Genomic DNA, 274,459 nt, shown 5'->3' with positions numbered 1-274,459 from the left:
GTGGTAGAAAAAGCAGATGGCATTTAACTCATTCAATGTCAAAGATACGTTCTTATGTAAATTTTTTCACAGGGTGGAATGTAAAGGCTGCTCCACTATGAATTCTAAGATTTTAGACAAGGTTATTTTGTTTGCTGACAAATGACAGCGATAGACATCAAGTCCATTTTGACTGGAAAGGCTGGCTTTGATCATTCACTGTCAGTTAATCTTGTCACATATGGACGGTACTTGAAGAGTTGGACACCCTTACATTGCACTTGATAAATAGAAATAAGCACTCACCTTACTATTCGTTCTGTACAACTACTTTTTAAAAATAAAATATTCAATTTTGATGGACATTATCATAGTAGTCTTTATTTGGTAATAACTTGGTTATTGTGGTCGGTCTTTATAGTCCTGTAGAACTGCCTTTCCTCATACTTATTTTGTGTCTAATATTTTTAAAAACTCAAGCACTTAGATAAATTATTATTAATATTTTTAGAAAGGGTATAATGCCATGCAAACATGCAAGTAAATTTAAGTGAAAATTGAGAGGAAAGCATTTTAACTTTTCTTATTGATATTGGTGACCCTTCATGGATACCTTATATGTGCAAAAATATTAATTAATGTATGCAGTTTATTCTAACATCACAATATCTGCACATTTATGCAGGGGGATTGTTTGGCCTGTTTATTTCTCCCAGCCGAACAATGAGTCATTCCTTGTGAGGCGGTGTGGCTCATTAGTAGAGTAGTCATTCCTCAACCCAGATGTTGTGGGTTCAATTCTCCGCCCTGGTGACCTTGTCTAAGTATCCTTGAGCAAGCTACTGAACCACACTTTGCTCCTGATTCTGCGTCATGAGTATGTAAAAGGATATAGTGTTGAAGCGCTTTGAGTGCCTTGAAGGTAGAAAAGTGGTTTTCAAGTGTAGCCCCATTTACTATTCCTGCTGATGCTAATGATGTAAGAGCTCTGATGTTTCAAAAATAACATGATGTCATTTATGACCTATTCTCATATGACAACATTGAAGAGATTATGGAATTTCCTCTCTTCGCTTGTACGAAAGACTGTCATTTCTACTTTTGTGTGCATTTAGGCCCTGCATTTAGGTGAACACAGCGTCAATGGCCAATAGGCACATCAATGGCTATGGTCTACAAAGATGGGTCAGAAGAACATGGCCGATGTCGAAGTGGATACATATGAAAGCAAGCGCATGACACCATCTAAGAGGTGATCAAATTTGAGTTTGAGTAAATTTTTACCTTGCAGTTCTCATGCAGAGTGCTTAAAAATTTCAGCTTTACAGTGGTTCGTTAAAGCCTCTTGGTATAAATGACCGAAGGCTAATCTTTCACCTTTGAGTCTTCACCAAATTCAGACCAATTTGTTAAAATGAGCAAAAAGGCACATCACGTCTCAATTTATCGCGATCCACACTGCTGCCAGTAAAGGTGGTGTCTCTGCCTCCAACAGTAAGCTGTAACGTATCTCATGATTTAACCAACTCTTAGGCTTTCAAAATGTATATTAAATGGAAAGAAATCTGATTTCATTTTTCTGAGGAAAATAGCTAAATTACTGTGAAAGCAGCCAATAAATGTAACTGTCACTCTGAGACAAACATATAAAGTAAAAAAATGAGAACCACAGGTAACTATGCTTTGTTTAATTCCTTTATTTGACTGTTTAACTGAACATACCATGCTGATGTAACAGAAACATGACTTTGTTTTTTTGGCTCTCAGTTCAAATGGCTCGGACTTAAAACCTGCCATAAAGAAACAACCCAAGAGTAAGACATTTCGGTGGTGGCCGTGCTGCATGGTCAGTTTGATCACAAGGATATGAATCTTACTCAGTGATATTGTTGTCACAGTATACCATACAATGACTTTATTATGTTTTTATTCCAACAGAGATATAGTGTCTTTCCTGAAACACAGAGCCTTCAAAAGCAGAGGCACACCACCTCCTCGTTGAACATGGTGGAAGAGGGTGAAAGCCCCATAGTGAAAAAGAAAGTACTACATGTGTCCTTCCAAGAATATGACAAAACCACAGGTGCCCCATGTCACACAGACCTGGAACAGGATAATACAGACCGGAGCCCAAAACACAATACAGCCAACATCCAAAACCTCAATTATGAAAAAAACACCGGTCTTGGGTAAGACATTCACTTTTTCATTGATTATTAGAATATACTGCCTTTAGTTAAAATATTTTTCTCACATGGGAAAAGGAGGTGGATGATACATACAAAACCATCCAATATACTGCATGTATTCTTTTAATTACCGTATTGGCCCGAATATAAGACGGTGTTTTTTGCAATGAAATAAGACTGAAAAAGTGGGGGTCGTCTTATATTCGCGGTCTAGACATTATACCCATTCACGACGCTAGATGGCGCCAGAAATCATTGAAGCGATGTTCTGTCATGACAGATCTCAGCTACTTTCAAGTTTAACCAGTTTGCATTTTATTGAAATGTTTTTCCTTATTCAGACTTGTTTCAAGACTACAGTTACAGTTAGACCTCACTTTTATGGTTAATGCAGTTATTGCAATTTTGTTGTTTTATCACAATAGATAGAGGTTTATTTACATTTCAAAAACCAGAAGCCATTCATTTACGAATGTGATTGCACTTTAGTTTACATCTTTAAATGTTCATGTTCGTATTAAGATTTGAATGAGGTAAAATAACATGGTTTTTCTCTCAAATATATTGTTATAATCATTTGCTTCAGATGTACTGTAATTATTTTCTGTATAAAAATTAATTTGGGGTTCAAAAAGTCTTTTTTCAAACTTGAGTCTTGAAAAAGAGGGGGCCGTCTTATATTCAGGCCAGTACGGTACATTAGGTACTTTATTAGCATTATCCCTACAGTTAAAATGAGCATCGCCATTTTAATGCAATTGGAAATGAAAGCTGAAATTTCTGGTTAAAAAGAAAAAAGGAAAAGTTTTTGTGGGTCCAACAACATTCACCATGTAGTCAAATTATATATAAAATCAGTAGGATGTTAGAAACAATGTTCACAAATAACATTTGTCATCAACAGGGATAACGTCCAAGATGACCTGACTCCCGCAAACAAAAACAAGAAAAAGTGGTTGTGGTGGCTCAAGGTAAGATTGATGGGAGGCCATTAATAATTGAAAATAGTGTGGCACCTACCATTAGGTTAAACACTGAGAGGTTCATCATACTCTAATCCATCCATCCATACATCCATCCATACATCCATACATCCATTTTCTCTCCTGCTTAACCTGTTCCGGGGTTACGAGGCACTGGAGCCTACCCCAGCAGACATCAGTAAAAAGCTGACGATATCCTAGACAGGTCGCCAGTCATCAAAAGACATAAAAACTTCTTGAACTTCAGTTGAACAGAATTTCTCGAATCCTTTTCCCTGTCAAATTTGAGGTGTTTAATAAGTGTGATTCCGATTACCGTAATTTTCAGACTATAAACCATTACTTTTCCCCTCGTTTTAAATCCTGCGGTTTATAGTCCAGTGTTGCTTATTTGTTGATTTATTCGGTGTCATAAGACTGTCATAATTGTGGCCTGACACTGTCATGAGCATTAATGAATGCTTATGACAGATGTCTTTAAGTGTCACTGGGCAAATTTTGTCACTAACTCCATTTATGTCCAGCTCGGATCTTTTACATTAACTCAAAATGTGAATAGGTGAATAAATTGAAATTGAACTGAGATTGAAAAGTGAAAAAATTTGCCGGATGACACTAAATGACATCTGTCATAAGTATTAATTAATGCTCGTAACAGTGTCATATCATAATTATGACAGTGTTATGACAGGTTTATCACGCCGCTGTCAAATAAAGTGTTACAGGTTAACCCTTGAGAGTCGAAGGACGCGCCGGCGCGTCCTCAGCGCACGTCGTCTTTGAAGCGCCCTCACGTTTTAATTACGTCACCCACATGCCGTTGGTTGGTCTCGTTTTAAAGTGCGGAAGTTGCGGTTTACTCTCGTTATTATTTGAAGTCAATCGACCAACTAAAACGTGAGATATTGTCATTTAAGTTTTATAGTTTTATTGTCCTCTCAAAAAAACATTAAAACGCTGCATGGATCATTTCTTTATGTCTATATTTCCATCATTTCTTGTCCTTTTTCAAAACGGAAGCTCCATGAAAAAAACACAAATCAAACGAACCCTTTCGAAGTCACAGTGGAGGCACAAAATGCGTTTTTTAAATAAATATAACTGCCGTGCGAGGTTCCACCGAACGAGAGGGAGGAGTGTTCTGAAGCAGCGAGGGGGCGAGCGACGGCCGTGTGGCTCGATCAGCGACTTTGTGTGACTTTGAGAATGAACGGAAAACTAAATTTAGCGCAGGCAATGGTGCTTTTTGATCAACTTGAGGAAGAGGATGGTCCAAATTCGTCATCATCGTCTTCTTCGGAAGAGTCCTCGAGTGAAGATAGTGACGGATTTGAACATGTGGGTGACGCCATCGACGAGCAGAGGTAAGCAAACTCACTTTTTTTTTTTTGATGCTGAAAAAATTTCTTTTGAAAGTTTCTTTTGATATTGCAAGACAAAGTTAATTTTGATGCAATATAAGTGTGTGTTTGTGTATATAATAATAAAATGTGCATATCAGATCAAAGTCGTACGTGCACTGTGTGTATCCAAGGCAGGAATTTATAATTGTGATGATCTTCTTTCTATATGAAGATTAGGGATGTAGCACATATTCAGCTATGGTATTCTTTCTATTGTCATACATATAGATTTCCATTATTATTTATTGCTGTATATATTTTTATTTTATACTTTATTATTTTCATAAATACTGACTTTTTTTCATGTACATTTATAGTGACAATGAAAGTAAAGTGAAATGAAAATGGAAGGGTGGAAAGAGGACCGACACCCCATGGAAGTGTGGGCTGTGTGATGTCGCCCTGTGTCGAATTCCAGGACGAAACTGCTTTTCGGAGCGGCATGCCTGAAAAAAAATTTAACTTGTTTATTGTAAATATTTTTGAAATTACTTTTTTTCCCAATGTTGTATATATATTTTTTCCCCACAATCAGTCTTCTCAATTTGTCTATATAAATGTGTGTTCAAGAAGCTTGATTGTGTGTACATAGTTTTCATCAGGTGATGGGCCGCAATACCTAAACTCATAAAGAGATGGCCTCTAAACACTTTTTGTGTTAGATGGTATATATTTTTTCACTGTTCGGTCTGCTGTATATAACCTGTTTTGACCAGCGCATGTATAAAGGCAAAAAACGCCTAAAACCTGTTGTTTATGTTGAACTGTCAAATATAAGACTATTTATTCTAAATTTTTTTGGTTGAATGTTCATCCTAACATGTTGAATAAATATTACAAAGTTTCAAAACGGTTCGTTACGCATGTTTGGTTGTCAATTGGACATCAATATTAAAAATTTTGACAAAACGATTTTGGAATTTTTGGTCTTTTTGGGCCCAAAATGATGATTTATAATTGGTCAGTGAATGAAACAACAGTTTGGACATGAAGTTCAAGGTGTCACAAAAAAAGGGACCAAACCAGGCCATCGTAAACAATTCTTTCTTTGAAATATAAAGGCAACTTCAAAGGCATGCAAAATCAGACAAAATAGGCCCAGACCTTAATGGGTTAACATCTTATGGTGTATATATCCCATAATTCAGTGAGGACAGCTGTGATTTATAGTCCGGTGCGGCTTATCTATGAACAAATGCCGTTTTCTTGTCAAATTTGGTGGGTGGTGGCTTATAGCCAGGTGTGCTTTATAGTCCATGCATTATGGTAAATATCAAAATATAGACTCTTTATTTGCTTATTCTTGAGGTATCTTAGATCCATCAGAAGATAATTTAAGTCTCTCCCTAGTGCAGAGTTGCCACTGGGTAAAAGTGTAACCTCACATGGGCTAATCTGTTTTTATTTTCTCTTTAACAGAGGTGTCAAGTGGCCCCAAATTCTAAGGAGCAGCGCCATTTGAAACAGAACTGCACTTCTTCTCACCAGGACAACGCTGTGGGGCTGGAATGCCTCGCAAGTTGTAACAGATGGAAGAAAAAATACAATCAAACCATTGCAGCCACATTCATTAAGCCGACTTCCAGACTAAAGCGGTTCAAATATCTTGGGTGAGTCTATATGTATATTGCTAGGGCTGTTTGTCCTAAGGTACCTGTACCTCTTAAGTGCTTAAGGGAGTGAGCCAAAAAACATCCCTCTATTATCATCCAGATATTTTTATATACATACATAGTTTTATTACTTTATTTTTCTCTAAGTAAACCATAACGTTGATCAGTGTTAGTGGTTCACGTAACCGTCTTTCATATAGCTGACTTGGGATAAACTAACACAAAAGCCCCATTGAAATCTATCTTGTGATGAGTCCAGGGAATTGTGCCATCTTGCCACAAGCCAATTATAAATAGCTCGATGAGCGGAGGGACAATGGTCACCAGTGATGGTGTACATGAATGTATGCTTGCATACACATATCCCGCCTCAAAAAATTCATTAGAAAAAAAATGTGTTTTCATCATTTTCATCATAAAATTGTAATTTCTTGTGCATCAGGTTTCCTAACCCAGCACAGATATGCTACATGAATGCCAGCCTTCAGAGCCTTCTGAATCTGCAGGATTTTGTTGAAGACATCAACTGTCAGAAGTCAGTCTGGAGTTTAAGTCCTGAGGCTGCACTAATAAGGTCAGGAATCCAAATTCATAATTTATACAGTGTATCACAAAAGGTAGTATACCCCTCGCATTTTTGCAGATATTTAAGTATATCTTTTCATGGGACAACACTGACCAAATGACACTTTGACACAATGAAAAGTACTCTGTGTGCAGCCTATATAGTACAGTTAATTTATTTTCCCCTCAAAATAATTCAAAATATAGCCATTAATATCTAAACCCCTGGCAACAAAAGTGAGTACACACCTTAGAAACTACATCCCTAAATGTCCAAATTGAGTACTGCTTGTCATTTTCCCTCCAAAATGTCATGTGACTCTCTAGTGTTACTAGGTCCAGGTGTGCATAGGGAGCAGGTGTGTTCAAATTTGTAGTGCAGCTCCCACACTCTCTCATACTGGTCACTGAAAGTTCCAACATGGCACCACATGACAAAGAACTCTCTGAAGATCTTAAAAGACGCATTGTTGCGCTACATAAAGATGGCCAAGGCTACAAGAAGATTGCCAACACCCTGAAACTGAGCTGCAGCACAGTGGCTAAAATAGCCAGTGTTTTAAAATAGCAGGGTCCACTCAGAACAGGCCTCTGGTTGGTCGTCCAAAGAAGCTGAGCGCACGTGCTGAGCGTCACATCCAAATGCTTTCTTTGAAGGATCGTCGCAGGAGTGCCGTCACCATTGCTGCAGAGATTGAAGAGGTGGGGGGTCAGCCTTTTAGTGCTCACACCATACGCCGCACTCTACATCAAATTGGTGTGCATGGCTGTCACTCCAGGAGGAAGCCTCTTCTGAAGACGGTAAACAAGAAAGCCCGCAAACAGTTTGCTGAAGACATGTCAACAAAGCACATGGATTACTGGAACCATGTCCAATGGTTTGATGAGACGAAGATTAATGTTTTTGGTTCCGATGGTCTCAAGCATGTGTGGCGGCAACCAGGTGAGAAGTACAAAAGATAAGTGTGTCATGCCTACAGTCAAGCATGGTGGTGGGAATGTCATGGTCTGGGGCTGCATGAGTGCTTCAGGTGTTGGAAAGTTACGTTCCATTGAGGGAAACATTAACTCCAACATGGACTGTGAAATACTGCAGCAGAGCATGATCCCCTCCTTCCAGAAACTGGGCCGCAGGGCAGTGTTCCAGAATGACAATGACCCCAAACACACCTCCAAGATGACCACTGCTTTACTGAAGAGGCTGAGGGTAAAGGTGATGGACTGGCCAAGCATGTCTCCTCGAACCCAATAGAAAATCTTTGGGGGATCCTCAAGCGGAAGGTGGAGGTGCGCTAAGTCTCAAATATCCAGCAGCTCCGCAACGTCGTCATGGAGGAGTGGAAGAGCATTCCATTGGCAACCTGTGACGCTCTGGTCAACTCCATGACGAGGAGAGTAAAGGCAGTCCTGGATAATAGTGGTGGCCACACAAAATATTGACAGTTGACATGTTGTATGTTAATATTGACAACTTTCACTACGGGGTGTACTCACCTTTGCTGCCAGGGGTTTAGATATTAATGGCTATATTTTTAGTTATTTTGAGGGGGAAATAAATTAACTCTACTATATAAGCTGCACTCAGACTACTTTTCATTGTGTCAGTCTGTCATTTTGTCAGTGTTGTCCCATGAAAATATATACTTAAATATCTGCAGAAATGCGAGGGGTGTACTCACTTTTGTGATACACTGTATATACAGTGGGGAGAACAAGTATTTGATGCCAGTGTATCAAATACTTGTTCTCCCCACTGTAATTGATTGCTAATGACACACTCCCCAACTGACATAATTATGTTTTGCCAATTCCAGATCATTCATGAACATCAAAGCATGTCACAGCTCAAGTGATATTCATCAAAAAATCAGCTGCCTTTATTCATTTAAGGACACTGTATCCCTCTTAGTGCCAGAGTTTCAGGATTTCCGCCAGAAAGTAAAGTCATTTGTGATTAGATTTTTTTTTTTTCAGGTATACATCTGTGCTTGTATTCACAGGATGCCCATGAGTTCTTGACCTCTGTCCTTGATCAAATAAGAAATCTGAAGCCTGCACAGCAGATGCTAGCCACCAAGATCGGAACAGCATACAAGTGTCCTGTGGAAGAGCACTTTGTGTTCAAGATGGAGAACATAAGGATGTGCTCAAGGTACCAATACAAAAATAATTATCCTATTCCAAACACTGCGAAGACAGTCTTTTTCACGGTATTTCCTAATCAACTACCAACGATTGACCTCGTTCCCTTAGCATCCACTGAATTATAATCTTAGAAATACTTTTTTGAAGAATTAGGCTTTTAGTTTTATCTGTGCAGGAATCAAGGCTCATATAGATAAGCCCGGATGAAAAAAAAAAAATCCCATAACCTTGACAACACCTTTTATGGGGAAATAAAAGTGAAAATTTCAACCAACAACCTTGGCTGCATTATTATTCTTTGCTAATTGTCCTTTAGGTGTAGTCTTAAATATACCAGAGAGGAGGAATTTACAAACCTGTCCCTAGACCTGCTACCTGGTTTTGGAACAGTAAAAGAAATGCTTCACAATTATCTGAAGGTAACCCAAGATAACTCTTAAGCTATCCAACGACTTGTTAATGGCCATCTAACTCACATACCATATTTGGGTTTTGTGCAGAATACACAGGTGGAGTACCAGTGTGAGTGTGGCTCTACTAAATCATTGCAGAGCTCTTCCTTTATTAGCCTGCCAAGGTAAGCATTTTATCCATCTCTAGAATGACTTCAGATCTGGAACTGTCTGAACCTATGAAATCCCTATGAATCATGTCATCATCATAAAGTGTACAATATTTAGCTCTACTGCATCTATTTCACTCCTTAATTCAATTCTTCAATTCCTTTTCCCATCAACAGAGTGCTGGTCTTGCACCTGAAGCGCTTTCTGTTTTTTTCAGTGTTTGGGTCGATAAAGGTACGTTGGCCTGTGTACCTTTCTAAGAACCTGAAGCTCTCATCAAAACAGGTAAAGTTGTATTTAAAAACAACAACTCAAAGCAAACTGTGATGCAGTAGATACAGTGGGGCAAATAAGTATTTAGTCAACCACGAATTGTGCACATTCTCCTGTTTGAAAATATTAGCGAGGCCTGTAATTGTCAACATGGGTAAACCTCAACCATGAGACACAGAATGTGAAAAAAACAAAAAACAAACAGAAAATCACATTGCTGGATTTTTAAAGAATTTCTTTGAAAATCATGGTGGAAAATAAGTATTTGGTCAATACCAAAAGTTCATCTCAATACTTTCTTATATACGCTTTGTTGGCAATAACGGAGGCCAAACGTTTTCTGTAACTCTTCACAAGCTTTTCACACACTGTTGCTGGTATTTTGGCCCATTCCTCCATGCAGATCTAAAGCAATTATGTTTTGGGACTGTCATTGGGCAACACGGACTTTCAACTCCCTCCACAGATTTTCTATGGGGTTGAGATCTGGAGACTGGCTAGGCCACTCCAGGACCTTGAAATGCTTCTTACGAAGCCACTCCTTTGTTGCCCTGGCTGTGTGTTTGGGATCATTGTCATGCTGAAACACACAGCCACGTCTATTCTTCAATGCCCTTGCTGATGGAAAGATATTTTCACTCAAAATATCTCGATACATGGCCCCATTCATTCTTTCCTTTACACACATCAGTCGTCCTGGTCCCTTTGCAGAAAAACAGCCCCAAAGCATGATGTTCCCACCCCCTTGCTTCACAGTGGGTATGGTGTTCTTCATATGCAATTGAGTATTCTTCCTCCTCCAAACATGAGAACCTGTGTTTCTACCAAACTTAAAACTCGTTAGAAGAAGTTAGGCCTCTTTGACAGCCAGAAATCTTGCTTGTTTGTAGGTGACCAAATACTTATTTTCCACTCTAATTTGGAAATAAATTATTTAAAAAATCAAACAATGTGATTTTCTGTTTTTTTTCCACAATCTGTCTCTCATGGTTGAGGTTTACCCATGTCGACAATTACAGGCCTCTCTAATCTTTTCAAGTAGGAGAACTTGCACAATTAGTGGTTGACTAAATACTTATTTGCCCCACTGTGCATTATATTTAAATTTATATGATTGATTCTTCACAGGGTTCTGCCTGCTATAGTTTGGTTAGCATCATCAATCATAAGGGCTTTACAACGAGCAGTGGTAAGATAAACTATCTGAGCTAATTATGCTTGTTTTATCTTTACCTTCTCCAGGGAAGTTTAAAATCAACACATTTTGTGGCCCTAAATCCACATTTAAATTCTGTGTAAATCTTGGTCAAGAGCCACAATTTCTCCATTTAGCACAATGCCTTACAGCGCTGATATCAAGGGCTATATTCTGGGCTGTGTGGAGCTTGCATTTTCTGCCTCTGCCTGGAATAGTGTTCTCCACTACTCCAGTTTTCTCCCACATCCCCAAATATTTCATGCCAGTTTCATTGAACACTGCTAATTGTCCAGAGGTGTGAAAATGAGGGTGAATGGTTGTTTGTCTCATACTGTATACCAGCGGTCTCAAACCGACTCCACAAAGGGCCGCAGTGGGTCCTGGTTTTTGTTCCAACAGATCCAGCACAAACAGTTCAACCAATGAGGTTTCTACTAACATAAGCAGCACCTGATTGCAATCAACTGATTACACTTGTAAGAAACCAGATTGGTGAAAAGGTATTTGTCTCGTTTGGTTGGAATGAAATCCAGTACCCCCTGCGGCCCTTTGAGGACCGGTTTGAGACCACTGCTGTATACCCTGCAATTGGCTTGGCAAGCAGTTCAGGATGTACCCTGCCTCCCGCCCTTCGTTTGCTGGGATATGCTCCAGAACCTCCACAACACTTCTGACGATGAGCGGTATGGAAGATGAATGAATGTATCAAATGTTTCTCTGACCAACCAATCAGGGGAATTACTGATGTTGACATTGCCCAAAGAAGGCACTGTCATCCTTTCAGGGCAAATGTGAAATCCTGATTGGTTAAGGAGACTGCTATCACTAATGTAGTATAGGTTGCATCGGCAAACAATACTGATGGAAAGCGATACAGGAAAAAAGCTAGCTCTTATAGGTTGTCTGAAATGGGCTAATGCTCCGTTTCTGTTTAGGACATTATATCAGTGATGGAGTGGATCCAGCTGTGGAAGACGATGACCTGACAGATCGCTGGTTTACCTACAATGACTTAGATGTCCAAGAAACAAGTTGTGCCTCTGTATGCGACAAGCGGCAAACTACTGCCTATGTCCTTTTTTACAGAAGACTTGAGTAGAGGGTCCTGTTACTCAACACTGTGTGGTGACAGGTACTCTGCTCCTCTCTTAACCCAAAAGAGATGGCTACATTGTCAGTGACATGCTTGTGATGCCACAACCCGGGTGTCCACAAAGCTTTCCAGAAGCTTGCTTCCAAAACTCTCACTCCGAATTGAGGTCAGTCAAATCCTTCTCATCAAAGTAGGTTACATTCCCTCATAAAATGAACAAATAGTAAAATAAAATAAAAAAAAGAAAGGCTACTGATACCACTGAACAATGGCAGCTGTGCAAAGGAAACAGAGGATCCAACATTATGAGGGGACCAGTAGGCATAGGCATATATCAGTTTCTCACAGTATGGTATACTTGAGCACAAAGATTGTAAAATTATGGTATGAAAATTCTATTAAAAAAAAGCTCTAAAATGTATTACAGCGGTAACTCGACATATACGATCGCTTCGACACGAAATCTTTTCGATATCCAACGTAAAATTTGACTCTCCATATGTTTCTACATCCGATGACATGCTCGAAATTCGACGATTTATGACAGATCCAACTTTTCTTTGTTTACCAGGAAGTTGGACGCACGGCGGATTTTCTTGTAAGAGAAATCAACATGGGTTCAAAGACTGTTAGTGCAGGTGGTGAAAAAAAGGAAAAAAATAGTGGCTTAACATTGAAATGAAGATGGAACTGATAGAAAAATATGAGCTTGGGGGGCGTGTCCGTGAACTGGCTTGACAATACAGCCGTAGAATATCTACAATCTCGACTGTTCTCCTCCGACCTTCGTTTGCCAGTCTTTATAAGTTAAAATGACAATAACTATCATTGTACCATTGCCAAAAAATTCGCCTGCTTCGTCAGGTTTTTAATCATTTATTTCAGAACTTGTGCAACACAACATGCATACTGTCTGTAGCAGGTAAACAAAGTGAAAGTAAAGTCCCTCCCTCACTCTGTCAAGTCAGCCACGCCGTGCGTTCAGTTACATTGCGCAAACACATCCGCACCATTGAAACTCCATTCGTTACATTATTGTAGATATTATTAGTATTATTATTACTATTATTATATTATTATTCCGATTTTTATTTATTTGTTTTTCTCTGTGTAATTGCTATTTGCAACCGTACCATCAGTATTTATTAAGGATTTAGTGCAGGTTTTCGGGCTTAATGGAATTATAATGTATTCTTATGGGAAAATCCTGCTGGATATACGACCATTTCGACTTACAAACATGGTCCTGGAATGAATCAACTTCGTATGAAGACCTACCGCTGTCTTTTGAAAATCTGGGAAAACAAAGACAAATCCCATTGAAATTTTACAATTTACTGTATTTTCCAACAGTGTATGGAATGAAATACTGTACTTTGTAACGTTTTTATACTCACTTAAAATTATAAAAATTCTTAAATCACAATTTTGCTATCACAACTGAGGCTGCCCTACAGAAGAGAAAAAATCAATAACAATTCAACTTTGGAATAGAATAAACAATCCACTCATTGTTTAGGCTTTGAGGTGATAAACATACAGACAGGCATAAAAACTTTTTTTTAAAAAACTAAATAAATAAAATAAATTAAAAATCAGGAGCGGTACTCACCAGCTTATTTATTTATTTATTTATTTATTTATGAATTTATTTATTTAGCGGGCTCATCATGAGTCAATGAAGTGAATTTCATCATATTAGGCACTGCGCCGAGTGTTTCAATATACTTTACATCAATTCTGTAAGTGAAAGAAAGGCGAATACCAATCACGTGAGCAACAACCGCGGAACCTTTATTTGACGTGTTTCCTACCTACAATAAATTCCGACGGACTGTTAAGTGTGCGCCGCAAAATTCTCTTGTAAACAAACGCATCTTCTTTGATCAATCATATTGAAAAATTCTAAACTTCCTTTCCACGTTCCTGCGTAAGCATAACGTAAGTTTGCATCTTTGGTTGAAATTGTTCATAAACTGGCGTCAAACATCCACGGTAGCATTTCATACTATTTAAGAGTCTGTATTTCGCGTAGACAATGCAGTCAATAATGCTCATTATAAAATGACTATTCTTTTAGTACCATTAATGCCGTATTTCTAACACTATGTATTATTTTCTTTTTCAAGTGTATCTTTATTGGAGTCGGAGCCAAGATACATTATGGCATCACTAGTGAGTAATGGCTTGGGGAAATAATGTTTACTGGCTTCGGTTTAATCCATGAGACTTCTTTTAGACATTTTTAATCTGTACCTTTTCCTTTTTTGGGGGGGGGGGGGTGCAATATGATTGATAATATCCTGTAATGGCAGCTGGAAAGCCATAGAATAATTTACGAGAAACTTTTTGTGTTGCAGGGGAGCAGCAGTTCTTCAGGCACTGAATATATTGTTCGAGTCCCTAAGTGAGTAGTGAAGTAAATATTCTCTTGTGATGCTCTGAATGTAATATAGATACTCAGACAAAATATCTGAATATGGTCGGGGTTTGAATTTACTCCCAAATATTTGCGATGAGATTTATCTGATCATATGAATGGAAATCTTTGTCATGGTTATTTTCGCTCTTCTACGGTAATATTTTCATCTTGTTGTGTTGAAAGCAAAAAGGAAAAAAAAACATCTGAATCGTGCAGATGTCCCAACATTTATGAACTTAGCAAAGCCTAGTGATGGGTGATAGTTTGTAGGCCTAATGGTTTTCCTGGTCGTGTATGGCTGTCAATAGAATTGGTTCCCTTGTATTTATTGATTGATGATATGACTTTAGCACAAGATAGATAAATTAGTTCGATAGATTAGATTAGATTGGACTAATTGTCATTTTGGTATGCACTACTGAATACAGAATGAAATTTCGTTGAATTTGACCTCCAAGTGTTGAGGGGAAAAAATAAATTAAGATAAAACTATGAATAAATAATAACATGTGAACAAAGAATCAGGGAATTGGAGTACTGTACAAAAGTGCAATAGGAATGTGCAAAATGAGCAAGCCAGAAGGAGGTTCACAAAATTACACAATATTTCAAATTGCAGTGATAGATAAATTAGGTAAACTGTCTGCTGTGCAGGAATGCAGAGAAAAAGAGATGTGAAATGTGTAAACCAGGTAAACTACTTTCACCTTGCCAGTGTTTCACAAAGTTATATTTCTTGTTTTCATCACATACTAGTCAGTCTCAAAAAATTTGCATATTGTGATAAAGTTAATTATTTTCTGTAAGGTACTGATAAACATTAGACTTTCATATATTTTAGATTCATTACACACAATTGAAGTAGTTCAAGCCTTTTATTGTTTTAATATTGATGATTTTGGCAAAAAAGTCAAGAAAACCAAAAAATCCCTATCTCAAAAAATTAGCATATTTAATCACACCAATACAAAAAAGTGTTTTTTGATACAAAAAAAAGTCAACCTTCAATCAGATATATCAGCTATGCACTCAATACTTGGTCGGGAATCCTTTTGCAGAAATGATTGCTTCAGTGCGGCGGGGCATGGAGGTAATCAGCCTGTGGCACTGCTGAGGTGTTATGGAGGCCCAGGATGCTTCGATAGCAGCCTTAAGCTCATCCACAGTGTTGGGTTTGGTGTCTCTCAACTTCCTCTTCACAATATCACACAGATTCTCTATGGGGTTCAGGTCAGGAGAGTTGTCAGGCCAATTGAGCACAGTAATGCCATGGTCATTAAACCATTTACCAGTGGTTTTGGCACTGTGAGCAGGTGCCAGGTCGTGCTGAAAAATGAAATCTTCATCTCCATAATGCTTTTCAGCAGATGGAAGCATGAAGTGCTCCAAAATCTCCTGGTAGCTAGCTGCATTGACCCTGCCCTTGATAAAACACAGTAGACCAACACCAGCAGCTGACATGGCACCCCAGACCATCACTGACTGCGGGTATTTGACACTCGACTTCAGGCATTTTGGCATTTCCTTCTTCCCAGTCTTCCTCCAAACTCTGACACCTTGATTTACGAATAACATGCAAAATTTGCTTTCATCTGAAAAAAGTACTTTGGACCACTGAGCAACAGTCCAGTGCTGCTTCCCTGTAGCCCATTTCCAGCACATGCCTGTGCACGGTGACTCTGGATGTTTCTTCTCCAGACTCAGTCCACTGTTTCTGCAGGTCCCCCAAGGTCTGGAATTGGCCCTGCTCCACAATCTTTCTCAGGGTGCGGTCACCTCTTCTGGTTGTGCAGCGTTTCCTGCCACACTTTTTCCTTCCCACAGTATTCCCACTGAGGTGCCTTGACACGGCACTCTGGGAACAGCCTATTCGCTCAGAAATTTCTTTCTGTGTCTTAGCCTCTTGCTTGAGGGTGTCAATGATGGCCTTCTGGACAGCAGTCAGGTCGGTAGTCTTGTCCATGATTGTGGTTTTGAGTAATGAACCAGGCTGGGAGTTTTTAAAAGCCTCAGGAATCTTTCGCAGGGGTTTTGACTTAATTCGTTGATTGAGATGATTAGTTTAGTAGCTTCTTTAGAGTACCTTTTCATGATATGCTAATTTTTTGAGATAGGGATTTTTTTTTCTTTACTTTTTTGCCCAAATCCTCAATATTAAAACAATAAAAGGCTTGAACTACTTCAGTCGTGTGTAATGAATCTAAAATATATGAAAGTCTAATGTTTATCAGTACATTACAGAAAATAATGAACTTTATCACAATATGCTAATTTTTTGAGAAGGACCAGTATTTCCTCCTCGACATTACTGCTGCTCTTCTGTGTTCGCAACAAATTGCAACATTTGAAAAAAAGGGGGGCAAAGAGAAATAAACTAAACACACGCTTCATCCTTTACACGTTCACTAAGACGGGCCGTGTAAAATATCGTAAGACCTTGTATAATTGTTTGACCATCAGCTTTGTTTGACTGCTTAGTCAGGTTGAATGCCTTACCTTATCAAATTTTACATGTAATGAATGGTTTAAAAAAAACAAATTATGTAACTGTTTTTCTACCTATAGAAATACAAGCAAGAAATACAACATAATGGCTTTTAACGCAGGTGATAAAGTCAACTGTTCAACGTGGACACAGGTAAGTCTAGTAATTGTTTACAAACATTAACATAGTGAAAAGAAGATGGTTTTACATTATTGTTGTGATAGTACTATAAAATGAAGAAAATCTCAAACGTTTTTGGAGTAACTTATATCAGAATCCCTTTCCTTCAGGCTCGAATGGAGAGAGACATGAGTGCTCGGAAGATATATGGTGAAGAAGAGACACCGGAGGGCGCAGCTGGTAGCGAGTTTGGCAAGAAACAGCGTGAGGAAGCTCGACGGAAGAAGTATGGCATTGTAACACGTGAGTTTAAAGTAGAGGACCAGCCTTGGATTCTAAAAGTCAACGGCAAAGCAGGCAAAAGGTGTGATACGAAACACTAAATCATGTTTCCTCCTTTATTGTTTACCTATGAATTGATAACCAATCTACCCTCTCTCTGTCTACTTAAGGTTCAAAGGCCTGAAGAAAGGAGGTGTCACAGAAAATGCTTCCTACTACATCTTCACTCAATGCCCAGATGGTGCTTTTGAAGCCTTCCCTGTTCATGGCTGGTACAACTTCACCCCAGTGGCGAAACACAGAACTCTCACTGCGGAGGAGGCTGAGGAGGAGTGGGGCAGGTGAGAAAGGGTTAAAGTGAGAAAATGAGAAAAGATCAGATGTTCAAAGTCTCTTTGCCCAATAGATTAAAGTTTTGCTTATTAATTGACTTTACTAACCAATTCACTTGGCAAGTGAAAGGACGCTATATACTAGTATGGTTTACTCAATAGACACTCCATTATGTGCATAGGAGAAACAAGGTAGTGAATCACTTCAGCATCATGCTTCAGAGACGCCTGCGTGAGCAAACAGCGGGTGATGAGGAAGAGGATGAGAGTGAGAAATCAACAAAGAAGAAAAAGAGTGGCGGTCGAGGGAGCGACCTGCGCATCCATGATCTGGAAGATGACTTTGAAATGAGCAGTGAAGATAGTGACAACAGTGGTGAAGGTGTGGATGAGTACCATATTTTTTGGACTATAAGTTGCCACTGAGTATAAGTCGCACCAGCCAAAAAAAATGTGCAATGAAAAGGAAAAGAAACATAAGTCTCACCGGAGGATAAGTCGCATTTTTTGGGGGGAAATTTATTTGATAGAATCCAGCACCAAGAACAGACATGTCATCTTAAAAGGCAATTTAAAATACAATAGAGAACAACTGGTTGAATAGGTGTACGGTATGCTAACATTATATGACGCTAGAAGATAGATCGGGCCTAAAAAATCCAGCCCGGCCCGACCCGACCGGCCCGCGGGTATTAAAGCCCGGCCCGAGCCCGATCAATTAACTTGATTTGCTTGCCCGAGCCTGAAAAACCCAGAAATTTCATGTTTCATTTGAAGGCACGAGCCCGAAAAAAAAAAGACATTTTCTGTGTCATTTGTGAGGACTCAGAAGAAGGAGGAAATGTGGGGATGCGATGCGTGGTTGCGTTTTGTGTGATCACATTTGTGGCGATGCATAATGATAATAAATTAAAGCCTGTCTTTTGTAACGAATTCTCACAGTTAAGACTGTAAGATGGGTATTCAATAAACATTTATATCTTTTATATTTGTGTGTCTGTTCTACCAGACGAATAATGGATTTGACATTTATTTTAATCTCGAATTTGCAGAAAAAAAACGCAAGTTTTCTCAATGTTTAAATATTCTACATATTTTTATGATCATTATAAATGCATTTACACAACGAAATAACGCTAGAAAATTTTGTTAAATATATTTCTCGTATGAGACCAAAGCGCCACATTCGTTTACATTCAGCGAAGCAGACACAGGTTTCTGTATAGCATCTTCCACAATCAATTTGAATCCTTTCCATATCCCACTCCTGCTGCAGTTGTTTGCTTTTCAATTCCCGTCTTTAGTTTGTTTATACTCCTAGCTGCTCCATATCGAAAAGGAAATATCAGGATGCTCGCGGAGGGCGCCAGGGCGGGAGGGGAAGTTTGAAAAGAGACCGGGGCCACGGCGATCACGTGCGCAGGCATGCGCAGCGCCTTCTCTGTTTTATCAGAATTATTTATTTTATTTAACATCCATACATCATTTTAGTATAAATATATGAATATATATTTATTTTAAAAAACAGCGAGAGAAAAGTCGGCCCGACAGTAAATAATCACACATGAGTCGCTCCAGAGTATAATACGCACCCTCTGCCAAACTATGGAAAAAAAAAAAAACTGCGAGTTACAGTCCGAAAAATACGGTATACTGGAATACGCATTTCCAAACATGGCACCCTGTGTGTTGGGAAAATACCGTGTGTAGCGTAGTACAGCTGCATTTAAACAATCCTTGTTTGCTTTTAGATGGAGAAGGCAAGACAAAAGCAAAGAATGAAACTGGTAAAGGAAAATCAAAGAAGAAGAAGAACAATGACAAGGATGCTTTGGAAGACAGTGATGATGGTGACTACGAGGGTCTTGAGGTGGATTACATGTCAGATGAAAGCAGGTGAGATCAATAGCGTTTTACTCTACTCAAAATGTAGGATTTCTTCATTTTAGGCCCGCTATACATTGATTGATATGACCTAGGTCAATCATGGTGTTGGAGCCAAAATAAGTGTTGTTGTAAAATAAAATGATTATGAAGAATGAATAAGACTTCAGATTGAATTTTGGTTAGTTATGAAAGAAAACTTTTATTTTGAAATCTGAGGCGCACTTCCGGTACGAAAGTGATAACAGGAAGAGATTGTCAGGAGAGCGAGGCCCAGTGAGTTGGTAGGATAGAGGAAAACGATACGGATTTTGAACCACACACGCACACGCTCTCGCACACACGAAGACAAACAAATCGACAATGGACACGCGCACACGCGCACATGTACAAGCCAACGGGACTCTCGACATAAGTTAAGTTGTGGAAATATCGTCGCGCTTTGTTTTTCTTTTGAATATACACATACATACACTGACTGATAACAACATGACTGAGCCAAAGGACTACGCTCATCATCGAAAGACGAGAGCACCTGTGTACCGCTAGCAAGACGTCAAGTAAGGTGCGTTGGAACCAACTCTTTCTACACACTTGCTGGGCTGATGGTTAATTTGTATTGATTGATAGCCATTACACATGGTGAAAAAAGTACAGTTGGCGACTTGTACTTGTGGAAAAATGTTTTTTAAAGGCTCTACAAATAATATCCAAACTCTTATCTATTTTTTTCATTGGGCCATTAAAACATGGTGTAAGTTTCAAGCAAGAAGTACTTTTCGACAAAGAGAACAAATGTTAATCCACTAGGTTTCTCCATGCATGTGCCTCCTAGACTTTTTTGCAAGGCATTATATGGCCCTTTTTCTTTAATAAATAAGTCTTTTGTCTCTCATAAGCAGTTCAGATGAAGAACCTGAAAAAGGAAAGCCAAGCAAAGGAGAAGACCTTCCCAAAGGTCAAACCAGCGTATTATGATTGTCAATCATTTAAGAGATGAGTAGTTCATGTGACGTGCTGAAATTTGTCTTACTTCACAGGGATCGATGAGGCCTCAGAAAGCGAGGAAGAGAGCGAAGAGGAGAAACAGAATGAGGAGGAAGCAAAGGAGGAGGAAGAGGAGGAGGAAGCAAAGAAAACATTGGCACAGACTGAAAAGAAGAAGAAAAAAGGTTCAGACCTTACAGTGACAAAGCCATCCTATTAAGTGCTACCTAAAAAACTACATATCCAAAACACTACAAACACCTCCCTGGCAGTATCATTATACAGTGGTACTCGACATATGATCGCTTCGACACATAATCTTTTCGACATCCGACGTAAAATTTGACTCGCCATTTGTCTATACATCCGACGACATGCTCGAAATACGACGATTCATAACGCCGCAGATTGTTTTCCCGAAGACGACATGCTTGAAATACGACGACATGACAGCCCCACAGACGGAACATACAGCAAATTTTCTTGTGTGAGAAATCAACACAGGTTTCAAAAAGGTTGGTACAGGTGGTGAAACAAGGGAAAAGGTGACGCTTACCTTTTAAACGAAGTTATAAATTATAGAAAAATATGAGCGTGGGGTGCGCATCCGTGGACTGGCTCAACAATATACAGTATCTCCACGGTCCTCCTCCGACCAGTCGCTCGCCAGTCTTTATAAGGTGACAATTACTATTGTGGTAACATCGCCAAAGAAATCACCAGCTTCGTCACATTTTTATCATTTATTTCACAATTTATTCAACACAAAATGCCTACTGTCCGCCGCAATTGACGGTTCTCAAGAAAACATTGAAACTCTCAAGCTCACAGCTCCCTCTTTCTGTCACGTCAGCCACGCGGTGCGTTCAGGTACAGCAAAAAAAACGTCCGCCACATTAGAACCTGATTAGTCACATTTTTACATGAATTATTATTATCATTACATTATTCCGTTTTTTATTTATAATTTTTCTTGCAGTGTGTAATTGCCATTTGTAATAGTACCAGCAGTATTTATTAAGGATTTAGTGTAGGTTTTTGGGCTGTGGAACGAATTAATGGAATTGTAATGTATTCCTATGGGAAAATCCTGCTAGACATACGACCATTTCGACTTACAAGGTCCTGGAACAAATTAACTTCGTATGTAGAGGTACCACTGTATATGATTATCATTTTTTTAGGTGACTTTATATGTTTTACAGACAGTAGCGGTGAATCAGACAGCTCAGACGACAGTGATATTGAAGGAGAAACGGCCTCTGCTCTGTTTATGGCGGTGAGTGAGTGTGGATGAAGAAGTGATCATTCTAGTTTTAAAATACAGATGATTTCATGAATTGGATTAATTATGAATAATGTCAATGTAACCATTTCCTTTTGTAGAAGAAGCGTACTCCCCCAAAACGTGCAGGTGGACGCGGCTCTGCTGGAAGTTCCAGAACTGGCAGCCGGCCAGGGACGCCTTCCATTGACTCTGCCGCCACATCCAACACACTACGTGCTGCTGCTAGCAAGCTAGAACAAGGTGCACACATGTGGTGTATATGTTGTCAACTCTTAGCATGACCCATGTTTTGATATGTTGCTATTAGGAATGTGAATTTCACCTAAAAAAACAGATTCATATCCTGATATGAGGGTTGGAAATGATTCAAGATTGATTAGTGGAGGGATCTGAATCGGTTTGATTAATTTTGATTATGATTCAATTCGATATAAGCAAGCATAGAATTCCTAAAAAAAATTGTTGGTGGAACAAGCTATATTTCTTCAGCTTGGTTTGATCTATTGTGTTAAAAAAACTTTTTTCACCAAAAATAATTGATATTTTTAGTTAATATGCCTAGTACATATTTCTATCGAGCATCCGTCCGATCTCATGTTCCAACAGGTAAAAGACAGACACAAGGTCCAGGAACAGACTCCCCTGCTGCCAAAAGGCTCAAAATGGACCCCAGCAGTCAGAGCCCTGCTCCCTCTGGAAAGACTACACCTCAACCCCCATCAGGAAAATCTACTCCCAGTTCCAGGTACTGTGTCATTGCACATCCGATTCATCTCCAATTGCTGTTGTTAATCTTGTGTTGGGAGTCAGCCTTATTTGCTCTTTTTGATCTTTCATCCGACAGTGATGTGCAACTAACAGAAGAAGCGGTCCGTCGCTACCTCATCCGGAAACCGATGACCACCAAAGATCTGCTGAAAAAATTCCAGACCAAGCGCACAGGCTTGAGCAGCGAGAAGACTGTCAACGTCCTAGCTCAGATTCTGAAACGCCTCAATCCAGAACGCAAAAACGTTAACGACAAAATGCATTTTTATCTTACGGAATGAACAAGGAGCTCAGATTCGGTTCCAAGTCACCCATGAGCTTTCTGAGGACAGGTGTTGTGCTATAGAATATTGATCAAACCAATAAGGATGGCAGGGGATGGTGGGAAATCAAGAAATTATTTCATTGGATCTAGTATATCTGGTCTCCATGAAGTTGGTGTTTTGGTGGAAAAACTCACAGCCGAAGCATAAAAAGGATCACTTGAATTTAAGTGTGATAGAGTTGTGTTGAGTTGGATGTTTTCTAATTAAAAAAAAAAAAAAAAAAAAAAAAAAAAAACGTGTTTTTTTTTTTTCTCGATAAAGTATTTTAGTAGTTGCCAATTGAACAATTACCCAAACATTTTTAAGGTCGGGAATACTTGTAAAATATTTTTTTTACCTTGAAAAACATGCAAATATGAAACTCATTTGAACACTCAAGTTTGTCTCAAAACAATAGTGGAGAATACAAGCACGGCAAAATTCATGGCAAATTTGAAGGACACTGAACTGTTCCTCATTAATTCAGAAGGGGTATTTAATACATAACACCAAGTTGCAAGTGATGAAACTCTCTTCACAAATGTTCTTTATTGATACAATCATACATCGTGCTTCCACCTAAATTATGAAATTTACTTGTTTTCCCCTTTTGTGTCCACAAAGATTTAATGAGATTGTCACCATGTCTACAAATTCAATGTTTTCCAGGGACAATAGCTCACAGAGGACTGCACTTTTGAGAAATATGTTGACAGATATTTAAAAATGTATTTATTAATGAATGTGGAGGAGCCATTTATTATAATCCATGAAAATATGGACTCATAATACTTAATGCACTTGATATTGTAATTTCAGTAAATACAAATCAAGTCTTGCGCACTTAATTTTTGGCACTCTACTTTCCACCAGTGAGGAGTAACAACATCAATGAGGCCATTTACAATGTCTTTGTGGAGCAGGTCAAATCTACATTCTATCTGAATTAGAGTGCATTCAAGCCGGAAGGTTCCGACAAATAACGGAGATGCGTCGTTGCCTAGGAACTCGCTGTCCATTAAATATAGAGTCCTCATCTTTTAGGATTTCATGAGTGAAGTCATACCGGGCTTGGTTCCTGTGAATATAAAAGGGGAGCGAAATAAGTGGCTCAGCAAAGTGTAGGTATTTCAACTACAAGGTATGGTACTAACTGCTGAACCTTAGGATGTAGAGGGAGCGTCTTGGCAGCAGCAGATCTAGCCATTCACTGTGAGCATCCTCTTTAACTAAGCGCATGACACTGTCTGAGAGAAGACTCAATCCAGTGATTGTGCTGCCACAGAACTGTAAAAAGATTCATATTACACAAGTGTACAGTAATCCTGAAATGTCATGTACACATATCGCTTACGTCATTTACCTTGACACTGTCAATGTGAGGTTTGATATAACCAGTTTTATCCAGATCTAGGACATGTACGGGCCCAAGAAGTGAGCTTCCAGAAGCAAATGCTACTGAACGGACACGAGCTAAAATGCCCTGGCACGCTTCACCCCACGTCAAACGTTCAGTTTCTCTGTATCCATGAATAGCCTATATGGGGGAGGAAATCAAGACCAAAAATATTCATTTACAAAACAATGATAGTATCATGAATAGCATTTCTCATGGCTACATTGCTTTCAGTGCTTGTATATTATGCAGACGCTGGATCTTTAGTCCAAATACAACTCATGTTAACCCAATCTGCCCAGTGCTTCCAGAATCAAAATTTCTTGGCAATGCGATTTAAACAAATCACTTTTTTTTTTAATGTAAATACCATCTCTAATGAGTATTATGTTTTGTGTTTTGATAAGCAATTATTCAGAACTATCCTGGACTACTTTAGATGATGTACAGGGCACCATTACATGCCCTGATGTTGCATTTGTTGTTGTTGCTAGTTGTATACTGTTGTTAGGAGTGGGAACCTCTTGGTATCTCACGATACGATTCAATTTGCGATACAAAGCTCACGATAACGATGATCTGACGACATGGCGATATAACGATTAGCGATACATTGGTCAGGAAATCATTCTAGGATATTCTACAAAAAACTAACAGAAAAACAAGCTTCTAGTGTGAATTGGAATTAGGTTATCACTAGTAGACGTCCAATCCATTTGAACTGGGAGGCTGGCAGCGAATGAACCATCCCTCGCTGCCATCCCTCCTACTTCAAACGGATTGAATGTCTATGGCTGTCAGTGGCAGTCAATGCCAGGCAATTAGGTAATTTTGGGCCATTTAAGGTCTCACTGGAACAGCACCAAACAAAAGTTCCAGCATCATCACCTTGTCCAATGCAGATTCTTGACAAGGTGATGATGCTGAAACTTTTGTTTGGTGCCGTTCCAGTGAGATTTACAAAGATGATTGCCTGAAGAAGACATCAAAATTCCCTCAGTAAACATTGACACCTTTTTAAAAACGATATCTCGATTCTTGGCAAGAGCATATCGATAGCCTTTTGGGATACAAAGTATCACGATATATCACCATTTCGCCATTTTGTCACACCCCTAACTGTTGTGCTCCACAAAAGGCTCAGGTCACGAATCAAATGCAAGACTGTGCTCATGTGTAGCCCATGCATGCTGATGTTAGAGAGCTTATAGCCTACATCTACTGTACTTCAAACTAGGCCTGCATGATATATCGTTGAATATCGCCATCGCGATGTGCGCACGTGGAATAGTCCTATCTGAGGATGTGCAATTATTGTTATTATTGTTATTTGGAAAAAGTAAACTTTGGTTTGCTTCATAAAAGCAGCAGGTGTGCCGAGACATGGCTTCGATTTTATATAAAACAATCTTTATCATTCACAGATAAACCCCCCTAGCCTAGATTAAATGGTATTACTTAAATACAATTATATAACACGTTTTTTTTTTGCACTTTCAAGTCGTAAATAAATTAATAATGAATAAATACAATTAAAGTAAATTGAAGCACCTTAAATCTATAATGCAACAATAAAAAAATTACAGAAATTCCAAGATAAAATTTTATATTGAAGAATATGATAAATCATTAAAAATATAAAGAAAAAAATTAAAAATACAAGGATTAATACGAAAACAAGGGGGTAACTCAGGAAAAACAATTTAATCTATTCAAGTCATCTGATGAAAATTCTTCTATTTTAAACATTTGAATATACTGTATATCGCAATATATATCGCGAACCCCAAAAACGTTTTTTCCAGTATCCTTCAGACTAGGGTGACAAAACATCCTCTTTCTCCGGGATATGTCTACTTTTCACGTCCTGTCCGTATCGTCCGGCTGGGTTTTATAAATTAATGAAAATGTCCGGTTTTCATGATTTTTCATGGGACCAATTTGAAGAGAATCCCTCAGGCCGCTGGGGACAGCGCCTGCCTGCGTTGACGTGGCTCCTACTAGCAGGGGGAGAAGGAGTAGTTCTAAGAGATGTTTATGCTACCGCCATCCCCAAGGGGCCGCTATCCTTTTTCGATATGATTGGCACTACAAATATAGCGCGGAAGAACAGATTGAGGAGAGCGAGAGAGAGAGAGAGAGAGAGAGAGAGAGAGAGAGGTGTTGAAGTTGCGCGGGAGCACCGTGTTGAGTGGCATTGTCCCCCACTGGTTCTGTTTTGTTAATAAAAAGTCTCCACTGAAAAAGCTATCCGATGCGTCCATGTGTTTTATTGCCTGGCACGGCCAGACTGTTCTCCCTGTGTTTTTCAAACACTGAGAGAATAGTCTGGGACCCAGCCCATTAACGGCCTCTCGAGCAAGTACAAAATCAATCGACAAATCAGATTCGTTTATTTGCGTGACGTGTTCTTAGCGAGCAACGTCACTCTTCCGCGTCGGAAGTCGTCTCCACAACAACACAGATGGCGAACAGGAGAGCCGAGAATATGTTCCAATCCACGGTAAAATCAGTTTTAAATGACCAAAAACACATCGACACAAGTCATTGACAACAGTTTGTCTCGCGCTAGCCATGTTGAATAAACTCCGCTCTCCTCGTATGTTTACTTCCGCGCGCAAGTCCCTCATCTCGCCCGTCGCTGATTGGTCCACTCCGCTGTCTGTTTGCTGTGGCTTGCTCCGCCCTGGAAATTTTATCCGCTTAATGGTGGCCAGACTTAATAGCTGGAACAGCGGTGAGTCTGGAATACCAGGCTATGTTTTATACACTTCGCCATCCACTTGAAGGAAGAACCGGACCTGTAAGGTTATCTCCGACTAATGTCAATCATGTGTCTTGTGTTATATATTTGGTTATACTGTATGTGTACAGTATATAATATTAGTCTTGTAGTAATTGTTCTGCGTTTGTGTATTTGGTTGAATGTTAGTATTATATTCAGGGGTGCACATAAGTGGTCCGCATGCGCGCATGCGTACTGGACGTAGACAAACGCGCTGGCCCTCGACGGCTTTCATACGCTTTTGCGTACCGATGGCTGACCACTGTCTTTGTGGCGGACACGAGAAAATCACTTCTGAAAATGTCAGAGGCAGGCCCCACTGAGTAATTATTTCCGTGTTCCCCGACCCCTATCAAAAGACAGACAGACGACAGAGTCACCGGAGCTACCAAAAAAAAGGACTTTTGCTGAAAAGTGGCTGCAGGAGGTACCATGGCTAGAAGCTAATGATGCTCGCACGGAAATGTGGTACAAAATTTGCCGTGACAATCCCAATTTCGCTGATAAGAGCAGCACATTTTATGTAGGGTCAAAGAATTTAAGCCATCCAAACTTTGAAAAGCACGAAAAAAACAGAGTATTTGGCAATTAAGCAAACTGTCGATGTCGGACAGGACCCCACTCGCCCTATGGACAAGTGGCGGAATAAAGTTTAATGAACAGCGCCATGCACTGACAAACGTGTTTTTGCTCGCATTTCACAAAGCTAAACATGCACGTTCAATGAGCTCTTATGAGGAGGACATCCCACTTTTACAAAGGCTTGGAGTTAATGTGGGAGCGCGCATAATGTCATTTATTTTGAATTAGTGCTTTTATGTTTATTTCTTTACATTTCACTTCAGAGTAATGGCAATTTTGTTGTGCCAGTTGATGTTAATCAAGCAATAATTGTTAATATATTTAAAGGTAATTGGCTCTAAGTAAAGCTTGTCATAATTTTATCGCATCAGGTGGGTCGGCTCTCAAGCTCAAAGAGGACCAAGTCACATCTCCAGGTCCTCTTCTGAGAACCTGGGCAAAAAACTTATGTGCACCCCTGATTATATTCTAAGTAACTGGGTTTCTTATGCGTCAGGGTTCAGTCATCCATGTTAATAAGAGGAAATTCCAAATTGACGCAGAGGAGTATTTCTTCACAATTAGCGTTGTGTTGAAATTGACTGACACTTTGCACAGAATACTACAATACTGTGCTGCCTGTGACATGTTCCCAGAGAGCCTGCCCAGTTGTTAAGAGTTTTTTACCATCAATACCGATACTGTAAAATGAAAGTTTTATGTACCCAAAAGAGTAAGTCGAAAATACCTTTATTCTACTTTGGATACAAATTTGCGCATGCGTGTGCAGTCACAGACACATACATACATACATACATACATACATTTCCATGGGTCTGCATTATATTATAATTTTTAAAATCATTATTCATTTATTTCTTTATTTGTTTTTTTGGCGTTGTTATTGTTTATTATTTTTTTTAGGAACAATAAAGCCTGTTGAGTAACCTGTCATCTGTTGAGTAAAAAACAATTATTGCCATATAGTATATACGATATGGCCTTTTTTTTTTTTTTTTTTTTTTTTTTTTTTTGAAATAAAGTATCTCGAGGCCGGGCCGAGTGTCGTCTTTTTTGGAAATAAAAGTATGGTCACCCTAATTCAGCCCTACTTCAAACCTTCATTTACATCGTCTGACAGACATATGACCTCTGTGTGAATATGGACACATATATAAGACTCACGTCATCCCAGTGATCGAATTCGTAGCGTTTCTTCTTCAAGCCTGGTTCCAGCTCCAGCAGAAGGGCAACCTCCTCCTCCTCGGTAATGAAGGCCGTTCTTACCTCCACCTGCGTCCCTAGTTTCTGCACCAAAGCCTGGCTTGACCCGATCACCAGCGGCAGATCCCTTTCGGTTTTCAAGTCGCTATCTGCCAACGAATTGACGTAACGAACCGAACTTTTGCAAACATTTAGTTTATGGATTTTTTTCACAGCATTCACTAACAGTTCCATGTTGCTGCCCGAAATACAGTCGATACATTGCAATTTAAGACGTGTTTTTAAAATTTGTGGTTCTTCAACTTCACTAGTTTAAGTAGGACGCCATATTTAAAATGTGGTGCATTTTGGGTAGCGTAGTCAAAAGATTGTTTTTAGATTAGACTGTAGTTCTTCATTATGACCACTAGAGTTCAGTAAAAATCTTCAGAATATAGATAACCTTTTCCTCTTCTCACGGATTTGTTTTGGGACCTTGTACCAATTCATATTTGACTTTGGTGGTACATCTGATGTGTATTGGAATGTATATGAATTAACAAAATTATAAATTACATTTTTCCTTTTTTTTTTTTTTTTTTTTTTTTTTTTTAGTTTCCCCCCACTTTTAGGTTTAATATCATAATAGGTTTAATATCATGAAACAAATATCGATGATGATATAGGGCCAGGTAACTTTTGGCATGAATTTAACCGGTTTATCACTATATCAAAACTGCTTTTTATGTTTGGATTATCTTTGTTTAATATATACATTTGTTTGATGACATTTGTTGGATGAACTTCAACTTCAATGTAGGGAAACTCTGAGAAGTAAGGGAATTGAATTGCACCCAGTTCCTTGCTCAATGGCCCCGCTGTGATCCTCAGTAAATCATCCATCATATGGAGTTGTTAACAGTCAGCTGGTTTCTGTTTGTTTTTCTTTTAGTATGCTTTGTGAGTCTCTTCATTTGGTCCTTACCAGTTGTTGAACCTGATTTCCCAGCCTAAAATTTATGGATGACCCACCATTACAGTTACATTCATTCTTGATCTTAAAACATGCATTATGCTGATTATACACGTAACATCCATGTTTGAACACATCCATTATGTTTAGCGTTCCTTCTGTGAGACTGCTGGTGGTCTCGGTCAGTGAGCATCTGCAATGAATCTTACACCCCACAGACACATCGAGTATACAGTGCACGCGCACACCACATATATAAACACTAACATACTCGTAAATAATGTTGTGGCCATTTCATTGTTGAATGCCATGCTTTTGCCTCTAGCCTTAGCCACTTCTGTTCTTTTTCACTATATTAAGGCAGTACATTATTGTAATGCGATTAGACTTGATTTGGAGTACTAAAATTTTCCAGTAGTAGTAAAGGCAATTCTATCGAGCCCTAAAAAAAACACTAATAGAGGTCTGTTTTGGCTTTGTGTGAAATATCACATTTTAAATCAACCAATGGAGCCACAACCCAATGCAGTTTTCTAGAAAATCCAGCGTCAAAACCCTTCAGCTTTGTTCATTTGTTGTTGTACGCTTGAGTGAGTTATTGACAGATGTTTGCATCAAACATTCAGGTTTTTTGTTTCAATCATGTCGATTTGTCTTGTAGAGGTTTACGTCTTAGGTCTACATCGGATGGAGTAGGTTCAGCAGGGGCGGAGTGCACTACAAGCATCCAACTATTGAATAATTCAGTCTTATGAATCATTGAGTCACGACACTCCTTTGCCAGCTCTCTCCTCACATCTCAAGACACAGTCAGCTACCCACCATTTTTTTCATTGACCAAAAAATACATATAGCATTTTCTCAAGAAAAGCAATTTTGGCCATTGTGATAAAATGTAAAATATCATACTGCAAGCATCATACCTTGGATATGCTGTTCTTTGCTGATGCGAGTGTTCACGGTAAACATACAGTATCTACAGTATACACCTCACATTTGTTCTGACAATTCACCTTCATTAAATCAATGCCTGGTGGGAGGAAATTCTTGTTGGTATAATGAGTTGGAATTAGGTTAAACGGTTACCGAAGATATGTGCTTCTTTGACAATAAACAGCCTGTTAAAAGTGAATAATCTCCTCCTGGATCATATTAGGCTCTCTATCAGGTCACCCCAAAATGCAGCAGAATGTAGGAAACTATCATCTTTTTATGTGAAATTTTCTCTGTGCCAAACACCATCACAATGTCATGCCCCTGTGGTATTTGAAGGCACATAAAATGGTGGAAGGAGGGTATACTGACTCCCATTTTGCATGTTCATTCTGAACTAAGCCACATTCCCAGTCGTAACAAAGTGTAAACACTTGTGCAACCATATTATTTCACTGTAATTTCCCTCCTTTTTAAACAAATTTTGAACAAAAAAAATCAATTAGGGTAACAGATCCCCTAAATGGTGGAACATCTATCTATCTTACACTGTTCGCCTGCCCTTGCGGTAGAGTCACCAAGCCCTCACAGTCGGAAGCATTGCTTAAATGGACACAAAGCTGAACGATCGCTTTGCTTTCTGGCGTATCAGATAGACGTTTAAGGTCGTGCTGTTATTGATTGTAGTCTGCACGAGAAAGGTTTCTCTCCCATTTCCAATCTCCTACACGGGAGAATTAATTCTCCTTGTGCACCCTTAAATATGTATCGTCATTTCCCATTCACAGAGACAGCTATTTTTGGAGTCAATCAATTAGGAAACATAATAGATTTTAAAGAAAGGTTGTCCTGTGATCCTGTGTCCCACCCTTGTGCTTGTGAGAGGGACCACAGGCCCCCCACACCCCTGCACACACATACGCTCGCACACATCTCGAACAATAAATCCATAAAATAAGAATAACTTAAGAAAAAGGTTTAATCAACTCTTGAAAGGGTAGCACTTCATGGGCCCACGTGTCTAGCATTAAGGTCTTTCGGTTTGTAGGGGCCACTGTTGACAATGCAAATGTAAACCTCAACAATTGAGCATGTGTACTGTATGTGTGTATGGCATGTAATAGGCCTGATTAAATATCTATTAGAATATTTCCTAGCAAGGAAGGGCCTTGATGGACACAGAATCTTGAATGGGTAGTGCTTGGGCAACACAAAGTACAGTAGTTGTTAATGTACAGGCCACTCAAAAAATTTAGGATACTACACTCATAGGCGGAGTTTGACTTTTGGGACAGGGGGGCACAACATGTTGATGACCCCGAAACGTAGTGTCAGCAATAAAATTAACTTACAAGAATATTTATAATAATAAGTTGACAATGACCGTTTTTTGTTTACGATCATTCTTGAGGGGAATTCTAAATCAGGCTGCTTAGGCAATACTTTTAGCCAAGCTCGTCATCCATTGAATATGGTATGCCCGCCAGTGTCGTGCCGATGTAGTTACCCCAGTCAAAAATTGTATCCCCTGGGCGGAGCCATATGGAGGTAGATTTGTGTCTTTATCATTCAATCAAAAAAAGTAGCTTCAATTAACAAAAAAAAAGTTGTTGCACACAAAAAAATGCAAAAATAAATTTGAAACTCCAAATAATGCATGTGAAAGCTATTTTTCTTTGATTGATTTTTTTTTTGGTTTTTTTTTTTGATTGGAGTGAAGTTTTTTTTGATTGAACCAACTTTTTTGATTGAAGTAATGTTCATTTGTATTTGGGCCACATTTTGGCTAGGATGTTTTTGTCTTTATTATCCAATCAAAAAATAAGTTGCTTCAGAAAAATATATTTTCAAAAAGAAAAATCACTTCAATCAAAAAAAAAAAAAAAAAAAAAGATTTCAATCATAGAAAACGTTTTTGAATGCGAAAAAAATATTTGAGATTGAAAAATTTGCATTTGAACACTTAATTTTTCATTGAAAAAGTTTTCTTTGAAGCAATCCTTTTTGTGTTTGGGCCATATTATTAGTAGGACATTTGTGTCTACATCATTCAATCCCCAAAAAAAGTTGCTTCAGCCCAAAAAATATGTTCAATCAAAGAAAAAAATAATTTGAAAAATAAAATTGCCCTCCCCAATTTTTTTTTTTAATTATATGCAAAGCAAATGGCCGTCTGAAGTGGTAGTCACATGATCTGTTCGAAAAATAATTTTGACCCATTATAAAAATGTATTTTGTTGTTCATTTCATTCATTTTTGTTGCAGTTTTATTGCTTTACACTATTATATATATATATATATATATATATTAGGGCTGTCAAACGATTAAAATTTTTAATCGAGTTAATTACAGCTTAAAAATTAATTAATCGTAATTAATCGCAATTAATCGCAATTCAAACCAACCATCTATAAAATATGCTATATTTTTCTGTAAATTATTGTTGGAATGGAAAGATAAGACAAGATGGATATATACATTCAACATACAGTACATAAAGACTGTATTTGTTTATTATAACAATAAATCAACAAGATGGCATTAACATTATTAACATTCTGTTAAAGTGATCCATGTGTAACCCCTGTGTCAGCGCCGCCCCGCGTTCCGCTCCCACCTCTGACTAGGCCGGGACGCAAACCCGCGCGCCAACGACGCTTCCACTCGGCAGCCAAGATCGGTAACCACTGCACCAATAAGCTCGAGCCAACGGCACAGCTGCTAGCGTCCTTATATGAAGGAATCGGCAGGGAGGTTTCCACGCTCCACATGGACTTGCATGTACCCGTTACACTCACCCCCCGAAACCTTTGCTGCCGATCCGGGTCCACGGCACCATTGTAACCCCTGTGTCAGCGCCGCCCCGCGTTCCGCTCCCACCTATGACTAGCACTAGAAAACCCAAGGAGGGATCAGTTGATGAATATACCTTTTGTGCCCAGAGAGGGATCATCTGATCCTAATTTGCACATCTATTGTGGTCGTTGATGGTGGTCGTTTGTTACTCACGCCTACGGACAATTTGGAATGATCAATCAGCCTAGCATGCACGTCTTAGGAATGTGGGAGGAAACCGGAGTCTTTTTCTGTCTCTACATAGAGAAAGAAAGAAAAAAAAAAAGCAAATGTGTATGTATGTGGGAATGAAGCATTTAGCTACAGTAAATATGCCACAGACCTAATGTGGATGTGTAGCTGAACAGGTTGACTTTCATAGTATATTGAACTATATTTTAGCAATCCTTTTTTTTTTTTTTTTTTCATCTTGAATCCATTTCCAGCAGGCTTATAATGTAGACTCTAAGCCTAAACCAATGTAGGATAACAAAGACAAAATAACCGAATTTCAATCTCTGAAAGATTTATTTAGAGCAAAACAAAAAACTGTACAGTGTACTGTATACAATCCTGACACATCACTGGGTAAGGCGTACAGCATGAGCCACAAGTCAATCGGCCACATTTCTGACACACATGAGACATTTTTTTTCCCCCCGTACACTTTTTTATTTGGCAGCGCCTCGTTTTTGCTGGTGGACTGTGTGTCATGGGAACAAATAAATCTTTCAGAAATTAAATTTGGGTTGTTTTGTCATTGTTATCCTATGTTGCATTACACTAGAACCACCAGGGGTTTTGGTGCTTCCTAAAACTACCAAGGGTGTCCCATTTTGGGACACCCTGGGATCCGCCCCCAAGCCGAGCCCATCTCATTTCTACCCCTCGGCCCACCCCTTGGCCCTTCAAATGAAGCAATAAGGGGTAGGGGTAAGGTGTAGGGCTTGAAACATCACCCTAAGAATTGGGACACCTCTTTACACTCGCGTACGTCATAAGTCCGTTCGAACAGTTGTTACGTAACCAAAAGCGACGATAAAAAGTGCACTAAGTGCACTTGTGCGTTTAGCAAAACTGAAAAACAAAACAAACATTACAAATGAAGAAACACAATGAACAAGCATTACAATAAGTGGTGTCGATTTTTAATTTAGTACACCCCTAAATAGTGCACTTTTTATCGTGATTAATTTTTTTTAACTATCATTTTTCTGACTGAAGAAAACACATTGAGAGTAGATAATACTGGTCATCAGCTGTTAGAGTATTATTTGGATGTATCAAGCTTGTTTCATTGAATTTAAGCAAAGCAAACAAAACAAACACTTGTAACAAACGGAAGGGTCCACAACACATGCACACAGATGTGGAGCACTAGTTCAGTTTAATTTAGTTTTGTTTCAAATTCAAATATGGTTTCAAATTCAATGTAATATTTACACCATTGTTTGAAACCTGAATGATAGTTTGTTTCTGAACCAAGAGTGGTATTTACTAGTCTTGCATATTTTCTTCCCAGCCATTTCGTGTGAGGTGCTTTTCTTGTTACCACTGTTGCTTTGTGTGCTTAGTTGTAGTATTTCTGAATATCTATGTATATCAATGTATATCCACAGCAAATTGTTAACTGATCTTTTCAAAAATGTTTTTTAACATGTAGAGGGTATTCAAACAAATACATCCGAATGAATTAGAATTATTAAAATACTTTTATCAAAATATTCTCAGAAGTTTAGCAGTTTAGTGTCAAGTAAGAAATAAGTGTCTGATAGGCTACTTTAGCTGAAGAGGGGGTTGGGGCGAAACAGGCTCAGTCAGGCTACTTTAGCTGAGGAGGGGGATGGGCGAAACGGGCTCAGTCAGGCTACTTTACCTGAGGGGGGGTTGGGCAAAACCTTGCTGAGTGAGGCTGCTTTCTCTTTCGCTACTACTACCAGTCAGGCTACTTTCAGACACTTATTTCTTACTTGCCTGCTGTAGGTTGATAAATTTGTAGGTAGATTTGTGTATGTCTTAGTCAATCTCAAAAAAAGGTTCCTTCAATCAAAGTATATATTTTCAATAGAAAATAAAAGTCACTTGAATGAAAGCAAAATGTGTTTGAATGCAAAAGTTGCCTGAATGATAGCTTGTTTCTGAACCAAGAGTGGTATTTACTAGTTTTGCATATGTTTTTTCCAGCCATTTCATGTGAGGTGTTTTTCTTGTTACCACTGTTGCTTGGTGTGCTTAGTTGTAGTATTTCTAAATATCTATGAATATAAATGTATATCCACAGTAATTGTTAACTATTCTTTTCAAAAGTGTTTTTTTTAACATGTAGAGGGTATTCAAACAAATACATCCGAATGAATTAGAATTATTAAAATACTGTTATCAAAATATTCTCAGAAGTTTAGCAGTTAGTGTCAAGTAAGAAATAAGTGTCTGATAGTCAAGCTACTTCAGCTGAAGAGGGGGTTGGGGCGAAACAGGCTCAGTCAGGCTACTTTACCTGTGGGGGGTTTAGGCAAAACCTTGCTGAGTGAGGCTGCTTTCTCTTTCGCTACTACTATTAGTCAGGCTACTTTCAGACACTTATTTCTTACTTGCCTACTGTAGGTTGATAAATTTGTAGGTAGATCTGTCTATGTCTTAGTCAATCCCAAAAAAAGGTTCCTTCAATCAAAGTATATATTTTCAATAGAAAATAAAAGTCACTTGAATGAAAGCAAAATGTTTTTGAATGCAAAAGTTGCCTGAATGATAGCTTGTTTCTGAACCAAGAGTGGTATTTACTAGTTTTGCATATTTTTTTCCAGCCATTTCATGTGAGGTGTTTTTCTTGTTACCACTGTTGCTTGGTGTGCTTAGTTGTAGTATTTCTAAATATCTATGAATATAAATGTATATCCACAGTAAATTGATAACTGATCTTTTCAAAAATGTTTTTTTAACATGTAGAGGGTATTCAAACAAATACATCCGAATGAATTAGAATTATTAAAATACTGTTATCAAAATATTCTCAGACGTTTAGCAGTTTAGTGTCAAGTAAGAAATAAGTGTCTGACAGTCAGGCTACTTTAGCTGAAGAGGGGGTTGGGGCGAAACAGGCTCAGTCAGGCTACTTTAGCTGAGGAGGGGGATGGGCGAAAACCTTGCTGAGAGAGGCTGCTTTCTCTTTCACTACTACGACTAGTCAGGCTACTTTCAGACACTTATTTCTTACTTGCCTACTGTAGGTTGATAAATTTGTAGGTAGATTTTTGTATGTCTTAGTCAATCCAAAAAAGGTTCCTTCAATCAAAGTATATATTTTCAATAGAAAGTAAAAGTCACTTGAATGAAAGCAAACTGTGTTTGAATGCAAAAGTTGCCTGAATGATAGCTTGTTTCTGAACCAAGAGTGGTATTTACTAGTTTTGCATATTTTTTTCCAGCCATTTCATGTGAGGTGTTTTTCTTGTTACCACTGTTGCTTGGTGTGCTTTGTTGTAGTATTTCTGAATATCTATGTATATCAATGTATATCCACAGTAAATTGTTAACTGATCTTTTCAAAATTGTTTTTTAACATGTAGAGGGTATTCAAACAAATACATCCGAATAAATTAGAAGTATTAAAATACTGTCAAAATATCCTCAGAAGTTTAGCAGTTTATTGTCAAGTAAAAAGTGTCTGAGAGTAGCCTGACGCCCAACCCCCTTCCACAGCTAATGGCTGGTTGCAAGTAAAGAAACAGCAGCCTGACTTGTTCAAACACATTTTGCTTTCATTCAAGTGACTTTTTTTTCTCGATTGAAAATATATATTTTGATTGAAAGAACTTTTTTTGGCTTGACCAAGAAATAAACAAATCTACCTACAAATTTATCAACCTACAGTAGGCAAGTAAGAAATAAGTGTCTGAAAGTAGCCTGACTAGTAGTAGTAGCGAAAGAGAAAGCAGCCTCACTCAGCAAGGACTCGGCAAAAGGATGACCGGAAGTTAAAAAAAAAAAAAAGGACGACACTTTTTATATTGCTATATGTGCTTTGTGACTATCTGTAAGGACCTCTGTGAAATCGTCCCCCCCCCCCCCCCCCCCATCAGACGCAAATTTACAGGACTGTCTCAGGAAATTAGAATATTGTGATAAAGTTCTTTACTCTCTGTAATGCAATTAAAAAAACAAAAATGTCATACATTCTGGATTCATTACACATCAACTGAACTATTTCAAGCCTTTTATTATTTGAATATTGCTGATTTTGGCTTACAGCTTAAGAAACCTAAAAAATCCTATATCAAAAAATTAGAATACTTCCTCAGACCAAGTAAAAAAATAATTTTATAACAGCAAAACTAAATCAAACATTTGAAAATGTCCATTGATGCACTTAGTACTTGGTTGGGAATCCTTTTGCACGGATTACTGCATCAATCCGGCGTGGCATGGAGGCAATCAGCCTGTGGCATTGCTGAGGTGTTATTGATGCCCAGGATGCTTCGATAGCGGCCTTCAGCTCATTTGCATTTGTAGGTCTGGTGTCTTTCATCTTCTTCTTAACTATACCCCACAAATTCTCGATGGGGTTCAGGTCAGGGGAATTAGCAGGCCAATCAAGGACAGTGATGCCATGGTCAGTGCACCAGTTACTGGTGGTTTTGGCACTGTGGGCAGGTGCCAGATCATGCTGGAAAATGAAATCCTCATCTCCATAGAGCTTTTCAGCAGATGGAAGCATGTAGTGCTCTAAAATCTCTTGGTACACAGATGCATTTACTCTGGACTTGATGAAACACAGTGGACCAACACCAGCAGCTGACATGGCTCCCCAAACCATTGCTGACTGTGGGAACTTCACACTGGATTTCAAGCAACTTGGATTTTGCTCCTCTCCAGCCTTTCTCCAGACTCTGGCGCCTTGACTTCCAAATGAAATGCAAAACTTGCTTTCGTCTGAAAAGAGGACTTTGGACCACTCTGCAACTGTCCAGTGCTTCTTCTCCATAGCCCAAGTCAGACGCTTCTTCCGTTGTCTTGAGTTCAGAAGTGGCTTGACCATGGGAATACGGCTATTGTAGCCCATTTCCCGGACACGTCTGTGAACTGTGGCTTTTGATACCTGGACTCCAGCTTCAGCCCACTGTCTTTGAAGCTCCCCCAAATTCTGGAAGCGGCTCTTCTTCACAATTTTGTTAAAGCTGCGGTCATCTCTCTTGGTTGTGCAGCGTTTCCGGTCACATTTTTCCCTTCCAACAGACTTTTTGTGGATATGCTTTGAAACTGCACTCTGTGAACAGCCTGCTCTTTGAGAAATTTCTTTTTGTGTCTTACCCTCCTGATGGAGGGTATCAATGATGGTCCTCTGGACAGCAGTCAGATCAGCAGTCTTCCCCATACTTGTGATTTAGTTTACTGAACCAAGCTGAGTGTTTTTAAGGCTCAGGAAACCCTCGCAGGTGTTTCGAGTTAATTAGATGATTCAGGTGATTAGTTGAATAGCCTACTTGTATACTTTTTCATGATATTCTAATATTTTGAGATAGGATTTTTGAGTTTTCTTAAGCTGTAAGCCAAATTCAGCAATATTAAAATAATAAAAGGCTTGAACTAGTTCAGTTGATGTGTAATGAATCCAGAATGTATGACATTTTTGTTTTTTTAATTGCATTACAGAAAGTAAAGAACTTTATCACAATATTCTAATTATCTGAGACAGTCCTGTATATAGAAATGATGTCAATCGTTTGTGCTGTAAAAGTTTTGTTTGAGCTGCTTTCGTTGTAGAGATACTTACAATTCTTATATAGGTAAATCTGAGGTCAGCTAGCCCCCCATTTCAATTAACAATTGTGTCAATCGTTTGTGCTGCAATGGTTTTGTAGATCAGTATTATGCTTTTATTCAGATATTAATTTCGAGTGGTTACGTCGCTCGTAGCTTTTCCTTAGCTTAGCTCCCGTGGCTAATGCAGCATACCAACTCCCAATAACAGAGGGGTGTCCTAGCTACCTACCTAACAAGCACGATCATAACACAAACAAATTCGGGTCCGTTTCGCAGTAAATTGGGGGGCTTTAGATATTCATTTTGAGTGATGACGTCACTCTAAGCCCCTCATTTACTGCAAAATGGTCCTGAAGTGCTGCCATTGGTATGCTCTATGAGCCACGGGAGCTAAGCTAAGGAAAAGCTACGAGTGACGTCACCACTTAAAATTAATATCTCAATAAAAGCATAATACTGATCTACAAAACCGTTGCAGCACAAACTAGCACAAATGACAGACACAATTCTGAATTGAAATGGGGGGCTAGCTGACCTCAGATTTACCCAAAAAGAATTGTAAATATCTCTAGAACGAAAGCAGCACTAACAAAGCTTTTACAGTACAAACGATTTACATCATTTTAATATAAATATGTCTGATGGGGGGGAGGGGGCCAACTTCACAGAGGTCCGTAGAGATGGTCAGATGGCACATACAGCAATATAAAATATGTCGTCCTTTTTTTTTTTTTATCTTAATTTTTTTGTACTTCCAGGTCATCCTCTTGCCGTCGTGTTGTGGGATTTTGCTGTTCTGTTGCGGGATTTTTGCTGCTGTGTCTTTGCATTTGCCTTCTGAGCCATTCGTGCTGCGAACCATTTGCTGTTGTGTTGTGGCAATTAGGGTTCGTGCTTTTGCCAATTTGCAATCGCGCTTTAGGAACTGGGGATCGTGTTGTGGCGGTTTGCATTCATGCTTTTTTTCTTTTGCAAAGCGTTTGCAATTGGGGTTCATGCTTTTTTTTATTTGCAAAGTGTTGAGACTTTGCATTTTGCCTGACACCTCTCAGCCACCATAATTTCCTGCTCCTGTTCAAATCCACCCCGCCAGTCGACTGTCGTTCGCTCACACTAGCTCGGTCATCAAGATAAGCACATCCCCCGCCCCTTGACGTAGTTAGCACTTTGCATTCAGAAAGCCACATGGCAGAGCTGATCACACTTGGGTTGGGTTGTGAGACCAAAACATTTTAGATTTTTTTGTCGTCACAAATGTATTGATTATTTCATTCATTATAACTTTATACACGTTGCAATGGTCTGTGCGTTTGTTTATTTCATTGCAGTAATTTATACATAAAGTTGCCTGTGTGTGCTATAGGAGAAGAAGAAAAAATGGGCAGAGCAGTGAATGAATAAAATAAAACCATATTCAAAAATAAAACTCTCAAATAATAACTGAAACTATCATGGCAAGAGTCAGTGTAAACTGACCAACCCTTGTGGGTTAGAGCAGTGCTTCTCAATTATTTTCTGTTACGCCCCCCCAAGGAAGACGTAAATGTTTCGCGCCCCCCCCCCCAACTCTCTGCCGCCACTGTAAATAGTATCATTCGTCTATATTACTATTATAAGTACGCCTCAGCCTAACATTGTGTCCTTTTTTTCTATTAAAGAAAAAAAGTAACATAGATCAACTTATAATAAAGTATAACTTTTTTAACATTGTGTTGCTTGTAACAGAAAAGACTTAATGCGCATCAATTTGCCTGAAGTTAAAAAAAAAAAAAAAAAAAAAGTCTCATCCAAACTGTAAAAATACACTCAAGGTACATTTTTGACCATTTGATACTGAAAAATAAAATGTAATAAAATCAGTAAATAATAACAAATTCAAATTGATTAGAAACATTTACTCTTCAGGACAACATGCCAAAAAATTTGACCGAAAAAACAACAAAACTGAATAGAAGGGGGGAAAAAGGTCTCTGGACAGAAGGAAAGTTTTTATTTTCGCTGATTCACCACAGTGCTCACTGGTTTACTGATATAACACTGACAAAGCGGGACGATTGTGACAATTGGCAATATTCGGCACATTTTCGCTGAAAAACAATCAAGCGGCTTATCAATGAGATTGAGGTCTAATGTCTTTAAGTGGCGTCTTAACTGATTTGGCTTCTCCGCTATAATCATTTTTAGACTCAGTAAACAGTGGTCTTTCCTCATTTCCCACTATATTAAAAGTCAAAGGCAAACGGCCCGAAAAAAGCGCATTCTCGGCGGCCGAGGGAGAACCGTAGGTGAGGGCGGTGGTCGTGACGATCCCAAGCCGAAAACGGCACTTCTCGGCCGGACACGTGAGAAAGACAGTGGGTCGCTGCGTGAGTACAGCTCTGCATGAGTCTCTTCCGTGTGCTCTTGCTTACTTCAAAAATACTGCACGCACTTTGAAAATGAGAGCGCCACTGCCACCCACGGAGTGGATGTGCAAGTACACTTTATTCTAGTACGGCAAAAAAAAAAAAAAAAAAAAGCATGTTCCCCGAGGTCACTCGCGCCCCCCCTGGCATCGCTCTGCGCCCCCCTGGGGGGGCGCGCCCCACCATTTGAGAAGTACTGGGTTCGAGTAAGGTTGTTTGCTTGTGTGCTTGAGTGGCCTATTTGAGAGACAATGACACACTCATTTGCACATATACAGATGCTAATTGTGGATACCCAGAGTTGTGGGGATCATCTGATCCCCTTCTGGGCTTTCCAGTAGGCTAAAAAAATGTTGGGTTTTCTAGTGCTAGGCCGGGACGCGACCCCGCGCGCCAACGATGCTTCCACTCGGCAGGTAAGCTCGGTAACCACTGCACCAATAAGCTCAAGCCAATGGCACAGCCGCTAGCGTCCTTACATGAAGGAATCGGCAGGGAGGTTTCCACGCTCCACATGGACTTGCGTGTACCCGTTACACATGGATAGAAAGACTTGTAGTTCTTAGAAAATGAATATTAGTACAAGTTATAGAAATGTTATATTAAAACGCCTCTTAATGTTTTCGTTTTAATAAAATTTGTAAAATTTTCAATCAAAAAATAAACTAGTAGCCCTATTCTGTCCTCAATGTGTGTGAGTACACAAATTGACAGATAGCGAACATAAGTTCCAAAAAGAAATCAGACGGTGTGGCAAAGTTACATGGGCTTTACTGAAGTCATCTCTTTTTGACAGGAGCACGTTTCTTGTATTTTTGTAAAACTGAAAATAACAAGGCAATGTGTCAATAACTTGCATAAATGACAAAATAACATAAAATGTACACACACGTGTCCATTTGAGCAGTAGCACTAGCCAATTAGCTCACAAGCATCTAACAATGTAACTGCATTTCACCATATATGTGAACAAATTCAAATACACATCATCAATAACTATCTAATGCTCATGAATATAAACAAAGGAGGAATATAACTCACAAGCGATTCATGTATTAGACACAAACAGTGTGATGGGACTATGAGAACTGCCACTGAATACTGGATGCGGACGTTAGCTAGTCTGAATAGCACTGTCTATTAGTGTGAATGCGCGTCGACATATAATCACGTCAGAAAAGCGCGCCGAAACCCAAATAATCAGCTGCACTGAATCGCCAGCAGAGGGCGACATTACGCCACATAACATATGCAAGTCACACCAAAGTGCCAGCAGAGGGCGGAAAAACTCCATAAAACACAATTAACAAGTTGGCCTTTCACTGTACTGACATTTAAATCTGTCTGAGCGGGCCTAGTGCGTTAATTGCATGAAATTATTTAACGTGATTAATTAAAAAAATTAATTAACGCCCGTTAACGCGATAATTTTGACAGCCCTAACATATATATATATATATATATATATGAAAGTCAATTTCATGCAATTTCATGCCTGGCCCCCCTGGCCCCCCCTTAAAATCCGCTTATGACTACACTATACTACTACTACCACCAGTTATGTTTTTTCTTTTAATTTTGCACCTGAGGCAACTGCCCCCGGTGCTCCTCCCTAGGTAAAGCCACTGCAGTTATATTTTTAAAAGGAGTAATGGGTAATGCAGCCTTATTTGCTTGTGTAAGTGAACACTAAATTGCAGTTGCCCTAGAACTGTAAAACCCAGAGTTGGTAGAGTAGCCAAAAAATTTTACTCAAGTAAGAGTAGCGTTAAGCCTGGTTTATGCTTCTGCGTTCTGTAGCCTGCTGAGCGACGGCGTAGACCCTACGCAGACAATGAGCGTTCTGTGTCAAGGGAACGCGTTGCTCTGTAATTCACTGTCATGGCACTAGAGGGATGTGGCTTTGTCTTTGCACAGTTTTGGGAGACTCTTGTCAAATTCCTTTAGTTTTCCTCCGGTTATTGACAGCATTGGCAACGAAGATGGAACATGTGTATTTGCAGCTGCAGCTAATCAATATTGAACAACAAATGTTGTTAATACAAATGTTGAAGCGTAAGCGACACGGGAGACATTTGCGAATGTTTAAAAACAGCAGAGTTATTGCGCTGAACCGGAAACAACGTTCTGAGCGGACCAATCTTAGGCTAGGTTCATACTACAGGTCTTAATGCACAAATCCAATTTTTTGCCATATCTGTTTTTTTGGCTTGCCCGTTCAGACTGCATTTGTCCATTGAGACCGTTCAAGTATCACGCATGCGCACTATTTCGCAGTTCGAGATGCGCTCAGCAAAGAGATGCGCAGAAGCATCGAAACAAATTACACATGCTAGCTGTATGTCATTGCAGAGTGATCATATTTTGATTTCCAAAAAGAGGACACAAATAACGGACATTAATAATCCATGTTTAGTCTTATATTCAAAGTTTATATGGACTAATAGAACGCATACATGCACACACATGAGCCTTGACGTGTGTGCTTGAAATGACGTGGGTGCGTCAGTTTGACCCGACTCGGCCATGTGTGCAATAATGAAATATTGCTCATTCCGCGCATAGAATGAAAATCGAAAATTGTAAGGCTTATCCTTTTCTTCATTTTTTTTTTATTTTTTTTTTTTTTTTTTCTTATGACTATGGTCAAGCCCGCTTCGTGCTTAAAAGCAGAGTTCAAGCTAGGTGCTAATGCCTACATGGCTGCCATCCTCTGTGCCTCTTGCTCTTTGCTGGCGTAATTGCTGCATGAATACCGATTTGGGAGTCTTGACAGTTCAGACCGCCAGTCAAGTTCTGAAAAAATATGTGGCCCAGATCGGATTTGAACCACATACCAAAGTGACTCAAATCGGATTTGAAATGGTCCACTTCTATGCGACTTATCCCTTTTAAACCGTCTAGTTAATGCCTGACTCGAGTCGGAAAAACACGAAAAAATCGGATTCGTTCATTAAGACCTGTAATATGAACCTAGCCATAGTTCTCCGACGTTAACTTCACCCGCGTTGACATGACGCGTAGTCAGGAGTTTTTTGGAGGTGCACATCCAGCTACGGCATAGGGTCGTAAATCGGGTCTGCGTTAATGGTGTAGCACCGCCGTCACTGCAACGCAGAAGAATAAATCAGCCTTTACGTCTAAATAATATTACTAATGTAACAGTAAAAGTAGTCATCCATAAATTTAGTCAAGTACAAGTAAAAAAGTATTCTTGGAAAGAATACTCAAGTAATGAGTAACATTGTGAGTAAGTGCTTATAATCGCCGATTTTTAAAACTTATTTTTTCTGCACTTTATCTGTATTATGTATATTTGTATATGTTACTTATATGATCTATATACTGCTGTTACTTTTATGCTGGACTATAACTTAATACTTGACCAGATAAGACCTAAAAGATGTCACAAAAATTGTTGAACTCAGACCAGAACAATACAGTACTATGAAACGTCACCCGTCCAAAGCGCATGAGCGCCCTCTAGTAGAGAAAAAAAGTTACATCTGATTAATATAATGGAGTCATGTGGTGATTGTTCCAACATCTCATTGGTGAAACTGAGACTGCCACTGTCGGCATCTCTGGCAAAAATAAAGTCAAAGTGTAGAGTAAAGATGAAAAATGTATCGACTCTAGTGTAGCCCAAAGTAGCGGAGTAAGGGTTGTGTTTCTTCACAAATCTATCACATTCCAAAAAAGGAATGTATGCTATGGTTATTTTTAAGGTTATAGGTGTTGATGATTCACGTTTATATTTTTCTGGTGAACAGGCCAGGGTGTAGGCTGCCTCTTGCCAGAAGTCATCTGGGATAGGTCCCAGCACACCCACAACCCTACTGGGGATATAGGAGGTGCATGCATATACTTGGTAGGTAATGCAGTAATCACTTATATTTGTTGTTAAATGGGTATCATTCCACTTTCCTCTTTGGCAATAACTGTAAGATGAATGAATGAATGAATGAATGAATGAATGAATGAATGAATGAATGAATGACAACCAAAATAAAACACGTTAACTGAACTACCTAACATTATTTCCCCAGGGGAAAAAAACTCGTTAAAAAGGTGCCACCAATTAATGCTGTGCGTGAGTAGTGCATGCAAAGGGAAATGATCACACCTTGCAGACGTCGCTGAGCGAGGGAGGGGAGGTGGTCAACTCGGGAAGGGAGAGGGGTAGAGCGCTCTCCTCGTCCATTAATTTCCAAATGTCTGTTACTAAGAATAGCATCCGTCCTTCTCCGCCTTCTTCTCGAACAAACCCACGATTCGCATGTGTGCGCGCGCACGTAGTTCTGTCGCCTTTGCAGGTGCACACGTGTTCGCGCCGCAGATTACCAACACCCTTATCTCCTCCTCTGCGCATGCATTTGAACATTTTTTAATCCACATTCACATGAATTTATTCGGGATTAAAGGAGGGTGATCAGCATTGATAACATACTCGTCTATAAGAAGTTATCGTGACTGACATGGATCAGGGTTTGGTTAGAGCTCTAAGCATTACTGAAGCAGGCAATAAACGGCATACGTGTGCAAGTAGGTGCTTGCGTCATAAGGTATGTGCAGCTGCAGCGCTTCCAATGTGGCGCGCGCACAAACATGGCATAAATGTGTCTGTGTAATTTAGAAACACTCTACTTCTAAAATTCCCTTCATTATTGTCTCGATCAATCCATCCACCCGTTCCTCCATTCCTGCGTCCCTCTCCTCCTCCCCTTGGGGCTGCTGGTGGAGGAACCCCCACCCCTCCCACCATTACCACCATACACTCCTCACAGAGGACGCTCTAGGATATCCAAGCGGTCCAAGAGAACGGAGGTTTGGTTTAATCGGGACACGGCGAGATTTTTTTTTTCCATGAAAGGGTTCAAGACAGCAGGGAAGAAGCTGTCCCACGCGTGTCTTTGACGCCGTGTCCTCTCCGTCCGTGGATGGCTGGGCAGGTGTTGCAACCAGGGAGGAGGATGCTGTTCATTGCTCTCATCTCCACTACGACGGCATGGACATTTTAAAGCAACACGAAATGATCCGTCTTTCCCCGTTTGCACGCCGTTTTATATTTTTAAACCAATGACATTTTCCCCGTCTTGCATTCGAGGCTTGTCAGATCCACCACCTTAAGGTAAAATCGGCAGTACCACGTTATAGCAACACTATACCAAATATTGCGGTTTTTTTTTTTTTTTTTTAAATTAATTAAATAAATTATGGTAGCATTTTATTTCCCGTGCTCTTTAACTGAACACTGTTTCAGGATTACCAAATTGTACCATGGACGTTTGAGGTGTTTTTTAAACATTAGATGTCGGGAATATGATTTATCACTGAGGCCCCTGTCATTTTAAAGGCGTATGTACTGTAATGACATGTTGTCATGACAGTGAAGAACTAAATCTTGTGGCTTCTATGGAGCGTTCTGATGCAGCAGGCATGACAAGCGATGGTTCTTGCTGAATAAGTCCCCATGATTTGGTGGTGGGGTTTTGTCCTCAGGGTTCGGACAGATCCAAAACAAGTGTAGGACTTGAGACGCCCTTCAGTGCCAGCCAAAAGACTGAACATTTGATTCCTTGTCACCCACAATTGGCCCCTGGCAGGGGAACGAGGAAGGTGGTCTCTACATGGACACCCAGGTTGCTTAGACCAGAAGCTGCAGAACCGTGACCCATTTGAACATATGAGCTGTTCTGATCCGGATGGGATGTAATGTGTGGCTGTGCAGCTGAGCATCGGTCTCCTTTTCCGCTCCTTTGTCAAGATTGGCTTCTGGTTTCCAGAGAATGGCACGGTTTGGAGACGAAGTACCAGCCAGGTATGGTGGAGGGCCCGGTGGAGGGGGCCCGGGTGGCCGTGGTGGAGGGAGACAAGGAGGACCACACGGACATGGACATGCTCATGGGCACGGACACGGACATGGGCATGGCCATGCACATGGGCACGGACTGGGCCACGGTCCACCTGGGGGGCCAGGAGCCCAGAGAATGTACAAGCAATCCATGGCTCAGAGGGCCCGGACTATGGCCCTGTACAACCCGATACCAGTACGCCAGAACTGTTTCACGGTCAACCGCTCCTTGTTCATTTTCAGTGAAGATAACTTTGTGAGAAAATACGCCAAAAAGATCACCGAATGGCCATATCCTTTACCTGCAATGTTGTGAGTACAAGTCTGTTGGAGATAAGGTAGGCTCACCATGATAAGAATAAATGACAAACGCTTAGCAAGAATTCCAGTCTACGTGATCTAGGCTAGACTTGTAATTTACGCTTAATGAAAAGGTGGCAGCAGAAACTGCAGCCCCCTTTTTATGAGCTGTTGATTGGCATCAATCACCTCTGTTAGTAATTCCACGTCACATCACATGGGAGCTTGATATATGATCCCTGAATAGTCTCTGCCAGTGTGTGTGTGTTTGTGTAATTGTATTTTGATGCGGATAGAAGGGGTGTGGGCGGTATCTAGGGGGCGCTGCTGGTTGCTGATGTCAGCAAGTACAGATTAGGTAAAAGAAATGGAAGAGGAGGGGAATGAAGAGACACCAAAAGAAAGGAAAACCAGCTTCAGTGTGTATGTGTATGTAATACATTTGTATTTAATACTTTGTAAAGACTAAGGACCGTCCCCACAGTCATATCATGTAGAGCCTTTGCAGTGTACAGACCTAAAAAAAAAAAATCAGGTCTCCCGATAAAAGCAATTATAACCTCTTTCGTCGTATATGTGCATGTGTGTGACACAAGTTTCCGTATCGCAAGCCTCCAGGTGTAGCCTTTCTAAATATGGTGGATGTGAGCATAAAGGCATGGCTTTCCTTTGAAATGTTAAGACACTGGGTGTTTTTGTAGTATTTTTTCTTTTTTTTTTTTCAATACTACAAATGACTCAATTGCCTCCGCATAAATTTGTCTCAATTTTCCTCTTTGTGTGTGCGTTTCTAAGCAAATTCATCTTTCAGAAATCTGCACATTGCACCATTCTGTGCAAATGAATAGGGAGTGATTCCTCCATCTTCAGATATGTGATGTCTGAGTCTTAAATTGAAGTTTTAGCTTTGTGAATGAAAATGACATGAGAGAAAATTGAAGTAATGATTGTATTGATCACTCCTGATGCTTGCGCTGTGACATAACTATACACGCACTAATTAGACTGCTTTGGTGAAATGCAGGAACTACTTATGCTTATGACTCACAGTCTATTTGCTAAATGACCGAGCTATTCAGAAGGAGCATGACGTTGTATAACTTGGATTTACAGTGCATAACCTGATGCCATTCACTTGATCAGGTTAATAGGTTACTGTGAAAGCAATTCATCATGCACTGTTGGAACTGCATTGAGCTATTGAATGTTTTTAACTAGAAGAACCATTAAAGCACATTACAGAGACAAGGGAAGGTGTCAGGTTAGGTCATTGTATGCACAATAATGTACTTGCTGTTTGCTTACTGTCAAAAGAAACTGTCACCTAAAAGTGTCAGTCAGTTAGATCAGATTTTTACAATAATGTTTAATCCAAAGGTTTTCGAACTTTTTAAATGATGAAGAACCTGAACAAAAATACTAAGCTCTCCAAGTACCACTGTATTTAGAATACAGCAATATGGTAGTCCTTTTCAAGTAGTCGGGCGTATGTGATTGTGTTTTTTTATTTATTTTATTTTGATAAAGTGTAATTGGGCCACCATTAGAGTAGATAGCAGTGGTACTCTCGTTTTAAGCGTTTTCTCTGGGAGTTTTAACTCTTTGTGATGTATTTTTATGGACTGACCATAGACACAGCACATGAGCAGGAGATATGAAATGCACTGAACAAACCCTCAAGGGTCAAACTATTTGACAGGGTTGGCATCCAAATTGTGTTATTTTAGACCCAGTTGCTAAAAGTGCACCATTCCAATAAGAGACACTCCCATCTGCAGCTCGGTCTCTTAAAAATAAATATAAAAAAATGATGAGATCTGTGCTTCACTCACAGTTAATTAAATATATGACAGTGCATTTGCAGACCATTACAATAGCAGATTCGATGCACCTGAGATGCCATTTGTTCAGTGTTGGAAAATTCTGATCATAGCAAGAGGATAGTGACGTTAAAAAGATGTGTTGTTGTCTATTTTTTTAAATGTACTGAAAGTAGGTAATGAAGAGTATATTCAGATTTATCTCGAATGTGTTACTGCAAATGCGGTACTAAAGTGTGTTTAGTACATACTAGGGTTGTTCCGATCATGTTTTTTTGCTCCCGATCCGATCCCGATCGTTTTAGTTTGAGTATTTGCCGATCCCGATATTTCCCGATCCGATTGCTTTTTTTTTTGCAATCATTCCCGATAATTTTTCCCGATCATATACATTTTGGCAATGCATTAAGAAAAAAATTTATAAAACTCGGACGAATATATACATTCAACATACAGTACACAAGTACTGTATTTGTTTATTATGACAATAAATCCTCAGGATGGCATTAACATTATTCTTTCTGTGAGAGGGATCCACGGATAGAAAGACTTGTAATTCTTAAAGGATAAATGTGACTTTGTATATTGTCACTAAATATTGCCATCTAGTGTATTTGTTGAGCTTTCAGTAAATGATACTGTAGCTATTTAACTTCTGCCCAAATGCATGATGGGAAGTGCAACCATGACTGTGCGTCGTGGTACCAATTGATATATCTTCTCTGCGTTGGGAAATAACATAGGGTGTTAAGAAAAAGATCAACTACTACCTTTCTTCCCCACATTGCTTACCACGATTATTCTAATCATTGGGAGAGGGATTGTAAGGCTTTAGACATTTAAAAAAGGCTCCAAAGGCTGCCAAAATTCACTGTACTCATTTTACGCTGCCTTTTAGCTCTATATACTGTATGGGTAAATTGGCGCCATTATAGATTGAACGCGACAATGCGTGAGTGGGTCGTGCAGCGCATGCGTTAACTGCGTTAAATATTGTAACGTGATAAAGGTAAAAAATATTAATTCTCGCCGTTAATGCAATAAATTTGATAACCCTACCTTAAGCTTAAACTAAAGACTCTGGAAGAGTGTAACACATTATGTCTGTAAGTTAAATATAATTAGAAAACGATTTAATGAAAAAATATATATATATTTAAAAAAGGCATGTCCGATATTTTTTTGCCGATTCCGATACTTTGAAAATGACGTGATCGGACATCTCTAGTACATACAAATACTGGAAAGCTACAGTATGTATATAAAATGGCCTCAGTAATTTGAAAAGTTGTCTTACTTAAAAATATGTTAATACGTTTGAAAAAAAGAAAAAAAATGCTAGTTGCAAATAGCGGCGAACACTCAGGTGACGTTAAGTTCCGCTCTGAGAACCCCAATTTGGTCAACTTTCAAAATTGTCCGATATGCATGTGTGATACATCATTGGAAAGCTTAAAATCTCAATTTTCTGGGGGAAGAAAAACAGGAGGGCATTTTTTTTTTTAAATGTTTTTTAAACAGCAAAACCCTATCTGGAGGTGAGAGCACGCGAGAGCAGAATTACAGACGACATGACTTTAACGAGATATTATCTCGTACTTACCTTGTTTAGATCCAAAATCTCCATGTAACATGTATCACCGAGTGTCAAGACACAGTTGTGAATGGCCACAGCTGGATTTTTGGGGGATTTTATGGGTGAAACATGGTATTATAACAAGAGTCGTGTTGCAGAAATCGCAGACATCGAATAGGGGTCGAGATTTTCTTTTCATATATTTATCCTTTTAAAGGTTTTTTTTTTCTTTTTTTTTTTTGTTTGGACTGATTATTTATGATCTAACATATCGGAGAAAATGCGACAGTAACAAAAAAAGATACTATTACGCAATAGTTATGAGGTAGATATCCGTGACTTTTTTACAGACGCCATTTTTTTCAATGTGACATAATTCAAAAGTTTAAAATATGTGAGTGAATACTTTTTTAAAGTTTTTTTTTTTTTTTTTTTTTTTAATGAAATATTAGACATCAATTAATGATTCCAAGCTAAAAAGGACATTTTGAATAATATATACAATTAATTACCTAAGTTTTGTCTGTAAACGGGGGTTGTCAGGGTAAAACGGACAAATTAAAAATGGTTCGGGGGCTTAATGCGCCACGAATCTGCTATGGCAGCATATAGACATATTGTTCTATTAAACACAACAGTTGTTTTGGCTTAAAATACAGCAGTTTCTTCTAAAGAGGAGTGCAAGAGCAGAGACAACTTTTTCAGTCTTTTCTGTGTTTTCCGTCAAATAAACATTTGTGTTGGCCTTTAACTAGTAATTTGCCTTCAACTCTAGTATAGTCCTTTGAAATAATATAAACATAGCTTTTTTTTTTTTTTTTTTTTTTTTTAATTCCAAACAATAATGTCTGGTTCATGTAGCTACTGGTCAGACTCACGTTGATTACGTGATTCAAGAGTCATGTCTGATTGAATGGACATGGATGGAAAATACTGTATATCTTCATGCACCAGATGCTCATGTCTCAGTGGACTCATTGAGAGTCTTTATTTATTTGTGAGCTCACTTTGGACACCAGGGAGTGACACATAAATAACCATGTGAGCATGTCCCCATTTAGACAGACATTTTTATGGCTGTTTAATTAGGATTGGCATACTACAAGGATAGAATTTAATATCATTTAGGTTGGGAGGGGGAGTGGGGTCAATAGAAAAGTTTTTTGCTCATTTGTTTATTGAAATACATAACATATACCTACCTACAGTGCCCTCCATAATTATTGGCACCCCTGAAAAAGATGTGTTTTTTAGCCTCTAATATATACTTTTTTAATTCAAATGATATGGGACCTTAATGGAAAAAAAGAGAAAAATCCAACCTTCAATACAAGCCCATTCATTCAGTGGGGAAAAAATCCCACATAAAGAAAAAATTATTTGACATCAAATAATGTGTGTCACAATTATTAGCACCCCTGGTGTTAATACTTTGTACAGCCCCCTTTTGCCAACAAAACAAGGTCTGGGGACTGAGATGTCCATGGGAGGAGCTTGATTTTGTCTGGCGAACCATTTCTGTGTAGATTTGGCCATATGTTTAGGGTCATTGTCTTGCTGAAAGACCCAGTGACGACACATCTTCAGCTTTTGGGCAGAGGGAAACAGATTTTGATTTAAAATGTCCTGGTATTTCAAAGCATTCATGATGCCATGCACCCTAACAAGGTTCCTAGGGCCTTTGGAAGCGAAACAGCCCTACAGCATCACTGACCCACCCCCATACTTGACAGTGGGTATGAGGTGCTTTTCAGCATGCGCATCTTTCGTTGCACGCCAGACCCACTTAGAGTGTTTTTCGCCAAAAAGCTCATTCTTGGTCCCACACAGAAATACACACGGTCCCAGGTTTCGGTATTGAAGGTTGGATTTTTCTCTTTTTTTTTCCATTAAGATACCATATTATTTGAATTTTTAAAAAAATTATTAGAAGCTAAAAAACACATCTTTTTCAGGGGTGCCAATAATTATGGAGGGCACTGTATATATATATATATATATATATATATATATATATATATATATATATATATATATATATATATATATATGTTACATACATTAAAAATATGTAGTGTACGTTCATATATATGTTCCACATTGCATGATGATACACCTGTAATGAATGGGCAATTCAAATTTTGTCATTGACTCCAAATTCCATATATGACACATGCAGCGGGCGACTTTGACCGACAGGTCATCTATAGGACGATTGAAATTAAAGCCTGCGCTGACATTCTGTCATTCTGACAGTTGACCCTAAATGACTCTTTGACCCAGCCAAATGCATATGTGGTTTCAAATCGGAGAGTTAAAATTTGACAATATGTGTGCTGAATGTATTATTTACGTCATTCACATTTACATTTATACACATTTCAGTTTATTCCGTGCAATGTTGCATTAGGTGTTAGTTAAATTCATATGATAGCTGCTTCACAAATACGCACTCATACATATGCACTGATTTGCATGTGCCACATCCATTTACACGGTTAATATAAACGAGTCACACCCTAAATGTTGAGAAAGGGGCCTGCTTGTTCTTAGGTGGGTGTAAAGCCTGTGATCTATCTTTACTGCAAAATCTAAATTATTTATTTATTTTGTCCTAAAGCATGCAAGCATAATTTGATAACTATTCAGAATTTATGTACCGTCCGTTTGCGTGTGATGTTTACTCACTGTAAAAACTTACACTCACTGTTTACATGTGCTTTTTCTTTTGTTTACATGTTGGTTACTTATTGGGCATGGTGGTTGGTCTGTAACTCCTCAGTCTGAAGTAATAATGTGCAATATTGTAGGATTCTAAAGATACATTTGCAGTGGTTCCATCTCACAATAAAATTGATCAGATAGTTTTTAAAGTTGGCAGCTTCATTTAAAGACAGTGTTGTTATTAATGGCGTTAAAGTATAACAGCATTACTAACGGCGTTATTTTTGTCAGTAGTGAGTTATCTAATTAATTACTTTTCCCATCTTTGCTACGCTGATACTGTTACGGATGTGCAGGCTTGTGTAACTACAATTTGGGTGACGCGGGAGACACGGAGACTCAAAAGCAATGCTTGGAGCGTTAGCATAGGATTAGCGTTCTCGCTAGCATTAGCATTTAGTGTGGCGAGCGTCATGTTAAACTCTCTAGCAAATTTGTTTTTTTTAAATACAGTTCGTGGCATTCAGCCAGGTACAATTCATTGAAAATAATGGACTGTTTTCCTGTTCAGTAAGCATTATCATCACCAAGTGGCCGTTGTCCTTGTAGATGCTGCAATGTAATGTTTTTGTTTTTTATTACCAAAATTAGTCACTTGCCCTAAACTTTTCTTGAACGACATACCCATAAAGCTTGTGTGATTTAAAAAAAATTTTTTTTTAATCAAAACAACTAGAGCAAAGATGGAAGAGGGAAAACATTCAGAGCCTTAGCTGCATATTGAAAAAAATATCGATGTATCGTACGTACCTCGGGACAGGGGTCACGGTTCGGTGCGGATTCGGTACAACAAGAAAAACAAAAAGGCTTTTTTCTCACAGCATTTGAAAGTTAAAGTTTGAATACCATTACACTCACATATTTATAAAAATAAATATGAATTTACGAATTTTAAAAAATGTAAAAATGGTGACCTGTGATTTTTTTTTTTAATGAAGAAGATCAATTCAGTCAATTAATATAAACATCTTACATGAAAGACGTTGTGGAATGGATCATGTAATAACGTGTAGAACATGAAAAGTGACGTCAGTTGGTTTACTGAGTAACTAATAACTCTTACGATGAGGTAACTGAGTTACTAACGCAATTACTTTTTGTGAGGAGTGATTTGCAACTATAACTAATTACTTTTTTAAAGTAAGATTAACATCACTGCATTTAGAGTGACGATTGGTGACATGTATGTGAGTGAGGTAACGGCATGAAAGTATGGGTGGATGGGGATATATTAAAAGGAGGGCTGATTTATATATGGTCAATGGATGTCCAACGTAACTAGTGTATATACTGTTGAAGATGGAAAAGCAAATGGATAGAATTTGATGGTCACCCCTGTAAGGGTTTTTAAAAATATATTTTTTAAAATGAAAGACATAAACTAATAATGTACATGATATACAGTGGTATGAAAAAGTATCTGAACCTTTTGGAATTTCTCACATTTCTGCATAAAATCACCATCAATTATGATCAGATTTGTATCAAAATCACACAGATGAAAAATCAGTGTCTGCTTGAACTAAAACCACCCAAACCTTTATAGGTTTTCATGTTTTAATGAGGATAGTATGCAAACAATGACAGAAGGGGGAAAAATAAGTAAACTAACCAGACCTTCAACCAGACGCTTCCTGTAGCTGCAGATCAGTCTGGCATATCAATCAGGACACCAATTCTTCTCTACAAACTGCTGTAGTTCAGTCAGATTCCTAGGATGTCTGGCATGAATCTCCTTCTTTAGGTCATGCCACAGCATCTCAATGGGGTTCAAGTCTGGACTTTGACTTGGCCACTCTAGAACGTGTATTTTGTTTTTCTGAAACCATTCTGCAGTTGATTTACTTCTGTGTTTTGGGTCATTGTCTTGTTGCAGCACCAATCCTCTTTTTAGCTTCAACTGTCTGACAGATGGCCTCATGTTTTCCTGCAAAACATCCTGATAAACGTTTGAATTCATTCATCCATTAATGGTTGCAAGTTGTCCAGGCCCTGACGGAGAGAAACAGCCCCAAATCATGATGCTCCCTCCACCATGCTTCACGGTGGGGATGAGGTGTTGATGTTGGTGAGCTGCTCCATTTTTCCTCCACACATGACGTTTTGTGTTACTCTTAAACAATTCAACTTTGGTTTCATCAGTCCACAAAATATTTTGCCAAAACGTCTGTGACGTGTCCAAGTGCCTTTTTGCGAACATTAAACGAGCAACAATGTTTTTTGTAGACGGCAGTGATTTCCTCTATGGAGTCCTCCTATGAACACCATTCTTGGCCATAGTTTTACATATACTAGTTGATGTGAGATATTGGACTGCGCCAGTGATTTCTGTAAGTCTTTAGCAGACACTCTAGTGTTCTTTTTTTACCTCTCTGAGTATTCTGTGCTGAATTTTTGGCGTCATCTTTGATTGACGGCCAATCCTTGGGAGAGAAGCAAGAGTGCCAAACTCTCCATTTGTACACAACTTCTCTTACTGTCGATTGATGAACATTCAGACTTTTAGAGATGGTTTTGTATCCTTTCCTAGCTTTATACAAATCAACAATCCTTGATCGCAGGTTTTCAGACAGCTCTTTTGACCGAGCCAAGATGCACATCAGGCAATGCTTCTCATCAAGACAATTCTTACCAGGTGTGTGTTTTATAGTGGGCAGGGCAGTTTTAAACCACTCATCAGTGAGTGGGCACACAGCTGACTTAAATTGTTTGGTAAAAATCGGTTTCAATTGCTCTTTAAGTCTCCTTAGGCGGAGGGTTCACTTACTTATTTTCCCCCCTTCTGTCATTGTTGCATGCTATGCTCTCCTCATTAAAATATGGAAACCTATAAATGTTCGGGTGGTTTTAGTTAAAGCAGAGACTGTTTTTACATCTGTGTGATTTTGACAAAGATCAGATCACATTTGATGTTTTTTTATGCATAAATTCCAAAATGTTCAGATACTTTTTCATACCACTGTATGACCACATTACACATGATGCCAGCTGTGCTGCATATTTATGTTTGACTGCCAACATCTGAATAGAATCTAATGCGCTAAGTCTTTTAATCATTAAATGGTGGTGTTAGTGAATTCATGCAAATGCCAACCAGTAGCGAAACATGATGAAGTGCAGAGAAAATGTTCTGCTTCTGTTGTGTCTTTTAAAGTGCTGCTTGAGCAGAGACATGTAACGGGAGACAGACATTCTGTAGGAGGGAAAAATAACAAAGAGGATGCACAAGTCAGAGGCGCTGTCGAGTTATGTGAAATGATCAAGAAGTCGTGCGTCAAACTGTGTCTGCTTCTAAATCATTGAATGCTTTATAATAGTGATTCAAACATTCTTAATCATGTTTAATGTTCTGATAGCGAATCCATAAATCCATTAAACACCAAAACAGTGTTACCTCGCTTCTCAAATTGACTAAATCCTAAATGAGAACTGCGTTTACTGTAATTATCTAACTGCATTTTGTCTTCCTGATGTCAACATCTCTACTTGACAGACATACACAAACACACTTTAAAACCCTCTGCCCCTTTTGTCCCCCATCCATCCATCTCTGACTGATAGGACCTGAGGTTTTGTCGTCACCTCTCACCATCCCTGCACCTTTTCGCTCTTGCTCCAACCTGATCTGTCATCCTCCTCTCGCCAACCTCCTCCCCATCACCACTGTCCCGCTTACTCTCTTCGCCACTACATCTTGTCCTTCCTCTGAAGGGCTGCTTTCGCTTTTTATGATGCTAATTTAAGCATTGTGGAGGTGTTTTGATCCTGACAGCTGAGAGTCGTGTTTCGTTTGGTGTGTGTGTGTGTGCTTGCGTATGGGGGTGTGCGTGCATGCATGTGTGTTTGCCCTCAAGGTTCAGTATGCCTAACTCATGGCTTTTGACTATCTGGTAATAAATGTGTGAATTGATCCGTAGCCCGACTCCCTTTAGGCACTGGGGCTTTTATTCACACACACGGAATCTTATAGAATCTCAAATATTAGACCTTGACGGTAGTATGTAGGATAGAAATATTGTTAACTTTTAATTTTATAGATTTGAAAAATATTAACCTCACCTTGTGTGTGTGTGGGGTGGGGGAATAGCAAATGGACAACAGTCAGAGCACAAGGTATTGTAGATAGAAGTAATTCTTCATTTATTTCTCTTTAGATCCCTTGCTATCTCTCTCTTCCACTCTACACAGAACAAATGGTACATACTGAATTTCATTTACACTTCAAAGTACAGCAATCATAATTCTTGTAGACTTTCAATGAAGATCTTTTTGTTTAATGTAAAGACTGTAATTTTATAAAATGAGGAACATCCAAAAGTTGCGTTAAACTCCTGGATCCTGTGTAAAATTCACATATTCTCCACATTATTGAACGTGTTTTCTTTTGGTACTCTTACCCCTTCCGATATTAAAAACAACAACAACAAAACATACTTCTTAATTACTAGATTGTTCATAGGTGCTGGTATGAATGGCTGCTTGTTTTTATGTGCCATTCAATTATCTCATTGTACATCAAAACTCAGTGTCCTTTTTTTGTCCTGAGCAAACAGCTCAGTATAAGTTATAAAAAGGCTGATTCCCCCTTCCCACTCTTCCAAACCTCCAATGCTACATCATCAGTAGCTAAATGACGGTGTCAGACCACTTTGAGTACCTTGAAGGTAGTAAAGCACTGTACGAGTGAAAGCCTACTTATTGTATCATCCAAAGTTAATGGGAATTTAAGATGCCACGGATATCACAGTTATGTTGAACTCACTCATGATTACATGCATTGCGCTGTCCTACTACCTGCTGTTCTGGACACCGCAGCATATACAAAACACCAAATTAAGAGACTCATTAAACAAAGCTATTTTGAAACGAAAATATAACTCTACATTTGGCTCTGCCATTCATTAAAATATAAAGTAATATGTAGCAAAGCTGCAAAAAACACTAAATGGCTTCTTCAAGGATCTGAGAGAGTGGTTGCGCTTGTTGTCTTTACTTTGCTATTGATAATCCAGATTTTAAAAAAAAAATCACAATAATAATAATGATGATAATAATAAAACAATAACAGTTGTTGTGCGCATCCCAGTCTGCTTCCAAGGTGCATACACTCAAAAAATGCATATGTACTATTTCAACTTTTACACTTATGGAAAACCATTGCTCAATATATATGTAACGTGATTGCACAAATTGACTTTTGTCCCTCTGAGGTTGCCGTACACAGCAAAATCTATGTAGTTTTTTTTTTTTTGTGTGTGTGTATTTTTGAGTTGATTGGTGTTGATTTTGGTGTTGTTTTAACACTAGCAGTGTTAAGATTGCTCTTGGCGCGGTGTCAATTAAGTGTGTGAAACACAGACACCCCTGGCAGAGTTAAATGTACTAGCAGAATTAATCAGCCACACCCGGTTTAAGTGCACGTGTCAGAAAACAAAGCAGGCCCAAAGACTTGTGGCTGAAGTAAATAGCTGGAGTGTGTTTGGTTGAAAAAGCACGTAAGAGTGAGCCTGACTTCTGTGCTTACTTAAGAGATGCAGAGTCAGTCCCTCTGTTACCTTTCGTAAGTGCAACAGTAGGGTACAATTGCCAGGTAGGCCCATGTTCTGCACTCGGTTCCTCCACTCATCCAGGATATTAACAACATCACAATCAATATTTAAAATTAACACTCCTATTGTAAGAAAACAAAAGGTGGTTACACATTTTGCATGTAAGATGTTTGAATAGGAATTGCTACACTTGTTCGGATAGTTTATTAAGTCAAATCATTTTGGCATTTTTCATTTAAAGCCATAACTTAATTGTTACTTAAAGCAATTGTGTGTTACCCAGGGGTGAAAATTTCTTGCCGGAACTCCCCGACGTGAAGGTCGCCACGGAGCCAAACATTTTATTTTTTTCATTTTTTTCTTTTTTTGGTTGTGGGGGGGTCAAAACTACTGAAATGCAAAGAAAACTGTTTTGGTCAGTTATTTCTATAACATACAAAAACTGATTTTCATTCAAAATTGTATTTTTTTTTTTTCAATGATTTGGAAAATATAAGTTAACAAAAACAGCAAACCCCAACCTTCATCTCCTAATTTTTATTTTCCCTCATTTCCTCACATACTAAATGCCAATTTCTAACTATTTAAGAACATAGGATGTATATAAAAAATGAAGTCAATGTAAACATTCACTTTTTGTTGTTTTTTTTAAATAAAGATATAAGTAACATTCATTCAGAAAAATAAGTACAAATGACTTATATTATGCTGAGTGAAATGGAATATATTTTGAAGATCGCGCAAACATTGACTTTTTTAAATCATAAGGAAATGAATAAGTAGCCTAACATAAATGAACAAATATAAGTCCAAAGTGCACGTTGACAGCTAAGATGTTCTGAACCTCCCCATCAGAGCAAATAAAACTACATATGATCAATAAGCCTCCTTAACTCTTGCCTTGCTCTTAAAGATTTGATCCACTTTCTGTTGCATTGCCCTTTTTTTGGTCGCATCAATTCAACAAACTTTTTTTTTTTTTTTTGCCGTTTCAGAAAACATGCACATTTGTCCCAATCAGAGCTAACTATCTCTGGTGATCACATGTCAGTATGTCAGCCACTTGAATGGATAAATAAGTCCAGGCGTTTTGCTTTGCTGCGTGCATTCGCACATTGACGTGAGTCGTCATCGTCAGACTCCGATAACTGCAGCAGCTGGGGAAACCTCCATGCTGTACGTGGAATAAAATCAATAATAAATATCGATGGAAACGGATTACGCTACACAAGCCCTTTATTGTGCTGGTGTATGTAAATCTGATGTTGGTAGATTGAAATTATTTGAATAGATTGATAAAATGCATGTGTGGCAGCTTTGTATATATATTTTTTTACATAGCATTTTGACAGTTGCTGGCATTTTTTTGGAATCAAAGCAACGTGTACCGGAACAGCATTCTAGCCCTGAATCTTATACCGGAACGCAGTTCCGGCCCTGAATCTTATACCGGAACTGCGTTCCTGACCGTTCTGGCCCACTTTCACCCTGGTGTTACCACTTGAAATAAGGTTCTTGCTTGTATACTATGTTTCATTTTTTTGAGTGTGGTTACACGTTTTGCATGTAAAAGGTTTAAATAGGAATTGCGTAACTTGCTCATGTAATTTATGAAGTCTTACTTAAATCATTTAGGCATTTTTCATTTAACTACATAACTTAATAGTTACTTAAAGCAGTTGTGTGAACCCACTTGAAAGAAGGTTCTTGCTTAAATACCATGCTTCATTTTTTGGGGGTGTACTTTAATTCCAAGAAATAACCAAAACCTGGTCTAAAATACCCCTTTGTTTGGTGAAGACTCATGCTAGTCTAGATTAGAAGTCTCTAACGCATGTGGGAAAATATCGCAATAAAACACAGTGATGCATGGTGTGAGCAACATCATGCTTTTCCCTTCATCTACAGTATGTCCATTATACAAGTTATAGATGACCTTTTCCACGGTGGCAAAATGTTGACATGATTAGTCTACCCAAAAATGTTTTATCCTAAAAACCGGGCGTTTGAACAAGGCTGTGTAGACTGGAGAGTATTTTGGAGGGAGGGTGGTCAGTGACGTGGAAAAGAGCTATTTTGGTGCACTGGGATACGTGACAAGAGAAAGAAATAGAGGTGGATAGTGTGTGATGGATTGATTTTCTCATGCCTGCGTTCTTTGGTCATGTGCTGTGGCCGCTACTAGACAAAAATGTGTGTTCTGCGTGCCTGCACGCAAGCTTGGCTGGCATACAGAACACACACGGACAGAGAAAAGCAGGTGAATACATCAGATCAGCAGAGGCTGTCAGTTACCATTACCACATAAAGATTATGTAAGAAACATGCTAGACGGAGACTTTGCGCACAGCTCACACATACTAGCGTCAGCATCTTGTGAAAGTGGCAATTCAGCTGTATTTGGGTGATGAGAGGGGGTGGCAGTGGCAGGGCTGAGGCAGGCACAACATATGCAGTATAGAATATACAGGAGGGCGCCTGCAAGGACTAAAACACTGATTGATGCTAAATCCTTCTGAGAGAGGCCAAGCAGGGCTAAACTAGCCTTTGGGCAGTCCAATTTGTCTGCCAATGTAGTCAAACATGGTGCCGGTGTGCTGTGAAGGTACAGTAAACTAATTACATATTTGTTTCCATTTTTTTGGGGAAAAAACATGTGTTTTTCTTTGGCTCTGACTGTGGACTATGTTACCAGAAAAATATTCATTGTGCAATGACAGCGCTACAGTAAACTTTTACTCCATTCTACCTCACATAATGGATCATTTCCATGCTAGTTTCTACTGACGGTATTCAGGGTCGCCAGAATGGAAAGACTGTCTCCAGCCCATTCTCAAAATAAAACTTTCCCAGTTCAATAAAAGCCAGCCCAAATTACAACCTCCCGTTCAAGATAAGATGTTTTTCCTTAAATACCTGTAAAATTGTATGTAATTTTTTTGTATTATAGCCAGAAAATTACAAGCCAACAATTGGGACATACCATAGTGAATGAAGGTCATGAATTTAAAGTCCTCTGGGTCCGAAATTTAAAAAATTACAACAATCTCGGGTCCAGAAATATTTTTAATGCTTCTTTTTTTTCCCCAAAATACAAACGTATCTTTACGTGGCTATGCTGATAATTACAACATTCAAAAATGTAAATAAAATATAATAAACAAAATTATAGTAATTAATAAATAATATTTAATAATAATTAATTAGTAATAAATAATAAAGCGATCATATTGAGCCCTTAATTCCGCTATTTTTTGAGAAGGGCAGAGTTCATAGGGAAACTGGGAAAAAGCTGCGTGCTTCGTTTCATAGTGCCTTTTGAAATTGTTCCTTTTTACAAGCGCTACCGTTGTTCGGCCATTCCTTACTACACGGTGAAACGTCCACACAACGCTCAGCACGCTTGTGCAAGCATCCGAACGCATGCGCACATCGGTCAGAAGCGGCGAGTACTCACTATTTTTGTTTTTATTTAGTTTTTTAGAACCTTTTCATTGCCTCAAAAATACTTTTTGCATGTATTACCCTCTCATACTTTTAACCATTGTGGTTTTTTGTGTTAGCTTTGAAGCAGTTGACCACATTAGTCACGTAGCGTATTTAAGCCGTCCTTATTTGGTATAACTGCATGTAAGTATTTTCTTAAGACATTTTTAGTACGTTCTACCTGTATGCATCCATACAAAACAGGTTTAGCGCGAACTGTAGTACTTTGGGTGTCAAATTCGACTAATGTAGCACGTTTCGCTAATGTAGCAGATTTTGGCAGAACACCGTCTCTGAACAGATGAGGCATAGCGGTCTTGTGCTGCCACCAGATAAAATGAACAAAAATGTGTTGGTCTACTCTTCCTTAAACACTCTGTTTTCTGCATCAATCTTGCGTAATTTTGAGCAAGCCATTTGCCGTACCTTTTCGCCTCTTCCTCCAACTTCATTCGGCTTTGTTTTTGGCTGTCACTCCGCGGAGTCTGGAAAGCTAGTGTGAGACATGCTGTTCTAAAAATAACTTTCAAATGCTTCACTCCCATTGGCTGGCTTACGTGCGTCACCGCTAAGGTTTTTGTTTGTTGCCCACCTCCGCTCTGCAAACCCGCAGAAAAAAAATGATTTTTGTTGTTGCAACATGTATTAGTCCGGGCAGCTTGAGATCCGGTCCAGACGGCTTGGGGGTCCAGAACCGGACCGAGGTTCGCAGTTCCGTGACCTCTGCCATAGTGGAATCATTGCTCTTCAGTAAAAAAACATCAACATATAGTTTATCTTAAAAAAGGTTAAAATTATTGTATTATTTTCATTTCAACAAACACAATAATTAATAATTAACTGTATTCATTGTTAAATGTCAGTGGCGTCACTAGGTTTTAAGAACGGGGGTCTTAGCCCCAGGAGTTACACAGGATGTATGTTATGGTAGCGTACATGCACAATATTTCACAAACAGCTAACAAAGATTGATAATTCATAAACATATACACGTATACACGGGCGATACTGGGTGTTAAAAACAGGGGGGCTTATTTAAAATGGAAATAGTCATGGAAATAAAATAAAAAAGCACTAATGAGAAGGTGTGTCCAAACTTTTGGCCTGTACTGTATACTGTATACTCACCTTTTAAGTGGTCTCTCACCTGTCACCCTATTTGCTCCTCTGCTCAGACTTCTACAGGTCAATAAAGGTGGTGGGCGGATTATTATTAGTGTATTATTATGACTATACACTGATGATAATGATACTCATAGCTCAGAGCTCAGCTCCTGTACTCATCAGTGTAAAAGTGAGAAACACGGCTGATGCTCCAGAAGGAAGTCACCACAAACATAGCTGTAACAAGATTGCACACTTAACTCTACTAGGTCCTTCACAATGCATTTCAGACTAACTAGCTAGCAGCAGCTAAGTAGCAGCTTTATTTTAGAGCTGGGATGGAACGTTTGACCGCAAAACAACAAAGGTAAGATTTGTGCAGAGATCGACTGCGAAAAATAAAAATACAAAAGTAGTACCGACTGCTAGCCAGGTTACAGGGAAAATTCGGACTTTTCAGAGATGTGGGCATTCTCTATATGAACATGTGGAATGGATTGGATAGCGATACACTGAAGGGGCTCTCTACCTTACTCTATGAAGTAGGGGGAAACTGACAGATATATATCATATTTACGTTAATAATGACAGGTTATAGGATTATTGATTTAAACAAATATCCTGGCAAATTATTATAATTTTTTCTTTTATCCCAGACTAATCGTTTTTTTTTTGGTCTTGTTTTTTTTTTGTCTTGTTTTACTTATCTGACGTTTTGGCGACTACTTCCGGAAGAAGTCGTCCAAACATGTCAGGTAAATAAAACAACCTCAGACAATTGTCTGGGATAAAAGAAAAAAATATAATTAATAAGTATAGACAAAATGAACTCAATACAACTAATATTCTGGCAACTTCATAGTGAATATGTCAGCATTTTTTTTTTTTTTTCCCAAATGAAACAACACCAAATTATTTAGGGGGGCTTATGAATATTTTAGCTAAAACACTCCTTACGACGACACTGTTAAATGTAAACAAATATGTGCTTGTTAATAGAAATCACTGTCAGAGTACAACTTTGACAATATTTTCCAGAGCCGATTCCAAAATGCATTCTGGGAAAAGTATTTCTATTGAGATTGATGTCAAAAGCAAGAGCAAATCCACATGTTACGAGGAGACGATTCCAAACACACCAGAATGGTGAACAAATTCCCTGTAAAAAAAATGCAGTTCATAAAAGGTGTTTTAATGATATATCATTTTTAGAATAATTTTATTGAATTTGACTGTGTACACACAAATCAGAAATTACAGTGGTACCTCGACATAGGATCGCTTCGACACTTAAAATTTGACTCACCATTTGTTTCTACATCCGACGACATGCTTGAAATACGACGATTTAAGACAGCGCCCAGTTTCTTTGCTCAACATGAAATCAACATGGTTTCCAAGAAGGTTAGTACAGGTGATGAAAAAAGGAAAACGGTGACGCATCCCATTGAAATAAAGATGGAAATGATAAAAAAATATGAGCGTGGTGTGCACGTCCGTGAACTGGCTCGACAATACAGCCGGCTCGACGGTCCTCCTCCGACCTCCGTTCGCCAGTCTTTATGAGTAAAGGTGACAATTATTATTGTGGTAACATTGCTAAGGAAATAACCAATTTCTTCAGGTTTTTAATCATTTATTTTTAAGAATTTGTGCAACAAAACACGCCTACTGTCCCTTAAAGTTGACGCCAACAACAACAGAACATTGAAAGAGAAAATAAACTCTCTACCGCACTCTCTGTGTCGCAGTGCATTCAGGTACAGCACGCAAAACACATTCGCCATATTAGAACCAGATTCCTTACATTATTACAGGAATTATAATTATTATTATTATATTATTATTATTCCAATTTTTATTTATAATTTATTTGTTTTGCAATGTGTACTTGCCGTTTGTAACGGTACCAGCAGTATTTATTGAGGATTTAGTGTAGGATTTGGGGCTTTGGAATGAATTAATGGGAATTATTATGTATTCCTATGGGAAAATCCTGCTCGACATTTGACCATTTCGATTTACAAACAAGGTCCTGGAATGAATTAACTTTGTATGTAGACGTACCACTGTACATGTATTTTACTGCTCACATGTTTGACTACACATTAAACTGTTACAATGAATTAAAATGGTCCCTTCCGAAGCAGCCAAATTTGGTAAAAAGTAGCCTAAAGTTTCACCCAATGTACTTCTCTCACGCTTCAGCTCTTTGAAAATAGTCCAACTGGGTGTGAACCTGCCCAATCTCACAACCCTCACTTTATTATGCATATACTATACTGTTTTCCATATAAATTTGAGGGCATTTTTGTGTGGTTGAAAGTAATAGGGTCCAATGATTTTCTTGAATCGTCTGGCAACTGATGAATAAACGACAAATGCAACATTATGTAGGCAGAACAAAACTTGGTAATGTAATTCTCCCTTGTTTATTAAAAAAAAAAAAAAAATTACATGCTTTTCACTGTTGTAATCAAATGATTTAATGAGCATTATTTCTTTACTGTCTTGGCCCTGTATTAAACAAACCTTTCAAATTCAACCTCCAAAAAAATTGACATGGTAGTTTGTGTAAAAGAGTATAAGGATCACTAGCTTGTTTCTGTAGTTATGAAGGTTGGCACCTTCCCAAATAGTAGCAGCTGGTCTTGCCGGAATTGGCAAAGTAGTGTTGGTTTGTGTAGTGAAGTGGAATCTTTATCTAGATGTGTGTATGTGTCTCCATGTGCTTGGATGGCCAAATAATGCTTGGAGTGGTAGGATTATTATAGTAGGACAGGAGTGTCAATGTTGCTGAAGGATAGACCTATACTCTTCATTTTATATAAGGTCATAAGTATACGGTGGTACCTCTACTTATGAACGTCTCTACATACAGAATTTTCAAGTTAATACACACCTCAACGGGAAAATATTGCCTCTTGTTACGAAATAAATTTCAGGATACGAAAGGCCAAAATACAGAATAGCTGGTACTTGCAGCTCCCAGAGTTTACTGAACGTAACATACTTATAGCTGCTCTGCCATTGGCTATTACCAAGCATTCCTGGCATCCAATTGGCTAAAATGGACCTCTACTGTATGTGTATGTGTTTATCTCAGCATCTTCTTCATTTGTCCTTCGTGTTCCAACAGCTTTACATGTGTGTATTAATTTTTATTCGTATTGGTTTTTTTTTTGTTGTTTTTTTTTTTCACATCATGCACAACTCTGATTTTATGTTTATTGTGCAATAATCTAATTGTAACATGTATTGGTTACATGTTTTGATTCATTTTTATACATTATAAAATATTTATGTATAAATTTTGGGGGGCTTGGACCCGATTAGGGCATTTACATGGAAAACGAGTCCCACAGAATTTTCAAGTTACGAAACTACTTCCAGAACATATTGATTTCGTAAGTAAAGGTACCAACGTATACATATTAGTACAAAGTGGGGCACAGAGATGGCTATATACACTTTAGGATTAACATGGAATTTACAAATTCTACCTAATCACCAACCATGCTAAAGTTAATGTATATTTTATGTATCATTATTTTAACTTAACATCTCCGCCCAACAATGTTCCTGTATGTCATTTAAGAAAAACATTCCAAAACTGTACATATGAATGAATACTAATGTCTAAAACACTTTTAAATGTTTACATGTCAAAAGCACTTAATTTCCTCAGACTTCAATACTAACCCACACACTGAGCAATAATACATCTATTTAATATACTGTATAATTTGTATAATTTACTCTCAATTTTTTCCACTAACCTTTCTATTTTGTTTAACCCACACTCTGAGGAAATTGATAATATCGGAAAACAATTATATCTTAAAGATAAAGATAGTGAGCAAAAATGTTAACTGCAGTAAAATATTAATTATATAATAATCCTAAAAACTTCTCCAATTTTCTCATTTCCTTGTAATTTATTGTATGTATGACATACACTATGATAGGGCAGCAGCTATCGATTATTTTAGTAGTCGATTAATCTATCAATTTGTTATTTTGAATAATCGAGTTATCGGATTAAAACATTTAATGGGTTTCAGAATGAATTTTAGGAGAAGTAAAACAAGATTGCACTTTCAAAACAGCATTAAATGCGAACACAACATTTCCGAGTGTTTCTTTAAACTATGCAGAATTGCACTTTCATAAAAAAAAAAAAAAATAATAATAATAATAATATACCTTAGCTTAGCCTCAAACAGTATTAAAAATTAAATACATGGCAATATAAGGATAATGGAAGGACAATTGGCTAACTTGCAGAGCAAAAGTCTGCTAACTTTAATGCTATAAAATGCTAATGTTTATTTATTTATTTATTTATAACAGTACTCTTAACAAATCGCCTAAACACACATTCCCCCCCCCCCCAAAAAAAAAAAAAAAAAACAGCTACGGTAAATATACCTCAAAACAAAATTTGAATACATATTAAAAAAAAACATTAGCTTATGTTGGTCTTAACAGGGAGCAGTTGGATTTAGCCATGTCAAATGAGTTATATCATATTCACTGTTGCCACTAGAGGGCAGTGTATCCATCGAAATCAATAAACCTAAATGCAAACACTTTTAAAACAAACCATTATAACGCCGCTCTAATTAAACAGATACTCGAAGCAGTAAAATTTGATTCGAAGCTTTTTTCTAATCGAATTAATTGAGTTAATCAATTAATCGTTGCAGCACTACACTACAATGAAAAAGGTATTAGGGTGCACCATAATCACATGTCAAGAATGATTGGGACAGGATTTTTTTTTCTTTTTGGTATTTGGCAAAAGAAAAAACAATTGCCATGTGTGCCTTGTTGTGTGCGCTATTTGCAACATATGCTCTTGTGGCGTTGCGGAAATGTGTGAAGTGTGTCTAAAGATGGAGTCGTGCAGTGATTACACACAGTATGGTAGCACAGTGTCACATGCAGCATAATGTACCGTTTCCCTCCCACTCTCCTGCATATAACCCCCCTCCTCCTTTTTACAGTCCTTGTGTGTGTTCTGCCACTAACCTACTTTCCACACAGCTCAGGAGAAAAAAAAATACCGCAATACTCTCACACCCCTCTGTCTTGCGTTATCCCACATATGAGAGCTCTTTTTGCTCTTCTCTCTTACTCTTCTTACCCTCCCTCTCTTGCTCTTCCCCCTCACTCTTTTCAATCACGTCTGAGCCCACAGGTCATTTTCTTTCTCTCTCTTCCATTTTACTCTCTATGTACGTTTCCCCCCCCTTGATACCCGCTCCTATTCTCTTTCTGGCTGCCTCTGCATTTGCTGACGCTGCATCACTTACTTTTCCCTCTCTCTTTTTAGATATTGAATGGAGATGGTATGATAGATACAGAGATGATTGATGGGCTCAGCTAGCCCAGCCAGGAAAAGGTGGAGTGACAAAAAGAATAGATGGAGGAATTGTTGGAGGAACAAGAAGTATTAGCATCAGTAAGGAAGAGAGGGGATATTGAGGCTTAGGAGGCGTAACATGACAAAGGAAAATATAAGAGAAAGCAGTGATGTTAGGAAATTGTGCTTATTTGCATTATCATGAAAATTTAAGAGGTGTGCTCCTCGCTTCTTGGCAAAACATCTCAACGACCGACCAACATCCACATTAGAGTGTGAATGTTTCCATACTGAAATGAAACACTGTGGCGGTGTAAAACATAGCTTAAAGAGAACGCATGTCATCTCCCTCACTCTCAATTCTTCCCTTGCTTTTGAGTCACTGCTATATATAGCTGTGAGAAAGGCGCAGGAAGCAATTCATTATTGAAGATTTATGGCAACGTGAGAGTCATTTATTCATGTGCTGGATTGTGTGTGTATGTGCATATGTGCGGGGGAACAGAGTAAAGAAGTAGCTTGTAATATTATTGGGTTTCAAACACACCACAGCTCCCTTTTTCCGCCTTTAGTCAGCTATGATCTGCACAAGCATACATACACATACACACCATGCACACCTGCACTTGCACGTGTTTGCTGAGGGCCAGTCCAGCTAATTGGGTGGTGCCCGAGCATCCCATTGAAAGGTGCCTGCTAAGGGCAGTCAAACACATTATAGCTTTGGACCAGACTGTTAAAACTTGGAGCTTGAGGAAAAGCACACAAATGCATCTCTAAAGGATGCAAACATATGCACGTAAAGAATGTAAATACAGGCATGTGATTTAGCTTCCATTAATAGCTTTGTCCTCCATCCTACCATGGGAATAGCTGCTCCCAGAGGTGGTGAACAAACATGTTACAGGTGCTTACACATGTGTACCTTTAAATCAAGTAAGTTCATTTATATAACGCTAAATCAACAAAAGATCCAAAAGGGCTTATCAGACAATCAGTTGATATGAAAATGTGAAAATGATGCAAACATACAATTAATAATCATAATAATAATATTAACTTTAAATGACAAAATATTAGAAATAAAAATCATCCATGACTTCAATAACAAATTCCCCGAATGGCTAACAAAAAAAAAAAATCCCAGATAGGAGGAATCCCCGTTTCTTGATGATTAGGCCACAAAGAGTATCACAACTGAGTTACACTTGCTCATCTATTACACAAGAGATAATTAAAAAATGTCTATTCATTATTTATGCAAAAGCAGTGGTGTCAACAGTGTGAGTGTACACCGAAAACACAATTAAATCTCTTCACTACATCTGTCTTTACATATTTCTCTCCCACTAACTACCCTTAAGATGTTATGTGCACAGACCAAAATGGTGGTGTCACACTGAATCTCACTCAGTGCATGGCCATGCTGGTGTGCCAGAGTGCACGTGTGTTTGTGTTAGTATGTAGGTGTACCAAGGTTAGTGTGTGTTTCAAATCATAATATTATTCTAACCTGATACGATACATCAGTTAAAACAGCTGGACTATATATCAGAAATATATTCAGTTACTCATTAAAGATGTAACCAAATTTGTATAAATAAAAACAATTCACCGTTAGATAGAAAATAGACTCAATACATACAACTACCCAGATAGCAAAATATAACTGGAGCGGACATGGGCCAGATGTACTGCACTTGCCAGATCAGCAACCAGTTTTACGCCAGAACTGGTCCAAAGTAGCAGACCTTACAATAATGTATGGCCCCGATATGCCACACTTGTTACCCAATCTGGGTCAAATTTGTATCAAAACCATTTATTTATTTATTTATTTTTAATTTGGGGTCCATTTCGTTCACCGTATCAGAATGTAATGTGTTTATATTGTGAATTAAATGTATCTATTAAAAGCAATAATAACAACGCTTCTTTTTAATGCCATCTATTAATGCTAACCTATTAATGCACCATAATAATACAACATTGTTTTTTCAAAAAATATTTTAATTGAAACAAGCAACTCCACATTAAAGATGCCCCATTTTTAGACTGTAAACAACATATTGTATTTGTTAAGGTTCTGGGGTGATGGGGGACCTAAGCGCAGAGACAGAGGCAAACTGGCAGTGGTAACAAGAGTTCATTGAAGATGAGAGGGATTGGCAGATAGTCTCTTAGAATCTGGGGGATCCAGGAGAAAAAAATGAGCTCAGTATCAGGATTACAAGATTGTTTGTTAGCTGAAAGTCATGTCAGTGAGTTGTTGATCTGGCAATGATGTGAGGCCAAGGACCGGTGTTCTGTCAAATTTTCCACCCTTATAATATTTTTTTAACCCAAAGCTTTTGTGGCAGTGAATAAGCCCACTTTTACATTCAGTTGGGCTCTCAATGTTATCCAAAGGTGTTAAATAAACAAGTTACATCATAAACATACATGTGCAACACGAAAATTGTACAAATTAATGCTTAACGACAAGGCAAAAACGTTAACAGTGAGAGCAGTTGTTGTGTGCAGCTAACATGACAGGATGTGTCTGAGGAGAACTTTTCTACATTATGCGCATGCGCAGAAGCGCACAGTTGCAATATCTTATAGGGTGCAAAATTTGACAGAACACCGGCACAGAGTCACCTGCTAATGGGATAATATTATCCAGTTGTGCACTAAACATGTTTTTTGTTTGTTTTGGGGGCATTATTCTTTTTCTTAACTGTTTTTCCTCACTCCATTTGAGTGGATGATTCTTGCCACCATCATTGCCAACTGTATCGTCCTGGCCCTGGAACAACATTTGCCTGACGGTGACAAGACGCCTCTGTCTGAACGTCTGGTAAGGCTGCCACAAATGATACACTGTTTAAATTTGCAGTCCTTTTTTTTCTTTCCTTAACCTGGCCGGTATGTTCTTTGTTTCTTCAGGACGCTACAGAAATGTATTTCATTGGGATCTTCTGTTTTGAATCTGGTATAAAGATCCTTGCTCTGGGATTTGCCTTCCACAAGAACTCTTACCTAAGGAACGGATGGAATGTCATGGATTTTGTGGTGGTGCTCACAGGGTAAGTGAGAAGCAAATTCCTATTTTGGGGTACCTTAAATAAATTTATCAAAACGCACACAATTTAAAATGTGCACAATGTTATAAAAACATGAGGTCAGGTTCAGCTGTCATGTCTTTTGACAGTGTGTTGTGTGTGTTACTGCAAGTGCCCTTTTCTCTAATGAATGGCCTCATCCTGAGCAAGGCAGAAGTCAGATCACAGAGCTGATCCACAGGCAGCCAGCAGCCTGGGTAGTGAACAAATGCCACAACATTATAGTGCACAAAGAGCATGTGTGGGGGAGGTGGGCTTGTCAGGAACAGACATCGGAGACAAGGGAAGCAGGTGAAGGAAGAGTGCAGGAAGCAAAGGCAAAACACATGGTTTTGGAATCATGTTAGATTTGCATATGATGAGTTTGGATATGCACCACTATGAGTGTATAGATATATTTGATTAGAAGCTGTATAAATTTGGTAGCAGTTAACTATAGATAGGTTAATGTTGACGGCAAAGTAATACATCAGCAGAAACAGAGGTGCCCATTTAATAATGTCATGTTCAATGGTACTGTATACTGTATGTGAGCTGATGTTGACATGTATATCAATCCAATACCTGTATGCCAATTTACAAGTACCTTTCTTTTAAAATGAAATTTTGGCATTTTTGAGGAGACACAGATAACAGCTCACAACATAGATGTGTGTGTGTGTGTGTGAGGTTTTTTTTTTCTTCCGTAGTCTATATTTAACTCATTAGATCTGGCATCGAAAATTTGGTCAGTGCCAGTCCCTCCCAGTCAGAATGAGTTTGAGGTCTAGTGCTGTCAATAGCGGTGAAACAAATCATCAAAATGAATTGGCAGTTATTTGATAGTCAGTGAATCATTCTGAGACATTGTTGACCTAAAAAATGTACAAAACCTCTTTTTGAGGCTTTTAAAACAAAAATGTGCTAATTAATTTTCATTTTTTTAACTTAATATTTACTTACATTTTTATAATTCAAAATGGTTAAAACCAGTAAATAAATCTCTCAACTTTTCCTTTAATTTTCTTCCCTTTTTTTTTTTTTTTTTTTTTCCCCCTTTATTGTTTTTCTTTTAAATTTTAGCGAGAAACCAGATCTCACTGTACATGATTTACTTTTGTGGGCAACACAAAATGTCATGGTGAAATAGATCTTGACACCTATGGTCTACAAGATAAAAACAGCGTGGCACCACCTGATAGGGTCAAAGGTTCAATCCTGAGCCTATGCTTGACTGTATGGAGATTGCATGTTCTCCCTGTGCTTGTGTGGGTTTTCTCCAGGTAAGTAGATAGGGAGCTAGGTAGGTAGCTCGGTAGCAAGATGATTCTTTTTGTTTGCATTTCCATTCCATTCCTTTGATGCGATTGCTCACTGTGTTGCCATGAGATTCACACATGCACATCTTTAGGATTCTCTCTATGAGTGTGTTTTTAGCACACAGCCTCTTTGAACATGAAAGGTGTTGGTCTTTCCGCCCATCCTAGCCCATACCTTTGATAACACTGTGACTGGTCTGCACAGACAACCGTGTACATTTCCACTTCAAACATGCCTTCTTATTTCCTAGTACCGTCTTGTAGACCTGTGGCTGTCCTCCTCACAGACATCCAAAGACAAATGAATGAATACACTTAACATGACTGTGAATAGATTGGCTGTCCACAACGACCTTTTTGCATAGTTGTTTGATTTGTATGCAACCATGTTTCTGTGCCAAAGTTTGTGTGTGCGTTTGTGAATGCGTGCAGTTGCTTGGGTGTGGATGTGTAAAGTCAGGCCAAGTCACTTTTATTTACTGTATATAGCAATTAAGTAATTGGCTGCCATTGACTGCGATAGACGTCCAATACTTTTGGACTGGACCCTCTCAGTTAGGGTTGCCAACTGTCCCTTGAAAAACGGAATTATCCCTTATTCAGAAACCAAGGCACGCGTCCCATATTGAGCTTTAGAGAGATGCACTTTGTCCCGTATTAAAATGAAACTCGAAAACAGTGTTAAATTTGTAGAATGAACACTGGTAGGGTGCTCCTCTGCATTGTGAACAATGAGCATACGAGTATCACAATAACAATACGAAATCCCGCTCATCCCATTGGTCGAAGTACTGTCGCTTGTCATGACAGCGGAAGACGGAAAAAAACACAAGAGTCGGAATTGGATTATTTTCGTATATTTTATTGAGCTAAATAGGTCTTCATGTAATAATAACAGTTCATATAAATGACATTCTGCAGAGAAAAAATTTACCGAACAAGATAGAGGGCATGTTAAACATTTTACATGCTATAGAGTAGGCATATGCCGGTATGAGATTCTGACAGTATGATAACCTTAAGGCAAAATATTACGGTTTCACGATATCATGGTACTGTAATTACAGCTCTAAAATGTGTTCCTTTGAGGTATCCAGGTTAAAACAGAAAAAAACTTTTTTCCATTAAACAGGATTTTTATTTTTCAAAACACATTAGCGAACATAAAATTAAAATAAACGCAGTCCTTTAGGTGAGCCTAAACCCTCAGCTCAAACTTATTACCATCTTAACAAAATTAACGGAATTATTTTCCATAAAAAGCACGTGTGTATGACTCGTATCATGTTCACATTATACACACACTCTTTCTCAACAAACAGTTACAGAGAGAAAAAAAAAACAAAAAAAACCACATGTTTACCACCGCTAGACACACTAAACACACTAGGGTTAACTCTCGTAGCTGGTGGTGTCAACATTCATGACAGTGTTTAATAACCTTTAATTTTGTATAAAGGCAAAATCATATTGGAAGTATTTCCTCCTTGGCAGACACCCTCCGCAAACATGTTTTAAATGTTGGTTGGCCCTCCTCCTCTAAGCCGCGGCCATCTGTAACTTTTCTGTTGCCGAAGTATTCCCATCCCAACAATTTAGTTTTCTTCGATGGGGAAAAAAGTTCAGGAGTTTCACCTCCTCCAGCCATCGTGTAGCACAACTGACTCACCGACACTGAGCAACAACCAGCGGGGGAGGGTTGAGCAGTATAGAGACAAAAATTTAAAGTATTCAAACAAAAAAATAGAACGGCCAAAAAAACACCAACAAAAAATGCCTTATCCTGAGGGTTAAATTATACAGTTTGAAGTTGAGAATTACAGATATTGCATTTTATCCTCAAATGTTTTAAACTTTTTATTAAAAATACATTGATAATTACAACTGATAATTATTGTTTTTCCATGTGCTCAAATATGCATTCATTCAGGTTTGAGTCAAAGCAATTAAAAAGAAGTTATTTTTCATTTCTTAAAAAAAGAAATAAAGCGTGGTGGTTATTGGGCCGACGGGCCGGTGTTCTGTCGATTTCAGTTCCCTGTCGAATTGAGCTCTGAAGCACTACTGAGCATTCACATGGCCACCACACCCCCCAAAGGTTATCACAGGTAAAATGTCCATCAATATAAACTACAATTTTGACTCCGACGCCGCTGCTCGTCGTCGCTGCAATTGAATAATATTTTTAAAGTGTATTTATTTTAAAGTGCCTTTTGAGTAGTAATCCATGTAAGAAATTACAAATGCACAAAAACATTGAAATTGAAAAGTAATGATATTGCAATATAATGGCTGTACTTGAGTTACGGGTCTGTTAACAACGAGGAGCCCAAATCGACAGAACACATGCTCTTCCAATGATGTGTCCCTTATTTTTTTTTTTTTTTCATGGAGTTGGCAACCCTACTCCCAGTCCAAATGGATTGGACGTCTATTCTCGTAAATGCTACTGAAGCATGATCGTTAAATGCCTGCCATCCCATCTATTGCTGTCAATGGCCGTGAATAAGTTAATCACAACAATGTCTTAAAATACTTCGTAGGCCCACACTTGAAGATACCCTTTGATATAAACTCCAAAAAGGGCAAGGAAAAACCTCATCGCAGATGGTGGTGGTGGAGGGGGGTGTCTACTTTTCAGGGTGACCAGGATACAGTGGGTGTCAAGTGGGCAAGATTTATCACTTTAAATAGTGCTATACAATGATATGTGTAGGTGTGTGTGTATGGGATATTGCACTAAATTGCCTGAGTGATTTGGCCCTGGGAATAAGCTACCGGTAGTTGTTTTTTATGCCCACTATTGACTATTAGTCCAATTATGCTTGGTTTACAACCATTCTTGCAGTGCATCTCTGACACCTTTTGCTCATTTTATATACAACTGCTGAACCAAGGAAGTGGAGGGGGCGGCATCCTTCCACATATTTTACAGTTAATTGAAAATAAATGGAAACGCTATCCTTTCAGTGAATTTAAGGTGATGAATGAGTGATCAGTGGTCCCTATCACCCCAGCTCATTATTTTTGGCTGGTGTGAATAACAGAAAAGAGCATTTTGGATAATGGCCATCATAACAACAGCAAAAAGATAAGTGGAGAGTGTATTTGGTCAGCCTTGTAGACACAACTAATTAGCCTCATTTAGCTGAAGTCAGCAAGTACACAGATGGCAAGAGACATGTAAGATTATGTTTTTATAATGTGTTACATTCCCGTGAGAAGGGGCAGTGGGTTGAGCAATTGTGCTTAGCGTTACTTAAAAATAATGAGGTGGGCTCTTAAAAATGGCTGTGTTGCATATACTGTACCTGTTTGTGTGATTTAAAATGTATGTATAACTTCTGATCATCATTGGATGTTTTCTGTTATCTCGCCTTTGCTTAATGACCTACTTTCCAGAGTGCGTTCGGGAAAATTCTTCATACTCAATATGTTTGATCTTTCACTGAAATCGGTTTGTTCACGAGATGTTTGTCTCTGCTGTGTGTGTGTGTGTGACTATCAAATATACAGTATTGCAGCTTTCCTCTATATTAGGTTTATGTAAGTTGTTGATGCACAGAAAAAATAGCGGGGGAAAACACCCGACTCCTCCTTTGGGTCTGTTACCAAGGCAATATAAAGATTCTATCAATGAGCCAAAGGTGCAGTTGCCATGGAAACACTTATGAATGAGAAAGGGCAGAGTAACAGTGGAGACAGTGCGTGAATGAGGAAGTGCCTCATCCACCTGACAGTGTTTGTCATAGCAGTTTTTTTTAGATGGCATTATTCTACCTAATTTGTTCCTTAAGATTTATGTAATATGAACAAAATTTTAGTCAAATATAGGAATGAATGAAAGACATTCAGATTCTCCATGTTGAGTTTTCGAGCAGTTGAAAGAGATAAAGAGAAAGATAATAGAAAGAAAAAAAAAGAAAGAAATGAAAATAAGTGTAAAGGATACAACAGCAATTTATTGTAACACATTTCAAGATGTAAATTTAAAGATGTAAAACCCCCAAATGTAAGATCTCTTTTTTATTCAGTCTTTGGAGAGTACACTTGCCTCGTGGCTAAACGACGAACCACTAAGGTTTTTGACGAACTCGAGTAATGAGTTGCTGTCACCAGAGGTGGGTAGTAACAAGTTTCATGTACTCTGTCACATTTACTTGAGTAACTTTTTGAGAAAAATGTACTTCTAAGAGTAGTTTTACTAAGCCATACTTTTTACTTTTACTTAATTTTTGAAGAAAAAACGCATCTCTTACTTCACTCCTTTGGGCAACACAAGAGTCGTTACATTTTTCCTCTTTTCCTACATATTCGATTGATTTTTTTCTTGCCTGAGATGCAAAGAGTAGCTCTACCAATTTCACCAATAGGATGGCGCAACAATAATCTCATGACTCCATTACCATTACAGCAATCTGACACATGCTTGCCGTTCTATGATCACACTAGCCAGTTCAATCACGTGGCGTCTTTAAAGCACCGTAAAAAATGAAGTATTAGACATAGAGTGCTGCCCTCTACATGACTCGAAAGCACAGATTTAAACTTCTCTCCCAGTTTTTATCTGGCACCGAATGACCACGGAAAACCGGAGATATGATTCTTTTAATTTCATAATAATAATTATGAAGGAACTACTGTATTCACTATTCAATCTAGGAACTATTTTCTCCACAAGAGGGCACTCATGCTCTTTTTACGAATAATGCTTCATTTCTGTTACGAATAATGCTTCATTTCTGTCTTTTTTTTTTTTTTTATTGCTTTGGCTTAATGTAGTTATGGGTTATTGTACAGTATCACAACAACAGTATAACAACAGTTCATATAGATAAGTTTGTGCTGAGAGAAAAAAAAATCCATCTTTTCAAAAAAATCCAACAAAAATAAGCAGTTACTCACAATGTTACTCATCACCTGAGTATTCTTTTCACTGGATGCTTTTTTACTTTTACTTGAGTACATTTTTTGGATGACTACTTATACTTGAGTAATATTATTTTGAAGTAACGCTATTCTTACTTGAATAAAATATTTGGCTACTCTACCCACCTCTGGCTGTCACACATTTTCATACCAAGGCTACAATCTTTAATTATAATGGAATGTTTAAATATTCATCTCAGGAGCACCCTTGGATCCTGCGTTCATGTCATTTGCTCTTTTAGGGTGTTTCCATACACCGTGGTCTGATTTGAAGCCTGCCGTGATTAAGGTTCTGCTGTTTCACTGGAACAGAGGAGACTGGAAATGTGTCAGAGTGACAGGATGAAAAAAAAACAAAGAGTGAAAGGGAGAGATGATTCACTCTGTGCGTCAGACGAGGGACTGACTGGAAGTCTGGCGGCACAGGGGACTCTCCACACTTGCACATGCATACACCATCTTGCTTACTATTCTTGATTCGCCTTCTGTTCTCAGGCGCAACGTCAATTGCTCCTCTGTCTGGAAACACTGAATGCACTATGAATTGAAATTAGACTGAAATGGACAATGTCAGCATCTCTCTTTGTCATCTTTCCCAACACCTTCTCCTATCATCCCACCTTACTCTTTTTGGTTTTGTTTTCTTTTTAATTTATAGCTCTTGCTCATGCCAATATGAATCATCCGTCCCTCTACTCATCCCTCCTTTGCCCTGTTACACTTCACTGTTCAGCTTTACTTGTCACCTCTATTGATTACCACAGCTTCTGCAGGATTTTAAATAGGATGTGCCTTGAGTTGATCATAATCACTAGAAGTCACTTTGTGTGCTTCTGTAAAGTGTGTATGCTTTTTGTATGTTTTCAGAAGGGATAATCTGACTAACAAGATTAATTTCAGTATTTATTCGCCCTTTTAATTTGTCCATTAGGATCCTGTCCACTGTGGGCTCAGATTTTGACCTGCGAACCCTGAGAGCCGTTCGAGTGTTAAGGCCCCTCAAACTGGTGTCTGGTATTCCTAGTAAGTGTGGCATTTAAATCAATGGTATTGCATGTTCCTCTGTGAAATATAAGCTCTATTGGAAGCTAAAATAGCTCAGAGAATCATTTTATATTAAGGTTGGATTCAGCTTTGTTTTTTGTGTATCATCCAAGCTACTAAAGTGGTTCTTCTGTGCACTTCTTTTGTCTTAATTGTACTGTTAAGGTGGCAGTCTTGTTCCAACAACACTGCATTACTGTTTTAGTTTTAACCTTAAAAACTCTACTACAGATCTCAACCAATCTCAAAAGAAATGTCAAAATCACCATTGAGTAAAATGCATGTACTACACTATTCTTTCTTGATAAATAATATATAATGCTATACATGATATATTATAAAATGAAAAAAAGATGTAGCGTAAATTTGAATAAACCTTTTTTCCCATTTGTATGGCATAAAGGACTAACTAGAAACATTATAATAATGATTTTGAGCGCAATGATTCCAAAATGCTGCACATGGTGTTGTCGTATTTCCTCAGTTGGGCTTGCAGAGGGAATTTAAAACCAAAATGAAATTGGTACTTCCTTATAATATGAAACGAGAACATTTGCAAAATCAATTCAATAGCAGATGGTCTTTTTAATTAATCCACTTGGGAAATTCCAATTATTTAATCATGAACACCCCCCCTCCCTCATTTCTGTTACATTATTAAAAGTAGCAGAAAATTAACTTGTGGTGATGACACTCTGTCTTTTCAGGCTTACAGGTGGTGCTCAAATCAATCATGAAAGCCATGATTCCGCTGCTACAAATTGGCCTCCTGCTTTTCTTTGCCATCCTCATGTTCGCGATCATCGGCTTGGAATTTTACATGGGCAAATTCCACACCACCTGCTTTGACAATCACACAGGTACAGAACATGGATATTGTCTGTTTAGAATGTTCACCAAGTACATAAAATAGCTCTAATGTTCAGCTATATGAAATCCAGCCACTGAATTCATAAAAAATAAATATAATTGTTTTACACTTTGTTGTGTGATACCTCTCATCTTCTGCCCAAATCCAGGGGAGATCCGTGAAGAATTTCCATGTGGGATTGAACCTCCATCACGATTGTGTCCTGAGGGTACCACGTGTCGAAAGTACTGGCTCGGTCCAAACTATGGCATCACCCAGTTTGACAACATTCTTTTTGCTATCTTGACCGTCTTCCAGTGTATCACCATGGAGGGCTGGACTGAGCTGCTCTACTATGTAAGTTTTGGTACTCATTCCCCCAATTTGTATGACACAACCTCACAAACAAACAGGTGGGTAGTAACGCATTACATTTAGTGCGTTACATTCACTTGAATAACTTTTTGAGAAAAATGTAGTTCTAAAAGTAGTTTTACTAAGTCATACTTTCTACATTTACTTGAGTAGATTTATGCGGAAGAAACACTACTCTTAAGCTCCTTTCACACACACATATCCCGGTAAATTCCCGTGTAACATGACGTGGGATTTACTAGCGTCATTGCTTTCACGCATGGAGAGATATCCCGGGAATGACACAGGTTGGACACTTTCATAGACTTGTCCCGTGTTGGCCACTTGGCGCTCTTTGTGCAGGGTGGGCTGCTGGCGTGATTTTATAACCTAGACATGACTTCATTTTTCGTCGGCATCCCCTGTCACATTCTGTTGGTCAGATCATGTTTTGTTACAGAGTCGGTTGTGGGAGCGTTCCCGACGTCGTACCTGCAGCCAATTCAAGATAATCAAGACTGTATTTAAGCCCAAGCGGTCCAACAGAAGGGTGCAGAGATATTAACTTGCTGGGCGCCATTCGACACCTTGTACTCTCGGATTTCGTGCATTTGCTAGCCTGTTCGTCTGCCGCTCTTGTTTTGAAATCCCCTACTTGAGTGTATTTGTTTTGTTGTCTTATCGGCTCTCTGCCCAGCACTTAGATTAGTCTTTTTGATCCCCGTCAAACTACTGTCACGGACCCATTGTGTTATTCCCGCTTTTCCGTGATCGCGTGTATTTTTGTTTGTATTTAATAAACCCTTGAACGCTTCCCTCCGTTGTTTTCTGTTTTGAGGTACAGCTTTGTTTCCGCAGTTGCGGACCCTAACATCGGCAACAAATTAAACCACACATTTCCAAAGATTGACGATGGTCTCTGTTCCTCGGTAGCAATTTAATTTCGTTGTGTTTTCAATTTAATTAAGCTATTTCCAGTTTGCTATGTTGATAATTGCGATTTTTATTTACCGCTTTTCGTCCTACTGCAAAGAAAGAGGAAGTGACAATCGGCCAGCCATGATATTTACGTCATCAGCCATCGTCCTGCGACCCATGTATTTAACGCCTGCTTTCACACACACCGGACATTATACTAAGATGCGACTCGGTAAATATGTGCGTCATCTCCTGACAGTTGACCCGTGAAATTTCTTTCACACATGTATAAGGGCTGCCCGTTTAAATCTCGGGATTTAAACGGTGTTCAGGTGTATGTGAATGGGACTTTACTCCGCTACATTGGGCTACATTAGTCATTACACTTTTCTTCTTTATTCTACATTTTAGATTTTCCTTTTTTTTTGCCAGTGATGGCAACAGTATTGTTATCAGTTTCACCAATGAGGCATGGCAACAATAATCACTTGACTCGATTATACCAATCAGACTAAAGCTTGCTGTTCTATGATCACACTGGCCTGCTCAATCATGCGGTGCCTTTAAAGCACTATTTTTAAAAAAGTATTTGTTATAGAGCATTGCCCTCAACATGAATCAAAAGTGTGGCTTTTCACCTCTCACCCAGTTTTTATTTGGCACCTACTGACCTCGAAAAACCGGAGATATGATCCTTTTAATTTCATAATCTGAACTATGAAGGAGCTATTCACTGTTCAACTATTCAAACTAAGAAGTATTTTCTCCACTAGAGAGCACTCGTTCTCTTTGGACGGATGATGCTTCAGTTCTGTTAATTTTTTTTTTTTTCTCTCGTCGTATTTTTGGGGGGGCTTAATGTGGTTATATAATAGGTTATAGTACAGTATAATGATAACAGTTCATATAGATAATTTTGTGCTGAGAATTTTTTTTTTGATCAAACATCAGAAGCAGTTACTCCCAATGTTAGTCTTGAGTATTTTTTTTTTTTTTTCGCTAAATGCTTTTTTACTTGAGTACATTTTTTGAATGACTAGTTTTACTTTTACTTGAGTAATCTTATTTTGAAGCAACGCTACTCTTGCTTGAGTAAAATATTTGGCTACTCTACCCATCTTTGCAAACAAATATGCTGTAACTACTCTGAAACTATAAAATTATTTCTCCTGCTTGTTTTCAAGGTAGTTCACACACATTTCCTTGCTCAGACACCTTTACTTTGTAAGCAACAACAACTTTGTTGCAACATTTAGGAGGGTTCTTAACTCAGCACTGTGCCAAACACCCACCCTTGTTTTTTCTGGAATAAAAACAAACACACTTCCTCTGGTGAAGTTGTGAGACAAACATAGGCAATGAAATGCAGTACGCTTCTTTCAGTCTTCTAAAATATTACTCAATTTTCAGGATGGTAAAGGTGTTGCTTGCATTTTAGTTTAATGTGAATCTCCTTCATAGTCACTTTAGCCTTGCCGTGCTTTACACACTTTATTCCTACGTCAGCAGGAATACAAGATGGGTTGCATCAGCACAACCATTCATCTACAGTGTAATATCAATATGAAAATATGTTGAGCTATCATGAAGAAACAATTAACATTATTTTTAAAGGACAGTGGTGGTTGTGATTTAAAAAATGTGCAGATAAAAATGAGTACAAAAGACACATTTTATGCTTTTTTTCACCACAGTTTTAAATAGTAATGTAACATTCTATTGTTGAAATACAGTGGTACCCCAACTTGCGACATTAATTGGTTCTGGAAGTCATCTCGTAACTCGAAAATTCCATAAGTCGAGACGCATTTTCCATGCAAATGCCCCTAATCCGTTCCCCGCACTACTGAAACGCCACATTAAATTTTATTATTGGGGTAAAACCAGAATAAAACAACAGCCAAACACATTTGAATGATTACATATACCTAACTGTTAATACCTGCAATGAAATAAAGAATAGAACATAATGCAATGGAGGAAAAAAAATCTTACCTTTCATTTAAGGCAATGTCCTCTTTCATGACATCAAAGGTGCCTATCGCCTATCTCACTCTTCGTGACACAAAACACGAGGAGACCTGTGCTCTAATGTGTCACTAGTGTAGTGAACCATTTATGGGCTTAAAAAATCTCTTCCTGAGCTAAAAACGCAAGGAGACTTGTGCTCTTTTGGCTCCGACGTCAACACCTATAACAACAACACCGTCGCGCCTGTGCACGTCATCTTACTGCGACACCCAAATTGAAACGTTATCAACAATAGGCCAATAGGAGAGCAGAATCCCATTACTGAAGCATGAATGGAAAGATTATGACAAATAGGGCACAACATTTAAAAGCTGAAAGAAGGAAATACATAGGTATCTTTTACAGTATTGTATAGTATTTTTACCTCTCATAAGCAGAAATATCTTTCTTAACAAAAGGCAATATTTTCCCATTTAGGCATGTCGTAACCTGAAAATAACATTTAAAAACATGTGTTAGTAGAGGTTCCACTGCATACTAAATATTAAGAATGAGATACATATAGTATCTTAACCGAATAGTTATTGCTGTGGTGCAAATGACATGTTTTATGGAGGTTGGATGCAGTTTCTTGTGCAGTGAATTCAATGGTGAGACTGACGAATGACAATCAGTAGGCTTGAACATTTCCTGTTGGTGCTCGGTTGTCTTCACTTCCGCTTCACATGTATGGGGGATGGTTGTTTGCAAAGCCCAGAGCATTGAGTTTCCTTAGATTGAGGGGAATGAAAGCATTCCATCCTGCGGAGGCGACAATGCACTCTGTGTACCTGGCACATGAACAGATACAAATGCCACCTTTCTCCCTACACATCTTCAAATATTCCAGTAAGCAATGCATTTCAAAAGCTAAAGCTTTTATGATGCTAATCTTTGCATCCAAAATACCGTGAAAAGTGCTCTGCTTTCTTTGCGTAAAGTCATCACGAGATTATCTAACCATGACTGCCACTCACACTTTTAAAATGAGTGCCCATAGAGATCACATTGCATAGAAAAATGTGTCAATTAGAATCGCAATGTGTCACATGACATCACCAAACACAAATATTCCCAACCCGGATGTCAACACTTTGGCCAAAAATTACACTTAAGGGTCGGAACCCTGGGGTACCTCACGATACGATTTGTGATAGAAGACTCACGATTAGTGCTGCAACGATTAATCGATTAACTCGAGTAATTCGATTAGACAAAAGCTTCGAATTAAATAATGCTACTTCGAGTATTCGTTTCATTAAAATGGCGTTGTCATAGTATGCTTTGAAAGTGTTTGCATTTATATTTATTGATTTGGGTGGATACACTGCTCTCTAGTGGTAACAGTGAATATGATACAACTCATTTAAATTGACTAAATCCAGCAGCTCCCTGTTAAGACCGACATAAGGTACGATTTTGTTGGAGCTAATGTTTTTTTTATGTATTCGTAAGTTAGTTTATAGGGGTATTTAGCCGTTTTTGTAAGAATACAGTATGTGTATGAATGATAAAAGCATTGTTTTTTAAAAAAAAGTTAGCATTTTATAGCATTTAAGCTAGTGGACTTTTGCTACGCAAGTTAGCCATTTGTTCTTTTGTTGCACTTAGATCCCGATTTATTATTATTATTTTTTTTTTTTATACCGTTTGAGGCTAAGATCAGGTATTTTAATTGTTTTGTTCCTAATCCGATTACTTGATTATTCTTGATTATTATACTAACTAGTTCATAGATTAATAGACTACTAAAATAATAGATAGCTGCAGCTCTACTCGCAATAACGATGATCTCACGATATGGCGATGGGTCAGGAAATCATTCGAGGATATTCAACAAAACAACTAATCGGGGAGCGGGGGGTATTTTCATCCTTCTGTGGTGAATTGGAATGAGTTTATTACTAGTAGACGTCCATTCCGTTGAAACTGGGAGAGTGGCTTCTATGGGTATCAGTGGCAGCCAATGCCAGGCAAGGAGTTCATTTTGCGTCATTTCACATCATTTTCTGTTGATTTTCGGTCACTTCCATTTCCTGTTGGGCATTTACAGCTCACTTCCTTTTGGTTTGGGGGAATTTACAGGACACTTCCTGTTGATTTTGGGTTACTGAAAAGGAAGTGACTCACAAATGTTCTCAAATGAATAGGAAGTGATTGGAGAAGGGCCTGACTGCAGCAGCAGCCACATGCCATTCTTTTTTTATTGCAGATATTGATTGCAATAAAACATTTGGACAACATGATTCCATTTCCCGTTTTATTTAAAACGATTGGTGCAAGTATAAAACAGGTCAATAAATTATAATTTATTAAATTATTACAAGAATGTGATATCAAACAGCAGAGCTACGGAGCGGCTTGAGATGCCGGCGGCCTCCGGACGGGCTTTTGTCCTGCTGTCCTCTTTAATTCTAGCCCCAATAGCATATCTTAAAGTTGCTGCAGTTAAAAAGCTTGTAGTCTTTCCCAAACTCTCGGCCCCCTCCGCACGTAGTCTCTATATATTTCCAAAAACGTACAGTAAGTGTTGATGTGAGGCACATCAACTTGTCTTGCCTTGCCTAACAGCATTTTCCACTGGTAAACAAATGAACAAAAAACTTGTACAAAAAACAGTCTCAATTCTTGGTTAAAAGCTAAATAAAAAACGGGCATTTAGCATTTATTTTACGTAAATATTGCGAATTATGACGCCAATGCCATAGCGGTTAATTCCTCCCGTTGATTTTTTTTCACAACGTTTCAAAATGCATGCATGGTAGGAAAATATAATAATTACCTTGAATCCTCGAACAAATCCCTCCTGAGACAATCCTTGCTGTTCGTATGCGGTACAGCTTTCGTACTTTTATCCTAAACCAGCCTTTGAGTCGCTGCAACGGGCTGCGAATAGCTGAAGCAGATTGTTGGATGGGCCCGCTGCTTGAAGGCGTTGCGCAGTGGCTGGCCGAACTGACCCATTAATACAATTATGATGTCTATGGATCATCTTAAATACAATCATCAATGTAATCACAATGTCAAAGGCAACAAGTTGTTTCATGATTTTCAAAATTTTAACTTTAGTATTTTTTGAGCACCGGACACATGAAAATGCAGGGATAGGAAGACCATACCTTCCAAAACACAGTGGCAAAATGGCTACAAAAACACCCAATCTTTGTGGTGGCACGAGCTTGGGTCCACATCTGCCTTCATGAACATGTCATCCTCCCCTGTCATGTTGATTGCAGATGTATGCGGTATTTCCAGATGGTCTTTTTTAAGGGATTTTGATGAGTAATGTTACTCCAGCTCCACTGTTGTTTTGGATGGAGATATTCTAAAACGGAAGTTGCTAGCAGACATAAGGATGTAAAGCGGAAGTATCTCGGAAACCTGTCTATATCAGTTATTGGTGGGAGCATATCGATAACCTTTTGGGCTACAGATTAGATCACCTTTTTGATATATTGTCACACCCCTAATTAGAAATCAGGTTAAGTAAAATAGTTGAAGATAATAGGGTGTGCCATTTTAGACACCCCACGATTTGATTCGATTACGATTCAGGGGGCTACGATTTGATTCTTGAACGGTGATCACGGTTATCACGATTATCGATGCATTGTACTTTACTAATTAATATAGTAGACAAACAAATTTTTGTCCATTATTTATTTAAATATCCTAATGATTTAACAGGAACGATGGAAACTTGCCCATATAACAAAAACTTGCCCTTAAGCTGCTTTTTTATTTATTTATTTTACAAGAAAGTGCAAAAACATTAACCATTTTAAACGGAGTACTTATTTCACTCAACAATACAATAGAATTTTCACAGGTGGAATGAATTCCACATTTTCTGGAAACAAAGTGTCTTTAGAAATAAGCCTTCTTTTAACAAATATACCTTGTTTTCACAGATTTCTTTACTATTTCGCTGTTTTCAGTGTTACTGCTGTACTTAATCATGGTTTTACACGTTCTGCATATTAAATACACGTTAGCAAATTAGCTAATTAACTTAGCGCTTGGCGCTAACTATTAACACCTCAAAAACAACAACAATAAAGGCTAAACAGTAGAAGAGGGTTCATGCACTCATCTATTGTAGACACACACGGGTCTTAGCAACACAATCAGGACATTTTTCAATTGACATGACTTGAAACTACAGCTGGACATCTGAAAGACGAGGAGCAACAAAATATCCCTCTTCTCCTCTCGCTCTAAAAAATAACGTACGCACAGAAGCGCGACCCGGTGCACTTCTGTACCTGCCTGTCTCATACACAAATTTATTTTCCATTCTTCTGAAAAAGAGTAAATCTCTCACTCAGTTACAGGCAGCATCCATTATAACGTGTGTGCGTACGTTAAAGGTGTCCGGGCAGCAGACATGTCTTGAATTTCGTTCCGCTACGAGCGGCTGTCATAAAGTTATGAGGGAAAATCATCGTTTTTGAGCCTTTATGAATCGTAATCGAATCGTCACGTGTCGAATCGCGGTGAATGTAATAATCGATTTTTTTTTAACTCCTCGAGTAGTTGTCTGGCCATGACTAGCTATTCTTAATTGGAAATCAGAGACTAGTGCACTATAAATGTTTTTACGTGTTACTAGAGTTTGACTGACAGCTTGACTGACAGCTTGTCTTCAAAGCATATACTCACTGTGCAATTACTTCCTGGTTTCTTCAAGATGAATCCCTTAGAATATTGTAAATTTAATACCAACGCTTTTGCCCTTTTATACTTATTTCCAGTTGTGTCGTCATACTTCCACTCTTACACCGTGCTGTCCCTGTCGCAAGATGTCTCTTCCTGCGTCCCTCTTTCCCGGTGCTGCTCTATATTTAAAAAGGCCTGTTCAGCCGGAGTTATTCTTGCGCCTGCTGGAGAGAGAAGTGATAAAAGTTTAATGTTAGAAAAAAAGGGTTTGCGGTACATTGGGTACACAGCAGCCATGCTAGCTTCCAGTCCGGCAGAAAGAAAGGATATGAGGAGTCAAGGCAGGAGGGGGCTATTAGAACAATCTTCTATAGTTGGGAAGAAGCGTGAAAGACTAGAGGTAGGTTTAGGAGATGGAAGTTGATTATAGAGTGACAAGGGATTCAAAAGATTGGAAGAAAAGGAGGAATTGAAGTGGAAAAGATTGAAGGAAATGATGGATGACTAAACAGGATACAGGAGGACAGCAGGAGAAATGTTTTCCAGCGAAGGCTGCGAAAGGCGAATTGAAAAAGGAAACCATAAGGATGCACGGTTCATGTTTGACGTCTAATCATCAATCATACTAAAGATTATTTTGTTTTTGGGTGCCATCGTATTCTTTAAAAGCAAAAGCAAAAATATTAGAGTTTAGCTTACTTTTTAACCCATCAACAAACTAGAATGGCATAAAGTGAGGAAATAACCTCCACCAATTCTCAACATTAATGGAAGTTCAAATACACCTGATGTCTATGTATGTGTGCATGTGTGTTTCCAGAGCAACGATGCCTCAGGGAGCGCATGGAACTGGATGTATTTCATCCCACTTATTATCATCGGCTCCTTTTTCATGCTCAACTTGGTACTGGGTGTTTTGTCGGGGTAAGGTCTGCTGAGCAAAGCATGTTAGAGGGAATACTGGTTTTGTTTTGTAGTATTACAATTAATTTGCACTCAAATATCAGATTAAAATATGTGTGTGTGTGTGTACACCCACAGAGAGTTTGCCAAAGAGAGGGAAAGAGTGGAAAACAGAAGCGAGTTCCTGAAGCTGAGAAGACAGCAGCAGATTGAAAGAGAACTCAACGGTTACTTGGAGTGGATTTGCAAAGCTGGTAATTAACGTAGATGTCATGTAGATTTTATATGCAAAACCACACAATGCATTACAATCTTAAAACTTCTTAGCTTTTGTTTTGTCACCTAATATGCACTCAAAGTACCTGCCATATTGCTTTACGCTTCCGAAGTGAAATATTAAGACACTTTAGCTTCATTTTAATGCCATTGATGCCTCTTGTTACCCACAGTTAACTTTCAACGGTTGCCTTCCTTGTAAGTGTAAAGTATGTGGTGGGACTTGCAGGACAGATGCAGGAAAGATGAAGTAGGCTTGTGCAGTGCAAATTGAGGACAGGGCTTTGATCTTCTTGAATAGACAATCTACATCAAAATAAGTCGAGTATTAAAATAAAGGAAGGGGTGAATACAAAGGTGAAGCCTTTAAATGTATTCTCAGTTGAGGTGGCAATAGAAAACACTTATTAAGTCACAGTTAGCAGTGAAAAAATGGTTTTATTTATATACTTTGTACTATCATTGAATATTCATACATTCATTTTTCTTTTTACTTATGTGCCGTTATTGTGAAATATATTGACAACACGTTTTGTTTTTTGTTTTTGCAGAAGAGGTTCTTTTGGCAGATGATGAAAATGAAAATGATTATGATGGTAAGAATTTGATTTTGCATGTCACTGGAAAAAGAACTTTAAAATAAGTCTGAAAAGGCTGAGAAATGCTTTCACTGTGGCAAAATGACAATTGAAAAAGAAATTAATGCAAAAAATTGGGAAGAATAAGAAATTCACAAATGACTGTACTGATGGTAAAAAAATCACAGCATATCATACCAATCCGCACATCATTGTGCATATACTCTCTCGCTTTTTTCAACAGGATAGCAAAGTCATTATGCAAATCTGACTGGACTACTGTACTATATTTGTATATTGCTGGTAGTGCAATGAACTAGTCTCACCGTCATCAACTCACCATTGATCTTTGAGGGAAAAAAAACTAACACTGACATATTTTGGGAAGTTTATTGCACTTCCATTCCAAATGATGCGACACATTTTGTCCTCTGAATAAGTTGAAATTCAATTCAATTATTTTTTTTTCTATTCCAGGCTCCCGCAGGAGAGCCACCAAGAACCATAAAAGCAAAGCTGAGCTTCTAAACCCAGAGGAGGGGGAGGGAGATATGGCAGTTGGTAAGACAACACACACTCAAACACACACCCACGCAAACACACAAAGGCAAACCACAGGTACAGTACATACAGATGCTATCTTGCATATCAGCATTACCTGACCCTTCTCTCCTTGTCTCTCCTTCATTCTCCTCTTTGCTGATATGAATTCCTGCTCTCACCTTACCCTTTCTATTATCTCGTCATTCGCCTCCTCTCAACCCCCAATCAGGTAGAAGCAAAGCTTCCTCAACCTGTGCATTCATTCGTTAATGACGTTTGATGATATTTTGGTTACTTGCTTATTTGAATGCTTCTTATGACAGTGTCATAAGACTGTCATAATTAGACATGGCACATGTCTTGAATATGAATAAATGCTTACTCATTGGCTGCCATTGATGGCACTAGAAATCCAGTCCATTTGGAATCAGAGGTTCATCCGTCCCTCTTTGTCCAAATGGATTAGACATCTAGCGCTGTCAATTGGACTGAAAAATGAGCATTCAAAGACAATCCTCCCAGTTTAAATGAATTGGACATCCGTTGTCAATGGCAGGCAATGAGGTTAGTGGCATTCAGTAAATTATGGCATATTTGATTCAATATTGACATTGTTCAAATATGTTTGGGTTTAGGGTTGGAACAGTTAACGACATCTGTCATAAGCATGACTTCATGTTTATGACAGGTATCATAAGAAGTAATGTCTCCCCTGGGTTAAGACAGATCCGCATACAAGGTGTCGATTTACGTGATGTTAACCCTTAAAGACCTGCAACATGAAGCAATTATCAGAGAGTCCCAAAATTTGAAAAATAGGGTCCTAATGAAGCCTTTCTTTCAAATTTGTAAAAAGAAATGTCAAAATGAATATGTGTAATAAGCGCTCTAATATCTATAACCAGGGGTGCACATATTTTTTTTGCCCAGGTTCTCAGAGGAGGACCCGGAGATGTGACTTGGTCCTCATTGAGCTTGAGAGCCGACCCGCCTGATGTGATAAAATTATGACAAGCTTTACTTAGAGCCAATTAACTTTAAATAATTATATTAACAATTAATGCTTGATTAAGATCAACTGGCACAACAAAATTGCCATTACTTTCAAGTGAAATGTAAAGAAATAAACATAAAAGCACCAATTCAAAATAAAGGGCATTATGCGGCTCCCACATTAACTCCAAGCCTTTGTAAAAGTGGGATGTCCTCCTCATAAGACCTCATTGATCGTGCATGTTTAGCTTTGTAAAATGCGAGCAAAAACACGTTTGTCAGTGCATGGCGCTGTTCTTCATTACCTTTATTCTGCCATTTGTCCATAGGGCGAGCGGGGTCCTATCTGACATCGATAGTTTGCTTCATTGCCACATGCTCTGTTTTTTTCGTGCTTTTCAAAGCTTGGATGACTGAAATTCTTTGACCCTACATAAAATGCGTTGCTCTTATCAGCGACATTGGGATTCTCGCGGCAAATTTTGTACCACATTTCCGTCCGAGCATCATTTGCTTCTAGCCATGGTACCTCCTGCAGCCACTTTTCAGCAAAAGTCCTTTTTTTCGGTAGCTCCGGTGACGTCTCTGTGGTCTGTCTGTCTTTTGACGAGGGTGGGGGAACAGGGAAATAATTATTTAGTGGGGCCTGCCTCTTCGACATTTTGAGAAGTTATTTTCTCGTGTCCGCCGCGAATACAGTGGTCAGCCATCAGTACACAAAAGCGTATGGAAGCTGTTGAGGGCCAGCGCGTTTGTCTACGTCCAGTACGCATGCGCACATGCGGACCACTTATGTGCACCCCTGTCTATAACCCTAGCTAAATCCTGTTTTTTTTTTCCTCATGGAACCTGCAGATGCATGTGTTGACTTGCATCCATCCAGTTTTTTTTTTCCAAAAACACATGTCAAAATTCTGAATTACTCTCAAAATCATGAAATTTTAGTTTTATCAAATCTGATACATTTGGCAATAAAGTGTTAATTGCAATAAGTTTATAAGGATGCTTTTGAGTCAGGAATTGTTCCCCGGTCCAACAAGAAGACAATATTTTCTGAGAGACATTAACAAGGCGGAGATTAAGGACTTCAGGACAAAATATCTTTCAATTCCAATTCCGCTTAAGTGTAAGGAAATACAATTTTAAGATCCTAAATGCAATTTATCCCACTACTGAATTTTTGAGACTTAAATTTAATTTTCTGTCAAATTTTTTTTGTGTTTTGTGAGAATGAGATTAGGGATCTCGACCATTTGTTTTTTCAATGTGACTTAGTGCAGTTGTTCTGGAAGGATATGCGGAGCTGGCTTCAGTTCAAACAAATTAATTTTTTAACGTGGACAGTAGAGTCTATTAAGTTTGGTGTGTCTGGCAAAAACAAAGATTTGGTTTATGTGATTAATGTGATTGGAATACTTTGAAAATTCTTCATTCACAAGTGCAGCTACTTTAAAACAAGACCTTGTTTTAAACATTGGATGAATGAGTTTCTTCCCTGGTATAGGTCTCTGAAGTTGAGCAATCAGCAAAACGCCCTAATTTTGGTGTAATTGTTTGAGAGAGTGCGTATGTGTGTATGAATGCAAACATATGGCAAGCAAGTAGGATTTTGCAGATTATGATGTAGAGTGTTATTTGTTGTTTCTGGTTATAATGTTGTACTTTCATGAGCCCGTTTTTGTTTGTAAACTGTATAATTGTATTTATGGAAAAAAAATAAATAAAAAAAGGTATCATAAGAAGCAATCAAATGCATTTTTGGTCCAACAGCTACTTACCAAATTACACATATGGAAATGTCTCATTATGTAACTGTTCTGGAATGAATGATCTCCATTTCAAACTGATAGATTTTTACCCATCAAAGTACCACATTACTTCTTCTCCTCCTCCTCCTCATCCTACTACTACCACTACTACTCTTACTAACAAAAATAGAATTACACAAAAGACAATCTCATTGCTTAAAATTGAAAGCTTTAAAATTAACACTGGCAGTCCCGTGTTTTTTGTTATTGTTGACTATAAAGAAATGCCAGAAAGGCATCAAATGACCCCGGTACCAAACTGACGACTTGGCTTTGTCAAACAATAGACCACTCAAACAAGCAGTCAAGCACCCTAGGTGTGAAGGTGGGGTTTCACTCTGGATAGCTGCAATTAGCATCTTAAATATTCGCAAATCCAGACTTGTTAACTCCTGGGTTTGTGTAAAAATGATGGGAGGGCCATGTAACATGAAATTACTACTAGCATCCAGAACTGTAGCTAAACCAGACTGTCTACATTTTTGAAAATTGAGTGGTAGAACATCTGGGACAAATTCCATCAAGCACCATAACTTTGTCTTGACAAGTCCAAAATTCAGTTGTCAAGGTTCACAGTTTATTATGTTGAAGCACATAATGACCAAAGAACTTTCCACAGCAGCTCAAATAGATATTTTGTCACATCAAACACATGCTTCAGTATACAGTACATACTGTAAACAGGTTGTCCAGATGATTGCCTGCCTGAGCGGTCCACTGTCTGACAAAGCCAAGGCAGTTCTGCCCTGCAAACACTCAAGATGCTATTTGGAGCAATCCAACCCAGTGGTTTTGCGAGTGTGAATGGGAATGACTAATGAGGACCTCAATGCTCACAAAAGATATGCTGATTAGAGTCAGATGACCCTTCTCTGGTAACAAAAGTGATTTGTATCAATTGATCCACTCTTGGTAGTTCTAGCGTTAATAATCCGGAGAGACGTGCCGACTCCCTTCACAATAATGACAACAAAAAGCATGTCAGAGTTGTTTCATGCAAAGTTAGTTAAGTCTTCATTTTCGACTTTTGCATGCAGGTTCATACTTTGTCAACAATGTAGATGCAACGCTCAGATACGTAAATGGGTCAAGATGAAGCTAATACTATTGTGTTTCTTACCTTCTTAGGTTCGCCATTTGCCCGTGCTAGCTTAAAAAGCTCCAAGCTTGAAGTATCAACATTCAAGAGGCGAGAACGCCGGTTGCGCTTCTTCATCCGACATATTGTGAAGTCTCAGGGCTTCTACTGGACTGTATTGTGTTTGGTGGGCCTCAACACGCTGTGTGTGGCTGTTGTGCATTACGACCAGCCGGAACCACTCTCAGATTTTCTAAGTGAGTAGAGCAGATGTTTGCGTGTATGTGTGTGTGAACGTAAGTGTAAACTACAACTGTTTCTCAGTATTGTTACATTAATGCATATACAGTGCCTTGCAGAAGTATTCGGCCCCCTTGAATCTTGCAACCTTTCGCCACATTTCAGGCTTCAAACATAAAGATATGAAATTTAATTTTTTTGTCATGAATCAACAACAAGTGGGACACAATCGTGAAGTGGAACAACATTTATTGGATAATTTAAACTTTTTTAACAGATAAAAAACTGAAAAGTGGGGCGTGCAATATTATTCGGCCCCTTTACTTTCAGTGCAGCAAACTCACTCCAGAAGTTCAGTGAGGATCTCTGAATGATCCAATGTTGTCCTAAATGACCGATGATGATAAATAGAATCCACCTGTGTGTAATCAAGTCTCCGTATAAATGCACCTGCTCTTTGATAGTCTCAGGGTTCTGTTTAAAGTGCAGAGAGCATTATGAAAACCAAGGAACACACCAGGCAGGTCCGAGATACTGTTGTGGAGAAGTTTAAAGCCAGATTTGGATACAAAAAGATTTCCCAAGCTTTAAACATCTCAAGGAGCACTGTGCAAGCCATCATATTGAAATGGAAGGAGCATCAGACCACTGCAAATCTACCAAGACCCGGCCGTCCTTCCAAACTTTCTTCTCAAACAAGGAGTAAACTGATCAGAGATGCAGCCAAGAGGCCCATGATCACTCTAGATGAACTGCAGAGATCTACAGCTGAGGTGGGAGAATCTGTCCATAGGACAACAATCAGTCGTACACTGCACAAATCTGACCTTTATGGAAGAGTGGCAAGAAGAAAGCCATTTCTCAAAGATATCCATAAAAAGTCTCGTTTAAAGTTTGCCACAAGCCACCTGGGAGACACACCAAACATGTGGAAGAAGGTGCTCTGGTCAGATGAAACCAAAATTGAACTTTTTGGCCACAATGCAAAACGATATGTTTGGCGTAAAAGCAACACAGCTCATCACCCTGAACACACCATCCCCACCGTCAAACATGGTGGTGGCAGCATCATGGTTTGGGCCTGCTTTTCTTCAGCAGGGACAGGGAAGATGGTTAAAATTGACGGGAAGATGGATGCAGCCAAATACAGGAACATTCTGGAAGAAAACCTGTTGGTATCTGCACAAGACCTGAGACTGGGACGGAGATTTATCTTCCAACAGGACAATGATCCAAAACATAAAGCCATATCTACAATGGAATGGTTCAAAAATAAACGTATCCAGGTGTTAGAATGGCCAAGTCATAGTCCAGACCTGAATCTAATCGAGAATCTGTGGAAAGAGCTGAAGACTGCTGTTCACAAACACTCTCCATCCAACCTCACTGAGCTCGAGCTGTTTTGCAAGGAAGAATGGGCAAGAATGTCAGTCTCTCGATGTGCAAAACTGATAGAAACATACCCCAAGCGACTTGCAGCTGTAATTGGAGCAAAAGGTGGCGCTACAAACTATTAACGCAAGAGGGCCGAATAATATTGCACGCCCCACTTTTCAGTTTTTTATTTGTTAAAAAAGTTTAAATTATCCAATAAATTTTGTTCCACTTCACGATTGTGTCCCACTTGTTGTTGATTCTTGACAAAAAATTAAAATTTTATATCTGTATGTTTGAAGCCTGAAATGTGGCGAAAGGTTGCAAGGTTCAAGGGGGCTGAATACTTTTGCAAGGCACTGTATTATACAACAAAATTAGGAATTATTATCTGTCTGTATGCATGATGGACAAACAGTATATGATACACTGATGTTTTGTAAAATAACCTAAGTATATTCCATCCATCACTCTGAAGTTTGAAAAGTTTTTGCTTTGGACAGTGACTGAAATGACAGCGTACTTGTTCTATCTAAAAAAAAATGGAGCATTTTGTGGCATTGAACACAGGAATATCCTGCAGATTAAAGGATGGATCCTCTACTCTCTCTCTCTCATGTGCGTGCCCTTATATGTTCATCACTTATTTTTGTCTGCTACCCTGATGATAGATTACGCTGAATTTATCTTCTTGGGAATTTTCTTGACGGAAATGTTTGTCAAGATGTATGGTTTGGGAAGGCAGGCATACCTCAACTCCTCTTTTAACTGCTTTGACTGCATCGTGAGTACCACTGCAAATACAAACACCACTTACAAAAAACACCTTTTCCAACCGTTGTAATAAATAATTCTGTGTTGCATTTGCTTGTGTTGAAAAAAGGTGATCTGTGTCAGCATTTTCGAAGTGCTGTGGTCCTTTATCCAGCCAGGCACGTCATTTGGCATCAGTGTTTTACGAGCTCTCAGGTTATTGAGAATCTTCAAAGTCACCAAGTGAGTGTCTTGAATCAAACAGATGAATTGAATCATTTTATGCTAAGGGCGGGTCAAAATCTAACATTATATCTTTGTTCCAGGTATTGGGCATCTTTACGAAACCTTGTCGTGTCTTTGCTGAATTCCATGAAGTCTATCATCAGCTTGCTCTTCCTCCTCTTTCTCTTCATAGTTGTCTTCGCCCTGCTGGGAATGCAGCTCTTCGGCGGACAGTCAGTGCTGTTTCATATAGTTTTCCTTTAGTTTAGTTTTCAAGATTTTGTCGGAGGGTAGTTTTCATAGAAGGAATAACACATTTTGGTAGACTGTGATGCTTTAATGTTATCCATTCTGTCCAAAATACAAGTTAAATCAATGTTTTTCCCATTTCTGTTTTTCCTTGTTAGGTTTAATTTTGAAAATGGCACTCCGTCAACAAATTTTGATACCTTCCCGGCAGCAATAATGACAGTGTTTCAGGTAAGCGAAGACATTTGGACTGTAGTAAAGGGCATGATTGGTTTGGAGGCTAGTCAGTTAAGCTCAGTTACTGTATAACTGGCATTAGAAAGACTACTACTTTTTACATTACTATTGCTGTTGACATCATTGGAGTACATCAGTTGTCTCTTATTTAATAGTAAAAAAAGTGAGACCATCAAGTGATTAGCACTTTTTGTTCTTGCATTTAGAAGCATGCCATATTATTTTTAAAAAAAAAAAAGGCGAAATTTATTGTCATGGTGTGCAATGGCTGTAACTATGTGTTTGTACATGCTTCTATCTAGATTCTGACAGGTGAAGACTGGAACATGGTGATGTACGCTGGCATCAAATCTCAGGGTGGAGTCAACAAGGGCATGGCCTTCTCTGTCTTCTTCATAGTGCTCACACTTTTTGGCAACTGTAACCTTTGATTGTGGAAGCGTAAAGACATTTGTTTAGAAGTCATTTGTACACACAGAATTCATTTGTAAAAACAGAATTTATCATTATTTTACAGCATCTTTCAGATTATTGTTACTTGGAATTAAATAAGATGTGTAGAAGTTTAAACTTTTTATTTTCATGAAACTGCCTGTTGTGAAAATGTGTACAAATGAGCCCAACGCCCACACAGTGGATTTCCCATAACTGTTTGCTCAGATACTCTTCTGAATGTCTTCTTGGCTATCGCTGTGGACAATTTGGCCAATGCACAAGAGCTAACCAAGGTGCAACCCAGCTTGACGTTACCTCATCATGACTAAACCTTTTTTTTATTTGTCTCCGGTTTATTTCCTCCATTGACATCCTACTTCCTCCTCTCTTTCCTGGCAGGATGAGCAAGAGGAGGAGGAGGCTGCCAGTCAGAAGATCGCGTTGCAGAAAGCCAAGGAGGTGGCGGAAGTCAGCCCTCTGTCAGCTGCCAACCTCTCCATAGCAGCGTGAGTGTAGATCTCCATCATTGTTAGGCTATGGGTTTCAAACCTTTACCAATAGATAAGTTTGTCATTCAGTTACACTTGAATGCAATGAGTATGATTATGTCTAAGATTCTATTATGTAGATATTATTTTTTATTCAACATCCCTTTCTAATTGTGTGAAAAAAAAAACCAGGGTTTACGCATTTTATATTATTAATAAGCTGACAGACATTATGCACAATAATACACTAACATAATGATTCAGCATGCCTTTCTAACTATATGACAGGAACAACAAGGAATATATATACAGTGGGGCAAATAAGTTTTTAGTCAACCACCAATTGTGCAAGTTCTACTTGAAAAGATTAGAGAGGCCTGTAATTGTCAACGGGGATAAACCTCAAACATGAGAGACAGAATGTGGGGGAAAAAAAACAGAAAATCCCATTGTTTGATTTTTAAAAGATTTATTTCCAAATTAGAGTGAAAAATAAGTATTTGGTCACCTACAAACAAGCAAGATTTCTGAATGTCAAAGAGGTCTAACTTTTTCTAACGAGGTCTAATGAGGCTCCACTCGTTCCCTGTATTAATGGCAGCTGTTTTAACTCATTATCGGTATAAAAGACACCTGTCCACAAGCTCAGTCAGTCACACTCCAAACTCCACTATGGCCAAGACCAAAGAGCTGTCAAAGGACACCAGAGAAAAAATTGTACACCTGCACCAGGCTGGGAAGACTGAATCTGCAATAGGTAAAACGCTTGGTGTAAAGAAATCAACTGTGGGAGCAATTATTAGAAAATGGAAGACATACAAGACCACTGATAATCTTCCTCGATCTGGGGCTCCATGCAAGATCTCACCCCGTGGCATATGAATGATAAGATTTGTGAGCAAAAATCCCGGAACTACACGGGAGGACCTAGTGAATGACCTAGAGAGAGCGGGGACTACAGTAACAAAGGCTACTATCAGTAACACAATGCGCCGCCAGTGACTCAAATCCTGCACTGCCAGATATGTCCCCCTGCTGAAGCCAGTACACGTCCAGGCCCGTCTGCGGTTCGCTAGAGAGCATTTGGATGATCCAGAAGAAGACTGGGAGAATGTGTTATGGTCAGATGAAACCAAAATACAACTTTTTGCAATAAACACAGGTTCTCGTGTTTGGAGGAGAAATAATACTGAATTGCATCCGAAGAACACCTTACCCACTGTGAAGCATGGGGGTGGAAACATCATGCTTTGGGGCTGTTTTTCTGCAAAGGGACCAGGGCGACTGATCTGTGTAAAGGAAAGAATGAATGGGGCCATGTATCGAGAGATTTTGAGTGAAAATCTCCTTCCATCAGCAAAGGCATTGAAGATGAGACGTGGCTGGGTCTTTCAGCATGACATTGATCCCAAACACACAACCAGGGAAACAAAGGGGTGGCTTCGTATGAAGCATTTCAAGGTCCTGGAGTGGCCTAGACAGTCTCCAGATCTCAACCCCATAGAAAATCTGTGGAGGGAGTTGAAAGTCCGTGTTGGCCGACGACAGCCCCAAAACATCACTGCTCTAGAGGAGATCTGCATGGAGGAATGGGCCAAAATACCAGCAACAGTGTTTGAAAAGCTTGTGAAGAGTTACAGAAAACGTTTGGCCTCTGTTATTGCCAACAAAGGGTACATAACAAAGTATTGAGATGAACTTTTGGTATTGACCAAATACTTATTTTCCTCCATGATTTGCAAATAAATTCTTTAAAAATCAAACAATGTGATTTTCTGTTTTTTTTTTTTCTCCATATTCTGTTTCTCGTGGTTGAGGTTTACCAATGTTGACAATTACAGGCCTCTCTATTATTTTCAAGTTGGAGAACTTGCACATTTAGTGGTTGACTAAATACTTATTTGCCCCACTGTACATAACATACTAGTATATCTTGGTCACTCCCTAACATAGAATGCAATGAGCACAATTATGTGTAAGATTTTACTTATTTTATATTTATTTTCTAACATTCTAACAGACATATTGCATAATAATACTGTTATTAAAAATTTAACACCCAGTTCTAATTATGAGAATAAATTACCATGACTTTGCTCAATTTATTTTTAATTACTAACAATCTAACAGACATATTGCATAGTACTAACAATAATTGTTGATAATAATTCGACACCTCTGTCTGATTGTGAGGGGAAAAAATACGTTATTAATAATCTGACAGACATGCAGCACATTCATGCACAAACATAATAATTCAGCACGCCTTTCTTGTTATATGACAGGAAAAATTAAGAATAATTACACTTTTGCTTGTTTCCCACACTGTAATAAACAAATGGCCCAGACTTAAAACTTCTGTAGTTTTCACTTTGTGATAAACAAAAATTCTGCATTAAGCATTTTGCAATTATAAAAATCTATATTCTTTTCTGCTGATTTATTTATTCCCTTACTGATTTGTTACTCAGATAGAATTTAGTGTTTTGATCAATGAAAACTATACATTGTCTGATCCTTTTCGCATGGAAACAAGATGTTTTTCTTGTGCCCATCACAAACATAGACTATTATCAGGGGTGCACATATTTTTTTTGCCCAGGTTGTCAGAGGAGGACCTGGAGATGTGACTTGGTCCTCATTGAGCTTGAGAGCCGACCTGCCTGATGCGATAAAATTTGACAAGCTTTACTTAGAGCCAATTAACTTTAATTAATTATATTAACGATTAATGCCTGATTAACATCAACTGGCACAACAAAATTGCCGTTACTTTGAAGAGAAATATAAAGAAATAAACATAAAAGCACTAATTCAAAATAAAGGGCATTGTGCGGCTCCCACATTAACTCCAAGCCTTTGTAAAAGTGGGATGTCCTCCTCTTAAGAGCTCATTGAACGTACACGTTTAGCTTTGTGAAATGCGAGAAAAAACACGTTTGTCAGTGCATGGCGCTGTTCTTCACCAACTTTATTCCGCCACTTGTCCATAGGGCGAGTGGGGTCCTGTCTGACATCGATAGTTTGCTTAATTGCCACATGCTCTGTTTTTTTCGTGCTTTTCAAAGTTTGGATGGCTGAAATTCTTTGACCCTACATAAAATGTGTTGCTCTTATCAGCAACATTGGGATTCTCGCGGCAAATTTTGTACCACATTTCCGTGCGAGCATCATTTGCTTCTAGCCATGGTACCTCCTGCAGCCACTTTTCAGCAAAAGTCCTTTTTTTCGGTAGCTCCGGTGACGTCTCTGTCGTCTGTCTGTCTTTTGACGGAGGTGGGGGAACACGGAAATAATTACTCAGTGGGGCCTGCCTCTTTGACATTTTGAGAAGTGATTTTCTCGTGTCCGCCGCAAATACAGTGGTCAGCCATCGGTACGCAAAAGCGTATGGAAGCCGTTGAGGGCCAGCGCGTTTGTCTACGTCCAGTACGCATGCGTGAATGCGGACCACTTATGTGCACCCCTGACTATTATACTGCTGTGCAATGCCAGGAGGCATTTTAGACCAGGTGCTGATAACTCAGCAGACATGCAAGCAGGCACATTTGAAAGCGTGTGTTTTGTGTTGCTACGAACCTGAACTTGCCTATTTCTTTTGTCGCCAATCAAAGTTGCTCCTGTCATCCCTCTTTAAATGTAGCGTACTTTATTCACATGTTGCTTAGACACACCTGCAACTTTGCAGCGACCTGTGCATAATAGCTGGTGTAGCAAAAGTCCTCATTTAATGATCAGGCGATTACCACTGGTGACTTAAAAATTTCCTTGGCCCTCATATACTTATCCCTACTGTTGATTACTTTTGTGTTGAAAACACAACGCACGTTACAAAATGTGAAGGAAGGAGATGATGTTTGCAATGGAACAGATTTGTCATTATGACCTCATTGTGAACTATCAGAATGGTTTGAAAACTTTTTTTGTTACAGTGCAATTTATCCATTTTATACACAATAGCACTCGTATACTTGCACTCGCAGAAGTCTGACAACTGCAGGGGAATATATTGTGAGCTCACACACACATATTTCAGTTTCCTTTTTTTCGGTTTCGATAAATTTGGATTGTGTACACACACGTACCCGCACCCCTTGTGCAGTACAGTGTCTTTATGTCACATCAGGGTATTTGTTGTCATTGTATGTGCTGTATACGTGGAGGGACATTGTATTTCCTCAAGAAATATTACAAATGAGTTTATTACCTGAATGAGTAAGAATACATATTTGCGTATACATGTTTCCCTTTACATTCAGGGTTGCATTCAAAAGTTTGATGCATTTTTTTCCATCCTGATCACTCAAAGTGCATCCATTTTGGAATGACGTCCATACTTTTTTTTCCTTCTTTTTTTTGGTGCCATCTCACTCAACAACTGTTTCCCTCCTCAGCAACAAAGTACACAGTGATTGTCACAACGCTTCTGACCCCTTTCTGGACTGGTATTTATTTATTTACTTGTTTATTTATTTCTGACTCGCTTCTGTTAAGTGACCTAACAACCATTCCTAGTCTTCTCTTCATGTCCCTTTTTCCCCCAACCTTTTATGAACCTAAATAAAACATCACCAACTATTACTCTTGCTATTTTTCCAAGTGTTCACTTTGTCTTACCGCACCTCATATAATACAGTGACTGACATTGACAACTATGTCAGACTAAAATGATAGCAGCTATTATTTTGAGTGGTTGTTGATTAGTAACTAAAATCAGTTTAGCTGGTAAAATCCAATATTTCATTTGGTAGGTTATTGAGCTGTCTGTACATTTAAGTCGGTTTACTATTGCTAATTTAAACCAACCAACCAATTCTTACCCTCCTTCAGTTTTCCCCTCTTCTTGTCCCCACATGGCTTCCAAAGTCTCCTCACATTTCTTTGTGTGAACATTCACCCCAGTGTCTTCTAGCCTTATGTATATATGTGCATTTGCTCTGCAGTTTTGAAGCAAGTCCTAACAATCGCCTCCACTCATTTTCTTCACTGTACTTGGTTTCACAGTAAGGAACAACAGAAGAACCACAAGGGCCTCAATAAGTCTGTGTGGGAGCAGCGCACCAAGGAGCTAAGGAAGCAAACACTGGCATCCAGCCGAGAAGCACTCTACAACGAGCTGGACCCCGAAGACCGCTGGAAGGCAAGGACTGGGAGGGAGGAACACAACAATGTAAAGGATAAGGCAAAAATGCCCTTAGACTTGTGCTACCAGTGTACACAAGTAATGGCTATGTAAATGTTATGTTTCATGTCTCTTTATTTTAGCAAATTTCTTTACAGTGGAACATCTCAAGTCAAATCAGGACTCTGAATTAAAGTTTACATGATTTTCCATAGGGCAAGGGCGTATGTTTGTATAGGGACGGTAGGGACAAACACTACCAACTTTTCAGAATGCTCAAATTGTCCCCACCAACCTATAAACAACCTTATTTGCATTATATAATTAGTTCAGTTATATACAGTAGGTAATTTAGATTGTCTTCCCATATGTTGTAATGATAGAATAGACCCTACCATTATTAAGTGAATTATTTTCATTATATATATTCAGACTTACATTTATCCCTTTTCACTTGCTGAATGTGCCGGTCCATTTTTCTCCCCCCCTCAAAACGAACGTTTGGCTGGCTGATGAGTTGAAGCTTCCCCCGTCCCGCCACAAAGACACACACACACACATACTCACCCAACCCGAACAGCTTCATGTCGACAACATGCCACCTCCTCTGCCCCCTTCGGAGAGGAGGGATATTAACAGTTTTTTTTTGTTTGTTTTTTTTCGGCCAGCCGAAGCCACTGTAAATCATGTAAAAAGACGTCAATGTTGTGGAAGTGGGGGAAACACCACAAAGTTTGAAACTGAAAGTCTGACCACCATTAGAGTACAGTTACAGCATAACATTAAAACTTGCTAACCTGCAAAACTACTGCTGTCAGGCCAGCCTTCATAAGGAACAACAAAGTCAAGCTAGCCGTCCCTTATTTGGATCATTGTTTGCATTATGTGCATTACGGTTATATCGTCCCTACCAATGTTGAGACCAAACCTACACCCTCGCCATGGGTTAATAATCTCAGTGACCATATGAATATGTAACCACTCCCAATCTCCTAATCTTGTATGATGTTATTGTGGAAACTGTTTGTTCTCAGGATTTTGCAAGACATACTTTTCACAAATATTAAATTGGATTCCAAATTTATGACATTTGTGATGTTCAAACTTTTGAGGTTCCACTATTTATTGGCCAAAAATGTCTACATGTACACTTTTTAACAATACAGCACTAAACAGTTTGACCCTTCTTGTTCAGGTCAACTACTCACGCCATGTCAGACCAGATATGAAAACTCACCTGGACCGACCTTTAGTGGTTGACCCCCTTGAGAATCGTAACAACAACACCAACAAGAACACCAACAACAATCCAGACTTCTGCTTTAGCCAGGAGCATCATGTCGATGACTTGCAACGGCAAACACACCACCATGAACGCAGTGGTCCTGGAGGCCCTGTCAAAGCTCCTTTAGAGAGAGGGGAGTCCACTGAGAGCAGACGGAGTCGGAAAAGTACGCACCACCATCATAGCTCCCATGTACGACTGGATACAACCGTGATTCCTGGGCCAGGCTCGGAAGAGAGGCCGGCTAGGCGCCATCATCACAATCGCAGTGGAAGTCGAGGGACAGGACAGTCCGAACACAGGAAACCTAGGTCGCATCGCAAGAATGATGAAGACGAGGACGGTCAAGAAGGAGCTGGAAAAGCAGGAAGATGCAAGAGCAAAGGAGTCGATGATGGTGGGGAGGGTGGAGAGAAGGAAGCAGTTGGGGATGGAAGTGAGAGGAAACAAAGAAGAAATCGTCATAACAACCGCACGGAAGGAGAGGGGAAGAAAATATGCCATCGTCGACGGAAGTAAGTACACGCTACACTCTTATAAACTGTAGAATACAAAATATAAAATAGAATTATTTGTAACACATTACCATTTCAACTCCAGTGCAGTTATAAGAAATGTTTTTTCTGTTTTTATTTATAACTGTCATTCTTCTGGATATAGTATTTTCCCTAAAGTGCTGAGGAAATGTTTTTGAGTCACAGACGGCCACTTGTGATGTCATACATCTTCCACCCTATGTCACCCTAGCATTCTTTTATGATCTTTTCCTACTGGAAGCACCTACATAAATTATTACCGTAAAAAAAAAAATCAAGGGGTAATGCATGTATCACAAACATTGATATTAGTAGGGGTGTGACAAAATATCGAAATGGTGATATATAGTGATACTCTGTATCCCAAAAGGTTATTGATATGCTCCTGCCAAGAATCAAGATATTGTATTAAAACGGTATCAATGTCTAAAAAAATAAATTAAAAAAAATAAACCAACAAGTTGCTACCAAAATCTTCCACCATAATAGTGTCTCAGTTAACTCTAAGGCTGCATTGACGGTCCTCGACGCCCAATCCATTTAAAACGGGAATGTTCGTTCTTTCGAAATCAGAGCATTCGCAGTCATTCTGTCCGATTTTCAGGGCATTTACAGGTCACTTGTTGTTCATTTTAGGGCATTTACAGGTCATTTTCTGTTGAGTTTGAGTCACTGCCTATTCATTTGGGTGATTCCCAGGTCGCTTCCTGTTCTGTAACTCAAAATAAACAGGAAGTGACCCATAAAATACCCCAAAATCAACAGGAAGTAACTGAAAATTAACAGGTAAATGACCTAAATGGCCCAAAATTACCTGGCATATGCTGCCACTACCAGACAGACGTTCAATCCGTTTGAAGTGGGAGGGATGGCAGCGAATGAACGAATGTTCGAATGTTCATTCGCTGCCACCCTCCCAGTTCAAATGGATTGGATGTCTACTAGTGATAAAATCAATCCAATTCACAGCAGAAGCTTGTTTTTTCTGTTTATTAGTTGTTTGTTGAATATCCTAGAATGATTTTCCGATCAATGTTTCGATAATCGTTGTATCGCCATATCGTCAGATCATCGTTATTGTGAGCTTTGTATTGTAAATCGTATCGTATCGTGAGGTTCCCAATCCTAGATATTAGGCTGGGTGTTGAAATCATTAGCCTGTATTGTGTATTATGACATTTTCTTTTCCAACACTGACTAAATACATGCATTATTTTCCTCTAATCGCACTGTGTTTCCACATAAATCCCTCCAGGGATGGAAGTGATCTGAACCTCTCCACCACAAGGCCTATCCAAAAGAGACTGTCTAGACAGGAGAGACAAGACAGTGAGGATATGGATAACCTGATGAATACCAAACTGATTTCTGGCTCTCCCCCTTCCAACGAGCATCACCCAAATCCACTGTCAAACTATGATGCTGCCCCTGCCTTTGAATCTGCCTTCCAACTTACTAAGAGTGGCACACGAGGGAGTTTAGTCAGATTGGACAGCTATGGGAACATTGGACATCGCCGTGCCAACAGCATCATCAGACAGCCCCACCTTGATCACACAGTGGTGGACATGCCAATATTTCCATCCACCAATGCCATTCTGCAAGGTGACAGCAACACCTTTCACATTATTTTTATTATTCCTCTTGTCTCAACTAACATCTTTCTTTTGAACTCAGTCAATAAAAATGCAAACACGGAACCTTTGCCAGCAAAGGAGGACAAGGACGATGATGATGATGCAAAGGGAGGTGACGGAGGGCCTCGGCCCATGCCTCCTTTCACATCCATGTTTATACTGACCACCACTAACCCGTGAGTAGGACGTGAATTACATTCACTCGATTTAAGCTCATTTCCTCTAAGCAGTACATTTCAGTGAAGAAAAAATGACATTTACATTGTCACAACTTGACAAGAGTTTGAAAATCTCATCTTCCAACGCAAAATTGATATTTACGGGTGAAAGAAAGAAATCAACTTACAAATGTAAAGACTCAAAGAATGGCCACAAAAATCTCTTTACTATGTTTTGTATACTCTTTTTTTACGTGTCTCGCCAAATCATCTCTACATTTTGCAGACAATGTAATGGAAAGGTAGGTTTATAGTCTTTACTGCTGAACTGAACTATACATCTTAGTGGAAAGATGACTGGAATAAGCCTACTTGGCCTTGTTTGATCATCGGATTTAGATTGGAATCTCAAAAGGGAAGCGGCTCTGCTTTAATACCAAGCTAAAGCTATAATAATTTCTTATGAAGGAGATGAGATGATAAGCAGTACAATGAAAACTTTGTCTACTCTTAGGTTTCGTCGAGCCTGTCACTACATCTGCACCCTGCGCTACTTTGAGATGTGTATTTTGCTGGTCATTGCCATGAGTAGTATTGCCCTCGCTGCCGAAGACCCAGTCTGGCCTGATTCTACTCGCAACAACGTAAGAATGCTGTTAATTCCTTCTTTTAAAAAAACATACATATATACAGTGAGGAAAATAAGTATTTAAACACCCTGCGATTTTTCAAGTTCCCTCCCTTAGAAATGATGGGCGGGTTTGAAATTTTCATGGTAGGCGCTTGTCCGCTGTGAGAGACAATCTGAAAAAAAAAATCCAAAATCAAAGGTCAAACGTTTCCTGTGACTTTTTACCAGGTTTTCACAGAATCCAGCAGGGATTTTCCACCACTGCGCCACACAGATCTTCTCTAGATCAATCAAGTTTCTGGACTGTCACTGAAAAACACAGAGTTTGGGCTTCCTCCAAATATTTTCTATTGGGTTTAGGTCTGGAGACTGGCTAAGCCCCCCCAGAACCCTGGTATGCTTTTTACGAAGCCCCTCCTTGGTTATTCTGCCCGTCTGCTTCAGGCCATTGTCATGTTGGAAGATCTAGTCACGACCTATGTTGAAAGCTCTAACTGAGGGAAGTAGGTTATTCCCCAAAATCTCACAATACGTGGCCCTGATCATCCTCTCCTTAATACAGCTCAGTCATCCCGTCCAATGTGCAACGACCCCCCCCCCCCCACCCCACCCCAAACCATGATGCTATCACCCCTATGCTTCACAGTAGTGATTGAGTTCTTGGGATGGTACCAATCCTTTTTCTTCCTCCAAACACAATGAGTGAAATTAAGACCAAAAATTTCCATTCTGATCTCATATAACCATATGACATTCTCCCATGACTCCCCTGGATCATCCAAATGGTCATTGGCAAACTTAAAACGGCCCTGGACATGTGCTGGTTTAAGCAGGGGAACCGTCTGTGCCATGCATGATTTTGTACCATGACGTCTTAGTATTTTACCAACAGTAACCTTGGAAATGGTGGTCCCAACTCCTTTCAGGTCATCGACAAGCTCCTCCTGTGTCGTTCTTGGCTTATTCCTCACCATTCTTAGGATCACTGAGACCCTACGAGGTAGATCTTGCATAAAGCCCCACTCGGAGTGAGATTGACGGTCATGTTTAGCTTCTTCCATTTTCTAATATTTGCTCCAATGGTGGATCTTATATCACCAAATTGCTTGGCAATTGCCCCATAACGCTTTCCAGCTTTGTAGAGGTCTACTATTCTGTCCCTGGTGTACTAGTATTTTAACAGCTCTTTGGGCAAATTGGGGTGGACAGGTGTTTATATGCAGCTAACCACCTCAAACAGGTCAAAAAGTCCACCTCCACGCCACTTTATTTAGGAGATCAAATGGAGTGGAGGTGGACCTTTTAAAGGTGAGTAATAGGTCTTTGAGGCTCACAATTCTAGTTAATAAACAGGTGTTCAAATACTTATTTGTGGCAGTATAATACAAATAAATTTGTAAAAAATGATATACTGTGATGTGTGGATTTTTTTTTTTAGATTTTCTCTCACAGTGGACAAGCACCTACTATGAAAATTTCAAAACCGTCCATCATTTCTAAGTGGGATAACTTAGGCTGTTCAAATACTTATTTTCTCGACTTTATATATACCTGTACTTATGGGGGAAACACACAGGTGACTTGAAGTTCCGCTCTGAGACCCCCAATTTGGCCAATTTGACTCAAAATAGTCCTATATGCACGTGTTATACATCATAGGAAAGCTGAAAATCTCAATTTTCTGGGGGACCAAAAATTTTGAACAGGAGGGCATTTTTATTTATTTATTTGTTTATTTTAGCAGCAAAACCCTAACTGGAGGTGAGAGCATGAATGAGCATAATTAAAGACACTACGGTTTTAATGAGATATTAATGCACACTTACCTCTTTTCGATCCAAAAACTCCTTGTAGCATATATCACCGAGTGTGAAAACACAGCTGTGAATGGCCACAGCCGGATTTTGGGGGGATTTTATGGGTGAAACATGGTTATATAACAAGGGTCGCGATGCAGAAATCGCAGACATAGAGGAGTGGTCGAGATTTTCTTTTTCATGTATTTACCCTTTTAAACGTTTTATCCGTGACCTTTTTACAGACAGCATTTTTTCGTTGTGACGTAATTTTAAACTTTAAAATATGCGAGTGAATAATATTTTAAAGGGTTTTTTTGTAAACTAAATTTACACATCAATTAATGATTCTGTGCTAAAAATTACAGACATTTCGAATAATAAATATTATTACTAAGCTTCTTCTTATGGCTGGGTGAAACAAAAGCGGTTGCGTGACATATCACGGTTTTCCAGGGTAAAATGGACTATTTTAAAATAGTTTGACGGCTTAATGCGCAATGAATCCGCTATGGCAGCATATAGACATATTGTTCTATCAAACACAACAGTTCTTTTGGCTTAAAATACAGTTGTTTATTTTGAAGAGGGGTGCAAGAGCAGAAACTGCTTTTTCAGCCTTGTCTGTGTTTTCCGCCATATACATATTATCTTAGGGCGTATTCACACCTGCCCTATTTGGTCCAGACCAAACCAAAAAAGTTTGTGGTGTGCACATTTAGGGCTGGTGTGAATACAAACCAACTTTTGTGCGGAACAAACATCCGCTTCGAGACCTTGCCGGAGAGGTGGTCTCTGTTCGCTTCCAAGAGGACCGTGGTACGGTTCGCTATAGGTGTGAAAGAGACTGGTCTTGGTCCAGACCATATCTGAAATCACATTCCTTTTTTAATGTAACAGGCTTCTGTAGCAAAGGAAATGTTGTTTGGTTAGCATCACAGTCTGTGGTTAGCAGCATGTCGGCTAATGTGAGTCGGGTTCAACGTGTAATAACAAGGAGCGGAATGTCTGCTGTCCTTATAAAATGAGTGTGACATCAAAGGCCGCTGATGCTTTGAATTTCTTGCAAATGCTTGTACCGTATTTTTCGGACTATAAGATGCAGTTTTTTTCACAGTTTGGCTGGGGGTGCGACTTATACTCTGGAGCGACTTATGTGTGAAATTATTAACACATTATTATATCATTTCATATGTTATTTTGGTGTTTTGGAGTGACACTGATGGTTTGGTAAACTTGTTAGCATGTTCTTTATGCTATAGTTATATGAATAACTCTTTATCTGTTCTATGTGTTGGTTTTTATCAAGTAAATTTCCTCCAAAAATGCGACTTATACTCCGGTGCGACTTATATGTTTTTTCCTCTTCGTTGGGCATTTTATGGCTGGTGCGACTTATACTCAGGTGCGACTTATATTCCGAAAAATACAGTAATTGGATACAACGAAACATTATAAGCACATTTTCAGTATTCTGGAGCGCCATGATTATTTACGTCCTTATTTTACCGTGATAAGACCGTTTTGTCCAATGAATTGAACAATTTTTGCACATATGTAGGTTTGTTTTCAAATCCTGGGCTCAAGTTGCAATGTGAAAAGCAACAGCATCAAAAAAGTCCGGACCAAAGAAAGCGAACTATGGCCTTTCCTGGTGTGAATACACCCTGAGTTTGTTTGTCCTTCAAATTAGTGATAGGCATGTTCCATGTCATGCATGCTAGTTTGGTAACCTTCGGTAAAATAGGAAATGAAGCAGACCAGATATGAATTTGACAGAATGCCATCTTTACTTAGGTCAATCAGTGAAAATAGTTATCTCACATTAGGGTTTCAGTTGATGTTCACTTAGCTTTAGTATCTCCAGTTTCTTTTCCTTAAGGACAAAATGCATTTTGTCAGTCAAAAGACTGTTAGGTTACCTGTAAGTGTTTGTCATCTAATTTGTCTTTCTGTATGTGTAGGTCTTGCGCTATTTTGACTATGTTTTTACTGGAGTGTTCACATTTGAGATGTTAATCAAGGTAAGAAGGGTACTCTTTTGACTTGTTCAATTGTATAGCACGGCCAGATAACTTTTCACTTCATGCTCTGCCGTCCTCTTGAAGATGGTGGACCTGGGGTTGGTCTTGCACCAGGGCTCATATTTCCGTGACTTGTGGAACATCCTTGACTTTATTGTGGTTAGTGGTGCACTGGTGGCCTTTGCCTTCACGTAAGTATCTATCGTACCTACTTGTGCTTATAACGTGTTCTGCGTCTTTTACTTGTAATCTCTCTATCCCTGTATTATCATTCATGTTCCTACTCAAAAAGTCTCTGTGTATGTTCTCTCTGTGGATTTCCTTCTCTCAAGCACTGATCTCTGTCCTTATCCTTTTATTTAATATCCTGTCCATTTGACCTTTTCCTCTCTCCTTCCTCATACTGTCATTTGTAAACATGTTCGAAGAGTTCGCCCTTTGAGTTTGGGACCATTTTTCCTACATGTGACCCTTTAGTGTCAGGACATTTTAGAATTAAAAATAAATAATCTAAAGCACAGGTCACGTACTGGCACACTGAAAAAGGCTATGTTTTGAAACTTTCTGCTCCTGTAGGCTTTACAGTAGTGATAAAACATGTAAATTTATGTTAGCGTTAAGACATCAAATATGACCTCACTGACCCAATCATGTCTGTGTCATTATGGGACAAAAAAGAACAAGCGTCTGAAGTGCTATGATAGAAAGTCCTGGTATAGTCCAACTTAAAGCAAAATTTTATCACTGAGGAAAAAAAATGATCACAGTTGAACAGTTTAACTGATAAGTCATATTTTATTTAGTTCTTATTTCCTATGTGCCAATAATACATGCCAAAAGGATTTTGAGTATCACAGAATTAATTTCATTTGACTGATGTATTGATTACATTTTTCTTTCTATTTTTTAAATATTTTTTATTTTATCATTTGGATTGACAAGGTGACAAATAATGTTCCTTGATAGATATTAAATATTGTTCATTCACGTTCCACTCTAAATCTACTTTTGGCCTAACCCCTTTATCAAATTCATTTCACCCCCTTTGACAGCTTTAAGATTAACTGACACATATCTGATGATATTCTCCCCTCAATCAGTTTAGTATATTGAATATGAAAACTTATTGGGCAAAACAAACAAACATAAATGATGACTGTAATTAAAAGTGAACTACATCTTTAATTTAATATGTGTCTGAGATGGGCTAGAATACAGTTTCTATCTCAACAGAGAAGCAAAACACCTGCTTTTCCTTTGGTAGTTCAACAAAATATATTCTAGGACACCATGAAGATGAAAAATTGCTTGTCCCACAAAGAAAACATAAATGTAGCATGTAAGTCCCCTGAGTGTTTGTTATGCTGTCTCCGTAAGATTATTTTCCGTCCCAATTTTTTACCTGATCCATATGGTCACTTTTTACGCTAATATAATCTAGATCCACACAAACTTGTGACCTCAAGCCACATCCTATTAGTGTAAATACTAATCAGGGTATGATCATAGGCGAGATTGGGGGTGGGGGGTGGGCAGGGTAAGGGGGACAGTGCCCCCCCCAGTGCGCGAAAAAATGTCATTGCATGTAATTGACTTTCCTATAAATGATTTTTTTTTACATGAGGCTATGAGCGGGGGTTTAATTAGTCAGTGGAGTTTATTTCAACAAATTCCATGCAGTTTGTTAGTTATTTGTTAGCTTCAGGGCTCCAGAGCTGCAAAGCTAGCACGAGTCAATGGGGCCGTTTACATGGTGACTCTCCGAGAATACGAAAAATTTCAAATTTGCGTTTATATGGGCCCGTCTCCATTCGAACAATGTCGCAATTCCTCATGAAAACGATGCAGTATTCATGCAAGGCCCTAGGGGGCAGTGCAGATTTACAAGGCGACAGCGAATGATGCGCTGTGACCCCACCAGCTCAGCCCGGAAAAAAATATGCCCGCCCACTCGAAGCAATGGCATTTTTCTTGTGTTCAAAAAGGCACAAAAATCGAAACATTCAACATATTTGATTTAAAAATATTATTAAAACAGTAAATTAGAGCCAACATTCTGCCATATTTGCTGTTTTTAATGTTTAGTAGCACCCCAATGTGACGTGTACGAGTGCTGACGTTATCGGCGCGGTGTCGCGCCGCAGGAGCCTTTGATATGCATGCGGAGCAAGCCCCCCTCAATCCCCTGCAATCGAATTCTTCCACTTTGTAGGCAGGATTCAGAATTTTTCGTCGCCTTCCGTCCTCGCCAACACCATATGCACGCGAGGCCGTTCCGCGACTCAGTCATTGCGTCTTTTTGTCGCAGAGCCGCCAATCAAATTGCCCCAATGGTGCCTGCTTACCATACCAATAAAAACAACATATGCATGCATCAGAATCACTGAAGACCCATGCAATCAATAGTGTTGGCTATGTTTTCAGGATAAAGTTATTAAAACTATTGCATGTCAATAATTGTAGTATGAACAGCAACATTTGTAATCCAGCAGCTCTGCAGGGAACAGGCTGTCTAGGCATGTAGGGTGGAGAGATATCACATCTTTTTTTTCATGGTTTTGATTTTTTTTTTTTTTTTTTTTTTTTCGGAACAAAAGGGACTCCCCAGCAGAATGTGTATGGGTGGCACTTCTCTCTATTTTTGTCACATAACGCAACTAAAAAAATAGTCCTGCAGATGGAAATTAATTGCGGCAGTTTGGTGTAACATTGGTATTTCGAACCATAATCTGCCTTTTGAATTTATTTGACTATGTTAAATCTGTTAACATTGTTTTCTTATTGGCATGCTAAGCAGGCACCATTGACTCGCGCTAGCTTAGCCAGTCAGGAACCCTGAAGCTAACAAATAACTGACAAACTACATGGATTTTGTTGAAATCAACTCCACCGAGTAATTAAACCCCCACTAACACAAAGATTAAGCCTTATGTCAAAAATTCTGAACTTCCTCTTTAAAATAAAGACCTATCCAGTAAAATGTTGTCTATAAAAATTTCAAAGCAATAAAAGAAACAACAAAAATGAATTAAATGAACAATAATTCTACATAGTATTTTGTAATGGTTCAAAATTATTTTTCGAACAGGTCATGTGACAAGCACCTTAGAGATTGTCCTTTGCTTTGCTTCGCCAAAACTATACCTGAGGAGACAAGATGGATATTTAGAATTTCTTTAAACCTAAGCTTTCAAAAAAGCTTCAACAACAACTGAGCTTTAACCGAGGATTGAACACGAACAGTGTCAAAATGTACAGTATATGGCAGAAAACACTCAGGTGACTTGAAGTTCCTCTTTTAGACTCCCAATTTGGCCAAATTTCATCATCATCTAAAATAGAGTAACAAAAAAACTACAATTAGGCGATAGTTATGTGGTAGATATCCGTGATTTATTTACAGACAGTATTTTTTTCATGGTGATGTAATTTGTTTAAAGGTTTAAAATAAAATGACAGACATTTTGAATAATAAATATAATTGCTTAGCTTCTTTTTATGGCTGGGTTGAAAAAGCGGTCGTGCGGTATCTGTAAACAGGCGGTCTCCAGGGTAAAACGGACAAATTAAAAATAATTCAGGGGCTTAATGTGCCATGAATTTGCTGACACTACGTTTCAGGGTCATCAACATGTATTACCCCAACCCACAAAAGTCAAACTCCGCCTATAGGTATGATCGTTTTTCTACAATAAGAATATTATTGGAACTGAATGCTACATTGACAGTTTGCAGATTTTCCAAAATATTAACTGAAATATAAATAAGGCATTTCTAAAGAACACTGAGAACAGTGTCATACATTTGAATATTCAGTATAAGGAAAAAAATGTCTAGTATACACACACATACGCACATACTTTAACTCCCAGATTATAAACTGCTACTTCTTCCCCTGCTTGGAACCCTTGGGTTTTGTAGTCTAGTGAGGTTTATTTATGTTTTTTACAGGCTAATGTCTTTTGGTTAAAATATCTCTTAATACAAACTGAACAGTTTAGGTTTATAATCCAGTGTAGTTTATATGTGAACACATTTGGTGGGTGGGGCTTATAGTTGGGTGCACCTTAGATTCTGAAAATTACGGTAGCTAGGTAACGTAATTTAAAAAAATACTGTAACCTATCAATGTATTTAAAAAAAAAAAAAGAAAGAAAGAAAAAACATAACATATTTCACGTATATATGATCATAAATCTTTCAGTTTTCCAAAACTTTATAGTGTTAAATCCAATTCTGTTGTTTATCCAATCCGTTGTAACTTTCCAGTCCACGCTTTACCCATGACCTGTTTGCATTCAGGGCCTCCATTACTATTTTTGCTTATTTACTATGCATCTATGTTCAAAAACCTAGTCGTGCCTCTGTATTCCAGTCTCATGCACATCCCTGAAAGTGTCTTAACCCAATTGATTGAAATCAAACAGCACTTCAGAAAAGCTCAGCAACCTCATTGGAGATGTTTATCGCTGCTTTAAATCCAATTGGCCTGTCTGTAGAGTTCTAGTATGTTGGACATTTCTGCAGATGCTGAACGAGCTGCAAGTCCAGAAAAGCTTATAAGGCAGAGACACTCTTTGTTTTAATTTAAGATGCTTCAGAATATTCATCTCTGTAATCATCTGCAATTTCCTGTTCAATGAATATAGATGATTGGCAATAATTAATTGTGGTACTAAGTTGTTAGTTTGAGTAATATGGTAATACCCCTACGTTTCATGTACTGTACCCACAAGATTTTGCTTCCGACCTGTAGAATCATTATTTACGAAATAGTGATAAAGATATTTAATGTTGTTTGAGTGTGACAGGCCTCACTTCTTCTTTGCTTTCTCTCTCCTTCTCATCTGGTCTCTCATTTTGGACCGCATTCCGGTTCTTCCACCCACCCTTGTCTTTCTGTCCCTTTCTCTTTCTCATCCTATCAATATCTCACCCCTCTTTTCATCTATTCGCTTGGACCACCACCAACAGCGGCGGAGGGTAAAGTTTATTTTTTTTCTCTCTCCTGTCCAGATTTCCTTGCTCTTCTTTCTAAGTGTTTGTCAAACGTACACACTTAACGCTTGTCACCTCTTCATCCATCCTTCTAGCACATAATTGTCTGTCCTTCTGTTTCATTGTTCACCATGGAAGAGCTTTGACTTTCACATAACAAAACAAAACTTGTCCTCAACTGAAAACCTGTTAATGGAAGACTGAAAATAAATGACTGAAGTTTTGTAAACTTGGCAGTTTACAAAGAACTAGATGAATAGTAATGTATCAAAAACATAAACAGAAATTATGCTGTGCGCGATGCATGTTTCTGACCTATAGGGTGTATATGCAAAAGCCTGCAAGAGCGCGCACAACACTTGTTCACCAATACATACAGCACGTGCACAGTCACATACAGCATTCGTCTACCGTCTGGCCTCACATCTGTAAGACAAAACAGCTGCTGTTACACCTTAGGCTCAATAACCTTTTGACCACGCTGTACCTTCCATATGTGGATTTTGTGAATGTAGATTAGTTCCCAAATAAAAATGTCTATGCCTGTACCAAGAAGACTACAAGATTCCATGCCAACTGAACAATGCATTAAATCTAGTGTTGACGTTTGTAAATTATACTAGAATTCATAATGAAAGGAGAGAGTTGGTCTTTTTGTATGTGCCACTTAACACACTGCTTGTGGTGCTACCTGAATTGGACATTGTTTTATTTCAATTATTAATCACATGACAAGGACTAAACTCCCTCTGCAAACATCTTCGTGTAGAATAGAGTACAGCATCACTGAGTGATTGCATCATGGAAAGCAAGGTTTCAATGCAGCATGTGTATATTGTATTCACCATTAGAGTGGCAATATGACTTATTGTGAGTCATCTTTATACAGCATTGAAATGCATTGCCGACTAAGATGTTTAGCTATAGCATGTACTCTAGAAGTACAATACCAGGGTTCTCAACTCGTGTGAGATTGTGTGTGTATGGGTGTGTGTGCGTGCGTGCATGTGTACAGTGTTTCCACTTGATTTTTTTGTTTTTAACAACAGAGTAATTAGTAATAATTTTACTAATAATTTTAAATATATTTTTTAATATATATATTAGGGCTGTCAAACAATTAAATTTTTTAATCGTGTTAATCACAGCTTATAAAATTAATTAATCGCAATTAAAACCATTTCTAAGATATGCCATATTTTTCTATAAATTATTGTTGGAATGGAAAGATAAGACACAAGACGGATATATGCATTCAACATACTGTACGTAAGTACTGTATTTGTTTATTATAACAATAAATCCACAAGATTACATAAACATTATTAACATTCTTTCTGTTTGTGATTGAAATACACCAAAAGGTGTCAATGGCGAGTTTTAAATTAACTTACAAATCAAGACAAATACTGTGTTTTGTCCCTCAACTGACGCCGTAGTTCCCTGTTGACTGGTCCATGCATTGTACCTCACGGTCATTTGAGTGCTTGCTTCACAATGTACAAGACCTCTGATAGTTTGTATATTGTGACTAAATATTGCCATCCAGTGTATTTGTTGAACTAGACGAAGTGTTTGAATAGAGTTTGACCAAAGTCTGAGTAAGTTTTATGTGTATTTTTCACAGCTATTTTGATTGGGAATACCAGTTCTCTTTGCACTGTTGTTTAACTGTGTGAGAATAGGGCCCCATTAATACAGATTGAAGTGCTTTTCTTTTTGTGAACATTATGTTTTTTGAGAGATATTATTTTTGTTGTGCTTTCACTGAATAGTACTTATGTTTGTAGTGAAGGAGTTGCCAAAGCTTATGCCAATAAACGGCGCAGTCCAATGAACGCCTGTGTCCACTCGCCTTTTGTAATATTCTGATATAGAATTATCCGAGGCACCCTGAAGTGCACGTGGCGCCAATGCTGTTTACTCACATGATGCAGGAATGAGTTAGAGTTATGGCCTGCCGAGAGCCGTAAGCTGTGTTAATGTTGAAGCTGAATATGCTAATAAAGAAACAAAGTGGCAGCAGGTCACGTGTGGTATACCTTTGTTAAGAAAAAACGCAAAAAAAGACACCTTTCTCTGTCTCTTAGCTCTCAAGTGCATCATTGTAATCTGTTTGAGGCAATGCATGAGTGGGTAATTCCGCGCATGCGTTAAATACGTCAAATATTTTAACGTGATTAATTTAAAAAATTAATTACCGCCCGTTAACGCAATAAATTAGACAGCACTAATATATATATATATATATATATATATATATATATATATATATATATATATATATATATATATATATATATATATATATATCATATATCATATATCATATATCATATATCATTTATTAAAAAATATTAACATCATGTATTATACCAAAAAAAAAAATGTGGTTGGTTAAGCCATGAGCCAGGGAAAAGCCTGAATAGCCTCATCTCGTCTTTTTCTTCTGAATGTTCAATAAACTTATCTGAGATATGTAATCAGTAGTAACATAATAGGGGGCAGCTATTAATGTTAGCTAAATGCTAACAGTCTAATCATAATTACGACACAAACAAATTAAGAAACTATTGGAGAATTTATACTTCAAGTGGCTTGAAACAGCAGTTGGACATTATTCTACAGCAGTGGTTATTAACCTGGTATCGATCGAACCCCAGGAGTTTGGTAAGTCTACGGCGTTTGGCGAAGGCAAAGAAACGCAGAAACCTATTTTCGTATGCTGATTAAATCTAGGTAAAGTGGCTTTTTAGACCAGGTTTTGGACTGGTTTGCTCCCAATTTACAGGCGTATGCCATTTCTTTTGCAGTTTTTCTCAATTGCTTGGGTACGTTTTTTGGATCAGAATTGAAATTCTCAAAACTACTTTTTCAATCCTCACAACTTGTCACACAAACAGCAAAACAACATGAATTGCCTGCAAAAGCCTTTTTTTTTTTTTTTTTTTTTTTTTTGCAAAACACTTAGTCTAACGCTCAAAATTAAATTTCTGTGTCAATGAACATGTCAGTGCTGTCAGAATGACAAGTCCTTGTTTCATTGTGTACTGACAAGACATTCAAATTGCTTAGTCATGCTCTCAATTGAACAGTTACTCTGGTGAAATGCTCTGATGCTGAAGATGGTGTACGTACGTTTTGATGAAAACTGCAAGCCACACCTTTGTGACTGGGAGATTGATTGCAAGAGACTGGACAACATACCGTTTTACACTTTTACTGTTTTTACAATTTATTGACAGACCATGTCACTGTGATACAGAACGCAAAAGACAGCGCTGAGTATCACAAAGGGAAAAAAGAAAAAAAAAAAAAAAAAAAGCAAAATTAGAAATATGAACATAAATTAATCAAACTTTGAGTGCTACATGTTTGCCCCCCAACATTCTTTCTACTGGACTGTCTCAGAAAATTAGAATACACAATATTCTAATTTTCTGAGACAGTCCTGTACATTAATCCACCATTTAAAGCAGGGGTGTCCAAACTTTTTGCAAAGGGGACCAGATTTGGCGTGGTAAAAATGTGGGGGGCCGACCTTGGCTGACGTCCTTTACATAGAACAATATACAGGACTGTCTCAGAAAATTAGAATATTGTGTATTCTAATTTTCTGAGACAGTCCAGTACACATCTTGACATTCCTCCCTGTTGGGCCACAAATTTTCTCTCCACGTCACAATGGACATCTTCTCTTGCTATACAGCTTGGAAAGAATCGTCTTTAATGGATTATCCAGCCTCTGCATGTGATGTCACTACATGCTGCATTCATGGCATCCAGAAGAGTCATCTGAATCTGAGGCTGGCGATCATACACTCGCCATCTCCATTTGGAGAAAAATTATTCTATGGGATTGAGGAATAAGCAGTATGGTGGGAGGAATTCCATTACCATTCTGTTGTGGGTTGTAAACCATTCCTTGACTATGTTGGAGTCGTGGAAACTCACATTGTCCCAAACTATCTCAAATTTTGGCAGGTTAAAATAAGTAATGTAAAATAAGTAACAAAAATGCTTAGAAATAAGCACACACATGTTGACTTATTCTGACAACATGTTCATCACTTGTATGTACCACACTTGCATGTAAAAACTTATGCAATAAAGTAATGACTAAATATTGTGGGTGGTGAGACTATTCAATAGATTTGTTTCCAGAAAACACAGAATTGGGTGTTAGAATTCCTGTGCAGGCACATGCAAAAGACTTCTCGATGTATTTTGGTAGTAAACATGGGGGAATTAATTTGTGGGTACGCATCCTCAGTAGTGTTCCACTGGGTCATGGGGTGTTTCGGCCTTTGACACTATACACCCTCCCCAGAGGTGGCCAGCTGCAGGGTGATCAGCCCTGAGCTTGCGTCCCAAGCCCAATTAGCCAAGGCAGTCGCCTTGGTGCAACGTGGCAAAAAACCTCAGGGGGACTATGCATGGCAGGGGTGTCCAGTTCCCTGAGCCAGACTAAGGCTGACCGCATATCTTCTGACGCACTACCTGGGGGCCCAGCTTGGGTCGTTCCTTTTTAGCCATAGCCACTGGCTGTTTCTTTCAGCTGCTTCTGACGCAGCTTTGATGGCTGTGCACTGGCTCTGCCCCCTGACTCCCAAGTCCCTCAGGAGCTTTGTATAAGTTGTTCCCACAAAGCCTCTGCACCCGACTTCCACTGGGCGGACTTCAGCGTTCCAGCCACGCTGTTGCGCTTCAGCGGCTAGCTCGAAATACCGCAGGTGTTTCCACTCATATGCCTCCTCTATGGAGTCCTCCCATGGTACAGTGAGTTCGATGATAAATACCTTTTTTAAGGAGGGGGACCAGAGCACCAGGTCAGGCCTCAAGGTGGTAGTGGCGATCCCTGAGGGGAACACCAGCTGTTTGCCGACATCTGCCAGCATCACCCAGTCGCGTGCTGGGAACAGCTGACTTCTCTCTGATGGTGTAGTAGACCTCATGGCAGCTGTGGCCCCTTCACAAACAAATGCAGGTCCTCAGGAGATATTAGATATCTGTGGTAGGGCGTTGATGTTAACTCGCTTTCCCTCCAGAGTAGAAGCAATGCTCTTCAAGACCTGGTTGTGGCGCCAAGTGTACTGTCCTTGGGTGAGGCTGGTTTTACACCGTGTAAGTTTGTGTCTGAGGGAGGCTGGCTTGGTGCACAGGACGCACGCAGGATCTTTGCCAAACCACTGGTGGAGGTTAGTTGGCGTTAGGAGGACATCGTATGTTGCTCTGATGGCGAAGCTCAAGCTCATAGCGTCCATAGCCAGTACATCCCTCCAACTCAGTTTCCTCTTTTCAACACCCTCCCACCGTATCCACAGGCCTTATTTGCCAAGGGCGACTGCCTTGGCCCCTCTTGCTTTCTCCTCTTGACGCCGCACTTCATCCACCACCATCTTCCTTCGTGCTGGCGCAGTGGCACTTTTCCAGGCTGGATGGCTAGCTGTTAGTCCAAGGCCTCCTCTTCCTTGCTGAACATTCCCCACAATGTCAGCGTGACTGAGAGCTGCTGTTGCTTCTTCCACTGCCCTTGCTGGAGTCCACTTTCGGCCAGTAGCCAAGGTTAGTGCAGTTTCCCTAACCACTGGGTCTTTGGATTCCTTCAGTGTCAAATGCAGACGAGACCCATGATCATCCATTTTTACCATCATGACAGATGCAACTGATAATGTAGGAAACAGAAGAGAATTGTACAAAATCATTTGCATGGATGCACAAAAACATCTGCAACTTGTTCAAAGAAATGAGAAATTTTTAGTGCCCTAGTGATACGATGTTGTGATTGAACAAGTAGTTTTGAGAATTTCAGTTCTGATCTGAGAAACGTACCAAAGCAATTGAGAAAAACTGTAACTGCTAGTCCTCGATCTGATGGGAGGAGGAACTGGTTTGCTTGGTGGAAGGTTGACTCGCACTTGGTATGAGGTAATACAACAGACCAATGGGCAGCGTGGTCTCAAATTTTTACCGGTTTATAAAACATGCTGTCAAAGAAGAAGACTTTTGAACTAGAATTCGCTAAATTATTAACTTGCTGGTTTAAGATATATTGGTTTTGAATTTGAAAAAAAAAATGCTTTATAATCTAATTCCAAAGGGTTCGGTGAATCCACGTGTGATACTTATGGGGTTCAATACCTTTAGCAAAGTTAATGACCACTGTTCTAGAGTCTAAGTGTTTCAATGAGGATGGGTGTCATCACTCATTGACCATTTTACATTACGACCATTTGATAAAAATTACTGTCAAGTAAATGTGTTCTTTGAAATACTTATAGATTGCTCAATTCTCAGCTCATTTTCAAATGAGTTGGTTTCTGATAAATGTCATAGATGCAGTAATTTAGTGCAAATTTAAAAATATAACATTTTCTCAAAAGTTCACTAAAATCATAGCCACAATAATACGGGTTGTTAGAAATGTAACGGTTTTTAAATTTGTCAATAATTCACCCTACGTCCGCTACAATGGAGCCCGTCAGAGTAGTCCCTTGACATAAAATGGCAACGCCGACTTTGCCTTTAGACATGATGGCTGCGCAGCAAATGTAAATAGAACGGTTTTATTAATGATAAGCAGTTTAGAAGATGAATGAATGAATGTTTTTATTTATTTATTTACATTATGACAATATTACAGTTTTGATTTTTTAGGTGTGAGAAATGTATTCTATGGTGTAGGGCGTTAGTACTGCCTGACATGCCTAAGAAACACATTCAATGCGTGAGAGTTGAGAACCCTGAAATACCTACTTAAGTAAAGCATGTACAGTAGATAACCTAACACTCAGATATTAGTCTTTGCACTTAGAAATTGGCTGAAATGTAAACCAATAGCAACGCTGCATGTGTTGCTATGTATTTAACATGAACCGGTTACTCATCCTGAGTTAACTAGGACACAAATACAAACAAATTGTGTCTGCCTGCCGCTATTTTGGGATTTCAGAGGACTACATCGAATGCACTCGCTGACTCTCTAAATGTTTTGTGTGTATGATTCTGTTTGCGCGTTTAGGGGGAGCAGCAAAGGAAAAGATATCAGCACTATCAAGTCTCTTAGGGTGCTCAGAGTGCTGCGGCCACTTAAAACAATAAAACGTCTTCCCAAACTCAAGGTACGGTTTTAGTTATGAAAACATTTCATTAGACTTAACCCCCCCCCTGTTTGTGTTCTATCATATTAGCGTAGGATGAATCTTTTATTCTGTCTTCAAATTTCACTTTTGCAGGCTGTTTTTGACTGTGTGGTGAACTCTCTGAAGAATGTCCTCAACATTCTAATTGTCTACCTGCTCTTCATGTTCATCTTTGCTGTGGTGGCTGTGCAGCTCTTCAAGGGTCGTTTCTTTTACTGCAGTGATGAGTCCAAAGAGTTTGAACGCGACTGCAGGTCAGAATATTATTGTTTTGGTTGATGCGACTTACTCTGCAAGATACCAAGGTTAAAAAAAAATCGTTATAAAAAAAAATAAATAATAATAATATAAAAATAATAATTATATATGTATTAATATAATTATTTAAAAAAAAAAAAAAAATATATATATATATATATATATATATATAGCGGAAAACACTCAGGTGACTTGAACTTCTGCTCTGAGACCCCCAATTTGACCAAATTTCAAAATCTTAACTGGAGGCGAGAGCACACGAGAGCAGAATTAAAGACGCCATGATTTTAACGAGATATTATCGCGTACTTACCTTGTTTCGATCAAAAAACTCCATGTAGCATGTATCATCAAGTGTCAGGACACAGATGTGAACGGCCACAGCCGGATTTTTGGGGGATTTTATGGGTGAAACATGATAATATCACAAGGGTCGTGATGCAGAAATCGTAGACATCAAGGAGTGGTCGAGATGTTCTTTGTCATATATTTACCCTTTTAAACTTTTTTTGTTTTTGGCTTTTTTTTTGTTTGTAATTTTTATTTGTTTGGATCGATTATTTATCATCTAACATATCGGGGCAAATGCGACTAACAAATAAATACAATTAATCGATAGTTATGAGGTAAATATCTGTGACTTTTTTACAGACGCCATTTTTTCATTGTGACTTCATTTTTTTTCATCTTTAAAATATGCGATTGAATAATTTTTAAAGGTGTTTTTATTTTTTGAAACAAAATATTAGACATCAATAAATGATTCTAAGCTAAAAATGACAGACATTTCAAATAATAAATATAATTACTTACTTTCTTTTTATGGCTGGGTTGAAACATAAGCGGTTGTGCGACGTCTGTAAACGGGGGTTTTCAGGATAAAGCGGATAAATTAAAAATAGTTTGGTGGGTTAATGCGCCATGAATCTGCTATGCCAGCATATAAACATATTGTCCTATCAAACACAACAGTTTGTTTTGGCTAAAAATACAGCAGTTTATTTTTAAAGAGGGGCGCAAGAGCTGAAACTGCTTTTTCACTCTCGTCTGTGTTTTCAGCCTATACACACACACACACACACACACACACACACACACACACACACACACACACATATATATATATATATATATATTAAGAATAATAATATAATTAAGAATGAGCATGTAAAGTGCTCATGCCTGCACTAGTGTTGCACTGATACCAACACTATTGCAAACATTACCACTAAACACGCTGATTTTTACATTTTCGTTATCGGTACCGATGCTGTACTTAAATGACATCATCGTATCGGCGAGAAATAAGAAGCAGATGCTGTGCAATGTGTACTTTTAAGATCTACTTTTTAATCGCTGGTCGCGCTACCCAAGATGGCTACACGCTACCTATGCCGCTGTAAAATAAAGGAGAGCTTTTTTTACCCTTCCCATGATGATTATTGATGTCTAATCGTGTGGCGTCCAATCGTCCATCTGCTGTGAATCTATATATGTTTACAACTCGTATACGTCCAATCCATTTGAATTTGGAGGGTGGACATGAATGAATGTTCCTTCATTTGCTGCCAACCCTCTCCGTTCAAATGGATTGGATGTCTAGTGCCGTCAATGGCTGAAAATGAGTTAAGCAGCATCTGACATAACCATGTTAGTAATTACTTTACATCCAACTTAGTATGCTGTAATTCAGTACCAAAGAAAACGATTTTGTATATATACATTTTTTGTGAAAAATATGGTATCGCTTCAGTATTGCCATTGGCTGTTATCACACAGCATAGTGTTGGAATCGGTATCGGGAGCCAAAAAATGATATTTGTGCAACACTAGTCTGCACATGTGCTAATGCTGCCTTTTGCCCATGTAGAGGCGAGTTTTTGGTGTATGGGCGTGATAATGAAGTGAAGGCACAGAAGAGGGAATGGAAGAAGTACGATTTCCACTACGACAATGTGGCTTGGGCCCTGCTCACCCTTTTTACTGTGTCAACTGGAGAGGGGTGGCCGGAGTGAGTAGACAACCATGTTCACTTTCCAACTCAACCCCACCCTAGCGTTATCTAATCTATGCCCCACTATTTTGTCTTTCTAAGTGTGCTGAAGCATTCAGTGGATGCAACTTATGAGAATCAGGGCCCCAGCCCGGGATATCGAATGGAGATGTCCATCTTTTACGTGGTGTACTTCGTGGTCTTCCCCTTTTTCTTTGTCAACATCTTCGTGGCTCTTATCATTATCACCTTCCAGGAGCAAGGAGACAAAATGATGGAGGATTATAGTTTGGAAAAGAATGAGGTGAGGAGGAATTGAGGTTGTGGTAGTCATACTGCAAAACTTACCTTTGTGTTTAATGCTTGCAGAGAGCCTGTATCGATTTTGCCATCAACGCCAAGCCTCTGACTCGCCACATGCCAAAGAACAAGCTTAGCTTTCAGTACCGCATGTGGGAGTTTGTGGTGTCACCGCCATTTGAGTACACTATAATGGCAATGATCGCACTGAACACAATTGTCCTAATGATGAAGGTAATGATGATGATGCATTAGTGCTACACTCATTTAATTCATTGGCTGCCATTGACAACACTAGACGTCCAATTCCTTTTGGCTGGGGAGAGGACGAATGAACATTCACTCATTCGCCTCTCCCAGTCAAAAGGAATTGGACGTCTAGCACCGTAAATGGCTCTGAAAGATGAGCGTGAACGTGTCCTGTCAGTTTTAATATATGGGATGTCTATTGTTGTTAATGGCAAACAATGAGTTAATTATTCTGCTTCTTTTGCTGAGCCTTGACCCAAGTTTTTGTCACATTTACTGTATTTCTATGAATGAGGCAACAAAATTAGATGCTGTATTTTGGCGGCTAGAAATTTGTGTTTTTATCTTTGGTTTTAGTATGATGAAGCCCCAGATGCCTATGAAGCTGTCTTAGCCAACCTCAACATAGTGTTTACCTCCCTCTTCTCCATGGAGTGTGTACTCAAGATTATTGCCTTTGGTGCACTGGTGAGTAGATATGAGTGTCCCTGTCTACAATATGTGTTGAATGTTCCTGATTAGCGCTGAGGTCAATAATTTTGTTGACTTTGGGGAATAATTAGTGCTATACCTTCCAGAACTCTGTTTAAAAACATTGTAAAACAATTTGACAGAATATTTGGTTTTCTTTCTATCATTAATAACACAAATGATTCATGGTATTTAGATTTGATACAATGCAAAAATATTTGACCATACTACAAAGCAGGAATATTTTCGAGTGATGGATTTCAGGTAAATGCAACATAACAAAGACAATACGTGTTTTCAGTCCTATAACTTTAATTCATTAATTTAGCTTCCTTCTTACACGAGGGCCGCGGGGGTTCTTGCCTCAAAATGTGAATTTTTCATGGTTTTTCTCCTGCGCGCACAGCTACAAAATATGCATTGTTAGATTAAAGGAGCACTATGTAAGATTGGCGGCCAGAAATGGTACTGCAACCAGCATCAAACTATTGAAGCGCACAAGATCCCCTTCCCCTTTGGGCTGACGGTGTTCTGACAAATTTTGCAACCCATCAAAAATTTCTACTTTGCGGTTCTGCGCATGCGCGTAACGTTGAAATGAATGCAGCGATTCCAAAGTAAACACTACAAACTTTCTTCAAAGAAAGGAATATTTACTTAACTTTGATCATGGAAAGACATGTACAAAAGTTCTCAGACACATCCAACCATGTTAGCTGCACACAACAACTGCACTCCGCTCTATCAGTGTTAACAACTTCGCCGTGTCGTTAAGTATTGGTTTACTCCATTTTCGTGTTGCACATGTATGTTTATGATGTATCTAGTTTAGCTAGCACCTTTGGATAACATTGAGAGTCCAGCTGAATGTAAAAGAGGCGCTACAAAAGCTTTGGGAGCAAAATTTTATAAGGGAGTAAATTTTGACAGAACACCAGATAAGTGCTTCACAATGGAGAATGAAGCTGAGTTATCATACCAATGTTGCATTTTAGTCAGAAACTACAAAATGCAATTTCTGAAGAAATTGCGTCAACAGCTTTTCTGGTCGGTATCTTGTACTATAGGCTAGTACAACCACATGCAAGTACACGTACTTGTAGTACTAGTTCACGCAAGTGCATGTACTTATAGACCCTACCCACGTGACGTCACAACTCCTTCCTCCTGACTGGTGCCGCCCAATTGTCCGTCAACACATCATGTTTCCCTGTTACGGCTACGTACATTCCTCCTATTTACGACGTGTTTTTCTGCTCGTTAACATTAATAATCAAAATGGTGAAGGCGTGTGTGGCGGTCAGTTGCAATAACAGAGAAGATAGACGGAGAAGACGGAGAGACTTGAAGTTCTACCGGATTCCGAGAGACCCGGAGAGAAGAGAGCGAGATGGGCTGCTGCAATTCGACGAGAAAACTGGGCTCCAAACGATTACCACAGATTATGAAGTAGTCATTTTATATCTGGTAAGATGCATTTAATATATATTTAGAGGGTTTTGGGCTGACAACCACAATTAAGATCATTGCTAGGCTAATCGCCGACAACATACACGTATGTATGTAGTGAGAGTGCTATCGCTAAACCATATAAACATTAAAAGCCCTAACTCCATTGACAAACGACATGAAATACATTAGACTTGACAGTGGATGTTAGCAATAACAAAAGATTTTGAATTGAAAATTTCGTAACTCACCTTTCCAAGCACAAGATAGATTCCTGCCGAATTTTCGTGGACGAGGACCTGTTTCACCCAACCAGCAACGAAGTATTTATAAGCCTCCAAGCTCTTAAAATTTTTCAAACTTTCGTGAGAATAGGCTGATTTTGTGTGGACAAGATAGTTGTACAGTTCAGGGTAGCTAGCAGATGTCAGGCAAATACGGCGGAGACAGCGGGTCGAAAAACATCGATTTAGGCATCAAATATGGATCTGGCGAAGGGATAAACTGAAGCTTTTCCACATAACGCCTTTTATGCAACGCATCAAGTGAGTTTACGGCATCTGAAAGCACCGTGTCTTCCATGAAATGCATTATAAATTGCTCGATCAATTGAGACAATTGATAATACAGACACAAAATGACGGACAAGTGGGCGGAACCATACAGCGAGCACCTGATTTTGTGACGTCGGTGGGTAGGGTCTATAGTACTAGTACTTGCAAGTACACTTACATGTAGTACAACTATACACAAGTGCATGCACTTGTAATACAAGTGCATATACTCGTAGTACAGGGGCACATGTAACGGGTACACGTGGGTTTGTAGTGTGCGGTGCGTGGAAACCTCCCTCCCAATGCTTACAAGTGGGTGTGCTGGCAGCTAAAGCTGCTAGCCCGGGCTTTTGGCTTAGTGATCAGAGCACTTACCTGCCATGCTGGACGCATCGTGCGCGAGGGTCCTGACCTGGATGAGGAGGATCGGATCGCATCGTGCGGCGTGGATCCATGCAAAACCGGTTACACACGTACCCGTAGGACAAATACACGCAAGCACATGCACTTGTAGTACAAGTACACACAAGTACACGTGAGTACTGTACACATACAAGTTGTTAAGTACATGTAAAAACATGTACTTATAGTACAAGTACACATAAGCACACATGCTTGTACTACAAGTACACGCAATCATACTTGCCTGTCGTACAAGTACACACAAGCACACATATTTGTAGTACAAATACACGCAAGTACTGTACACATATAAGTGGTTAAGCGTACGCAAAAACATGTACCGTATTTTTCGGACTATAAGTCGCAGTTTTTTTCATATTTTGGCTAGGGGTGCGACTTATACTCAGGAGCGACTTATGTGTGAAATTATTAACACATTATGATATTATTTCACATGTTATTTTGGTGTTTTGGAGTGACACTGATGGTTTGGTAAACTTGTTAGCATGTTCTCTATGCTATAATTATCTGAATAACTCTTAATAGCTATGGCCACGTTCGCGTTCTGCCTTTGGCAATGTGTGTTCAATTGTATTATTGACTTTTTTATATTGAAATGCATGCTTTTAGTTTGTGGCGCTTTCATGCCCACTTGAGGGCGAAGTTGCATTTGTTTACGCGAAGAAGAGGGCTCACACGGCAGAAGAAAATGGACAACGACGCAGCGTCTCTGAGCGAGTGGGCGAGAGAGAGAGCGAGAGAGACAGTTGCGAACCTACGTTCATTGTTTACACTTGTAAAATATCTCTACAGAGGCAACGCCTGTGTGGATCATCTTTTATGTTGTTGTGGTGTGTTTTCCACCCGCGATCAGACACAAAGAGCCAGTTGTGCAGTTGTTTGAACAATACGCTAATGCTAGCGAACGCATGCAAACCGTTTGTGTTATTGCTGTAAAAGCACCTAATTATTATTTATTTACGTTGATGCAAACCTGTTTGGTATCGAGGACGAAATTGAGTCAGCAAATTATACGGATGTCCAGCATTGTCATTTGGGAGTTTAGCTCGCTGTATAGCCAGGACCGAGCCGTAGCGTCCTGGTGAGGACAGTATATTTGCATTCCGTTATTCAGCATGTTGTTCTCTATTGTATTTATATTAGGGCTGTCAAACGATTAAAATTTTTAATCAAGTTAATTACAGCTTAAAAATTAATTAATCGTAATTCATCGCAATTAATCGCAATTTAAACCATCTATAAAATATGCCATATTTTTCTGTAAATTATTGTTGGAATGGAAAAATAAGACACAAGATGGATATATTCAGTACATTCAACATGCGGTATATAAGGACTGTATTTGTTTATTATAACAATAAATCAACAAGATGGTATTAACATTATTAACATTCTGTTAAAGCGATCCATGGATAGAAAGACTTGTAGTTCTTAAAAGATAAATGTTAGTACAAGTTATAGAAATTTTATATTAAAACCCCTCTTAATGTTTTCGTTTTAATAAAATTTGTAAAATTTTCAATCAAAAAATAAACTAGTAGCCCGCCATTGTTGATGTCAATAATTACTTACACAATGCTCATGGGTGCTGAAGCCTATAAAATCAGTCGCACCCAAGCGCCAGCAGAGGGCAGGAAAACTCCATAAAACACAATTAACAAGTGGGCAGTTCACTGTACTGTCATTTAAATCTGTCTGAGCGGGGCATGTGCGTTAATTGCGTCAAATATTTCAACGTGATTAATTTAAAAAATTAATTACCGCCCGTTAACGCGATAATTTTGACAGCCCTAAATTTTTATATTAAATTGCCTTTCAGGATGACATATCTGTTCTATGTGTTGGATTTTATCAAGTAAATTTCCCCCAAAAATGCGATTTATACTCCGGTGCGACTTATATATGTTTTTTTTCCTCTTCGTTGGGCATTTTATGGCTGGTGTGACTTATACTCAGGTGTGACTATAGTATATACTTGTAGTATTTACATATACACGTAAGTACACATACATGTACTACAAGTATGTGTACTTATGTGTACTTGTACTACAAGTGTAACTGAGTAAAATTGACCACACATTCTTGTGGTATAAGTAAACGTACTTTAAGTACAAGAGCATGATGTATATGCATATCCTCTTCTTATTTCTGCAACCTTAGTTTATGAAGCCCACAGAGCGCTGTGGCAGCATGGATGAAGACATAGAACTTATCTCATAATCGGCTGATTGGTGGAGGGTAGGACATCCGTTGTGAACACAGAATCATAACAATAACAACTTCTACAGGCTTACAATCGACTTTTAAAATGGGAAAATCTCAGTTAAACCATTGAGAACCGTATTTGAAGTAGTTCCGAAAAACATGCTTCCTTAATGTCTATTGAAGTATTAAGGTCCTCTAATTAATAATTTAAGTGCAAATCTTATAGATTGCTCCTTTAACAGAAGATTTAAACATTTTTGCGAGGGTGAAGATTAGATTGATTTATGGTTTGTCTATCTTTGCCCAGCAATTGGCTGGTGACCAGCACAGGGTGTGCCCCGCCTCTTGCCCAAAGACAACTGCAAAAGGCTCCAGTTCTCCCGTAGCTCTAATGGGGATAAGTGATATAGAAAGCTGGCAGCTGGATAATCCCATAGTGGCTATTAGACATAACTCAACAACACTACAGCTACAACAAAAATGTACAATTTTCTTTCAATGTATACAGACAGCATTCTGTATACAAAGTACAGTATACAGACAACCATTTAAATCTTTTATAGAAAACTATTAACTGGTAAATGGGCCTCTCTTTTATAGGACGCCTGCGCTGGCACCTCATTCACCAAGTCACGGTGATTAATGAAATACTACACACTATGTAGTCATGATAGGAAGGAAATAGCTCATTCACAACCTGAACACAAACATAAGAAGCGAGTGGTGTTTCAGTACTTTGCGCAGCGATACCTGATTGGGAGCTGGGGAGTTGCTTGTCTTTATGGGACGACGAGCCAGGAAGATGCTTTTAAGAAGATGAGGGTAGAGTGGAGTGGGGTAGACTAATAGTTTAAGGGATGAATATTAAGAAGACATAGTCACGATAATTAGAGGAATTAAGGTGAATGACAGATTTGTGGTATAAAGAAGACCATGGATTACGAAAGCAGGAGGAGATTAAATGAGAGCGGATTTAAATCTCCGAGAATGCTGTCCAAAACATACAGACACATTACGCAGCCCTCCAGACACATAACATCGAGGGTGAGTGTGTCTCAAGGTGGTTTATTTTGATAGCCTCCTCCCTGCTTATGCTTACTTCCACTGGTCTAATGCACAATTTGGCTGCAGGCACCATGTAGGAGCGCTAGGGAAGTAGACGCCACTCAGCTCAGTCTCTCTCCTATTATTATTATTTTTTTTATTCCGGTATTGTGTGCACGGGTGGGAATTTAAGAAGGATTAATGTCCGCAATGATGTGTGGATGGATGGTGTTCATTAATTAGCTGTTGTAAAGTAAGAAACTTTTCCGAAAGTTTCAGAAGGCCAATTCTTCTTAATATTTTGTGTATGTGTGCCTAATGATATAGAGTGTGTGGTAATTTGATGAAGAACAATTTCCTGCAGTTTATCCGATGGAATCGAGCCAATGTGTTCTCACTGATGGGCCATTTGTCTCATCGCTTTTTCCTCTCTCTTTTTTCTCACTTTTATTGGATTATTTTGAATTATATTTTCCTCCTCATCTTTCCTGACACTTTTTCATTACTTTAATCTGGTAATTTGATTATATTTAACTGGTACTGTCCCACCTCTCTGACTTCTATTTCTCTTTTGTTTTTGTTTTATTCTGTTCTGCCTATCCTGCTCACAGAATTATTTTAAAGATGCCTGGAACATTTTTGACTGTGTGACAGTTCTAGGCAGCATCACTGACATTCTGGTTACTGAACTTGGGGTAAGTAGTCAACACTGGCGTGTTATGAGAACTAATTTGAATTAGATAAGATTCTGAATGTGTCTGTGGCTTTGCACACCTGTCAAATATCCGGATGGCGTACAGCAGGAAAGACAAGGAGTCAAGGAAGAGCCTTTGGGTTAGGGGGGCGCACTTTAGCCCTGTGTTGTTCAGCGATGCACGAATATGTCTTGAAAGTCTTATATAATTGTCCCACTTTGTGGGACCTGGGGAGACCACACTCCTGGAAGTGTGGCACCGACTCACTGACAGCAAATCTAGAAGAATGCTGATGCTGCAGGGCACATCCAGCTTCTTGGAGCAACCTAATATAGTCAATCAAATAATAAAGTATTGGCCTACTTTAGGGAGTATAGCAGCATTTGTGTCTGTCAGTATCTAATTTGGAACTCTAAAGACATAAAAGTGCATGCGGTCAAATTGAATCAATCTTGTGAAGTTCATCAGTGTTAAGTTTCTACATTTGCAGTTTCCGGAATGGTCCAAAATGACAACATCATACTTGTGCTCAATACCACTGAAACTGTCTTTTGTAAAGGTTATTGACTTGATCAGACTGGAGTACAGTCATGTGAAAAAATTAAGACACACCAATAAATATTCAGTTCTTTATTAAGAAATGTTCACATATCAATGTAAGATCTTGTTTTTCTTTATCTCTGGAAAAGAATGTGATTTATTTGCAGGTAAACAATACAAATTAACATTGTTTTATGCACAAAACCAAATACATCAACAAAAATGCATATTCTAACTGAGGAAAAAGTTACCAACTAATAGCTAGCGTTACCCCCTTTGGCTGAAATAACTTGAGTGAGACTCTTTTTGTAGCCATCTACCAGTCTTTGACATCGGTCTGAAGAAAGTTTGCCCCACTCCTCAAGGCAGAATACTTTCAACAGTGACTGACTGTTGAAGTGAGAGAAAACAGCATGGTGAGATCAAAGGAGCTTTCTGAGGCCTTCAGAATGAAGATTGTCGAAGCTTATGTGTCTGGTAAGGGATTTCAAAAGATCTCAAAAGAAAATAAAATCCGTCATTCCACTGTCCGGAAAATAGTTTACAAGTGGAGAACATTCAAAACAATGGCCAACATGCCTAGGTCTTGCCGTCCAAGCAAGTTAACTCTGAGAGCAGACCGTAAAATTCTAAAAGAAGTCTCCAAAAACCCTAAAACGTCATCATGCCTGTACAATCAGGAAGAGACTACACAAATTTAACATTCATGGGATGTGTGCAAGGAGGAAAGCTTTGCTTTCTAAGAAGAACATGAAGGCCAAACTGAAGTTTGCCAAAGTGAATGTAGACAAAAACTAGGACTTCTGGAATAATATTCTTTGGACAGATTAATCTAAAATTGAATCATTTGGACTCCAGAGGACATGTTTGGCGTAAAACAGCATTCCAGGAAAATAACCTCAGACCAACTGTGAAGCATGGAGGTGGAAGTGTCATGGTTTGGGGAAGCTTTGATGCAGCAGGACCTGGGCAGAGCTACCATCATAGAATCCACCATGAATTCTATCGTCATTATTATTGTGTTATTATATTATTATCATAAACTCCACTATGGCCAAGACCAAAGAGCTGTCGAAGGACACCAGAGACAAAATTGTGGACCTGCACCAGGCTGGGAAGACTCAATCTGCAATAGTGGGAGCAATTATTAGAAAATGGAAGACATACAAGACCACTGATAATCTCCCTCGATCTGGGGCTCCATGCAAGATCTCACCCCGTGGCGTCAAAATAATAACAAGAACGATGAGCAAAAATCCCAGGACCACACGGGGGGGACCTTGTGAATGACCTAAAGAGAGCTGGGACCACAGTAACAAAGGCTACTATCAGTAACACATGTGCCGCCAGGGACTCAAATCCTGCACTGCCAGACGTGTCCCCCTGCTGAAGCAGTACACGTCCAGGCCCGTCTGCGGTTCGCTAGAGAGCATTTGGATGATCCAGAAGAGGACTGGGAGAATGTGTTATGGTCAGATGAAACCAAAATAGAACTTTTTGGTAGAAACACAGGAGAAAGAATACTGAATTGCATCTGAAGAACACCATACCCACTGTGAAGCATGGGGGTGGAAACGTCATGCTTTGGGGCTGTTTTTCCGCAAAGGGACCAGGACGACTGATCTGTGTAAAGGAAAGAATGAATGGGGCCATGTATCGAGAGATTTTGAGTGAAAATCTCCTTCCATCAGCAAGGGCATTGAAGATAAGACGTGGCTGGGTCTTTCAGCATGACAATGATCCCAAACACACAGCCAGGGCAACAAAGAAGTGGCTTTGTAAGAAGCATTTTGAGGTCCTGGAATGGCCTAGCCAGTCTCCAGATCTCAACCCCATAGAAAATCTGTGGAGGGAGTTGAAAGTCCGTGTTGCCCAACGACAGCCCCAAAACATCACTGTTCTAGAGGAGATCTGCATGGAGGAATGCGCCAAAATATCAGCAACAGTGTGTGAAAAGCTTGTGAAGAGTTACAGAAAACGTTTGGCCTCCGTTATTGCCAACAAAGGGTACATAACAAAGAATTGAGATGAACTTTTGGTATTGATTAAATACTTATTTTCCACCATGATTTGCAAATAAATTCTTTAAAAATCAAACAATGTGATTTTCTGAGGGGGGGTTCCACATTCTGTCTCTCATGGTTGAGGTTTAACCATGTTGACAATTACAGGCCTCTGTAATATTTTTGAGTAGGAGAACTTGCACAATTGGTGGTTGACTAAATACTTATTTGCCCCACTGTACCAGTAAATCCACCAAGGACTGGCTGAAAAGAAATGGACAGTCCTGGAATGGCCGAGTCAAAGCCCGCACCTTAATCCCATTGAAATGCTTTGGGGTGTCTTCAAACGGGCTTTACATACAAGAAACCCCTCAAACATCTCAGTGTTGAAAGTATTCTGTGTTGAGGAGTGGGGCAAACTTTCTTCAGACCGATGTCAAAGACTGGTAGATGGCTACAAAAAGTTTCTCACTGAAGTTATTTCAGCCAAAGGGGGTAACACTAGCTATTAGGTGGTAACTTTTTCCTCAGTTCGAATATGCATTTTCATTAATATATGTAGTGTAATGGGTAGAAGAATGTTAATTTTTATTGTTTACCTACAATTAAATCACTTCCTTTTCCAGTGATAAAGAAAAACAAGATCAGTGAACATGTGAACATTTCTTAATAAACAACTGAATATTTAACCGGGTGTCCTAATTTTTTCACATGACTGTATGTTCTTAGTTTACATTTAGCATTTCCAACATGCAGCTTTATAATTAAAATGTTTTTTTTTTGTTTTTTTTTTCGGAAGATGCTTAGAATTTCAGTTACACTTTCGAAACTTGCTGAATGTTGATGTGTCTCACGAACTTTTACCACAGGTGGAGAATTTTTAATTTTTGAGATTTTCTAAATAATGTGATGGGGTCATGGATTAACAGAAAGCATGTTGTTCATGAACGAACATGAACCTCGATCCTCACATGGTATATTGAACATATGAAAGATACTGTAGGTAGACAAACTGATGAAATCGTTTAACAGTCTGGTCTGAACACATTTATCTGCTCAAGAAATTAAAACAAAATGGCCTAACAATATCGGGTGGGAAAAGCAAAGTTGTGGCATTATGTCATCAATTTATTTACAGATATTTTCTCGTGTTCATGCACAACATATGTTATTACCTTATTTTCGACTATATTATTATTATTGTACTGACAATTTATTTTTTTTTTACATGCTTTCATTAAATCTTCCACAAACTTATTGGCGATCTGCTGTAATGTACTTCGCCCCGCCCCATTCTACCCGAACACATCCCCACTGCCCCAAAAACCACTTCCTGTGATACCATCCAATCAAAATGAACTATGAATCCTCTGTAAACAATGTGTCTGCAACATCTACATGTAGATGGTTTGTAATTTTTTTGTTGACCTTTATTTCTGTATCTGCTTTAATCGCATGTAAATTGTGCATGTTGTTCTTCAAACTTTATGGAGTCTTGAACTGTTTTTTTCCCTAATTCCTCTGCCACTCATTGTCTTTGCTATCTTCATTCATACTATATATCCTTTACTAAGAACGGGTGTTGTAAAGCTTGTAAAGGATTGAACTGTATCAGCCCGAATAGATTGTCAGATCTATCACATGGGCTGATTAATAATTGAATGTACATAATGCACATATGCACATAGACAGTGACTGTAAGGACTTCTCTGAAACATCAAGTCCAAAAATGAAGCTGTGGCAGAGTGAACCAATAATGCACGCATCCTTTTGCATGTCTGATATTGAATCCTCCTTCTTTTGACCATACTATCCACATATATGGATAGAAGCTGCATGCTTGTGTCTATTTTGAGTACTTTAGATGCCATTTGTTGACCTTCTATTCTGAACCATTTTAAATGGTGGAAGAATGTGGTCAGGTTTTATTTATTTTTCCTAGTTGTTTGTTTGTTTCTTTGTTTTATTTTTATTTATTTATTTTGTAAAAAAAAAAAAAAAAAAATTAAGCAATATTTTTTTTGTTCCTTTACCACCCCCTGACTCAATTTGGAGTCAATTCTTTTGATGTTTGAGCTCTTATGTCTTGTATTAGTCACATCTGCATGCTTTTGACTTGCTTCATTGAATTAAAAGGCTGTTGCCTTGAGAGAATTAGTGCATTTGATTGTCTTTCCGAGCAAACATTCTGCGTCCCTGCACTTTGAACTATCTGTACTCACCACTCAGGCCACACTGACTATGAAACCAGATTTGAATGGAACGATGTAAAATTGCCTCTCCTCCTTTTGTCTTGTATTTTCTGGTCCATGAAACGCTTGTTGGAGCCTTGCTGCGTTTGGTTTGGTTTGCTTTGCTTTTGACTTGAGTTTGAATCCTCCTTTTACTTTTGATTTCTTTACTTCCTCAACCTTCTTTTTTCCCCTTCCCAACTTTTTACCTATGTCAATACATTGTTCCCTTTTTTTGTATTGAGGGGAAAAAAACTAATTTATCATATACTCTCCCTCTCCAAATATGGTACTGCTCTGCTGTAGAATAACTTCATCAACCTGAGTTTCCTGAGGCTGTTCAGGGCAGCTCGTCTCATCAAGCTGCTGAGGCAAGGAGAAACCATTCGCATCTTGCTCTGGACCTTTGTTCAGTCCTTCAAGGTCTGTCCTCTATCGCATAGCAAATCACACAAGCCCTGATTTAAAAAAAAAAAAAAAAAAAAAACATATTAAAGGGAACCACAGCTAGGAAGACTTGTAGCTCTTATAAGATAAACGTTAGTATGAGTTAAAGGAATTTGATATTAAAACTCCTCTTGATGTTTTTCGTTTTTATGCAATTAGTAAAAATTAGTTTAACTAGTAGGTCGCCATTGTTGTTGACGTCGCAGGGTGGTGACGTCACTGGACTATGCTGCTGGGCTCAAGAGTATGACTAGGGACATAAACATGTCATCTGTTCAGCCCTTTCAATTTGAGGAGAGGAACATTAATAAGCAGGACAGCACCGTCGATATTTCACAGAACGAGCAGCAAAAGCAAAATTAACAGGAAAGACGGGATAAGATGAAATGAAAGTAGGACAAAACCGGTGTTCTGCCAAAACATGCTACACCGGCGAAACGTTCTACAAGAGGCAAATTTGACACCCAAAGTACTACAGCGCACTTTCAACTTGTTTTGTTTAGATACATACAGGCAGAACATACTGAAGATGCTTTAAGAAAATACTTAAACATAGTAATATCAAATAAAGTTGGTTAAAATACGCAATGTGACTAATGTTTTCAACAGATCAACAATATGCTTAAAAGTATGAGAGGGAAACACATGCAAAAAGTATTTTAAGGCAATGAAAAGGTAATAAATGACTCAACAAAAAGATAAATAGTAAATACTCACCGCTTTTAACCGATGTGCGCATGTGTTCCAATGTGCGCATGTGTTGGACGTCTCACCACGTAAAAAACCAAGGCAGGCAACGAAGGGATCGAGAATACAAACTGTTAAATGGTAGCAACCTGCCTATGATCAGTTTAAAGACACTGCTGATGAGCAGGAGTTGGATGCAGGTACGACATCTGGAACAGCTCTGTAACAAAACAATCTGACCAGCAGCAGAATGTGAGAAAATCATGCCCGTCGTCATACTAGCTTCGTTTGCTAGCTAGCACAACAATTCTCCCAGTCCAGGCCAACTACGTCATCACCCCGAGCGTCCATTGCGCGCATAAAACATGGCGCCCTTCATAGGTCAAAACATGTGAAATATTATTGATTTTTAACTCAATGGCAATATTTTATGTGTTTCTATTAATATGTGTTAGTAAAAGATAACAATTGTGGCTTATTAGAGCCTACAAGTCTTTAATTCAGAGGTTCCCTTCAAATGAAAAAAACAAAAAAAAAAACCAGATACAGTACATTCGTAATGTCCAAGTGTGACCTCACTTTAGCAAAGCATATTGAGATGCTTCAGTAATCCTTTTGTCTGTCCTCAGGCTCTGCCTTATGTATGTCTCCTCATTGCCATGCTCTTCTTCATCTATGCCATCATTGGGATGCAGGTGTGTGGAAGCCAAACGAAACGGATATACAATACAAACAGAACTGCTGTATTATGGCTTATGACCAATATTCCAAAATCAGATCTTTAAGTGTAATTTGAGTAAAACTAGAATTTTACAGGTGGAAGGAAAAAAGTGCATGTTTAGCATCCATGACTTCTTGAGCTTTGTGCTATTGTTAACAGAGTCTTGTTAGGTTTAAATTAGGGCTGTCAAACGATTAGAATTTTTAATCGAGTTAATTACAGCTTAAAATTTAATTAATCGTAATTAATCGCAATTAATCGCAATTCAAACCATCTATAAAATATGCCATATTTTTCTGTAAATTATATATATATTCTGTAAAATAATTTGTTGGAATGGAAAGATACGACACAAGATGGATATATACATTCAACATACGGTACATAAGGACTGTAGTGGCCATTTCACTCTACTGTCATTTAAATCTGTCTATGCTGTCCTCACTCCGAAGCGTCTACTTTTTCCAAAGCTAGACAGCTAGTGAACGACGCCTTAATAATTAGACTTCTTCCTTTTTCCTCTGATTTATTAATAAAATGGCCTCAAACCATTGTCCTCTTTAGACCGTCGTAAAACTACAAAATAAAAGTACACAAGCATTGCATTAGCAACAACGTTAGCTTAGCACGCTATACAGGTTCACTAAACATAAACAAAAAGCGTCTCATACAAAAAATATAACATTTCGCTTACCAGCATAATATGTACATTCTTTACAACAACCATACTTACGGACAAATCTTGTCCAAGGATCATATAAGCACAACATTATCAGCCCGAGACGTCGTGCAGCCATAATGAACTGGCAAGAAAACAATAAACCATGTCGCAAAGCGACCACAAGAGTTCGCTGTTGGACAGCACAAAAAGCCTTGCTGTAAAACTTACCAAAAGGCAGAATACTTTCTGAGCGGGACATGTGCGTTAATTGCGTCAAATATTTTAACGTGATTAATTAAAAAAATTAATTACCGCGCGTTAACGCGATAATTTTGACAGCCCTAGTTTAAATACAGCAAGAAAAGATGGGGGTGAAACACCCCCATTACTACAATAATAGATAGATAATGAAGGTGTACATGTCAATTGTGTTCTTAATTTTATTATGTTTGCAGCTGTTTGGAAATATTGCTATTGAAGAAGATGGAGAAGGTGCAATTGACCAACACAACAACTTCAGGACCTTCGTTCAGGCTCTCATGCTCCTCTTCAGGTACGATTTTCGAAACTTCAATGAGTTATGGTTTTGAACGTGTTTGTTTTGTTTTTGTGTATGTTTTAGGAGTGCAACTGGGGAGGCGTGGCATGAGATCATGCTGGCCTGTCTTGGGGGTCAACAATGTGATGAGTTGTCAGGGAATACCGAGCCAGAGTGTGGCAGTCAAGTGGCTTACCTTTACTTTGTCTCCTTCATCTTCTTCTGTTCATTTTTGGTGAGTTAAACTTTCACGCCAACTCTGATAAAACATCGGCAAGGCTTGCCTGTTGGACATCCAAGGCTAAGAGTAAATGTGTTCATGTGCAGATGCTGAATCTTTTTGTGGCTGTCATCATGGACAACTTTGAGTATTTGACCAGAGATTCTTCTATACTTGGACCTCACCACTTGGATGAGTATGTCAGGATATGGGCCGAGTATGATCCTGCCGCCTGGTAAGTGGGAAGGCAGCATACATCACGATATATATGCACGCAACTAAAGATGCTCACTTGCAAAGCATTATAGCTACCTTCTAGTTGCATCCATAAACATAATTTGTAGATGTTTTGCTTCTGCAGAAATGTTTAGAGCTTACATTTGGATACTAAATATCTTGTCTTTCTGGTTTCCTTAAGTTATTGTAACACTAGTTGCTCACTCAGGGGGTACCAATTAGAGTAGTACTACTCCTCTTAGGAATTGTGGAACAGTGTTCATTTTGCAAGTGTATTATTTAATACTATCCACCAGTCATTGTGGTCTACTGAAAAAATGCTTATCTAGGTCTAATCCTCAAACATGATGGGACTATTTTCTGTCATAGGAGAAATTCTATTAATTAAATTGGATCCAATCCTACTAAATTGGGAGCTGGTGTCAATGGTCAGTTCGGATATTCACTCTGCAGAATTGCTGTCCATCAAATTAAATAACCATACATAAAAATGTTTTTTTTTCAGTATGTGTCCTTTACACAATTGCTGATTTAGCAATATGTTTAATGGGTTTAATACTCTTGGTCAGCGCAAGTAAGTAAGCCATCCAGACTGAATGATAGAAAGTCTAAAATACTTGAGGTAGCTTCACTCAAAGGTCAACTGCCAACTGATTTTGTTTAATCTGCAATTGCTATGCAAAGGCTGCCACAGTTTTGTAGTTTTCCGTCAGAAGGGTTGTGATGAGAATAACTCTAAAGGACATCTGGTTATCTCACTCTGGCAACCACTCCCTCCTACTTATGCCCCCCCCCCCCTCCTTATATGCAAATTGTCCTTAAAAATCCAATCCAATCCCAAATCCTCCCTCTGGTTTCTGAATACAGCCAAAAACTTACTGTGGCGAAGTCCACACTTGCTTACAATTGTCCTACTCTACAGAAGAGTATCAACTGTAGACATGTTAAGTTTCATGGCATCTGTATTCCAATATGTGTGTGCTTGTTACTTATGTTGTCCTGTAGACTGTCCATGGATACATATGAAAGGGAAATCATTTTTATCATTCAGATTGTGCAGGGTTGTTAACAGCAAGCTTATTTTTGCTGTGCCTCATTAAGAAGACAATATTTTCAATTTTACAGGAACTTTAATTACAGACTACCTTCAATTAAAACAAAATATATACTTTTTTAAAGTTTATCTTTAGCTCCACTAAGGCTAATGCATTCATTAATTATTTGTTGTAAATCTGAAATCTGTGAGGGACACACACACACACGCATACATGCAAATACAAACTGGGACCGAGCAATAGTATTAATTTGTGAAAAATATCAGATTTGGTAATACTTTACAATAAGGGTCCCTTAATTAACATTAGTTATTGTCTAAAAATGCATTAACTAATGTTGAAGTAACATTATAATAATTCATATAATCCCTTATCTAACATTAATTAGTATATTAGATCATACACTTCACTATCAGTTGACGAGGCTCGGGACTAATCCGTAGCGGGCCTATCTTAAAATTTTTTAAAAATATTTTCCAAAACCAAAACTGCTAGCGACCTAAAACCAGAACAGGCACCTCCCTTAGGCATATATGAGTCTCCATGAGCAGTGACATCAAAAAATTCAAAGTCGTTCCCTAATAAAATCCTGATTATTTTTTATACAAGTATAACAAAACTTAAAATGGCTATAAAATTCTCAAATTTTATGCTAGATGCGCAAAAATAACCAAATGCAGAGATAATTGCTTATTTTTTCAGGATCAATAGCAATATATAACATATCATATAAGTGTTTGCCCAAAAAAGAAGCTTTTTTTTTTTTTTTTTTTTTTTTAATTTAGTGCAAGCTTGCAACAGTTACCGTATTATTCGGACAATAAGTCGCAGTTTTTTTTTTCATAGTTTGGCTAGGGGTGCGACTTATACTCTAGAGCGATTTATGCATGAAATTATTAACACATTATTATATCATTTCACATGTTATTTTGGTTTTTTGGAGTGACACTGATGGTTTGGTAAACATGTTAGCATGTTCTTTATGCTATATGTTATCTGAATAACTCTTACTAGCTATGTTACGTTAACATACCGGCTATGATCGTATTTCGTTGTTCATGCATCATGTAAATTATCATACTGTACACTTATTTAGCATGTTGTTCTCCATTGTATTTTTATTTTAAATTGCCTTTATTCTGTTCTATGTGTTGGATTTTATCAAGTAAATTTCACCCAAAAATGCGACTTATACTCCGGTGCGATTTATACATGTTTTTTTTCTTTTCGTTGGGCATTTTATGGCTGGTGCGACTTATACTCAGGTGCGACTTATAGTCCGAAAAATACGGTAATAAATCAGTTCATTTTCACATCTGAAACTTTAATACTAGCGGTGGAGTCTATGTTACCAGATAGTTACTATACTAATGGTAAAAGTTGTATTTCTTGATCGCACTCACCATCTGTTTGCTCACTCAAAACTACTTAAAATGGAAGATCTTGTCAAATATTATACATCTATAATGTTGTTTAAAGCATATAATAAATTACTGCCATCTAATATACAAAACCTTTTCAAGATTCAGGAGAGTACGCATAATCTGTGAGGTTCTGGAGATTTCCTTTTACCAAAATTTCGAACAACTGGCAAACGTTTTTGTGTGTCTGTATGTGGAGTGAAACTGTGGAACAATTTAGACAAACACTTCAAGCACTATCAAAATATCCAAAAATTGAAATTGTTGTGTAAAGATATGGTCTGTTCACAAAATAATGATATTTACTGACAGTTTTTGTTGCTGTTCTTGTAGAATTGATGTGTATATAATTGATTAAGTTTTCTTGTTCCCACTCTCTTTCGAGCGAAAATAATTATTCTTGTATTGTTGTTTATTGAGTTATACTGTATTCCTGTTCTTGTGCATGCTTTAAATAAAAGCTTCATATAAGTCTTAACATTAATGCACATATACACTAGTGCATTAATACACAGTTATTAATGTTATCTGGTCCTAGTAAGTGAATATATTCTTCCAAATTGGGAAACATTGCTCTGTGAGTCATTGGGTGCTGCGAACCTAACTTAAGTATGGTATTATGGTAACAATTTGCAATAAGGGTCCCTTAATTAACATTAGTTAATGTATTTTTAGACAATAACTAATGTTTAAGTAACATGACAATAATTGATTAAATCCCTTATCTAACATTTATTAATATATTAATCAACATGAGTTAATGCATTAAGTTAATGCATTTTAAGACAATAACTATTTTTTTAAGTAACATTACAATGATTCATATAATCCCTTATTTAATGTTTAGTAATATTAATTATCATTAGGTAATGATATTAGTTAATGCATAACCAGACAGTAATTGAAAGTTTGGTAAAAATTAAAAAATATATATAATACATTACTTAACATTAATTCACATCTACAGTACATTAGTGCATTAATAAATAGTTATTAATGTATACTGGTACTAATCAGTGATTATGTTATTATAAAATGAGAAACATTGCTCTGTGAGTCCTTGGGTGCTGCTAACCAAACCTTAAGTATGGTATTATTTTACGTGAACGTACCTCATAAGTATTACTTAACCTTAATTAACCATTACTGAATGCTTTTTGGACCCTTATTGTAAAGTGTAGCACATGTGTCCCTTAACTAAGAAATTATAAATGCTTAATTTTCCCCCTTAACCTTAATTAACCATTACTGAATGCTTTTTGGACCCTTATTGTAAAGTGTAGCACATGTGTCCCTTAACTAAGAAATTATAAATGCTTAAGCTAACAAACCCTAACCCTAAACTCTAACCCTAACCCTATATAGGCCTATTTTTTTTTATTTTTTTTAAATTTTACCAAACCATTAGTTACCGTCTGGTTATGCATTACTAATGCATTAACTAATGTTAATTAAAATATTAATAAATGTTAGATAAGCAATTATATTAATTATTGTAATTTTACTTATACATTATTATTACTGTCTAAAATTGCATTAACTAATGTTAATTAAGGGACCCTTTTTTTAAAGTGTCACCGGTACTATTAATGTAAATTACGTAATATTAATCTTAAAAGATGCGTGCAGGTGCCTCATAAGTATTACTTAACCATACTACTGAATACTGTTTGGACCCTTATTGTAAAGTGTAAAACATGTATCCCTTAACTAAAAAATCATAAATGCTTAAGTGCCTCCCCTTAACCATAATTAAGTATTACTGAAGGCTTTTTGGACCCTTATTGTAAAGTGGACCATACGTAACCCTTGGGTAGCAGATATGCTGAACCATTGATAGTTCAAATAAATGAAGTTGAAGCAGTCACAACCAAAGACTTGTAAATATTTTATTGAAAACAATAAAACATTATTCGAGGTGGCATCTTATGCATTAACTGTTAATTAATAGGCTATATGATATCATGTTAGATAAGGGATTATATGAATTATTATAATGGTACTTAAACATTGTTTATTGTCTAAAAATGCATTAACTAATGTTAATTAAGGGACCATTATTGTTAAGTGTTACCAGTGTGGTACAATGCAAATTTTAAAGAATAGCTGAAAAAAATGCAGCACTATTCCTGCCTTGATACTGTCATTGCATCAAAGGTGTAGGTTTTGTCAGATTATGGGTACTGGAAGTAAACTGATCTTCATTGTAAGATAACTAATTCTCTTTACTAGATCATTGTGCTTGTTTGACCACTAATCACTTTTCTAACCCAAGCACCAAACACACAGAGAAAGCAGAAGCAACACACAACCAAATGGTTCAAGGTTAAACCCATATTTAAGAGGGAAGCGTTAGGCACACCACGGGAAGCTATTAAGAGGTTTTTTGTTTGGCACGTGCACAAGTATAGTCGTTAGCAATAGCTAATTAAAGCGACCGTGCATCTAGTTTGAGTTTTAAACACAATTATTTTATTTTTGGCAGTACTAAGGACCACATTTACCAGTGTGCAGCATGCAGTACTGTGCTGTGTTTATATCTGTTTTTTGTCAAGGTTTTATCACATGCATTCTTGTGTAGGTGATCTCAATTTAGCACAGTATTTTTTTACAGTAAACATATTGCAAAGTATGTTCAAATACTGTGTGAATTTGTGCTCTTCCTCCCAATGTTTTCTCTTCTATATGAATGTTTGTTTGTGTGTTTTTCCTGTGTGTGAGTGTCTCCTAACTCCCCTGTATTTTTCTTGCAGCGGGCGCATTCATTATAAGGACATGTACAGTTTATTACGAGTTATCGACCCGCCTCTCGGCTTAGGCAAGAAATGCCCCCATAGGGTGGCCTGCAAGGTTTGACTTCCATTCAAACAAAACTTCTCAAGCACACTTGCTAGCCAAAGCATCCAGGAATGAAATGAATGTTGCTTTGTTTCTTTTTCATTTCTGGGGAGTTACTTTTCCGTTTAAGTTTCTATATCGACAATATCACCATTATCAACTTGCATTCCGAAATGCCGAGAGAATGTGCGGGACAATGCAGACACCCAGAGAAGCGTGTGAAATGCTCCAAATGAAATATGAAACACAAAATAAGAATGTTTTTATTTACTATCATAAAATTGATCAGGTTTTACTGCTTTGTTTTATTTTGTCGAATGTTGGAGCGATAAGATAGCAAGCTACGGGTGGCCCACTGTAGTGTTGCATTGTTCTTGGTTTTGGGGGGGTTTGGGGAAAGACAGAAACTGCATTGACACCCCTTTCCCTTTCCTCCCCCTCCTCCCCTGCCCTGCCTCCCCTTCCCTCCCTCCCTGTGTGGGCAGGAGCAGCTTGGTGCCTGCTGTCAAGCTCTTACCTGCTCATCTCTGCAAACACACACTCACACAGACATGCTCATCAAAAACCTCTCACGTGAATCCAGTAGGAAATAATTCAAAAAGTTACATACTCTGATTGAAGCGCATAGGTTTGCAGCATAACCTGCATGTACAGTTTTTGCTGGGGACAGAAAATTAATAAGACCAAACAGATTGGGTGAACGGGGGCCAGGGCTACATTTTCATACAAAAATAAATAAAAATGGAGCCTTCCTTCAGGTAAAACCCTAGCAGGGGTCTCCAAACCGGTCCTCAAGGGCCGCTGTGGGTCCTGGTTTTTGTTCCAACCGATTGAGTACCGACAGTTTAACCAATGAAGTTTCTACTAAAACAAGCAGCACCTGACAACTAACTGATTACACTTGTAAGCAGTGTTGTTAATAACGGCGTTAGAATATAACGGCGTTATTTTTTTCAGTAGTGAGTAATCTAATTAATTACTTTTCTCATCTTGGAACGCCATTACCGTTACTGAGGATGGAAAGGCGTGCGTTACTATGCGTTTCTATATTGGTTGAAAAGTCTGAGGGAGACGGACTCACAGAGACGACAGACCAGAGCAGGAGTGGGAAGGAGGCAAAAAGTTGTGACTCCGAGCAAACTCGATGCTAGGTGGCTCTAATAATACCTGACTGTAGCCGATAGAGGCAGTCGGACATCCGGGCATTTAATGACGTCACCAGCCACAACAAAGCGTCGCCATATTGACAATGGGGTAAAGGACGAGTCACTTATAATAGAAACGCATTGAACTTTCGTCTTATTTGCAGTCTTTTTTCCGTCGGAATGGCTAAAAGTTGCTGTGTTGCGGGTTGTCACACAAGGAAGAGTTCGGAGCCGCATTTGAAGTTCTTCATTCTTCCACGTGAGAAAAAAAGGAGAAACAAATGGCTGAGCGCAATTAATCGAGGAACAGTAAAAGAAGACGGTTCCGTGGACTATTTTCGCCAGTAGGAACCTAAATCCAAGCACATTTACGTTTGCAGCCGACATTTTATTACTGGTGAGTTTAATCGATTATTTTTTGCCCCAATTAGCTGCTACGATTCAATAGACTAGGCAGTGTTTTTTACCTTAACCAGCAACTCGCAAAGCGTTTTTTTTTCTTTTGCCGTGAACTGCTCTGATTAGTCAATCGGTATATTATTGGCCTGGTGGGAATTGGTTATTATGCCGTGACGTGTTGACGGCTAAATAAGCTTGGAGGCGAATTACCGGTTACGGCAGAAATAATCACTTCGTATATACTACGAACTTTCTCAGTTCCACACGGTACATATTCCACATATATGATAAAGGTCAACTTACTGGGTGACTTTATGAGGTAGTTGTACATGTTTCCGAACTCCACTGCAGGCCATTCCTTTGTTTATCCAGCTATCAGCTGCGACTTTGTATCGGCAGCTTTGTACACCAATAAACGCTAATTTTAAATTGCATCGCCTCCTCGCGTCTGTCGGCAGTGACTCGTGATAATAGTAAGCCACGTTTAAGACGTTTTTGGGAAAAAAGACACAAAACACACCTGAAATATATGAATTTCAGACGTTTGTCTATGGTATGTTTAGTTGTGCGTACCCCCTTCACAAAATGGCGACACATTGCTAAGCGAGGTGACGTCATCCTGACATAACGCCAACTTCCTCCATAGCCTACAAACTACGACAACATGATATGGTAGATATGGTAGACATGGTGGATATCACATATATATATATATATATATATATATATATATATATATATATATATATATATATATATATATATATATATAAAACTAGATGCGAAATGACAGACATGGGGGTGTTAGCAACATGTACAGTATAGGAATGCGATAGTAAACAGCCGCCATCTTAAAGCAATAGACTTCAAGGCTCTGTTGTAGAGAACCTTCCTAGCGAACCTAAGTAACTTTTTATCTAAAATACTCCTAAATCGGCAAAATCTTGACTTGAATCTATCTTTAAATGATGAAACAGTTTTAAATCTTCCACATGTCAAAAGTAGACAGACGGGAACTAATGCAATAATGGGAGCAATTTTAACAACTTTTAACGGTTGATTCAGGGTAAAGGGTAAATTAGGGTAAAGGATTGGGCCAGGGCCAATTGTCCCAAAAACCTTTACATTATTATTATTATTTTTTTTTTTTTTTTTTTGGGGGGGGGGGACAAAACATGAAAATTATCACCAGTTACTTTGCCAAGTAACTAATTACTCTTATATTCAGGTAACTGTGTTACTAACGCAATTACTTTTTGGGAGAAGTAATTTGTAACTATAATTAATTACTTTTTTAAAGTAAGATTAACAACACTGCTTGTAAGACACCAGATTGGTGCAAAGGTGTCGTCTTGTTTTGTTGGAATGAAATCCTGCACCCACTGCGGCCCTATGTGGAATATTTTGGAGACCACTGCCGCCTACTGCTTTAGTCCACAAGCACAGCTAAACACAACAAAAAATGAAAGCTGCTTTGGGTGGATTTAAGACCATAAAAATAAAATGAAAATGAAAATTAGGGAGAAGAGGGTAAACCTCGGTTCACTACATTTTTCACAGTTTAACTTTAACAGTAGAAAACTCATATAGGAGCACACTTCTCTCTAAACAGCTTCCTACTCGAGTTTTCCAGGCTAGCAAAGTCACACAGTTTAATGTTATGCTAACTCTGATGCAGGTCGGACTTTCATTAGCAAAATTAGGGTTGTGTTCCCTACCTCCACAACACTGATGTCTTTTTACATTACTTACAGTGGTTCCTGCTGGTTGAAAAAAATGTCTAATATCGTCTTCGAAGGGGGCGGCATGTTTTCGACGTGTTGTATTTCTGTCGGGGCTGGGGGGGTTGGGGGGATTTGTGGGGTGAATCAATCCGGCACATCAGCAAGTGAAAAGGGGTAAATGTAAGTACATTATGAAAATAATTCACTTAAAATGGTAGGGTCAATTCTACACTTACAACATATGGGAAGACAATCTAAATTACCTACATAACTGAAGTCATTATATAATGCAAATAAGGTTGCTTAAACGTCCGTGGGGACAATTTCAGCATCCTGAAAAGTTGGTAGTGTAATGTCCTTTGCAAACCTAAGCCCTTGCTTTGATTACAAATTTACAACGAAGTACTCTATTCTATTTTTACTAAGACAACACGCTAATCGGATTAAGCATTGGATTGAATAGTTAAAAGTTGCCCAAGTATGTAAAGTGTAAAAGTCAGAGTGGAGGGATAGGCTGTTAATATTCAACATTCAAGCAGTGTTTCAGTCCAGCAGAAAATATACCATTCACTCGAATTCATGGTGCCATGCATTTAAGACAAAGTTTGCATGAATTGGAAAAGGTCTTTTTTTTTTTTTTTTTTTTTTTTTTTTTTTTTTTTTTTTTTTTTTTTTCATTTTGAAAAATTGCATAAACTGATGGCATTTTAAAATTGATCACTTTTCCTGCATTGCTGGAAAAAATCTGAGTGCACACTTTAGTTTGTATACTATGTCCCTCCATATTGTTTGCCATTAATGAATGAATGGCATACTTTCACATATAGATGATTTATTATTTTGTTTTCTACTATAAATACCATGACAGTTATGAAGCAAAATTACGAGAATCCCTGCTATTGTATAGACGTTGGCCAGTATGAGGGGTTTATGGGAAATGTTTCCAATATATTTTATTATCTAATATTACAAATGTATATATATTTTAGCTACTGTGAATATGACCATCATGGGTTCCACTGTATGTGTGTGTTTTGATATCGTCTACCATTATTTTAATGTGGTTTAATGTCCTAAAATAGCATTCAAAAGAACATTTATACTTAAGCCCACTTCAACTACTGAAAATATCATGATTGCCCAAATATTTGGGATTTTATGAATGTTTTGAACTGTCCTCTTTGAGCACTTTTGCCACTCGAGAACAGAGTGTCCCGTTCATGAGCTCAGAAATTTAATCACTTGCAAAAAACACGAGTTTTCGTTCTAAAAAAAGAATAGTACTATATATCTCAAGAATTCAAACATGCTATGGCGCTTCAATTTTTGTGAACATACATACCAGTAAGTTTAGGGATTGCATAACACAAGGTGAGGAGAAAAAAAGGAACGGAGAAAAATATATATATTTTGAAGGGTGAATTAGAGAAATTAGAGTTTTAACAAGTGCACACCCTCCATTTTTTCAAAACAACTTTGACTTTTGCACAGGAATGGTATCGCTGATGTTGGGGAAAATTTTAGACAAGCGTACACATTCTTCCAAACATTATTGTTGTATAAAGGAGTACCCAAAACAACACTTGTTCAAACCAATGTTTATTTTACTTTTTTTTTTTTTTTTTTTTTAAATTGGTTTCAAATATTCAGGCCTCGATTTTTGGGGCCACTATTAATGTATCGGTAAATTGCATATCTGACTGTCATGCATTTAGCGCAGACTTGATTCCAATGTTTTATAGTTGAGTTGAGTTGCAATTACTCGTTTACAAGATATTTTTTGCTTTTTGATACTAAGGGAGATGATTGAATGTCTTTTTGACATTCTCAATAACCTGTAAGTGACTTGCAGGTCTGAGAGAAGCCTCATCAAGGCCACAGTGTCTTTAAATCAACCCAATAACCTTGTCTTTCTTTTTTTTTTCTTTTGATATTTCTCTCACTCTCTTTCTTCTAACTTTATCTACATTTCTAAACAACCATTCCTCTGTCTTTCTCTTTGCTTTCCTCCATCTTTTCTATCATGGTTAACGGGTTGGTGGCACTGGCTGATGGTGCAGTGGCAGGATCAGTTGCAGGCAAATGTATGACATGCTGAGGCACATGTGTCCTCCACTAGGCCTTGGGAAGAGGTGTCCTGCACGGGTGGCCTACAAGGTTAGAGAGGACCCGCCCTAAGTCTCCAATGTGGGATGAAAGGGTGTGGGCAAGGGTGGGCTTTTAGAAGGCGCTAGTAGGACGTCAACATTGTGTAATGTTTACTGGTGGTGTGTTTGGTTATATTTATATTTTTTTTCTGTTTTGTGGAAAGTGGGGGTGGGTTGGTCATTGTTGTGGTGGTTGTGTGGCAGTGTGAAATTTCTGGGTGGAGCCAGGCAGACAAATAGGGCAACTTTGGGTGAAAGAAGGATACTAATCCACAAGAAGGAACGTAAGGAGGGACCTTCTCAGCTCGTTTGCACCATGCACTTTAGACACCCATGCTCACGTATTGAAAGCAACTAGCAACTGTCAATAACTTTACAAAATAGGGCTCATTCATGCTGTCAGCAGATTACAAGACAAGAAATATCACATTCCATTATTAAACTTTAGAAAGATGATTTAATGTTTTTAACTTTGTAGCAGCATTTTGGGAAGATTATGTGTGTGTTGACATTCTGGTTTAAATCTGGCATCAAAATTTGAACAGAACTCGGTAGTCAAAATCAGTGTCATCAGTGAACTCTTCTCATCTTTTTACTAGTTTTACTGTACCAGGGCCACCTCTGTCCGTCTAGGGTATTTGAAAGCTCTAGTACAATTACATCAAGCCCAGACACACGTCCCACATACACACACACACACAAAATCATGCATGTGCAGCAGTGCTTGGAAGGTCCGCTAGACTTCTGTCCTCTGACTCGTTCCTTCCTGCGGATGGGACAAACTCACTCATACATAACAGTAAAATGCAAAGAATGAGGTCACATGCACCCACACGGACACGGTATCCGTTATTTGCTATGGTAGAGAGAGCAGAAGGGCTTGTGTCAGTGATGTGTTTTCCTCCGAGAGCCTTTGGTTGCCATACAGAAGCAGTTCTTTTTCTGTCACCCTTCATGTAGCAGCGCCGAGCCCCCAAGCTGCTTGTTTTTTGTATCTGCAAGTCCAATCTTCTCTTTGTCCTTTGGTTCTGTCGTCAATGCAGTTCTATTCTGTTTCCAGCCCCCTCCCCTCCTCCTCCTGCTCCTCCACATCTCTGCATAACCACTCCCAGCACTCAACCCTCACCTGCCCTCTGCATGGCCCATCAGCACTGGCTCCATTTCCATGAATGCGCCTTTCCAAGCAATCAGCAAAAACATATTTGTTGTTAGAATAGATATCAGCAATACCTCAAAGGTAACCTTGATTATTACAACTGTGAAGCACTGTTATTGACTTCATCGAGGAAATTACTCCATTACCAGCATATATTGCTGGTAGACCTGGACTCAACGGCATCATTTAACCATTTGCATTCATTTCACATTGGCCGCTTGGTTTCTAAACAATGAAATCTATAATCACTTTCTTTATTGTTCACACTTGAGGCAACAGTGTAGTAATTGGCCAGAATGTGACATGACAATATTGCAAATAGTCGTTTAAAACTCTACCACAATATTGTCATCCAAAAACGACATTTAAGGAGCCAGTAAAACCTGAATAATCATTGTCTTGGAATAATGGATTTCATCTGTTTTATTGAGGCGAGCTATCCGTGACGCTATTTGAACCAGGTTCATATACACTGGTATGAAAAAGTATCTGAACCTTTTATCTTTGTCAAAATCACACAGATGTAAAAACAGTGTCTGCTTAAACTAAAACCACCCAAACATTCATGGGTTTTCATATTTTAATGAGGATAGCATGCAAACAATGACAGAAGGGGGAAATATAAGTAAGTGAACCCTTTGCCTAAGGAGACTTAAAGAGCAATTGAAACCAATTTTTACCAAACAATTCAAGTCAGGTGTGTGCCCAATCATTGATGAGTGGTTTAAAGCTGCCCTGCCTACCCTATAAAACACACAACTGGTAAGAATTGTCTTAATGAAAAGCATTGTCTGATGTGCATCATGGCCCCATCAAAAGAGCTGTCTGAAGATCTGCGATCAAGGATAGTAGATTTGTATAAAGCTGGGAAAGGATACAAAACCATCTCTAAATGTCAGGATGTTCATCAATCGACAGTCAGAGACGTTGTATGGAGGAGAGAGTTTGGCACTGTTGCTTCTCTCCCAAGGAGTGACCGTCCACCAAAGATGATGCCAAGAGTTCAGCGCATAATTCTCAGAGAGTTAAAAAAGAACCCTTGAGTGTCTGCTAAAGACTTACAGAAATCACTGGCAAAGTCCAATATCTCTGTGCACACATAAACTATATGTAAAACTATGGCCAATAATGGTGTTCATGGGAGGACTACATGGAGGAAGCCACTGCTCATTCTTGCTCATTTAATGTTTGCAAAAAGGCACTTGGACACTCCACAGACGTTTTGGCAAAATATTTTGTGAACTGATGGAACCAAAGTTGATATGTTTGGGAGTAACACACAACATTATGTGTGGAGGAAAAATGGAACAGCTCACCAACATCAACACCTCATCCCCAATGTGAAGCATGGAGGAGGGAGCATCTTGATTTGGGGCTGTTTTGCTACCTCATGGCCTGGAAAGCTTGCAATCATTAATGGAAAAATGAATTCAAAATGTCATCAGGATGTTTTGCAGGAAAACCTGAAGCCGTCTGTCAGACAGTTGAAGCTAGAAAGAGAATGGATACTGCAACAAGACAATGATCCAAAACACAGAAGTACAGGGTTTCCGTAAAGTCTCTTTACCATTTCAAAAATTTATTAAAAATGCAATTGATTAGATATTTTATTCAGATTTGTTCTATTGTATTCAGCGTTTATTGACTTTTTTTTTTTTTACCTCTTTTAATACACTTCTACATGGGCACCATTAGTTGCACAAAGCACATCAAGACGGTACTCGATTTCTTGCCATATTCGCTGGAGCATAGCCTCCTCAATTGTGACAACGGCATCAGTAATCCTTTACTTAAGGTCAGTAATGTCCCTGATCTTTGTTCGATACACGATATCTGTAGCATAGCCACATAGCAAGAAGTCCAGGGGAGTGATATCTGGTGAATGTGGCGGCCAAGGAATTGGCCCATCCCTTCCAATCCATCGGTCTGGAAATGTTTGATTGAGGAACCCACGAACATGCAACCCCCAATGTGGTGGTGCACCATCTTGCTGAAAAATGATGGTTGGTTGAAGGTCATTCAGTTGTGGTGCCACATATTCAGTTAAAAGGTCAAGGTAAAAATTTGCAGAAATTGATGTCTCGATGAAGAAAAACACACAAATGCAGTGTAATAAAAAACTTTAATAAACACTAAATACAATAGAACAAATCTGAATAAAATATCTAATTCTAAACAATTACATTTTTAATTAATTTTTGAAATGGTAAAGAGACTTTATGGACACCCTGTAAATTAACTTCAGAATGGTTTCAGAAGAACAAAATACACGTTCTGGAGAGGCCAAGTCAAAGTCCAGACTTGAACCCCATTGAGATGCTGAAGCATGACCTAAAGTCAGCGATTCATCCCAGACATCCCAGGAATCTAAATGTGATGGTTCACTTACTTGTTTTTCCCCCTTCTGTCATTGTTTCCATTCTATCCTCTTTAAAATATGAAAACCTATAAATGTTTGGGTGGTTTTAGTTAAAGCAGACATTGTTTTTTCATCTGTGTAATTTCAACAAAGATCAGATCACATTTGATGGTGATTTTATGCAGCAATGTGAGATATTCCAAAAGGTTCAGATACATTTTCATACCACTGTACACTGTACACGTTTGTTGTGCCTGTCAAATTATCTACTTAAAGCCTCCTTCCTGAATTACACCTGAGACCTTAAACATTCCCATCTAGATGAAGCTAATACAGTATGCCACGCATGCGCAGCAAGTTATAACTTGGCCTTTTACTTTCATTTCGCAACTAAAGCATGAGCAAAATGGAAATGGTATCCTAGCTGCTGCTGTAACCTTCCAGCTTGTCCAGATCCAGCAGAACAATGACCCATACAGCATAGCTCATCGTACTTTTTCAGTCTCGATAGAAGACAGCAGTGTCTTCAGGCAGGAACGCTTTTTGAACGACGCGACCAACTGCTGGTGCTTCTTCTGCATTTTCTTTCCCTTGTTATTATTATACACTTTCGCCATTTACCTGTACATGCACCAACTCTTTCTTGACCAACGGGTCTTCATCTCTGACATCTCTTTTGGCTTTAGCTCCCCCTGCCGCCTTTTGACTTCTATCATCTTTTCGACATAAAATTTAATAATCATGCAGCATCTTTGTTTATTGGCAGTATTCTTGTCATGTTCTTTTCCCCCTTTTCCACAGAATGCTGCTCTCTCTCACCTATTAACCCTCAAAGTCTGTGCTCATTAATCAACGTATGCCAAATTTTTTACCAATACAGCGACTAATGTCACCGTAGCAAGTCTTGATACATCTTTGAAATATCTTCAATAGCTACTAAATTAAATTAAAGCACATACTCATTTTAGCTCATCGGGTGTCACTGACGGCGCTAGATGTCCAATCCATTTGAACTGCCAGTTTAAGTGGATTGGATGTCTACTACTGATAAACTAATTAAAAATTCACAGCAAAAGGATGAATAGAACCACGTAATTGGACATGATATCATCATCAATAGCACTGAAAGAGTTAATGTTACCCCACATGGGAAGCTTTCTGTGTACGGCTGCGCAGCTGCTTGTCCTGTGAGGCATATCGTGTGTGCATTGCATGCTTGCATGGGGATGGGAAAGTTTGGTTAGTGGGGAGTTGACATTTGCAAAAATATAACCGAACAGATAGCCCGAAGAAGGGGAAGGCTTTAGGGATGCCTGGTTTGCTGCATGTCTGTATGATCGCCGTCTTCCTATTACCAAACGCACGAACACACGTGTGAGTTGGTGTCGTTCTATTGTCTCTTATTGTCTAAGCCAACAAGGCCTCAAAAGGAACCAACCAATAAGCAAAAAACAAGTGAAATCCCCTTCCCACAAGATGTCTCACACTTGCTTTTGGTTTATTGGTTCAGAACTGGTCCTGTTGTGAACCTCCAATCCCCACTTAAGGAGCTGTGGGTAACAGAAGTCACCGCCTCCAATTGGTGGGTTCAAGATTTACAGGTGAACAAAGATGTCAGAGTCTAAAAACAAACAAAACTATGGTGGCTCACAAGTACAGTACATACTATATAAGAACACGTGACAAATTGAGAATCACTGTATTCATTTTGTAAAAGATCTCAGATTAACGTTTATTTGAACCTTCCCACCTTTGACCCACAATTGCTGCAGATGTTATGCACAACTCCTTTACTCTACCCTTTTCCCGAGACCCTCCTCCCTTGTCGCTTGGAGGTTCCATGAAAATTCCGAACACTATTTTGCTCCTCAACCTGATTGACCCTCCCACAGAGACTGCTCCGTATGGATCTGCCTGTCGCTGACGACAATACGGTCCACTTTAACTCCACTCTCATGGCTTTGATCCGCACCGCGCTGGACATCAAGATCGCCAAGATTTCTGAAGGTGCAAAATCACTCTTACATTTTTTGAATCAATTGGTAGCAGTTATATGACATCTTCAAAATCGGATGTTGGTACCGCAGAATTTCCAGTACAGTGATCCCTCGCTACTTCGCGCTTAAAATTTCACGCCCTAAATCCATGCCAGATTTTTCTTTCCAATTAAAAAGAAATAATAATACATATGAGCTGTTCCGAGCCGATTGTTTAGTCTCACTCTCGCTCCCTCCCTCCCTCTCCCTGCACTTTATTCCCAAGGCAGGCAGTGTACGTGCACTGCAGGTGCCTATTCAAGTTAACGATGTTGACAGATGTTTGTGTTTGATCTTGCCAGAGTCACTGGCTTCAAAAGCGCCACATGCGTCAATCCTTGGTTAACTTGTCAAACAGTTGCTGTGGCAACTTATTGTGTGTAAGTGAGAGGATTTGAGTCTACATTGTGTGTAAGTGAGAGGATTTGAGTAGATTCACTCAATGAAATGCTGCCTTGGAACAGATAGGCTCTGTATGTTTATTGCGTGGGTGGGGGGATAAGGAAGCGCGCTCTGGAATGAATGTGTGTGTGGTGACGTTCGAGGCAGCCTGACGTGTTGTGTTCGCGGCAATAAACGCCACATGCTAAAAGTGATCCTGAGCAGTTTCTAATTTCCACATGTCACTCCAAGAGTCACAGCCAAGGGAGGTAACAGAAGCATTTGATAGAGCCAAGCATGTTTCTACTACCTTACAGTACTTTACTCTTGTTTACAAATAATTCGGTGGGACAGTAACATGTTAAAACTTATCAGAATTATTACATTTGATGTGCTTAAAAAACATTTCATTTACATTTGTGTTTGATAGAATAATATGACTATACGCTGCCATAGCAGATTCATGGCGCATTAAGTCCCAGAACTATTTTTAATGTGTCCATTTTACCCTGTAAACCCCCGTTTACATATGTCACGCAATCGCTTTTGTTTAAACCTAGCCATAAAAAGAAGATAAGGAATCGTATTTATTATTCGAAATGTCTGGCATTTGTAGCTTAGAATCATTTATTGATGTCTTATATTTAGTTAAAAAATAATAATAAAAAAAACGACTTTAAAAAATTATTCACTCGCATATTTTAAACTTTTAAACAAATTACATCACAGTAAAAAAATTAGGGTCTGTAAAAAAGTCACGGATATCTACCTCATATTGATCTCTTAGTTGTAATTTTTTTATTACTGTCACATTTTCCCCAATATTTTAGATGACAATCGATCCAAACAAAAATTGAAGAAAAAAAGAAAAGTATAAAAGGGTAAATTTATGAAAATGAACTCTTGACCATTCCTTGATGTCTGCGATTTCTGCATCACCACCCTTGTTATATTATATTACCATGTTTCACCCATAAAATCCCCCCAAAATCCGGCTGTGGCCATTCACAGCTGTGTCTTGACACTCGGTGATACATGCTACATGGAGTTTTTGGATCGAAAAAAGGTATGCACGCAATAATATGTCGTTAAAAATCATGGCGTCTTTAATTATGCTCTTGCGTGCTCTCACCTCCAGTTAGGATTATGCTGTTTAAAAAAAGTATATATATTTTTTTAAATGCCATCCTGTTCCAAATTTTTCTTCCCCCTGAAAACTGAGATTTTAAGCTTTCCAATGATGTATCACACATGCATGAAGGACAATTTTGAAATTTGGCCAAATTGGGGGTCTCAGAGCGGAACTTCAAGTCACAGGAGTGTTTTCTGCCATACAGTATAAAAGTGAAAAAAGTGAAAAAGCATGTCTTATATGTATCTCTTTCCAAAGCTAAATCTGAATAAATACATTGAACACACACACCCAAAAGAAAATTGTGTGGTGTTCTACTTCGCGGTTGTTCATTTATCACGGCGGGTTCTGGTCCCCATTAACCGCGAAAAACGAGGGATCACTGTACAGTGTATATTCTATAATCAGACAATATTTATTGTATTAGGACCCAAGTATATAAACACCTATGGCTTCTTCAGCTTCAACCCATCTCTTTGCAGCTTCCACTTCCTATTGTTGGAAGTTAAAGTAAAATAGTTAACATTGCAGCTACCTTCACAACTGATAAAAGCATATTGCTTTCTGTTTCAGTATTTCCTTTTAAACGCTTGTCCAAATATGTCTGTGTATCTGTATTTGTTTATCTGTCAGGTGGTATAGACAAGCACCAGATGGATGCAGAGCTGAGGAAAGAGATGATGGCAATCTGGCCCAATCTCTCCCAGAAGCATCTGGACTTGCTGGTTACGCCGCACAAGTGTAAGTTACAGTGTAAAGGGCGCGCGACGTGGCCTGGCTGCAGCCGCCCGCGTCACCCACTTCTCCAATGCTGTTTATCTTCCACGCCACCTGAGGATCGCTTCTTTCTGCCAGTCTCTCTTCACTGCTGCACTCTCTGATACAGCTGGCACAGATCAGTGACAGCGACACCTAACTAGACGACTAATACAACAACTTAAATCAGAGGGTGCCTTTCTATAGAGCAACTCTATAGATGTCTTTTCACTACAGGGCCAGTCATAGTTGTACATACTGCGTATGGTTCCTCTCGTAAAATGATAAACGAGCTAAAGTACTCTTCATGTGGGTTTGTTTAATGCATGCTTTTCATCAAAGTACAGTGATGCCTTGAGAAATGAGTGATTCGAGACAAGTGCCAATCGTCGAACCATTTTATTTTTATTTTTTGCTTCCAGTTTGAGCATACGCATTGGATATGCGAGCGTGGTAGTTTGGCAGCGAACTCTGCTAACGTCACAAAAAGCAACAGTTTGCCATACGGTTCATTATTCTCCATGCTCAAGCTCAAGTCTAATATTATTCCCAGTTTACTTCCAACTTTACTATCAAACTAACATTAAACAAAAACAAAAAATACAAGTTGGGTATGACATAACTTTGCCTTACAGTTTATCATCTTGACGGTAATGCACAAATGAGGGAAGTAATGGACTGAATCACAAGCGGAGTTTAAGCCCCCAATGGTGGCCGAAAAGTGTCATTGCCAAGCTGTATTGGGGCTTCAACTGAGACCGTGTGCTTTGGTCAGATGAGACCAAGATTGAGCTTTTTGGCAACAAACACTCTAAGTGGGTCTGGCGTGCCACGAAAGATGCGCATGCTGAAAAGCACCTCATACCCACTGTGAAGTATGGGGGTGGGTCAGTGATGCTGTGGGGCTGTTTCGCCTCCCTGGGAACCTTGTTAGAATGCATGGCATCATGAATGCTTTGAAATACCAGGACATTTTAGATCAAAATCTGTTGCCCTCTGCCCGAAAGCTGAAGATGGGTCATCACTGGGTCTTTCAGCAAGACAATGACCCTAAACATATGGCCAAATCTACACAGAAATGGTTCACCAGACACAAAATCAAGCTCCTCCCATGGCCACCTCAGTCCCCAGACCTCAACCCCAATGAAAACCTGTGGGGTGAGCTGAAGAGGAGAGTACAGAGGAGAGGACCCAGGTCTCTGGATAATTTAGAGAGATTCTGCAAAGAGGAATGGCTGAAGATCCCTCTTTCTGTCTTTTCCCATCTTGTGAAACATTATAGGAGAAAATTAGGTGGTGTTTTGTTGGCAAAAGGGGGTTGTACAAAGTATTAACACCAGGGGTGCTAATAATTGTGACACAGATTATTTGATGTCAAATAATTATTTCTTTATGTGGGATTTTTTTTCCCCACTGAAAAAATGCACTTGTATTGAAGGTTGGATTTTTCTCTTTTTTTCCATTAAGGTCCCATATTATTTAGAAAAAAAAAATATTAGAAGCTAAAAAACACATAATTATTATAAATCCAATAATTATGGAGGGCACACACACATATGTATATATATAGATAGATAGATAGATAGATAGATAGATAGATAGATAGATAGATAGATAGATAGATAGATAGATAGATAGATAGATAGATAGATAGATAGATAGATAGATAGATAGATAGATAGATAGATAGATAGATAGATAGATAGATAGATAGATAGATAAAAGGAAACAAAAAATGAATGAAATGAACAAAAAAGATGTTTTTATAACAGGTCAAAATAATTTTTTGAACAGATCATGTGGCTAGCACTTTAGACGGTCATTTGCTTTGCATATTATTCCAACAACAACAAAAAAATTCAGGGAGGGCAATTTTATTTTTCAAATGATTTTTATCTTTGTTTGAATTTTTTTATTTTATTTTATTTTTTATTTTTTTTGATTGAAGCTCTTTTTGGGGATTTAATAATTTAGACACCAATGTGCTAGCCATAATTTGGCCCCTACACAAAAAGGATTGTTAAAATCAAAACTTTTTTAATTAAAAATTAAATGTGTTCAAATGAAAATATTTAAGTCTCAAATATTTTTTCTCATTCAAAAACTTTTTTTCTATGATTAATTTTTTTTTTTTTTTTTTTTTTTGATTGAAGTGATTTTTCGTTTGAAAATATATATTTTATGTTTGAAGCAACTTATTTTTTGATTGAATAATAAAGACACAAATGTCCTAGCCAAAATGTGGCCCAAACGCAAAACAACACAACTTCAATCAAAAAAGTTGCTTCAATCAAAAAAAAAAAATTTGACTCCAATCCAAATAAAAATTCAAAGAAAAATAGCTTTCAGATGCTTTTTTTTTTGTTTGTTTGTTTCAAATTTATTTTTGCATTCAAACACAACTTTTTTTTGACCGAATAATGAAGACACAAATCTACCTCCATATGGCTCCGCCCAGGGGATACAATTTTTGACTGCGGTAACTACATTGGCACGACACCGACGGGCGTACCATATTCAATGGATGACGATCTTGGCAAAAATTATAGCTGTCTTAAGCAGCCTGATTTAGAATTCCCCTCAATAATGATGGGGGGAAAAATGCTAATTTTCAACTTATTATTATAAATATTCTTGTAAGTTAATTTTATTGCTGACACTACGTTTTGGGGTCATCAACATGTTGTGCCCCCATGGCCCAAAAGTCAAACTCCGCCTATGGACTGAATAACACTTAGCATTTATGTGATGATGTTGCAACACTTCAAGCAAAAGGGGTTTAAACACGAACAATACAGCAGATAGAAAATATACAGTTATTGTACTTGCAGTCTTAGTTATTTTTGTTTGTTTGTGTTTGCATGACTATTATAAGATGGAAGCCGCCATGATTTCGTCATGATGCACAAGCTACGTCATTTTTTTGCATTCTAGTTATGACATTAGCATATTTTTTATGAAGAACAATATTGGAGAGTGCTAATTTTCTTTGAAAAACACATTACAAACATTATAGAGTCGTACCTCGACATACGATCGCTTCAACACACGATCTTTTCGACATCCGGCATAAAATTTGACTCGCCATTTGTTTCTACACTGGATGACAAGCTCGAAATACGACAATTTATGACAGCGCCGCAGTTTTCTTTGTTTTCCCGGCGGATTTTCTTGTGAGAGACATCAACATGGGTTCCAAGAATGTTAATACAAGTGGTAAATGTAAAAAGGAAAAGGGTGACGCTTACCAGTGAAATGAAGATGAAATGAACAAATGATAGAAAAATTTAAGCGTGTTGTGTGCGTCCGTGAACTGGCTCGACAATATGGCCGTAGAATGTTTTTGCTCTCGACAGTCCTCCTCCGACCTCTGTTCTCCAGTCTGTATAAGTTAAGGTGACAATTATTATTGTGGTAATATCGCCAAAGAAATCGTCAGCTTTATCAGGTATTTACTCATTTAACTTGTGCAACACAACACGCCCACTATCCGCCGCAGCTGACACCAAGTTCGCCAACAACAGAACATGAAAAGGCAAAGTAAAAACTCTAGTGCACCTCTCTTACTCAGGCACGCGGTGCATTCATGTACACCACGCAAAACACATCTGCAACAATTAGAACTCGATTCATTACATTATTACAGGTATTATTATTATTTTTATTGCTATTATTTTATTATCAGCCTGATTTGTGTTTATAATTTATTTGTTTTGCTCTGTGGGATTGCTATTTGCAATAGTACCCACAGTATCTATTAAGGATTTAGGGTAAGTTTTCGGGCTGTGGAGCGAATTAATGGAGTTATAATGTATTCTTGTGGGAAAATCCTGCTCGACATACGACCATTTCGACGTACAAACAAGGTCCTGGAACGAATTAACTTCGTATGTAGAGGTACCATTGTATTTCTATTGGATTTTAGGGGTGGCTGAAATGGATAAATGGCATTCCATTAATTTTAATGGGGAAAAATGATAAGAGATGATGAAACATGACAAGTATCTAAGTATGTAAGAGCAGTGTCACTAGATGAATTCAACTTGTATCTCAGGGCACCACTGTAATTCTAAGACTGTGAAAACTTCCCAAATGTGTAGCCAAGTCAAAAGACGGCTCTGTCTTTAAGTGCGGAAAGTGTTTCTTAATTTTCTTATACTAATTTGTATAGTACATCACAAGTCCGTGATGATGATGCTGCTGCAGCTACTGCCAAAAAAAAAAAAAAATCGAAATCTGACTGTGAAAAGACTTTTTGCTAAATGTTCATGTACAGTATATGTGTATGTGGTGTGTGTAAATTTACTTGTGTACCGTTGGTGTGCATGCCTCACTCTTCTCTACCATTCCTGGCGCTCAGGGTCCATACCAAAGGGTCTAATCTTGCAGGGTAACTTGTCATTCTTTCAGCAGCGACAGACCTTACAGTTGGCAAAATCTACGCTGCCATGATGATCATGGAGTACTACCGTCAAAGCAAGATGAAGCGTTCACAGGCACTCCAGGATGAGCAGGTAATGCATGTTTTACTGAGGGACCTGAAGATGAACACGGAGTTCTGCTCATGTTCACATGCACCCAGGCTGGGTCAACAGTATGTGCTGTTTTGGAATTAAAAGAGCACATTTAATGAAGGGAATTTGGACATATGAAATAAATCCTCAATGTGATGTTATTTTTGTTAATTGTCAACATTTCCAAACGCTTCCTCGTTCTAGAAATAACAGTGCTGCCATCTACTGCTTAAAATGTGTCCCCTCCCTTCAATAATTGTCTTCCATTAAGTGTTTTGTTTTTTGACTCTGTGACAGAATCTCTTGATTTATAGTATTTCACATGCTACATTCAATCTTTTCACAATCAACTTTTTTTTTTCATGATTTGGGTCAGGTGTATCACTTAGGATTAGGACTTCCTTTCACTTGATGAGCAATAAACAACAACTGACTGGAGACTTATTTCTAAGCCACGCATTTATATAACAGCCTCCAAATGGGCACGTTGAATTGGTTCTTTTCTTAACGTTGAATACTTTGAGTGATACTTTGCTACAATACATAAAGTATCGCACAAGGTATTGTTCGTCCACCATTACCATGAATGTTAATGCTCTATCAAATCACAGAGTCAAGTGTTAGAGCCTTGCTCGAATATTTTTGTTTCAATTATTTATACTCTTAAGATATGTATGTCAGAACTATAAGTAGGAATCATTTACCTTAGCGTTTCTGTTTTTCTTTTTTTCTTTTTGCACTTCTTTTTGTAACACAAAGGCCAACCTCATTTTCCGCATTCCACCATTCCTTACTGTCTTCACCTTTTTCCACAGCTCTGCATTGGTATGTACAGTAATGCATCACCCGAACCGGACCAAATGTAGGCTTCCTGTTACTTTTGTTACTTTGGTGTTATGACTGAGTTACCTTGTGTCATGGTCATGGACCCCATAAAGGGTATAGACATTTTTCCACAAAGGCATGGTTGGATGACAGCAGCCCCCACCCCTCTGGTCCTGCTTTGCTCCTCTCCATGCCCCATTTCCCTGTCGGTCTGCCTGATAGCTGGCGATGGCCATGTCGTATATCTTACACAGAATCGAACGCCATTACTGTTTCAGCGCGTGGAACCGCCTTCCCCTACCCAGGACGGGGGTCCGGGCCTAAACAATGCACTCTCTCCACCTGAAACGACAGAGATGATGAGCAGCCTGTGAGTCTTGATTCTAAAAAGTGGCCGAAGGAAAATTTGTGACTGCATTTGACAGTTTTGTCTTTGTGTGGCAGCCCGGTGGAAGGAGGGGTCCCAGAGAGCCATTCGTGGGTCACAGCTCGTGCGCAGGAGATGTCCCAGAAGGTTGGAAGCTGGAGTCCTGAAGATGGCCTGGGAAGCATGACCACCTCGCAGGTAGAAAGCTCACACACGCACACCGGTACACAAACTCTCGCAAACTTACACAGGATCACATGTACAAAGTACAGACAGTGTGCACATTAAATACATTTTAAGTGTCAGTCCATCTTATTACTCGTGTGTCAAATCATCATTTGGGTGCATTTGTCCCAAACTGTGCTGCTGCCAAATGTCATCATTCCCTGCATCTATCATGAATATCAGAGAAATAATTCCATGTTGACAATTCCAATGATTCCATTTTGTACAATACAATACTTTAAAGCAACACTAAGTAACTTTTCTACCTTAATAACCTATTTTCATTACATTTGTGATGATATATCAACTTACAACTAGTTGAATGACACCTGTTTTATTATAAAACTGGCGGCCGAAAAGTGTCATTGCATGTAACTGACTTTCCTATACATATATATAAGTTGTAAAGCAGTAAAACTGCAACAAAAATGAATGAAATGAACAAAAAAAACATTTTTATAATGGGTCGAAATTATTTTTCGAGCACCTTAGACAGTCATTTGCTTTGCATATAATGTAAAATGTGTATATATATTAGAGAGAAAAATATTTTTTTAAATGATTTTTTTCTTAGATTGAAAAGATTTTTTTCGATTGAAGCAACTTTTTGGGTGATTGAATGATTTAGACACAAATGTCCTAATCATAATATGGCCCAAACACAGAAAGGATTGCTTCAATCAAAGAAAACTTTTTCAATGAAAAATGAAGTGTTCAAATTCAAATGTTTTCATTCTCAAATATTTTTTCGCATTCAAAAACTTTTTTTCTATGATTGAAATTTTTCAATCAATCAAAGTGATTTTTCATTTTGAAAATCTATATTTTTTTAAGCAACTTATTTTATGATTGAATAATAAAGAGAAAAATGTCCTAGCCAAAATGTGGCCCAAACATAAATTAACATTACTTAAATCAAAAAGTTGATTCAATCAAAACCAACTTGACTTCAATCCAAAAAAAAAAAAAATAGATATTAATTAGTTTTTTGAGTTTCAAATTTATTTTTGCATTCAAACACATTTTTTTTTTTTTTTTTAATTGAAGCGACTTTTTTTGGTTGAAATTATATATCTTGATTGAAGCATTTTTTTTTTTTTTTTTTGAAGCAATTTTTTTTTTTGATTGAATAATAAAGACACAAATCTACCTCCATATGGCTGCGCCCAGGGGATACAATTTTTGACTGGGGTAACTACATTGGCACGACACTGGCGGACGTACCAAATTTAATGGATGACAATCTTGGCGGAAAGTATATCTGTCCTAAGCAGCCTGATTTAGAATCCCCCTCAAGAATGATGGGGGGAAAAAAAACGCTAATTGTCAACTTTTTATTTTAAATATTAATTTTTTTGCTGACACTGCGTTTTGGGGTCATCAACATATTGTGCCTGCCCCCCCCCCCCCCCCCCTTGTCCCATAAGTCAAACTCCGCCTATGGTTTTATATCTTAAGGGGGTCTGTATCGCTTTCACCGACACTAACTTTGAGGAGGGTGCCACACTAAAGAACTACAAATGTGCAAAGTGCTTTACGGCATATGTCACTTCCCCCTTTCCCCATTCATTATAAAGACGGAAGTCAATGCGAACGCTTTCGCGCAAAATCTGCAAGGATGGCAGAGCAACAGAAGAGACAAAACGTTTTGTCTGAGGCGGAAAAAAAGGAAGGGTACCAGGATATACAGAATAAACATTGGCCCGGCTTTCACTTGTTGTTGCTAACTGTCATATGCTATTGTTTAGCCACAACTGGATTCATTACCTCATTACTATTCATCCTTCACACAGCCGCTGGAAACAGAAATATTTTTTAAGCCATCAGCAGGCGACCGGGAAATTGATTTTTGATTGATTGAAGATTTTATGACACTTTCCGGGTGTGCGCTCGTCCTCATGGGAAACGCAACACTGGTCCTCATGGGTAACGCAGTCTTCCGTAGGGCAAAACACAACCACTTTTGTCCACTGGTGTCGCTAAAATCGACCAAAACTGAAAAAGCTACTAAATGTTTCTTTAAGAAGTGATGTTACGAGATCGTTATCGAGTCATGAAGGGGGATTTTCCGAAAACTATGTATCGAGGGTTGCTTCATTTAGGGGTGGACTTCAAAATGATCTGAAAGCAGTTTTTACCCCAAAATTTCACAGAAATATTAAACCTTCAGGCAGTATATTGATTGTGTAATAAAGATAAAAAAAATTAAAGATCTTGCCATTGTTGGGTGTAAATAAACGCAAGTCAGCACATTTGAACTCATTGGCTGCATGAGCATTCACGGTCAGTCGTCCCAGTTTGAATGAATTGGACTTCTACCGTTGTCAATGGCGGGCAATGAGTTACTAAACCAGTGTTTAGTAGCTACTAAATAACTAGAATAAAGGACTGCTAATGAATGACTAACTGAAAGAAAAAATATAGATTATCATTATACTCATCCTCTCATTGACTACATTTCTGTGGAAGACCCTTGGTTCTCTGCCTCTCCGGATAAAAACTCCTACCATCTATACCTCTGATGTCTTGGCAGCCATCTCATCTCCTGCTCTCCTGCTCTGTTTGCAGACGGTAGAGATGAGAGAGATGGGGCAGGATGGTTACTCGGATACTGAGCACTTTCCACCAATGGAAGGCCACGGCAGGGCCGCTTCCATGCCCCGCCTACCAGGCGAAAACCAAGTGAGCAGCATTGTCACCTCTCCAACCTTCTCATTTTGTCTCATCCTTATCATTTTTTTGTCTTATCACAAAGATCTTTGTTAAATGATTTATTACTGTGTTTCACCACAGTTATTACCCCCCCTCTCAATTCAAAAGATGCGAGTGAAATAATCAAACGAGCCAAAGCTTGAATATATTCACTTTGATGTTTATTTCTGACTCCAAAGAACCGATAGCAAGGCAAATTCCAAAATGTAGCTCTGTTCTCCTCTTGGTGTCTTCTCTACTTTTCAAATCTTTGCTTGTATGTGATCTTTGAACACGCTCATCCATTTTGTGCTCTTTCGCACTGGCGAGTGCTCTGGTTGCCGATGCATAAGACATGAGCGACACAATGTACACATATGCATAGAGTCCAAATCTTATTTCTGATTAGCCGCTTTTTTTTCTCCTTTCCTGCTGAAGGTTGATAGTACTGTTCATTAATTAAAGGGATTTTTTTTTCTCTTCCCCAACAAGCATGCGCTGCGTTTGTATGCGTGTATATGATGCAATTAGTTCTGCTTTTGTCAGTTGTTGTGTGTACGTGTGCATATCTTGTGTTTTCTATCATGACGTTTGTGACCATGGTGTTGTCGATTGGGCTTTTTCTCTGTGACTGTCTATAAAGCACTTTTCTGATGTCGTTCACCTGCCAGTGTGTGTGGTAAGTGTTTTCCTCCACCTTCACTGCAGCCTCAATGTATAAGTACAACTTTCTGCTCCACCTCCAACTACACGATTGTCTTTTTTTCCTCCCTCATTGTGAATCAATTCATTTTTATTAGTAGTCTGCCGTGCTCCTCTGTTGTCCTGGTTCTGCTTCATTTGTGGTTCTATGTGTATGTGTGTGTTTTGTGTGTTTTCTCTGTGCTCACACAGAAGCGGAGGAAGGGGAAGCACCGTGGCAGTCACCTAAGTGTATGTACCCTGTCTTCCCTGTCTTGTTTTTGCTGCTCTTCTCATCTCCTTTCTGTCACTCCGACTTTGTCTTAAGACGCACTCCTATCCAAAAAGGCTATTCGATTGAGTTCGGAATGGTTGTTTCAGTGGCAAAATCAGGCACACAATTGTGGCTTTGGCAGCTTTACAGTTACTCTAAATCAAAGCACATGTTTTTCAACAATTATTTGATCCTACCTAATAATACAAAAAAATAAATAAATAAATAAATTGAGTGAATTATTTGATTAGCGTGATTTGGAGTGCTCTTTCATACAGCGTCTTAAGGCATATGAGATAAACTTCTTGATGAGGATGAGCTTTTCCAGAACTATCGTGTTAATAATTTTAGTTTTTTAGTTTGTTTATTTATTTGAAATATGGGGGGGGGGTTATGTTCTACATTATAGCAAGCATTATAGCAACAACCGGTCCTTGTGCTGAAGATCAACGTGGTGTTAAGCACTCGTGTTACAGTTATCACGTTGTTGTTGGTCTATAGCGGGGGTTAGCAACCCGCGGCTCTAGAGCCGCATAGCGCTGCCCTAGTGGCTCCCTGGAGCTTTTTCAAAAAATGTTTGTAAATGGAAAAAGATGGGGGAAAGAAATATATTTTTAGTTTTAATATGGTTTCTTTAGGAAGAAAAACATGACACAAACATTCTTCTAATTGATTGATATTTTAATGACGTTAACACACCAGAGTAGTCACGCGGTGCGTCATAATCAATAGGATTCACTGCAGAGAAAATAAACATTGACCGTATTTTCTGCACTATAAAACGCATCGCAGTTTAGGGCGCACCTTCGAAGAGTGGCCTGTTTTCAAACCGTTTTCATGTATAGGGCGCACTGCGTTATAAGGCGCAGTAGTAGTAGTAGTAGTTGGCGTTGTGTTATGCATCCACAAGATGGATCTGAGCTAAACGGAATGTCAATCCATGAATAACTAATATTGATCCGTATATATGGCACATCGGATTATGAGGCGCACTGTCGGCTTTTGAGAAAATTGAAAGCTTTCAGGTGCGCATTGTTGTTTGGAAAATACGGTAATCATGAAGGCTTTATTTGTAGCCAATTTAGTCATTTTCATAGTTTGATAGGCTTATATACTGTAGTTAATATACTGTAGATACTTACAGCATGCGTTGCCTTCATTATAAGTCTTATATCCGGCTTTTAATTTTTTTGCAGCTCCAGACATGCAGTGCTGGCCGAAAGTATTGGCACCCTTGCAATTCTGTCAAATAATGCTCAATTTCTCCCAGAAAATCATTGCAATTACAAATGCTTTGGTAGTAACACCTTTATATATTTTGCTTGCAATGAAAAAACACAAAAGATCATTATCATTTTATACAAAACTCCAAAAATGGGCCCGACAAAAGTACTGGCACCCTTTGAAAAATCATGTGATGCTTCTCTAATTTGTGTAATTAACAGCACCTGTCACTTACCTGTGGCACATAACAGGTAGTGGCAACAAATAAATCACACTTTCAGCCAGTTAAAATGGATTAAATTTGACTCAACATCTGTCCTGTGTCCTTGTGTGTACCACATTGAGCATGGAGAAAAGAAAGAAGACCAAAGAACTGTCTGAGGACTTGAGAGGCAAAATTGTGAGTAAGCATGGGCAATCTCAAGGCTACAAGTCCATCTCCAAAGACCTGAATGTTACTGTGTCTACCGTGCGCAGTGTCATCAATAGGTGTAAAGCCTCTGGCACTGTGGCTAACCTCCCTAGATGTGGACGGGGGAAAAAAAATTGATGAGTGGTGGATAAAGAAGTGCGGATGGTGGATAAAGAACCTTGACTAACATCCAAACAATTTTAAGCTGTCCTGCAGTCCGAGGGTACAACCGTGTCAACCCATACTATCCGTCGGTGTCTGAATGAAATGAGACTCAAAGGTAGGATACCCAGGAAGACCCCAATTCTGACCAGAGACATAAAAAAAAGCCAGGCTGGACTTACCTGAGAAAAACAAAAACGTTTTGGAAGAATGTTCTCTAGTCAGATGAGACAAAAGTAGAGCTTGTTGGGATAATGCATCAACATAGAGTTAACGGGGGGAAAAAACGAGGCCTTCAAAGAAAAGAACACAGTCCCCATAGTCAAACATGGCAGAGGTTCCCTGATATTTTGGGGTTGCTTTGCCGCCTCTTGCACTGGACTGCTTGACCGTGTGCATGGCATTATGAAGTCTAAGGACTACCAACAAATTTTGCAGCATAATGTAGGGCCCAGTGTAAAAAAACTGAGTCTCCCTCAGAGGTTATGGGTCTTACAGCACGACAGTGACCCAAAACACACTTCAAAAAGCACTAGAAAATGGTTTGAGAGAAAGCACTGGAGATTTCTAAAGTGGCCAGCTATGAGTCGAGACATGAATCTCATCGAACACCTGTGGCGAGATCTGAAAATGGCAGTTTGGAGAAGGCACCCTTTAAATCTCAGAGACCTGGAGCAGTTGGCCAAAGAAGAATAGTCTAAAATTCCAGCGGAGCATTGTAAGAAACTCATTGATGGATACCGGTGCGTTTGTTCGCAGTTATTTTGTCTAAAGGTTGTGCTACCAAGTATTAGACTGAGGGTGCCAATACTTATGTCCGGTCCATTTTTGAAGTTTTGTGTAAAATGATAATGATTTTTTTTTTTTTTTTCATTCTATTTTGTGTTTTTTCAATGCAAGCAAAATAAATGAAGATATTACTACCAAAGCATTTGTAATTGCAATAATTTTCTGCTTTTGGCCAGTACTGTATCTGTGGTCACCTTCTTAGGACTGTACGCTTTAAACATTTTTTCTGTTATTACTAGGAGTGGGAACCTCTTGGTACCTCAAGATTTGATTCGATTGGCGATACAAAGCTCACGATAACGATGATCTGACGATACAACGATGATCAATACATTGGTCAGGAAATCATTCTGGGTTATTCTACAAACAACTAATAAACAGAAAAACAAGCTTCTGCTGAGAATTGGAATGAGTTTCACTTGTAGACGTCCAATCCATTTGAACTGGGAGGGTGGCAGCGAATGAACATTCATTCATTCGCTGCCATCCCTCCCAGTTCAAACGGATTGAACGTCTATGGCCGGTAGTGGCAGCCAATGCCAGGCAATTTTGGGCCATTTAAGGTAATTTTCCTGTTGATTTTCAGTTACTTCCTGTTGAATTTGGGGTATTTTATGGGTCTCTTCCTGTTCAGTTTGAGTTACAGAACAGGAAGTGACCTGGGAATTACCCAAAAGAATAGGCAGTGACTGAAACTCAACAGAAAATGACCTGTGAATTCCCTAAAATGAACAGCAACTGACCTTCAAATGCCCCCAGTCTAAATAGATTGGGCGTCGAGCACCGTCAATGCAGCCCTAGAGTTAACTGAATGGATTTTGGTAGCAACTTGTTGGTACATTTTTATTTTGTTTTTAGACATTGACACCTTTTTAAAACGATATTTCAGTTCTTGACAGGAGCATATCGATAACTTTTCAATTCTTGACAAGAGCATATCGATAACCTTTTGGGATACAAAGTATCACGATATATCACCATTTCGATATTTTGTCACACCCCTAGTTATTACTGTATAACTCTGAAATGTCTGTCTCATTTTATGAAATTCCACAAATGTAATGTTATTCAGCATGAAATCATCAAGTCTCACCTTCACAAATTATCCTAGCATCTTGAGTTACTTGGTTGGGTAGATTTGTAGCACGTTGCCTCTTGTCATCAACAACAATGGCACTTACTAACTGATAGGCTCTCTATCTGTCTTTCCGCTGCTAGTGTTCTCTCTTTATCTATGCCTTAATGTTATTGTGCTTTCTCATGAATGTTTTGCTTATTTTTTGTCTCCATTCATACCTGCCTACCTGCATGCAAAAGTTGAATGGACTGTAAGTGGGTGTGTTCATGGGCGCATGTTGTGAGTGAGACGACGAGAGATTAAAAACAAGGCTGACATTAGTGCAAATACTGGGATTGTCAGTGCTACTACTCTTTAGAGGTCAGAATATCTAGTGCTTTACATATGTACACTAAATGGACAATAACTTCTTGTATTGATTTATCAAGTTGGACAATTCTAGACTTCTTAGTGTCAATAGTTTAAATTATTTTAGTCATCAGTCTGAGACTGGGACAATACCAAGAACTTTCAACTGTGGTTTCCAGACCAGGACTAAGGTTGCGTGTAGGAACACGAGTGTAGGGAATAAGTGAATACCATAACTTTCACACTATAAGGCGCACCTGACTATAAGCTGCTACCCACCAAACGATATTTGTTCATAGATCGGCCGCATTGGACTATAAGCCGCAGCTGTCTTCATTGTATCATGGGATATTTACACCAAAAGATATTAACCGGTAACACTTTATTTGACAGCGGCATTATACCACTGTCATAAGACCAAATGAACCACCATGAAGCTTTGAACCTATTGGCTGCAAAGCTCCATTGCTTCAAGAAGCTTCATTTGGCCATCACTGCTCCCTTGGGGGAGAAAGTCAACCTCTGCTGCCACCTGCTGTCAACACTGTTGTTGTCCAATATGCCTCCTAGCATGCATAGCAGTGGTACAGATGTAAATTACAATCAAAATTCATGTTTGTGCTAATTATTTCTTCGGTTACTGTTCCAGTTGTTTCATTCATTGCTAGTTATGGTATTTGGTAACACTTTATTTGACAGTGGCGCCATAATACTGTCATTAGACAATCATAATTATGACATGATGCTGTCATGAGCATTAATGAATGCTTATAACAGATGTCATTTAGTGTTATTCGGCAAATGATCTCACTTTTGAATGGATGTAAAATATCTGAGCTGGACATAAATGGATTTAGTGACATAATTTGCTGGATGAAACTTAATGACACAAACATTCAGTAATGCCCATGATAGTGTCATGTCATAATTATGACGCCGCTGTCAAATAAAGTGTTACCTATAGACCCAAAATAATCAACAAATAAGCCGCACTGGACTATAAGCCGCAGGATTCAAAATGAAGGAAAAAAGTAGTGGCTTATAGTCCGAAAATTACGTTTATTATGTACACAATTCTTAAGTATGTTTAACTCACTTTCTACTTCCTAGAAGTGTCTTTGTCAGGTCTCCTATTACTGTTGTCCATGTAGTGTATTTTATATACCATTCCTTTAGGCAACTTACACACCACTGGCATTGTCCTGTTGTCTTGACTCACGGGTCAAGTAAGCATGGCTGGAGAAAAGCACGATGTATAGAGCAGGAATATTCCTGCAGCCTGGAATGTGCCATGTCCTGGGGGTTATAGGAATTGAGGATGGAGTAATGACGCAAGTCAGACTGACCCTTCGATGCCTTTGATTTTCTTTAAAACTTACAGAAGCATGAAAGGCATGGCTGTTTGCCATCATCTCTGATTTTCTTTGTATTCTTGAGATTTGAAGCATTCATACCCTCTGAGCTTTTCGGAGTATTATGAAGTAGCTTTATAGAATATTTCAAATAATGTAAGAGGGAAGTTGGAGCCAGTATGGTATTAAGGCAAATTTTATTTGTTTAACCCAAATCAACGCCAGATTATTCAAAATACTTAACATACACATTTTAAAAAACACGGTCATTTGAAATAGGAAATAAAAATGAAAACCCAAATTTTAAAAAAACCGAATGCACAAGGTAAACAATAAATATTCTAAAGGTAAAGGTAGTAGAGTACAGCAGGTTAGTGGTTAAGTTAAGAGTGCACTGTTGTAAAAAGTACTGTTTCTAGCCCAAATTTAAAGGAGCTGACAATTTCAGCACACCTCAGATTTTCCGATAATTTGTTCCACAGGTGAAGAGCATAATAGCATAATGCTGCTTGGTTCTTGGATCACACAATAAATCAGTTCCAGATGACCTGTTAAGTTTTAAAACAGATCCAAATTTAAAAACATACATAGTGCCAAGCATTAAAAAACAATGCATACTTCACCATTTAAACAAAAGGAATCTTCCAGCATGTCCCTACCTGTTTCTTCCACAGACCATCAGTGACAACAGCCCTATGAAACGCTCAGCCTCATCGTTAGGTCACAGCAGGTCAGGACGTGGCAGCAGAGAAAAAGGAGGCCAAGATGTCTACAACATGGAGCGTGTAATACCAGAGGAAGGTCGGGCTTCCAGGCACGGGCACAGGAGAAAAGAGCGCAGTCATCGTGCCTCAGAGAGGTCACTGTGTCGCTACACGGAGGCCGACGCAGGTTGGAGGCGTCAGAGACGCAAATACACATTTACTCACAGATATCATATTCTTCTAAGAGTACTGTATCAATTAAAGCTGTCCCGATCGATCGGCATCGGGTCCGATCACGTCATTTTCAAAGTATCGGAATCGGCAAAAAAAATATCGGACATGCCTTTTTTTTATTTATTTATTTTAATTAAATCGTTTTAGAATTGTATTTAACGTTACAGACAAAATGTCTTACACTCATCCAGAGTCTTTAGTTTTGGCTTAAAGTAGGGCTATCAAATTTATCACGTTAACGGCGTTTTTTTTTGGTTTTTTTTTAATCACATTAAAATATTTAACGCAATTAACGCATGTGCTGCACGACCCACTCACGCATTGTCGCGTTCAATCTATAATGGCGCCGTTTTACCTATATTTAGAGCTAAAAGGCAGCGTAAAATGAGTAGAGTGGATTTTGGCAGTCCTTGGAGCTTTTTTTTTTCAATTGGCTAAAGCCTTACAATCCCTCTTTCAACAATTAGAAATATCGTGAGAAGCAACGTGGTGAAGAAAGGTAGTAGTTAATCTTTTTCTTAACATCCTATGTTATTTCCTAACGCAGAGAAGATATATCAATTGGTGCCACTACGCACAGTCATGGTTGCACTTCCCATCATGCATTTGGGCAGAACAGTTAAATGGCTACAGTATCATTTACTGAAAGCTCAACAAATACACTAGATGGCAATATTTAGTCACAATATACAAAGTCACATTTATCCTTTAAGAATTACAAGTCTTTTTATCCGTGGATCCCTCTCACAGAAAGAATGTTAATAATGTAAATGCCATCTTGAGGATTTATTGTCATAATAAACAAATACAGTACTTATGTACTGTATGTTGAATGTATATATTCGTCTTGAGTATTTTTCATTTTTTTTCTTAATGCATTGCCAAAATGTATATGATCGGGAAAAATTATTGGGAATGATTGGAATTGAATCGGGAGCAAAAAAAAGCAATCAGATCGGGAAATATCGGGATCGGCAGATACACAAACTAAAATGATCGGATCGGGAGCAAAAAACATGATCGGAACAGCCCTAGTATCAATTCTGTTGCCCAAACAAACAATATCAATCAATTAATAATAATCAAAAATTATTTTGGATGCTTTTCCATTTTCCTCCCGAAATCAGAGCTTTTGCCATGGTTTCTGAAAGCAATTTAAAATGTTGACGTTTCACACATAAGTTGTCTTTTCCTCTTTTGGCTTTTCTGAGTGTTGTTGATATAGAATTATTAATCATTGCATTTTATCGGGTCTTGACACAGACACCCCATCTGGTGACCTGATGTCCAAAGACAGGGATCGGGACAGAGATCGAGGAAGGTCCAAAGACCGTAAGCACCATCACCATCATCACCACCACCACGGGTCCATTGACAAGGAACGCTACGCTCCGGAGCGAGGAGGCGAGTACGGCCGCAAGCATTCTCGTGACAGAGAGCCCGACAGGGAGAGGGAGCGAGAAAGGGACCCACGGTGGTCACGATCCCCCAGCGAGGGTCGAGACTGCATAACACACAGACAGGTGGGCTTCTCGATAATTTCATAATCACAGTTTGGATTTTATCATGCAAAGCACGGCAATGGCGGTGCATTGTAATTTGCTCACTATCTCAGTTGATACTCAAAAATATGCAAATCCAAGTAAAAATGTGATAATTTAATGTGTCATTTACTTGCGTTGGTATGTCAATACTCTCGCTAGTCCAATACAAGAGCTGCAGCAAAAACTTTGCAAAGATATCAATGTTTATCTTTGATTTTATGAGTTATTCATTTATTATTTATTTATTTATTTATTTATTTATTTATTTGTAATTCCTATAATGTAACATCTGATTTTTCTTGCCATAGATACCCTGAAATTATTCATTAATATTTTTATTATTTGATGACTGCTACAGCGCTTGTATTGGAAGATGCACGGAATGTGAATGCGCACTACACAGATATGAAATGATTCAACTGTGATTTATATGAACAATTCAACAAATATGCATACATTTAGTACTGTATATTTGTTCACTGGAATGCTGTATCCAAATTACTCTCATCCCTCCCTTTTCCTCCACTCCAACATAATTCATTATTTAGAAAAAAAAAAAAAAAGGTCAGTAGCACTCATGGCCTAATAACTCAAAACACCCGCAATTGTTCCCTAAACGGTCTTGTAGTCTAAGGCTACGTCTATACTAGGACAGAAAATTATTTTCTCAAGGGTATTTTGCCGACTATTTTTATACCTGTCCACACTTCATTTAAGGTGCATTTAAGCCCCCCCCCCCCCCTTCTGCAAGGTACGCCTGCATTTGCGCAAACTACGCATGCGTAGAAAGGAGAAGCCTCATGTGTTGCGCCATCGCCCACGCGGTTTACCTCTGAACCGGAAACTCACCGGCGGGAAATTTACTACACGGGGGTTGGGAACTCCATTTTGTGATCACTGTTTTTTCCGAACGAGTAAAGTGAGGGCACCCTCGGCCTTGATGAGCAGTCGCGAGTTGTGATTGAAATAAATCTTTAGAAAACAACGAAAGCCTGACATCGTTACTTGGGATGTTATAATCGATGCTCAGTTACGCTCTCACCACTTGGAAAATAACAGAAACATTTGGGCTGCGTTTCAATCGCGGTTTAAATGAGCCCTCGCTCACTTGCCCTAGCCACCGCCCCCCGGGGGAATCCCCGCCGCCATCTTAAGGGCCGTTCCAATTCCCAAAACAGCTACAGTGGGGAGAACAAGTATTTGATACACTGCCGATTTTGCTGGTTTTCCCACTTGCAAAGCATGTAGAGGTCTGTAATTTGTATCATAAGTTCTCTTCAACTGTGAGGGATGGAATCCAATACAAAAAAAAAAAAAAACAGAAAATCACATTGTATGATTTTTAAATAATAAATTTGCATTTAATTGCATGAAATAAGTATTTGATACATCACTAAAATCGAACTTAATATTTGCTACAGAAACCTTTGTTTGCTATTACAGATACAAAACGTTTCCTGTAGTCCTTGACAAGGTTTTCACACACTGCAGCAGGGATTTTGACCCACTCCTCCATGCAGATCTTCTCCAGAGCCTTCAGGTTTCGGGGCTGCTGCCAGGCAACACCGACTTTCAGCTCCCTGCATAGATTTTCTATCGGGTTCAGATCTGGTGACTGGCTAGGCCACTCCAGGACCTTAAGATGCTTCTTAAGGAGCCACTCCAGTTGCCTTGGCTGTGTGCGGTGGGTCGTTGTCATGCTGGAAGACCCAGCCACGACCCATCTTCAGGGCTCTCACTGAAGGAAGGAGGTTGTCAGCCAAGATCTGGCGATACATAGCCCCATCCATCCTCCCCTCAATACGGTGCAGTCGTCCTGTACCCTTGGCAGAGAAGTAGCCCCAAAAAATAATGTTTCCTCCTCCATGTTTCACGGTTGGGATGGTGTTCTTGGGGTTGTACTCATCCTTCTTTTTCCTCCAAACACGACAAGCCGAGTTTAGACCAAAAAGTTCAGTTTTGGTCTCATCCGACCACATGACCTTCTCCCTTTGCTCCTCTGAAACATCCAGATGATCAGTGGCAAACTTCAGACATGTCTGGACAAGCACTGGCTTCAGTAGCGGGACCTTGCATGCGCTGTAGGATTTTAATCCATGACGGCGTAATGTGTTTCCGATGGTTTTCTTCGAGACTGTAGTTCCAGCTCTCTTCAGGTCATTGACCAGGTCCTGTCGTGTAGTTCTGGGCTGATCCCTCACCTTCCTCATGATCAGTGATGCCCCACGAGGTGAGATCTTGCATGGAGCCCCAGAACGAGGCAGATTGACCGTCAACTTGAACTTCTTCCATTTTCTGATAATCGCTCCAACAGTTGTTACCTTCTCACCAAGCTGCTTGGTTATTTTCCTGTAGCCCATCCAAGCCTAGTGCAGGTCTATTATTTTATCCCTGATGTCCTTACACAGCTCTTTGGTCTTGGCCATTGTGGAGAGGTTGGAGTTTGTTTGTTTGAGCATGTGAACAGGTGTCTTATATACAGGTAACAAGTTCAAACAGGTCCAGTTACTTCCGGTAATGAGTGGAGAACAGGAGGGGTTCTTAAAAAAGAACTAAGAGCCGAAATATTTACTAGTTGGTAATGTATCAAATACTTATTTCATGCAGTTAAATACAAATTTATTATTTAAAAATTATACAATGTGATTTTCTGGATTTTTGTATTAGATTCGGTCCCTCACAGTTGAAGAGAACTTATGATACAAATTACAGACCTCTACATGGCTTGCAAGTGGGAAAACCAGCAAAATCGGCAGTGTATCAAATACTTGTTCTCCCCACTGTAAGTGAACTTGGTGAGATGGACCCTCAGAGGGCTCAGTGATCGAGTGAAAAATTGATGGTCACTCCGGTGCTCCCTGTATCCCACAATGAATTGCAGTGGTACATGGAAAATATGTCCATGCGGTGGTGATAATGAAGCTCAAATACCGTTGGCTGCTGTCTATTTACCACCAGAGAAGAAGAAAATGAATGGAGGAGCCAGCACGGTGTTTGAATGTGATACCAAACTGACTTTGGAATTGTAAAATTTATCTTTGTTGTTAATATATAAAAATTAAAAAAAAAAAAAAAAAAAAAATATGTGGCAGTTATGGCAGGACGTATGGAATCACAGGAGTGCCAAAATAAATACATAAATAAATAAAAAATAAAGAGAAATAAATGAATAAATAAATAGTAAAGTTACTTTTTTATTGACTTTCACTTTTGTCAGTACAAAAAAGGAAAAAACAATGACAATTTTTGTCATTGATGTTCCTATTATACTTGCCTTTTCTATTTTGCTATTAACAAAAGGAATGGTCTGTCAATCAAATGGCGTTGGGAAGGACTGAAACTAAACTTCAAATAGGTTAAATGTATTTGAACATTAAATCTGTTTACAGATTGTTAGGTATTGACAAAAAAAATAAATAATTAAAAGCCGAAATAAAATTTATATAAAACTAATAAATCTGATTCCCAGGTACCAACGTATTGCCATCAAGCGCGGAATACTTCTCTGGCTTATTGACATGAGTCACAGTATATTTTGTGCGATGTGGAATAATGGTGCCACCAGGGGGTGGCGAGGCCTGGCCACGGCTCCCCCCAATGAATTTGTTGGCTACCCCACTGGTCACCCCACTCGCCAGTATAATGTCAGATTGCAGTTGCTGCGGAACTCAAAATTTTGACTGGACTATTATGGACTACGTACATTAACACAATATAACAGTATACAAAATACAATATAACACCATCAACAAAAGTATATCAGAAGGTGTGTCTTGAAGTCTTTCTGGCTACTTTCTACAGGCCTGTTTAATACTACAACATAGTAAAAACCTGAAATTATGGCTTTTATTTTTTTCGTGTGCCACCCCAAGGTTTTAAGTGGCCCCATTTGGCCATCCTTATGAAGAATTTCTGGAGGCGCCACTGATTTGAAATAGGCAGTATAGCGCTACTCCCAACACCTTGTGGTTGTTTCATGATTTTCTTTCGCTCCCCCTCCGCCCACTTTCCCTCCACCCTCCAAGTGGCCTCAGTGTGACATCATCGCAAGTGCTGAGGGCAAGTGAGCGAGGGCAACTCAAACCGCGATTTGAACGCAGCCATGGTGTGGCGCAGCGTATATTTCCTGGAAGTGGAAACTGCAGGAGGGCTTGTGCATAAAAATGGCGCTCGTGTAAGTGGCGACAGTTTTGACAGGCAGAAATGTCATCAAAATGAAACTGATCTAGCGCCTCTGTGACTTGGGGTACCACACAGTTAATTTTTTGGGGTTTAATTTTCCTCTATGCATTTTTATATACTCCAGTTCGGCCAGCATTGTGATGGGAGGGGCCAGCCCCGCTGCTGTCTGATTGGAGACTATGAACTAATCCGCGATGGGAGGACCACAAATGGGAAGTTGGGCACCGAATTGAAGCATATTATTGCGACGTACGTTTGAAAGTTCTAGAAAAATGTGTGAATTCATGACCAGCTCATCAAAGCTTGTTCAAGTCGAACCAGCCCGCCTGTGGAAAAGAAAAAGGAGCAGGAATGCCAAGTCTGTGACTGTCCACCTCCATTGTTTACAATGCCATCATGTCGCACTAAAAGTGGCGATGGCACGCTCCATGATGTCACTTCCTTAGAATTTTTTGTACGAGGACAGCAGTCCATATTAACCTGTGGGTAATGTTCCCCGCCTAACTATCCGTGTAGCACCCAATCCGGATAAGTGGTATACTAGTGTGGACGACATGCTGTATAGTCTAACTAATTACACATTTAAGGCCATTATCCGTCCTAGTGTAGACGTAGCCTGAGTCAGTGGGCTACAAAGTCATGCGAATGTCAATGGAAAGAAGGACATTTATCATGTGTTAAGGAGGGTTTTTATAACTTGTTAAACTCTCATTTTTTAAAATGTACCACTCACAGAGTGCATGTAATGGAAAACTGCACAGTTTAAGATTTAAAACATATACGGTGTAAAATACTTGCATGTTTTGAAGTCATATTTATTCTGTTCCACAGTGGAAATTCCAGAATTCAACCCTTTTCCTTCTCTTGTTTTCTCTTCTTTGCATGGCATGTCTTTTCACCCACATCCCTTGCACTGATTCTTTCCGTTTCTACACTTGCATCACTTGTGCTTTTAATGTGCTTGTCTTTATGTGCTTTATGATGTTTCCTTTTCTCCTTTTGAATTCTTGCCTTTCATCCTTCACTATATGTCCTGTCGTTGGATTTGTGGTTCGTACTTTTTATTTGCTTTATTTCACTTTTCGTGTAGGGCAGTAGTTCGGTCAGTGGAAGTCCTGTTCCGTCAACCTCCGGGACTAGCACACCACGCCGAGGCCGACGTCAATTGCCTCAGACGCCCGCGACTCCACGTCCCCATATTACTTACTCCCCTGTAGTCCGTAAGGCCATGCCGTCACAACCTGCGGGGCCACCGGGGCGAGCGCCGGCCCCGGTGCCCCGCCGATTATCTCCTGATGCCCCTCAAGGTCAAGTTCCTCTCTCTGGAGTGACGCCGGCCCACCACGGTGTGCCCCGCCAGGGTCATCACCCCCCACTACGCTGGGCGGACGCAGATGGCGGATCTATAGAAGGGGACGGCTGCTTTTACAACCAAAACTACGTGCCCCACCAAGAACCACCTGCCCATGACCCAGTCAGCAACCCCCACCCACACCCCTTGGCCAGCCACCCGCTGCCACCTCCTCCTCAACCGCAACCTCGCAACCTGCACCCTGTTAATAATCCCCATCCTCACCCCTTGCCACCACACCCCCAGCCAAACCGTACCTCACCAAGGACTGTCCACCACGTGCCACCTTCCACCACTCCCTTGACCGGGCCCCATCAGGTCCAAGTGCAACCCCCTGTCCAGCGTCGCCTACCCAACGGTTACCGCTCTTCATCACCTTCCACACATCTCCATGGACCCCAACATAGTGGGCCTCACAAGGTCCCACCCCCAGGGGGACACCCTCGAGGGCCCCGCAAGGGTCTGCATGAACCCTATTGTGACAAGGAGCAGGACGACTGGTGCTAGCCTTGGGGGATCGGGGAGGGATGTAAGGAAGAACAGCAGTGCAGTATGTGGACTGACACGACATCAGCCTCTTTCACTCTCTCTATCATCCTTGGAATGTGCCGGAAATGCCGGGCTTGACGAGGATGAATGAATAAAACAAGAATGCTCAGGCACGAATAGCGAGATATATTAGAAGAAAAAAAATATACAGATAGAGGTACCAAATGTGCATTGGTGTTACATTCATCAATTGACAAATTGCAACTTTAAAGGATGCAAATTAGGAGAGGGTGATCTTAAATTCTGCCTCTGATCAAGAGCTACAGCCACTTACAAGATGTCAAGAGTTGCGACTCAAAAAAAAAAAAGACTTTACAGTCAGAAACAAAACCCTTTTTTTTTTTGCTTCCTAGAGCTAACTTGAATTGTATTAGCTTGAAAGGAAGTCAAATCCAGACAAACCTAGTCACCTATTGAATATTGATGAGTTTTATCATCTTTGTTTTTAAGTGAGAACTAAACTGACGACGAGTCCGCCGCCTGTATGAGGCTGTAAGTGTGGGTGTCAACTCGGGAAGGATGGAACCCGAGAATGTTTACCCTTATTTGTGGTGGTTACCCTCCACCCAGAAACAGAATATTCCCACCATCCTATGCCGTGATGAAGAAAAACAAAAGTGATGATGGGTTTAACCGCCAAACCCGTTTTCTGCAGAATTTCTTCTCTTACTGCAGCTGTTTCTTCTTCCGCTTCTTCTTCAAAACACTCAAGCTTGAATCTTCTTTTGCAACCCCGCACAGCTTTTTTAAGACTCGTAAACCCTGTGTGATCCTGCATGAATGATTAAAAAAAGTTACTACTAGCAACAATGAGAATCTACTGTATGTAAGGGGGAGGGACATTTTTCTTCCTGTTGTAGCCTGTAGGTTTACAATATTACCTTTCAGTTTCTCTCTCGTTCTCCCCCTTTTTGACATTCCTCTATTTATAAGATCATTCACTTAAAGAGTCAACCAGAAAAGTCGTGTGTCATTGTAAGTGAGGGGGGAAAAAAAGACTTTTTGCTTGCGTGTCTCTATGTTGTGTGCCAAATGCCTGCCACTCATACAGATGGAAATGCACTTTTTTCTTCTGAACTTTTCTAACAATGGTGATAATCTTATTATGATAAACTGGCAAGCAGGGTAAAGTGGATCTGGCAGCATTCCTCCTTATTGGTAACTTTTCTGAGCTCTTCCAGATATCCTAGAAAGAAACAGGTGGACAGAAAGGTGGAGAATGGGGAGAAATGTGTTTTCTTTGACCATACAAGAAAAGAGTCATGTGGAACATGAGATGGATGGCCATATTTTGCTCACCACTTTTCGGACCATGAGGTATGGTGCACTTCAGATGCTTAACTTTTAAGTTTGAAGCTACACTGGAACCTCCAAGTTGAATACGATCAGTTCTGTAATTTTATATTCGTTTGCATATAACAAGACACCTAAGACAAGCAAACAACAACAGTAAAGTCAACAATAAGGTCTCCTGTATTTACCTCTCAGCATGTGATTGTTGGCCAAATGTTATTAAAGATCTGGAGAAGCACTGCGGCAAAAAGGAGACTGTGGCGTATAATACATCATAACAATTGGGGAGACTTATCAGTGTATGTGTCATTTCTGCTGTTTTTCAGTCATAGTAGTATACCACAACTAGTTCTACTTGCATCCTTAAAGGTATCCATTGATAGAAAGACTTGTAGTTTTTAAAAGATAAACATTATGAGTTAAAATATTTTTATATTAAAACCCCTCTTGATGTCTTCGTTTTTAATACAATTTGTAAAATTACCTTAACTAGTAGGTGACCATTGTTGTTGACGTCGCAGGGCGGTGACGTATCTTGTTTACGCTGCCGGGCTTCCAGAGTATGACTCTAGCGACATACACTACCGTTCAAAAGTTTGGGGTCTAAAAGATCAAAAGTTTGGGGTCTAAGAGTTTAAGGTCACTTAGACCTCAAACTTTTGAACGGTAGTGTAAACATGTCATCTGTTCAACCATTTCAATTTGAACCCGAGAGGAACATTAATGAGCATGACAGCACTGTCGATATTTCACAAAACAATCTGCAAAAGTTAAATGAACAGGAAAGACGGGATGAGATGAGACGAGAGTATGACAAAACCGGTGTTCTGCCAAAATGTGCTACACACATCGACAAGAGGCAAATTTGACACCCAAAGTACTATACCATGCACTTTTAGCTTGTTTTTTTTAGATGCATACGGACAGAACATACTAAAGATGCCTTAAGAAAATACTTAAACACTGTAGTATCAAATAAGAGTGGTTTAAATACGCTACGTGACTAATGTGGTCAACAGATCAACAATCTGCTTCAAAGCTTACACAAGAAAACACAATGCATAAAAGTATGAGAAGGAAACACATGCAAAAAGTATTTTGAGGCAATGAAAAGGTAATAAAAGACTCAATAAAGACACAAATTGTGAGTACTCACCGCTTTTAACCAATGAATGCATGTGTTGTATGCCTCGCCACATAGAAGGAATTATAGAACACCGGTAGTGTTCGTCATGTGACAATGAAAAACTGTGTTATCAGCCCGAGCGTCCATTGCGCGCATAAAACATGGCGCCCTGCGTCGGTCAAAACATGTATTGAATATTATATTTTTAACTCAATGGCAATATTTTATGTGTTTCTAATAACATATTTTATTAAAAGAGAACAGTTGTGGCTTATTAGAGCCTACAAGTCTTTAAATCCAAGGTTCCCTCTAATGTTGACTTAGCCAACTGCATGGCTACTTTGAATAAGAGACAAAGCAGACAAAGATATATCTTAATTCCTAGCTTAATTGACACTTACCTTTTGACATTTATCTTCCCTTATTTATCGAGAAAAAAATTTAATTGCAAACTTTAGAATGTTGGATTTTGGAGGTTCCTCTGTTTTTCAAACTTTGACAATTTGTGAGAGCGCGGTGCCGAACCAAGCCTTCATAGGGCCTTAAGCAGTGTTTGATTGTTGCCGCCCCTTCTCAAAAGTCACTATTCGCTTATTTTCTTCCATTTAATTTCAGTTATCATTTGGACAGATATGAGGCCATCAGCATTTGACAGTTTAGGTTTATCAGTTTATTGCCAATTGACATTTGAGCAAAGTTAAATTGTCACTTGGCCAGATGTTTTCCAGCCTGGCTCCTGCCTGTAATATACCTCAAACGATATAAAAACACAAAGTGTATAGTGACTTTAGATAAAATCTGTTTCATTATTTATTTATTTATTTAGTCCTCTTAACTTTATGCCCCCCTCCCAAGCAGATGCTTGATTAGTTGATGCCCCTGCCAGCTCTGATCAAGACGCTGTTTCAAATATTCTTTTCATTTTCCCAATGCCCATCTTGGCAGTTCCACCTGTGACCTTCACGATAGCGTGCCGCTGCCTTCACTTGTAACTCTTAGAGCTCAGATGGTTTCTTGATCTATATCTGCCATTACTACAGGCTGCTTCTCGTCTGTTTTAACCCACACAGACAAGCCCACTCAAGGTCAGTTGGCTGCTGAGCTTTGATATGGTCCAAGAAAACAAAACAAAAAAAATACACTTTGTATCACTCACGTGTATATATGGAATTTCTTTCTGTGCCTCGAACTAACATATTTCACAATCACCATTGTCAACATTCTTGGCGTTAAATGTACATGTAACTGTTGTTTTCTGTTTTAAGTTGACGCCGATCAAATAGTGACCACAGAATGCACACACAAAATAAAAGAAGCAAAGGGGAAAATATAAAAAAAAAAAAAAAAGAAAAGAAAAGAAAAAAGGGGAAAAGACCAACCTAGCAGTGTCTTTCCAACCTCAGCGGAATGTCACGGACAAGTATTTTTCCACAACACTTTAGAATGAGATAGCACACAAGGTATGTAGCGAATACTTGTGGTGTCTGGTTGTGTGCGTGTGTTTGTGCGTGTGACATTTTCCCCCTTTTCTTTTGGTCTAAAAAAGAAAATGTGTAAGTGTGTTTGTGCTACTTTCTTTTGCTGTTTGTACAGCACAAGCCTTGACCTCCCCTGTTGATTGTGGAGGCAAATTTCTTTTGAGTGGAAACCTGAAAAATATAATGATGCGTGTACGCATGAGTCAATATGAATGGTACGCAAAAAAGCTCTGATCACTCACCCTCCTTTTTTTTCTTGGTCTATGCTGCAGTGAAATCCACACTAACTATTCACACTAAGTCTGCAAACAATGTAAAGCCGCAAATAAGAAGAAAATCGGTTTTTTTTTTCTTTTTTTTTCTTTTCTTTTTTTTTTTTAGAAAAAATAATGTTTAAAAACCAAAAAAAGTTTAAATAATATCTAGTTCAAGAACTGCATGTGCTATGTGCATGCCACACTGTGGGTTAACAGTCATCTTCAGGACATAAAAGAAAAACAGACTAATAAATCCATAGATATTAAAAAAAAGATATATAGATAGATGTTTTTAAAAGCAACCTTTTTTCCTTCTATTTTTGAGAACAAAAAAATATTACAAAAAGGACCAAAAAAAAAAGATAAATAAGGGGATCAAAACACAAAAGAGACTGGTGAGTCTTTCTTTTTCTGTGACATGGGCTTAAGGCACAACACAATTGAACGTTGAAGACACCACAGATATTGGTGGGGGGAAATGTAAACGGAGAAAAGAAGTGCAGATTCAATGATGTGTTTTGTCGATATAACTACTGGCTGTTGGAACCTCTGATCTCTCACTCACGCTGTCCTTTTCTCTCTTTCACTCTCTTATCACTCTCGACCTGTCTCACCACAATTTCTACCAGTGCATTTTGTAATTCCAAACAGAACTCTTCCTAAAGAACAAAAAAATAAATTTAAAAAAACTGAGAGAATGCACACTGGATTGTCTGGCAGTCATTTCTGAGTCACAACTCTGTTTGCATTTTTTTTTTTTTTACTTTATAACCCAAATCTATTTCAGCCTTGCCGTGTGTATTTAGCATTTTCTGTTTGCATGCATTACTGTGAGTTCTCTGGTTTATCCCTACATGTAAATATCTTGACTATTAAGTTAATTCAAGTCTTCTATAGACCCTACCCACCGACGTCACAAAATCACGTGATCGCTGTATTGTTCCGCCCCCTTGTCCGTCATTTTGTGTCTGTATTATCAATGGTCTCAATTGATCGAGCAATTTATAATGCATTTCATGGAAGACCCGGTGCTTTCAGATGCCGTAAACTCACTGGATGCGTTGCATAAAAGGCGTTATGTGGAAAAGCTTCAGTTTATCCATTCGCCAGATCCATATTTGATGCCTAAATCGATGTTTTTCGACCCGCTGTCTTCGCCTTATTTGCCTGACATCTGCTAGCTACCCTGATATTTACAACTATCTTGTCCACACAAAATCAGCCTATTCTCACGAAAGTTTGAAAAACTTTAAGAGCTTGGAGGCTTATAAATACTTCGTTGCTGGTTGGGTGAAACAGGTCCTCGTCCACGAAAATTCGGCAGGTATCTATCTTGTACTTGGAAAGGTGAGTTACGAAATTTTCAGTTCTAAATCTTTTGTTCTTGCTAATATCCACTGTCAAGTCTAATGTATTTCATGTCATTTGTCAATGGAGCTAGGGCTTTTAATGTTTATATGGTTTAGCGATAGCACTCTCACTACATACATACGTGTATGTTGTCGGCGATTAGCCTAGCAATGATCTTAATTGTGGTTGTCAGCCCAAAACCCACTAAATATATATTAAGTGCATCTTACCAGATATAAAATGACTACTACACAATCTGTGGTAATCGTTTGGAGCCCAGTTTTCTCGTCGAATTGCAGCAGCCCATCTCGCTCTCTCCTCTCCGGGTCTCTCGGAATCCGGTAGAACTTCAAGTCTCTCCGTCTATCTTCTCTGTTATTGCAACCGACCGCCACACACGCCTTCACAATTTTGATTATTAATGTTAACGAGCAGAAAAACACGCCGTGTATAGGAGGAATGTACGTAGCCGTAACAGGTAAACACGATGTGTTGACGGACAATTGGGCGGCACCGGTCAGGAGGGCGGAGTTGTGACGTCACGTGGGTAGGGTCTATAGTTGCAAACATTTGTCAACTGGCAACCAAGTACCCTGTCTTTCAACCTGTGGACAATTTAAGAGTTTTCTATGACAGACATATTTTTGGAATGTGGTAGGAAGCCAGAGTACCCAGAAAAAAACACAGGTAAAGTGTTATATATCCATCCATGCACCAACCTTTTATATTATTGAATTTGTTGTCATTATATATAAAATATATGTATAAAAAGGACCAAAAGTAAAAATATCACCCTCTAAAGGTCTCATAAGTCCACTATTACTAAATTAAAACTAGGCTGAACCATCATTATGAATGGGGGTCTGATTATTAGTGTCTATGTACACACACACATACAGTGGGGCAAATAAGTATTTAATCAACCACTAATTGCGCAAGTTCTCCCACTTGAAAAATTAGAGAGGCCTGTAATTGTCAACATGGGTAAACCTCAACCATGAGAGACAGAATGTGGAAAGAAAAACAGAAAATCACATTGTTTGATTTTTAAAGAATTTATTTGCAAATCATGGTGGAAAATAAGTATTTGGCCAATACCAAAAGTTCATCTCAATAATTTGTTATGTTCCCTTTGTTGGCAATAACGGAGTCCAAACGTTTCGCGTAACTCTTCACAAGCTTTTCACACACTGTTGCTGGTATTTTGACCCATTCCTCCATGCAGATTTCCTCTATAGCAGTGATGTTTTGGGGCTTTCGTTGGGCAACACGGACTTTCAACTCCCTCCACAGATTTTTTATGGGGTTGAGATCTGGAGACTAGCTAGGCCACTCCAGGACCTTGAAATGCTTCTTACGAAGCCACTCCTTTGATGCCCTGGCGGTGGGGTTGGGATCATTGTCATGCTGAAAGACCCAGCCACACCTCATCTTCAATGCCCATGCTGATGGAAGGAGATTTTCATTCATTCTTTCCTTTACAAAGATCAGTCGTCCTGGTCCCTATGCAGAAAAACAGCCCCAAAGCATGATGTTTCCACCCCCATGCTTCACAGTGGGTATGGTGCAATTCAGTATTCTTTTTCCTCCAAACACGAGAACCTGTCTTTCTACCAAAAAGTTCTTTTTTGGTTTCATCTGACCATAACACATTCTCCCACTCCTCTTCTGGATCGTCCAAATGCTCTCTAGCGAACGGCAGACGGGCCTGGACGTGTACTTTCTTCACCAGGGGGACACGTCTGGCAGTGCAGGATTCCCTGGCGGCGCATTGTGTTACTGATAGTAGCCTTTGCTACTGTGGTCCCAGCTCTCTGTAGGTCATTCACTAGGTCCCCCTGTGTGGTTCTGGGATTTTTGCTCACTGTTCTTGTTATCATTTTGACGCCACGGGGTGAGGAGGGAGTTGAAAGTCCATGTTGCCCAACAACAGCCCCAAAACATCACTGCTCTAGGGGAGATCTGCATGGAGGAATGGGCCAAAATACCAGCAACTGTGTGTGAGAAGCTTGTAAAGAGTTACGGAAAACGTTTAGGCCCCGTTATTGCCAACAAAGGGTACATAACAAAGTATTGAGATTAACTTTTGGTATTGACCAAATACTTATTTTTCACCATGATTTGCAAATAAATTCTTTACAAATCAAACATTGTGATTTTCTGTGTTTTTTCCACATTCTGTCTCTCATGGTTGAGGTTTACCCATGTTGACAATTACAGGCCTCTCTAAGGCTACGTTCATACTACAGGTCTTAATGCACGAATCCGATTTTTTCGTGTTTTTCCGACTCGAGTGAGGCATTAACTTGACGGTCTGAACGTGACAAGTCGCATAGAACGGGACCATTTCAAATCCGATCTGGGTCACTTTCGTATGTGGTCTAAATCCGATCTGGGCCACATTTTTCCAGACTGTCGCGGCGGTCTGTACTCTCCAGTCCCGCAAATCGGATTTAATGCAGCAATTACGTCATCAAATAGCGAGAGAGTCGTTACCGTAGCGATGCACCTGTGCGTTATTAGCGCCTAGCTTGCAGTGAACACGGCTTTTGAGGAAGAGCTGAGCTTGACAACAGTCATAAAAAATAAAAATGGGTTGAGGATAAGCCTGAGAATGCTCAGTTTTCTCTCTGTTCCAAGTGAGCAATATTTCAACATTGCCTCCACGGCCGAGAGTCGGGACAAACTGCCCGTATGTGTGTGTGACGTGCACGGACAGTGCGTGCATGCTATCGATCCATATAAACTTTGAATATTTGCCTAAACGGGGATTATTTATGTCTGTTATTTGTGTCCACCTTTTGAAAAGCAAAATATGATATCCCTGGAATGACGGATGACGTCTGTCATTTGTTTTGATGGTTCTGCGCATGCGGGTCTTCTTGCTTAGCGGGTGTCGGACTGCGAATTAGTGTGCATGCGTAATACTTGAACGGTCTCAATGGATAAAGGCAGTCTGAACGGGCACGCCAAAAAAAAACGGATATGACAAAAAATCGGATTCGTGCATTAAGACCTGTAGTATGAACGTAGCCTAATATTTTCAAGTGCTAGAACTTGCACAATTAGTGGTTGACTAAATACTTATTTACCCCACTGTATACAGTATGTAGTATCAATATAATACAAGGGCATAGGTTTGCATAGGGACGGTGGGAACATAACACTACAAACTTTTCAGGATGCTGAAATTTTCCCCACCAACTTTTAAGCAATTTATTAATTCATTTTTATTTTATGTATGTGGTCTTAAAGCAGCCCAAAGGAGCTTTAATTTTCTTTTGAGTTTGGCTAAAGCTGTAGGAAGGCTCCATTTTTATGTTTTTTTTTGTTATTCCCTGACTAAGAAGTTTTTTGTTATATTTAATGTATTTAGACAGACAATTTTGAGAGGCATCAAGAGAAATGTTTATTTTTTGCATTCCTGGATTCTTATGAGATGATTACCAAGTTTGTATTTCTTGTGTATGTTAATATAATTTGTGTTCAAATAATGCAATTTAAATTTACTGATAAAATCCAGATATTCTGGAAGTTTTCAAAATGTTTCTTTAGTAGTTTTCGAAAACAAAGGTTTGAATCGAACAGTGTATCATCTGAACCAATACATATTCACTGCAAAACCCAACCTCCTTAAAAATGATTAAGAAAAAAAAAGAAAAATCTACTACAGTGGTACCTCTACATACGATCACTTCGACACACGATCTTTTCGACATCCGACGTAAAATTTGAGCCGCCATTTGTTTCTACATCCGACGAGTTGCTCGAAATACGACGACATGACAGCACTGCAAACGAACGCACGGTGGATTTTCTTGTGTGAGAAATCAACACAGTTTTCAAAAAAAGTTGATACAGTTGGAGAAACAAGGAAAAAAGTGATGCTTACCTTTGAAATGAAGATGCAAGTTATAGAAAAATATGAGCTTGGTGTGCGTGTCCCTGAACTGGCTCAACAATACAGCTCCATGGTCCTCTTCCGACCACCGTTCGCCACTATTTATAAGTTAAGGTGACAATTATTATTGTGGTAACATTGCCAAGGAAATCGCCAGCTTCGTCACGTTTTTATCATTTATTTAAGAACTTATCCAACACAAAACGCCCATAGGGAATGGGACGTACTACGTCATTGTTTGGACCCGCCTCCATGCTGGCAATATAATTCACTTCCGGGCCGGCAGAGTCAATGCGGATTGTAACGTGTGGTAGTGCTAAGCTAACTCTTTCGGTGTTTTAGAAAGAAAATATGGGTGCTTATTGTTGCGTTACCGGGTGCAACAGCGTCTCCTACGACAAAAAAAGGGGTTTGGAAAAATGGACTCACTTTTCACCGTTTTCCTGCATGGAGGACCAAATATCAGATCACGAAGGTACGACGGATGGCTGGATTGCAGCGGTTCGTCGGAAAAGCATTTCTTATGATCATATTTCTGCTGGAATGAGAGTGTATTCCCCTCATCTCTACTCTTGTAAGTTGAACGATTTATCCGTTTTGGTTTCAATACGTTTTTTGTTTTTTTCTTTACTGTTGTGTAAATCTGCCTCGGTAGCAATGCTAACATTCTCCTCCTCCTCACCTACCTGTTGTGTTACTAGGAAAACCTGCATATGAAATGCTGACAACACATCCCGATTGGTCACCATATCTCTTCTTGGGTTATTCTGAGGTCAAGCGCACCACATCGGAGCGTTATGAGAGGTTGGAAAGGCGAAGAGTGCACGCTGAAACTTCAGTTTGCTCTGCTCTTACAAACACGATCCCAAGTGTTGTTGTGAAAAGTCAATAAAATATGAATACCAAAACATGACTTGAACAACTTCTTGACAAACTATAACTGCTTGTTGTTTACTTCAGGTCTTCATAATAAACAGGTGTAATAATTACAAAGTCAGGTGACTTAATTTTGTTATTCTATTTGGAATATGCATTGACAATTTTTGGACAGTGTTGTAGACAAGAACTGGGACTGATAAGTTGCAATAGATTTATTTCAAGTAATGCAATTTCTCCAACACGATATTTGAATTGACAGTTTAAAATCTTTAAATTAGTGCAAACAAGGCCCACCCTCTGACGGTGGCAGCAAATATTATATAATTATAAGTAATACACAAATACAAGATCACAATAAACGTGTCTTTGTCAAAGCAGTTTAAAACACTATTTACTGGCCTTGGGTAAATTGCCAGACAGGATAAATATGTGCTTTAAAGTTCTTGCATTTCCATTTTAAGTATTGCAAGTACTAGTCTCCAACACAGTATTTGAACTGACAGTTTAAAATCATTTTAGTACAAAATGGCCCACACTCTGGCAGGGGGCAGCAAATATTATAATACATAATACATTATAAAAAGCTATATACTATATAAATACAAGATCACAACAAAACCTGTATTTTTCAAAGCAGTTAAAAAACATCCAGTGGCCTTAGGTAAATAAACGTGTATAAATATGTACTTTACAGTTCTTGCATTTCTATTTTAGGTATTGCAACTTTTCCAACAGTATTTGAATTGACAGTCTAAAGTCTACATTATTGCAAATAAGAATATTATAAATTAAAAAAAATAATAGAATATATAAATTCAACATTACAATGAAACGTGTCTTTGTCAAAGTGGTTAAAAAAAACGGGAAGGGCAGACCCAGATGGCGTCTGCTGCAGGGGCTTGTTTGAGTCCGACACAGGACAAATGGAACCACTCCATTGAACAAATTTTCTTTGTCAAATGATCCAAGAAGAGAGATGGTGACCAATCGGGATGTGTTGTCAGCAGGTTTACCTAGGAACACAACAGGTAGGTGAGTCGTAGTAGGCGAGCATTGCTACCGAGGCAGATTTACACAACGGTGTAAAAAAACAAAAACGTATTGAAACCAAAAGTGGATAAATCGTTCAATTTACAAGAGTAGAGATGACAGGAACACACTCTCATTCCAGCAGAAATATGATCATAAGAAATGCTTTTCCGACGAACCGCTGCAATCCAGCCATCCGTCGTACCTTCGTGATCTGATATTTGGTCCTCCATGCAGGAAAACGGTGAAAAGTGAGTCCATTTTTCCTCACCCCTTTTTTTGTCGTAGGAGACGCTGTTGCACCCGGTAACGCAACAATAAAGCACCCATATTTTCTTTCTAAAACACCGAAAGAGTTAGCTTAGCACTATCACACGTTACAATCCGCATTGACTCTGCCGGCCCGGAAGTGAATTATATTGCCAGCATGGAGGCGGGTCCAAACAATGACGTAGTACGTCCCATTCCCTATTGTCTTAAGCAGTTGACTGCTCTCAAGAAAACGAAAGTATTATCTCTACCGCACCGACCTATCTCACCGTGACGTCAGCTTCGCGGTGCGTTCAGGGACAGTAAAAAGTGTCCGCCATATTAGAATCCAATTCGTTACATTATTTACAGGAATAATTATTAATTATTCTTCTTATTATTATATTATTCTGACTTATTTATTTATAACTTATTTGTTTTTCTATGTTTAATTGCCATTTGTAACAGTGCCAGCAGTATTTATTAAGAATTTAGTGTATGTTTTTAGGCTTTGGAACGAATTAATGGAATTATAATGTATTCCTATGGGAAAATCCTGCTCGACATACGACCATTTCGACTTACAAACAAGGTCCTGGAACTAATTAAATTCGTATGTAGAGGTACCACTGTACTTTCAGTGTAAATCTACTAGAAATAAGTGAAATTATCTGCCAGTGCTTCAAGTAAATTTGACTAAGATATCTTGAAATAAGGAACATAGCTAGCTGAAAATAAGCTTAACAGACATTTTAGACAAAAGGTTTGTACATTTAATCTTGAAAAAAACTTGCTGGTCAGAAATGTTCTTAATTCAAGAATAGATATTGTTCAAAACATTATTTGAAAGCATTTTCTTCTTTATCAAGGTGAAAAATGACAAACTTTTAGATGTATGGGCGTAATAAGAACAATTAGTAATATTTACTAAAAGTAGAAGAATCTGACACATTAATGTTAACTAGCCTTTTACACTCAAAACAAGATGAAGAAAATTATTCGATTAGATTTAAGAAAAATTATCAGATTAAGACGTTATACTGTAAATTTGCAATGTGAATGTTAGTCAAAACAGATTTATTTTGCATTAATCATTTAGCCTATCAATTAATTAGGTTGTTATTGGTGAGAAATGTATCCCTGACCTCTGTTCACCCAATCTGTCTGTTTTCATTAATGTCTTGTCCCCAACAAAAAGTGTATATAAAGGTTATGCTGTTTTATCGTCCTTAACAATATTGAGAGCAAATTTACCCCTGAAGACAGTACACAAGAAAGCCCGCAAACAGTTAGCTGACGACATGTCAACAAAGCACATGGATTACTGGAACCATGTCCTATGGTCTGATGAGACAGGCGGGCTATCTTCAGAAGAGGCTACCTCCGAGGGCGACAGCCATGCACACCAATTTGATGTAGAGTGCGGCGTATGGTCTGAGCACTAACAGGCTGACCCCCCACCTCTTCAATCTCTGCAGCAATGCTGACAGCACTCCTGTAATGAGTCACATGACATTTTGGAGGGAAAATGACAAGCAGTACTCAATTTGGACATTTAGTGATGTATGTAGTTTCCATGTGGTGTACTCACTTTTGTTGCCAGGGGTTCAGATATTAATGGCTATATTTTGAGTTATTTTGAGGGGAAAGTTAATTCTATTATATAAGCTGCACACAGACTACTTTTCATTGTGTCAAAGTGTCATTTTGTCAGTGTTGTCCCATGAAAAGATATACTCAAATATCTGCAGAAATGCGAGAGGTGTACTCACTTTTGTGATTCACTGTATATACAATATTGTCTTTCTTCTATAACACGAAATTGGACATTGATTAGAGCAGACTTTGAGCATCTCAGTACACCAATTAAAACAACCATATAAATAAACAAACAGAAAAGGCACATGCAATGTACAATTACAGCCAAAGTAATCATGAAACTTTCCATCAGTAACATTATTTTTATTCCTACTTCTGAGTGAAATGCATTTCTCTGAAAATATTAACTCGACCTAGGTAGTCCTTTCTCTTAAAGTAAAAATATGCAATCTGGGACACATTGTCAATGTTTGACATGGGCGAAAGAACATGCTTTATTTTCCCAAAAAGATGAAGTGGATAGACAAAATAAAAAAACTGCTAGTTGGATTGAATGCATTCTGTAGATTGACCTACAGATGGCGGCACTCACTTGCAAAAATCATAATCTGGTATCTTTTTTTTTTTTTTTTTAAAGGAGACGCTACACTTGATTGCACATGTACGTAACTATTACTGTATACCATTATATGCCCAAATAAATCGGATTAAGAAATGATCAAATGCAGATTATGGTCCTAGATTACACTTTTTTCCTCATCACTGGTAACCACATTTTTAAAAAATGGTTCTTTTATATCAATGTTAATGAAGAATCAATAAAATGAATTCATATTAGACAATTTCCAAAGAAATGTAGTGACACTGTATTGCAACACATTGAAGTGTTTTTTTTGTTTTTTTACACATTAAAATTGAATAGGCATTAAAGCACCTATTAACTTCAAAGTTGAATAGGACGTGAGAAAATGTGAAAAGGATGTATAGGATTTTATATTTACAGTATTGCTTCATAAAACGTGTTTTGATGTGGCTTTCAGATTACATATGCAGAACAAAAACATGGAAAAATAACACTTGAATAGACAAATTGTTACAAATCCTTTATTAAGATATTCATCATTGAATCCATTTGGACACTTTCTCTTTATTTTACAGTTTGTTAATGTGCAATTACCGTCGATAATGTTGGATCACAGTTACAGGGCTTTCACAAAGTTATTGGCACTTGGAACACAGAAAGAAGAGGTGAACCGGCGCTTACGGGGGTTTTACACGGGGCAAGGAGCAAAGGGGGCAAGCCAGTCCTGCGCGGGTTGTGAACAAGCATCGCCGTTTCAGGGTAAATACTGGATATACCTCATGCTGTGAGTGTACAACAAACAATCTTACCTCTACACGTGTCTATGCATTATATACAGTATTTGTCTATACATGTACAGTATATATCATATTTATATATGTACCATTGTGTGACACAAGGATCTCCATGCCATGCCACACCTTATCCGTTCAAGTGTGTAGGTCTACATGTGTAAAGTGTAAACAAATTTCAAAACAAGAAAAACAAGGAACATGAGTTCTTAAATCTTCTATTTTGACATACAGTATTGGCAAAGGCTTTCACATAAAGTTTCACCTTGATAAGCCCTACAATCCGAGTTTGTAGTGGGAGAGCCCACATCCGAATACTGTATGCATTCTGAGCGGACTGCTGACGTAAAAGCAAGCAAATGTTTTCTTCCTTGGAAAATAGTGCTGATTCACAGCTGCTACTGCACTGCGAGTCAATGACTCATCAGTTCAAAATGAATCTAGATAAGCCAATGCATCATTAGTAGACATACGTACGCACAGTACATCTCTCATCACGAATATTCTCGCTTTTAGGAGTTTGCCAGTCTCAATTCCACACAATCAACTCTATTCTTACACAATTATGCTCAATCTCAAACTTTTTTTTTTTGTGAGCCAAATTATGAGGTCATTGAAAAACATAGCAAATAAATGTAATAAAACACATGTTGGAAGAACATCATGACAAAAGAGTTTTGTAAGCCTGTAAGCATTTGAAAGTTGAGTCCAAGAACAACACTGTTGATGCTGTGGAGGTGAACAAGACACCTGGAAGCACAACAGTCTTCAAAAGATCCTGCAGAGGTAAGTGGAGTGCTCGTATGAGGTTTTATAGTTATTTACTGCTTAATCCCAAAGTACTGCATCTGTTTGCACTTTTTTTTCTTACAACACACATTCTTGTGGTTTCAAAGGGATGAATAAGGTGGTCTGTAGCTATCATTTGCTGCTTATTTAAGTGAGGTTGAGCTGGCTAGGACTAAAAATGAAACACAGCAAGTCGCTCCCATTTACTCTGCACCTGTCTTAAGGGGAAAAAAAACAACCTTCATATCTGAACTGTCTGAGCTATGAGGATATTCCAGAAGACGCATGTGCAACGCTTTCAACTTGAAAGAGTATCCACACACACACACACACACACACACACACACACACACGAATCAGTAACAAAGTCATCCATATACCAGGACATTTAAAATGGGAACGTGCAGGTTTGATGGAGGAAATGACAAATTCTACCTAAATGGGTCCCATTGTGACACACCACTTCTCATTAAGGTGCACAAAACCACCGGTTCTTCTCCCTAAGGTGCGAAAACCTACACCCTGCCTCATATGAAAGCACCTTCGAAATAAAAGCCACCAGCTACATGTATCAACTACCAAAACACATAGATTCTCCAACGCATACATGCATACACACACAAAAAAACTGGACTGGAGCGATATTGCTTCAGACTCCTCCGTCCCAACCAATTATTGATTTTCATTGAAAAGGCACATTCCAATATTCCACAAATATTACCTCTGGTTGTTTTGCATTTGGGTACAAAATGTAACCAGTTTTCCCACCCGTAACATGATTTGAATACAAAGTACAGTAGTCATTTAATTGGGGCCATAACTTCCCTGCACGACATTTTGAAAACAGTCAAGCCATCCGGATCAGTCTTACTGCTTTTGAGCTCATGAACAGACGATGAAATGTTTCAAAAGTAGCAGTTCCACTGCTCATTCCATCCTACTGCTCCATAAAATAACATTAAGCCATTAGGGAGCTGTGGTGCATTATCATACTACTTTTTACTGTAAAAAATAGCACTTCACCCCATTAGTCGCCACCTCCTACAACAACGGTGAGAATTTAAAACAATCCTCATCTCGCTCGCCTTGCTCACACGTCACAGCCGGTGTGGGCACGCATACAAATATAACTTTTCTTCTAAAAATAGGACCATCTTTGATTACCTGTTGACCATAAAATTCTGATTAGAATCATCTAAGTAAAAAGATGCTCCCAGTCTCTCTTGATCACCGTTCAAGCTTTCTAAAAATATAGAAAACAAAGTTGAGATATTTATATAACACTGCACGGTAAAACACAAAAAAGGTTGATTTGGTCTACACCATTTCAGGCGGGGCAAAGAATGTGAAGAGTGAAGACTGATGAGTGGAGGATGCAATGGGAAGAGGAGCAATTATATATACGTGTATATCAGAGGTTGCGCTAGACATTTCCGTTGTCTGTCATTTTGACTGACAGGGTCATAAAAATCCGGTCACAGTCTATTTTTACCCGTCACTTAAATTTTTAAAATTATAATGATGACATATTCAATAGTATTTAGTATTCATTCATTTTTAATTAATATTGTAACGCTTGCTTGGCGGCGAAAAATTAGACACGGAAGTCGTGGTATTTTTCTCCCTTTTTACTCTGCTTACCGCCAACAACTCCGCCCCCAAAGAAAAAGAGGCAACGATATAGACCCAAATCACCAACATCACACAATGATCTTAATTGTGGTTGTCAGCCCAAATCTTCTAAATATATATTAAATGCATCTTACCAGATATAAAAAGACTACTACATAGTCTGTGGTGATAGTTTGGTGCCCAGATTTCTTGTCGAATTACAGCAGTCCATCTCGCTCTCATCTTCGGGTCCCTCAGAATACGGTAGAACTTCAAGTCTCTCCGTCTATCTTCTCTGTTACAGCAACCAACCGCCACACACGCCTTCACCATTTTGATTATTAATATTAACGAGCAGAAAAACACGCCGTAATAGGAGGCATGTACGTAGCGGTAATGTGTAAACATGACGAGCTGACACACAATATGGCGGCTCCGGTCAGGGGGGCGGAGTTGTGACGTCATGTGATTGGGGTCTATACACAGGCGGCAATCTTGTCCATCAATTGGATGACGCGCTGGCACACCTGGTGCACCAATAAGAACCTCGCGTTGATGTGTCAATCACGGTGCCGCCGCCAGACCCCGGTGACACTACAATATTCTGACAGAAGAGCCAACGACGTCATGCATTAAGAGAGACAATAGCTAATTAATATGCTAACTCGCCACCCTGTGGTCTGGGGTGTGAATTGCAACCTGTCAAAATGACGGATGGACTTCAGTTTTTTCCGTCACCGTTTTAAAAAACCGGTCAACGACGGAAAATATCCGGTTAACGCGACCCCTGGTGTATATATATATATGTTTTTTTCATTTAACATTTACTGGCACAAGAAGGCATTCTCTCAATGCCCCCCAGGCTTACATTCAATGCATACCACTAACTATGGAAAGTCATTTGAGCATTTGGTTGCTAACCGTTATCAGGTCCATGTACTAGCACGTTCTATGTCTTCACACATAACACAATTCTGCACACAAATTTGAACAAGTATGTCTTACTAGTACAAGTGTGCTAAATTGTCTTCGCGTACTAGTACTGAATTTAAACTGGATATCAAGGCTATCAAATAAATACTCAAAAAACTTAAGTCATTTGAGCATTTATTCAATATTTTTGAAAATACGGGTACTAGTATGTCAAAGGGCTTTCCATAGCTAATTCATCATTTTCCATGCACCCAACCTCCTCAACCTCTGCTACCAAGTCATACCAATCACTCTACTGGGAATGTATTCATTAATACACAACAATGAATGTGCTTACACACCTTAAAAAGACAAGGAGAGGCCGAGAACAGCTGGGGGACCGTTCATGCTTTCTCTCCCCTCTAGAAGCTCTGTGATACAGTCCGAAAAGAAAAGCAAAGGTTGTTCCCATGTCCCAGTTACAGCCTTAGCAGTGTTATATAGACAGTCATGTGATAGGGGATGAGGCAAGCACGACTGGGAAATACTGCGCTCCGCTAAATGTCCCCAAACGCAATGCTCAAAATAACGCTCCAACATCCCCGCTCACGCCTGGTAGGGATTCACCTGAGGAACCACCTGACTCCGCGCCGGCAGAGGCTTCCAGAGAGGCGGGGTCAAAAGCAGGATCGGCGCCCAAGTTGTCGTCCTCTGCTTTCACGCCGTCGGAGAGGAAGGCGGAATAAGCGTCGCTTTCGGCGATCAGCAACTTGAGTTTAGGGATCCAACTCTTCCGGACTACTCGCCGGGCATTGGTGCACATGTCGGCGGCGATGGCATTCATCTCACTCTCTTTGAAACTGGTAGCAAAGTTCTGGCAGTAAACTGGTGAGAGGAAGGAAAAACATTAGCGTGGCTTTTTCTGTAGAAGAACTGAAAGAATCTACTCAACAAATACACCTGGACATTAACAGGCCATGTACAAACAACCATTTCTACGTATATTCACATGTACACTGCTGGCCAAAAGTATTGGCACGCCTGCAATTCTGTCAGATAATGCTCAATTTCTCCCAGAAAATCAATGCAAATACAAATGCTTTGGTAGTAATATCTTCATTTATTCTGCTTGCAATGAAAAAACACAAAATGGGGAAAAAAATTAAATCATTATCATTTTACACAAAACTCCAAAAATGGGCCAGACAAAAGTATTGGCACCCTTTGAAAAATCATGTGATGCTTCTCTAATTTGTGTAATTAACAGCACCTGTCACTTACCTGTGGCACAGGTAGTGGCAACAAATAAATCACATGTGCAGCCAGTTAAAATGGATTAAAGTTCACTCAGCCTTTGTCCTGTGTCTTGTGTGTATCACATTGAGCATGGAGAAAAGAAAGAATACCAAAGAATTGTCTGAGGACTCAAGAAGCAAAATTGTGAGAAGGCATGGGCAATCTCAAGGCAACAAGTCCATCTCCAAAGACGTGAATGTTCCTGCACAGTATCATCAATAAGTGTAAAGTCCATGGCACTGTGGCTAACCTCCCTAGATGTGGACGGAAAAGAAAAATTGACGCGAGACTTCAGCGAAAGATTGTGCAGATGGTGGATAAAGAACCTCGACTAACATCCAAACAATTTCAAGCTGTCTTGCAGTCCGAGAGTACAACAGTACAACCCATACTATCCGTCGGTGTCTGAAAGATAAGAGTACATATGGTAGGATATCCAGGAAGACCCCGCTTCTGACCCAGATGACATAAAAGAGTCCAGGCTGGAGTTTGCCAAAACTTACCTGAGAAAGCCAAAACGGTTTGGAAGAATGTTCTCTGGTCAGATGAGACAGAAGTAGAGCTTTTGGGGAAAAGGCATCAACATAGAGTTTACAGGGAAAAAACAAGGCCTTCAAAGAAAAGAACACGGTCCCCACAGTCAAACATGGCGGAGGTTCCCTGATGTTTTGGGGTTGCTTTGCTACCTCTGTCTGTCTGTCTTTGCTGCTTGACCGTGTGCATGGCATTATGAAGTCTGAAGACTACCAACCAATTTTGCAGCATAATGTAGGGCCCAGTGTGAGAAAGCTGGGTCTACCTCAGAGGTCATGGGTCTTCCAGCAGGACAATGACTCAAAACACACTTTAATACACACTAGAAAATGGTTTGAGAGAAAGCACTGGAGACTTCTAAAGTCGCCAGCAATGAGTCCAGACCTGAATCCCATAGAACACCTGTGGAGAGATCTGAAAATGGCAGTTTGGAGAAGGCACCCTTATAATCTCAGAGACCTGGAGCAGTTGGCCAAAGAAGAATGGTCTAAAATTCCAACAGATGATTGTAAGAAACTCATTGATGGACACCGGAAGCAGTTGTTCGCAGTTATTTCGTCTAAAGGTTGTGCTACCAAGTATTAGGCTGAGGGTGCCAATACTTTTGTCCGGCCCATTTTTTGGAGTTTTGTATTAAATGATAATGATTTTTTTTTTTTTTTTTTAATCATTCTCTTTTGTGTTTTTTCCTTGCAAGCAAAATAAATGAAGATATTACTACCAGGGCGGCACGGTGGCTTAGTGGTTAGCACATCTGCCTCACAGTTCTGAGATCAAGGGTTCAATCCCGGGCTTCGGCCTTCCTGTGTGGAGTTTGCATGTTCTCCCCGTGCCTGCGTGGGTTTCCTCCGGGAACTCCGGTTTCCTCCCACATCCCAAAAACATGCATGGTAGGCTGATTGAACACTCTAAATTGTCCGTAGGTGTGAGTGTGTGCGTGAATGGTTGTATGTCTCCTTGTGCCCTGCGATTGGCTGGCAACTGGTTCAGGGTGTCCCCTGCCTACTGCCCGTAGTTGGCTGGGATAGGCTCCAGCACCTCCGCGACCCTCGTGAGGAAAAGCGGCATGGAAAATGAATGAATGAATATTACTACCAAAGCATTTGTAATTGCAATCATTTTCTGGGAGAAATTGAGCATTATCTGACAGAATTGCAAGGGTGCCAATATTTTTGGCCAGCAGTGTATAGACAGCTTAAGTTCTTCAGTGAGCCTCGCATGGATATATTTGAAACGTGGGAGAGATTTTCTCTTCATTTTGTAGCTTTATATGTTTGGCTGCACTGCAGTATGTGTTGGATTAAGTTTTGCCCAATCAGTCCTTCCAAAGCCCTTCAGAATCATGCTTGCATAACTTCCACTATAGTCACAATGGGACTGACTCTGAACTGCTCTGGATGTACACGACACTACTGCATGCCTTTCTGGAAAGTATTGATAATTATTACTGCATGATAGTGATGTGTTAAGAGATGGATTAAGTCTGCTGACCGCTAACCATCAAAGCAGAAATTTGACTGTGATAGAAAAAGAATTCTCTTCTCAATACAATATAAGCACTGCTATCTGTTATGGAAAAAAAATACTGTGTCAAAATAAAATGTTAATAACATGTAGGTACTGATATCCATTATATGAATAAGTTGTTTGTTTGTTTTAACAGTGGTTAGTTTTACTTTGTATTACTTCATTTTATCAGACACAACTTCTGGTTGCATTCCTGTATGTCATTTAGGAATGTTAAAATTTACCCCCCAAATTTTCTGTAGTTATTTGAAAATGTAAAGATGGCAAACACTGTACTTTTAGACAGGCAAAGTCCCTCTGAAAAATGTATGCTCACATTTGACTGCATGTAGCACTCTGTTGTCCAGGGGCTTGCGGCTTGGGTCATTGGTGGATGAGCGGATGCCTGTCCCGCAGCTGTTGGCCAGCGTATTCCTGAGTAAATGCAAGATTGGAATGCCAAAGTTGTTCATCCACTCCTATGATTTGAGTATCAAAACTAAAAGGCAGCCAGGGGGAATCAACCTGTCAAAGAAGGCAGCCAGTAGCCTCCTCAGCAGCACCTTGTGTCTGGTCCCCGCACTCACATGACAGTTCATTAGCTGGGCTCGGGAAATAAAGACAGATGTACCTGGAAAGGCAGATTCAGAGAAGTTTATTCATCAAACATATGCTCATTTATTAGTACATATGATGTTCATTGAATTCCTCGTAATTATCTTCTTTTTCTCCTTGTCAATTCAACATTTATTATGTTCTATTTTAACTAACCAATTCGCTTTATCTAATACAAACATATTGCCATTCATGACGTCTCGCTGTCCGTAACAAATGCTTTGTCACACTGTAATTTTTTTTTCATACTAATGCTAAATGTTTTGATTTCGCGATGATTAATATGATACATTATTAAACCAACAATTTTATGACTAACTTGATTAACCCTCTATTCACATCTGTTGCAAACTGATGATGACACTGTGACAGTCAGATCTCAGCAAACTCGTCCATCTGGGAAGATACTGCCTCACAGTGACGAGGGTTCTGTTTATTGATTGTTAGGGGAGGTCTTGGTTTGATGAGGCCAGTATGTGACAAATATGTTTTTAATTCAGCTCAAATTGAACCACAAAATGCATGGATCCATAACTGTTCATGCATTTTGGACATATCAATTGGAAACACTGACCTGAGACTAGTTCTAGTTTCTCAGCAGGATCTCCTTCCTCATATAGTTTGGGATGACAACGGTTGCCTATCTGGGCAATAAGCTCTGCCGGGAGGCAGGTGAGGTCTCGCCCGCGCATGCGCCCCCGTGTCTCGGTGTGATCAGGAAGCGCTTCTACCCGTTCGCCAGCAGCTATGAAAACACAATGTTGAAACATCAGAAGCTTACAACGCACTGTTTACACAGATCCCATCACTATATTTTAATTTCAGAAAAAAAGATTTAAACAGACGTCATATCCATTACCTACAGCCCCCATGTTGAGCATGCTGTACATGGTGTACATGTTGCAGATTTGCCTGTACTGCTCTTCAGCACAGTCCTCGGTGCCCTCTTCTTCCTCTTCATCGTCGTGGTAGCTAATGGGTGAGTCACTAGCGTATGTACTCAAGGTGCCTGGGCTGGCACCCTCTGACATGCCCGCACCGGACGCAGAGGTACCATTGGTGCCTGTATTGCCACTAATCCCCCCACTTGCCACCATTCCGGCCAGACTGGTTGCAGTGGCACCCATACCCATGGCCAGTCCTAAGGCTGCGGGGCTCTGGATGGCGCTGCCTCGAACTCCCTCCTGGGAGTAACGTGCTGCCTTTCTAGCTCCGCCTCCTGTGCCGGAGCCCGCTCCTCCTCCATCACGGCTGCTGCCACCCTCCCATAATCGTTTGGCGACAGGAGTGCAGACAACCGAATGAGCAGCAGCTTCCGGCTGGCTCGCGGGCTGCTCTGTCTTCACACGTGACACCAACGGGAGAGGCGTCAAACAGGTGGCGGGTCGGGCTGCGCCGGTACCAGTCTGTGTTACGGGGCTTTGAGGCTCAGACGGGGGAGCCTCTTCTGCGTTTAGACCCTGAGAGTCACAACTGGGGGAGGAAACCTGAAGATGAACACGGACATTCCACATTAGAACATATATTGAAACAACATACCTAACCCCTGTTAGATGTCAGTTTTTGTTTGTTTGTTTGTTTGTTTGTTTTTTACACTCGGAGTAACAAAAAGCTTGACGACAGGCACTAAGGAAAGCTTTTAAAAATGTGTGTGTTTTAATACGTTAAAATGTCTAAAAAGCATGCAGGAAGGGTGAACTAATTATTTTTTTTAATCTTTTACAATACTGGAGCCACCACAATTCAGGTCCAGAAATATGACTCACAGTAGACAGACTGAAAAAGTATTGCTCTTATTCAACTATGTCAGATGATCGGATGCACATTGGGAACTGCTGCATAATCTCAGAATAAAAGCTGCAACTAAATATAAATATAACATGTAGATCTAGATGAAAGTATTCCAAAATGAGTGCAAAAAATGTTTCACATGATTCTCTTGTGATGGTGTAAAAATGCATAATAGTAACAGGAAAGACGGACATTAAATGCTGCCTTTTTATTTTGTCTTATATGATTGCACAAGGTTTCCCATCATACTTAACTGCCAAATAAGGGGTGTTTTAACAGAACCATTATTTGTTGCAATTGATAATAAGATTAGTTAGTTTGTTAACTCAGTGCTTTTTTCCAAACAATACTTGAAAAGTAGATTAAATCCATTAGCAAACACATTTATACAATAAATTCTCCACCAAGCTGCCAAGTGGTCAGAGTCCACACTTTTAAAATCTCGCATTTACATAATTTGGAGAATTGAGAATTAATTTCTTCCTGTTTTCAGCACAACTATTGGCCAGACTGGAAATTGAACATCCGTAGACTTAATCACTAAATAGAAATAAAAGACATTATAAATATACCTTGAGGAAGAATTCAGTGCCTTTTTCCATGATTTGTTGGATCTGCAGGAAGCCAGCAGTATACATGAGGAGGAACTGGTCCCCCACAGTCATGCTCAGACGGCCTGTGTAGCAAAAGGCTAAAATCTGTTGAAAGCTCTGGGGCTGCACAGCCGGTGGAAGTTCCACCACTGTTGGGCTGGCCTCATTGCTGCTACAGCCTCCACTACTGCTGCTGTTGCTGAAGAGGTCCCGGAAATAAGAACTGCTCGCAGCCAAAACAGCACGGTGAGCCTTGAACAAAAGAAGTCTCACTTCAATTTGTCATTCTAAACAAAACAGCAACAACCTGAGTTAAGAGGTGACTTTATTTAAGAGTTGATTTCATTGTGTGTATCGTATTTGAGCTAAATACTCAAATTACTCATATAGCAAATCAGTTTTCCCCATTAAACTGAATTCATACACTATTAAGCCATTCCTGGCCTCAGAACATTTATGTCACATGTGAGAAATGAAGCACTACAGGTGTTGTCTAAACAGATGATACTGTTTAATTACCAAATGTCATTGTTTTAAACATGAATAATGTTTGAACTCCTGGTGAAAAAAATAGCAAGACCTACCTTGAAAGCATGCCCTTTCACCACCACGGAGACATCGCAATAAAGGCCCTGCAGCCGCTGCTCATTCAGACACTCTAAAACGTTGTTGCCAAAGTTTGGGATCGCCATCTGGAGGGTCTGGGCCATGGTGCGCCAATGCACACCGACAAAGGCTCTTTTTGGGAAAGGACATAGAAATAGATGTGATTATTTAAAGCATACAATTGTGGATAACACACCTTTGCACTGAATATTGGAAGTTTAGTTTTCAACTGTTAGAAACTGAGAAACTATCCTAAAAACTTAGGGATTCTTTAAATGCATTTCTTAATACGATTAAAGTCTATGGGAGACGTAGATGTATGAGATGTAGGAGATATTTATGGTTTCTCTTAGAGATGTCCCGCTCACACATTTTTGCACCAAAGTCTGAATCCAAGTCACCTGATTTTTATGATCTGCCGATTCAGAGTCATGACCCAATGCAGATTTTTTTTTAAATTTCTTTTTTCATTTGAACAAAAGTTCCAAACATGTTATACATAGTACCGTACTTCCTCTTCTTTCGGGAGAGTTGCAGAGTATAAAACGCAATGTATACAGTATTTTTGTTTCTCCTGGCAATACAATTTAAAGCGTGTTTGAATATTTTTAAGAGCAACATGAATGGGCGTCCATCTTCTTTAATGGTACAGAAAAAAAAGTTGAGATTTCTAGTACCATGACTAGTACCATGACATCCGTATTCACTGTACTTTTGTTATCTGGCACAAATAATTCTTCACACAGTCCAAACTGAAGACATTTCACTGGCCCATTAAAGACAATATTTGTTTAAGATTTGGCGGATGTTCTACATTCTATTAATCCTATACATCAGGCCTCTCAGGAGCTGTCACTGCCAGAGCTCAATGAAAGCCTGTTTTATGTTCTGTCTTCTATGAGCCATAAAATCCAGTGTCCTTAGTTAACTGGGTCATGTGCTATTATTCCGTGTGTGTGTGTGGCTTCGACAAACAGCACATAGCATGATTCTATTCACTATACACCAAACATCCAAAAGCAAACACCCCTTGCACTGCACCCTTTCAAAGCCACTGTAAGCCTGTCACTAGGACATTTACCGCAAGTGAATACAGTAAATACTTTTTTTCCCTGCACATACAATCTAAGCACTCATGCCTTTACACTTATATGGGATCCAGATCCAAATTCCAGATAGGAACATATGATGTACGTACAGTGGGGTAAATAAGTATTTAGTCAACCACTAATTGTGCAAGTTCTCCCACTTGAAAATATTAGAGAGGCCTGTAATTGTCAACATGGGTAAACCTCAACCATGAGAGACAGAATGTGGGAAAAAAACATAGAAAATCACAATGTTTGATTTGTAAAGAATTTATTTGCAAATCATGGTGAAAAACAAGTATTTGGTCAATACCAAAAGTTCATCTCAATACTTTGTTATGTACCCTTTGTTGGCAATAACGGAGCCTAAACATTTTTTGTAACTCTTTACAAGCTTTTCACACACTGTTGCTGGTATTATGGCCCATTCCTCCATGCAGATCTCCTCTAGAGCAGTGATGTTTTGGGGCTGTCGTTGGGCAACACGTACTTTCAACTCCCTCCTCACCACGTGGCGTCAAAATGATAACAAAAACGGTGAGCAAAAATCCCAGAACAACACAGGGGGAACTAGTGAATGACCTACAGAGAGCTGGGACCACAGTAGCAAAGGCTACTATCAGTAACACAATGCGCCGCCAGGGACTCAAATCCTGCACTGCCAGACGTGTCCCCCTGCTGAAGAAAGTACACGTCTATGCCCGTCTGCGGTTCACTAGAGAGCATTTGGATGATCCAGAAGAGGACTGGGAGAAACTCTTATTGTCAGATGAAACCAAAAAAGAACTTTTGGTAGGAACACAGGTTCTTGTGTTTGGAGGATAAAGAATACTGAATTGCACCATACCCACTGTGAAGCATGGGAGTGAAAACGTCATGCTTTGGGGCTGTTTTTCTGCATAGGGACCAGGACGACTGATCTGTTTAAAGGAAAGAATGAATGGGGCCATGTATCGAGAAATTTTGAGTGAAAATCTCCTTCCATCAGCAAGGGCATTGAAGATGAGATGTGGCTGGGTCTTTCAGCATGACAATGATCCCAAACACACAGCCAGGGCAACAAAGGAGTGGCTTCGTAAGAAGCATTTCAAGGTCCTGGAGTGGCCTAGCCAGTCTCCAGATCTCAACCCCATAGAAAATCTGTGGCGGGAGTTGAAAGTCCGTGTTGCCCAACGACAGCCCCAAAACATCACTGCTCTAGAGGAGATCTGCATGGAGGAATGGGTCAAAATACCAGCAACAGTGTGTGAAAAGCTTGTGAAGAGTTACAGAAAACGTTTGGGCTCCATTATTGCCAACAAAGGGTACATAACAAAGTATTGACATGAACTTTTGGTATTGGCCAAATACTTATTTTCCACCATGATTTGCAAATAAACTCTTTAAAAATCAAACAATGTGATTTTCTGGGGTTTTTTTTCCCACATTCTGTCTCTCATGGTTGAGGTTTACCCATGTTGACAATTACAGGCCTCTCTAATATTTTCAAGTGGGAGAACTTGCACAGTTAGTGATTGATTGAATACCTTTTTGCCCCACTGTACGTACTGTCTACTATTCACGAAGATAAGAAAAGCAAGATCTTTCCACATATTCAGCGGGCCACTGTGCAATGTCATGTACTAGAGCTGAAAAGATTACTCGAATAATGCAAGTAACTCGATTTTAAAAATTGATCGACACATTTTCTCCGCCTCGAGGAATCGTTTAATTTTGCCAGCTCTAAGCATGAAGTTCTGCCAGAACTTTTACTGTGGCACAACGCGTCAACGTCACGTGCGTACAGGAAGAAGACAGAGGCAGCAGATATATTTGATTTCAACCATGCATGATTAAAGAGGTAACGACGAAGAAGACGACGAAACCGAAGAGAAATGAACCAAGAAAAAGCAGAAAATGTCAAAAGTGTGGGAGCATTTCAAGTTGGACACAAGGCGAACACTGTTTCTTGTATTCACTGCGTGCATAACACTACAGCACGTTTTCAATGCGGCAGCCTGTTTACTCCGAGAGCGCAGGAGCGATACTCAGGACAAGGTAAAATAAACGTCGTGCTAATAAGTAAACGTTACTGTACCCTGCTAACGTAACGTTAGCCCTGCGTAGAGCTACGTTTCTATTAATTATGACTACTGTCGATGCAGGGCTAACATGTCTTTCATAAAGGCTTTATTTAATCTGTAAAAACATTGCACAGCAGAGTGATGAGGGTATAAAATAAAGACATAATAAAGCTTACTGTCAATTTTAGCGAGTAGTCATTGATGGATACAACACCAAGTAGCACCGATACCTAATGTACTCCATCCAAAACAGCAGGTATTTATTTTGAACACTGCAAAAACTCAAAATCTTATCAGGACTTAAAATTTAGACTAACTTAAAACTTAACTACAACTTACAAATAGCTTGACACAAATGGAAATTTAATGATACACCTGGGAAAAAAAAAAACTAACTTTTAAGTGATGTGAGTTATCAAGCGCAATGACATTTTTAGGTAAGAAATAGGATCTTATAGAAAAAAAATAAATCTTAAATTTTTTTTTAGTTATAGCAGTGAATTTGATTTTTTTCTCTAGTCACATTTGAGATGCAATTATTGGCCGTTTTCAACAATGTAGTACATCTTAAATAAAGACAATGTCTAAAAATGGTTCAATAATAGTTGAAATGTCTTGTTTTCTCATTATATTTATAACTGCTCTTTAAAAAGATATGTTTAATCCAATTACTCGATGGAATTTTCAGTAGAATACTTAATTACTAAAATTTTCGAAAGCTGCAGCCCTATGATGTACGCAACTGCCCCAGAATTTATTTTTATGTACTGTATTGTTAATTAAAAATTATAAGAAGAATTTCAAATTAATGGAAAATTATAGCAAGCAAGTTATGCTGTGTTATGATAAACGGTATTTTTCAGAATATAAAGTCCACCAGATTATAAGGTACACCACCAATAAACAAGTTCATTTTCATAAATATGGAGTAACTGAATATAAGGTGCATTAGTGCATCAGTGTACTGCATTTTTTCATTAGCTTTTAACATTGCAATTATTGTTTCATTTAGGGTTTGATGAATGATGATTGTATGTCTTGAGCACTTTACTTCACTTTACAATACAGTTATGCGCTATCAAAATAAGATTGTGGTTATTAAGCATAACCAGAATTCATACATAAGGCACACACTAATTTTTTAGCATAAATGAAGGATTATGCGTGTGCCTTATGGACCATAAAATTCAATATTATTTACTGGTCATTTATTGATTAAACCTTTGATTTGTTGATATTTTTCCACTGAATATTTGTGTTTAATTTTCAGTCATGTTTTATTTATTTTAGCATGTTGTCTGTACAAAATGTGTTATGACAATAAAGTGAAATATTAAAGAGAGATTGTTGTGAACTGAATTACTCCAGGCAAATAGTTATACAAGTCCTGATAATGTACTGTGATATCATGTATATTATAGGTATGTTTTATTACAATATAATGACCCAAAACATATTGCCAAATCCACAAGTTAATCTGGGGCAAGAGGTGGAAGGTTAAGGAGTGGTCAATTCTCCCAGAATTAAACGTTCAAGAGTAGGGCTGAAGGATACTGGAATAAAGTAACATTGCGACAGTTTGGGGGTTTGCAATATATATTGCGATATTAAAACTAGAAGAATTTTACACAAGATGACTTGAATAGCTCTGTCTGGAAAGACTTCAGTTGACTCACTATGACCCAGGGGTGAAAGTGGACGGGAACGGTCAGGAACGCAGTTCCGGTATAAGATTCAGGGCCGCAACGCAGTTCCGGTATAAGATTCAGGGGCGGAACGCAGTTCCGGTATAAGATTCAGGGGCGGAACTCTGTTCCGGTATACGGTGCTTTGATTCCGAAAATATGCCGGCAACTGTCAAAACGCTATGTAAAAACAAAAAAATACAAAGCTGCCACACATGCATTTCATCTCCAAGAAGAAACCAATCTACCAACATCAGACTTACACATATGTAAATCTGATGTTGGTAGATTGTGTATACAAGTGTACACACTTGTGTATGCACAAGTGTTAACAACAAGCATAATAAAGTGCTTGTGTTGGGTAATCCGTTTCCTCCGATATTATTTATTTTATTCCACGGACGGCATGGAGGTTTCCCCAGCTGCTGCAGTTATCAGAGTCTGACGATGACGAGTCACGTCAATGTGCGAATGCACACAGCAAAGCAAAACGCCTGGACTCATTTATCCGTTCAATTGGCTGACATACTAACATGTGATCACCAGAGATAGTTAGCTCTGATTGGTTCAAATGTGCATGATTGTCTGAAACAGCAAAAAAAAAAAAAAAAAAAAAGAGCAATGCAACAGAAAATGGATCAAATCTTAAAGAGCAAGGAAAGAGTTAAGGTGGCTTATTTGTCATATTTAGTTATATTTGCTCTGATGGGGATGTTCAGAACATTTTAGCTGTCAATGTGCACTTTGGACTTATACTTGTTCATTTATGTTAGGCTACTTATTCATTTCCTTATGATTAAAAAAAGTCAATGTTTGCGCGGTCTTCAAATTATATTCCATTTCACTCTGCATAGTATAAGTAATTTGTACTTATTTTTCTGAATGTATGTTACTTATATCCTTATTATTAAAAAACACAACTTAAGTTAATTTTTACATCATCTTCAATTTTAATATACATCCTATGTTCTTAAGTAGTTAAAATTGAGATTTGGGATTCAGTATGTGAGGAAATGAGGGAAAATAAAAATTAGGAGATAGTGGCTAAGGTTATTGCTGTTTTTGTTAACTTTTATTTTGCAAATCATTGAAAAAATGAAATTTTGAATGAAAATCTTCAATCAATTATTGTACGTGTTATAGAATTAACTGACCAAAACAGTTTTCTTTGCATTTCAGTAGTTTTGACCCCCCCGCCCCCCAAAGAAAAAATAAATAAATAAATAAATAAAATAAAACTTATGGCTCCTTGGCGACCTTCACGTTGGGGAGTTCCGGGAAGAAATTCTAACCACTTTCACCCCTGCTATGACCACATTGCATTCATCAGAGATGTCCCGATCTGATAACATGATCGGAAATCGGACTGATCGAGCCATTTTTCAGAGGATCAGGATTGGGTGAAAAGGGTTTTATGTCTTTCTGGTTCATGCTCGTACAGCCTCTCACCCTCCCTCCTGCTAAGCAGTGCAACCAAACAGTTGTTCCTGGTTACCTGTGCAGCTGGCGTTTGGTACTTATGTGATGATTGACAGGTATATAGCTTTGATCTGGCCAGAGACACCTAGATAGCTCTACAATCAAAGGCACAAATGTGTTAATCATCGTTAAGCTTGGTACGCAGTCTGAAGTGTGCTGTGGCAAGTCATTCATTGTGTTAGTGAGAGGCTGTTCTCGGCAGCGAGAGCATCAAAGCAAAAGGTATCGGATCGGTACTGGATACCGGCACTTTCTCAAAATCAGGTGACTCTGCCTCGGATGCAAAAATATGTGATCGGGACATCCCTAGTATTCATATGATACCGTTTAATCCAGGCTAAGGTAGTGTATCTGTTAATGATGACGATTGGTGTATATAAAAAGGGATTCAGAAGGCAAATTCTATTTATTTATATAGCACAATTCAACACAAGGCAATTCGGAAAGCTATGTCTCTCCACAATTGCTGCTTTTATGAAGAAAAACAAAAGTATACTGTACATTAATAAAAAATAAAAAAACAAATTTAAAAAAAACAATTGCACGTCCTGCGTTGGGACTATTCCGTGTGTGTGCATTGCAATGGCGATGTTCAAACGATATATTGGGCAGGCCTATCATAGAGCATGGTTTTTACATGCTCAAGACAAGACAGGCAAACGTAAACCCCTAAAAACCTAAATAATGAAGGCTGCAGTTAAAGCATGACAAAATAAGACTGCACTACGGTGGTGAACGTTAATGGGTTATTGCAAGCAATATTAAGTTATATTCATGTTTGAGGCCTGTTTAAAAACTGGCTCGCCTAGAAATGTGGTGTTTTGCCCTTAATGTGAACCTTTAATTGTGGATATATATCATATTCATCTTTAGATGTTAAATCCGAACTGGAGGAAATATGACCAGTAAGGGTTGTGAGAGGAGCTCCATCATATCCAAAGCCTTTCATTTGGGACTTCGCCAAGCTCCAGGGTAAAGAGAAATGCTCTCTTTGTTTCACTCGAGCTCCCTCTCCCTCATACTAAAACACAGATGCGCACACACCAACTCAAACAAACCCACAAAAGGCACACTGACTCGCACACAGACAATACAGCTTGTTTACGGATTGGCGAGCCGCAGTGAGCACACATGCTTGCACATGAAGACACACAAACACTGGGTTTAGCGAGGAGGGGGCAGGGGGGTTTGCACAGTTTGCTCTGACAGTGAAAGAGATGTGACCGAGTGTGCACTGTGCATGCGTCTTTATGCACCAAGGAGGGGCAACCGAGTCTGGTAGAGAAGACTGGGATCATCCCAGGTTGCCCTTACATCAACTCATCGAATCATCGCAGCCAGCCCTCCCAGTCAAAATAGATTGGGCATGCCCTCCCAGTCTGAACAGATTTGACGTCTACTGCCGTCAATTGCATTTTAGAATTTGCATTCGCAACAAAGCATCAGGGTTTAAATTAAATGTACGTATATCGTAGTCAATAGCAGGCAACGCGTTAAAACAACTGCACAGAATGTCATTCAACTCAAATTCACAGTAAAACTAAACAGAGCATGCAGGAAAAGTGGGTCAAAAATAAGGCACACAATCATTTCTGCGAAATGAATGACTTGCGTGCTTTTTAAAACAATGTATTTGATGTTGTGACAGTAAGCACTTCTAAACTCAAGCAGTCTTTTGCGAAGACTGGACTGTGGAGAGTGTGGAGTCATTGCTGCAGCTGGCACACAATGCTGACTTTCTGCAGGCATTTCCTGGTTCTCATATGCCCCTGTCTGCACGGCTAATACTGCCCGCATCAAGTTAGGGCAGAAATGTCTGGTTATTCCTGCATCCAAAACCACATAGAGTATTCTTATGATTGAGACATACCATATTGGTGTTTGCGCTGATATGTTTTAACCGAAAGGAATGCTGGGTAAATAAGGGCACACGAGGACTCCGCACGGTGCCAGTCTACCAGCCGGCAAGGGTCTCCCGACTATCGGCTGGCACCGTAGGCGACGCGAGGGAGGCGGCACGGGCTGGCAGCGAGACCCCGACCACCGCGAGATTGTACCCGCCGCTGACGTGCGGTCAAAACTGCACTCCGAATGTCCCTAAAAGCCCCTCGCTTGTCGGTCTAATTTGTCCCAACAGTCTCGTGGGACTGAAAGAAGCGCTTGTCGTTCCCCCTATCCGCAGCGGGCCTGTCGAGGTGGCTAAATGCTAAAGCTAACTGTTAAATATTTTGGGCGCACCATCCACCTCGTGTACACTCTATCAAACAGAAATCAAACATTTCTACGCCAGTGCGAACTCCGAAAATGTACAAACACACGCAGGCTACTTACTGTCTACGCGGGCCAGGTAGCTCGGCTGCAAAGTCGCTTATCAAGCACCCAAATGTGGCTTATTTAAATATTTTGGTGATGGGGGAAATCGCTCCCCCTGCCAGTCTCCATTCTACCGACATCAACAGGTCATCCCGGGACACGCAGCAGCTGAGCGCGAGCCAGACGGAACCAGTGCGGCAGGGAGCGGGGGGGTGGGGGAGGGCGCACAACAACCAGCAATTATTCCCAAGTGCCGCTAGCGAGGGCTGACTTGACGCACACCTGACCGCCGCAACATTTTGGCGTGTTTGTGACAAAGAGCAACATGGCGCGGACCATTTGCCGCGTCGCTTTATGAGCGTGAGGCGGCGGGGGGGAGTCGAGGCAACCTGGACTCGTCGTCCCCCCTCCCCCTCGAACTTTAAATGTCCCGTATCCGCCGGATTCTTCATCATCATCGTCGTCACCAACCTTGACGTGAAGCGCAGACTGGCCCTCCCACACTTCGCACCCCCCTCCCTCGTCATTCCGCTGGCTTTCTCCTCCTCCTTCTCTTCTTCCTTTGCCGCCGCCGCCGCCACATCCTGAGACGACACCTCCCGCCTCCCTCCGGCATTCGAGACACTCGCTCGCCCCATTTGATTGGAAGTCGATACTGATCGTCGGGATCCCCAAGGACTGCAAAACAGTGAAACACTGATAGCGCCGAGTTCAAGAAGATGAGCACATCATTCAATCGCAAGACTGCCAGTGTAGAGAATTATGATAGCGCTAGCCATGGATGCACAGCCCCCTCCATGAGGTCCTAAACAAAATTATTTCGAGGGCCTTCTATTTCTGTAATGAAACATTTTTTGGGAAAGTTTGATGATTAAAAACAAACACCTCAAACCTCATAACGCTCTGGCGTCCACGTACGTTGACTTCACATTTTGGTTATGTAGGTCATATTAATGATTTATCAATGAATTAATTGGTATAGTGGGGCCAACATGACCCAAAATCTGATGCCCACATATGTGGACGGCACGTTATACGGTGATCCCTCGTTTTTCGGGGTTAATGGGGTCCAGAACCCTCCGCGATAAGTGAAAAACCGCGAAGTAGCCACAACCAATTTTTTTTTTTTTAACCTGTCCTGTTTAGCTGCTTGGATACAGGAGAATTTTATGTATATAACATTCTTTATAAATTTTTTCGTGTATACAGTACACTAGTTAGAAAAATAAATGCAATATTAATATACAATAACATGCATGACATGTATAAAATGTATACTCACCACACTGATGATCTTGATAAATGAAGATAAAACTCCAGAACAATGGATATGACGGTAAAGATATATTGAGAAGCTTGAGAGTCACGCGATCTTTGTGGGCCTTGAAGCCTCGCCTCTTCACTTCTTCCTTGAAAAGGAACGTCCTGGATGGCATCCTCTTCCAAAAAAGGCCAGTCTCATCCATGTTAAACACCTGCTCCGGGAGATAGCCACCCTCTTCAAGTAATTTGGGAAATTGTTCCTCAATGTAACGAACAGCTGCGTCATGGTCCGCCGAGGAGGCCTCCCCGTGCAATGTAACGCTGCGAAGTCCAAACCTCTTTTTGAATTTTTCGAACCAGCCCTTGCTGGCAACAAAACAACAATTTTCTTCACTTGAAGCTTTGGCACTAGGCTGTGGTTCATCTTCGTCGTAGTCTGCATTCAACTGTTCTTCAGGAATGAGGCTTTCATACAGTGCTTTGGCTTTTCATGTTTGTGTCGAGACTCACCTTCTTTTCCCCACAGTCCGATATCCACACTGTTAGTGCATTTTCCATTTTTACAATCGTCTTGTTGCGAGGAGTCACGACTCGCTTAGTGTCCCTGGAAAATGACATTGAGGTGGTCTTTCGGATTTTCACCTCGTCTTTTTTTATGTAACAAACGGTTGATTCATTTAGTTCGTAATGGCGTGCAACGGACACATAGCTGTGGCCAACTTTATGCATGTACAGTAATTGTACATTGTAACTTTCTCATGCAGCGTCATCATTTTTCTTTTCTTCTTGGGTTCGCTAGAGGATTGAGCAGGAGGAAGACACTTTGGAGCCATTTTCTTTCGATAGCAGCAAGGTTAAACATCTCAGCCAATCAGCTTGCAATATTCCCGAGTGTTGCTGGCCAGCAAATCAGAGCGGTGCAATATGAGTTGGGCGGGCTCTCCTTGCCTTCCTTCTGTTTAGGAACGGGCAGATTTTACTCCATGTTTTTTCTCCATTATTTTAATTTTTTATGCATGTATATATTTTTTTTTTTTGACTGAAAAAAAAATACGTGATAGACTGAAACCGCGAAATTCGAAGCGCGAAGTAGCGAGGGATCACTGTATTCACTCGGTTCGGGTTGGCATGTCGACTAGCTATCACGTCTCTTGGTTTGTTTACATTCTCTGAAGCCGGGGAAGGGAAATGACATATGTCCGATTTATGTGTCATATCGTTCGGGAGGTGCGACAGTAAAGGTGAAGTTGACAGTTTTGACCATTATGGAGTAATTTTGCCATGTCGTCCAGAATACGTGCATTTTTATTATTTCATATTCCATTTAGCACAAGACTGTTATTTGGTAAATGGTGTTATACTTATATGGCGGTTTTCCACCTTTCAACGCGCTCAAAGCACTTTACACTATCTCGCCATCTACCTACTGGTGACGCAGCACCAGGAGCAAACCTCTGGGTTGGGGGACAACTACTCTACCACTAAGCCACGCCATGACCATGCCATTTATTTAGCAATTGGGGAAAATACTTGGATAAAAAGAATATCCTGTAAAAATATTGAAGTAAAGAGACAGAAACAATGACATTTTGCAGCTCTCTTCGTCTCGTTTTCCTCGTTGTGAATAGTTCCCCCTCGACAGGCTGACTGGTCCTTCTCAAGCCATTTATTTAGCTATTGGGGAAAAATACTGGGATAAAAAGAATATCCTGTAGAAATATTGGAGTAGAGAGACTAAAACAATGCAATTTTGCGGCTCTCTTCGTCGCGTTTTCCTCGTTCTGAATAATTCCCCCTCAATGGGCTGAATAGTATAACCGATGAGCCCATTCTCCTGCTGACGTCATCCACCTGTTGGGGACGCTAGAGCCCTATAATGGTAGGCGTGGCTATCCGGCAGATTAAAAGACTAATTTCTCGTCATCTTCGCTTTGCTAAATTGTTGTATATAGTCGAATCGTCTCAAAATATGATTCTAATTCACATAATAATGCTATTTAAGACTTTATCTCCCGTCGTATGCTCTTTAAACGTCATCTCCAAACAAAACAATTTGATGGACTACTTTCTTCGCCTTCATGAAAACACAGAGAAGCAATAAACTTTTTTGAGAAAAACTACAAAGGTAAATGAGAAAGCCCTCAAAGCCAGCAACCTTGTTGCTGAACTTGTTGCTAAATAATAATAAATAATAATAATAATAATAAGACATTAATACTACCTGCCTGCAAAGCCATTGTCAGTGAGATGCTCGGCCCTGATGTCTGGAGGACCAGGAGTGCAAAAAGTAAATAACCCTTCTGATGCGGTTAAGATATTGCCAAAGTCCCCCTGTCTGATAATTCTGACCTTTTCAGGCCTAACTGTTCTAAAAAAAAAAAAAAAAACAGCGAGACTGAGAGCTGTTGAAGAAGATTCCTGCCAGGATATCGGCCTTGTGTTCATCTAAACAGGTAAAAGTTTCCCATTGAGTAAGTATACATACTAAGAAATTATTTTATAATTAAATATACTGTACAGAAAGAAATTTTGAAACATTTTTGGTTTGTGATGTGCCAGGAGATTTTTTCCTTTCCTTTTTTCCCCTTTTTTCCCATTGACATGCCGTGACTCAGAAAAGGTTGAAAAACACTGCTGTAGCCTACTATACCTCTACATATGAAGTTCATTCGTTCCAGAACCTTGTTTGTAAGTTGAAATGGTCATATGCTGAGCAGGATTTTCCCATAAGAATACATTATAATTCCATTAATTCATTCCACAGCCTGAAAACCTACTCTAAATCCTTAATAAATGCTGCTGGCACAATTGCAAATAGCAATCACACACAGCAAAACAAACAAATTCTGAATACAAATCGGGAAAATTAATAATAGTCATAATACTCTATACTGTTGAAGCCAGAAGTTTACTTACATTGTGCAAAAACACACCACACATTTCATTTTTTGCCTCACTGTCTGAAATCGAATCAGACTAAACCTCCCCTGTTTCAGGTCAGTCAGAATGACAGAAATATTATGTTAAATGCCACAATAATAAGAGACAAAATGCCTCAAATAATTTTATATTATTTCCTTTGAGGTCTAAAGTTTTACTTGTATTTCCTTAGTTTCAAGTAGCATCTCCTTTGAACCGCATGACCTTGGTCAAACATTTAGGGCAGGGGCCAGGAACCTTATTGGGGCCATTGGAAGGGCTAGCAGCAATTATTCACGATAATTTACTCCCAGTTTGTTCTAGTCAAAATAGAATGGACATCTAGCACTGTCAATGGCATCCAGTGAGTTAAATGGATGCTCTATAAAGTGTTAATTAGACTTTACACATTCTTAGGCTCAGTTCTTAATTCACTGCCACTAATGGCAATATACATCCAGTCGATTTGAACCCGGAGGGACGGCAGTGAATGATCAAGTTTCAGTGCTGGTCAGTCACTAGATGATTGCTCCTCTTCAAGTGTGTGGTAGCCATGAAATATCATCAGATGGGCCTTGGGAAATTATCAAATTTAACATATTTCTTCCAACTTCCATCCCGCTTATCCTCATATCCTCAAGGATCGCAGGGTTGCTTGAGCCAATCACAGCTTACTATGGGCAGGAGGAGGCAGAGTACACTCTGAACTGGTTGCCAAAATCTCAGGGCACAATAGAGATCCCCAATAAAAAAAATAAAATATAAAAAAAAAAAAAAACATTCATACTCCCAGAAAAATCAGAGTGCTCAATTAACCTTTCATGCATGTTTTTTTGGGGGGATGTAGGAGAAAATCAGAGTACCTGCAAAAAAAAAAAAAAAAAAATTCAGGTACGGGGAAAACTTACAAACTCCTCACAGGAAGGCCAGAACCTTTTGATTGAACCCTTGATCTGAGAACTATGAGGTGATGCGCTAGCTAGTCAGCCACCGTGTTGCCCTTAAAATAATATATTTGTTGCAAATAATTTCATGTAGCTTTGTTTCGTTGTGGGCGAAATTTGTAAAATACGTTCTCTTCCACTAGATGGCAGAAGATACATAGAAATAACTTTAAATTTCCAAAACCTGAGTATTGTCAAGACAATATTCATTATATGTACCACGAGTTACACTCTAAACTGGTTTCCACCCTATCAGGTGACACAATTGATTAATAATAAATAATAAGGTCTTAAAGATAGGTCACATAAGAAAAACATTTAGAGGAAAGATTGTACTAAAAAAACAAACAAATAAATAGACAAATAAATAAAAACTGATTTAGTCCATTCACTGAACTGTTTATTTATTTTATTTTTTTTATGTTGAATGCCACATGAAGACTATTGACTGTTCATCGCTTTTCAACATTGTGCCGTCACTGTGGCTGCTTTGTTTTTGAAAACTACTCTGCTTAGTTGTGAACCATATACAGTGTAGACTTGCACTTTACAAAGCCATCCATTGTCCAACTCTAAACCATTCGTCATCATTTCGGTCATGAGTGAGGTGAGTTTATTCCTGATGATTTCTGGAGAAGTGAGGTACACCCTGGATCGGTCTTTGATCACAGAGCACATCAATGAACTATTCACTATCATACTAACACATAAACTGTCTAAGGCATATTTGCTAACACTTTGCCACCGTAATGACCTTCTTGAATTATGTCCACCTAATTGTTTTTAGTGTCAATCAAAAGGAGATTATAAAGTCAGACCTTAATTTAGATTGTTAGAAAAATTTGCAAAAAAGAGAGATGGGTCTTAATAGTAAGGATGTACTGTAGTTGAGCAATTCCGAAATCTGTGTACTAGCCCTCAAATTTGGATGTTCACAGAAAATGTAATTTGAAACAAAATCTGAATGCCCGTGACCTTTGATCCCACAGTGAGCACTGTTTTAAAAAATTTCCACTTCAGTTCAGCTCGACTGGGCTGTACAAAGTGGGAAAGTGTGGTTTATGAAGATGCAAGTTGATTTCAATTAGCTTTTTCTTTCTTTCTTTTTTTCTTTCTTTTTTTTTTTTTTTTTTTTTTTTTTTAAGAAAACCTATAAACATCCTATGTGGGATGTGTTGTAGGCATCAAATACATTTTCAAGTTTATGTTGAACATTAAATATTTTGTCTTTGGATGCATTCTTAACCAATGTATCGTAAATATTGTCACTTCTGAACGTTTTGCAATATTGGTTTCTTATTTAAGTTCACCACAACTTTGGGTGGAACACTGACGTGGTGAATCCCTTCTGCACTGGACTTCCGACTAAGTGTGTTTAGATTAATGCAAAAGAATGGATAGCATTTTAATTCACATTTCTGAATGAAATGTGTGCAAATTATCTTTTTAACATTTTCACATAAGATTTCTACAACATCCATTAGAAATCCAAATGTTTCATCACCTGTACATCTCAGGTCTTTTTGGGCTACCTGGTACATCCATGATTACTATGTTGATGTCCACTGATTCAAAGTTTCCCAAACATTTTCAACTTAAGTCTTTTACAGAGTATACAAATTTAAAAATATACTGCAAATAATTTTTACATCATCTGTATTTGCTTCTAAAATAATAATGAATTACCTAATGGGCATTCATTTATTCCCGTACACATATATCGAAAACCTTCCAAGAAGTTGTGTGCTTGCTTCATAATCAGTAAGATATGAGTTATAAACTGAGGCAAGACAGTTCTAACTCATGACCCCACATTTTGAAATTAAATCTAGAGCATTCATTTAGTTTAGGTGTCATTATCTGAACAATGACGCAAGTATTATTTTGAAATCACAGCAATTCAAGGAGCTCAAAAGGACCTGTCTTTTTGTTGTTTGTTCAAAACAAACTTTGACTTGCAGATGCCAAATTGATATAATGAGATTAAACAGAGCCATTCATGTTGCCCACTGAACCTTTCTCAGTAGGACATTAACATTAGTACAGAGAAACATTGTGTGTGTCTTTTTTCCATTTTTACATTGACACAGAAAGATGGCCAATCAAGAGTTCAGATTGTTCTGAGTCCAGGACAATACTGTGGTCATAGACAGGGACCCAGTCTCAGGCAGCCTGTTGGGCCTGATGCCATGCTTCCCAATTGCCGGCCCCTTGGCAGTTAGGTTGGCACCCGTGTACATCCCAGCAACAGCGTCACTGATTTGGGCTGGCTCCCTCAGGTCTCTGGCCAATCACATATAGACAGAGCCAAATAATTTCAGAGGTAGCCAATAGTGATTCTGAACATGCTGACAGTCATCCCTCCCTGTGGAAATTCCTAAACCCACCATATATACAAGACACAGATAGTGTATACTTATAGTGGCTGTCTGCTTATACTTGTGTTTGATTATGTGTGTATTGGAATGAAGGAATAAACTCAGGATTTTCACTTTCGATAGAATTATTTTCTATAAATACCTCCAGAAATCCTGATATTTTTTGTTTTGCGTTCAAGCCAATGATGCAGCACCACGAGCTTTGGCTCACTCTAGTGGTCAATGTGAATAAGTGTTCCTGTTTAGTCACCGCGTATGCAATAATTTCAGAGATAAGTGGTCACCAGAATGAATAGCTATTGATAAATTCACAGGTAAGAACTTTAACCCTTTAAAGAGCATCGTACTCATATTTCAGTGCCACAATAATAATAATTCGTATGATTATAATTAATATATAACATATAATTCAATAATCATAATTCGTGCATGAGGGGATTAAAATAATAGTAAACAAAATATTTTCAAAACATTTTATTCTCATCAATAGATACCTCGAATCCATATGAAGCTTGCTTTTTCTGTACCCATTTATTATTATTAGTATTTTTTTTTTTCTTTTATGGACAGCTTTGCTAAAAGCAAACCTCATTATAGTGATGAAAAAACAGTATGTCAAACCTTGTTTATAACAACAACAAAACCATTGGCACAATGATAACAAACGTTTCATTAGTCTGCAATCACAATGTGTTCCACATAATAAGAAGTCAAAGCATCATCTGTCTTGACCCTGTTTATTTAGTCTAAAGAGGGAAGAAAGAGGAGAATGTCAGAATCTTTGTTGATAAACAAATAAGGTGAGAATATTATCAGATCATGTTTCACAATATGTATGAATAATTTTAAAAGAATAAGATGAAACATGCAGTATCTCACCTTAACCAAGGTGGCCAAGACACCATAAATGATGGCGATGAGAAAAAGCACAAGGAATGTGGCAGACATATACCAGCTTTCCACATTGATATCTTGATTCACAACTGCATGAGCAATGTCATCCAATACATTGCAATCTGGTAGGATCACTGAAATAAATACAAAATGTAAACAAATTAATGTATTGCTTCAATATAAAGTGCAAAATGCACGGTGTAATTAAAGTGGAGTGAATTATTAAATAATACCTGGATTTGTTACATTCAGAGTCAGCGTGAGGGTTGCATGTGTCACCCTGCAGGTGTGGACCGCTCCAGGTAACAGGTCGACTTGGGACAGGCGAAGTCGGCTCTGGATGCTGAACTTTCCGTCGGGGCCTCTGCTAGGTTGAGTTATATTGAAGTCCATCAGCTCATTGGTATCATCAAGAAACCAGGAGACGTTAATCGATGCTGGACTGAAACCAAACACCAGGCACACAAGTTCACCTGAACCCCGGAGCAACATGGCTGAAGGTTGGCTGAGAGTCACTGGAGCTGAGGAAATAAATCAATCATTATCATCGAGGATGAAAATGAACATTTGATTTTGCATACTGTAAAATGGAGAAAATTGTGAAATCACACCCCGATGAAGTGACCAAGCTCGTAACGCAATAGAGTGTATGGTATAGAAATATAGCACAACAATAAAATTGATCTAAGTTACCTTTTTTTCTGATAAAAAAAACAATATTTTACAAGTGGGTATTGTGAAAATCTCAACATTTTTGTGTGTGTTATAGTATTTGTTTCATTGAAGTTGTCTACTCTCTTCTGTATTTACTGATTGCTTTCCACATAACACCTATTACAGTTAACTACCGTTAAAGAGATCATTCTTGCCTCTCTACTTTTTCATGTAATGGCTGCAAGCTCCAAAGCTGCTCACTTGTATATTTTACTCACTGTCTGCCATTGACAGGCATATACCATATTGGCCCGAATATAAGACAGCCCTGATTATAAGACAACCCCCCTTTTTTAAAGACTCAAGTTTAAAAAAAGACTTTTTGAACACCAAATTAATTTTTATACAGAAAATAATTACAGTACATCTGAAACATTATTATAACAATATATTTGAGAGAAAAAGCATGTTATTTTGCCTCATTCAAATCTTAATATCTGAACATTTAAATATGTAAACTAAAGTGCAATCACATTTGTGAATGAATGGCTTCTGGTTTTTGAAATGTAAATAAACCAATCTATTGTGATAAAACAACAAAATTGCAATAACTGCATTAACCATCAAAGTGAAGTCTAACTGTAACTGTAGTCTTGAACTGTGGTCTTGAAACAAATCCGAATAAGGAAAAACATTGCAATAAAATAATGCAAACTGGTTAAACTTGAGAGTAGCTGAGATCTGTCATGACAGAACATCGCTTCAATGATATCTGGGGCCATCGAGCGTCGTAAATGGGTATAATGTCTAGACCGCGAATATAAGGCGACCCCCACTTTTTCAGTGTTATTTTAATGCATAAAACACCGTCTTATATTCGGGTAAATCCAATCCATTTGGATCAGGATGCCCAGTCCAAATGGATAGGGCGTCTATCGCAGTCACTGGCACTGAAACATGATCATTTAACGCCAGCCATCCCAGTTAAAATGAATTTAATGTAAGTTGCTGTTAAAGGCAGTGAATGAGTTATTATTGGCTAACAACACAAAGAAAAACTTATCAAATTTGAACTTACCAAACACATTCTCAATTGTGTTTTGAAAAGGTGTTTCAGATGACTCATGCCTGACAGAACAAGAATAAATGGATCCCCAGTCCTCACTTTTAGTCACATTTAGTCTGCTGCTCATTGAAAAAGTGCTGCTGCCACTGTACTTCCATGAAGGGCTATTGGTGTAAGAAATCAATGGTAGTCTTTGACCATCTTTTTCCCAGTACACTATCTTGTTATCTGGGAAAAATCCAGAAACCAGGCAGGTAAGTGTGAGGTCATCGGAGGTTGACAGCTCTGAGATGGTAGGTGGTATTATGCGCACTGTTGGTGGATACAAGTCTGGAGGAATACAAATAACGGATTTAATGTTGAAGCCATTGCTAATTAAAAAGCACAAAGCAATAGTACAATACCTCTGCTTTTGCTTATATAGCCCTTGTAGGCTTTGTTGGAACATTTGTGTTTTCCCTCACAAGACACTTGTTTATATGAATTCCAGTCACTCGCCAACACATCGAGGAAGCTCCGAAAGGACTCTGTGCCATTGCGGTGACTCATCGGGTCCTCCGTATAGGAATTCTGGGAATAATTCTTTCCATCAACTTTCCAGGAGATGGAAAAATCTTGTAGATTAGTGCCAAACAAATGACATGTGACTGTCACTTGGTCCCTCTTCTGCAACTCTGTGAGTGGTGGTCCATGAATATACACTCCGAGTATTTGAGATGATGATGGGGTTACTGTTCAAATACAATTCCAATCAATTCCGTATTTTTCATGCCTTATGAAGATATATAAAAAATGTTTACCTGAGCAGAAGCTGATGGTTTTTCTGACCTTTTTTTCCAGCCACCTGTCAGACACTTCACAAGTGAATCCCTTACCAGTTTTCCACTCTTCTTCGAGTACGTCTAGTTGACTAGCCACAGCCACACGTCCATCCGCATTCATGCTAAGGTTGGTCATTGATGGGGATATTTGTGACTCAGACTCAGTGAACCACATAATTTGAGGGTTAAAACCCCATCCATAACATAAGAGTCTTGACTCTTCACTGGAGGCCAGAAACAGCTCAACTGAAGGCTCCACTGATGAAGGATAACATAGTGATTAGGTCCACACATAAACATGAAAGAGCTCTTGTGAATTAGACTCTCACCAAAAATTCCGTCAATGTTGCTTGACTGAATGAAGCTAGAGAAGCCTTGGTTAACTTTGCAACTGAAACTTGCGTCATTCTTCTTGAATGACTTTGGCAAACTGAAATGTGGACTGATGGAATGTGGGCCTTGGACTTTAGAGAGTTCAACAAAGTGTTTGTCAGAAATATCAGCACCGTTGGCTTGAAGGGTGACGTAGAGATCCACAGCATCAAGTTGGGTGACATCACATTCAAACACAGCACTGTCTTTCTTCTGCAAATCAGCAAGCGATCGCCTGATCTCCACTGATGGAGACTTGACCGCAGGCTCTGGATGGTTATGACATAATGAAAACAAGAACTTCCTTTTACTCGTAAAACCTTTTACAAATGCCACCTACCTGATACATCTATGGTCTCCTCAATGTCCGCAAAGCAGCGATGCTCCACTTTACATTTCACCCTCTTTGTTTTTTTCCACAGATCTACTGATACCGTCAGTTTACTGACGATGTGTGATGCATTGGCATATTGGCTCCTGTCGTAATGAATGTCTGTTTCCCCCTCAAGAATCCATGTAATAACAGCATCAAGTGCAGTACGCACTGAACATGTTGCGCTCACTGTTGCACTCAATGTTTCCATCATAGCTTCCTTGAAGCTGGGAAGTTCCAAATGAATGGCAGGAGGGCTGTTTACCTGACCTGCCAGATAATACAGTATTTCATTTAATAACATGAGTCTACTGCATTAATAGTCTCTTTTATTATACATACACACGTACTTACTTTCACAAATACTTATCGACCTTTTAATTTCTACATTGTTTTGAATGGACCTGCATGTAAAGTTGGTGCCGATTCTCCACTCTCTCACATTCGGCTCTATCTCACTGATGAGAGTGAAGGTTTTGGCCTCTTCCTCCACACTCTGAAGTTTCCTGGTGGAGGTCTGCTTGGCATTGACCTTTTGGCTGTCCCGAAACCATTCAACACTCAGTGTGTTAGGAGAGAATCCACTTATGATGCAAAGGAGTTTGACAGTTATGGATTCAAATTTATCCTCCCACAGTGAATATACTGTAATTTCTGGAGGCACAGTACTCTCTGTAAAAGAAAAGATATACAGTGGTATGAAAAAGTATCTGAACCTTTTGGAATTTCTCACATTTCTGCATAATAATAATAATATAATAATCACCATCAAATGTGATCTCACCTTTGTCAAAATCACACAGATGTAAAAACAGTGTCTGCTTTAACTAAAACCACCTAAACATTTATTGGTTTTCATATTTTAATGAGGACAGTATGTAAACAATGACGGGGGGGATAAGTAAGTGAACCCTCTGCCTAAGGAGACTTAAAGACCAATTGAAACCATTTTTTACCTTACAATTTAAGTCAGGTGTGTTCCCAATCACTTATGAGTGGTTTAAAGCTGCCCTGCCCACTATAAAACACGCACATGGTAAAAATAGTCTTTATGAGAAACATTGTCTAATGTGTCATGTATTAATGTTTCAGCTATTAATGTTTCATCATATTGCATGTATTAATGTTGCAGCTAATAATGTTTAAGCATATTGCATCACACTCATGCATCACAAAGCTTTCGTCACATGTTATTGTGTACCCTTTATTATGTCACAAATAACAACTGAGAACACTATATAAGCCTCGAGCAGACAACATCCAGTGTCAGGTCGTCAGCGATTCAGCATATGTTTGCATGCCAACCAGCCATTACCGCTTAACCTGATTGTTTCCTTTGCCTGTCAAAATCAATAAAGTCCTGTGTCTGCGATACGCAACTGGTTCCTCCGTCTCGTACATGACACTAATGTGCATCGTGGCGCTGTCAAAAGAGCTGTCAGAAGACCTGCAATCAAGGATTGGAGATTTGTATAAAGCTGGGAAATGATATAAAACCATCTCTAAATGTCTGGATGTTCATCAATCGACAGTCAGAGAAGTTTTCTACAAATGGAGAGAGTTTGGTGCTGTTGCTTCTCTCCCAAGGAGTGGCCGTTCACCAAAAATGACGCCAAGAGTTAAGCGCAGAATACTCAGAGAGGTAGAAAAAGAACCCTAGAGTGTCTGCTAAAGACTTACAGAAATCACTGGCTCAGTCCAATATCTTTGTGCACACATCAACTACAGTGGGGAGAACAAGTATGTGATACACTGCCAATGGGTATTTGATACACTGCCAATGGGAAAACCCATTGGCAGTGTATCAAATACTTGTTCTCCCCACTGTATATGTAAAACTATGGCCAAGAATTCATGGGAGGGCTCCCCGTAGGAAGCCACTGCTGTCTAAAAAAACAAAACAAAAACATAATTACTCGTATTATGTTCGCAAAAAGGCACTTGGAAACGTAGAAGTTTTGGAAACATATTTTGTGGAGTGATGAAACCAAAGTTGAATTGTTTGGGAGTAACACACAACGTCATGTGTGGAGGAAAAATGGAACAGCTCACCAACGCCAACACGTCATCCCCACTGTGAAGCATGGTGGAAGGAGCATCATGATTTGGGGCTGTTTGCTGCCTCAGGGCCTGGACAACTTTCAGTCATTGATGAAAGAATGAATTCAAAAGTTTATCAGGATGTTTTGCAGGAAAACCGATGCCGTCTGTCAGACAGTTAAAGCTAAAAAGAGGATGGATACTGCAACAAGTCAATGATCCAAAACACAGAAGTAAATCAACTTCAGAATGGTTTCTGAGGAATAAAAGGAGTGGCCAAGTCAAAGTACAGACTTGAACCCCATTGAGATGCTGTGGCATGACCTAAAGACAGCGATTTATGCCAGACAACCCAGGAAGCTGACTGAACTACAGCAGTTTTGTAGAGAAGAATGGGCCAAGATTAGCCCTGATCGATGTGCCAGACTGATCTGCAGCTACAGAAAGCGTCTAGTTGAAGTTATTGTTGCCAAAGGGGAGGCTACAAAATGTTAAATGTGATGGTTCACTTATTTTACTCCTTCTGTCATTGTTTGCATTCTATCCTCATTAAGATATGAAAACCTACAAATGTTTGGGTGGTTTTAGTTAGAGCAGACACTGTTTTTGTTCATATGTGTGATTTTGACAAAGATCAGATCACATTTGATGGTGATTTCATGCAGAAATGTGAGAAATTTCAAAAGGTTCAGATACTTTTTTATACCACGGTATATATAGTATTTTTTTAGTCTTCACTTATCTCACTCTTTAGGGCTGTATAACATTTCTACATTCATAGCAATATGTAGTTATACATACCTCTAGCTTGCTGCCTTAACCTCTAAATGTGATGTCTTTGGTTTTTTAATAAAGGGCAGAGTTTTACTTTGATAGTGTCTGGTTTCGAACAGTCAGGTGGAAATGAGGCTGGCATGCGAGCGCATTAGCATAAGCAGCAAGTGAAAGATAACCCACACACACACATAAGACTATTTCAAACCAAACACAAAATACAGAAGTGCAGCGCAGCAAGTAGGAACTGTGCATGACTGACAGCAGGTGTGAGGATGGCTGACGACACACATATAGTTGTGACAAACACATTTAAATATTAGGCGTGTTATTCAAATCTATTTTATTTCAACAGTCTGTTGCATCCAGGTGCTGTAGTGATGTTTTACAAACAGACAATAAGAAAATAATGTGCAACAGAAAAATACAGCTGACATCTTTGTTATATTTATTTGAAAAATAAAAAAATACAGTATGTTAATCTTTTGAGAAGAAACACCCATTACTTACATAGTACATACAGTGCATGTGTGCATTTAAGACACGGATTTTAAACACAATTGCTTTTTTTCATTTGACCTGAAATGAAATTGAAGAAAAAAAAAGAAAATTAATAACCCACAAAAACACAAACACGAACACATGCTATACGTATAGTATTCACAGAGTATAAGTTGTGGTAGTTAGTAAAAAAAAGAATGACATTTAAAACATTAACTCATTGACTGCCGATGATTGTGATAAATGTCCAATCCATTTTGACTGGGAGTGCGTGGTGGCGATCGTTCAATCTCCCCATTAAAATTGGCTTGGACGTCTACCACCGTCACTGATGACACAGAACCGGTCATCCCAGTAGAAATGAGTTTGATGTCAATCACTGTCATTGGCAGTGAATGAGTTAAGGTGTCTTGCAACCTGTTTAACTTAATTGAAAATGAATTTTTTTAAAAATTCTCAGAAAAGGCAAGTATAAATAAACTTCTGAAACAATGTAGTTACACAAGTGTGCTCTTCCTCATAACGCCTTGAAACAAAAACATTAAAAAATTACTGGAATGTGACTATTTCGCAACAATAGGCTTCAAGGGTTTAAAAACAGATGATTTTGTCGTGTTGAAAATTGAGGAATTATATTCAAATTCATGTTATATGGTAGTCATTTTACATCTGCCAACATTTTTATAGGATCTCCCACAAAACCCTAAGTAAAGTTTTGATTTTCTGGTAGGATCTTCCAAACATTGTTGCTGCTTTCTCGCAAAATGTTATTTTCCCCAAAGTACAGGATTCCAGTTATACATTTTAAAGTGCGTATGACACCAACAAGCATGTTTATTTCATATTTAACGTGGTGTTTTATGCTCCTGAATGAAATGCACCGCTTTGATGTGTGTGAAAGCGATCGTTTTATGTATTCAATTTTTGAATTCCGCGCCAAGAAAATGAGTGACTTACGGGTTTAGGAGGAATGCGAATGGGACGTCACACGGGTCAGCATCTCACAATACAGCATTGCCTTATACCATGCAGATGGACAGCGGATTCAGCTGATTTTGCGGACTAATTCGTTTATTTTTCGCATCATGCCAGCCAAACGGCTGCAGAAAATTGTTGCTGCACCAGGAAGAGGCGTGTGAGCCTTTTTGGGTTTCAAAAGGTTCCCGTTCACCGTGGATATTGGCCAAAATAAGCCCTACTATTGTGGGACCATTGGACTTACGAGTAAGTGAGTAAACATCGTATTTTGTATTATGTATAATACTGGGATCACGGCACACGTTTTAATACAAAGGTGGCTTGCATTTTGTGGCTGATTGTCTAGAATGCGACTCGGCCGACAACTGGCGGCCTGTTTGCACACCCCATTCTCGGCTTATTGCCCTCTTCGTGTGCCTGGTGTTCTGTCAAATTTTCAACCCCATCAGAAATTGCAACATTGTGTTAAAACTGGTCGCGAATAAAGCGATTACAAAGTAAACACTACAAACTTTCTATAAATAAAGGACTATTTATTGACGGTTGATCATGGGCTGACATGTAGAGAAGTTCTGTTCAGACATATCCTGCCATGTTAGCTGCAAAACAACTGCAAGCCGCTCTCTCTTTATGTGTAGTAAAGCATTATTTTACGCCATATTCATGTTGACCATGTGGTAGCTACGCGCTCCTTCGACATCGGCCGGTTTGTCCGGCGGTACTCTCCAGCTGCTTCCCAGGCAAACTCTACTGTCCGTCGCAGTTTTCCGATCAGCAAAGCCTATCAACAACCCCGCCGCCGTGTGATATGATCCAAGCTTGTTTTGTGTGATTTTTTTGCTTCAAAAAGCGAAAATAAGACTTTGAGACGTCACTCGGTTCAGGTTAGCTTGTCAACTAGCTTTCACGCCTCTTGGTTTGTTTACATTCTCCAAAGCAGGGCAGGGAAATGACAAACGCCTGTCCAACTACGATGGCATAAAATATCGTTCGGGAGGTGCGACAGTAAAGGTGAAGTCGACAGTTTTGAACATTATGGAGTAATTTTGCCATTTCGTACTGAATAAATGCATTTTTATTATTTCATATTCCATTTAGCACGAGACTGTTATTTGTCATGACCATACCATTTATTTCACAATTGGGGAAAAATACTTTGATAAAAAGGATATCCTGTAAAAATATTGGAGTAGAGAGACTGACACAATGACATTTTGCGGCTCTCTTCGTCACATTTTCCTCGCTCTGAATAATTCCCCCTCAATGGGCTGAATTGTAAATCAGATGGAACCGTTAATCTGTCGACGTCATCCACCTGTTGGGGACACGAGAGCCCTATAATGGTAGGCGTGGCTAAAAGACTAATTTCTCGTCATCTGTGCTTTGCTAAATTGTTGCATACAGTCAAATCGTCTCAAAATATGATTCTAATTCACATAATAATGCTATTTAAGACTTTCTTTTATCCTGTTGAACGCACCTTAAATATGTCTCTATACAATTCTAAAAGATCGTATATGATACAGTTCACATTAATTTTGGCAAAAGTACTGACATTATTAATCATCGTCTCGTTTTTCTGACACTGTATTGCGCTATGTGTTGTTCCAATGTATATATTTACATATAATTGTTGTGTGTTGTGTTGTAGTTGTATTATTGTGCTGCATTCAAGCATTCACAGTCTTACAGTATTTTATTACCTTGAAAATAGTTGTTCCAATGCTGAACAGGAGAGTGATGAGGAAGAGGAGGATGAATGTAAGTGCTATGTTTCCCATGAAATCTTGCTCTGCATCTACATCATCGTTCCATTGGTTTGTCCCCACCAGGAAATCTAATGGATGCATATTTGTGCTTCAGTTACAGTTCAAAATAACACAACTGTACAATTAAGAGTTTATCAGAGAGCATCTAGTCTTTTGTTCACATTTGTACACATTCACTGCTTCATTAAATCTTTTGAACACTCCTGTAATTGTATTGTATTTGATTGCTTAAAAAATCCAAAGACTGGAGACCCTGAACTGCTTTTGAAAGACTTCATTAATTGTGTCTTATGTATGACTTATCAATATTTTGATCGACCTTAAAATATCATCTCTATTTTTTTTTTTTTTCATTTATTTATTTTTTGGGGTGGCAAGCACCAGAAGATAAGCACAAGGACAAGTCACATAACTGTTGTTAATGTACCATTTAGTCCTATATGGAAATATTCACAAGTGCAATGTTCAAAATAAATAAATAGTTGAAGTTAAAATTTAAAATCAACCAATTTAACTGTCTTTTCAAGCTTTTATAGAAAACTAAAATAAACACGTTAATACTATGAACTCAATATTTTAATAGGAGTATTATGTAGTTTGAAGTCCAGTTCAAGTATAACGTTGACTGGACTTCTAACTACTTAACTGAAGTTCTATTGAGTTAAGATGTTGAGTTCAGAGCGTTACGTTGTTTAATGGAGTTTTCCATTAAAACTTCGAAAATTTCGAGTGAAGTTGGATGGCTTGAATTTATTTGTTTGTTTGTGTGTTTGTTTTCAACTCCAACATTAATTACATGACTGATACACCAAATCACATTGAACAAAAATATAGATGAAAACAAAAAAACAGTAAGAACAACTTGCCACATAACAACAATTGCAAAGTTTTTTTTTTTTTTTATTTGTATTTTAAATCTGCATTTAAAGACAGCACAACATGTTAATTGACAAGCAACAAACATTAAGAGCAAACAGGAAAAGACAAAGTGACGCAGAAGTCTACTGAGTCTGGCATATTTCAGGATCGCTTAGGTTGAAGTTGACCTTGTACGTTTTGGCAGATGTCTGCGTAATGGTCCTTGAAATGAAGTTTTGAGTGGCCAAAGATTCATGGTAAAAGATACAGCTATAGACCACATCATAACTTTCCCACTGCTCAAAGTTGAGTATTAAGTGGCTGTAGATTGAGTAGGAACCTTGATTTTCTACCGGTTTGGTGGTTCTGTGAATGTAAGTGGAGTTTACTGGCTCATCATCGATCAGCCAGGACACCAGAACCTCATTTGGAAAGAAGTCTTTTGCAAAGCAGGTCAGGGTAACTGTGTCTGTTTTACGATGTTCTACTGGAGCCATCATAAAAACTGACGGACGGCGATGTGGTTTACCTGCAAAAATGCCAAAACGTGTAAACTAAAATCATGATAAACAGCACTGACACAAAATCGTGCTTGAGAATGACAGATTTCATACCATTTTTTCTTTCATAGGATTTCTTCAATGGGTCACTGCTATTTGGAAGCATCACGACGCAGTTGCGTTTTATCCCATTGCTCCATTCGTCATACGTGATGTCAAGCAGAGTGCGAAATATGCCCGTTTCGCCTCTTGAGGGGGATATTAAGGTACCAACCATATTCTTCCCATCCTGGTTCTCCCATGAAATACTCTGCACTGGCTTGTCGACTTTGACTTCACATGTTACAGTTCCTCGTTTTTCCAAAAATATCTTCTCCAATGTAGGGCCTGTGAGCTTAATGTATACCCCTGCATCAGGGAATGCCTCACCTGTTGAATTTACAACGATTTAACATTTTTATGCTTACATTGAATAAATAACATCGTAATAGCAAAAAAAACAATACTCACAAGTTGAGTCAGACACATCTTTGTTGGACACAGATGACTTCACAACGACATCGCCACTTGCATCTTTCCCTTTAAACTCGCAAGTCACGATTGTGTCACTTGACCACTGATTGGATTTGAGCGAGAGAAAAGTTGCTGCGCTGTAAAGCGTTATTCCATTTGCGCCCTTTCTGGCCTCAGACTGAGTCTTGATTTCATCTATCCTGTTGGAGATGTCCACTCCGTTTTTCAGCCATTTGAACTCATAAACATTTGGGGAAAAATCTTTGGCAAAACAGGCAAAGGAGACCTCGTCTTGACCGCCAGAAGAGGCCAACACTTTAAGAGTTGGTAACTTGTAGGCCTCTGAAAAAAAACATATTGACAAATATATCTTTGCACAAGACAAGACTAGACGTATATTGAGGGCACACATGATAGTAAGTTGAGACAAGACTACACATATAGTACAGTATATGCACAAGCAGACGTGACAGTGAGCACATATATATATATATATATATTCATATTCTAAAATTGTACTCAAGAATGTGTGTGTAGGTGACTCAAATGAAACACTGAAATTAAATGTACGGTGTACTTTTGCATATACAACATGTCCAATGTGATAAGCAAGCATAGCTTTAACAAATTAAAGTTATTCAGATAGTGATGCTGCTGACGTGCGAGGAGAAAGCAAGAATATAATTTTTTTGACACTTGCAGCAGCGTAAGCAGCTGGAGAAGCTTAAGCCATTCCTTTCCACCTGTTGGTTCATGACACTGATGCAATAAATATAAACTATTTCTTTGAGTGACAATTTCTGCTAGATGTCATATAGATGTCATATATATCAAGCATTGTTTTAAATTTGGATATTAAATATATATTTAAGGCAGCACAAAATGTTGATTAACGAGCAACAAACATTAAGAGCAAACAGGAAAAGACAAAGTGACACAGAAGTCTACTGAGTCTTTACTGTTTACTATACTAGTATATATATATTTTTTTTATAATAGTATATATATATTTTTTTTTTAATATATTCATAATTAGCAGGTCTGGAGAAATAAACTATTTTATCACAGTTAACTCCAACATTGTTTTACTTAATCAACATATAGAGTAGTTAAATGACCACAACAACCTTTTTTTTTTTTTTTTTTGACATTTAAAATTATGTTTTCATTTCTATAGCAATTCCACATCTTTCATGAAGTATTTCATGGTCTTGCTTCCATTAACAGTATAAACCTCTGTATAGACGTCTCCATATGTGAGCAATTACCAAGTTATAATTTTGCAAACCTTAAAATGCTGTCCTTGGGTAGCTTTTTGAATTGCAAACTTATATTTTTATCCTTGCGTTTTTTTCTTTATCTTGTTTAAGTAAATAACTAGAGTTGCACGTCCAATTTCATTGTCAAGCCGATGACAAATAAAGACAATTTTATTCTAATCTATTCTATTTTATTCTATTCTACATTTTAAGACATGAGGTTATGAGGCATCTATTAAACCTGAACTACTGTACAGGAATCTCTTTCTAAACAATATTACCTTCTTTCTTGGTGATCATAGCTTCAACATCTTCAGTTGAATGTTTGGCAACACACTGGAATTTTGCCCTGTTATCCCAGTCCTCTCTCTTCACTTGGATTTGACTGACTCCTGTATAGAGGTTGTTGTTCGCTACTGAAGGATACTGAATAAAGTCAGTCAGGGCATTTCCGTCTTTGCTCCAAGTGAAGGTCAGTGGAGAAGGTGTAAACCCAGTGGCGAGACAGCCAATGCTGAATGTGGCTCCGGAGCCACATTGCATCAGAGGAAAGACGGTCGGTTTGATCGGTGTACCTGCAAGAAAAGCAAATGACAAAAAAAATGGTGTTCGTGAATAAGCCAAAATGTAATACAAAGCATAGGCAAGATAGATGCTGTGTGTTTAGTCATTCATATTTTTTTCATCAGCAGAACCAAACTATAATATTAGTAAGTAAATGAAATTGCACTTTAACCATTTTTAGCATAAAATATAACTCATGAGTTATTTGGTTCACACAACATTATGAAAATATATCTAACAAAAAAAAAAAAAGGTTGGAAAACTCACATTTTGACCCAGGTAATAAAAGAAAATATAGAAAAACATAATATGAGAAGAAGACTTCACATTTTACAAACTTTCCCTACTGGAAAACGTCAAATACATCGTTTAAGACTAATACAATCTTGCATTTAGTAAATCCCATTCATTTATAATACTTAACATCTCACTTACTCAAAATTCAATAGTAGTGTTTGAAAATAAATTTCAAGTGACAGTAATTTTGAATCTAAAGTGTGAACAAATAAACATTCACACAATCCAAATTTCATATTATCATTAACAGGGGGAAATAATCCTTCCTTTTCACCTTGTAACTATTTTGATGACATATTATTGACTTATCAGAAAATTCTCATAAGGATGATACACGGACAAAAAAGAATTTTGAAATTGCCAACAGATGATTACCAAGTTTTACTGTAACTCACAAATAATTTTACTGAATTGTGATGATGAAATAATATAACAAAAGACTCTATTGAATCGGTATGTTTTTAAGTCCATTTCCAGTAACAAAACAATTACCGGTACTACTTACCATGTGACATGTGTTCGGTTACCAAAATAATCGCACCAGAATTGCCATATACAATACAATATTTCAATAACTTTTATGAGCAGTTTTTCAGAAACAAAACATAATTTGTTACTCACCAGATGTAACTGTGACTTGGGTTCCTTTACCCCAGTCAACTAGCACACCATAATAATATACCACAGTGACCAAATCCAAGCGTTTGGTTTGTCAAAAACCTTTTATGACACTGTATTTTAGAGAAGAAGAACACAATTACTTACCAGATGTAACTGTTACTTGGGTTCCTTTACCCCAGTAGTCGTAATAGTAACACGGTGCTGCAGTGCAATCTGTTGACAATGCAAATACCTTTTTTTTTTCAATGATGGAAGAAGACTAGTTCCTTAAATAAGCATTTTTCTACGTCACCTCAATGTGGGCATGCCTCCATAACCATCTGCTGAACTGTTACATAGGGATTCCAACACTTTGCGCTGGCAATGCCAGAATATCTAGGAGAAGAAAGTTCCTGTGGGGAGTGTTTATGACTTTATGCTAATTCGTAAATAAATATAATATCCTGCCTGTGGAAACTACACCAGTTTACAAATAATGACTGAACAAGTGGTATTGTGTCTCATGAGAGATGGATATGATAGGGAAAAAATAAGATTTTTGGGGGGGGTCGGGTCAGGTTTTTGTTATGGTGTGTGACACTGTGCCACCCCAGCCCAAAATACACAATGACACATGCCCTGTCATAAACCTCCTAGTTGAAGCATGGGCGAATTTTTTTTTTTTTTTTTTTTTTTTCAATACAAATCTTTTAAAAATCTATAAATGACAAAAAAATTAGATTTTATATTTTATCAAATTGATCATTATTCATGTATTTGTTTTGATCCACTTAATATTATTATTACTATTATTTTTATTTGTTGTATGCCTATAAAATAAAATAATTTTAATAGCAAAAGAGAGAGAGTTATCATGGAGTGTATTTTTCTCAGTCTTTACTTTTCGGATTTGTGAGCAATACATATGAACATGAAAGATATCGTTTTAATTGTAAACCCAGTGGAAGTCAGTTAATGTCAGAGTAGTACAATTCCAAACTCTTTTTTTTTTCTTGTTCTTTTGCTTTTCCAAAACACGTGCAGATATTAAGGTGGTAAATATTGAACATTAAATATGAAAGTTTGTCGTCACCGACTCGTGCTCACGCTTAAAACAAAACACAGAATAATGACAATCATTTAAAATATAAAATAATCTGGCGCTGGTTGTCCCTGGTCAGGAGGTTTCAAAATATACACAAAATATGGTTTTATTTGTATGTGAATATGTCTCCTTGTGCCTACAATTTCTAAACAGGGTCCCATTTGGTGGGCACGGGTTTTTGCTATGGTGTGTAACACTGTGCCCAGCCACCCACGTATAGTAGACACAATGACACATGCCCCATCAAAAACCTCCCTGGTCTTGTACATATAGGAAACTCAAAGCTTTTAAACGTCCATAAACAACAACTAATGAAATGAAATATTTATCATTAATTATGTAATGAATTAAGAAAAAAAACTTTCTTGAAATTGAATAACTAATTGGGTTATTGGATGTTCTGATGTAGTTTATAAAGTGCCACAATCTCAAATGTGAAGAGTTGTAATGTACTTTGTTATTCTCACGCAATTTTTGGCATGCTCCCTTAGTTGTACTTTTTATTACATACAAACCTATTATTTCTTGTCTCTGAGTCTGTGATTGAGAGCTACTTATACGGCTTAGCGTTCATTACAATTAATGTCCATTTGTCAGGAATAGCAATAATTTTCTCAGGTCAGTTTGACCAGCTGCGTTTTTGATTATGCAAATTATGTCCAAACAAATCCTATCCAGCATTTTGTTAATAACTCCTTTACTCACTATTCTATAAATATTTGCACTGGTGTTCCTGTAGGGAGTAAAATAAAATTTGAACCATAAAGGATACGAGCACTCTATTTGAAAAAAAAACATATATATATATATATATACAGTATATATATATATATATATATATATATATTTTTTTTTTTTTAATACACACACACACACACACACACATATATATATATATATATATATATATATATATATATATATATATATATATATATATATATATACACACACATATGTATATATATCACTACCCATCATTAATACCTAGAGACCGATGCTAAGTGAGCATGTCCGACAAACTCTCGGATCACCCACCGTCTAATTTGTTGATCTAGTGCTTTTGAGATTTACAACTGCCAACAACCTTTACGGAAGAAATTGAAAAGTATCAATATTCTGTGTATGTCCAAAATTGTGAAGCGATGAATTTACGGAATATTTAGCCCCCCACCCCCCCACCCCCCCAAAAAAAAAACCTGAGTTCCAATGGATCAAACAATCTCGACATACGGCATCACTCCCAGCTAAATGTCTACAAAATTAACAAGCATACAGAAATGTTCTCTTAAGGTAAGATTAAGAAGGAGGCTAATTAGAAAGCTGTCCTGCCTAATCTGCACGTAGCAGCAAGAACATTCATAAAACTGAATATCAAAGTTGTAGCGCCTGTTATCAAATATTGTATCTTACCAGAATGTCATCGCTGTAACATCTATGTATAGCTGTTTCATTAGCTAGAGTTAGTTAACTTCATGACTTTCGCAGTCTATTAAATGAGTGCGCTAAAATTAAAGCAACGCTTCCTGATTTTAAATAAACATAGCGTCTTAATAAGCTCCTTGAACTTACTTTTTACATTTTTCGGAACGGACACCTTAGTATCCCAACCCTTTGCTTTGTCATAAGTGTTGAACCAGTATGCTTTTGCCTCGATAGCTTGCTACAATTTAATATTTTTGATATACAGTGGGGAGAACAAGTATTTGATACACAGTCAATGGGAAAACCCATTGGCAGTGTATCAAATACTTTTTCTCCCCACTGTATCTACCAACTCCATATTGTAAACCATTTTTCCTCCTCCTTTTCAAAATAAATCAAAACACTCCGGTATATGTCCTGAGTCACAAAGCTTGTCGGCTTAGCATCCGTAACTAAGGGGTCAGAGCAATTCAGACTACTCCTCTGGCTGCAGTGAATTGAGCCACCTTTCCTTTTTCCGCAAACCTGTCTACTGTAAATAATGTAAGAATGCCTCGTATTACAAACATGTGACAAACTGAATAACAGCTGGTTTTGGAAATAACTAAAAGGGAACCTTGTTAGATATTTCAATGGCAATATGTAAATTTGGTATTTGACAAACAAGAAACATGAGATCGATGCACATAATTTACTTTCGCAGGCCACACAAAATGATGTGGCGGTTATGTTGTGCAACCTTGAGACTGTGCCATGTCGAGAATGACACATAGACTTCTCCCATTTTTGTGTTTAGTTTGACTTCTGAGTCAAATTGCAAATACGGTGGTACCTGTGGTACCTACGACTGTCTCTACACCAGTACTTCTCAAATAGTGGGGCGCGCCCCCCTGGGGGGGCGCAGAGCGATGCCAGGGGGGGCACATGTGACCTCGGGGAACATGCTTTTTTTTTTTTTTTTTTCTTTGCCGTACTGGAATAAAGTGTACTTGCACATCCACTCAGTGGGTGGCAGTGGCGCTCTCATTTTCAGAGTGCGCGCAGTATTTTTGAACTAAGGAAGAGCACTCAGAACACACAGAAAACAGATATGAAGAGCAGTGCGCCGCCGCCGTTTTCGAAAGCCGTTTTCCGACCGGACTCACGCAGCGACCCACTGTCTTGTCCGGCCGGTTCTCACGTCGCCGCCCGAGAAGTGCCATTTTTGGCTTGGGATCGTCACGACGACCGCCCTCACCTACGGTTCTACCTCGGCCGCCGGGAATGCGCTTTTTTCGTGCCGTTTGTCTTTTAGCTTTGACTTTTAATACAGTGGGTAATGAGGAAAGACCACTGTTTACTGTGTCTAAAAATAATTATAGCGGACAGCCAGAAGCCAAAACAATTAAGACGCCACTTAAAGACATTAGACCCCAATCTCATTGATAAGCTTGATTGTTTTTCAGCGAAAACGGCCGAATATTTCCAACAATCGTCCTGTTTTGTCAGTGTAATATCAGTAAACCAATTAGCATTGTTAGCATGCTCACTGCAAGATAACTCCACACCATTGCAAAGGAGGTACAAAAATAAAAACTGTCCTTCTGTCCAAGGACACTTTTTTTCTTTTTCTTTTTCTTTTATTCAGTTTTGTTTTTTCGATCAAATTTTTTTGGCATATTGTCCTCATGAGTGAATGTTTCTAATCAATTTTAATTTGTTATTATTTACTGATTTTATTACATTTTATTTTTCTTTATCAAATGGTCAAAAATGTAACTTGAGTGTATTTTTTAGTTTGGATGGGACTTTTTTTTTTTAAATTCAGGCAAATTGATGCGCGTCGTCTTCTCTGTTACAAACAAAACAATGTTAATAAAGTTCTACTTTATTATAAGTTGATCTGTTACTTTTTTTCGTTATTAGGGAAAAAAAGGACACAATGTTAGGCAGATGCGTATTTATAATAGTAATTTTATAGACAAATGATACTATTTACAGTGGTGGCAGAGAGTTTGGGGGGGCGCGAAACATTTACGTCTTCCTTGAGGGGGCGTAACAGAAAATAATTCAGAAGCACTGCTCTACACACAGAATTTTGAGGTTAAGACACACGTCAACGGGAAAATATTGCCTCTTGTTACGAAAGAAATTTCAGGATACGAAAGTCAAAAATACAGTATGGCTGGTACTTGCAGCTCCCAGAGTTTACTGAACGTAACATACTTGTAGCTGCTCTGCCATTGGCTATTGCTGAGCATTCCTGTGAGTGTATGAACCTTTATTGTTTATTCTTGGTTTTTACATTATACACAACTATGATTTTATTTTTATTGTGCAATAATCTAATTGTAACATGTATTTGTTACATGTTTTGATGCATTTTTATGCATTATAAAAGATTGCATCTGCATTTTGGGGGGTCTGGAACAGATTAGGGCATTTCCACGGAAAATGGGTCTCTACTTACAGAATTTTACGAAAAGTACCAAACTACTTCCAGAATCAATTAATTTCGTAAGTAGAGGTACAACTGTACATAGGTAGTAGCAAATATTTGAGATGAACCATTTTCATCTTTTATGGTGATTGCACTAGTAAAGATAGACAGCAGGAGTCTATAACGATATTTCCTAGATCTCTTAACTTTAAAGATAAAGAATCATTGTATAGGATTGAGGTAACTCATTGGCATTTGCATACCTCGGAACTTTTGCAAGATGACAAAGCTCACCCCTACAGAGTTGTGTTTGCCAGAATCAACATTGCGGAAAAGTGTTAAGGGTTTGGGCAAAGGGCCCCATGATGGGCACGAGAGATGGCGGGGATAGGATGTAAAATGTTTAAGCCACAAGGCAGTCAACCAGGTGTGAGTGCTTCAGAAGCCATGTTGGGTTCGTACAGTGGCGAGCCAAGGCAACAGAGAAGCAAGGTCAATAGTCAAAACTACAACAAGGTAATAACAACAAACTCGGCAATCCCACAACATGGTGATGCTCCGGCTGGCTTAGGTGACGATGTTCTAAGACAGGGGTTCCCAACCTATTCCACTAAGGCACACTGTGGGTGCAGGATTTCATTCTTACCAAACAAGATGACAACACTTTTTCCCCAATCTGGTGTTTTACAAGTGCAATCAGTTGATTGCAGTCAGGTGTGGCTTGTTTTAGCAGAAGCCTCATTGGTTCAACTGTCTCTGCTGGATCGGCTGGAACAAAAACCAGGACCCACAGTGTGCCTTGAGGACTGGGTTGAAAACCCCTGTTCTAAGACACCTGCCATTGCTCCACCTGTTTGGTGCTGGCCCAGGAGTTGGATGACATACGCACCCACCCACACACACGCCCAGCCAGGCATCTAAAAAAAATAAAAAAGAATGGAGTGGCCTGCACAACAAGTCTGAAGGCTCCTCCTTGTTTTGTTTTTGTGCAGGGCGCTGTTGGTTTATGCTGTTGTGTGTCTCTGGCACAATAATATACTCCACTGTCTTCAGGCAGTATATTCGGCCATTTTAGGGTTACTGTTTGGCTAGAGGGGTTTAGTTCAATACTGAACTTGTCTTTCAGGGAGTCCTTCTGGTAATAGCTTCCAGTGTATCTCCTGCTCCCGATCCATTCTAGTCCCTTGCCTGGAGGCTGCCTGACCCACGCAGTGTGGTAGTCACTCAAAGAATAAGACACCTGACAATTGATGTTTAACTCTTGACCAGGTCGTACAATCTGAGATGCCGGCTGGGTCAACGTCTCACCCTTGACAACTGTGGAGAAAAGCATGTTAAATGTTGAATGTCGGCGGTCAAAGGCAATGTGTGCCTCAGTGACACTCACTGGAAGCAGCAGCCAGCAGAACCAAGAGAGCTATATGCAACATGTTTGGTACTGAAGGTCTCCTGTTGGGCAGGTCCCTTCTTGAGGGTGTGAATGCAAGTTTTATAGCACACTTGGTGGGTATACACTTTGCATAGTGGGACTGCATACGTTATTAAGGATAGAAGGTGTACACTCTATTGGTAAAAATGAGCTTTCAGTGTGCTTTAAATCACAACCTTGATCAATACAGTTTTTAAGTTCTATATAAATCACTTTTTTTGTTTGTTTGTTTTTTTCTTTTTTTTATGTTTTAGTGTCAGTCTGGTCAGTCTGTATACCATTTTGATACATAGTGTTAATATTTCATTGTTTCAACAACCAAATCAAACATTTGTGTGAGGGTGATTTTTGTGCATGGCTGTAGTACAGCCACAGGTAGTACTTTCTCATAAAGTGCATATAAAGGTTAAAATCATTGACCCATAATATATAATTATCCTATTTCCCTTTTCCTATTTTCATGCCAATGATTGCCTGATTGAAAATGACCTCTGAGTGATCATTATTCTTTCGTCAGAATTAAATAAAAAAACACTTTCTCAACTTTTTCACAATGCAAATGCAAAACAGCAGCAGTCATATTTAATCATGAACATTGTTGTATGAAAGATTGTTCTGATGGCAAATAGGACATTTCGCCTTGCTTTTTTAACTATGCTAATTCCATTTTCTCAAAGAATGTCCTAATCGAAGGTTAGTGCACTGTTTCACATCATTTCATATCTCGTGGTTCCTGTTTCACATAAGCAGGTGGTCTCCCTTGGGCTGGGGCAAAAATAATTATACGTACTTATAATGTTTCTTGAACAGTTAACAAATATTTGCAATATACGTACGACCCGAGAACAAATTTCCCTCACTTGCAATGGTATTGTTCATTAAGTGATGAATTATGTATATACATAACTTTAAATTGAATTCAATCAAATAAACTTAAGTACACAGCAATTTGAAAATATTTGTCCATTCAATTGATCACAGGTTTTTGCTATGGTGTGTGACACTGTGCGAAGTACCCCATATAGTTGTACACAATGGCACACGCCCTTTCAAATACCTCTGAGTCTGCACTCAAAAGACAGACGAGACATAACATCATGAAACTCAAAATGTTACCAAATTAATCATTATTCATGTTAGTTTATGAATTATGATACACAAAGTTCCCAAATTTTTCCTTTTAAATATACTTTGATATGCTTCTATTTTGTATTTATTTATTTATTTTCATTTCAATGGCAAATGACAGAGATTTACAGTATCTTGTAGTGTCATTTTGTTTTTAGAAAGAATTGCGAATCCCTCAAATTGTACAAAAACCTGGTGGTCAAATAATCGCCTTGATGAAATCACAAATTTGTCAGTAAAAGAGCATGTTCACTTTCTTGACATGAAAAAAGTTTGATGTACTTTAATCTGTGATGGTCCTGGCCCACATTCCCCTCTACTGGCTTTTATTGTTGTTACACTTTGTTATATGTGGCATGAGTTCAACCTTGGCAGGCTGGGTGTGGCAGACCTGGGAGTGCACCTGCACCTCATCGCAATCAACACTGCTTTTAAGGAGCGGCCCGGGCAGCAAGCAGGTGCCAGATGATTCTGCCAATCACCAGTGGTACATCGGCCAACTACGTCTGTAGTGTTTGACAATCATTCATAGATCTCTTGCTTAATCTTGTTCTTTACCACCAGGACAACCACCCATCAAGCCACCACAGCCTGAACCACAGCCACAGCCTGAACAACAGCCACAGCCTGAACCACAGCCACAGCCTGAACAACAGCCACAGCCTGAAGCCCAGCCACAGCCATACACATCGCCATTGTTCAATAAAAACCCTTTACTCCACTACCGTTTCCTGGTCGCACTTTGGTCCACCTCAACTTTGCCAAGTTTGCCGTGACATAATCATCTGGCCAAACCGAAATGGACCAAGCGACCGCCGACTCCTTCCAAGAGGCCCTCGGACACCAGGGGGCCATGCTGGGTAAGTATGAGCAGATGCTATGCAGCCTTGGAGAAACGCTCCGAACAATTTCAATGGACTTGCAGCAGGTCAAGTCGCAGCTCTCGCAATCCCCCACTCCCAGGGCCGGACCTACCATATCTGTGAGTAGTCCTGCTGGTGGCCCACCACCCCCCCCCTCGGTTGGACGTGTTCGTTCCGACACCTGAACGTTATTCCGGGGAGTTGGGCTCTTGCAGTCGTTTTTTGCTCAATTGTAATCTGGTGTTTAAGATGCAACCTTCTAGTTATACCTCTGATGCCACCAGGGTTGCTTTTTGCATCAACCTATTAAGGGGAAAGGCTGGTCAGTGGGCAACGGCACTTTGGGAGAGAAACTCACCTGTGTTAAATACTTTTGTGGCATTTTCCGGTGAACTTCGCAGAGTATTTGATCACCCTGTTCGTGGGAGAGAGGCCAGAAACCGCCTCTTCTCCCTCCAGCAGGGTTCTAAGTCAGTGGCAGACTTTTCAATCGCGTTTCGTATTTTGGCTGCAGAAAGTGGCTGGGATGAGCTAGCCTTAGTCTCAATTTTTTCACGCAATTTGGCAGACGATATCAAGGATGAATTAGCAACACGGGATGAACCTTCCACCCTGGAAGACCTAATTACCCTAGCCATAAAAATCGATAATCGCCTTAGGGAACGTAAGAGGGAGAAAGCAACCAAAACACGTCCGTTCCCGCCGTTCATGTCGTCCTCCGCCGATACAGCCAACCCATCCCCTATTGCTGCTCCAACACTGACACCCCCTGCTCCTTTGGAGGAGCCCATGCAACTTGGGCGAACACAGTTGTCCCCTGATGAGCGTCGCCGGCGCCGCCAGGAAAGCCTTTGCTTTTACTGTGGACAAAACGGACACTTTGCAAACTCCTGCCCAGTACGGCCAAAAGACAGGGCTCACCAGGTAAAGAGAGCACACTGGTGAGCCAAACTTCCTCGGATCCTCGCTCTCTGTCACGTCTTGTACTCCCTGCTAGTATCTCCCAAGGTTCAGACGCCATGCCGCTTCAGGTTCTCATTGATTCCGGTGCTGATGACAGTTTCATGGATGAAGGCTTTGCGGCCAAAGCCAACATTCCTCTTGAAACCCTCAGATCCCCTAAGGTGGTGGAAGCCGTGGACGGTAGAAAGCTGTTTTCGGTAACCCATCGCACCATCCCTCTCGTGCTCAAGGTCTCGGGAAATCATCATCATCAACTGATACAATTGTTTATTATCTCCTCACCAGTAGCGCATGTCATCCTTGGTCTCCCCTGGCTTAAACACCACAACCCAAACATCGACTGGACGGAGGGAAAGATCGTGGGATGGAGCAATCGCTGCCACTTGGAATGCCTTGGCTCGGCGCATCCACTTGGTAAGCCAGTAAGAAAACCAACCTGTCCGCCAGTACCTCCTGACCTCACCAATGTGCCCCCTGAATACCATGACTTGGCGACAGTGTTCAGTAAGGACCTCGCCCACAGTCTGCCTCCCCATCGCCCCTATGACTGTGCAATTGAACTCCTGCCAGGGGCCCCGCTTCCATCGAGCAGGCTCTATAACATATCCGGTCCTGAAAGAGCAGCTATGGAGGACTACATCAGAGACTCCTTGGCTTCTGGAATCATCCGTCCCTCCTCCTCTCCTGTCGGCGCAGGCTTCTTCTTCGTGGGCAAGAAGGATGGTGGCCTGCGGCCCTGTATTGATTATCACAGCCTAAACCAGATAACAATAAAAGATAGGTACCCTTTGCCCTTGATTGACCCTTCTTTTGAGCCCTTCAGTCACGCCACGTTGTTCACCAAGCTGGATCTCCGCACTGCATATCATCTTGTCCGAATCCGGGAGGGGGACGAGTGGAAGACAGCATTCAACACCCCCCTTGGTCATTTTGAATATTTAGTTATGCCCTTTGGTCTGACAAATGCCCCTGCGGTCTTTCAAAGACTCATGAATGACCTGTTCAGAGACGTTCTGAATCGCTTTGTGTTTATATTCCTGGATGATATACTTGTGTTCTCCCATTCCCTAGAGGAGCATCGCTGCCACGTCAGAATGGTCCTGCAGCGACTGTTGGAGAACCAGCTTTTTGTCAAACCAGTGAAGTGTGAGTTCCATGTGTCATCAGTGACCTTTTTGGGCTACATCATAGCCCAGGGCCAACTCAAACCAGACCCGATGAAGATAAGGGCAGTCATGGACTGGCCCACTCCCAGTACCCGCAAAGAACTACAGAGATTCTTGGGCTTTGCCAATTTCTATCGCCGCTACATTAGGGACTACAGCAAAGTGGCACTCCCTATGACCCAACTCACTTCCACCAAACACCCCTTTGTCTGGTCTGAAGCCGCCGGTAAGGCATTTGCACGTTTGAAGTCCCTCTTCACCTCTGCCCCTATCCTCAAACACCCTGACACTTCACGACAATTTGTGGTGGAAGTGGATGCATCAGACACTGGAGTAGGGGCTATTTTGTCCCAGCGGGATCCCACTACCCAAAAACTGCATCCATGTGCCTTTTTTTCCCGGCGGTTGAGCCCTGCCGAGAGAAATTACGATGTGGGCAACCGCGAATTGCTGGCGGTTGTTCTGGCCCTGCAGGAATGGCGTCACTGGCTGGAAGGTGCTAAGACCCCATTCTTGATTTGGACAGATCACAAGAACCTCTCCTACATCCGATCTGCACAGCGTCTTAACCCCCGACAAGCCCGCTGGTCACTGTTTCTTGCCCGTTTCAATTTTGCACTATCATACCGCCCAGGTTCACGCAATGGCAAAGCTGATGCACTATCACGGTTGCATTCTCCCAATCTGGACAAAGAAGACCCGGGGCCCATTCTTCCCGCGGCCTGCGTGGTCGGTGCAGCCAGATGGGAGATTACATCAATGGTCAGGGAAGCTCAAAGAACTGATCCAGATCCGGGGAACGGTCCCCCGAATCGCCTCTTCGTCCCATCTGTTGCACGCTCTCAAGTCCTGGAATGGAGCCACTCGTCCAAACTGACCTGCCACCCTGGTATTCATAGGACCCTCGTTTTCCTCCGCCAATCATTCTGGTGGCCTGGCATGGCCAGAGATGCCCGTGACTTTGTCAAGGCCTGCGCGATCTGTGCTCGAGGGAAGGCCTCCCATCAGCCACCCGCTGGTCTCTTATGCCCTCTCCCTGTTCCCAGTCGACCATGGTCCCACATCGCCGTTGATTTTGTAACTGGTCTGCCTCCCTCTGAAGGTAATACCGTTATCCTTACCATTATCGATCGCTTTTCAAAGTCTGTTCACTATGTTCCCCTTCCCAAACTACCCTCTGCTCTCGAAACCGCCAATCTATTGGTCAAGCATGTTTTCAGGCTTCATGGCCTCCCTATAGACATTGTTTCGGACCGCGGGCCCCACTTCTCCTCGGTGGTGTGGAAAGAGTTCTGCAAGGCGGTGGGGGCGACAGCCAGTCTCTCTTCTGGATACCATCCCCAGACTAACGGCCAGACGGAAAGGGCCAACCAGGACCTAGAAGCTGCTCTACGTTGTGTTACCGCCCACCATCCAGTCTCCTGGAGCGCTTTCCTTCCATGGGTTGAGTACGCCCATAATTCGCTCATCTGCTCTGCCACAGGTATGTCCCCTTTCATGGCTTGTAATGGATTTGAGCCTCCGTTGTTCCCAGAGCAGGAAAGGGAAATAGCCGTTCCTGCTGTGAAGGACCACGTCGGCAGGATAAAGGAAATCTGGAAGACCGTAAGGGCTGCCCTCGCTCGCACCGCCGAGAAAAACAGGAGATTGGCCGATCTTCATCGTGTCACCAGCCCCTGAATACAAGGTGGGACAGGAGGTCTGGTTGTCCGCCCGGGACCTCCCCCTGCAGGTAGAGTCACGCAAACTTGCCCCCCGCTTCGTGGGCCCTTACAAAATAACCAAGATCATCAACCCATCTGCCGTTCGGTTGGACCTCCCGGCATCCATGAATGTCCACCCGACTTTTCATGTTTCCCTTCTAAAGCCCGTTTCCTCCAGTGACCTATGCCCTCCGGTGGTTGAACCTCCTCCTCCCCTTCTCATAGATGGCCACCCCGCATTTGCGGTCTCAAAGATTCTTGACGTCCGGCCTCGCGGCCGTGGTTTCCAGTTTCTGGTGGACTGGGTGGGCTATGGCCCGGAGGAGAGGTCGTGGATCTCCCGGAGTCTTATTTTGGACCCGTCCCTCTTGCGGGACTTTTATGCTGCCAATCCTGGGAAGCCGGGCAGGCCGCCCGGTGGCGTCCGTTGAGAGGGGGGTACTGTGATGGTCCTGGCCCACACTCCCCTCTACTGGCTTTTATTGTTGTTACACTTTGTTATATGTGGCATGAGTTCAACCTTGGCAGGCTGGGTGTGGCAGACCTGGGAGTGCACCTGCACCTCATCCCAATCAACACTGCTTTTAAGGAGCGGCCCGGGCAGCAAGCAGGTGCCAGATGATTCTGCCAATCACCAGTGGTACATCGGCCAACTACATCTGTAGTGTTTGACAATCATTCATAGATCTCTTGCTTAATCTTGTTCTTTACCACCAGGACAACCACCCATCAAGCCACCACAGCCTGAACCACAGCCACAGCCTGAACAACAGCCACAGCCTGAAGCCCAGCCACAGCCATACACATCGCCATTGTTCAATAAAAACCCTTTACTCCACTACAGTTTCCTGGTCGCACTTTGGTCCACCTCAACTTTGCCAAGTTTGCCGTGACATAATCAATACTATTAATAGTATTTTACTTTAGTTACAATGTTTTAATTGTATGATTTAATTTTTCTTTATTATTTAAATGGGGATGATTTTGGGGTTGATTTTGGGGGTGATTACAGTCTTCTGTATTTATGCACATAAATAAATATCACAGTACCATTACTACCGTCATTCTTATTTGTGTCATCATTTTTGATACAGAAATTATTTTGTGTTTTAAGTGTAAAATTTATCAGAGTCATATATCGACAAATAGGGCCTATCTATATTTTGTTTGAAGATTTTTTTTTTTTTTTAAGTTTTTGTCACTTTTGATGACAGATTAACATTGGCGGACAGCAGCACTCAAATAAATTGTATTTAAGTTAAATTTGTTACTGAGACTAAAAGCAGCATCCCACATTTTAGTAATTCAGCTTTGGTTTAAAAATTATAAAATATAAATAAAAAATGAACTACAACTTTTACAATTTGTAATTGTTTTTTTGTTTTTGTTTTGTTTTTGTACATTTCAAGAAGCCTTTCATACAAACAGTGCAGTAGTCATCAAATGAAAGGATTTTGCAATGAAAAAATATATATAAACAAAACAAAACAAAAAAATAAAAATTGCAAGGCATAATTTCAATTAAGCAAGGAAAGAAAATATATAACATGTTTTGTGAATTTGTTTTTGTTTATTTCTTTGTTTCTTGCTGTTTTATCTACAATTTTATTTCTCATCTTGAATATTTGACAGTCATTCAAAACATGGATCTTATTAAAATGGGGGAGCCCAGAGTTCAAGTAAACTACAGATTTATGCTGCACACAAATGAAATAAGGTGCTAAAATAAAGGAAATCACCCTGAAGTGCAGGCATATTTTACTTTATTCTCATGGTTTTGATTCAGCTCATTTCAAGAATTTTAGTAACATTTTTCATACCAATGATTAGTTGCATTTTACATTGTTTCAGGAATTTTACAAAGTTTGCTTTTATTTCAGTATTGTTTCTTATGTAAACTCTTTTGACATGTTTTAAAATGCTTTTGAATGTTGTTTTTTTAAATAATGCAAAGACACTGAAGTGCCTTGTGTATGAGATGCACTTTTCATATTTTCATGCCAGTGATTGTTTGAAAACTACACCTGAGTATTTCAAAATCATTATTATTCTTTCGCTAGAATTAAATAGAAAACACTTTCTCAACTCTCACAATACAAACGCAAAACAGCAGCAGTCAAATTTAATCATGAAAATTGTTGTATGAAAGCTTGTTCTGATGGCAAGCAGGACATTTTGTTTTGCTTTTTTAGCTATACAACAGTAATTCCATTTTCTCAAAGAATGTTTTAAGCAACCATATCGAAGGTTAGTGCAGTTTCACATTTCATATTTTTTGTCAATGGTTCAATTGTGTCACAATAAAGTACATTTGGGGTGAAAGAGCAGGTGGTCTCCCTTGGGCCGGGGCCAAAATACTACTTGAAATATTGCTTGAACAGTTAATAAAGATTTGTTATATATTAAGACCCAAGAACAAATTTACCTTACTTGCAATGGTATTGTTCATTGAGTGACGGATTATGTATATACATAACTTTAAATTGGATTTAATCAAATAAACTTAAGTACACAGCAATTTTGAAAATATTTTTCCAATCCAATGATGATAGGTTTTTGCTATGGTGTGTGACACTGTGTGAAGTAAGCCCTATATAGTCATACACAATGACACACGCCCTTTCAAATACCTCTGTCTGCACTCAAAAGACAGACGAGACATAACATCATGAAACTCAAAATGTTAACAAATTATTCATTATTCATGTTTTTTTTTATGAATTGTGATCCACTTAGTTCCATAATTTCTCATTTTAAATATACTTTGATATACTTCTAAAATTTTTCATATTAATGGCAAATGATAGCGATTTATCTTGGAGTGTCATTTAGTTTTTAGAGGTAATTGTGATTCCCTCAAATTGTACAAAAAACCTGGAGGTGAAATCATCGCTATGATGAAATCACAAATTTGTCAGTAAAAGAGCATGTTCACTTTCTTGACATGAAGAAAGGTTGATGTATTTTAACCAATATAATTATTAATATTATTTTATTTCAGTTACAATTTTTTAATTATATGTTTAATTTTTCTTTATATTTGAAATGGGGATGCTTTTTTAAGAATGTGTACATCAAACAGTATTCTGTGTTTATTAACATAAATAAATATCATAGTACCGTTACGTTGTTCGTTTCTTTGTTTCTTGCTGTTTTATATACAATTTTATATATCATATTGAATATTTGATAGTCTATTCAAAACATGGATCTTATTAAAATGGGGGAGCCCAGAGTTCAAAGTAGACTACAGATTTATGCGGCACATAAATAGAATAAAGTGCCAAAAGAAAGGGAGTCACCCCGTAGTGCAAGCATATTTTTCTTCATTGTCATGCTTTGATTAAGCTCATTTGAAGAATTTTAATAACATTTTTGTTAACAATGTTCTATTACATTTTGCATTGTTTCAGCAATTTTTTAAAGTTTGCTTTTATTTCAGTTCTTTATTTCTTATGTAAACTCTTTTGACATGTTTTAAATGCTATTAAATGTTGTTTTTTATATCATGCAAAGCACAGTGAGGTGCTTTGCATATCAAATGTACCGTTAATTGCACTTCTCTGCCATTGACACCTGTTATTTAAGCTGATGATTTAGTTTCACCATTTATTGTGTTTACCCTTGTGCGTACACCTCCACCACTTCTTTTCTTAAAGCCCTGCTTATTGTAAATTGTGTGGGCTTTGTACAGTAATAGACAGCAGAGTCTTCGGGCTGTAGATTGTACGCTGTCAAATGAACCATTCTAGATATTCCAGACCACGGAGGTATTGAAGAAAGTTAAAATATTGAACAAAATTCATACTTTACTCACTCTTCCTTTCAGCAACAAATGAGCAGTAAGTGATTAATACTGTCCCGAAGTGTAAAAGTAAGTGATCTACTGATTGTCATGACATTGACAGGACAGTGGTTAAGAGAGTCATCTTTAATATTGCAAAACCATTAACTTATATTTTCAGTTTATCATTCCAATCTGGGTGTTTTCCCTAAACAAATGAAAACTGCTAAATTAATACTGCTATTTAAAAATGGTGATAAATAGAGTTTTAAACAATTACAGACCAATTTATCTGTTGCCTCAGTTTTCTAAAATTATTAAAAAACCTCTCGACTAGAAAAAATTCCTGAGAAACATAAAATAATAAATGAAGGCCAGTATCGTTTTAGAACTGGAAGCGCAACCTCTATGGCTATGATTGAAGCAATTGAAGAAACCACTAATGCCCTGGATCAGAAAAAATATGCAATTGGTATTTTTTGTGATCTCAAAAAGGCATTTGATACAATCAATCACCAAATTCTAACTCATTAACTGAAAAAATATGGAATTCGTGGGGCAACAGGGGATTGGTTATATGGTTATTTAAGCGGAAGGGTTCCGTAGGTCAAAATGGGACAGTATAGATCAAAACAACTTGGTATTGCTTGTGTTGTTCCTCAGGAGTCTGTATTGGGGCCAAAACTATTTAATCTATGTATAAATGATATTTTTAATGTATCTCAATCTCTAAAACCTCGTTTTGCAGTTGACCCCACTGTATTCTATAGTAGTAATAATTATAATGAGTTGTTAAAGGCCGTGAACAAGGAGCTAATTACAATTAAAAAGTGCATGGATATAAATAAATTATCGTTAATTTTTAGTCAAACCAAAGCAATGATGTTTGTTAGCTTTAAAACTAATCTTGATTTGCATGTAATTATCGAAGGTATCCAAATTGAAAACGCAGATGTGAATACATTTTGGGGTGTTAAAATTGACAGTAACCTAACATGGAAACACCACATCAGAAAAATAAACACAAAAATTTCCATGAGTTTCTCAATTACAAATTAAGTTAAACAAGATCTTGACAAGAACGTACTTGGCACTTTATACTGCTCTTTGGTTCTCCCAAAGCCTTTAATGTCATTATACATAATACAATGACATTTAAATCTTCCCCATAATGTGCACCACATGAAGAATAAGCAAAGTACAATAAGGCTAAGAAAAAGCAAAGTACAATAAGGCTAATATAAAACCACAGGTTACAGTGTACATTGATTGGGAATAGAGTGAATGAGTGATTAGTAGCAAGTGGTGATGTAGTGATGATAATATAACAGTGCGTGTTTCATAATTTACAGTACTCAAACAATAGATATTATAATGCAAATTACAGTTTATGCATAGATATTGATGTAACAGTGTAAAATGCTATAATGTAACTATGCAAATATTACATATGGAGTACCTAGATTATGCAGTATCCATACTGAGACAGATGTTTGAGAACATACAGTGGGGCAAATAAGTATTTAGTCAACCACTAATTGTGCAAGTTCTCCCACTTGAAAATATTAGAGAGGCCTGTAATTGTCAACATGGGCAAACCTCAACCATGAGAGACAGAATGTGGGGAAAAAAACCCAGAAAATCACTGTTTGATTTTTAAATACCGTATTTTTCGGACTAGAAGTCGCTTTTTTTTTTTCATATTTTTGCTGGGGGTGGGACTTATACTCAGGAGCGACTTATGTGTGAAACACATTATGATATAATTTCACATATTATTTTGGTGTTTTGGAGTGACACTGATAGTTTGGTAAACTTGTTAGCATGTTCTTTATGCTATAGTTATCTGAATAACTCTTAATAGCTATGGCCACGTTCGCGTTCTGCCTTTGGCAATGTGTGTTCGATTGTATTATTGACATTTTTTTATATTGAAATGCATGCTTTTAGTTTGTGGCACTTTCACGCCCACGTGGGGGCGCACTCGCACTTGTTTACGTGAAGAGCGCTCACACGCCAGAAGAAGACGGACAGCTACATAGCTCTGAGGGAGTGGGTGAGTTAGTGAGAGAGAAACACGGCTGTGAACCTACGTTCATTGTTTATGCTTTTAAAATATCTCTACAGAGGCAACGCCTGTGTGTATCATCTTTTCTGTTGTTGTTGTGTTTTCCACCCGCGATCGAACACTTTGTGTGGGTGTTTGAACGATATGCTAATGCTAGCGAACGCATGCTAACCGTTTATGTCATTGCTGTAAAACAAACAAATTATCATTTATTTACGTTGATGCGAACCTGTTTGGTATCGAGGACCAAATTGATTCAGCAAATTATACGAACGTCCAGCATCGTCATTTGGGAGTCCGCTGTATAGCCAGGACCGAGCCGTAGCGTCCTGGTGAGGACAGTATATTCGCATTTCGTTGTTAATGCACTGTACACTGTACATTTATTCAACATCTTGTTCTCTATTGTATTTTCATATTAAATTGCCTTTCAAAATGACATATCTGTTCTATGTGTTGGATTTTATCCCCCCAAAGTGCGACTTATATGTTTTTTTTCTCTTTGTTGGGCATTTTATGGCTGGTGCGACTTATACTCAGGTGCGACCTGTAGTCCGAAAAATACGGTAATTTATTTGCAAATCATGGTGAGAAATAAGTATTTGGTCAATACCAAAAGTTCATCTCAGTATTTTGTTATGTCCCCTTTGTTGGCAATAACGGAGGCCAAACATTTTCTGTAACTCTTCACAAGCTTTTCACACACTGTTGCTGGTATTTTGGCCCATTCCTCCATGCAGAGCTCCTCTAGAGCAGTGATGTTTTGGGGCTGTCGTTGGGCAACAAGGACTTTCAAGTCCCTCCTCAGATTTTCTATGGGGTTGAGATCTGGAGACTGACTAGGCCACTCCAGGACCTTGAAATGCTTCTTACGAAGCCACTCCTTTGTTGTCCTGGCTGTGTGTTTGGGATCATTATCATGCTGAAAGACCCAGCCACATCTCATCTTCAATGCCCTTCAAGGCAATTCATTCTTTCCTTTACACAGATCAGTCGTCCTGGTCCCTTAGCAGAAAAACAGCCCCAAAGCATGATGTTTCCACCCCCATGCATCACAGTGGGTAGGGTGTTCTTCGGATGCAATTTAGTATTCTTTCTCCTTCAAACACGAGAACCTGTGTTTCTACCATTTTGTTCTATTTTGGTTTCATCTGACCCTAACACATTCTCCGAGTCCTCTTGTGGGTGTGTTACTGTGGTCCCAGCTCTCTGTAGGTCATTCACTAGGTCCCCCCTTGTGGTTCTCGGATTTTTGCTCACAGTTCTTGTTATCATTTTGACGCCACGGGGTGAGATCTTGCATGGAGCCCAGATCGAGGGAGATTATCAGTGTTCTTGTATGTCTTCCATTTTCTAATAATTGCTCCCACAGTTGATTTCTTTACACCAAGCTTTTTACCTATTGCAGATTGAGTCTTCCCAGCCTGGTGCAGGTCTACAATTTTGTCTCTGGTGTCCTTCGACAGCTGTTTGGTCTTGGCCATAGAGGAGTTTGGAGTGTGACTGACTGAGTTTTTGGACAGGTGTCTTTTATACCGATAATGAGTTAAAACAGGTGCCATTAGTAGAGGTAAAGAGTGGAGCCTCGTTAGATCTCATTAGACCTCGTTAGAAGAAGTTAGACCTCTTTGACAGCCAGAAATCTTGCTTGTTTGTATGTGACCAAATACTTATTTTCCCCTCTAATTTGGAAATAAATTCTTTAAAAATCAAAAAATGTGATTTTCTGTTGTTTTTTTTTTCTTCCACATTCTGTCTCTCATGGTTGAGGTTTACCCATGTTGACAAAAACAGGCCTCTCTAATCTTTTCAAGTAGGAGAACTTGCACAATTGGTGGTTGACTAAATACTTATTTGCCCCACTGTATTACTTAGTAAGGGGGGCCGCCTCATTGACTTAAAGACTAGCAGCACATTCAACATATTCACGTAAAATAAATGCTAACTGCCCGTTTTTTTTTTTTTCTTTTTCTGCTTTTAACCAAGAATCGAGAGTGTTTTACGTCCATATCAATAAAGAATTCAGGGATTTCAGCATTTACTCACAAGAATTTTCAACAGAAAAAGCTCTTTGTTTACATATGGCGGCCGCTACTGCTTACCCACTAGCATCATAGTTCGCAATATTTATGTAAAATAAATGCTAACTGCACTGTGTTTTTTTTCGAGACTGTTTTGCGTCAATATCTATAAAGAATTCAGGGATTTAAGCATTTATTCAAAAGAATTTTCAATGGAAAAAGTTCTTTGTCTGTGATATGACGGCCGCTAATTTGCTTACTGACTAGCATCATAATTCGCAATATTTACGTAAAATAAATGCTAACTGCATGTTTTTTTTGTTTGTTTTTTTTGCTTTGAACCAAGAATCGAGACTGTTTTACATCCATTTCGATAAAGAATTCAGGAATTTAAGCATTTATTCACAAGAATTTTCAACGGAAAAAGCTCTTCGTCTGTGTTTCCACTCGGTCAGCTTTGACGGAGGCCCCCTATGAATCGGCCCCGCGCCCCGTGTCCCGTCAATATATTATGAAGTCTATGCTAGAGGGCAACAGATTGAAGAGGTGTAAATGAGGTCCACTGAAATCTGCTCCTCTCTGTTCTGTTTTGCAGCCATAACGGTCTTCTGAATGAAACTTTGATTACGATGTGGCCCTTTCCATGACAAAATCGAGTTCGACACCCCTACAGTTAATCTGAGTCATAGATCAGTATCCTTTTTGTAATTGAGAACTGCTTCTTGGGTATAACCTTCCGAAATGACTATAATTTTAATATACCGACAGAGACCTTACTATAATTTGTTAATAGGTTAACAGAACACTGCAAAGTGCACATACAGATACGATAGTATAAGTGTGAATTGTTGTCTCCTATGTGTCTGGCAACTGACCCATGATTGGTCTAAGGTGCATCCAGTCAGCAAGAGAAGGATCCTAGTCACGTGACTAGAGTTGTGAGCAAAAAAAAAAAGGAAATACGAGTGTATCGACAACAAATTCTTCAATCGAAAAAAAATTCGCCAGCAATCAGAGATAGTTGTCGATATTTTTGTTGTGCATCAGATATCGCAAGGCTCAACATCGGTATTCCGAGGCTTTATATTGTTTTACTTTTCGAAACACTGTAAGCACTTGCATAGTAGTTTTCTTTTTTAAAACCCCCATAATTCTTGACATCCTGAAAATACATGACCAACACGTGTTTTAAACTTTTTAACCTTTAAATTTTGCATCATCAGGTTGAAAAGTCGCATTTTTCCCTTGTTGTTGTTGTTAAAGGCATTATTTGAAATATGTTGTATTGCCTTTTCATTTCATTTTGATTGATGTCTTGATTTAAAAAAAAAAAAAAAAAAAAAACTATGTTATCGCTGGATTAAATAATTGTACTTTGTTTCTAGATCATATCATATTGCTTCTAAACCGAATCTGTTACGGTCCACGAACGCAGAAAACAAGGTTGGACCCAAGAGCAGACAACAACTGAGGGAATAGTACAAAGGTTTATCAATACAACCAAAAAGCACGCGATCGCAGAAAAAGGGAGAATAACAAAAGGAGTCCGTGACAAGAGGTCGACGGGGATCGAATAACACTAAACTAAGCAGAGGGCAGCGAGCCAATAAGATAACAAAAATAATCACACTTAATACCTGCACAAGGTAGAGGAATCCCCAAACGAAAAAACAGCTGACGCATAAACTAGCAAATCCACGAGCCTTGAAAGTACCAGTGTCAAATGGCGAACAGCAAGTAAATATCTCGGCAACGTTGGCTTGGATCGCCGGTGTAGGTTCACTATCCTCTTCCCCTCACTATCCACTTGCTCTCGCTATATGATTGGCCGAAGAGTCGAAATGCTGTCCCGTGAAATGCCTGTTTAAAAATGTTTCCGTTGTTACTTCTTGCGTTCGCTTAAAAGTGCCCATTTAAAAAGGAAAAGCGATGGATGATACTACACACAGAGCATATTATTAACAAATGATAAAGTTGTATAATCATATAGCGAGAATAAGGAACGTCACTGACAAGCTCAGGCCCCGCGAGTCGATAGTGAGGGGAATAGGATAGTGCGCCTACACCGGCGTTAAATACTAATGTTGATTTGCTGGAATTAGCCGCAGGTGCGTTGATGGGAATGCCCACACCGCAAAATCTAACCAGCAGCAGAATGTGACAGAATCGTAATCGAACCACTATGGCCTTAAAGATGACATTTTTGTATCGAGTCACAACTCATGTATCTAGATACACATTGACTCAATCACATTTCAAAGATTTCCAACGGAACCTGTGACCCTAGTGAGCATAAGCGATATAGAAAATGGTTGGATTCAAAGGTTTTGTTCCTGATAAGCTCTTCACAAAGTTCTTAAATAGTGGAGGTAGTCATAATGATGTTCCTGGTGTATTATCAAATTAATTTACATGTATTAAATTAATTCCAAATATTGGAACTATCACTGATATACACAACACTATTTCCATCGACTTCAATTCATTCACTCTAAGAGAGATATCAGTATTATGTACAGTATGTGCCATAAAATTCATAAAATGTGGTAATTGCACTATTAGTATTATGTTGTGTACTTTAGAATATCAGAGAGTGTGCGTCTCTTATGAGTCTTACTGTATTAAAGATTTCTGTTATGTTGCATGGTTCGTTCTATTGATAACTATCCCAGAAGCTCCTCCTATTTTTCTCTTTTTTTCCTTTTTGTTCAAGCTTGCTCATGGTTCGTGTTGTTGTGTGTGTCTGGCACAGTAATACATGCCAGAATCTTCAGGCTGCATACTTTGTCCGTTTAGGGTAACTGTTTGGCTGGAGGGGTTTAGTTCAATACTAAACTTGTTTTTCAGGGAGGCCTTAAGGTTATAGCCTCCAGTGGATATCTTGCTCCCGATCCATTCTAGTCCTTTCCCTGGAGGCTGCCTGACCCACGCAGTGTAGTAGCTGCCCAAGGAATAAGACACCTGACAGTCAATGTTTAACACTTCACCAGGCCGGAGAGTCCGAGATGCCGGCTGGGTCAACGTTTCACCCTTGACACCTGTGGAGAAAAGCATGTTAGGTGTGGAATGGTGGCAGTCAAAGGCAACGTGTTCCTCAGTGACACTCACTGGAAGCAGCAGCCAGCAGAATCAACAGAGCGATATGCAACATGGTTGGTACTGAAGGTGTCCTGATGGGCAGGTCCCTTCTTGAGGGTGTGAATGCAAGTTTTATAGCACACTGGTGGGGTATTCACTTTGCATAGTGGCACTTCATACGCTAAGGTGTACACTCTATTGGTAAAAAGGAGCTTTCATTGTGCTTTAAAACACAATCCTGCTTAACACACTTCTTAAGTTATATAGAAATGTCACTTTTTTTGATACATCGCGTCAAAATGTTATTGTTTCAACAACCAAATCAAACATTTGTGTGAATGTGATTATTGTGTAGTACAGCTACAGGTAGTACTTTCTCATAAAGTGTATATAAAGATTGAAATCAATGACCCATTATATGTTATCCTATTTTCCTTTTTTTTTCATGCCAGTTTTTGAAAATGATTGAAAATGACCTCTGAGTATTCACAATTCAAATGCAAAACAGCAGCAGTCAAATTTCATGAAAACTGTTGTATGAAAGCTTGTTATGATGGCAAACAGGACATTTCACTTTGCTTTTTTAACTATACGAATTCCATTTTCTCAAAGAATGTCCTAAGCAAGCACATCGAAGGTTAGTGCACTGTTTCACATCATTTCATATTTCTTGTCAATGTAATTGTAACATAAGAATATTAGGGTACATTTCGGGTGAAAAATAATTTAGTGGTTCCTGTTTCAGATTAGCAGGTGGTCTCCCTTGGGGTGGGGCCAAAATAATACTTCAAATATTGCTGGAACAGTTAATAGAGATTTGTTATATATTAAGGTCCAAGAACAAATTTCCCTTACTTGAAATTGTATTGTTCATTGAGTGACGGATTATGTTCATACATAACTTTAAATTGGATTTAATAAAATAAACTTAAATACACAGCGATTTTGAAAATATTTGTCCATTTAAATGATCATAGGTTTTTGCTATGGTGTGTGACACTGTGCGTAGTACCCCATATAGTGTGTACACAATGGCACACGCCCTTTCAAATACCTCCGAGTCTGCACTCAAAACACAGATGAGACATAACAGCATGAAACTCAAAATGTTACCAAATTAAGCATTATTAATGTTTGTTTATCAATTATAATCCACTTAGCTCCATATTTTTTACTTTGAAATATACTTTGATATGCTTCGGGTTTTTCATTTCAAAGGCAAATGACAGAGATTTATCTTGGAGTGTTGTTTTGTTTTTAGAGGGAATTATGAATCCCTCAAATTGTACAAAAACCTGAAGGTCAAGTAATCGCCGTGATGGACTCACAAATTTGACAGTAAAAGAGCATGTTCACATTCTTGACATGAAGAAAGGTTGATGTATTTTAATCAATATTATTTTTAATTGTATTTTATTTGAGTTACAATTTTTTTATTTAATGTTTATTTTTTCTTTATAATTTAAATAGGGATGATTTTGTCAGAATGTGTAAATCAAAGAGTATTCTGTATTTATTCACATGGATGAATATAACAGTACCATTAATATTATCACTGTTATTTGTGTAATCATTTTTGATACAGAAATTATTTTGTGTTTTAAGTGTAAGTATTGATTGAGTCATATATAGACAAATAGGATCTACTGGTGCCAAATGAGGGGATGTTTTTTGTGGATTTTAGCAGTTGATCCCAGTCACTGTGGCTGTGGCACAGTAATACACAGCTGTTTCCTCAGCCTTCAGACTACCCATGTTTAGATAGAGCTGGCTGCTGGAGTCTTGTCTGGAGATAGTGAATCTGCCCCGAACTGAAGCTGAATAATATATGGGTGTACTACTAGTGCCTATATAAGCGAGCCATTCCAAGCCTTTGCCAGGTGACTTTCTGATCCAGCTCCATGCGTAGCTAGCAAAAGCTAATCCAGATGTTTTGCATGTCAATGTGTGGGATTCTCCCTCTCGTTTAATCGCTGGTTCCGACTGTTCTATGCTCCAGCCTTCAGCTGCCATCAAAGCAAAAAGAACAAACATCAGGCACGTCAGCATTCTGTCAGCCATCTTCGTACTGGTTTGAAGCAGGAAGCACTGCGACCGCAGTTGTGTGAGGGTGAAGTAGCAGGCTTTATAGTGCACTAGATGAAAGTGGGTTTTGCATAGAAGGGAAATGGCATGTAATAGCCTAGCACTGGTATGGTGCTCTTGAATTCACTACTATCTGAACATAGGACCAAACGGAGAAATGGTGCTTCATGGTGATTTTCCCGCCACCCCAGTTTTGGTAAAAGTTTAACCTTGGCAGAGAAACATTGTGTTCCACGATATTTTTGTCACTTTTAATGAGAGATTAACCTTGTCAAACAGCAGCACTCAAATAAGTACTATTTAAGTTATGTTTTAACTTATTTTTGAGACTCAAACTAGCATCCCACATTACAGTAATTCAAGCCTTAGTTTGAAAATTATGACACATTAATTAAAAGTTAACCACAACTTTTACAATTAATTCGTAATTGTTTTGTTTGTTTGTTTGTTTGTTTGTTCTTTTACATTTTAGGAAGCTTTTCATAGAACAGTGCAGTAGAGTCATCAAATGAAAGGATTTTGAATTGGAAAAAAATATATTTTAGAAAAAAAAAATACTTGAAATTGCGAGGCATAATTTCAGTTATGCAAAAAAGAAAATATATATCATTTTGCGAACTTTTTTTTGTTTTTGTTCATTTCTTTGTTTCTTGCTGTTTATATAGAATTTTATGTACCATATTGAATATTTGAGTCCATTTAAAACATGGATCTAATTAAAATGGGGGAGCCCAGAGTTCAAAGTAAAGTACAGATTTATGCTGCACACAAATGGAATACTGTGCCAAAAGAAAGGAAGTCACCCTGACATGCAAGCATATTTTTCTTTATTCTCATTCTTTTGATTAAGCTCATTTAAAGAATTTTAACAACATTTTTGTTCACAATGTTTAGTTCCATTTTACATTGTTTCAGCAATTTGACAAAGTTCGCTTTCTTTATTTCATATGTAAAATCTTTTGATATGTTTTGAAATGCTTTTGATTTTGTTTTTTAAATCATGCAAAGCACACTGAGGAGCCTTGCGTATGAAATGCATTCTTAATTGCACTTCTCTGCTATTGACAACTGTTATTTGAGGTGATGATTTAGTTTCATCGTTTATTGTGTTTACCACTCCTTGTGCGTACACCCCCACCCCTTCTTTTCTTAAAGCCCTGCTTAGTGTGACTTGTGTGGGCTTTCACAGTAATAGAGTCTTCGGGCTGTAGATTGTACTCTGTTAAATGAACCATTCTACATATTCCAGACCGTGGGGCTAATGAAGGAAGTGTAAATATTGAGAAAAATCCATACTTTACTCACTCTTCCTTTCAGCAGCAAACGAGCAGGAAGTGATTAATACTGTCCTGAGGATTAAAAGAAAGCGATCTACTGACTGTCATGACATTGACAGGACATTGGTTAAGAGAGTCATCTTTAATATTGCAAAACCATTGACTTATATCTTCAACTTATCATTCCAATCTGGGTGTTTTCCTGAACAAATGCAAAACTAATACCGCTATTTAAAATTGATGATAAATAAAGTTTTAACAATTACAGACCGATTTCTCTGTAGCCCGTTTTCTAAAGTTCTTGAAAAACTTTTTAATTCTCGACTAGAAAAATTTCCTGAGAAACATAAAATAATAAATGAAGGCCAGTCTGGTTTTAGCACTGGAAGAACACCCTCTATCATTGCTATGATTGAAACAATTGAAGAAATCACTAATGCCCTGGATCAGAAAAAATATGCAATAGGAGGGTTTCACGTGACGTCACAGCGCTGCCTTGGGAGAGCGCCAAAATCAGATGGAGGGCAGGAAGTGAAGTACCGCTATTTAGAAACAGGATTTTTCGTCTGGAAAAACGCCAATGTTCTGTGTTGTTTACGGTTGCTCCAATCGTTCTAACCGAGAAAAAGAAAATAAGTTTTTTAGAGTGACAAAGATTGTCGTCCACAAAGGTGAGAGATGTAAAAAAACTCACAAAACAACGCCGTAAAAAGTGGATTTCAAACTTACGTCTACTCTCGGGGGGAGCTGAGTCTGCTAATGCCCGAGTCTGCTCCGACCACTTCGTCAGAGGTATGTTAGCCAGCCGACTTATTTTTTGTGGTTGTGCTTATAAGACATTAGGTTGTTGTTAGAAGTTATCTGTTAATTACCGGTGGTGTAATATAGACTTATTTGGGACTTTTTAGGCTGCCGCAGCGCTTTGGATGAGGTTGACTCGCTAGACTGGGCTCCGGCGGTCAACCTCGGTTACCAAAAAACTAAGTCCAAATCAGAGGCATCCCTGAAACAAGAACATAGGATGAAACTCAAGGAAGACCAACAGCGACGGTGGGAATGTGCAGAGGCTATGTTGGATCTACAACAGACAGCTGAGAGCCGGAGTATGAGCCCGGACCTGAGGCAGACAGCTGCGAACTCAAAACCGATGCAGCTAGCTGACAACTCACTATCAGAGGACATCAGTGGGAATGGGACATTAAATAATCTAGGTAAATTATTGCAGTCCTACTAAGGTGTGTAAACAGCATTAAAAGCAAATATTACAAATGTGATTGACAGCAGATTAAGACTGTCAAAGTTGCATACTCATGAATTAACTAATATGGTCCCCACTGCTGTGTGTGTGTGTGGGGGGGGGGGGGGGGGGGGCTGTTAATCAGTCCCGCACCTGAGCTCTCACTCATGGTCCAACTGTATTAATATGTTATTTGTAGTTAAATGGATTCCAATTTATTATTGCACACTATGTTATTGTATAACAATTGTTGAAAAATCTTATCTTGTAAATAAACCATGTATTACTGTCTCAATGGCATTTAATCTTTTCAATAAACATCTTCAGTGCTATTCAATATACAACCCAATTACAGTGCTCTCACAAAATGTGAACCAATTCTGACAAGTAATGTGAATTTAATTGTCAAGGAACATTATACAACAGCCAGAACTATATTCAAAACGTCATCTTGTCTCATAAAACAGTATTGATTTAATAATATATTGCCCACTTTCAAGAGTGTGTGGATGTACATATTTACAATTGAATTACACATCTAAGTTTGTAACTTGCTGTCCCAGTATTTCTGGAAGTAAACTTTTTCTAAAAAAAAAACAAAAACAAAAAAAAACTCAGCTTTGGGAATCACATTATCCCAAAATGCAGGATCAGGCAAAATCCTTTGAACAAAAATATCATGGCGGTTCCACACAACAAAGTCACAGTACTCAGCATCTACAATGTGAAGCTGTGCCTGAATTTGGTAATAGTAGTCATGACTCCGGTTCAGTATGACATTTTCCCCATCGTTGATGAGGCAGAAGCCCTTTCCTCCAGCACACAAGCGCAGATTGGCCTCATCTTGGTGAGAGTGTGGGCACTAAAATCACAGTGAGAAAAATGTGAATACATTAGCAGATATTTTGTGCCTTTTTGCTCTGTTGTATGGAAAGAGGTAACACTAATAGTGTTAACTATGGCCCGACCTCGTCTCCACAACGACTGTCAGACTCACGTCTATGATCGTTAAGATGTAATGCATGTTTGTTAACATTACAGCAGGTACTGCTAGCATCTTAACACGTCAAACAATAAATGAGTAAATACTCACCCTGGCAAAGACCAATCGATGATTATCGCGGAGCCGTTTAGTACCGAGGTGATTTACCCACCCGCTGACAAAAAAATTATATGCCTCCAGACTTTTGTAGGCTTTCATCTGCTGTCTGGTGTAGTATGAGGTATGTAGGACCAGATAGTTCGTAATAGAACACCGGTAAATCTCGAAGTTCTGTCGAAAACTCGCTCATTTTCATAACATACGGGTCGCTTCCAACATATTTGCTAATTAATTTTGTATATCTTTGTTTTGAAATTGGGTCTAAATCCTTACAATACCGACTCTCCGCAACAGTTTCCACCATAGACGCATTCTCCATTTTAACTTCCTGCCCTCCGTCTGAATTCGCGCGTCATGACAGTGACGTAACTGAAACCCTCCTATTGGTATTTTTTGTGATTTCAAAAAGGCATTTGATACAATCAGTCACCAAATTCTAATTCATAAACTGAAAAAATATGGTATTCATGGGGCAAATGGGGATTTGTTATACTGTATGTTTTATAAGCGGAAGGGTTCAGTATGTCAAAATGGGACAGTATACATCAAAACAACTTGGTATTTCTTGTGGTGTTCCTCAGGAGTCTATATTGGGGCCAAAACTACTTAATCTATATATAAATGATATTTTTGATGTATCTCAATCTCTAAAAGGTATTCTTTCTGCAGATGACACCAATGTTTGCATAGTAAGTAGTAGTAATAATTATAATGAGTTGTTAAAGACCGTGAACAAGGAGCTAATTACAATTAAAAAATTGCTAATTACAAATTAAAAAAAAAAAAACCAGGGCCATAGCCCCCACCCAGCCAGCCCGGGGAGGGAGGGCGGTCAGGGGGGCAGCGCAGCCCATCCCTCCTCCCATAGCCCAGCAAAGGAGCCATCGCCCACGGGGATCCAGGGTGGTCCCCGTGGCCACCCACGCACCCATCAACCGGCCTTCAGGGATGGCAAGAGGGGACGCACCGCCATGAAAATGAATGAGTATGTAAGTGCCAGGGTGAAATACATTTACAGTGCCGAAGTGAGGAGTGCGTGAATTAAGAGGCAGGCTCCCGCGGGTGTGGCCCCGTCCACCAGAACCACCAGCCGCAAGGCGGGAGAAGCGCCAGGGCCCCGATCAATCCCCGCCTCAGACCACCCTCGGCACACCCGCAACCGCCCACCCCGCACCTTGAGCAGGTGCAATGCCAAGCGCCGGAGACCAGGGGATGTCCACCCCACCGGCAAAGGACAGCAAGCCCCACCCAAAGCCCCGCGGGCCCCAAGACGCCTCGCCGGTGACCCCGCTGGCAGGAGGGCAGCGGCAGCCGCTGCGGTCCAGAGAGGCAGACAGGGCCGGAGACAGACTAAGGGGACGGAGGTGCAACCCCCACAACCCACCACCGGGCCTGGAGGGGTGCGTGGTATGACACCAGGGGGCACCTCCCCGGTACAAGGAGACGCGGCCCCGGCCGGGCCAACCCAGGAGGGAACTATGACCACCTCATACACCACCCAACCCCTGCCACACCCTTGTGTAGTAGGAGCCACACCCTCGAAGGGCCACGGCCACGGACCAGCACCCGCGCGGCACCCCCACCCGCCCACGAGACCAGCGCGCGCCCACCGAAGGTTAGTGCCAGTTTCACATCATTTCATATTTCTTGTCAATGGTTTAATTGTAACATAAGAATAATAAAGTATATTTCGGATGAAATATAATTTTGTGGTTCCTGTTTCACATGAGCAGGTGGTCTCCCTTGGGCTGGGGCCAAAATAATACAAAATATTCCTGGAAAAGTTAATAAAGATTTTTTATATATTAAGACCCAAGTACAAATTTCCCTTACTTGGTATTGTTCATTGATTGACGGATTATGTATATACATAACTTTAAATTGGGGATTTAATCAAATATACTTAAGTACACGGCAATTTGAAAATATTTGTACATTCAAATGATCACAGGTTTTTGCTATAGTGTGTAACGCTGTGCCAAGTACGCTGTACTGTATATATAGTTGCACACAATGGCACACGCCCTTTCAAATACCTCTGAGCCTGCTCTCAAACGACAGATGAGACTTAACAGCATGAAACTCAAAATGATACCAAATTAAGCATTATTCATGGTTGTTTATTAATTATGATCCACAAAGTTCCATAATTTTTTCTTTTAAATATACTTTGATATGCTTATAATTTTTTTCATTTCAATGGCAAATGACAGAGAATTATCTTGGAGTGTCATTTTGTTTTTAGAGGGAATTGTGAATCCCTCAAATTGTACAAAAACCTGGAGGTCAAGTAATCGCCATGATGAAATCATAGGTTTGTCAGTAAAAGAGCATGTTCACTTTCTTGACATGAAGAAACGTTGATGTATTTTAATCATTATTATCATTAATAATATTTTGTTTTAGTTACAATGTTTTAATTGTATGATTTAATTTTTCTTTATAACGGTAATTTAAATGGGGATGATTTTGTAAGAATGTGTAAATCAAACAGTATTCTGTATTTATTCACATAAATAAATATCACTGTATCATTACTACTGTCATTCTTTATTTGTGTCATCATTTTTTATATAGAAATTATTTTGTGTTTTAAGTGTAAATATTATCTGAGTCATATATAGACAAATATGGCCTAATAAGGGGATGGTTTTTGTGGATTTTAGCAGTCGATCTCAATCACTGTGGCTCTGGCACAGTAATACACAGCTGTTTCCTCAGCCTTCAGACTACCCATGTTAAGATAGAGCTGGCTGCTGGAGTCTTGTCTGGAGATAGTGAATCTGCCCTGAACTGAAGCTGAATAAAATATGGGTGTACTTTCAGTGTCTATATAAGCGAGCCATTCCAGGCCTTTGCCAGGTGACTTTCTGATCCAGCTCCATGCATTGCCAGCAAAATCTAATCCAGATATTTTGCATGTCAATGTGTGGGATTCTCCCTCTCGTTTAATCGCTGGTTCCGACTGTTCTATGCTCCAGCCTTCAGCTGTCGTCAAAGCAAAAAGAGCAACCATCAGGCACGTTAGCATTCTGTCAGCCATCTTCGTACTGGTTTGAAGCAGGAAGCACTGCGACCACAGTTGTATGAGGGTGTGGTAGCAGGCTTTTATAGTGCACTAGATGGAAGTAGGTTTTGCATAGAGGGTAAATGGCATGTCATAGCCCAGCACTGGTATGGTGCTTTTGAATTCACCACAATATGAACATACAACCAAACAGAGACATGATGCTCCATGCTGATTCCCCCGTCACCCCAGTTTTTGTAACTGTTTAACCTTGGCAGAGAAACATTGTGTTCCACGATATCTTTTTAATGTTATATTTTGTCACTTTTGATGACAGATTAACCTTGACGGGCAGCAGCACTCAAATAAGTACTATTTAAGTTATGTTTTAACTTTGTTACTGTGAATAAAACCAGCATCCCACATTACACTATTTGGTATCAATAGAATATTTTAGTCATTCAGCTTTAGTGTGAAAATTATGAAACATAAATCAAAAATTAACCACAACTTTTACAATTAATTTGTATTTTTTTTTCTTTACATTTCAAGAAGCTTTTCATACAAACAGTGCAGTCGAGTCATCAAATGAAAGCATTTTGCAGTGAAAATATATACTTAAAAGATACTAAAAATGGCAAGGCATGATTTCAATTATGCAAATAAAGAAAGTATACAATGTTTTGCGAACTTTTTTGGTATTTATTTTTCTATGTGTCTTGCTGTTTTATATACAATTTTATGGCTCATATCGAATATTTGACAGTCCACTTAAAATATGGATCTTATTAAAATGGGGGAGCCCAGAGTTCAAAGTAAACTGCAGATTTATGCTGCACACAAATGGAATAAGGTGCCAAAAGAAAGAAAGTCACCCTGAAATGCAAGCATATTTTTCTTTATTCTCATGCTTTTGATTAAGCTCATTTAAAGATTTTTGATAACATTTTTCTTAACAATGTTTAGTTGCATTTTACATTTTTCAGTACTTTATTTCTTATGTAAATTCTTTTCACATGTTTTGAAATGCTTTTAATTGTTGTTTTTTTAAATCATGCAAAGCACACTGGGGTGCCTGGTGTATGAAATGCACTGTTAATCGCGCTTCTCTGCCATTGACACCTGTTATTTGAGCTAATGATTTATTTGCATCATTTTATTGTGTTTACCTCTCCTTGTGCGTACACCCCCACCCCTTCTTTTCTTAAAGCCCTGCTTAATGTGACCTGTGTGGGCTTTGCACAGTGTAAGACCTCAGAGTCTGCGGGTTGTAGATTGTACACTGTCAAATGAAAAATTCTGTTAGCATCATCTCTACTAATGGCGACACGTCCTATCAAACTGCTGGCATATCTGTTCTTACTAGACAATTGAAAAACCTGTTCCTATCCATTCAAAGACTTTTTCAGATGCAGTATACTTAAATTTTTTTGTGCGTTGTGTTTATACAGTGGGGAGAACAAGTATTTGATACACTGACAATGGGGAAACCCATTGGCAGTGTATCAAATACTTGTACATGGTTTTAGAATAGAATAGAATAGAATAGAATAGAATAGAATAGAATAGAATAGAATAGAATAGAATAGAATAGAATAGAATAGAATAGAATAGAATAGAATAGAATAGAATAGAATAGCCTTTTTGGTCATTATATATAGTACAATGACATTTAGGCTTCCCCATTATGTGCACCACATAAAACAAAAGCCTAAAGTACAATAAGGCTAAAATAAAACCACAGGTTACAGTGTACATAGATAGGGAATAAAGTGAATATGTGACTTGTGATGTAGTGATAATAATATAACAGTGCATTTTTCACGATTTACAGTACTCAGACAAGGACGCATATGGCTGACTTGATATGATATCGCAAATGACATTTTGTGCATAAATATTGATGTAACAGTGCAAAATGCTATTATGTAACTATGGAGATATTGCATATGCAGTACCCAGATTATGCAGTACCCACATTGAGACAGATGTTTGAGAACATATTACTTAGTGAGATGCATGTGACAATGTTGGGGCATTAGCAGTGTAATGACAGTGACATTTCAGTGCAAACTTGAGTTGAGTATGGTGACAGCTCTTAGAGAGAAACTGTCTCTCAGTCTGTTTGTCTTGGCTATTATGGCCCTGTAGCACCTGCTAGATGGCAGCAGATTGAAGTGGTGTAAACTGAGGTCCACTGCAGTCCTCTCCTGTCTGTTTTGCGGCCATAATGGCCCTCCGAATAAAACTGTGATTACAATGTGGCCCACAACATGACAAAATCGAGTTTGACACACCTGCAGTTAACCTGACTCATGAATCACTATCCTTTTTGAAATTGAGAACTGCTTCTCAGGTTCCACCATCCCAAATGTCTATAATTTTAATATACTGACAGAGACCCTACTGTAATTTGTTAATAGGCATAGACTTCAAGATACCTTGACAGGTCACATTAGGTGTTCTCTGCACCCCGCCGGCCCGTAGGGGGCTGTGTGAGTCAACTTCATTTTTTAGAAGTCGGTGGGAATGACTATTACATATGCTTTTGAAGACAAAGCTGGAATTACCTTCAAAAAGTACGAAATCTGGACGGCATACTAACAACAAAGATTGTCTCAGGAATGATTTGTTCGAGAATTCATGGTAATTATTATATTTTTCGTACAATGCATGCATTT

The 274,459-nt window shown here is 39.0% G+C and overlaps 6 protein-coding genes across 25 annotated transcripts; 2 read left to right on the top strand and 4 right to left on the bottom strand.

The window, feature by feature from the left end:
• The first annotated feature begins 13,806 nt into the window (after window positions 1-13,806).
• On the top strand, window positions 13,807-23,104 carry gtf2f1 (general transcription factor IIF, polypeptide 1). Of its 2 annotated transcripts, none has more exons than XM_057817688.1 (14): window positions 13,807-13,944; window positions 14,133-14,178; window positions 14,364-14,410; window positions 16,991-17,063; window positions 17,201-17,394; window positions 17,483-17,653; window positions 17,827-18,026; window positions 19,396-19,540; window positions 20,428-20,486; window positions 20,569-20,700; window positions 21,721-21,794; window positions 21,902-22,043; window positions 22,410-22,548; window positions 22,648-23,104. In XM_057817688.1, exons 2-14 carry the CDS (start codon window positions 14,167-14,169, stop codon window positions 22,850-22,852), a joined length of 1,593 nt encoding a protein of 530 aa, XP_057673671.1. In that variant the 5' UTR covers window positions 13,807-13,944; window positions 14,133-14,166; the 3' UTR covers window positions 22,853-23,104. The 2 variants fall into 2 exon arrangements, with proteins under 2 accessions (XP_057673671.1, XP_057673672.1); XM_057817689.1 differs by having other exon boundaries at window positions 20,431-20,486; window positions 22,648-23,102.
• Window positions 23,105-23,200: 96 nt separating this feature from the next.
• alkbh7 (alkB homolog 7) lies at window positions 23,201-29,176 on the bottom strand. Its single transcript, XM_057817690.1, has 4 exons — window positions 28,804-29,176; window positions 24,240-24,413; window positions 24,039-24,163; window positions 23,201-23,954 (listed from the first exon to the last, which is right to left on the bottom strand). Exons 1-4 carry the CDS (start codon window positions 29,074-29,076, stop codon window positions 23,834-23,836), a joined length of 693 nt encoding a protein of 230 aa, XP_057673673.1. The 5' UTR covers window positions 29,077-29,176; the 3' UTR covers window positions 23,201-23,833.
• A 17,325-nt stretch (window positions 29,177-46,501) lies between these two features.
• On the top strand, window positions 46,502-189,021 carry cacna1aa (calcium channel, voltage-dependent, P/Q type, alpha 1A subunit, a). 15 transcript variants are annotated; one of them, XM_057860508.1, is made up of 49 exons: window positions 46,502-47,873; window positions 72,243-72,348; window positions 72,438-72,577; window positions 79,772-79,863; window positions 80,592-80,744; window positions 80,904-81,091; window positions 89,496-89,599; window positions 89,717-89,832; window positions 90,406-90,450; window positions 90,910-90,993; window positions 94,905-95,111; window positions 97,140-97,252; window positions 97,352-97,464; window positions 97,548-97,679; window positions 97,854-97,926; window positions 98,235-98,352; window positions 98,593-98,660; window positions 98,767-98,873; window positions 103,250-103,300; window positions 103,860-103,995; window positions 105,173-105,777; window positions 107,054-107,403; window positions 107,476-107,611; window positions 108,108-108,237; window positions 111,985-112,044; window positions 112,129-112,235; window positions 124,064-124,163; window positions 124,278-124,438; window positions 126,313-126,453; window positions 126,538-126,739; window positions 126,805-126,969; window positions 127,342-127,452; window positions 133,742-133,825; window positions 138,906-139,022; window positions 140,363-140,428; window positions 141,571-141,668; window positions 141,738-141,888; window positions 141,981-142,108; window positions 147,340-147,436; window positions 158,247-158,361; window positions 160,537-160,644; window positions 165,070-165,173; window positions 166,253-166,368; window positions 166,443-166,563; window positions 169,159-169,272; window positions 170,176-170,214; window positions 176,276-176,492; window positions 177,803-178,062; window positions 183,356-189,021. In XM_057860508.1, exons 1-49 carry the CDS (start codon window positions 47,518-47,520, stop codon window positions 184,121-184,123), a joined length of 7,473 nt encoding a protein of 2,490 aa, XP_057716491.1. In that variant the 5' UTR covers window positions 46,502-47,517; the 3' UTR covers window positions 184,124-189,021. The 15 variants fall into 15 exon arrangements, with proteins under 15 accessions (XP_057716491.1, XP_057716488.1, XP_057716486.1 ...); XM_057860505.1 differs by lacking the exon at window positions 147,340-147,436 and adding an exon at window positions 152,753-152,849 and having other exon boundaries at window positions 103,860-104,025; window positions 165,073-165,173; XM_057860503.1 differs by lacking the exon at window positions 147,340-147,436 and adding an exon at window positions 152,753-152,849 and having other exon boundaries at window positions 103,860-104,025.
• A 9,353-nt stretch (window positions 189,022-198,374) lies between these two features.
• On the bottom strand, window positions 198,375-218,087 carry nacc1a (nucleus accumbens associated 1, BEN and BTB (POZ) domain containing a). 3 transcript variants are annotated; one of them, XM_057817755.1, is made up of 9 exons: window positions 218,053-218,087; window positions 208,932-209,085; window positions 208,327-208,599; window positions 206,823-207,450; window positions 206,538-206,708; window positions 205,874-205,979; window positions 205,686-205,783; window positions 202,640-202,897; window positions 198,375-202,443 (listed from the first exon to the last, which is right to left on the bottom strand). In XM_057817755.1, exons 2-9 carry the CDS (start codon window positions 209,055-209,057, stop codon window positions 202,376-202,378), a joined length of 1,728 nt encoding a protein of 575 aa, XP_057673738.1. In that variant the 5' UTR covers window positions 209,058-209,085; window positions 218,053-218,087; the 3' UTR covers window positions 198,375-202,375. The 3 variants fall into 3 exon arrangements, with proteins under 3 accessions (XP_057673738.1, XP_057673737.1, XP_057673739.1); XM_057817754.1 differs by lacking the exon at window positions 218,053-218,087 and adding an exon at window positions 217,600-217,957; XM_057817756.1 differs by lacking the exon at window positions 218,053-218,087 and adding an exon at window positions 217,600-217,956 and having other exon boundaries at window positions 198,376-202,897.
• Window positions 218,088-225,621: 7,534 nt separating this feature from the next.
• ighd (immunoglobulin heavy constant delta) lies at window positions 225,622-246,317 on the bottom strand. 3 transcript variants are annotated; one of them, XM_057861652.1, is made up of 13 exons: window positions 246,255-246,317; window positions 245,876-246,184; window positions 240,084-240,134; window positions 238,739-239,032; window positions 229,620-229,937; window positions 229,233-229,535; window positions 228,850-229,161; window positions 228,500-228,778; window positions 228,104-228,430; window positions 227,712-228,029; window positions 226,213-226,500; window positions 225,965-226,113; window positions 225,624-225,831 (listed from the first exon to the last, which is right to left on the bottom strand). In XM_057861652.1, exons 1-13 carry the CDS (start codon window positions 246,295-246,297, stop codon window positions 225,823-225,825), a joined length of 3,000 nt encoding a protein of 999 aa, XP_057717635.1. In that variant the 5' UTR covers window positions 246,298-246,317; the 3' UTR covers window positions 225,624-225,822. The 3 variants fall into 3 exon arrangements, with proteins under 3 accessions (XP_057717633.1, XP_057717634.1, XP_057717635.1); XM_057861650.1 differs by lacking the exons at window positions 245,876-246,184; window positions 246,255-246,317 and adding an exon at window positions 240,232-240,276 and having other exon boundaries at window positions 225,622-225,831; window positions 240,084-240,152; XM_057861651.1 differs by lacking the exons at window positions 240,084-240,134; window positions 245,876-246,184; window positions 246,255-246,317 and adding an exon at window positions 239,940-240,046 and having other exon boundaries at window positions 225,622-225,831.
• A 16,370-nt stretch (window positions 246,318-262,687) lies between these two features.
• Window positions 262,688-263,219, bottom strand: ighv2-1 (immunoglobulin heavy variable 2-1). The gene is made up of 2 exons (XM_057861653.1): window positions 263,101-263,219; window positions 262,688-263,030 (listed from the first exon to the last, which is right to left on the bottom strand). Exons 1-2 carry the CDS (start codon window positions 263,141-263,143, stop codon window positions 262,711-262,713), a joined length of 363 nt encoding a protein of 120 aa, XP_057717636.1. The 5' UTR covers window positions 263,144-263,219; the 3' UTR covers window positions 262,688-262,710.
• Between the last annotated feature and the right edge of the window lie 11,240 nt (window positions 263,220-274,459).

This window comes from Corythoichthys intestinalis, chromosome 16 (assembly GCF_030265065.1).
Source record: "Corythoichthys intestinalis isolate RoL2023-P3 chromosome 16, ASM3026506v1, whole genome shotgun sequence".
Taxonomy (NCBI): Eukaryota; Metazoa; Chordata; class Actinopteri; order Syngnathiformes; family Syngnathidae; genus Corythoichthys; species Corythoichthys intestinalis.
The sequence above is the reverse complement of the archived record's forward strand: the minus strand, read 5'-3'. Positions and strand labels throughout refer to the sequence as shown.

What these genes read in the sequence shown, in the direction of transcription:
- nacc1a (XM_057817755.1), bottom strand. Translation starts at nt 209,057, where the DNA reads ATGGCCCAGACCCTCCAGATGGCGATCCCAAACTTTGGCAACAACGTT. An exon ending in TGAAAGGGCATGCTTTCAAG is followed by an intron (nt 208,600 to 208,931) that starts GTAGGTCTTGCT and finishes CTTTTGTTCAAG; the next exon opens with GCTCACCGTGCTGTTTTGGC. An exon ending in GCACTGAATTCTTCCTCAAG is followed by an intron (nt 207,451 to 208,326) that starts GTATATTTATAA and finishes GTTCATCTTCAG; the next exon opens with GTTTCCTCCCCCAGTTGTGA.
- gtf2f1 (XM_057817688.1), top strand. An exon ending in AGGAGAAGACCTTCCCAAAG is followed by an intron (nt 20,487 to 20,568) that starts GTCAAACCAGCG and finishes CTTACTTCACAG; the next exon opens with GGATCGATGAGGCCTCAGAA. An exon ending in CCTCTGCTCTGTTTATGGCG is followed by an intron (nt 21,795 to 21,901) that starts GTGAGTGAGTGT and finishes TTCCTTTTGTAG; the next exon opens with AAGAAGCGTACTCCCCCAAA.
- cacna1aa (XM_057860503.1), top strand. Translation starts at nt 47,518, where the DNA reads ATGGCACGGTTTGGAGACGAAGTACCAGCCAGGTATGGTGGAGGGCCC. An exon ending in CACCAATGCCATTCTGCAAG is followed by an intron (nt 107,404 to 107,475) that starts GTGACAGCAACA and finishes TTTTGAACTCAG; the next exon opens with TCAATAAAAATGCAAACACG. An exon ending in ACTGCATAACACACAGACAG is followed by an intron (nt 178,063 to 183,355) that starts GTGGGCTTCTCG and finishes CTTTTCGTGTAG; the next exon opens with GGCAGTAGTTCGGTCAGTGG.
- ighv2-1 (XM_057861653.1), bottom strand. Translation starts at nt 263,143, where the DNA reads ATGTTGCATATCGCTCTGTTGATTCTGCTGGCTGCTGCTTCCA. An exon ending in TCTGCTGGCTGCTGCTTCCA is followed by an intron (nt 263,031 to 263,100) that starts GTGAGTGTCACT and finishes TTTTCTCCACAG; the next exon opens with GTGTCAAGGGTGAAACGTTG.
- ighd (XM_057861652.1), bottom strand. Translation starts at nt 246,297, where the DNA reads ATGTTGCATATAGCTCTCTTGGTTCTGCTGGCTGCTGCTTCCA. An exon ending in CTATATAAGCAAAAGCAGAG is followed by an intron (nt 228,030 to 228,103) that starts GTATTGTACTAT and finishes GTATTCCTCCAG; the next exon opens with ACTTGTATCCACCAACAGTG. An exon ending in CACAATTGAGAATGTGTTTG is followed by an intron (nt 226,501 to 227,711) that starts GTAAGTTCAAAT and finishes TTATTTCCTCAG; the next exon opens with CTCCAGTGACTCTCAGCCAA.
- alkbh7 (XM_057817690.1), bottom strand. Translation starts at nt 29,076, where the DNA reads ATGGAACTGTTAGTGAATGCTGTGAAAAAAATCCATAAACTAAATGTT. An exon ending in AATTCGATCACTGGGATGAC is followed by an intron (nt 24,414 to 28,803) that starts GTGAGTCTTATA and finishes TCCCCCATATAG; the next exon opens with GCTATTCATGGATACAGAGA. An exon ending in CTCACATTGACAGTGTCAAG is followed by an intron (nt 24,164 to 24,239) that starts GTAAATGACGTA and finishes ATCTTTTTACAG; the next exon opens with TTCTGTGGCAGCACAATCAC.